This window comes from Acipenser ruthenus, chromosome 5 (genome assembly GCF_902713425.1).
Source record: "Acipenser ruthenus chromosome 5, fAciRut3.2 maternal haplotype, whole genome shotgun sequence".
Classification (NCBI taxonomy): Eukaryota; Metazoa; Chordata; class Actinopteri; order Acipenseriformes; family Acipenseridae; genus Acipenser; species Acipenser ruthenus.
This window is the reverse complement of record NC_081193.1, coordinates 33,270,795-33,549,604: the sequence shown is the minus strand read 5'-3', so window position 1 is coordinate 33,549,604 and position 278,810 is coordinate 33,270,795. Positions and strand designations below refer to the sequence as shown.

Here is a 278,810-nt window from a genome sequence, read left to right as displayed (position 1 = left end):
AATGTTTTCCAAAAAAAAAAAAAAAATCTTCCAAAAGTTCCACTCATAACAGTATTACAATCTGTTTACAGTTCACTGATACATATGTTGTATACAAAAAATGATTGAGCTTTGGTTAGAATAGTGCCTTGTCCTTTTTATGCTAATATATTTTTAATAGCTTCAAATGTTAAACACCTGCCAATCCAGTCAAGAGCTGACTGTCTCCATCTTAATACAGCAGTAGCAATAGTGTGAGGTGATGGTGTTGGGGTAGCTTTTGAGAGGTATGAATGTTAGATATGGTTTTCTCTTCACAAGTAATCTTCCTCTACCTCGCACTGTTTTACTCTTGCTCTGCCTTGCACTGTTTTATCAATTGTTTAATATTAGCCATATTTCCATCAATAGACCTATCAATGATAACAAACAAGGTTTTAAAAAAAGTTTTTAAAATCCTATTAAATAATATACCTATTATTCAGTGTAATGTAAGTGTAGGGTTACATTTTTATTTACTGACTTTCAAACTATATTCTAATGTTGACATTGCAATCTTTGCTTCTAATGAAGTGATAGAAAATGTTTTGTGGTGCACATTTAACTGCAAGCCACATTGTCAATGCAACATCAACTGTAAATAAAGAAGTTAATCAAAGGCATTTTTGGGTGTGCTCTCAAGGAGGATATCTATAAAATACATCTTATGAACTTGACTTTGATATTTTAAATATTAACATGAAAATAGGATAGTTTAAGTGACTGAACAAATTAAATTCTTTGACTAGGTTAGTTGAGCCAGTTAACGTGCGAAAATAAAACTTATTACTTTTTTTAGTAGCCATGGAGTCAGGAGGTGTAAGTGTCCAGTGTTACAGCATTTTAGTTTGCTAAAACGTGGTTGTGAGTGTTAGCTCACTGTCATCTGCTCTCAAGCTCTTGTGTAAAGAGGCAGCTGGCTTGTCCTAGCTCTTGAATACTTGTGAGGAATTTGAGTGGCAAGGGAGTGTACAACGACATTCTAAAAACGGTATGCTGTTGCACAAACTACCTGTAACACACTTTAATGCTGCAGCAGTCTATGGGTGAGTTTATTTATCAGTGTCCAGCAAATGCTGCTATAAACACATCTTTCAGAATGCCAGCCCAAAACGGGCATGTTATTCCATGCAGCAATTCTTATTGCTGTCCCTGTACTCCTGCATCCAACATTAATAATACATTAAAACATTTGTCAAGTAAGAGAGTGGGACCTCAGGAATTTCCTAGCAGTCTATAAATGTTTTTTTGATCCTGATGGACATCTGGCATATAATCCAAATTAAGTATGTTGCTCAGTTCTGAAACCTCAGTGGCATTTTAAAACCGCACATTTAACAACATGGCTGATGAATTGCTCCCTGGAATCCTGGCCTGGAACACAACAGATGAACTGGGGAAAAAAGCATATCACCAGACGCAGGACTTTAGCTGCTGAAAGAATACAATTCATAAAAAAACTTCCTAATACTTTGTGTATGGTAACTTCTTTATTACACAAAGATGCAATGTATATTTATGCAACCTACAATTTTGGGCACAGGCAATGAAACAATAGGATGGGGCCATCATGAATATGCACACATCTTTGTAAATTGGGTGTTTTTGGTAATCCTTGCAAAAATGTAATTGATTTCACTCGTGCAGAGGATTACATGGGTAATGAAGATATCACTTAGGTATACTGCCTTCTTTGTAACATCCAGGTAATCCATGGCACCAATCCATGGTTCGAAGTAATGACAGCTGTGCAAGGATTCCTTAAAACTAGGTGGATACATTAATCTTGAATCAACTACTTTTTCAGTTTGTTATGCTATACAAATGTATATATTGGGCAATCTTTCAATTTGGAAGATGAGGAATTGTCTGATTATAATACCAGCAGTGCTGGACTTTTCTTTTTCCTGTCTTCAGTATATTACCACCTACATTACTTCTGAAGAAGAAAAAATAAAAGGTGAGACATTTTGTTCTCAATAGCAGTCTTAGAATAGCTTGCTATGTATATTTGCTTGGCTATTTTCACCACAAGCTTGTTGTACATGGATTTTTTTTTTATTAAAACAGATACAAATATATTTTAAGTTATTGTTGTATCGATTCAGTTTCATTACATTAGTGTCTGAGTAATGCATCTGAAGTGGCTTCACTAGGCATCAGAAATTAATATTTGTAATTTAAAACCTTCATGTTCCAATACAGTTGAAAGAACATATGCTGCGTCGTGACATAACAGATACTTAACTCTGACTAATACAAATCAGGCAAGGTATGTGCACTTCAGAAGCCTTTTTTCTACTGCCTAAAGAATGGATTATTATTATTTATTTCTTAGTAGACGCCCTTATCCAGGGTGACTTAGTCGTAAACAAAAATACATTTCAAGAATTACACTACAAGTATTAATACAATTAAGAGCAAGATAAAATACAATGACTTTGGTTCTAGCAAGTACAAGTATATGACAAAATATGATTCAATAACGGAGCAGATAACAGTGTCAGTGATAGTTACATCAGGATATAATTAAATACAAAATACTACAGATTAAATTACAATTGACAGATTACAGTACTCTAAAGTACAGGATTAAAATGCAGTAAAATAGGGAGCAGATGAGAGCAAGTAAAGCGCATTTAAGGAAGAGTGATAAGTGTCCAGAGGGAAAAGAATTCTACAGGTGCTGTCTGAAGAGGTGAGTCTTGAGGAGGCGCTGGAAGCTGGTCAGGGACTGGGCAGTCCTGACATTTGTAGGAAGGTCATTCCACCACTGCGGGGTGAGGGTGGAGAAGGAGCGGACTGGAGGCAGGGGAGCGTAGAGGAGGTAGAGCCAGTCTTCTAGTGCAGGAGGAGCGGAGAGGTCGAGTGGGGGTGTAGGGAGAGATGAGGGTCTGGAGGTAGCTGGGTGCAGTCTGGTCAAGGCATCTGTAGGCGAGTACAAGAGTCTTGAACTGGATGCGAGCGGTGATCGGGAGCCAGTGGAGTGAGCGGAGCAGTGGAGTTGCGTGGGAGAAGCAAGGCAGAGAGAACACCAGGCGAGCAGCGGAGTTCTGGATGAGCTGGAACGGATGCAGGGAGGCCAGCCAGGAGGGAGTTGCCGTAGTCTAGGCGGGAGAGTACCAGGGCCTAGACCAGGAGCTGTGTGGCGTAGTTGGGATGACGTCTCTAAGGATAACTTGTGCTGATCAAATAATGGGGATTTAATTGCATTTCCTCCAGGAAGTACAGTAGTTTAAAAAGCAATAAACAATTTATTTAGACATGTTTTTAAACACCTTCCAGCAAAAATCGGATGGGTTTATCTAGAGTACTGCATAAAACGTGTTATATATTTTATTAAGTATATATTTTATTTATTATACAGCACATGGAAACAATACACATTTAATATAACTTGCTGGAAATAAGGCTGTTTTACTGAAAACCAATAGGAAAAATTAAAATTCAGGAAAAGGGAAGCCTGGTGTCTGAAGCATAGTGTAATTAAATTAAGACAAGGGTCAAGGCCAGGGAACACAGGACAGGGATCGATACAGACCAGAGACTACAGCCCAGCAAGGACGGGAGGGGATGAACAAAATTACCAATGTCTGGAATGCTCAAATACAGCATTATACTTTCAATAGCAGGCAGGTGTGTTAGAATACCTGAAGTATACAGGGCACACAGCTGGCAGATTTACTCGTTTAAAGTAGAGTGAGGAATTGCTGTGCTGTTTTGTTCTGATAGGGTTGGTACAATGATAATGCTTAGATTACACCTTTAGTATCCTATTTCTTATGGTGATATGCAATTTGGGAGGGGCTATGATGAGTACCTAGGGGGGTTCTCAAGGTAACCTTGGTATATTCATCTCAGAATGGTATTTCAGGTAATTAAATTCCTGGTTAAATCAAGGGTTTAATTATAACTCATACTTATATTAGAAGTTAAAGTTCTGTGTTGAAATCCTTTTAGGTGGAAGACTGAAATTATTTGGACTCGTTAACCCCCAGTCTAAATAGCTGTCAAATGAGAATGGCTTTCATTTGAATAACCTTCTATAAGGTAAAAGATCTGCACCCCAATCAGCACAACCTGTCCCCAAGGGGTGATGCTGAATGGAGGTGGATGGTGAAGAAAAAAGAGGTCTTATAATTCCATCCCTTTAACCTTTTAGGGTCTGAGCTATTTTCTCCTGTTTTTTACTGTTGTTAGATTTGTTGCTATAATTATTTAACTATAAAGGTTACAGGTACATGTCATACATGAAATGAATGTGCACACACTAGACTTTCATTAAAAAAGTGAAATAGTTTGAAACTCACCCTGTACAGATAACAAAAACCACAGAAAAAAGACAGACACTTTTTAGAACATTATTTATTGTTTGTAAAAAATATTTTAGCATGGCAGCTCAAATCTGACAGTGCACAATGATACCTCAACAGATAGAGAACATGGACATTTTTTTAATTTAGTGGTCGCCAATGATTTTTTATTATTTTCTCCCCAATTTAGTAATGTCCAATTATTTTTTAGGCTCAGCCCACCGCTACCATCCTCGTGCTGACTCGGGAGTGGCGAAGACGAACACACGCTGTCCTCCAAAGAGTGTGCCGTCAGCCGACCGCTTTTTTACACACTGCAGACTCACCATGCAGCCACCCAGAGCTGCAGCATCGGAGGACAACGCAGTCCTGGGCACCTTACAGGCAAGCCCGCAGGCGCCCGACCAGACCACAGGGGTTGCTGGTGCACGGTGAGCCGAGGACACCCTGGCTGACCTAGCCCTCCCTCCCCCTGGGCTGCGCTCGGCCAATTGAGCGCCACCCCCTGGGAGCTCCCGTCCTCGGTCAGCAAAGGAATAGCCTGGACTCGAACTTGCGATGTCCAGAATATAGGGTGCATCCTGCACTCCATGAGGAGCGCCTTTACTGGATGTGCCACTTGGGAGCTGGACATTTGTTTTTGAACAAATTGGATAAAAAATAAAGGAATTATGGCCATATATACACAAGGGACTGAAAGCAACAAAAAAAAAACAGATAAAATGTGCAAAAGAAAACAAAAACAAAAACCCATTAAAATTATTTGTCCCATGCACCCTGATCATGTGGCACAAGATGAGGCTGTTCACTGTGGCTTGAATAACCAGCAAAGTGGGGACCAGGGCAAAATAACCCTAAACAGCTCTGATCTCTTGCATCTGATTTTCAATGTCACCATATCTCTTTTTTGTAAAGATTTTGTGTGAAAATGTTTGCTTACTGCAAGGTAGGTCTGTCTTTAGCTCAGCAGCAACTTTCCAAAACACTCGCATTCAAGGCTATCTCCTAATATGGTCAGCTATCGGAAATACACAATACCGTGATAATGATAACGACTGCCATCGGCAGTCGTAGGTATGAGTATAACCACGGCAGTTCTAGTGTTAAAGTAGTCCATAAATGTACATTTTGTGTGTGTTTTGTACAGACTTTCTGCTGGAGATTACATGAGATTAAGTCAGAAGAACGGGATCTTGACTGCTGAAACCTCATGAGCCACAAGCATGATTCCTGCTCTGGTTTACATGGGTTTTTACAACTATTTTTATCATGAGAAAGCGACTGACCCTGCCTTTAAAGTCGCACTGCCAAAAGGACGTCCTTTTGCTGTTTCACGATATATTTACGTGACAACGTCACACAGTCATGACTGTAAAATCGATTTTCACGTGCATGTAAACCCAGCCACAGTTAACTGTGTCTACTCTGCAAGGGATGTATTAAATATGAGATAAGCCTGCCTAAGACACTAGGATATACCACAGATATAATGTGTTTGTTCTTTTGGTTCTGTGTTTTAAATGTTTTTAAATGATACTGTGGGACTGATCACAGGCACTGCTACACAAGGGCTAATCCAGGATTTACCTTCTCACACATTTGACCTGATGAAACCCTGCAGAAAAATGTCAGCATGAATACCCGGGTTTCTTTAAACATGGTAAGTTTCATTCATGAGCTCCACATTGAATAGGGTATGTGGAAAACTAGTCATTTCTTATCTGAATCATTCCATAACCAAAAACGAATTGTCGGCTTGTTTTTACCTTATTTGAATATTACCCTGATTGGTGGTTTCACTCTAAAATTGTCAGTTTTGACTTTTTCTATGTTTGCTACCGAAATGTACAGGCTTTCGTTTTAAACTACGTCTATTGTATGTATGCTTTCCTCCTCTTATATTTTAACACTCCCTTCCTGATGACAGCATTTAAAACAGGAGCAGGTTTGTGAATAGAATGTGAGTAGAACTAAAAACTTAAAAAACTCTGATTTTTGATAGACAAATGTTTAAAAGTATTTGTACTATTTTTAGTAAATGAAAATGTATTAAAATTAATTAATGCATTTTTTTTTATTATTATTACTGGCTGTCAGGATGTGAGTGGTGTGGGGAAGAATACAATGTCCCATTTTTATTTTCACAAAGATTTCCTTCTACCATCAGTGGTATTAGGGACTTCAAACTGTGGTCTTGAAGGTCCCAAACAATAGACAAAATAAACAATAAACGCAGTGTCCAGGGTGCAGGTGCTCATGCTCCGTGGTGCTGTATCTGAGTGCAGTGAAGTTGCAGTGTAGATGCTCCGGTTGATGGTGCTCGCTGTGTAGCTTCAGCTCCTGTGGTCTCCGTCTACCAAATACAAAACCAAAACAAAAGCGCTCCAGCGCGTTTGTGTTTCAGCGTAAGGGTCTGTTCTCACATAGCTGCATCCCCTTAGTACTGCTAAACTCCATTCTGCGATCAGTGCGGCACCATGCTCTTATCTAAGTGCCAGACACAACACAGCTGATCACAATAGAGCTGTTCAACAGTCTTACAGCTACGGCCTTTTCCCAAGATGGCTGACTTCGGGTTCCGTCCTACCATCGAGTCGGCCCATCCCTGTGAAGGTGTACCACCAACCTTATTTAACGCCCTTCCTGGTCGGGAGGTAGATTTGCAGCTCAGATTCCTTCTCTCCCGTTCACACTGGCTCACAAAACTTTTTCATCTTTTGGAGGTCTATACAACAACTGGAATGCTTCATACACCACAGGGGCCTTGTGTTTGACACATCGGTATCAAATGGTATTGTAGCGAGCAGAGGTAATTGACACACACACCAAAGCTCTTTCAAGTACAATGTGTTTTTTATTGGCAGCTAACAACGACTAGCACTATCCACTCACTTACTCTCAGTCCCAGGCCACCCCGGAGCGCTACACCGACTCCCAGGGTGACACACACTCAAACAAGGGCAAACACAGAATGGAGTCAACCATCCCAGAATTATAAAACACAACAAAACAGACAATAAATGTAATTATGAACGATAATAAAAACAATGACTGACTCCATGCCCGCTACACAGCCCCCATCTCAGGGCCAAACGTCCCGTCGGCCTAATGTTCAGTGTCCATAATAAAGTCTGAGAGTCCCAGAGGCGGCTGACAGGAACACTGGCCGTGCCTGCACGCAGCTGGTGACCCCGGGGATTGCGGTGAGGGAGGAGTGCTTCCCCAGCTTCCAGGACTGGCCTCTACGCTGGTATGTGGCCAAGCGGTCTTGATGGAGCACAACCGCTTGGCCACAGGTCCACAGCTGCACTCACTAGGTCACCTCGGAGAGCCTCTTGATGACAGCACATGGGCCCTCCCAGTGACTGGCCAGCTTGGGGCAGAGTCCCTTCCGCCACTGGGTGCAATAAACCCAGACTTGTCCCCCAGCCTGGAATCCACGGCCCCGGCCACAGGTGTCATACGCCCGTTTCTGCTGCTGGCCAGCCGATGCGAGGTGCTCCCAAGTGAAATCAATGGCGGTGTCCAGCTGGTCCTACAGCTGCTGGAGGTACACAGGGCCATCCGGTTCCGGGGTGTGGAGCTGGGGCAGCCTGCCGAACATGATATCCACTGGGGTGCGGAGGTCTCTCCCAAACATAAGAGCCGCAGAGCGTGGACTCTTGGACTGCAGTCCGGTAGGCCATTAGGACCAGGAGCAAGTACTGATCCCAGTCGAGTTGGTGCGGTGAGGTCCACATAGGGAGCTGGGTGGCAAGCATCTTGTTAAACCGCTCCACCAAACCATCGCTCTACAGGTGAAGCGATGTTGTCCAGGTTTTCTTTATGCCCAGCTGAACATATATTCCAGCAGTGCTTCCACGCAACGGGTGGTGCTCTCATCTGGAATGGCGTACACCTCGGGCCACTTTGTGAAATAATCCATGGGCATGAGGACGTACTGTTTGCCCCGCTCTGTCTGTGGAAAGGGTCCCAAGATATCAGTGGCGACAAACTCCAGTGGTGCCCCCACCTGGTACTATTGGAGCGGAGTGTGTGAGTGGTTCAAGGGGCCCTTCAGGGCAGTACACCGATCACAGCGACGCGTGTAGATTTCCAGGAGAGCTTGGGGAACCACCACTTGTAGCCGTTTCTGTCCTGTCCCAGGGTCTGTCCATGCATGGTATAGCACACTTCCCCAGAGGCTCAAACATTCCCATTGCGCCACCAGCGCTTTTACCTCTGGGGAGAGGGCTGACACTGCCCCCCTGGCTCGGAGTGGAATCGGAGCCTCGCCCCCCATGCTGTGCTGTGCTGGACTAATCAGGTGCACCCACAGTTCTCCACTCTCACAGCAAAAATGTCCCAATAACCCCTCAGTAGCTCCCATAGTTGGTCCTGCTGGCTCTGAGACAGACCCTCCTTGCTCTGCTGCCACAGCGCCTCCACCGCATCTGCTGTTCCTGGAGCAGCCGGTGATGTCATGCAGTCATGTGCTCCGATTGCATTTAAATGAACAGGAAGTTATTTAGAGATATCTTTAAAACCCTCATTTTAAGATATCTCTAAATGACAGTTTGGCGTGCCATGCTAGCACAATCCATATGGTTTCCATAGTATTTAAAGATATCTGTAAATCAATTTGAGATATCTTTATTTCATTTTTAGGTATCTCAAATTGTTTTAGATATCTTAAAAACTGCACAATTAAAGATATCTGGAATTCAATTTGAGATATCTTGAAATATTTCAAGATATCTTAAAATGCAATTAGAGATATCTCTAAATGATAATTTGGCTTGCCATACTTCTCCTGGGGCAGGTGTGCGGCATCCATTCCTTCTGACACCAGTGTAGTGAGCAGGGGAGTAATTGACACTGAAGCTCTTTCAAGTATAATGCGGTTTTTATAGGCAGCTAACAACACAGACAGACAGCCCCTACCCACCCTGGAGCGCTACACCGTAATCATTCTATCAAAGGTGCTAATTTAATTATTGACTACACACACAACAAACAAATCACAAACATACAAATCAACAAATACATTTATATACCGGTATCAGAAATGGCCATACATAAAACACAATGAGTCCAGCTCCCTGCATTAACTTTGGACTGGTTTAAAAAAGTAAAATAGTGTTCAAGTTCTGTTTGTTTTTTTGTAATACAGTATCTGGTGGTTTCAGGCATCTGTACAATTCCATGAGGCTCGATTGTTTGGAGGGTGTGGTGCTGAAAGGATGTTCTTGAAGTCACATTCACTCAACATAACTCTGATAGTTATTTCCCATGGTGTTATCTTGACAGCTGGAGGGAAGTAGCAGGACTACAGTGTCAAGTAACATATAACCATGTAAAAAATTTTTTCAGGAAATGTATTTCCTGTGTAATAAATAAAGCAACTTTAATAAAAGCAAAACATGAAACTTTTTTATATTTTCCGTGCTTTATTTTCCAAGTAGATTTATATATTAACAGTCTCTACTTGTATGCGAGTGGGGCGTGCGTTTCCCAATGGAAAAATAACTATGCATCTGTAGCCCTTGGTTTATTATTCTATTCTTTATCTTATATTGGGACTTGCCACAGTAATAGCTGCAGATGCAGTCAACCGAACATGAAAGGTGTTGCTTCTAGTAAAAGATGTTTTGGTTGAATTCTAATAAGAATAGCAGATTGTAACCAACTTGTTTTTAAATCTTACCTTATCTTCCAAACGATGTCTGAAACATCCCACGGTGGTCAATATAAGATGTACAATGTGTATGTTTTAGGGAAAAAGTTATATAATTAAACCACTGTCATCTTTTAAATGTCTACAATAAGAATACAATCTTAATATTATTATTATTATTATTATTATTATTATTATTATTATTATTATTAAATTCTTAGCAGACGCCCTTACCCAGGGCGACTTACAGTTGTATACAAAAAATACACATCAAGAATTACAGTATAATTAAGAGCAAGATACAAAATACAATGACTTCAGTCCTAATAAGAGCAAATACAAAACACAGTATGATTTGATATCGGGGCAGTTCAAGAGCAGATAACAGTGTTGATAGTTACATCAGGGTTAGATACGAGGTCAAGTGAAATACAAAATACTACAGATTGGGTTAAGTGCAGGATTAAATACAGTAAAATAGGGAGCAGGTAAGTGCAAGTTAAAGTGCATTAAAGGCTATATTGTCCAGAAGGGAAGAGTTGAGTTTTACAGGTGTTGTCTGAAGAGGTGTGTATTGAAGAGGCACCGGAAGGTGGTCAGGGACTGGGCAGTCCTGACATCCGTAGGAAGGTCATTCCATCACTGCGGGGCGAGGGTGGAGAAGGAGCAGGCTCCAGAGACAGGGGAGCGTACAGGAGGTGCAGCCAGTCTTCTACTGCAGGCAGAGTAGAGAGGTCGGATGGGGGGTGTAGGGAGAGATGAGGGTCTGGAGGTAGCTAGGTGCAGTCTGATGCCACAACCTTTAACTTGACTGCATTTACACACTTCTAGGGTTCAAATGTAATGACATTATTATAAATGACACAAGTGTTGCGCAAAAATGAGAGAAGGTACATTTTCCAGTGCACCTGTGGTTCCTCCAAAATAATGTTTTAAACCTGGCCTCAATAAATAAACCAGCCTATTTTTAAAGCTAATCTTATTTACTAAATTGCTTTGTTATAGCAAGCATAGACATAAACCAATGCTGTTAATGAAAATGTATCCACTTCAGCTGTGCTTGATATGGTAGCCTTGGTCCAGGACAGCATCCAAATGAATTTTAAAAAATCATTTGAGGGTCTTTTATCTTTATCTTATTTTTTTTTATCAATCTGTTGCCATTTAGAAAATTATAGGCACCTGAAATCTAAATTCTAGTTATTTAATACTATATTATTCATACATAATTACTGGTAGATTACTCGATTAAGCAGCATTTTTTTTTTCAAATTCAAAAACAATTTAAATGGCACAGTTTTGCTTTCTTAGTTCTGCCACACAAGAAAATAATTATGAATTATGAAAAAAAAACAAGGCACGCAACAGTTCATTTTTTAATTCTAAATTTAAACTCAGCAATGTACAACAAAACAATGTCATTTACAAATAAAAAAGACAAGGTAAATTCTGAATCCTTCTCACAGAAGAATTTATGTGAGTAAATCACATGGATTATCATTAGTAATAGTAATAATAATAATTAAAAAAAAAAAAAAAAAAAAAAACACCAACAAACACATTTGAGGTCTGTTAGAGCTGCATAATTATTTCCATATCGAGACTGCATTTTGCATATCAGTGTTTGATTTTTCATGGTCATCATGTGACACATTTAAGACCCGAATGTGTCTTCTTTCTAATCAGACAAAACAAAAACAAAATACATGAAGCAAATAATCAAAGCCTTACACAATCCTACATAGAGTTCCATTGTAAATTACATTAATTGCACTCTTACACATTATTAACCACAAATGTAATTGCCTTTTAATGCAGGTCTGATAAAGCCATTAATCTTTGTGACCTGTCCCAATGGATCAATGCAAACCAGGTTAATTGCTTTGGGATGTCATTTCTTAACCCTGCACAAAAAAAAAACAAAAAAAACAAAAAAAAAAACTTTCATTAGCTGAAAATATGATCATTCGCGAAACGTCGATTTACAAAAAGGTAGATTTTCTTTTTCACCTTGATGCGCACACAAGCAGACATTTTTTGATATTAAAATGTGTATTTTTTTTTTGTGTACTTATCAATAATTAAACAGCTTTTTGTAAAATCCTAAATATACTGTAGTTTTGGGAGGCTACTGTCATATTACTGTCTTGCAAACAGCATTAATGCAAGTTGAGTCTGTACGCCTTTTTTTGTTTTTCATTTAGATTAGAAACCAGACAACATAATTAGACGTGCCTCCGGTTTGCTATCTTGTGCCCCCATGCTTGCATTTGGGTTATTTATAAGAGTACTAAGAGGAACTTGTGATAAGAGACAGCTGGAAGTACCAGGTCTTTCTCAAAGAGGGCACGCTTGGGAATACAGCACAATGGAATCTAAGAGTCTGTCTGTGCCTGTCTGACAGTGATAAATGCCGTGTCACCCACAGGTAAACCACTATGGTACCTCCAGGGGTGCTGGAACTAGGGGTGCTGGGGTTACAGTTTTGTTCAATGGCTTTCAGCACCCCCACTTTAAAAATTGTTCCAGTGCCACTGGGTACCTCACCAGAATCAAAAGACACCACGGCTCTGGGGTGCTAACAATGGTTTTAAAACAAGGTGTTAGCAATATTATCACTGGCTCCCCTTTTTTCTGTTTTAAAACCCTCTGATCTTTGCTTGTATTTTATACTAATCACTTTCGGCTGGTTTCACAGTCCACGATTAGCACTAATCTTGGATTACTTTACCTAAATTAACATTAGGTGGTCGAAGACTACTGCTAATTAGGGTCTCTGAAACCAGCCGTTTATGTATTGTAATTCAAACATAGCTGGAAATCAGACACCTACAGCAAAGGTACTAGGATGCAGCAGTTTATCTTTGTGTTGAAATATTTGCATATCCTGAATGAACTAAAAAACAAAGAACCAAAAGATTCTCAACACTCTAGAGGACCTTTAAGATACAAGCATGGGGACCCTGCTTGTCCAGTGATGATGAAATAAATTTATTATTAAAGTTAAAAGCCTGCATGGAAAATTATTATAAGTACTGGAGTTTTAAATATGTCTTTAAAACAGACTAAAAGACATTCTGCATTGGGTTTAAGTTTCAAACCGAAATGGAGATGCCAATAACCACTGAACATGGTATATATTGTAATTATGATGTATTTTTGTTGATGTAACATTAAATTACACTGATATTTGGAGAGGCATCATGTAAAGTGCATCTGGCAGAAAATCAATGCTCCATTTAAAGGAATCGAACAAGCAATTTCTACAGCACAAGAATAGATGTGATGTTCCATGTTCGGGAAGGTCATGAGTATAAATACTACTGGCTGTTTTGTATGATGTACAGCTATGGCTTACAGTTTTGCATCACCCTATAGAATTAACTCATTTTCCTTCATAAAGTCAAATGAAACCTGCTGAATAATGTTAACATATTGTATTGCATACCGCTTTGCAGTTTTCAATATACTTAACCAAAAATTTGACATTTCAAAATCTAACATGAAATACTGTACTACTATTATGGCTTCCAGCAGACTTTTTGTGATATCATGTTGTAGTTTCTTTGGTTACATGATGTTAAATAAAATATCTAAATTATGCTCATATAGTTTTTTTTTCTATTATCATTCTCGGTGATGCAAAACTTTTGCCCATAGCTGTACAATAGATTCAAAATGAAGACTGAATTTAATTTACTTTTTAATTTAATTAATTGGATATCAATCTCTGTGAGCTAAAGGGGGTCCAGTCTGCAATTCGGCCTTTCCGACAGTAGGGGGTGCTGAGCCAACCGTTTCCCTTACCAGGATTGCATTTAGAAGTCTCCATCTTTTAGGAACACCTGATAGCAAGATTGATTGGCGTTCGGCTCAATGCAGGGGTGGGGTTTGGCGTACAAAAGGGAGCGTGTTGTCTCGCCGCGGTTGGTTGTTGGGCGAGAAGCCTGAGACAAGAAAGACAGTGAGGGGTGACAGGGTGCCATTATGTGTTTGTGGTTTTGTTTCCAAAAACAGAACGTGACTGAGGAAGGCGGAGTCGAGGAGCTTTTGCACACACACAGGATTGTTTCGGGACACCACGGGTTTTCATTTGGATTTGTGTACCACCACCCACCCTCACAGTGGCCAGACTGTATATATGTAAATAAAAATCACCTATTTTGTGTTGCCAAACTCATATTGGACTTGAACTCAAATAAACTTTTTCAAAATAAACTTATTCTGTGGCAGTCATTCACGTATTCAGTTACTTCTGGCAGGAAGTGAGAAAAAACAAAAAGCCAAGGTTACAAAATGGGACCTACCAAACCGGTGCTCACTTTAGAAGTAGCTTCCAAAAGTGGTCTAGTAATGTCACAGAAGGGTTAAGCTGCAATGAACAGAAAGCAGCTCCCTGCCCACTGCACATCGATGTGCACAGAATTCGGTTGTTTGCTAGAACATGTAATAGATGAAGTAGAAGCAGCAGTCTCGTAACAATTCGGCATGTCTAGATTGATGAGATGACTATTCCTAATGACCGAATTCAGTAAATGGAAGTGATGCATGAAGCACAATACATGCCAGGGGTTTCTACCACTCACATTGCATTGCCCCACAACCTGTACACATCAATTGCCTCTTGATTTTTAAGTTTCAAGCCTGTTTATCAAAACAGTGCTACTGATAGGAGAAGAGCCGGTAACAGAAGCATTTGCTTGGGTTGAAAGTCCAAAGCAATAGTTGTTGCCATAGTATTATATGGTTGGAGTCTATGTGCAGTAATTTAAACATTAGATAAACTTAATGACTGCAAGTCACTTGTTCTCCCTCCTATCAGTATCATCCCACTATGTCCACTGTACACAATGCACAAAACGCATACACTGCCGGTTATATTTCCCAAGGAATGTCAAGGTCTAAACTGACAGCTTAACAAATAGCTCATGAACAGACCGAAAGGTGTTTGGAGGTTAATGGAAAAGAGCCAAACAAAATACTGTTTTTTTTTTTTGTTTTTTTTTAACTAATCATGTATATTGAAACATCTTGAAAGCACTCTTATTGGGGAAAATGAGTGGTCAGCTATGAGGTTTTAGTCTATGTTTTTCAACAGACAGTGAAGAATGCAGTATTGTTTGCCAGGATTGGCATCTACAGCAGAACGGTAACAATGGCTTGCTGTGTAGCGACATCAGCTTGGATGTAAGGATCTATAGTAAAAACAACAGGCACTGACAGCTGAGATGCTAGTCCATATTCTTGTTCCTTCAGCACATTATCAATCAAGGATTTCTCCCTGGGATTATGCCCAATGCTCCCTGTGCTGGTTAAACTGCTGCACCTGCCCAAGTGGATTGCAGACACTGGCACATTAACAGTGTTGGCACGCTTGCTCATTATAAATTATGTCAACAATCTCCTTGTATTAACAGTGGGAGCAGATGTTTTGTTTTCATAAGGGAGTTTATTTATGTGATGGATGAATAGACTAAAAATAAAAAAAAGTCTTTATTTAAACATTATAAGAATGCTGGGAGAAAAACTCATCAAGCTTTATTCTCATAAAGGCAATGTTTGCAACTATTCTGGCTCAATTTGTTGTTATAAAGTTGTATTGAACTAAATTATATATTGGGTTGCCAGTTTTATTTCAGTCATTGCTTTGACATGAAGATTAACTGGTAAAACATTCATTTTATTATGAATTTGCATTCAGGTGCAAATGTGAACTCTGATCTAAGTATGTATCTAAACATGAAACTTGAGCCAATATATAAAACTTTGCTATTGGATTTTTGTTCTCTGCGCTATAAAGTTTTCCAAATTATTATACATATACTGTACATTTAAAATACATGGTATATGCAAATGCATATCTTTTTTCATATGGTACCAGTATGATTTAATGTGACTCAAATTACATTAATACATAAAGGACAGTGCAAGGATGTAGCTATATCCACATGGTAATGTCAGATATTTCACGGCATTTCACAAAACGAGGGGGAAAAAATCCATTTAGGCATGTTTATACAACTAAAATATAAAATGTGCAAGGATTTACACATTGGAAGGGAAAAACAAAAACACATTGATTAGAAACTAAAAGAAAAAATGATAATTCGCACACACACACACACACACACACACACACACACACACACACACACACAGTAACATTCTGGAGACCCTTTGGGTCCATCTTACACTTTGAAATTAGCATATCCAATAATATATAGGGCAGAATTGCTTTGCTTTACCCCGTGTGCTAAATGATTACATTCTGTTCCAGCCCTCAGATGTGTGAAGAGCAAATTTCTTCAGTGCAGTTAGTCTGCCTGCTGGTGATGGGGCTGAACTCTGGCTGCAGCCATCTCTCTGTGGATTCTCTCCAGTGTTGCTGGTTGCACAATAACTCTCTTATCCGCGCGAGCTGCTTCAATAGACTCACAGTTTCTGTATGCAAAGCCTTCCTAATGAAGTCTGTATCATGCTTTCCCCCTGAAGGAAAAAGAAGACACAATGTGCTTACATTGAAAACATCAAATTAAAAGTAATGATGCTATTATGGCTGCCCGCCTACCATAGTGTAAACCTTTACTTAAATCAATTGATTTGTGTCAGTTAGCAATTTAGTTTTAATGGTAGCGTATATTTACTGTATAGCAAAGAAAAAAAAAAAGAATTGACAAACATTTTTCACAACAACATTTTAACTGCAGTTTGCCCATGGCAACTTGCATGTTTAAAATTAGATGGATAGAAATACAGTACAGAGAATATCTGTAGTAAAACGTAGCTTAATAAAGACTGATTGTCTTTGCACTGTTTTCCAATGTGTGTCTCTTGCCGTCAGTAAAAGGGGCAAGCAGTCACACAGCCTGATCTGTGTTTCCTGGTACCGCAGGACTTCTTTAATCTCCCCTAATTTCCATCCCAATGGGCTCAACAGAGAGCCCGTCTGCTCTTCAAAAATCTCTTTTCTCTTTTCGGCAAGAGCTGGGTCTTGACATTTCATTGAGAGCATTTCATTTAATATGCTTTTATCCCAGTAGCCATCAAGGAGAAGACGTGTAAAAATGAACAAACCCAATTCTATGATGCCAAACAATGTAGAAAACCAGGATTAAAATTGGCATGAAGGATTCAGTAAAGAGGGAGAGATAAAGGTACTGGTATCAGCTCTTTGGAGAGTGGACAAATACCAACAGTGCACATAACCACACAGCAATTTGAGGTTAATTAGAGAGGCTGCTGCAATTCATTATTACACTGTATCACTGCTAGGTGTAGAGTGATGGATTTGAATTTTTTTTTAAGGAAACATTGAAGACTTCGACACTATTGCTTGTCATTGTGCTGTTTTGAATCCTGCAATCTTGAAACTCTGAACACGCTCCTTCACAAGTTTTGCCTTGATTCTAAAGGCTCCAGGAGATTTGTGCTACAAAGTTCACTTCCTGTGTTCATTGTCATTAAGGTTTTCCTCAGTCTTAGATGGGCTAACATCAGCATGCCTGTGTTTGTTCAGCTGAGTCTCCTCCAGGTACTGCTGCACAGCTTTGAGGACAGCACTCTCCACCAGTCTCTTACTGAGGCTCACTAGTTCCGCATCATCAGGCTCAGCCACATGTTTTTCACCTACACATCACAACAGACAACAAGAGGTAAATTAAACACATCACCATGGTAACAGGGCAGCTTCAGATGCACTTACTACCATCTATATATAATAGATGGGCTTCAGTGAGTTACAGGAAAATTATTCCATCTTGGGTTTCTGTGCCGTTAGGTCGAGTAGTTTATAAACTGTCACAGAAACCCGAGATGGAATTATTTACCTGTAACTCACTGAAACCCATCTATTATTTGTTATAATATATGGATATTAGTATTTAATAAAAAAAGTCAATAAACAGGTGTTAAGGTTCAAATTGCAAGTTAATTTAATGAATATTTACAATGTAAATTAAGCCAGTATTAAAAATTAAATATGATTGTCTTTTTGATAATTCAGGAACGGCAAATAAAACTGGGTAGATAATGAACTGCAAAAAATAACATATTTTTAAGAAAAAGGTTAGAGTCGAAGATTATGTGTCTTACTCGCTTGTTTGGTGTTCCCGTTGGTGAAGGATGATTGTAAATCTGATTTGTTAAAAGTGCCTAAAAACCAAGTATTGTGTGTGTTGTCAGGTGATTTAAAACAAGACTTTGTGTTTGAAAGTGGTCTCGGGGTGCACAGGACTCAAATATGCCATTTTGACGTCACTACTGCACAATTATGCCTTTTTTTTAATGGTTCAGGATGCAAATACAGTATAGCCTTCATCCATGTATTTATAAATAGATAGATAGATAGATAGATAGATAGCTATGGCCAAACATTTTACATCTATAAATGTTGGATTGTGACAAAATAAAAACATAAAAAAATAATAAAACTATACCAACATATTTTAGATCTTTTACAGTATTTAACATCATGTAATCAAAGAAACTACAAAATGATATCTGTAAAAGTCTACCAGAATCCATAATAGTGGTACAGTATTTCATGTTAGATTTAAAAATGTCACATTTTGAAATTGTCAGTTTTTGGTTAAATATATGGGGAAAACTAGAAAGCGGTATGTAATTCAATATGTTAACATAACATTATTCATCAGGTTTCATTTGACTTTATGAAGCAAAATTTGTTAATTCTATAGGGTAATGCAAAACTTCTGGCCATAGCTGTATATTGGTGTTCTCAAGTGAACATATGACCCTGTCATTACTGTCTCACATTTGACATCCATTTTAATTTTGTGCTGGTAGTAGCAGTGGAACACATTCTGACATAACTAAAACATAATGAAACCTGTTAATTGCACAAAACATGATGCCTTTGCTACCTCATGTAATCAAGATTCTGAAAGAAACATAACATAAAAACACAAGGGCTCTCTATAGACTGGGTGATGCCATTCAAATCAATGTTACATTCGGTCACCCCATTTCAAAAGTTCACATTATGTAGTTTAGGCAGTGAATCATGTTGTGCAATAAGCAGGTATTGGAATTTATTTGAAGAAAATCATTGCAATTACATTTGTTTTTTTAACAAAAATCATGCAACCCTGCCAGAATTTCAGGTCTGTGTACTGGGATTGGCTTTGATGTCATACGGCAAATCGCACACAATCAGCAAACTATTACATGCAAACACTTTTAAGATAGTTGTTTCTTTTTGTTTTATTTGACATCAACTTAGATTTCTTAACTAATCATGAACTCTACAATCTAACTTTCTAATCAAGTTAAGCAAGAGTCTTGTATTTCAATATGTTCTGCAGTTAAATATGAATATCCCTCAATTGAATGGCAGATATCTGGCTGTCAGACTAAACCAGCTATGCAGAATCCATGGTCAAAGTACCCATTTCTACTTCAGTTTGAGAGAGGCACGGCTATAATGCTATAATTTACAATCTGTCAGACTTTGACCCAGCTGAATCAATAGGAGAGAATTAGTTCCCAGTTTCTGAAAAAATTACTACTCATCTTCCACGTATACAGTACTGTACACAAAAGGCTGTTGGCACCTGATGAGTTTGTATTTATACTCTCTGCAAATAATTCTTCATTTAAAACACAGCTCAAGGTAACACAGAAGACCAAGAAAAGCATGAAAGGTTCAGGTACACCAACAGACATAGCCTGCCCCACTGCACTTTACCAGTCTTCAAGTAGTAGCCGTTAAAATAAGACTTCAGTATTATGTTATTCAATCATTCCCTGTCAGTAACACAGCTTTAAGTAACAATAAGTGATACTAAATCGGCTCTATATCAGTGAGAATATTATTTTAGAAAATGGTAGTTGTTTTTAATCATTAGATATAATAAAATAAAAGAGCAGAAGGTTAACACTATGTATGTCAATTTGAAATCCCATGCAGCCTGTTCACTAAAGAAAATCAAGAGTGCCGCAATACAAAATATTCATAGATCAAGAATACAAACGTTTTACTACATGCACCGACGCAGACTTTCAGAAGGATTTTCACCCTGACAGATGCTGGCTTAAACCTGATGACTAAATTCAAGCCAGTCCATTCATCAAAATGAAGATGAAATCTGGCCCCAGACCCTGTCCATATACTCTCTCTATCTAGCTGAACGCCAGCAGTGCTGTACAAGCTGGATCTGAACACAACAGCATTAAAATCACTTACAGATTCTCTCCTCGGCTCTTGGGAAAGGAAAGCAGCACAACTGTCCCATGACACCCTGCAATTATTTTTACGTTTCCTTTCTTCCTTTCCCTTGGCAAGCACCTTTGCAGAAATCCAGTAACACTCAGACCTGCTTCTTTCTACTGTGACAGAGAACGGGGGACTAGAAGCTACAGTGAGCAGAGAAGCTCCGCCTCCCGGTCTCGCTGCCTCTTGGAATTTGCAATAGGATGGACAGTGAGAAACAGCTCCCAAGCCTATGTGTTACTCATTACCCCAAGCACTCTTATCTGGAATAAATGTATAACAGTGTGATACTACAGTAACAGATCCATTTAATATTATTTGCTCTTTAATTACAGGAAATGCCAATGGTTATACACACAGAAACACTCAAGGTGAACAGTAACATCTTTTGTATTGTATGCAGCTCATTTATGCAAATTACTTAATTGATTTACAGATAATTGTATACTGATTCTGGGTGTGAAACGAATCACTATTTTAAAATTACAATTTTTGGAAAAGCGGTCCACTTTCAAAAAAACATAACATTAACAAATATCACTGTCATATTATGTGGAGGGAGTAGCTTGGTTGTGCACAGCTCAAAACAGGGATCATTTGTGAATTTTCCTGGTTTTCGTCAGAATTCTAGCAGCAGTGTTCTACATGAGCTGTAAGAGAGATACCACCCATTTTGGGATACCAGAGACAAGTGTCTTACAGTAATCAATTCTAGATTTAAGTGGAGCTATCTTAAGTACTTTCAAGTTGTTTGTTCTCAGTTTTGTACATTACTATTGAATTTTCTTCTTTCAAAAAATAGTACATACTAGAGTAAAAGCTTTGAAAATATGGCCCCTAATATCTTAAGCATGCCAGTCGAATATTGGTGACAAGCCATTTTCAACGGATGGCTTATTATATTGATCAACTTAAACCTTTATATCAATGGTCCGTTATTCCTATGATATTTTTTTTGTTTTGTTTGTTTAACTTTATACAGGGTAGTATTACATTTCATTCCACTGGTGTCTTTAATAAAAAAAATAAAAATAAAAATAAAAAAAATCATCACATAGAAGACTGTAGACACAAACCTAATATTTGTATTAATTGTGTTCACCAACATTATATATTTTTTGGTGATTTACGAGTGATAAAATTGCTTCTAGATCTCATTTGAAAAGAGACTAAATAAATACATAAATGTTCTTTAATGCTGGTAAATATGGCTGCTTTGGGCAACAGAAAATAAAAATTTGCTTTTGAACACATTTACATAATTTAGCTGATTTAACAGAAAAGCGTGCAAATGCAAATGATGTGCTTGCAGTGTTAAAGGTTTCTGTGGGTTCTGGCATTACATTTATTGACCTTGTTTACAACCCTGGACTTCAGATCAGGGTGTGTGTGTGAGTGTTTCTTTTTCCTACATGGTGATTCATAAACAATGAACCATATAATTGTACTGTAATTCTTGACATGTATTTTTTGTATACAACTGTAAGTCGCCCTGGGTAAGGGCATCTGCTAAGAAATAAATAATAATAATAATAATAATAATAATAATAATAAGAAAGCTTTATGACAGAGCATGCCTGAATTGAGATCCGCTCTTGGCCTGACACATGGTAATTATTTCACTCTAGGTAGCTAGGGCATGGTCCAATGGTCAGGGGCACATTCTGTCCTAATTCTTGTAATTTGTTCTTGGGTTTTTCAGTGGTTTTCAGTGTGCCTATCAAATAAGTGCAAGTTTGGCAAAACTCTTCTGTATTTAAAAATGATAATAAAAATGTAACCAGTATAATTTATCCTTTTTTCCTGAAGGCACGTATAAGGCCACAAAGTGACATGAATCTCTGCTAAAAGTGCTGTTTTCATTCTCCTCAAAGTCAATTCATATTTGAAGGTGAATATGAATATGAATAAAGCATAAGTATAGGATAAGGTATTTGAGCCTGAAAGACCTAAGACATGCATGGAGCAGGGGTATGCCAGTGATGATGAAACATGTTAGTCAAATATTGTACCTACTTTACCAATATTCATTATTTGGGATCTTAGTACTATTTGACACTGTAAATCATGAGATTCTTCTTGACAGATTAGAGTGTTTATTTGGTATCTCTGGCACTGCCCTTAAATGGTTGCACTCTTATCTGACACGGTGCCAACAATTCATCTCCCTGGGCGGGTTTAGTTCTGAGGTTGGGTCAGTAACACCTGGTGTCCCACAAGGCTCTATCCTGGGCCACCTCTTATTTAGTATTTATATGTTTCCCCTCGGCCACATATTAAGATCACATGGTCTGAATTATCATTTTTACGCAGATGGCACTCAAATCTATATTCATTCTAAACCTGATATTGATGCTGCTGCCTCTGTTCTTACTCCCGATATAAAATGTTGGATGTGGCAAAAATTTTTACATCTAAATTGTAATAAGACTGATGTTATGCTATTAGGTACGTCCCATCAGCTACGTAAAACCAATGCTGTAAATTTGTCAGTTGATGGTACCATGCTTGAGTTCAGATCTAAAATGAAAAATGTTGGTGTGGTTTTTGCTCCTGGGTTAACTTTTGAACCACGTGTGTTGAATACTGTCAAGGTTTCATTTTTTCACCTCAAAAATATAGCTAGGCTTCGACCTATGCTCTCTGTATCTGCGGCTGAAAAATTGGTTCACGTGTTTGTTTTCTCTAGGATTGATTATTGTAAACGCCCTGTGTTGGAGGCCTTGCATTGGCTGCCTGTTAGGTTTTGAGTGGATTTTAAAATCATTCTCCTGACCTACAAGGCTCTCCATGGGCTGCCTCCGCTTTATTTGTCAGATCTTTTAACCTTCTACACACCCACTCGCAACCTCTGCTCCACCGATCTTAGACGGTTGTGTGTCCCTTCTGCTCGCCTGCACTCTATGGGCGACAGGGCCTTCTGTTGCTATGCCCCAAAACTGTGGAACTCTATTCCGTTAGAGATCAGGGATTCAGCAACTTTGAGTGTTTTTCAATCTAGCTTAAAAACATACTTTTTTAGAAAGGCATTTTTATAATGTTTCCTTGTTTCTGTTTTTGTTTCTACGTGTTATTGTTTTTGTTGCATTTATCTTTGTTCTGTGAATTGCTCTGAGACGATTGCTTTTATGTGCGCTATATAAAATAAAGTTTATTGTTACTAATAGCCTGGAATCAGCGTCTCTATTTATACCACAAGTATGTAAAACCTCATTTAGATTCATTGTGCCAAGCTCTAAATCTCAACCAGAAAGCCGTTCAGATTTCTATCAAACCCATAGTTTCTGAACCTAGTAACCAGCAAGGGTTCTCTTTGATGAGAGGGAGTTCTTTCTTTATTTATTTTTACTTTTACCCTTTACTTTACCAGGACAATAACCTTTTTATTAATGTCTCAAAAGAGAACCAATGATTCAGGAAGATGCCCAAGGCTAAATGAGTACAGTGTTTTATGATGTGGTTTCTATTCTGTTTTATTAGACGTTGTTTAGCTATTAAGTTATCAAGGAACTTAAGTCAAATTATTTATAAAAGCCAATTCAACATGATAGGGTAAGAGACTGTGATGTCACAAAATGGGAAAAGAAATGTATTCAAGATATTTGTGTAAGCTGTTCATTTTTTGTTTTGTTTTTAGTTTAACTTTTTGAAGAGGTCAATTGAAGTACTAAGTCGTACTGTACAGAGTATTTTAAAGATCTTAAACTTTCTAACTTGACCTGTTTTTCATCAAACTACCATAAGGCTGAACTATTACGCTGCACTGTATTTCAAACACACTTCCATACAGTAACATCTACAATAATTTACAATCGAGCTGTAGCCAAATTTCTTTCACACAATATCAAAAACCAGCCAAGGTATGGAAGTAGTATATCCTGCATTAAACAAGAAATTATCTGCACCCTGATGTTCTTACCAAAATAAAAGAGGTAATAATATTTATTGTAATAATAAAGATTTATTATTACAAGGACCTTGACATCAGCTTTCCTTTTAAATCATACTTCAATCTAAAGGTTGATTCATGATTATGTTCCTTTCCAAGGAGGTTTATCACAAGCCTAAAAAAAGCTGAAGGTACATTCTTTGATAGGACCAAGTGCAAAAAGTACTTTATCTCAACTGAACATGGAACGGTTAAGATAAACTAGAACCTAGCTAAAGACGACAACGGTAAATATGGGCATAAAAAGGTAAAGGCACACATGTGTTTGCTGACCCATGCATCTGTGAAATCTGTGACTCAACACGGTTTCTGAGATCTGAAATGCTGAAAGTGCAGCAACATTGGTCACAGAGCCATTTTACAGAAATGGTTCATCCTATTAAAAGGTATCCACAAAAAAAACAAAATCATTTGTAGAACTGGCTCAGAAATCCCTCTGCTGTCCATGCTGTTTAAAGTGGACTACATGGTAATGAAAGTAGATTAGTCCACCTGATGGAGAAACAAGAGCAATTTTGTAATAGTCTGACTCACTGTAAAACAGAGTGTTGGACTGCAAACAGATCATTGGATTCCATGATTCCAATGATCTGTTTGCAGTCCAACATTCACCACCAAAAACTGTACTGCTTAAAAAAAAAAAAATTGTCAAAGAAAGAAAAAAAAAAGAGATCACCTTACTCTTACTGGTCTTAAATTACAAATTGAACATATAATGTGTATTGTGCTACTATTTTGCTTTACACAACTCTCAAGAACACATCAACAATTCAATTAAAACAGGCAATTCAATTCAAAGTACTTACTTTATATTTATATATTGTATTGTTCATTCTGGCACGGATTATCCTCGTGATGAAATTTAAATCAAAGGCATTGAGCCTTATAATAAAATTCAAGGACCAGTGGACCCTTCATGTCATGATGTTTTTTTAAGCATTTTTTATTTGGCAGTGTAACAGGGGATGTGTTACGTGTGTGGGTAGTCACTGGAAAATACTGACACAGATACAAAGCATTGGTGTTGATACACCGCTCAGGCACGCAGATTTATTATCAACACAAGTGCTGACACTAGGGTACCAGCAATGGTAACCCTAGTGTCACATTTAATAGAGAAAACAAAACAAAGCTAAAAATAAAAGGTTGCCACACAAAATGGCGACCGCTAGTCCCACTACAAGGAACGTCCTGCTCCAGGAACCTACTACGGTAACCCTCTCTATACTGTGTTGAGATCAACATCCCCTGAAATGACCTACTTCTGTTGCTCCTGAAGTCCCGCCCTCCCAGCAACTCGGGCCGTACCGATGGTCCTGGCTGGGCAAGCGCCTTCACAGACACCGTCTTGTAGTTAAAGGGTTCCGTAGCAGTAGCTCCTGCATAGCGGACGCTCCCCTCCTTGATGTCAACAAACACACAGCGCCCGTCTGGGGGTCAATGGCATTGCAAATCGCCCGAGCTGTGCACAGCATCCCCGGGCATGCCCCCCAGCCAATCCGGAACTCCCGATCAGTTTAGCGCAGGGCGAGCCTCCTGCTCAGCTGGTCGCTTAGCAACGCATCTCCGGCTGCACGTCGCAGCTGATTTCTCTCAGGCACACACGCACACTCCACAAAACAGCGACAGGGCTCCCTGTGACAGGCAACTCAATTACATAGAATACACACACACAGTCAAATTTGGTACTGAAGCACACACACATGTGTACTGGGAGGCAGTTAATTTTAATGTGTAAATGACACCTGAAAATAGATTTTGGACAGAGTGCAATGACACTTCCTTTTAACGGCAACTTTTTTCACAGAAAAAAACGTAAATTAAATCAATTTTACTTTTAAACACATTTCTCAGTTGTGACTGAGACACACGAATGGCTTAACAGGTACGAATAAAATGACAACATTATTATATTTATTGATTAAGTTTGAAATGGAGGGGAGAAGTACAAACGCGAGTCTAAACTGCCATTATGCAGCAAATAAACTAGCTGATCGTGGGACTTACACATTTAAAATACTGTACAGTCAGCACTCGGATATACGACAGATACACGTCAGTCGTGTTTTACCATCCTTGTATTAAGAAACAAATCAATCCCCATTGTATACATGTAACAAATTAATGCACTTACCCATCACATGCGATTTCCGACTCCGTCACAAGTTTTCTGATACAAAGCTCATCTTTTCAATGTTACAATTTATTTATCTTTTTTTTCTTCTCGCAGGCCAAATCAGTCTGTCTTTATTGTGCAGTTACACAGCGCTTCCTCCAGTTTCACAAGACGAAAATGCAGCAAAAACAAAGCGAACGAGACAAGCTACGGTAATGTAAAACAGTTAATCATTAAACAGTTTTAGATACTGTGATGCATTTAAAAAAAAAAAAAAATCTGTGCTCTTTAGTTTCTTTTGTGCATTTTCATTTGCAAGTGAACTGTGACATTAGGGCCTTATCGAGCACTATATTCTGCAATTTTGAAAACTGACTTTGGATGCTATTTTAATTCTGGAAACTTTTTCCATTCTTTTTTAATCGTTTGTCCAAATTGCATTGCCTTTTATGTTTTATGCAGTTCTGTGCATGTGTAATATTTTTATTTAATTTTGCTGTTGGGTTGTTAATGGAATTTTACATACTGCTACAATACGTACCAGATTTAAAAATATGTACTGTATTACAGTCCATGTGTCCAGTCGTCTCTTTTGGCAAGTGATATTTTCAGAATCATATCGTTCTGAATTAAAATACTACCTCTGTTGAAAATATAGTACTGTACCAACAAAACCAATACAGTACATCTAAATGGAAGCCTACTTATTTTAAAACACTGTCCATTCAGCTATGTATTTATGACATTGTATCTTTTTTGTGTTCCCTGAAAAATGGACTAGGGTTGGAATGGGCCGAAATTAAATAATCAGATATGTGTTACAATTGTTTAATTGTCACTGAAGTCACAATTTATAGGGTCGGATATGCGAGTGCTGACTGTCTTTATAATTGAGAACTTTTGATTCTGTATTACCATTTGAAGGCACTATAATATATTACTGCATTTTGTAAATGAAACATTTCTTTTTCAACTACAACTTCACAAACAAAAATGAAGCCGACTTTACAACCAGGCGCTGCACAATAATTGGAAGAATACATTTACTTGAAGATCAAGCAACAAATAATTTCTATAGAAGCAAATGCTAATGATTACAATTGCCAATTATGACAATCCTATATGCATAACTTATTATCATTATGACCAAATGGTACTGTTAGTGCACAGTAGGTGTGTGGTGACTATTTCCAGTGGCCAAACCATATGAAGATGATACAAAATTCTGTATAAAACAATCCCATTTACATTAGATAATTAAATAACTCATCTAATTCAGCAACCAAACATGTAACTGATCTCTGTTTGTTTACAAGGTTGAAATGTTAGTCAACCCGATATCTGAGCACCACAGGAATTTAAAACGTTCCCTCCATCTTTAAATTGTAGTTAGATGGTGAATAAAAATAAATAAATAAATAAATAAATAAATAGATAAATAAATAAATAAATACAAACCCTAAACATAACACCAGTATAATATGAAAAGTCTTGGGTGGGTTAACCTGACAGCTGTGCATGGATGAAAATAAGACTCCCATTACATAGCAGTTTGATCCTGGTTTTAATAAGACAGACCTCAGCTTGTTACCTATGCACTGTGGCTGATCAAGCGTGTAGTTAAACCCGGAATGGGTGAAAATGCTATGCAAGAGGAGTCTTATTTCCATCCCTGCTGTGTGCCAAAGACACATAATAAAATTGTGGTTCCTAATAAAGTTCTTAGCATGTAGTATGTGCCCCGTCACTATTATAACAAAGTCCTCAAAAGCAATCATATGTCACTCCCAGTGGAGCCCAGACTGCCACATAGCAGATTTATAAATATTATTTTCAGTTGGGACAGTTGCCTAGCTATTGCTTTAGCAGGAAAGCAGTTCTGTTTATCAGCAAGCTAGAACACCACAGTGCAGAACAAGATACAGTATATGTTAATGAACAATGCATAGCTTTTTAAAATTGTTTTTACTTCTTGGTCTGTATTGCATTACCCCTTCCAGAAAGAAGCCAAAGTGAGTGAGATTAATACATGTTCCACTGAAACTAAATCAGCTGGGTTCTCCCTTGAGGAACTGAGCCCTTTGAGCTGAAGCATAACTTTGAAACACATTTTTCTATCATTTCAGGCCTGTAGAATTTCTGCATTCATTTAAAACTGTTCCACGCTTAAGGGTTTCTCTATTTGATTTAATGTCTTAACAGTTTCGTGCAAGGGAACTTCATGGCTATAACCATGACCTGAAAAATGAGAGATTTAAAATAAAATAACATAGAATTGAAATCAGAAGCAGCTGCCGTTTGAGTGGAGAGTGTGGCCCAATGCTTGAATGTTTATACACCTGGTGAGGGCTGCAAATGTTTTACTCCTACACCGTCTACTGGTATGAATACAAAACAGTATGTATTAAAGGTTTTGGGCTCTCGGCAGTGTCTAGAAAATAATGCAAATCCCCAATGCCAATAATGTACATATATAGGAGATCTCTGCACGATCAGAAGCATTTGTTCTGCCATCAATCAATCTTAACTAGTCCATTCATTCTTGTGAGCTTCTTACAGAGCTTTAAATTAATCAACATACAGTATTACAGTATTCGAAATTGCAGGGTTTTATACTTGTTGGTAAGTATGAATATAAAACTCCAATAACATTTCCTGAAGTTTGGTATGTGCCCTAAGTTTTGAAATAATAAAGTGTGTTTATTTTGATAATCTTTAGAAAACTTGTACAGTACCCAGCCATTAGTGCTGCATACATTACAGTGCAGTAATTCATATATAATTTAGATACATTTATACCAAGTGTCTTAGCTCAGGGGAGCCCATGTGACAAAGCAGATTATAATATTTAATCATCACGGAAGACTCATTATTATAATTTTTTTCCCTGCAGAAAATAAATTTAAAACATGGTAAAATGCCAGATCAGCTACTTAGAAAATGATAATACCGATTTGCATTCTGAGTTTGTATTGGGGTCTGCTGGCTGAATATGTACACACATTACCAACAGTAAAACATATTGCTCTCAAATTATTCATATTCAAATCATTATCGTAGTCCATCTTCAAAGCAAAATATCATTACCATTTACAGTACATCTTTACGAGAGTCACTTAAAACATCTAATAATTGGTTAGGACTCAAGCGATACTGGTCACTGTCAAGACTGTTACTATTTGTTTATTTAGCAGACGCTTTTATCCAAGGTGACTTACAGAGACTAGGGTGTGTGAACTATGCATCAGCTGCAGTCACTTACAACAACGTCTCATCTGATCTATAACACATTCACAAACTTGCTCAGCGTCTACTGGCCGTTCTGTCACAAATTAATTTAATTCTGTCTAATCTCATCCTACGAGAAAATGAGTCATTATCATAATGTATTATTGTTGCCATTTTTTTTTTTTTTTTTTACTGTGCACCTTCCAGCACTAAGCCACGAGAAAGACTTACTGTAGCATTGGTTAATGACAGGCAAACAGAGGGAGAAGTGCTGTTAGACTGAGGTCAATATGACTGTGCTTCCAGGAATTTTCAATCACACGTGTTTACTGGCAGTGTCACTGTGATTATTGTGTCTGTGAGGCCTGTGCCAACTCTAAAATGTTTAAAAAGAAGTAATGAAGAGCTGTCTAAAGTGGCAGCGAAGTGTTCTAGGATGTTCAGGTAAGCAATGGGTGCACAACAATTCATCCCCGACAATAATAATAATAATAACAATGTGAATTTACAGTTGTCAAATACAGTACTGCAGAAAGGACGAGATTAGACAGAATGAAATTGAATTGTGACAGAATGGGCTTAAAATTGCACATTCTAACTCCTTTCATGTCTTCGGTGTATATAAATTGCTAATTTATATAGACATTTTAATAACTGTTGCTGTTTTGTAATTCTGTGTTATTCCCCCTGTGACAGAAATACAATGATTCTTGGTTGTAAATCTCCCTCCCGACCTGTAAGGGAGCTAAGCAGTGAGAACTGCTTGGTAGTTCCTTGGACGGGCTGGTCTGACAGTTCTTTCCCAGGGTTACAGGGAAGTAGGCCAGCCTGGAAGGGGGCGAGACTCTGTTGCAATAACGCATTGACCCGGAAGGGAAACGACGTGGCAGCCGCAGACTGGAGAGGCGGTTGCACTCGTTTACCAAGGGGTCATGTGTGACAGCATAAAAGGGGACAGAGAATCGTAATCTGTTCCTTCGCTTCTGGTTTTTGTATTCACCATAGAAGCACTGTGAGAGACCCCAGAGAATGTAACAGTTTTGTAAGTGTTTTGTTTGTGTTTGTGTCTGTTAGTAATTGTCTTGTTTGTGAATCACTAGACAACAAACACGTTTGCGGAGCTGTCGCCTTGGGCCAGCACAAAGCCGGAACAACACTTCACCACTGTCACGGAATAAACTTGTATCACCCACCACGAGCACTACTGCACGCACCCAGGACTGGTGACCGTGTTTGTATTATTGTGGGGCGGATATTATTGTTTATTATTTGGGACTGCAATCCTCTTGTTATTTACCCCGTGCAGTACACATTGGTGTGTATTGCCGGGGGATTATTGTTTGGTCGCCAGACCTGGAAACCATTAATAAAATCCTTTCTAAACCGGATTACAATCATCTCTGTCTGTTTCATTCACACACTGCATCACTCCTGCACCTGCATCCACTCAACCACTTTGTCACACCCCCCAAAACACCAATGCTAAAAATAAACACACAATAGGTAGATCATTATTAGTTTTGCTCAAATTCTTACACCAAAAAATAAATTAAAAAAATGAGCAAGTAGCTATGACATGGTTCAAGCAGCAGCTCCCTGCATTATAATGAAACAAGTAGGAGACATAACATAATAATAAACAAAACACAATCTTGAGAAGTGCATCAATTTCTGTTTTCATTTACTTTTGTGTAATACATTCTCACTACCTTACGTAGTTCTGCTTTTTAACTAGTAAAACGTGTGCTTCACGAAAGCGTAGTTGACTTTCCGATGAATCACCAAGAACCCCGTAGTATGCTTAACAGCATTTTTCCTGAATCGAGTGTCAAGCAATGCACCATAACAAAACTGTAAATCCTTTGCAACTGTAAATTTCAAGAACCATGAAACTATATAAAGTCTCGCAAATGTAAACGTCTAACATTATGTACATCCAGTTGTTCATCATTGTGATGCAGAGCACTCTCCATTGCCTGACGAAGTTTCTATTTTGATCTTTTTTGTCCCCAAAGCTGTCTTGTTTGTACAGGTTTTGTAACAGTGGTTAGCAAACTACAGTTGCGCCGACACTGCAGATCGAACAACTCATTTGATCACTATCGTTATTAAACTCCAGCCATGGGTACATCTTCAGCCAGTTTGCCTGAAAATCTGGCTTTTTTTTTCTTTTTTAACATTCCCTTCACTGACATCGCTTATTTGTGCTAAGGCTGTATCTATTATTTGTTTATTATTATTTGTTTATTTAGCAGACGCCTTTATCCAAGGTGACTTACAGAGACTAGGGTGTGTGAACTATGCATCAGCTGCAGAGTCACTTACAACTACGTCTCACCCGAAAGACGGAGCACAAGGAGGTTAAGTGACTTGCTCACGGTCACACAATGATTCAGTGGCTGAGGTGGGATTTGAACCGGGGACCTCCTGGTTACAAGCCCTTTTCTTTAACCACTGGACCACACAGCCTCTAGTTTAATCTATGTATTAGTCAGTGGTGTGTGAGGAGTTTAGTAAGAAACCCTGAATATTTATTTATTACCAAATTACCCACTGTACTTTTTCATTATGAAAGTTTATGTTGTTTTTAAATTGGACTTTTTTTATACCATTTGATTTCTACAATGGAAAAGTGACCTATATGTTATTTTTTTAACAATTAGGTTGTGAATCACTCAGAAAACACTGCTTTGTGTTTGCTTGAATTACAATTTCATCAACATAATAGGCTCTCTGTATTTCTTTTCTGTTGTTTTATGAATGAGTATGAAATCGCCTTGGTGCCCTTGGGTTGGATTTATGTTTTGCCTTTTTGCCCTCTAGAACTGCCTTGGTGACCCTGAATCTTCACGCCCAACGAAGGCAACACTGCCTTACCCTTCATAACCTTAACTTCAGTCTATTGTTGTAATCCTGAGTCACTGAAAACAATATGCTTCCAGGTTTCTCTTGTTTAGGTTGAGGCAAAGTTTCAAAATATTTGTTCACTTAGTAGGTGCAATATGCTCCTCTATAAATCTGGAAGACACCATTGTCAAAACAATGGCGTATGTTTTTTTTTTTTATTAAATATATTATGTGTGAGATGGAGAAGTCAAACACTTGACTGTCACGTGGTGTAAAGAATTATGCAAGTTGCAAAACAAAAGTTGTGTAGATAAAATGGATAATGGTCTTAGTTTCAGCCTTTGGCAGTATATTTCTATGAAAACAAGCAGTGAAACTTGTTAAAATACCTGTACAATATCATTATAATATACAAATCAGTCAGCTGCTGTTACTTGTTCAATCCTGAGCTGCTGGTGGGTCACATAGAATGGCAATAATAATGCCAGATCAGACGATTAAGGGATAATGTACAACCACACCAGCATGACTGCACCTTCAATGCTCACAGAAGCTACTGTATGCTGCCATGGAAACCAAGCTTAGAATAATGATCCTCATCAAATTCAGGATGGAAGATGTGCAGACTGATGTACGTCATGTGGTGAGGAACTGAATTATCTTCCCAAATTGAATATCTTTAAAACAAATTACAGTACTTGTTTCTCTGGTACACCAAAGGACAAAATAATGCAAGCAAATTAATACATTATACTCTCCATGTTCATGCTTCGGGTGCATTTTATGTTTGTCTATTGTAGTAATAATACCTGCTGGCATTTCTCTTCAGTGCTTAAAGTGGGTATTTTTGGTATAATTTTTTCATGCAAAAATGGGCGAATGGGCGACACATATTTGCATATTATCTTGCTACTGCACTTTGGCAAAATTACATGCAGTAGGCTCTGGATGAAAACTGGCACATCAAAAAATATATTCCAGTCCATTGCATATGATACTACTTTTACAGGCCTTGCAGGCCACAGTAAAATGTTAGCATTGAAACTATTCAAGAACCATCATGATCTGATCAAAGGAGAAGAAATTGAGATTTAGAGGTTTGTTTGCAAAATTTACAGCCTGCCACAGGTTTACAATGTGACGCTTGTTATATAAGATACCATAGGTTTGAAGGGAAAATCACTACCAGACAACATTTACCCCAAGTATCAGAAAGTTGGAAGAAGTTTATATCAAGTGGTTCCACAACAGAATGCAGGACCCAGCAATGCAACTGCTTCAGTGACTTCAGTGTATCAATGCCTGCAAATGCAGAGAACTGGAACATGGGTGTATGAATGTTGATGACATTGACATTGTATAAAATAGTTATTTGGCAGAAATAGAAACCAAACAAACTCTGAGAAGGCAGTGCTTCCACAAGCCACACTCAGTGTTCATGTATTGATCAAGGACTGAACCACTGTAAAGATGATGGAAAGATCCACACTACAAAATGGTACTGGCCAATTGTTCACCTGCTGTTGTAATCGGCAGGTTGAAACTATACCACTGATAGAAATTACCAGTCCATTGCTCTCTCTCTTTTGGCTGCTCCTCAGGTTCCAAGAGCCAGAAGAGGAATTTAGCTGCTTCAAGAAGTCCATACAGATGGAAATGAACACAGACCTGGTCGAAACCAGCCTCAACATTAAAAATCATAAGCGGTACACAGAGGTAAAAAAAAATAAAACATATATTTGACCCCTCCAAAGGACTACTGTATGATATATCATACATAAAAAATTACAAAGTTACTGTTATTGTAAAATTCAGACTTTTTGCATGTAGACATTTTTGACAATGTCTTCAAAGATATGTAAAAAGGAAGCGCCTATCATAGAGGTTCAGTCTTTAATGGGCTAACAACGCAGCATTGTAAACCTTGATTGCCCTGTTTCCTGGCTGAGTCAATTTAGGGCCCAGATACAAGTGATTCTTCCATAACATTGTTTGTGCTGTGCAAACAGAAATAAACTTGGGTCAAAGAGGGATATAAACATAAGGTTCTGTGTTACCAACACATGATTTCCAGCTACACTATGATGAAGGCTTTCAATGTTCATAAGCAACATTGTCCAAATCATAACTACTGTTTCTGTAGATACAGGTTTGAAAGATATGACCTGCTCCTTACGTTCCTTTATTTCTATGACTAATAGATTTTCCAAAGGCAGTGTTTTACACAGATTTGTATCTAGTGATAATGCAGTTTTGTTAAGAAATCTAACAGATAAAGTCTTAGAACAGTATATGCATAAAGAAAGTCAAACCAAAAACACATTTTTGATTGTTTCTACTAACATACATGAATGATCATTTGATTTTACAACTTCCGCAGTCTACCTGTAATGGATGGACAGTATACACCCCACAGAAAAGAAATGATCATCATCTGAGGTTCAACGTAAAGACAGTACATCAAAGCAGATGCCATTAAAATGTTATTGGTCTTCTTTCCAGAAATTACAACTTCCTGGTTAAACACATCTGTTAAACCTGTGTGTCTTGTAGTACATTTCAGTCCAAATAAATATAAACGCCATCATAAAAACCAGCACAGGTGACGTTACAACAGGGATGGAAACAAGACTCCTATTGCAGAGCAGTTTCATCCATTCCAGGTTTTACTACAAACTTAATTAGCTACAGTGTATGCAGTAGGCAACAAGCTCTGGTGTGTCAAACTCACAGTAAAACCAAGAATGGATCAAATTGCTATGCAGTGAGAGTCTTATTTCCATCCCTGTGGAATGTGACAAAATATGTCAGAGCTGGTTAATCTCCCAGGATAGGTTTGTGGGCCCTTTTTTCATAATGAAGGAGTAGAACATGTTTTAGTCCTGGTTTCTAGTGCCTACAGCTTAAAGGCAGCACAAGAAAGAAAGCTGTAGAAATGTCTTACAAGTAGAGAATTTAATTGAAATCTGTTTTCTTATGGGATTTTGTTAGTAGAATATAGCATAAAACGGCAAACCATCATATTAATGCTCCAACAGAACAGTCTGTGTTCTGCACTGATGACTCTGAATCTGTCAAAACATACGTTTGCTTAAAAACGTGGAACTGCGGCTCACAATGCATATATAAATATTTCACGGGGCGGGAACCAGGGCTGTGAGAGGAAGGGAGTGTTTTGCAACTTAGGATTCGAGGCTTGGCCTCTAGAGCAGGGGAGAGATTGAGAAAAGGACGGGTCGGACTCCAATTGAGAAAGCCTTCCCTATGGAGTCGGGGCTGGCCCTATCGGCCTCCGGGCCCCTGAAAACAGAGTCCTCTTGGAGAGTCATTACAGGTTCGGTCTCGCAACTGGGTCCCAGTTAGCGACCGGGTTTGACCCTCAGTGGACAGAAAAGCTCATACGAAGCTCATATTGACTTAAAGAAGAAAAGAGAATCTGAAAGAACACAAATAATTGTTAGTTACGGGACTCGAGCACTAAGAGTATGAGGGCCACGTCCCAGGAGAATAAAGGAGGAAGTAAGACAGAGCCTTCTTTCATGAGGCAAGATAAAGCACATGAGCTGTGAAAGAATAGTGTGGCCGGTGGTCCCTTCTGACTGCACAAAGAACCTGTGGAGTTATGGGAACTCTAGGTCAGGGAAGTGAGAATCACTATCCCCTCAAAAAGATGGACCACCGGCTCCCCGCTGAACCCGCACCTGTAAAGACAAACAAAGACCACGAACCAATGTATAACATTAAAGCAAGAAGAAACAAACAAAATAAGTAAACAATTAATTGGTTAAGGGAACTAGCTATGTGATGGCCATCCGCTCGGTGGAGAGGAAAAAAAAAAAACGCTGTTAGGAGGAAAACCTCTGGTGGTCCTGGCAGAGGGCGCCTCCACTCCGGGCATGATAGCTATAGACTGATGTGCTGCAGTGATATTGGATGGCAGTGATCGGATGTAGGAGTTGACTGCTGAAGAGGACCAATGCCCCATGGTCTTGATCAGGTGATGGCTGATGTGGGCTCTGGCTGCTGAAAAGGCTGTGCCAATCCTAAAGGAGTTAGTGGTGTGGAATTGGAGAGAAAGAACTGCTCTGTTGCAAAGAGCGGTGAGGCGAGAAGAGAACCAGTGTCTGGTAATGATGTTTTATCTTGAGAGTGGGACGCCTACTGAAGAAAACAGGGATCACATGAGCGAGGGGGTCCGTAGGTGGGGATATAAGGAGAAAGTTGTCTTCCCCCCAGATCCCGAATAGGTCGTGGAGGGAGGAATGAATGTGCATGATTTAAAAGCGTCTAAAGTATCCCCTTTTCGGAGCCAGGCACCGTGGCCTGCTGCTTTGATGGATTTAATAGTTTCGGAAGCTGTAATGTAACAAAGGGAGAATTGATCATGGGGAATTAGGGCGTTGAGACTGGAGTGGAACTGCCTCTCGGGGTGGAAAGATCAATGTTTAGGAGCATTTCCCGATATTTTGCGGGTCGCTATTCCGGTGAGGCTAATCCTGAAGACGGGGAACGGAGCTAGGAAGGGGGCTGGCCATGAATTCTTTGTCCATCTTGACTTGGATTAGAGACTGATTCTGGGTTCGGAGGAAGCAGAATAAAGGGGGGCCAACCAAGGCTTTTAAAGTAGGGCGAGCTGTGACCACGGGGCGGGGCAGAGTGTATATGTATCTGTGACCGCGGGGCCGTGCAGAGCGTATGTGTGTCTGTGACCGCGGGGCCGTGCAGAGCGTATGTGTGTCTGTGACCGCGGGCCCGTGCAGAGCGTATGTGTGTCTGTGACCGCGGGGCCGTGCAGAGCGTATGTGTGTCTGTGACCGCGGGGCCGTGCAGAGCGTATGTGTGTCTGTGACCGCGGGGCCGTGCAGAGCGTATGTGTGTCTGTGACCGCGGGGCCGTGCAGAGCACGTGTGGGACTATGACCACGGGGCGGTGCTGAGCGTATTTGTGTTTGTGTCCGTGGGGAGGTGCAGAGCTTGTGTGGGTCTGTCACGGATAGCGGAGTTGGGTGGAGGTGTAAAAATAATAAAATCCAGACAATGGTGTGATATTCCACAAGTTATTTTCTTTTTCCTTTATTCTTGTCCACTAACAGTGATAATCAGGACAAGACAACAAACAAAAGAACCATGTCCAAACAAAGGAGAAACGCTAACTGAAATGTGGAGAGACAAAAACAAATAAACAACAAAGTAAAATTATCCAAGCTCTGGGTGGCTGTTCTCGCCTTTCTGGCCGTTCTGGTGTCTGCCCTCCTGGTTGGTTGTCTTGCTTTTAAAGTAGTTTGTTTAGGTCTGCCAAAAAATCAGTTAGCATTTTTTTTTATTTATTTTTTTATATAACCCTCAGTACCTCTCCCACACTCCTTCGTGCTTTCAGATACCAGCCCTGACTGCTACAACACGGCCCCCTTTTATGTGCCGCGGAATGCCCCCTAATCGCGGAACACCAATCAGCAATCGGCATTTTAATCACCTCCCAATTCTGGGACTTTCCAGCACATTCCGTGTTGTTGCCCTCAACAAAGATGGCGACCGTCCTTTCGGGAATTCCGCCCCAAAGGTGGAACTGCCACGTCACACCATCTCTGTTTGGGACTTCTAGGCTGGCTCACAGCCCCCTGGCGGTTGGGAGGGTGGATTACAGCACGGGATCGCTTTACCTCGTCACAGGGTCTATGACCGCGGGCGGTGCGAGTGTCTCGTGTGTGTAACTTGGCTTTCTTTTATTACTTGCCTTTGGATCAACAGGGACAGGGTGTGACATCGGATGGCGGCTGCTGACTGGGACCCTGATGCAGATGCTGTAACCAGGTTGTACTCTGGACAGCAGTGTGGAGTAGTGGTTAGGGTTCTGGACTCTTGACCGGAGGGTGGTGGGTTCAATCCCCAGTGGGGGACACTGCTGTTGTACCCTTGAGCAAGGTACTTTACCTAGATTGCTCCTGTAAAAACCCAACAGTATAAATGGGTAATTGTATGTAAAAAAAATATGTGATATCTGTATAATGTGAAATACTGTATAATGTGATATCTTGTAACAATTGTAAATCGCCCTGGATAAGGGCGTCTGCTAAGAAAATAAATAAATGCTGATAGATGGGGGCAGGGCCAGAGCTGCCTGGACTGGGGCGAGCAATGGCGCCACTGAAACAGAAGATGTAATGAAAGAGGGGACGGAGATTCGCTCATGAGAGGCTGAAGGAGGAACTGCAATGATGCTGGAGTAATTGTCTAAGCCATCTAACCATCCAAAGCACCTTTGACCATTGTTCCATAGTCCAATTTCCATGTTCTTGTGCATATTTTAGCCTTTTAGTCTTCCCCTTTCTTAAGAGGTATTCTTACTGCAACACATCCTTTAAGCCCTGATTTCAAGAGTGACCTTCGTACTGTTGATTTGATAGACAACGACACCTGTGCCTTCTGCCAGTTCTGTTGTCAATTCAACACTTGTCTTCTTTATATTCCTTAAGCATATTATCTTCAAGTATTGCTCATCCTAGTAGAGAAATGCAACATGTCTAAGACTTTTGCACAGCAGTGTGTATATATATATATATATATATATATATATATATATATATATATATATATATATATATATATATATATATATATATAAATAATACCCCCCCACCCCCTCCATGATTATGAATGATTTCTTCAGCCAGATTATTTACCTAAGAATGACCGTAAACACTTTAGGCCAAGGAATGATTTCTAGATTACTTGTGAAACTGCAAATTATTAGAAATGCATCCATGGAAAGTTGTTACGTACTTGGCCATCACATAAGAGTCCAAACATAATATATAAGTTTACATATTGAAAAAGATGTCACAAGGAACTGATATAGTGTTCTTATTTATAATCAATTATTTCAACAAACAAGACTGGGGTGAGAAACAGCAGTCTGACCAAAGTCCAAAAAAGAAGACTACTGTCATTTCATTAAAAAAAGAGAACAAGATTCTTATCACTGTAAGCAGCATAGGACATTAAGTCTAACTTGATGAAAAAGCTGGGACAAGCAAGGACAGAGGATTATGGTTTAATACAAAAAGGCTTATCAAAGTATCTAGCAAAACATCCAACATACAGACGTGCTCAAATTTGTTGGTACCCCTCCACAAAAAACGAAGAATGCACAATTTTCTCTGAAATAACTTGAAACTGACAAAAGTAATTGGCATCCACCATTGTTTATTCCATACTTAATAGAAATCAGACTTTGCTTTTGATTTTTTATTCAACATAATATTGTAAATAAGAAAACAAATGAAAATGGCATGGACAAAAATGATGGGACCGCTAACCTAATATTTTGTTGCACAAGCTTTAGAGGCAATCACTGCAATCAAACGTTTTCTGTAGCTCTCAATGAGACTTCTGCACCTGTTAACAGGTAGTTTGGCCCACTCTTCCTGAGCAAACTGCTCCAGCTGTTTCAGGTTTGATGGGTGCCTACTCCAGACTGCAAGTTTCAGCTCTTTCCATAGATGTTCGATAGGATTCGGATCAGGACTCATAGAAGGCCACTTCAGAATAGTCCAGTGTTTTGTTCTTATCCATTCTTGGGTGCTTTTAGCTGTGTGTTTTGGGTCATTATCCTGTTGGAGGACCCATGACCTGCGACTGAGACAGAGCTTTCTGACACTGGGCAGTACGTTTCGCTCCAGAATGCCTTGATAGACTTGAGATTTCATTGTGCCCTGCACAGATTCAAGGCACCCTGTGCCAGGCGCAGCAAAGCAGCCCCAAAAAATAACCAAGCCTCCTCCATGTTTCACTGTAGGTATGGTGTTCTTTTCTTTGAAAGCTTCATTTTTTCGTCTGTGAACATAGAGCTGATGTGACTTGCCAAAAAGCTCCAGTTTTGACTCATCTGTCCAAAAGACATTCTCCCAGGAGAATTGTGGCTTGTCAATATGCATTTTAGCAAATTCCAGTCTGGCTTTTTTATGTTTTTCTTTCAAAAGTGGAGTCCTCCTGGGTCTTCTTCCATGGAGCCCACTTTCGCTCAAAAAGCGACGGATGGTGCGATCAGAAACTGACGTACCTTCACCTTGGAGTTCAGCTTGTATCTCTTTGGCAGTTATCCTTGGTTCTTTTTCTACCATTCGCACTATCCTTCTGTTCAATCTGGGGTCGATTTTCCTCTTGCGGCCGCGCCCAGGGAGGTTGGCTACAGTTCCATGGACCTTAAACTTCTTAATAATATTTGCAACTGTTGTCACAGGAACATCAAGCTGCTTGGAGATGGTCTTGTAGCCTTTAACTTTACCATGCTTGTCTATTATTTTCTTTCTGATCTCCTCAGACAACTCTCTCCTTTGCTTTCTCTGGTCCATGTTCAGTGTGGTGCACACAATCATACCAAACAGCACAGTGACTACTTTTCTCCATTTAAATAGGCTGAATGACTGATTACAAGATCGGAGACATGTGTGATACTAATTAAAGAAACTAATTAGTTTGAAATACCACTATAATCCAATTATTTATTATCTTTTCTAAGGGGTACCAACAAATGTGTCCAGGCCATTTTAGAATATCTTTGTGGAATAAGCAATAATTCATCTCTTTTCACAGCTTCTTTGCTTTATTCTATGACATACCAAAGGCATGCAAGTATACATGATAAAATAGCTTTTAATTTCATCACTTTTCAGGAGGAATGAAGCATTATTTTAATGAGCTGTAAGGGTACCAACAAATTTGAGCACGTCTGTATATATATTTTTCCTGGATGCAAGTTGTTACTCTAGTTTAAAAAATATTCATATATAAAAATAAATAAAAACACATCAGAAATTGTACCAATTTCTGAAAAAATGTGCCTCTTTTACACCAATTAATTCCATGTGCTTAAACAAAATTTTAAGCCTTTGATGATCCACTAAGAGTATTAAACATATGATGTGCTTTATATTCCTTTGCCAGTGCAATGATCCATGTAATAATACACCACTGCATTTGTCACCACTCTACACATACTACTAGATTGCTCTGGAAATGGAATAGGGAGAGGGATTTTTAATACATTGCTGATTCTTTGATTAGCCACATTTTTGGGGGGGGGGGGGGGGGGGTGGGAGCAAAAGTGATGCAAACATGACGGAAATGCCACGTTTCCATCTGCACTATGAAACCAGTCTGGAAAACTCAATCTCATCTCGTTCCAATATCAAATGTTATAAATGAATCCTCCAATATTCCAGTATATTTGCCCTCTGTTCCGTCTTACATGTTTTTTGTCTGCAGTTTGAAACCTGCCTCTTGCATCGTTTACATTGGATACTTATTAAGTAACTTCTTCTGTCGGTCTAAGACGGAGAGCGAATTTTGTCAGCCTGCAAGCCTAGCTGGGGCTGGCTAAAATCAGTTTGATCTCAATCTGCTGCTGAAGCTTGGAAGCATGAAGGCTATTTGCAGCAATTCAGATTGAACTTGTAAGATTTCTCATCCCCCAAACAGTCTAGCACTTTACAGGATAATAATTAATATTATGTGAACTGATCTAGTGAAAGATGCACTTGAGTTTGAAAGATCTATTTTCTTCAGCATATCAACTTCCTTTACAAGTACATCTACTGCATAAACCACCAGCAATGCCTATTCAAAATGCCAGCTGTGAAAAAGGCACTGCCAGTTTGACTTTTTGGGCAATTATAGTTGCAGACAAAAGTATTGGCATCATACACTTAATATATGATCATTCAAGAAAAGATGTTAAATACAAGCATTTAGTGAACATTAGCCACCAATTCATATGACAAAGATACCATTTCTTGTAGTTTAACAAACAGTTTAAAAAATCAAAAGCGCTTCAGCAATTTCCAATATTTGTTCATGACAAAAGTATTGGTACCTTCACATTAAAAATTGAATAGAACTAATTAAAAAATATATTCATTGATTGAAAACTATTACACAGTAATTAAGCTGCATTATAAAGTCAATAGCCAGAAAGGTAATTATTTCCAACATCTGTTGAAGAATGTTTTGGCAACACAGCAGATAATGGTCAAGACAAAGGAGTTGGATTCATGTTTGAAAAAGCACTCTTGCATACTACAACAAAGGAAATTGCTACAGAACAATTTCAAAAGAAATATGTAATACCAAAATCCACAAATCAGAGCAAAGATCAAGAAGTACCACAGAACAAATTCAACGGAAACACTTGAAAAGAAGTGGATGTCCAAAGAAAACTACAGGTACAGCAGGTAGGAGAACCGTGTGAGCAGCTAAGGACAAAGACAATTAAGCATCAAGCATGATAGTGTGTGAAAGAACTGTACAAAGGCACCTGAACACAGAAGAGTTGTATGCACATAGACCTCACTGCAACCACTATCTGAAATGTGTCAAGAAATATGAAGAGGAATCTGAAGCACATTTCAACAAAATTCTCTGGTCCAATGAATCTAAAATATAACTTTTTATTAAAAATGGACCACAGTATGTTTGGAGAAAAAAAAGGGAAAACCTTCAATGAAGGACACCTTGTACTAACAGTAAAACATGGGTTAGATCATGATATGAGGGTGTTTTAGCAGTTCAGGGACTGGAGACATTCATGTGACTGAAGACTGAATTAATGCAGCCATGTATCAAAACATTTTACAAAGTACAAGGATACCATCTGCTCATAGACTGATAGTCAGACAGTTTATCTTCCAACACAACAACGACCCAAAACATACGGCCAAGTCAACTGGAATTCTTGAAGAAAACGAAGATAAAAGTTCCGGACTGGCCTTCACAATCACCAGATCTCAATCCCGTAGAAATGCTTTGGACCCACCTGAAAAAAGCTGCAGCCAAGCATTGTGCAGGGCTAGTAGTTAACTTTTTAAGGTGAGGATTTGCTACCTGCCTGGAAAGTAGGTAGCTAAATGGTCTTATTAGGTAGCAGTTTATTCGACTAATAATTATATATAAAAATATTTTAAAAAATAAACACCTACCTACTGTTTTAAATATACTGAATCTCTCAAACTATCACATAGTAGGCCTATATTTAAAAATCAGAAAGTATTTATTGAAACCAACCTGTGCTCAACTACGTAATGGAACTGCAGTGCTCCCTCGCTAAAAGGGCGTTCACACCAGACCCGACGCGGTAGTGCCTCGCGGCAAAAGCAATTGTTTTCAATGAAGGTGGTCACGCAGAGTGGCACCGCGCTGTGACAAACTACCAGCAGCCAATCAGGGTTAAAGTAGGAGGTGCTTTTGCGAGGAAGAAATAAAAAAAAAAAAAAAAAAAAGTAAAAAATAAAATGGGAGGAAAAGCTTGCGGTTCTGATTTCAGATTTTCCACAGTTGTATAATACAACATTAAATATTTATAGAGATGTCAATAAAAAATCTGGAGGGCTATGGGGGGATTATGATGGTGTGTGTGTGGGGTTATATATTACTAAGCTTTGTGTCTTCTGTATAAAGAGAGTTTTACCTTCCCATTGGCATTTACTGTTTGTTGCTTGGCAACCAAAAGTCACTGTACATGCAGCCGTGACATAACAGACCGCCCACTGACTATCCCCTGCTGTGTTCAGTGTGAACAGTGGTCTGCGGCGACTGCAGAGCGGCACGCAAGGAGGCGGCATGTGCGCCGCGTCCGGTGTGAACGCCCCTTAAGGCTCTCGATTATAACGCGCCTCGGATATAGCGCTCCTACAGCATGTCCCCCAATTCCCTACACTAGTGATTCATGCAATATTTCTACAGTAAATACAGTACCAGTGTTGTCCAAACTGTAAACACCTTCTCAGTCTAACTTCCGTTTCTGTCTCTCCCTTTTGATACAGTGTCTGAACTTAAAAAAAGCTGCACTGGCACTTTATAACACAGACATCTTATTCAGCATTCATTTTATAACTAAATCAATATTAGGACTATTACATGGTTATCTTTCCTAATGTATTTACTTTTTTTGCTGCGAGAGGAGCTGCAGCTTTCTCCAGGAGACGAGATGCTTCTGCTTTGTTTCAGCCCCGCTCCCGCAGCCGAACCTGGGGCGAGCCCATTACCTCTTCCCTCTCCCGACCCGCTCTCCTTCTCGCACTTGGTTTGCTTGTCTGTCGCTTCGAATTCAACTTCTGACTGCCATTTAGTCAGGCTATTTATAGTTTAAAAACTGCCAATTAAAATGATCCACGAGTGGGAATGTTACCTTCTTTTTTTTTTTTTTGTAAAAAATAGTGTTGATTACATGGTGTTTTATGCATGGTTAATTAATGGAAGTTACATTTTTGCTTCACTATATGTGTATTATAGAGACAGAGTTATTTTATTTTGTATTTTAGTCAGATGTGTGTTGTGATGTGATGTGTCCCGCACCCTCTCCCCGTTTATAACGCTCTTCGGTTATAACGCTCATATTGTGTGTACCCAGAGATCCGCATTAAAGCGAGGGAGCACTGTAATGCAATTCCTTGTCAAAATGTATTTTGTTTAATCCTTGTTCTACAAGAATGTAACCATATCTGTCATCTAAGCATTGGATATGCCATCCATACGGTTAACCAGGTTATGTTTCATTGGTGCAAATTAAGTGGTACGAAATTATCCTCTTATCTATCTTCAGTTGTTGACTGAGATTTCTGTAACTAAGAAATCATACACACCTATAAAGCGATTAAAAAAAAAAAAAAAAAAGTAACGTGTGCCACAATATCATTGAATCCTAAATTATATGATGTTATAAATAAGGTGACAACCACAACCGAGCTGTTTTGAAAATGAAAGCTAATTCCAACACGGTTCCGCTACATTTAAATGTTTCAAGCAATGTAATGGTCTACTAACTGGTGTGTTCATAAATATGTAGCTCCCATCCTGCCCTTTTCACTGCATTTTAAATACTGTACAATTTTGAAAAAATTAACTTAGAAGTAATAACAGAATAAGGGATATCAACCAAGATTTAAAAAAAAAAAAAAAACACGCTGGGTTTGTTTTATTAAACAGTGACATTAGTTAGCTATGTGTGTAAGCTACAGTTTCAGTGCAATATATATAGTTAAAGCACGCGTTTCACTCATTAAACAGAAGTACGCAAGGTAGTGAAAATCTACTACAAAAAGAAAAGAGATAGATAAATTAATGCACCTCAAGACTGTATTTCGTCTATTATTCGTACTGATAAAACAAGGAAGCTGTTACTTGGATCATGATAACATTACAGCTATTTGCACCTGTTTTTTTTTTTTTTTCGTAGTCAGAATTTTGATAAAGTAATAATTATCTGCCTATTATGTGTTCATTTTTAGCGTGGGTGAAACCAAGGTTAACATTATAACAAAATCGGAGCTGCCATTCTCCTTGACAGATTAAATTAGCATTTTATAGACACTGAATAAACTTAATATCCTGTTAGGTCATTGCCTGTTATCATTTTTAAAAAAGCACGATGTTTTTACAGTTATTTAAATTTTACTTTTGGTCTATAAAATAACCTTGAAATTGTTGTATCCACGTTGTGATTTGTGACAATATTTGTACTCTGTCCAATACGATTTGCATTGCGATCTGCATAAAATACTAGTAGCAAAATGCTACCAAATATATGTTAACTTCGATCATTGATTGTGTAACCAATCTCTCTGAGCTGGAAATGTGAAAGACAGAATGGGCCCAGATTTTCCCAAGAAGATGTAACATACTGATTAAGAATGATCATCTATGTTTAAAAGCCCTAAGGAGGTGGCAATACTGTACTTTTTATTTATTTTTTAGAAAGATTATTTGTTTAAATTACTAGAAATTATGTATTTTGCTTTTGTTTTATTAAAAAGTGGTTAAAGTTTACAAAATGCGTTTTCATCTGTTACCTGTTTATGGTACAATACGTGTAGGGTGCCAACACTTTTGAACACTAATATTAATAGTAACATCATACAAAGTTACAAAAATAAATCTATAAATAAACACTAACCTAAAAAGTAATTCATTTTCTTAATGCTGTTGTAGTAAAGCACACTGAAGGTTAACAAAACATATTTTTTTTAATGTTTTCAGGAACACAAATGAGAATAACACACAGTAAAGAATATAGGGTAGGGTGTTTAACTTTGAAGTGTTAAACATTCCAGTGTAAAGTGATGAAAACACAAAACATTTACAGAGCTGAAAGCATGTTCATATACATAAATGGTAAAAGGAAATACATGAAACGTCAAGTAATTACAATGCTAAAAAAAAACAAAAAAAAGTAGGACTTGCATACAGACAGCACACAATAAAAAAAGTCACTTTTTCTGACAGGAAGTTAGATAGTGTAGCTTCTGTGCAGCTCATCATGACAGCTGGTCAGAGGTAGTACATTGTTTTTACTAATATTATTACTGGTCCTCCTTTAGAAAATGTTGTTTTTTCACTTCTTTATACATTAATTCAGGATAATAATGACCAAATACAAAGCTACAATCCTGGTACCTTCACTATAGGTCAAGGCCTAAATGCAGATAAACCATTAGATTGAGTTTGAACACATGAAGTGATTAGATATCAGGAATCAGCAACAACACACCATCGACAGTAACAGTAATATTGTCGAACGGACAGACAAACAACCTTCATTTACCCCAAGATAAGCATGCACTACATAACTGGAGGATGCAATATTGACAATGGATAATTGCAAAGCATACTAAGTTGGTTTATTTAGATAAAACCAACTCCCCAGTAATGTTGTTGAAGCTGACAGCCTGGGACCCTTCAAGAAGCTGCTTGATGAGATTCTGGGATCAATAAGCTACTAACAACCAAACGAGCAAGATGGGCCGAATGGCCTCATCTCGTTTGTAAACTTTCTTATGTTCTTATGTTCTTCTTAACTTGCGCTTAAACAGTCCTCAGAAAGTTTAATCACAATGGGATTGTGGTGGGGTATGATAAGAAATAGATTTGAAAACATACACATTTATTTCTTAGCAGACATTATTTATTTCTTAGCAGACACCCTTATCCAGGGCGACTTACAATTGTTACAAGATATCACATTATTTTTACATACCATTACATTATTTTTTACACATTATTTTTACATACAATTACCCATTTATACAGTTGGGTTTTTACTGGAGCAATCTAGGTAAAGTACCTTGCTCAAGGGTACAGCAGCAGTGTCACCCCAGGGACTGAACCCACAACCCTCCGGTCAAGAGTCCAGAGCCCTAATCACTACTCCACACTGCTGCCCTTGCCACAAATAATAAAAATGGTCAAAATCATGGATTTTCAAATACTAGACTAGATTTTCAAAAATTAGACTTTTTACTTTTTTCTTTCAATAGTAAAAACTATTATTACTGAGACTATAAAACAAAAATAGCTGGAGCTTACTGTTATCGATCTACATACAGCATTGTCAAGACGACAAGCTGGAAATGGCAATTTAAGGAATCTCGCAAAATTGTCTAAAATTGCATAATTTGTCAAGCTGCAGCACCATCATAAATGCGTTCTCACATTTAACTTTTTTTTTTTTAAATATGTGTTTGCAATTTCTCTTTGAATTGTGTAATTTCTTAAATATGTTGAAATTGCAACTAAATTTGTACTCCACATGCAACAGTTTGAAATGGAGATAACCTTTTATATTTTACCCCCTCCCTCTCTCGTCAGTAATGAGCCACCATATTCTATAATTTTCTGCTACAGAATGTTTTAAACTCAACTTTTATTTTTAATATTTATTTATAATATCCCAAATGCAAATTAGTATTAAAGTATTAAAGTGCTAGACCAAGAATAAAACATAACCCTTTATGTATTATTCATATTTATTATTAACAGGCTTAGTCATGGCCAAACACTATAATTTATTATTTTCTTTTGTTGTAAAGGGAAACAAAATGAAGTAATATACTTGAATGTTGCCAAATAATAAGTTATTGGAAAGCAAAAGGGGCCTTTCCTGGATATGCTGAAGGTTATCTATTAAGCACAGTTCAACATAGAAATGCAACATAATTTAGCAGGCTGTATATAGTTTGCCTTCTTTACAAAACACCATTATCCTGGATGTATATAACTGCTCCAGTTTAAAAGTCACACTGTACGATTTTATGTTATTAGTCATGCTGGAAACTGCTACTGTACTTATTTAATTATATAGTCCAGGCTCTGTAACAGTAATTAATTACAAACAAAACGTTGGTATAAATTACTTGTGTTCTTTTTTAACATGATAATCCCCTTAAAATGGCCTTGTCAGTCAGGATGCTTCTTATCTGACAAGTGCTGCTTACTGTAATCACCAAGCAGCAATGCTTTTTTTCTAAACTAATCAGCCATGGCAATCCTAAATTACAGGCCTCAGTGATGCTTAAGTGACAAATTTAGCACTTCCATAAATCCGCATCACAATCTCCACTAAGTACACCACTTTCAAAAGTGAATAGAGACTTACAGCAGCCTTGAAATGTTTATTAACCTTGGAGTACTCTGGCCAAAAAAGAATACTTGTATAATAATGTCAAGCTGGTGAGAGTTGAAATAGTACTTTGTACAGTATTTATTGGCTAGCTACTCAAAAAAATACTGTACTATATACTATTCCAACCCACACTAGCTTGGCATTGTTATGCACATATATATATATATACATATACATATATATATATATATATATATATATATATATATATATATATATATATATAGTTTGCAAGGATATCACCAGGATAAGCCATAGCTAAGTTTGTTTGCTGCATTTTATAGCACTGGAGAACCACCTTCAATGGTTATGTCCAAAGATTAGCCCTAAATGTAAGCGGCGGATGCTGTATGGTGGATTCCCTGGTAATATAAAATGCTTTAGAAAAATGTCTCACCCCGGCAGGGTATAGGTCGATCAAATCAACCATTTACTCCTCACACCCTGATATTTGAGTTGTTGACACTGCTGGAACTATAATTCATAGCAGTGAAAAGTCTCAGATTACATTTCTTGTTACTCACTTGAGAATGTTATACACAATGCTTTTTGGCCATCAATTTTTTGGACATGGTATTCAAGAATATAAACATGTGTAACTGCAGACAAGACTTTCCATGACATGAAAGGCCAACAAGCTAAAACACTTCATACTGCTGATTAATTGATTTCCCCATAAAAAGTAACCATTAATTACTTGTGATAAATCCAAAGGTCAGGCTGGTTATTCAGCTAGTATAATTAACAGTCACTGTCTGGGTAGTAATTACCCTAATGGAAATACAAAATTATTTTCTTACATTAGTTTTTCTTACTCAAACAGTATTTAGTACTAAATTCATACACTGATCTCATAGCATTGAAACTATTCTACTCTTGGTATATCTCTATCAAATCAGAATTAGACCTTTTCACAGTCCTTTTTATTTAAGAACATGTGGGATTTATGTGCTCCAGATAGTAACATTTTGAATTAAAGCACAACACCCCTAAAACAAAAATGCATGATGTCATATGCCTTCAATCGTAGTTTGAAAATATGATATGTTAAAAAAAAGTCTATAAATGATATGCGTTGACCCTTCTTATTTTATACAAATGAAAAATGTCCCATACTGATGCTTAGAATGGCAGCTTGTTGTTAAGTTATGAGTTAAGGGCTGTCACATAATAGCAGTAATGTACCAGAGGCCTGGGCATCTAATCCTTGATGGCAAAAGACCTGAACATCTGATGGGGCTGAAGTACAGGGGTTGGGAGGTGTTCTTCAGAAGTTCAGCCTTTATTTGTGTTTATTTTCTTTTAAAACTGAAACTGCTTTTTTTGGGAAAAATTAGGTTTTGAAATGAGCACTTACCAAAATCAATGGAGGCCTCACAATGGTAGTATCCATTTGGTTGCTTTTTCTTCTGCATGGAGCAAAGATCAAGCCGAGCTACTGTCTCCTCTCCAAAATTGTGATGCTCAAAATTCTCATACAGCTTTGGGTCCAGCTTCTTAATGCCCTGTTCCAAGAAGAATAAAAATGTAAAAGCATGCATCATTTTTAATTGTTGTTCTTTATGCATGCACTGCCTGATGAAGGTTTAATTGAGGACCCCACACAAAAGTTAATTACTATATTATATTAAGGTTCATATTTTCTTGAAATCTGGCATACGTCAACAGGGATACTTACCAGAAATGCGTATAGTATTCATGGACTAGAATAGTGTCAAAAAGTGTATTCTCTTTATACAGAATGGAGAAGAAAACAAAAAAGCAGTGTGGAGCAGTGGTTAGGGCACTGGACTCTTGACCGGAGGGTCGTGGGTTCAATCCCAGGTGGGGGACATTGCTGTTGTACCCTTGAGCAAGTTACTTTACCTAGATTGCTCCAGTAAAAACCCAACTGTATCAATGGGTAATTGTATGTAAAAATAATGTATAATGTGATATCTTGTAACAATTGTAAGTCGCCCTGGATAAGGACGTCTGCTAAGAAATTAATAATAATAAAAAGATGCAAGCCTCAAATTATTTTTTTTTCAAGATCCAATCAGCGCAACAGATGGTATTTTAAGAATCGTTTCCACGCTGTGATAACATCCTTAAATAAACACTGGAATTTAGCTAACAGGTTTATTACAGGTGTCTTAACCATGGCTTTAAAAACATTGTCATACCTGACATTTGCATAACATTTTTATTCAAGTCCCTTACCAGTGTACTCCAGACTTTATTTTCACTTTAGAAATCCATTCAACCTGCCACCATGCTGTAGATTCACTCAATGTGAAAACAAGAAATAGGATCACACCTGAAACTCCTCTTGCTGCACATACTGCATGTGGGATGTCAACTTGGTTCCAAATATCTGGGGCACAAAAAGAGAATCTACGGTGGCAGGATAAATGGACTACAACCAGTTCAAAGCGAAAGAAGGTCTTGATAACTTAAAGAACCACCTTACATGAAGACACAAAAAGGTGGTAGAAATAATACAACATAATTTGGATCTTGTTTCTTTTTTATCCAATACATTAGATATGCATTATTATTATGTAGTAATCATAACACAGAAATCTTAGCAGGACTCAGCTATCTAAAATCACAGTAGCAGGATGTTGCTGCCACCTAGCTGGTACAAGCGATATCAGCAATACATGCAGTATAAAACACTGCTGTGTGTTCTACTTATGATAAGCAGCTGAATTGCTACCATTTCTATTTCAAACCCTTCAAAAGCTGTTCTTCCCCATTCATTTACTAATTTCTTTAGTTATTGTTTTTAACAGCTAATGAGACATACAGCATTCACAAAGCATTTACCCCAGTGCTGAGTTCACACGGGTCTTCTAAAACCAAAACAAAATGTTGATGTTAGAAAGCTTAAAATAAATAACATAAATGGGCCCGGCCTGCACCTTAGTAGTTCTTTGGAAGTTCTGTAATATATTACCTATGTAGATCATTATAATAGGGCTCACTATTTCAAAAGTGCAATCTACTGTAGTTAAGTACCCTTAAACACCACTCTATCTGTTAACATACAAAGAAATTGCCTTTGGTACAGAGTAAATTGAACATTTAATTCAATGCCTTCCACCTTCCTTCTTAAGCATTGTTATCCCAGGAACAGCAGGTGTAGCTGGAATTGGGAAAATTATTTATTTAGCAGACGTCTTTATCCAAGGCGCCTTACAGAGACTAGGGTGTGTGAACTATGCATCAGCTGCAGAGTCACTTAAAACAACATGGTCACCCGAAAGACAGAGCACAAGGAGGTTAAGTGACTTGCTCAAGGTCAACTAGGGAGTCAGCAAGTGAGCCGGGATTTGAACTGGGGACCTCCTGGTTACAAGTCCTTTTCTTTAACCACAGGACCACACAGCCTACTTTGATGATCTTTTTCATAGTCATAACTAACCTATTTCATTGTCTATAAGTTGTACACTTGATCTTGTCACAAAGCAAAGCTGAGCTGCTCAAACTGTGCAATATAAAAATAGTTCACCATTTTACTTTGTTTTTTTTTGGAGGTGATAAAGTCCATCTAGTCTTTAGAAATATGTTGTGTTCAAGCAAAGTATTTAATCATTAATACTTCTACAGCATTTCATGTTTTATTAATTAATTGATTAATGAATGAATGTATAACAAACATATCCTTTTCACAGTGTTGTCCCTAATATGGTCCTGGCATGATGGTGTTATACTGGTACTAAAAAAAATGCAGTTGAATTGCATTTTTCACATTGATTGAATTTGCAGTGCAGTCATGCTGGCAGTTTCTGCTCTTGTAGCATATCAACATACAGCTATTATTGAAGACCTGAGGCCTTACAAATCTTTATTAAAAGAAAATATTATCCCGAATTTACTGAAATCACTTATCCTATAAACAGCTGATAGTAACCAAAAGTAGGACATTTGACACACTGAATACGAGGTATACAGAGATTACAGTATAAATGTACAAACAGAAAATTACAGACAAAACAAACTAACAGTAACACCAAGTTAACCTGCTTTATGCTAAACCCAGAAACAGGTTAAAAAGTACTGATGCAGTACTGTTTTTTTTTTTTTCCTTACTGAACACACTCCTTAAATACGCTGCAATTCCTTATTTAGTGCAGTGTTTATTGTGACTTCTTAAGATAAAAAACACCACATTTGAAGACTATGGCAAACTACCATGTACCAACTACAACCAGTTAAAACAATTTAAGTATTCTTGAAGTTGATACTGTATGTTTCTCTCTGTAAATACTAAATAACCTCTTCAGCTCATTTTTCCCTAAATACGAAATAACCTGATTTCTAAAACTGTACTTAGAATCTATGTAAAGGACATGAATTCAGACTCAAGTTTATTTAGTAGTCCTTTTTCTTTCAATGCAATAATTTTATGTTTTATGACAACTGTTCAATAACCACATCACATGCAAGTTAACAGAAGCATACAGTACATGGTTTATCTAACCTTACCTATTGCATCCTTTTTCCTAACTGGTCCCTCAAGAAAATAGTTTATCATCAGAGCGCAGTGGTTGAAACAGCAACAAAGCCATGCTGGACCTCTTTATATACTTGTTCCCTTTGTATATACTTGTTCCCTTTACATGCGGTGGAGGAAAGATGATCTCACCTGACTGCGCAGCTTTGGTGCCCTTGAGAGCTTCATGAAGGTCAGATGTGGTTTGAAAGCTTTGCTATCCGTGACCAAGATGCCCTTTTCTTCAAAGCTCTTTTTAACAGTCTCTAGAGTGAAAGAAATACAGAGACAGGCAGGTCATAACCAGATACCCAGCTTCATTTTGCACAGCACACAAAGTAAAACCAACAACAACAAAAAACTCCATTTGCTCCATGTAAGAAAAGAAGATAATCGATGAGAAGAAAGACGACAAGGCAGATAAGAGGTGGGGGGATGGAGCTGTTTCTGGGCTGTGTACCATCTGATAACCTGAGCAGGCATAGATCTATATAGGTTTCATTTTACCTTCACTAGAACAGGCTGTCAATAAGATCTGTGCTATACTTATGAGAACATCAAGATATAATAACCCATTTTTATTAAAATGTAATCAAATATCGGGGCTCCCGATTGGCTCCGCGTGGAGTGCAGGATGCGCCCTAAAGCCTGGAGGTCGCTATGTCACTGCCGACTGTGACGGGGGGTTCCTAAGGGGTGATGTTCAATTGGCCGAGCACTGCCCGGGTAGGGTGGCTGATAGGGCACCTGCGGGTGTGCAGTGGAGCCATTCAGATCTGTGTTGTCCTCCGGCACTACAGGTCTGGTGGCTTCGCTGTGGATCCGCAGTGCAAAAAATGACGGATTGGCATGGACATGTTTTGGAGGACACATGTTTCAGCCTCCGTTTCCTGAGTCGCCGGGGGGTTGCAGTGGTGAACCGGGATAAAAATAATAATTGGGCATTCCAAATTGGGAAGAAAACCGGGGTAAAAAACATTGGTGACGACTAAATTAAAAATAAATAAATTGTAATCAAATTTGTCATTCAACTATAAATCAAGGCAGGGGTAAGCAACTGAAGAAGCATGCTCATTAAAGCAACAGGAGGATTATTGGTCTTCAGATGTACAAAGATTGAAAAACAAAGTACTGTTTCGCTTCTCTTTTAATTAAAGACATTTTCCCACTGTACTGATTTACTGTGATAAAAAATGATTAAATATATTAGTTTACAACATCTGCTCATTCGGTTACTCCCTTGCAGTGTTATTTGTCATTTGGCCCGAGTCTGAACAAAGGCAGTATGAGGAGACAGTTCTTGAAAGCACATTTTGTTAAAATGATGACTAAATGTATTCCTTTCCTTGGTTTATTCTTACTCACACTAATTGTAGACACTGTACTAGACATGATGTCTGATGGTTCTGTTATATTAACTGTATTTTACACGTTTATGCTGGAAGTAATTGTAACAAACAAAATAATTCAATAAACTTTACCCATTTGCACTTCTATTAGCTACATAGGTGTCAAAATGTGCAGTTTTTAAATACATACATGTTATAGCAAACATGTATTTTCATTTTAAAACAGACATCCAGGAAGTCTATTACTGCTTTACTTCCTTGGTCTTTTCACCATGGCAGTGTCTTCCGGGTCAAAGCATATTACTGGCTGAAAGAATATTAGTCAATAGAGGAAGCTGCTGATTGGATATTGACAGGAAAGAAGCCAGTGAAGGGGTGGGGACAATTTAACCCACCATTGTAAATGACCCAGGAACTGCCAGACTGTCTAAAAGTATGGTTTGCAAACTGATTTGTTTACCCTAGTAGTAATAGATAGCATGTGTTAAAATGAATATATACGTTTGCTAAAACATGTGTTTCTCTTAAAACCGCCTATTTGAGACCTACAGCTATGGCCAAAAGTTCTGCATCATTCTATAGATGAACTATTGAATTACATACCACTTTGTAGTTTTCCATATACTTGTACTTGTATGCAACACCCGTTCACTAGGTGGTGCTGGTTCTTACAACCATACAGACACTGTGCTGATCTAGGCTGTGTTACTATGTCTATGTCTAAATTCCTTTACAACTACTACATCAAAGTTGAATTACACTATATATGAATGATTGAAAAAAGCAGCACTCTGGGTAGTAGGATAGAACAAAAAATATATGAAATGTAATTTGAAGCTACTGACTTCCTCAGTTTTTGTATTAAATAAATGTGCACCTGCAATTTTTGTAAGCGCTATCACATGCTCTCCTTCTGCCATTTGCACAAATGCCACTTCGCTTCGGAAATGTCCGATTCCATGAAAAGGTAAAACCAGCTCCTTCCCCTGCAGCATATCCAGAAGGGTATCCTTCATCTCAGTCATGGCACAAACTGCCCTGTCAGGGGACAAACAGATGTATTTATCAGAACTGTATACTGTACAATTCAAAAGGTGTCCCCAGTTATGAGCAAGTTATTGGTAAAGACCACTCCTTGTCACCTGAATCTATGGATTTCAATTCCAATCTACAACCTCTCACAATTTTAAAAAGCAGGGTTTATTCAATTGATCTAAACAGTGGTACGATTACGTGATTTTAAGGATGATGGTATTGACATACACCATTATTTATAATAGAATAGACCCCAGTAAATGAAGAGTTTATAGTTCTATTCTTTCTCATAGTCACCGTTACATACAAAATATTACTACATCTGATAAAAATATATTTGTTTGTCTGCATAAATACATACAGTATATAGGATTGTAACAGGGGAGGTCTGTGCTGACTGCCTGGCACATGCAGGGTACTGCAGGAAGGGGGCAGCAGCCTTGTAGAGTCGCCTGTCAGTCATGGCAGTGACACGGAGAGGTGGGGAAGAGGGTGTGTTGGCTTTCCCTCTTTCTGAGTGGCTGAGAGGCGGGCCTTGGGAGATTGCTGACCCTATAAGATAACGCTCTGTTGTTCCCTCAGCCCGCCCCTCTAAGACGAAACGAGCCAGCTGGCAGAAGCTCTGCTGTCGGACCGAGCACGGCCAGAGAAGAACGAGCAACAGTAAATTAATCAAAAAGAAAAGAAAAGGAATTTTTAATAGCAGGGAAAACTTGGCAGAACCCCGAACAGCATCCACAGGTTGAGGGAACGGGTGAGCGTAGGACGGAGACCCAGACCGTGCGGATAGCGGCCGTGCAGGTAACGCTGCCGAGTGCAGCACCGTTATTTTGTAGTTTTATTTTCCATTTTTCTTTCGCCTTTTGTTTTCATTATTATTTTTGAGCACTTGTATGTGCACTGGACTGTATACCAGCATTGGTAACCCTGTGGTCCTGTTTATTGTTGCCAGTATTCAGGCCACGGACAACAGCGCCCTCTGGGAGTAAAAATAAATCAGTGCGCCTGAGCGGCGTTACAAATAAAGTTCTGTCTCAGTGAATTGCCCACCAACCTTCCACAAGGATGTACAGCACAGACATTGTAATCATGATTTCCATTACACGAGAGTAGATGTTAAAACTTCATGCTGATTTGAACTTGGCTCTCGCCAAGTTAAGCACCAACTAAGACGTAGCTTTACAGTAAACTAATGTGATCCATATGCGTCTCCATCCATTTACGTTTCCTTCCATATGATGATGTAGATATCCTTCTGTCTGGTGTATGATGCTAACTATTTAAACAAAACAAAATTAAACCGCCGAAGCAAAGGGAGGTAATCCAAAAGTGTACATTGTATATTATGATTATGAATTGATTCAGTAGAACCTGTTATATCCGATCCTGTAAGATACAATACCCTCTATTAACCGATGGACTGCTGGCATGTGTCATTCACACAAGCTGCTACCAACTGAACGGTAATGGAAACTGATCAATGCACATTTTATTATGGATTTAAAACAGTAAATTCAGGTCTTAGCAGTACAGAATGGATTCAGTTGCAGATAAATCACTTTCAATTTTTACGAAGCTGCCTAGTTTAATAAAGACAAGAAAGCAAATGATTAATAGAATTACTGTACCGTTTAAAAGCTGAAACAAGATTTTTTTCGCTGTCCTCCAACGCCAGTTTGTGTTTGTGTGTGTGTGTGTGCTTTCTTGTGGTTGTTTCTTTCTCGGGTTAACACGCACGGTGCAAAAACAAATGTGGATTACTTTGGCATAGACTGAGAAAGCACAGTAAGAACTGTTTTGGGAATACCGTTTTGTAAATTGCCAAATACTGTATTACAGTGCTTTGTTTTGCAATACTTTTCACTGACTTTCTTTCTATAGTATGCGTGCAGAACTGATGTATAGTACCTGACATTGTTAATGTATAATGGCCCAAGGTTAATAAAGCAACTACAATATAGTATAACGACTCCCTCTGAGATGGAAGTTTTACATATCCGATGGAACCCTGGAACCAATTAAATCGGATAGGACAGGTTCTACTGTAATATAGAAGCTTTGCTAATATAAAATACATACTAATTCCCGCTCCCTGGGCCCCCTCATCGCATCCTATGGTTTCTCATACCATTTCTATGCTGATGATGCTCAGATTTTCCTCTCCTTCCCCACCTCTGACTCCACCATCTCCTCCCGTATCTCTACCTGTCTGTCTGCTATTTCCTCCTGGATGCACTCGCATCACCTCAAACTCAACCTCTCTAAATCTGACCTCCTTTTCTTTCCCTCCTCCTCCCCCTCCTCTGATCTCTCTATCTCTGTTCCTCTGGAATCTACCACACTCTCTCCCTCTTCCTCAGCTAAAAACCTTGGAGTCACCCTGGACCCCTGCCTCTCTTATTCCCAGCACATCTCCACTCTGGCACGCACTTGCAGATTCTTCCTGAGCAACATCCGAAGAATCCGACCCTTCCTCACCAACTATGCTACCCAGCTCCTGGTCCAGGCCCTGGTACTCTCCCGCCTAGACTACTGCAACTCCCTCCTGGCTGGCCTCCCTGCGTCCGCCACCCGTCCGCTCCAGCTCATCCAGAACTCTGCTGCTCGCCTGGTGTTCTCTCTACCTCGCTTCGCCCACGCTACTCCACTACTCCGCTCGCTCCACTGGCTCCCGATCACCGCTCGCATCCAGTTCAAGACTCTTGTACTAGCCTACAGATGCCTTGATCAGACTGCACCCAGCTACCTCCAGACCCTCATCTCTCCCTACACCCCCACTCGACCTCTCCGCTCCGCCTGCACTAGAAGACTGGCTCTACCTCCGCTACGCTCCCCTGCCTCCCGAGCCCGCTCCTTCTCCACCCTTGCTCCGCAGTGGTGGAACGACCTTCCTACAGATGTCAGGACTGCCCAGTCCCTGACCACATTCCGGCGCCTCCTTAAGACTCACCTCTTCAAACAGCACCTGTAGAACTCCTCTGTTGTATCCTGGGACACTATCACCCTTCATTTAAATATGCTTTATTTTGCTCTTATCTGCCCCCTATTTTACTGCATTTAATCCTGTACCTCAGAATATTGTAATCTCCCAAGTGTTTAATCTGTAGTATTTTGTACTTAATCATATCCTGATGTAACTATCACTACTTAATCATATCCTGATGTAACTTTCACTATTATCTGCTGTATTATTGAATTGTGGTTTGTCACACTTGAGAATTATTGTATTTCTTGTTCTTATTGTATGACTTATATTGTAACACTTGAATGTATTTGTATTTGCTTTCGATTGTAAGTCGCCCTGGATAAGGGCGTCTGCTAAGAAATAAATAATAATAATAACTAATTCTAGTGACTTTTTAAAAAATGTATTTATACAGACACATCATTTCTCAATACAGCAAGCGCTGTGATTTGGCAAGAAGTTTCAAGCCATGCATCTTCAGCAGTGCTGGTACTACTTACATGTTGACTTCTTCATTGCCCAAGTAGGTCACCAGCAGGGTGATATGAAGGGTGCCAGCTGGAATCATAGCCTTAGAGAATCTGTGATCCTTCTGTATGATCGCATCTTGAATGGCTTCAATACCGGTTAAAATCTACAACACAGAGTTGAAATGCATGAAGGTTAGACCTTAAACATTATTATTATTATTATTTGTTTAGCAGACGCCTTTATCCAAGGCGACTTACAGAGACTAGGGTGTGTGAACTATGCATCAGCTGCAGAATCACTTACAGTTACGTCTCACCCGAAAGACGGAGCACAAGGAGGTTAAGTGACTTGTTCAGGGTCACACAATGAGTCAGTGGCTGAGGTGGGAATTGAACCGGGGGACCACCTGGTTACAAGCCCTTTTCCTATAACCACTGGACCACATTTTTGTTTATTTATTTATTTATGTGCATGGATTCATCTAATTTGATATAAACTGCACAAAACAAGTGAACAGAGGAGTTCTTTCTTCACCAAAGACGTCCTAATACTAAAATGTCTAACTTTCATGAAAATATCACATTTGCAAAATACCTATTGATCCAATGCTATGGAATACACTTTTTATTTTTTACCCTGAAATGGCACGGTTAATAATTAATTTTCAAACCAAACCGAATCTATTGCCAATTATTTTGTGTACTAGCCCAATTATATATACACATTACAATACATGATCCCTTTTGAATCAAGAAAGTAAAACAGCACTTTATTGCACATCTCTCAGAATGTGGCCTATGGCAAAAGGGTTGTTAGAAACTAGTCCACAAATAGGAGAGGGCACTACCAATATTCACAGCTAAAAACTGTTTGCGAAAACTAACCTATTTTTCTAAATTAGTAGGTTATTTTTCTTCTTATTCTGTATTACCATATTACATTTTGCAATTTAAAAAATGATTACATTATCACAATAATGCTGTTTGTTTTTGTAAAAGTAAGACCAATGTTTTCTTATAAGCACAAGTTGCAAGTAGCTGTTTCTTTAACGTGGTGTCTGAAGAGGTTGTTCAGTACATAACACAGGAAGCAGGTCTAAACCACAACACGTTTGCTTTCACTGTAGTACTCTGCACTGAAAAAGAACGAAGCATGGTGAAAGCCTTCCTTAGCACATCAAGGCCCTCAAAACTTGACATTCATATCATTTTAAATTAAAAAGGACACAAATTATTTAAGAAAAACAACGACAGGAGCAATGGAAGATATTAATTTCAGTCACATAAATCACTTAGACGTGGGATTCAAAGAAGAAGGATTTAGTTTGCAAATGTGATAGTCATGGAAATTTGAAATGTGTGTATTAAGACACTGGCTCTTTGGTAGAGAAAGAACAATGAAATGTACAGCTTCAGTAGTAACGCGGCTCAATGGCCCAGAACTACATATAACTTAAACATGATGTACTGCACACCTTGGGGTTTGTGACTGGAATGGACACAAAGTAATTTGGGCGTTGAGGTTTCTTCTTTTTTCCTGCATCATCTTCACTCTCTGCGGCCAGTGTTCTTTTTCTCTTTTTCTTCAGACTTTTTTCAGACGTTATAACTAATGTAAATAGAAAAAGATAAAAAACAAATGCTTCAAAACAATTTGTTATCGATAAACGTCAAATCATTAACACATTACGTATACATTTAAAAATAAATATTCATAAAAAAGTCTTATTTGGGTATTTTAAGATACATTATAAGTGTACAACATATCCAAATGCAATTAAAATGTTACATTTGTGCTTGCCTGATACAGCGATTCACATTCTCACACTGCATGCAGTAATAAGTGCGGTAAAAACATGGAAGCGTGTGGACGCTTGAACTGTGACCAAACCAGCTTCATTTAATTTAATTCCATTCTCATGAACTCAGTCAGTGCCCCGACTCATATTTTTGTTAATGTATTTTCTATGACTATATGGGGATCCATTGTTTGTGCTGTGTGAGAAATTCACGGGGCGGGAGCCGGAGCTATAAGAATAACTGTGGGTAGATTATCACTGAAGAATAGGATTGACTTCCTGGTCCCAGAGGTAGGCAGCTGCTACGATGGGATATAACTCCAGGAGTGCTGTAACCTTGAGATGCACGGATATGTTTTGAATTTCTGGAGGCCAGCTGCTGGAGTACCACCCATGAAACCCTAGAAATCCTAGAAAAGCGGCATCTGTGAAATAAGGCTGGGTTAGAGTACTCAAGTACTCGAAATAATTATAATTACTCAAGAACTAATTTATTACTTGAGTATTCGAAAAAATTTAAATAATCTCTTCAAGAATGTAAGTTCAATATATTGTACTGACCCGGTCAGTTCAGGTTGGCAGACTTTTGTTTCATCTGGTCCCGTGCATTCAAGTTATCTGTATTTTTCCGGGGTGGGACCATACCACTCGTTTCGGTAGTGTGTGTGTGTGTGTGTGTGTGTGTGTGTGTGTGTGTGTGTGTCAGCTGCTGTTAGGTGCGGACCATGTTATCTAGACACCTAATTTACTTTAAAACAACATTTTGTTACTAGCTGATGGAGTGATCTTGTTTGATTTGTTTTTGTGATGCGGTTACAAAAGACTCTAAGGGCATATATCAGGGAAAATATCAGTAGGAAAGATTTCATATTGAAGCTAGCCACAGTGCTTCAGCAGAAACATTTCGATCAGAAAACTGCAAAGCTGCAGGCTGCAGCAGCTCAGCCTGGATTCTGTGCTGCACCGAGTGGCACACGCAAGAGCTAACACATTACTTTCATTTTAAATTAAAAACTACTTTTGTTTTTACAGTTTTGTATGTAGATATAACTGTTTACACACTAGTTTCTTTTTAAAATGTTTATTTTATTATATTTTTTTCATTTTTTGAAGTAGTGCTTTATATGTGGTAAGTTATAAAATAAACCCTTTTAAGTTTAATTGTTCATTTAAATACGTCTGTGCAGATGTTTGATATGATGTGCTTGAATAAATCTTTTGAGTTGTATCGGATAGTTCTCTTTCATTTTAATATTTATGTTGTTTAAAATGTACCATCATAATGACTGCCGGCGGTGCTTTTAGGTATTAGTTTAACCGAGGTGGTTCTAGTGTTAAAATGTTAATTTTTGTGGCGCATATGTAGAATAATATTGTCTGGCATTAGGTTCAAGTACTCCGTTCCAGTTTTGATTTAATAATCCCCACATTTTTATGTCCTTCCTGGATTCAGCGCATATGTTTATCCGAGCCTCCAGGCTTGATGCTGTAGAAGAGAGAGCGAGGAGATGTGAGATGAAGGTTCTACCCTTGGGGATGATGTGACTTGCGTAACTGAAGTGGCCCAGCAAGGATAGCAGGTCGCGTTTTCTGATTGAGGTGGTGATTTGGCATTGATTGAGCTATCGAATACGGTCCAGTTTAGCGGGAGGGAGACGGGCTTCGAAGTTAATTGTGTCCAGTGTGATGCCTAAGAACTCCAGAGCATGTACTGGACCGATGGTTTTCTCCTCCAAGAGGGGGACACCAAGTGCAGAAAATAGTGTTCTGAGTTTTGTGATTGCTTCTGCTGGCGGGTCCGAGGAAGGGGAGATCAGGAGAAAGTCGTTGAGCAGGTGAAGCAAAAATGGAATGCGGCAGGAATTGAGTAGTAACCAGCAGAGGGCTTCAGAATGTAAATCGAATATCTCAGGGCTGCTGCGGCAACCGAAATTGAGTTGAGTGGAGAAACAGAAGTTTCCATTCCAGCAGATTCCAAATAAGTGGCAGAGGGAGGGATGGCTAGGCATGACTTTGAATGCATCAGATATTTTTTTTGTTTTTGTTTTTAAAATATAGTAAATCACCAATTATTTTATTATTTTCTCCCAATTTGACATACCCAATTATTTTTAGGCTCAGCTCACCGCTACCATCCCCGCTCTGACTCGGGAGCGGCGAAGACGAGCACACGCTGTCATCTGAAGCGTGAGCCGTCAGCCAACCGCTTTTTTTACAGACTGCAGACTCACTGTGCAGCCACCTCAGAGCTACAGCGTCGGAGGACAACACAGCTCTGGGCAGCTTACAGGCAAGCCCGCAGGCGCCCAGCCAGACTACAGGGGTCGCTGGGTTGCTGGTGCGCCGAGGACACCCTGGCCGACCTAAACCCTCCCCCCCCTGGGCAGCACTCGGCCAATTGTGCGTCGCCCCCTGGGAGCTCCAATAGAATATCCTGGACTCGAACTGGTGACCTCTAGGCTATAGGGCACATCCTGCACTCCACTCGGAGTGCCTTTACCAGATGCGCCACTGGGAGCCCCTGAATGCATCAGATATATCAGCTTTAGCCAACCAGTACCCATGACCTGCTGCTTTGATTGATCTGATGGCATCTGCAATCTTTATGTACTGCAAGGAAAACTGGCCGTGAGGCATGAGTGAATGTATGTTGCTTGTAGAGCGGCCTCGGGGTGCAGAGAGATTGATAAGGTGCTTCTTCCCTGCCATTTCCCAGCGCTTTGATCTCCGTAGTGCCGGGCAGAAGGTCTGATTGCTGAGTAGAGGTCAGCATGAGAAGTAGAAGGTATGAAGGAGAGATTTTGAGAATCCAGCATTGAGGTTTCCTGGTCTGAATCGGGGTTGTCAGTTGGTTCATGCTGAAAATCGAAATTTTTTAAATCGAGCAAAGAATGGGTCGTGGTGTATGCAAAAGCAAAACACTTGACAAGGGAGATAGACGTGAATAAGCTTTAATTAGGGAGTAAATGATGATTGACGGGAGACGAAATTTAGAAGAGGCCTAGCTCAGGCCCCCGAACCTCACATAAAGGTTAAGATTTTCTAGTTGTAATTGAATATACTTTATAAAATGACATTTCAAATCTTAAACTATAAGACTTGAGATGCTGTGATGTTTATTAAGTTTGTTTTTCCCCTTCTTCTCCCATAGCATTCTCTATCTACTTCAAAGGACTGGATATTAGCAACAGAGGGTCATATAGATTTAAATTGGGGAATAGTTGAAATGATCTATTAATTAAGAATGTCTGTCCAAAAGACCAATATACAATTTTTTTCCTATAAAGCAGTGGTGGCAAATACGTGGATTATGATCCACTAGTGAATTTCAGGAGATATTTGATGGATCTTAGGCAAATCTGAACAAGCAACAACACATAAGCATAGTGTAGTTTTAACAGGGTTGATTGCATATTTAAAAGCATAATTCCTTATAATTAATACACAGACCTCAGTAACCTGAGCAACAAGCTTCCTCAGCTTGTTGGATCGTAGTGTACAGTTGTGAGTTTGTGTTTGTTGGTTGCAACAGATCGCTTTGTGGTGCGAGTTACAAAAGATGGGGGAGAGCCTTCTGTGACTTCCAGTAGTACCGATTTGAATGAAAATATCATAGCTGTTTCAAAGAAGGTGAAGCTGGCTCCAAAGCGTAACATTAACGAAAGGTGGGAGCTGGAATCTGCCGTTATTTTTGCGAGACTACGTTTTCAGCACTGACCGACCTGAAGTCAAAAAGGCGCGGGAAGCTTTCTGATCAAGCTTTCTGCTTGAGGCTCAGTTTTGTTGTGCTGTAACATCTGTTAAGCCTGAGCTGGAAAAATGGTCGAAACCAAAGCATGCAAAAGTTCACACTAAACTTCAGGCAATTGTGCTTTTTTATGCCACCGTGTTTCATTTTTTGCAGAAAAAAAAACAGGACATATTTGTCTACCTGACTAAGATGTTTCTTTAATTGTAATAAATTCAAATGTTCATTGTTACTTTTATGGGGTGATTTTTATTGGGCAAAAATGTCACAAAATACACAGCAGCTTTCAGAACTTTGTTTTCATCAGACTTGAGTATTTCATGTCCTTTTTAAAGTTGAAAATGCTGATATGTTTGCATTTTGTTTTATTTTATTGTTTTCATTGTTACCTTAATGTATTGGTCACTATTGTCTTAAAGCCAGATAATCCCAATTGATCAAAAGGGTTTTACTTTATTGTACTCTTGTTTATTATTGCTGGTGGATTGCGGAGCCCATTCAGATTCACCAAAACGGAGCTCAATACTTGAAGTATTGGCCACCATTGCTATACAGGGTTAAAAAGTGCGACACCTGGTGGATACTAGGTGCCATGACTTTCTCCCATAAAATGCACTTTTACCATGAAACATGGAACATTTAAGTGAACTGAAATGACTAATTTCCTTATTCTAAAAGTTAATTGAAAAACAAACCTTTACAAGAGTATAATATTAACAGTCTCAGGGTTTTAGATTTACTAAAACTAGGAGATTGAAACGTAACAAAGAAGTAAAACTTAACTGATAAATTGGTTTTAGAATAATAATAACTAATCTTGCGGATGCAATTTAAGAGTTGTTTAATTATGTTTTCCAAATAAAATGTAAATGTTTGTGTTTTAATGAAGTTTAAAGTGAAAATAATTCTTAAATTATTTGACTAATTATTGTAGAATGTGTTTAACATGCTTGTAACAGTAATTTAGTTAGAGAATTAAACAGTTTTTTTTTCCTTCTATGATCAATATAACTAAAATCAGAACAAAATGAAGTTTTGTTCTATAAATGTTACTGTTTTTACTGTATCCCTACATGGAGAAGGGGACGCTACCTGTGTTAACGACACACATTGATTGTGTAAAAGGAAACGTCATTCAAATTCTGTAAGCCAATGAAAAGATTTCGGTCAGGGATTAGCTTCCTGTTTTACCCAGAAGTGATTGGATCACCAAAGTAAACTCCTCTTTGGGCGCTATATTTAAAGTGAAACACTAGTTCTCTTGGACTCTTGGTTTGGAGTCATCTCGCCATGAAGTAACCACTGAGCCTTCGCTTGTAATAGGGACCCATTCAAGCATCGTACGTATCTTCCTCCTGAAAAAGAGTCCTACGTGTTACGAGAAGACCAGCTGCATTCCAGCTTTGTTTTTCAACAACGACCACGTCTCCAGAATAAGCATTACATTTCAAAGACTTCACGATTCAAGTAAAATACTATGTTTGTATAGGAAATATCTACATGCAAACCCGAAGTAAAAACGTTTAATACAACACTTTGCTAAGATTAAAAATACAAACAATTATACTTCGATGAACAATTGAAACAAGATAACTGAACTGATGATATTGTGTGCATTTGAAAACAACAACTACGAACGTCTGAACCATTTAAACATTGATTGAGTTTATCTACAAGTTTAAAGTAACTAGATTGCAACTTAATACTAAATGTAATTGAAACTGCTCCCGAACTGAACTTGTTGAAATAAAAACGCAGTCTTCATTCCAAAACAGACGCCGCTTAAAATCGTCACTGTACGTGGTGGACACGAATCCAGCGTGCTCGTGTACGTAGCCATACTGAAGCCTGTTTGCTTCTGAAAATATTTGTTTAAATGTTTTATTCCTTCTTGTGTCTCTACTTATAATTGTGGTACCATGATTTCTAACTTCTATATTCTTCTTACTTTTGTGATCCTTAATAAACTTAATAATTTGTACATGTTGACTTTATTTTTGCCTGTTAGGAGTACTAAAGTAAGCATTTATGATTGATTTGAGATCCTTAAACCTATAGATAGATAGAGATAGATAGATAGATAGATAGATAGATAGATCGATAGATAGCTATAGATGAACTTTTAACCCTAGTTTTATATTTAAATATTAACCACATAATGGACGCATCATCCTGTATATTAAGAAATTAATATTAACGAATATGTTTGTATATTATCAACAGTGGTGGGTGACCTAGAATATTAAGGTTATTCATGTTAAATATTATATCTTCATAAATACACTACAGTGTAGAAAACCAAGTGACAATATAAAAATGTGGTCCTCTACCCCCAATTTAAATGATTGTGAATAAATAATGTATACAGTTTAGCCATACACCAAATACAGTAAAGTTCAATGCACAGAATGTGTTCTAGAACAGATATGGGTTACTAAGTTTGTTGGGGTTCAGAATGGGGAAATCCCTATCAAATAAACAAATACATATTCTAAACTATTTGTTAACAAAACCAAACAAACAAGCGCTTATTCATAAACTACTGAGCAGCTGTACATATTACATTCAAACAGCTGTGGTGCTAGGAGGTTCCTTTCCACGTGACAGGAGTCAATAAGGACAAGTGCTGCTAACTATGGTCATTTACTTTTCTTGTTGATAAATCTAAGGACATGGAAATAAAATGTTAGCCATCCTCTGGATTTAATTCTTACTATCAACTTTATAAAGGACAGGTAAGTAAAATAAATAAAAATCTAATACTCTAAACCAAACTATATTGTGCATTTAAGAAGCCAAATTTTAATGCTTAGTAAGAAATATTACAGACAGCAAATCAAAAGGATTTGGCCTTTATTAAAGAATTATTGAAATACTAATTACGTCTTATTCTGTTTGAATTACCAGAATCTGCAATACCAGGCACCCAAAGTGCAGTTTGAACACTCTACTTACTGCCAAACTCCTCCTTGATTTCTGGGTTAGCAAACGGCAGTTCTGCCAACAGATTGTCCAAACAGGCTGCGGTTGGCTTCAGTTTCTTTTTTTTGGTTTTTGTTCTGGTCTTTTTCTTCTTTCTTTTTTCTTTTTGAGCATTTTTGATTTCTGAAGAATAAAGACATTGTCATTGGAAAGTTAGAAAAAGATCAACAGAGGCTCAACTTTATTTGACTGAGGCCATAAATATTATTTTAACAGTCATAGTTCTATGAAACTGGATGTTAAATTACTTTTTTATATTATTATATATAATATTTGGCTTGGTGTATGAGCAGGAAAACAATATTCACTATGCAGCTTACATTTTATAAGCATTGCTGCAAAACTAACAATGTATGTTAATCACAGCATTGTAAAAGTTCATACAGAAAATCTACTGAGTTTTTTTAGCAAGAAATTATCAAACAACAAATGAATGATGTATGAATACAGTAGCAGACCAAAGTACTGGCAACCTTTACTTACTGTAATAGAAGATACCAGAAAACACAATACAGTACAAGCATTTAGCAACATTAGCCACTAACAATCACTACGACAAAAATAATAATAACTTCATTAATTTGAAATACCGTATTACTTCAATTTGGCGCTGCAGCGTTTATTTTAAATTGATCAAAATGACTGCGGCCCTTAAACAAGGGTGGCCTTTATTAATAATACTATGCTTTACAAACGCTGCAATGCAAATACTTTTCTATTAACAGTTTCAGAAGTCGCGTGTAATCTTGTCTTACAATCAGCAGATACAGTGTGTAGACTATTAGTGATATAAGGCTACCTCATATACAAGATACTTTCTGATTCAGAATGATCCAATACTGAAAGACAGAATGAAAGCAGACTAGTTGTTTCCGTTTGTCACAAGGTTTAAAGTAAAATGCAGGTACTTCCCAAATCAACTGTCCACTATATACTCAAAGTAAATTAAACAAGGAATGGAAAAAAAAACCCATAAAACACCAAATACAAGAGATCCCAATTACACCTATTATTTCCTAAAAAAAAAAAAAAAAAACATAACACATTACAACATAATATAATATGGATATGTTAGGAGTCCTAAACAACTTTTTAACCTTAAGTTTATAACCCCTGATTATCACCTACCTGGGCTGCCTACTGTATAACAGAAGGAAATATTGTGGAGGCGGGCATGGGGGTATGCCAACATTCTCAGTGCACGTTGGTTTCACCTGATAAGCACTTACACAGGTTCGCAACACATTTAACTGACCTAATTCCTCAAACACTTTAAACAAGATACTGCGTGTCAGAGACATACAACTCCCTATTGACATAAATAACACTTATATGTGGGTCAGAATCATGAAAAGTAGCGTAGGTTACCATGATCTACATGCACCTAACAAATTCCCAAGCATCACTTCTTCAGAAAATTAAGCCACAGGTTACCAAAATTAGCTCAGCCAGTTAGTACTGTGGGGGAAAAAAACAGGTCACTGTGCCCTACAGTCACAGAATGTGGGGTTAACTTCTACAAACAAGACCGTTTACTAGTTTATTGTGAATTTCACAAACTTCTCACCAGCATCCAGGAGTTCTCTTGTATCAACTTTCAAATGAGAAATTAATCTGCCTTCATCGGCGCTGGGACCTATACACACTCCAGGGCTGGCTGCAATTCCTAGCTGCAAATGTTGCTGTCCGTCACCTTCCATTCCAGCGGTAACAAGTTCATCAGAAAGTTTAGTCTCTGACTTCGAGCCAACAACAGGCTGCATGAATAAAGTTGGCTTTCTTCGAGGTGAAGTTTGTTGATGAATTGTCTCTAGAGGAATGTTTTTTTCGTAAAAACTAGCAGCAATTCTCCTTATATTTTCAGAACGTAGTGAATGAATACGATTTAAAGTATTTTGGATACAATAATCGGGCTCCCTACCCGATCCAGAAGTTTCATTGAAAAGTTTAGTCGACTCTGGGTTAGTTGTTGCTGTTGTTTGTTTTTCATTACGGTTTTGAAACAAACCACGAGAACAAGTACGACTATGACTATTACTACCACGCATGTGGTTCGTCGCCTGCAAGTTCGCTTTTGTTTTTTCACTTTCTAAACGAGTATTGCATAGTTCTTGTATTAAATTAAATGGTTCTAGCAAAGTCACTGTAATTCTTTTTAAAGGCGGGTTGCCCGACCAAGTCAAAAACAGTCCATTCCTTGTCAAGGTTGGGTTCAATAATATGCGCGTTTGCCTAGTTAATACGCTACTTACACATTTAGATAACTTTCTTATTTTGAACCCAGTCATTGCACTGTTCCATGCTGTTGCCACAACTGCTGGTTCCCCGAGACCGTTTGAAAACAAGATAATATTAATGGATCTATGTCAACAGTATTAGAAAAACGGTAAAATACTGTTACCATACTAGAACCATGTAAAAATACAACACCACCCTACGTTCTAACCACTCTCTCTGCAGAAAGCGTTGCTTAGCTTTGGCATCTGGTAACCAACATACGGATACTCGAAGCGCTCAAAATAGCACAATTTGCACAGAGGCGGGATTTCAACAGTTGTAGGTACTGGAGGTAATGGTAGTTCTGTATTTAGTCGTAGTACAACCAGGTTTTCGCGAGAATGTGAAGTGCAGTTGCATCGACCATGTGTACTAGGTTTTACACAACAAAAGCTTTGGTTCCACCGATTTTTTTTTTTGGTTGTTATTTTTACTTAAATAATAAGTTTAACATTCATTTTGTACTACAAAGTTCGAGATGATGTTTTATAAACTGTTTTGCTATTTGACTAACTCTGGTCTAACCTGGTGATAAAATGTACCTTTAATTTGTTGTTGATCAATCTAAGTGATGCAGCGTGTATGGTGCCCTGTTTTATATACCAGCTTGAGCTTTTGGAAACCAGTACTTATTTATACCAATTCCCATCTTGCTGGTCACCACCACCAGCTCTGAATTTTCAGCAGGGGATGTGAGACAGAGTGTAAAGACTTATTATTATTTTTTATTTTTTAGCAGACGCCCTTATCCAGGGCGACTTACAATTGTTACAACATATCACATTAGACGTTCAGCATGTGCAACATATCACATTATACATTATTTCACATATCACATTATTTTTACATACAATTACCCATTTATACAGTTGGGTTATTACTGGAGCAATCTAGGTAAAGTACCTTGCTCAAGGGTACAACAGCAGTGTCCCCCACTGGGGATTGAACCCACAACCCTCCAGTCAAGAGTCCAGAGCCCTAACCACTACTCCACACTGCTGCCCTTACCTGTTATGCTACCATTTGGTCATTGCCTTACAAAAAACAAGTCACTGAAAAATGAATGGGTCGATGCCAGATTTCTTTGTCACTATATATTGTAGCGTGCACAGGGGAAGGCAGCAGCAGGGCTGGTAGGTGGCATAATCACACACAAAGACATCAGCCCGATATACAGTCCTTGCAAAGGAGCTGGCTCTGTTGTACACAGGACACACAAACAGAACAAACCACCAGGACAACACAAAAGTCCAAGAAGGTCCCCTTCAGGTGGCTGGGTCATTACAATACAATATAGGATGTGTGGTCCAGTGGTTAAAGAAATGGGCTTGTAACCTGGAGGTCCCCGGTTCAAATCCCACCTCAGCCACTGACTCATTGTGTGACCCTGAGCAAGTCACTTAACCTCCTTGTGCTCCGTCTTTCGGGTGAGACGTAATTGTAAGTGACTCTGCAGGTGATGCATAGTTCACACACCCGAGTCTCTGTAAGTCGCCTTGGATAAAGGCGTCTGCTAAATAAACTAATAATAATATATCATCACTAATTCTTGTAAGTAATTAATTAATCTTTACTGAAATAGTTATACTTTATTAGTTTTAAAAAGTAAGAATATAGCTGTTTTTAAAGGAAACAACAAACATTCATTTGTATATCTTCAGTTTTACTAGAAATTATTTCTGCAATTTTCAAAAAAATAACTGTCCTAGGATCTGTGTCAACTTCATCAGAATGTTTTAAAATTATGTTTAAATCAGGCATACATAGAGACAGATATGTTCCAAGGGTCCTTTCTGCACTTCCTGTGTTTCTTTATACCTTTCATGACCTTTAAGTATTTCATTTTTCTTTAAATTAACCAAACTAATTTGTTTTGAACATTGTCACAACCATAACATGTCAACTCTGTACACCTTTTAGACTAAAATTAAAACATGATTTGACATTAAAAATGTGTAATTGTATTTGCACTTTGTGTTACCTTGAAACTGACGGAATTGACATCTATACTTACAGAGTTGATATATACTTTCCTGTAATCTACACTTAATCTTAGAAATGTATTTACTTTAGCGGGTACAATATTGGAAATATATGTTATTTAAATAATTTCAGTGGAATAACCAAATTTTTTAGCAAACTGTTATTTTTTATTATAAAGTATCTGGACCATCTAAAATCTGCACACTTAAGTTACAGCACCATTTTCAAAAGAGATGCGACGGCGCAGCAGGGTTTCAACGTTTTTTGGGGGGTCGTAGCTGCGTCCCATTTGCACTGAAAAACTAGCCTAGGTTTTGTCGGAACTTTGTGGGCGTTTCAGTGCGTTCCCTGCTTTTTTTGACCCACTTCCCAGTTTATCTGTAATTTTCAATCAGTAAGATGATCGCACCTCGCCGTGATCCGTTTCTGACTCAGGTGTGCGTTGAGTTGTTCTAAATGAGACGCAGTTGTTGCAATGAGACGTAAAGGTTTATTATTATTATTATTATTATTATTATTATTATTATTATTATTATTATTATTATTAAGAATAGCCAGGTTTATGTGAAATATCTTAATGAGGGTAACACTATTGTGTTAAGTTTGTAATTAATGACAGCATATGCGATTTTGACACAATCTGTACTTAAACACAAACTTAAGCACGGCTAGAGCTATATGGAATTGTGAAACAAATATGGCATTACACCTTCTACAGTTTAGAATGCTTGAGGAAAAGGTACTGGCTTGCTAAACCCGTCCTTCGGATGAGATGTAAAACTGAGGTCCTAAGTATGTGACTCTGTAGCAGCAGTCTCTGTAAGTCTCTTTGTTCAGAGTTAAATGACGATCTACAGAGTGCCACTGCCAGGAGCTGTGTCATACCTTTTACACAACCGGCTCATTCCAACTACCAGCTGGGGATGTTCCTGGCTGCAAAACATTAGACGCTTCATTGAGTCCTAAAATATCATGGCCACTGACTCTCCTGAACAGATGTGGATTAATAATTATGGACATCCGTTCTTCAGCACTGATTAATTGTATGTTCAGTGCACATCATAGTTTGTTTTTTTGCTAATCTGTCTTTAGCACAGGCTTTAACATCATAATACCCTTTTTGCTTTTCTTTTTTAAGGGCAACCCGTTTGAGCCATTGTTTGTCTTTCGAACTTTTCTAGTGCAACCCTTGGTGAGTGGGTGTGTGTGAACAGGCTGGCTGTAGGGGTGACATCAGGCCAGAAAATGAATGCAAGACACACAGCAACTGCGGGCGAAACTGAGGTGCAATTGCGCGCAGCTCTTATTAAATAAACAAAATAAAAAAGGTTAAACAAAACAAAATGGCACTTTGGCCAAAACAGACAGACAATAACAAACGGGACGAACACTAAACACACAACAAGTATCATGCTGGCCCTCCAGCACGATAGCAATTGTTATTTTTCTTATTTATTTTCTTCTTTCTCTCTCCTGTTCTTTCTCCCTGAGCACCCAACTCTGAGTGAGTGAAACATTCACCCTTTTATGCAGCTGTACAGAGGTTGGATTGCTAATCAATCATTCAATTGGAATCTCAGTACACGTGAACTTCCCGTGCTTCCATACAAATACCCCTTTTAATCTGCACGTGAATGATTGTGCCATCGACGTGTCTAAATACAAATATACATTTCATAACACCCGTGCTACATAACCCCACATTATATCCTGTGCACCAATACATATACACCAACATTAATACACCACACGCAACATATAAACATAAAATACACACTGGGGTGGGGCACACTGCCACATATCTCCCCCCTTGTGCGCAGCACACATGGCCTCAAAGGCCACCTCCCCCCTTAAAAGCCCCAAAGTCTCGCTCAAAGTCTTGGGCCAAAAACAGAGGCTTCAAAGGACCTACGGGCGGCAATGTTGCCAGTGGCAGTGCCGGCAGTGGCAATGCTGTTAATGCCAATGCTGACAGCTTACAGGCTGGTTTCTCCAGCCGGGGCAGTCCTGGCAGCGAAAAAGCTGTTACTGGCAATGCTGTCAGCAGAAATGCTGACAGCGGGGCTTGTTCCTCCTCCTGCTGTACCACTGGTTGCGGAAATGCTGCCAGTGGTAATGCTGTCAGCAGACGTGCTGACAGCGCCGGGGCTGGCTCATCCAGCCTGGGCAATCCCTCCTCCTGCTGCACCACTGGAATGCGGAAATGCTGCCAACGGCGAGGCTGTCAGCAGATGATCCATAGGCTGGCTTCTCTAGCCTCAGTAGTCCCAGCAGTGGAAATACTGCTAGTGGGATCATTGTCAGCGGAAGTGCTGGCAACAATACTTCTGTCAGCAGACGTGCTGACAGCGCCAAGGCTGGCTCCTCCAACCACAGCAAATCCCCAGAGGTCAGCAGCAAACGACCTCCAGGGCATGCATCTCCCGGCAATAGCGCACAGGCATCCCCAGGCGATGGCGAACAGGCATCCCAGGCGATGGCGAACTAGAGGATGAACATAAAAGACTATGACCTACCTCTTAAATTTCACATTTTCTTTATCTGGAACATGGCTTTGATAGGTTTGTCCATATTTTTGAGCTGTTGTGTTGTTTTTTTTCTCGTCTCTTGATTTGTACAAGCCAGCAGAGACCAACGCACTGATCTAGATCCATTGATGGAATTCTTTTTCTCTGGTATTTTTGGGATTCACTGAACTTGATGCCTAGTTTAGCATTTTTTTAAAATATCTATTATTTTCTCTGTAAAAACAATAACTTTACCTTTTTCTAAATATTTCTAAATTATTCTAAAACAATATTCCAAATTATAAAGAAGCTTCTGAGCAATTTAAAGTTGTGACCTTATGGAAGAAGAAATGACACTAATTTGAATGTCTGATTTTCTCTTTTGTTCATCTCATTTTTATAATCACAACAAGCAGTAATGTCTGTGGCTTGATATAAACTTTCTTAATAAACTACTGTTTTCCGTTTTAATGAAAGTCTTTGTTTTCCTATATAGTCACCTCCATCAGACATTGCGTCAACTCCATCAAGAATGTGTCAGCACCGTCATACTGATACTAAGCAGCTTTTTAGACTAAATGGTTTAACATTTTTAATTAAAATTCTGATGAACTGTTAAAATGGTTCTTATTTTATAAGTTTAGAATATATTTTTATTTTTATGATTTGATAAAAAAAAAAAAAAAGTTTATCTTAAACATACAGTTTTGGATTCCATAAAAATTCAGTACTGGGTGTATTTTTCATACATTTTTACAAAAAAAAAATGTATCCCACTTTTTTTCTTGTGTAGCACAATGTGTCATTCAGCTAAAGAAGATAACAGCCCTCAAACTAACTCTGATTTTAAAAAATAATAAAATGACATGCTTTTTATATTGTCTGAAGGAGTTGACAAAATCTCTCTTATCAATTACATTAACTGTTTTTTTTTTATGAAAAAATACTGTGGTCAGTAGGCTGAACTTTCACATAAATTATTAATTCATATTATGGTCTACTTACAAAGCATTATCAGATTTGATTAATTTAAACTTGGTTTTAAGAAAAAAAACATATCCCATTGTGACGGGGGACTGCCCCGTCTTTATGAACATGGTTGGGACTGGCAGGGAGGGGGTTAAAATTCCTCCCTGCCAGGAAAACATGTGAGAATGTGGCTGGAGCCCTAATTGAATAATTGGCAATTATTGATTAATTGGGCTCCAGCCACAGGGGATAAAAAGCCAGAGAGGAGAGTTCTGGAAGAAGTGAAGGAGTGTTTTGTTTGTGCTGTGTTTTCTGTTTTTGGTAATCCAGTGAAGGCAACGCCCAGCCTGGAAAGCTTATTTTTTAAGTTTTGCTTTGTTTATTTTATGTTTAAACCTTTTTGTTTGGCCCTCGTGCTGGTTTATTTTGTATTTTTGTTTATTAAAAACTTTATTTTTGAACTTTATACTGTCTCTGAGTCTCAAACCTCGGTCAATCCTGTCACACCCATTTTGTCCCTACTATCAAGAGTCAGTGACATATATGTAATATTTAACACATTGTTTTATAAACATATATTTTGTATGTCACTGTCCTTTATGTAAGAGAAATAATAAACAACTCAGTTTTGAGTACCAGAAAATACAATATTTTAGTATGAAACACATTTAAACGATTATTTAGACAAGTGTGTATTACTCACATTGTATCACTATCCTCAAAATGTACATTAGGCAGCTCTAATGGCAAGCATGGCATCCTCCTCTTACTGTGGTTATTACTTTATGCTCTTTGAAATTATTACACAATATACCATCCAGGTAAATTGTTTTATAATGAATATAGTGACCTATCCCACACAGTTTCAGGATTTACATATTAATGAAACAATATTCCTCCATTTCTTGGCTTGGGGCCCCTACAGCCCTGAACAGGCCTCTTTGGTCTTGCAGTATATTAAAATTCATCACAAGTCCTGCATTTTTCTGTACAGAAAAGCTGAGCTTGTGTTTTTTTTTATTGTATTTTCTGTATTATACATAAAGGGAGTATATGCCTGCCAGATCAACAGCATCACACAAAGAGTGATAAATACAGGCCTATCATGTTTGGATTTATCTTGGGCTAAAAACAAAGGGTGAAAAGATTATCAAGACGGCAAGACTGAACTAAAATAAATCTTTTGATCTCTAAATGGTTACAGGATATTAGAGGACTGAAATGTAAACACAACAAGTGCAATTTTTCTTTCGTCTGAGTGAGATCCATGAAAAGAGTTTTGATGGTGGGAAGCCCTGAGTGTTCATCAATAAAGGTTATACTTAGGCAAGATGAAGGGGAAAAACAAAGTTGTCTCAATTCTGAGTTAAATGACTGATAAACTTTCATTCATATATATTTGCTTTCCTCTTGGCTCAAACAACATTATTACTGGTCCCCCACAAGCAAAAAGTTAATCTACAATGTACTGTATTTATAAAATCTGCATGTGCTGAACTGAAGTTCTGGGATTTGTAAATTTGCTAATCTCACTCTGCAGTTTCACAAAAGACTGACAGAGGGATATGTCTGTTTTTTTCCTCCTGTCTATAACAATTTGTATTCTTAATGTGCATTAAAACAATCCACAAAAATACCTTGCTATTCTATGCTACTGATTTTAAGAAATTCTAAGATTTCATTTGCAAGCATTGACCTAGTGATGCAAGTATTTGCATGTGTTTCATAGGTGTCAATACATGTAGACTACGTATTATTTTTGTTTTATTGATGTTTTAAATGCTACTACTTATTAGCAACACATACAGGATGCAAAGATTGTGGTGATCATGAATATACAGTATTTATTTGAGTCATAAACGAGCTGTTAGTTTTCCTAAGTCTTACACATTATGTGAAAAGAATACTTAGGAAAGTAATATATGTTTTTTTCAAAAGCCTCATCTGCAGTGCACAGTACAGCCTAAAGCTATGCCCTCTGTTTAAATAGCGCCTCTGTTGTTGGTGGGAAACAAAAAGGTAGAGGACCTCAAAGGTTTGTTTCTGTTTCAATAACATGACACCTTTGTTTGTGTTCCAGTAATGCGAAACTTCTGCAGTTTCTTTCAGGTAGTGCAAAGGAAAACACCCTTTTTGCTTGAGCGACGCAGTATTTGTTTTGAGACATGTGAGCTGGAGGCTTACAGGAAGAGAAGCAGCACTCAGGAAGGAGTCTGACTACTTTGCTTTTCGATGTCTTGTCTCTTGTCTTTGAGGAAGTTACAAGATTCTGTGTGACTGACAAAAGATATTCTGGTAAGACTTTTAAGCCTTTGTTTTGTTCATTTTCCAAAGGTGTTGTTCTTATTGTTCTTCTTATTGTCTTTTCTGTCATGCATTTTGGTTACCACACATTGTTTTACCAATTCATCCATTAAGGAATAGCATGCAAGTAAAGATTATTTAGTAGTACCAGTACTAAAAACAGTTAAGTCAGACATACACATATGCATTTGTCAAAACGTTTTTATAATATTCATTTAATATTACAATGGGAGAGTCCCTACACTAACTAGGCAGGCATGCACCTGCTGAACTGCTCTAGAGCAGGGGTTCTTAACACCAACACGTTTTTGTTTTAACCAGGTGTTTTCCCCAGTTTCTGGAGGACAAACAGTATAACGGTAACTGTAGATCCAGACTGGTTGCAGCTTAGGCTGTCCATAAGTTCCTGGTTGAAACAACAACCTGGAATGTTAGGGGTCCAAAGAACTGGAGTTGAAAGCAATGGCCTAGAGGGACTAATTATCCTCAAGTTTTTCTTATTAAATTACAGCAAAATAGGGCCCGGGTTACCAATTTGCAACTTGTGTGACGTTTTTATGATTTATGCAAATATCTGCCCGGATACAGTATATTTCATTGTGACATAAACCTAGGGTTCTACGATACATTTCTATTAAGTAACACAACATAAACCTTCAGTCCCGTCAGGTAATGTCTAATAATATGTTTTAATACAATAAATATATACAAATACAGTTTTATTCAAATAACTGTACAATTCTGATTCTTAATCTCTTACTCCTATTGACCATTCACATTTGTGAATTATGTATACTTTCCAACCAGGAGAAATAGATTTAATGCATATTTAAAATTCAGTAGTATTAGTAAATTAAGAATAGTAGTTTTGTGTCTTCAGAACAGGTATCTATCATACATGGTACACAGGAGGCATGTTAACGCTATGTAAAAGCCTTGGGTATTCTTATTCCATAATACAATCAATATTATTACACTAGACACATGTGCTTGATACATTTACTAAGTAGGTCTATCGGTATTATTTCAGTTGCTACAGCTGAGGGTCACTTTTTAGTTAATACTAAGAATGGGATATTTTTCATTGTCTGCAAGGATGTATGAACTCCAGAATTGATCATATTTGACAGTTGGTAGATAAATGTTTTCAGTTGGATCAGTAAGCCAACAAGCATTTAAAGCAAGATGTTTTGATCTCAATATTTACCAGTATGTTTACACCCACAGGAAATGCATGCTTTAGAATGTGGTGGGTTGTGCTTTTTAGTCTGAAAAAGCATTTTGTGGGTAGGTAAAATTAAGATAATTACTCCGTCAGACTTGTTATGCTACATTGCTTCCATCAACTTAACATCAAAACACATACCTGATCAGACAAATGCACAACAAAACTACTGCAAGTACTCTTGCTCTTCTAAAGAATTATTAAAACATATTTTTTTAAGATGAAGGATTAATATCATATTCACGATTAACATGGTTAATACAAATTCATTTGGAAAAAAAGTACCAGTGACAAACCGAAAATAGCAACTGTAAACACAGAAGCAACTATAGTTTATTGAAGCTAGCTTGAATGTGTGCTATAGTAGGCTATTCGTGCACCGAGGAACCGAAGAGTTCAACAAAAACTTTATATCAGAGAGACCAGGGCTGCTTGTAACAGGTGTAAGTTAAAATTATTTCCTTTTCTGTTGAACATTATTTGCTTGCATTCCTTTATTCAGTTTGGAATATGCAATAGCTATAAGCTATATGCAAACTCAATCCAACGATCTATCAACTATAAGATCATCTGACCTGCAGCAAAGGTACCAAGAGGCACCCGTTTATTTATAGTGTTATTATTATTATTATTATTTATTTCTCAGAAGACACCCTTATCCAGGGCGACTTACAGTCGTAAACAAATACATTTCAAGAATCACAGTACAAGTAATAATACAATTAAGAGCAAGATAAATACAATCTTGTTGTATCTGATTAAGATCAAAGGACAAAATGATTCTCAGCACCATAAAACAGAGAGGGGGCAGTAATAATGTAAGTAAGAAAATTGATTTTAAACTTCAACAGAGTTGTATAAACTTGAACAGAGGGCATATTTATATTCATGGTTGCCAAGTATGCAGTGTTACAGTGTTTATAAATAAAGCTGTTGTGATAGTTCTCTGTGATTTTAATTTTACTGAAGACTTACTCATTAGGGAAAAATGTTCATCAAATGTTCATTACATTATTTGTAATGCTTGGTTAAGTGACAATGTTGCAATGTACCAATAACCTTATCAGGTGCCAGGAATCAGACCGCCTGGTATCCTGTGAAGAATGCCTACAATGCAACAGAGTCAGGTGAGACTTATTACTGGTTGGCTGTCACTTGTAATCAATCAGTTCAAAGCAGATTATGATGGACCCTGCTCATTATTGCTGGCACCTGCTTTTTAGTTACACATCTCTACACGATAGTTACACAAAACTGGAGTGGCTGCAGGACTATATATATATATATATATATAGTCCAAAGCACCTTTGTCCCTGCACAGACCTAAACACATGCAAATATATATAGTCCAAAGCACCTTTGACCATTGTTCCATAGTCCCATTTCTGTGTTGTGCATATTTTAGCCTTTTAGTTGTGTTCCACTTTCTTAACAGAGGTATTCTTACTGCAACACATCCTTTAAGTCCTGATTTCAAGAGTGACCTTCGTACTGTTGATTTGATGGACAACGGCACTTGTGCCTTCTGTCAGTTCTGTTGTCAATTCAACGCTTGTCTTCTTTCTATTCCTTAAGGCTATTATCTTCAAGTATTGCTCATTCTTGTTAGACAGCTTTTTGGGTCTTCCAGTCCTGGGTTTGTCAATTACAGATGATGTTTCTCTGTACTTGTTGATTATGCTTCGGATACCACACCTTGAAAATCGAGTGATGCGAGATTTTTCAGTCAATGTTTTTCCTTCTTTATGCAAGTCAAGGTTTTTATAATAGTAGAAAATACTAGTGGAAGCTTTGAGTAAATTGTTGATGCTCATAATTCATCAGAGTACAAAAATGCAACATGTCTAAGACTTTTGCACAGCAGTATATATACTGTTCTGTTTTGATATCAGCAGGCCAGATGGTGCACTGTGATAATTCCTTTTACTAATCTCTTAGGAAATCTGTACTGTGATGCTCTGGGACTTAACTAGGGACAGCATTGCGGGGTGGTTCAGAACATGAATTATATCCTGGTAAAACCCTTATATATAATATGCTAATCAGATAATTTCATCAATTTTCTTGATGTCAATGTTGTATCAACACCTATCGTTTCTGGAAGTTTTAAAATTAATTTAATGTCATTTATTTAAAAGAAAATAGACAGAGTTTGGAGTTAAGTCCACCACATCTAAAATAATATTTCTACTAATGATTTTGTCTTTCTTCTTTTTTTAACTCCAAAATACTATGATGGACTCACTGGCCTCAAATACTTTTGGGAACTGGAACCCCTGCTTCTGGTAAGTTTATACTTCAAGCTTTTACACTTTGCACATTGTTATCAGTTGAATTGACAAGGATTAGTATAAATAAAAATGTTTTAAAGAGCCTCTTGTTTGCTTTTGAATGGAAAGTGTATCTGCTTTCTAACCCATCAGTTTAAGATTATATGCCATCTGTGATCTTAGACAAATTGGCTGCATAATCTGATGGGCCTGATATAAATATTTTGACGGTTTGATAAAAGCCTTTTATATTGACTTAATATTTGTTTTTAATGAGCACTCACACTACAGACATTTTGAGTTTGAGTTTTAACAGCTGGCTTTGGATTTTTATATATATATATATATATATATATATATAGGTTTTGTACAAATGAGAATGAATTCAGTACTGGGAAACGTATGCTATGTTTTTTTTTTTTTTTGTTGACTCCATATATGCAGAACACTGATACAGTATTGGTTTCATATTTTCCAACAAACTTTTTTGTTTTTAATCTTGGAATGTTACCAGTCCAGTTTTGCTAGTCATTTATAATATGTTATTAACAGTAGTCTCTTGTAAATGTTATTGGATCCTCTTAAATTAAACATAAATGTTTTGTGATATGTAATTGTGTCAGTATTTGCATTGACTTACCTGTTAAGAGTATGGGACTAGTTGCCTAATTTACATTTTATGCAAATGGTAACTGACAACACACACACACACACACACACACACACATATATATATATACATATATATATATATATATATATATATATATATATATATATATATATATATATATATATATATATACAGGGTAATGGATAATAAACACAATTATATTGCTGAGGTCAATAGCTGCATCAGCATGATTAAAGGTTTGTGGTTCCTGGGTAGTATATGCACCAGTAGTTAATGTTAATTCACATAACTGTATAGGGGTTACAACTGTTTTTCTTTTGTATTTTGGAAGGCCTCTGTTGTTATCCACTGTCAAGCTTGATTCAGCCCCTCTAAGACATGGTTTGTCTATGAACTGGGTAACGAAATCCTACTTGCCCAGAAAAAATATCACCAGGTGCTGCTGCGCCGTGACTAATGCTCAATGAGAGTCATAGTTATCAAGATAGAAAAAGTACCAATGACATTGCATGGCTCTATAAAAGAAACAATAGTATTGTAAAAATTGAAGCAACCACTGCATTAATAATGAAGAGTGCCCTTGTTCTATTCTAAAGCGGTAATTCATACCCAACTATTGATTCAAACTGTCTGCTGCATTGTAATGGATATTGGATATGGCAGTATACTGATAATGGTAGGTACGTGTGCACTTGCTTCCTTTCAATATAACAATTAACACTGTTGTTTGCAACATGTGAGTTATAACTAAATACTAACTTAATGTTTGATTTGTAAAATACAGGGTTATGTTGATTACAGGTGCATTATTTTTTGGAGCAAAGACAGACAAAAAAGCAGCAGTTGTCTGTTTGTTTTCATACAGAGCAAATTAATGTACCTGCATCTAGTTTAAGAAAAATGTGCAGGCAAAAAAGAGATTTTGATGAATTATATTATTTATTTATTTATTTATTTATTTATTTATTTTAAACAGCAAGACATATTGTATGAAGATAGATTAAACTGAATAAACTGCCAGTCTTTCTGAAACTAACTGACATTTGAAAAAGGTTATTTGCATGTGTTTAGGTCTGTGCAGGGACATACACATGGCATGTCAGAGATTTCCCATAAAGATTGGTTGTATATTCATGATACCAGTAGATTTCTTCAGTGTCCATTACACATTGAGTTCTAACTTCTCTAGAGAAATGGCTTTAGATACAATGGATATAAATATGGAGAACACACTAAAACTAAATACAAATAAAAGCTATAATAATATCAATAGTAAATGTACACCACTAGTCCTTCCAAGATTCAGTGATTCTGTGATCGCTGAAATTTGTTTTGCAAAAGAACCCCAAAAACTCAAACATTTGTTCTCTACTATCACTGTACATGTCGCTAGTGCGCATACACGCTATTTGTATAGTGAGAAGTGTGGCGGGGTTTCAGTGCGAGCTTTAGTTCAGCCATGGAGAGATTCCTAAGGCCATTGGTGAGTTCTGGAAACAAATCTAAATTAGCACCGAATATAACGGTAAAATGCAAGTCCAGTATTTCCAGTACAGCAGATTGGTGCAGATTTTTGAAGGAAATGTGGGTTTTATGCCAAAAATAACAAACTTTGCACATGTATAGAGTTTGACCTACTTATCAATATTAGATATGGACCCAAATTAAATTTTTCAAAATGACTGCTATTTTCAAGATGGCTGCCATGCGTAATCTAAATTCAGACTTTTACTGATGTTTGGTTTGAAAATCACATATTAATCGCTGTTTTTGGTTATAAAGCATACAATTAGTAAAACATATGGTGTTAATCACTCTGATACATGATTTAAAAACATTGTGATCATAACTAATCCTAACTAAACCTACACAAGGAGGGGGTTTAGGGTGTGGACAAGCCTCTTATATAAGTTTGTTCAAATAATATAGTGCTTAATATGTCTGGATAGCTATTTAAATTCCTAAAGAAGCATACATTTGTTGAGTATGTGTTTGATAAAATGATTATTGTGAACGGATCTTTACCATACGGTCTATGCAAATAGCAATGCAAAACATCCTAAAGATTCATTACAGTTTGGATTCATTACATTGTTGATGTTCTGCTTCTTGATGGTGCTGCCATTATCAACATGCTGAAGCCTGGTGCCTCCAAGATATTTGAGGAACATGACCAAAGGGTCTTCCTGCCATATGTAAAAAAACAACTACAACATGTGAGCAGAGTAGACATTATCTGGGATGAATATGTACCTGACAGCCTCAAAGCTATGACACGCAGCAAACGAGGTAAAGGTGTGCGGAGACGTGTCCAGCCTAATACCAGACTATTAGGGCTTGGTTAGGAGGACCTGCCCTCATAATCTGATCAACCATTGCACTAGGCGTGGTACAGAAAAAGAAGGTGGCACCTTCTGACTGTCCAATTTATCTGTGACTGTCACTATTCTTATTTCTATCTCACAAGAGACTTTTTTTGAGCTTGTGCGTCGGGTTTGAGCGAGGTTTCGCTTCGTTAGTTGTTTGGGGGTAGGTGGTGGGGGGTCGCCACTGCATTATCACTATCATTACCATTTGTATTTTTTCTGTTTCTGTCCTGGTCCAGCAAGGATGTAAGATATTTTACACTATAGGCAGTAACAAATAAACAAGTAAATGGTATGTTTGTTTCAGCAGGTACATGGCATTTAAAGGGAACATCCACTTACTTTTGTGTTTGTGTGTGTACATGTTCCTATATAACACACACACAAAAAAAAGTAGATGTCCCCATTAAGTAAACAGTCAACCAGCCTCTCCAGTCAGTCAGCCAGCCATCTTCTCCAGTCTGCCAGCTTCAGTCAGTCAGCCAGCTTCTCCAGTCAGCCAGCCAGCTTCTTCTCAAATGTCACCAAGAATGTAAAGTAAGCATTGAAGTATTTTTAAAAAATGTTATTTATATATCTATTTAATTTTATTCTATATTACTATTCATTTAAAATACTTGTATATGTCCTAAATTAGTACAGTTTAAGGCAAATTAGTTAATTTGGGTAAATAGTGTGTAAAATGTATTAAAAAAAATTGGCTACTTTTGGCCTATTTTTTATTCATCTTTTGGCTATATTTTGGAGATTTTGGTTGAGCTTTTGGCTACAAACGTCATACAGATCGGGCAACCCTGGGCCCATTTATGGTAGTGCACAGGGCCTCAGAATAGGTTAATCCGGGCCTGCTCGGCACGCACTTGGAAGCTGGCAGGGAAGTGTGTAGAAATGCAAAACTAAACTTGCCCAAATAATTGGCATAGGCAAAACTAGATTGGCTCAGCATTGATGTTGAAGCTTTGGACGAAACTAGGCTCGCCCAAATTAATGGCATGTGCGAACCAGATTCGCCCAGCATCGATTTTGAAGCATTGGACGAAACTAGACTTGCCCGGGCTAGCCCTGAAATTTAGTGAAAACTGTTGAAATAAAGGGTTTCGCCCAGTAGTCTTTTTCAAGTTCACCCGATTGTACACGGGCGAGTGCCAAACAAAAATGGTAACTTTGGGATTTGCCCAGAAACCCTTGGTAAAACTAGATTGGCCCGGGCAAAACTAGACTCGCCAGACCACCGGGTTTCCCACTTAATGATTTCCATTACACGAGAGTAGATGTTAAAACTTCATGCTGATTTGAACTCGGCTCTCGCCAAGATAAGCACCAACTAAGACGTAGCTTTACAGTAAACTAATGTGATCCATATGTGTCTCCATCCATTTACGTTTCCTTCCATATGATGATGTAGATATCCTTCTGTCTGGTGTTAATGGCTGAAGTGTAATGCTGGCTCCAGGGATCAGCTTATTTTGCCTCCCTGGCGCATCAGCACACACAACGGCTGCGATGCTGGCTCTGGGGATCAACCACAGTGTGGCCTCCCCAGCGCATCAGCATGACAACCGTCTGGATTGAGCTAAGTAGGGTACTTCTCTGGGGTTTTCAAGTGTGCACCTTCCATCCTCAGTGTTTCATCGACTAGCCCACGACACCTCAAGAGGGCTCGACGGTGATTCTGGCGTCCCAGCATCACCCCCCTCCGTCCCCCACTCAACTCAGCCCAGCTTACTTACCTGTACATCAGTGTTTCTTTCGTTCTATTGTGCTTGAGATCCCCAGCCAGAATCTTTCCGTCTCAACCACAGCCAGTTGCTGCTCCTCTCTGCTGCTTCAGATAAGTTCTTCACTGTGCGACACAACTCTTGGCCACTGAATCCAACGTCTCTGAGAAACCGGGTTGTAGAGTGTGCCACAAATCCTCGACAACCCACTTCCACTGGGTAAACCCGGACTCTCCATCCTCGCTGTTCCGCTTCAGTGGCTAGTTGAGCATACCGCAGTTTCTTCCTCTCATACGCCTCATCTACAGCATCCTCCCATGGCACTGTTAACTCTACCAGGTGAACAAGGCGTGCTGATCCAGACCACAAGACAATATCTGGTCGAAGGTTAGTGGTGGCAATCTCAGGTGGAAAAATAAGCCGTTGACCAACATCTGCCAGCATTTTCCAGTCTCTAGCAGCTTCCAGTTGTCCTGGGCGAGGATTGGTTTTAACACCTTTTCTTGGTGGTTGCTCTCCTGGGCGGAGGAATGTTGTCTTTTGTGTGTAATGTTTTGATGGAACAGGTGACAACTTATTGGTCATGTTACGCTTGTCTTCCAATGCTAAGGCCAAACATCGCAACACCTGGTCATGGTGCCAAGTAAACCGTCCTTGGCTAAGAGCCACCTTACATCCTGTCAAAATGTGCCTTAATGTTGCAGGTGATGAACACAAAGGACATCCTCTCCTACCCAGAGGTTTAGGTTCTGTGGTGATGGGAGAACATCATATGTTGACCTGATGAGGAAACTGATTCTGCTCTGTTCCATTGACCATAGGTCTTGCCAGCCAATCTTGCGTTGTTCCACACTCTCCCATCTCATCCATTCTCCCTGCTTGGCCTGGGAAATGGCCTTTATACACCTCATCCTCTCCTCCTGCTTTTGCAACTCGTTGACTACCAGCTTCCTCCTTTGAGCTGGGGCTGCCTTGTGCCATGTAGGAGGAGCTGAACTGAAATCAAGACCCCCTCTTCCATGCTGAACTTGCCCCATGATATCACCAATTCAAAGGGCAGCCTTTGTATCTTCCACAGCTTTCTTTGCCGCCCACTTTCTTCCAGTTTTCAACACAGGTGCTGCCTCCCTTACGCATTTATCGCGTGACTCTACTAATGTCATTTCCAGTCTGACCTTGGTGCACTTAAACTCCTCGGTTAGAGCAGAGACTGGTAGCTGCAGTATTCCTTTACCATAAAGTCCCACTCTGCTGAGGCAGCGTGGAACTCCCAACCATTTCCTGATGTTTGAACTGATTAAAGCTTCCAGCTTCTCTACTGTTGTCAAAGAAACCTCGTAGACAGTCAGTGGCCACAGCAACCTCGGCAGTAGACCAAACTGAAAGCACCAGAGTTTTAGTTTACCTGGTAGAGCGCAGCTGTCTATGCTCTTCAACCCTTCCACTGCTTGTTGTCTAACTTCTCCCACACGAACTGTGTCCTTTAGATCCCCGTCGTACCATCTCCCAAGACTCTTCACTGGCTTCTCAGATACTGTTGGTATTGCCTCACCATTAATGAAGAATGTTTTATCTACTACTTTGCCTTTAATTATAGAGATGCTCCTTGATTTAGTGGGCTTGAATTGCATTCGTGCCCATTCAATGTTATTGGTTAATTTGCCCAATAATCGATTAGTGCAGGCTACTGTTGTAGTCATGGTTGTCATGTCATCCATGTATGCTCGAATTGGTGGTAGTCGCATTCCAGAAGCCAAACACTCTCCTCCTACTACCCATTTTGATGCCCTAATGATTACTTCCATTGCCATGGTAAAAGCCAGTGGAGAAGTGGTGCATCCTGCCATTATTCCAACCTCTAGGCATTGCCATGTAGTGCTGAATTCTGAAGTTGAAAAACTGAATTGCAAATCTCCAAAGTAGGCTTTCACTAAACTTGTTATTGTCATCGGTACACTGAAAAAATCAAATGCTGCCCAAAGTAGTTCACGTGGCACTGAACCATATGCATTAGCCAAATCCAGGAATGTCACATGGAGCTCCTTCCTCTCCTTTTTAGCTGATTGAATTTGTTGCCAGATCACATTGATGTGTTCTAAGCAACCTGGGAAACCTGGAATGCCCGCTTTTTGTATTGAAGTGTCAATGAAGCAGTTCTTTAATAGGTAAGCTGACAATCTCTGAGCAATAATGCTGAAGAAAATCTTGCCTTCTACGTTTAATAGGGAAATGGGACGAAACTGACTGGTGCTTGTAGAATCTTTTTCTTTAGGTATAAAGACTCCACCTGCTCGGCGCCATGCTCTTGGTACAACCTGTTTTTCCCATGCCACTTTCATCAATTTCCACAGAATTCGTAGAACTCCTGAAGCACTCTTGTACACTCTGTACGGAACTCCATTAGGCCCTGGAGATGATGAAGCCCTTGCTTTTTTTCACAGCTTGCTCTATTTCTTTCCACTTAGGTGCACAGTCCTCCATTTGGTATTCTGGTGGATTGATAGGTGGGATGTCTGACGGAATTGACATAGGCTCCTGCCTTTTTGAATCTGTATGTGTTTCCTCCAAATATCTCTCCAGCTCAACCTTAGATGCTTTTAGTGTGCCATTCTTCTCACTGGTGAATAACTTCTTTATAAATTTGAATGGGTCTTTATAAAAGTTAGCTCTCGCACGCTCCTTCTTTTTGTAGCGTTTCCGTAGGCGCTCAGCTCTGCGCAATGTTGCAAGCTTATCTTTTATGACCCTTTGTAAGAGATTGAGTCCCTCCTTCTGACTTTGTTCTGCTCTTCTCCATTGGTTCCTCAGCTGTCTCCTTTCTCTAACTAAGCATTCAATCACCTGCTGCCGTCTAGACTTTCCAGGAATAGTTTGTACTTTTTCCTTCCTTTTTTCAACTCCAAACCTCTCACTTCCATATGCGTAGATGATGTCCCCAAATTTATCCAGCTTCTTTTCAACTGTTTCACTTAATCTTTCCAATGCAACGCAGAGATCTGTGTTTACTGTGTCCCATGCAGTTTTCTCACAAGCTCTTGGCCATTTAACTCCAGGCTTGTGCCCGTTGAGGTTCTTTTCTCTCTTATGCTGGTTTGTCTGACCGGGTTCACAAGGGTCATTAGGTTCATCACTAACTGTGTCCATGCAAGTCCTCCTCACGTCTATGACAGGGGTGCTGATATCCTGCGAACTGTGGTTTGCTTCCTGTCGCTGGATTTCATTCGACTGACTTGACTGACTTCGTAAGAAGTACTGATCAATGCAAGGCCCTTGTCCCTTCTCCCTCAAGCATTTCATTCTCCCTTGATGAATCTTCAAACCCCTGACCGTTGTCGCCTTGCTCCAGCCGCAGACACAAACCTGGAGTTCCATGTCTTTGTTAACTGCAGATCTTGAACTAGTCTTTTGTGAAGTACTCTCCATACTCATATCCGTTTCCGTTCCTAAGTCATTAACCGTGTTGTCCAACGTTAACATCTATTTTAAACATGGCATTCAATAGTCAGTGCTGTAAGAGGTTGTTTTTTTTTAAACAAGGAAACTCTCTTTGCTTTATTGCGTGTTTTTTTCTTCTTTGATTTCCATAAAATATGGCAAAAATGTTTGCTCTTTTTTTTTTTAGCAATGTGATTTAATAAAAAAAATGAATTTAACAAACTGTGACTTACTTTTTCTTATTTATTTATTTATACTCATCAACACTGTTTTTCATTAAAAAGTCATTGCCACAGAATTGTGCAGAAAACACTTTTCTCGTTGCATATTTTAGGAGAAACCATTACTTCAATTGGGGCATCAATTAGCCACCAGAGGGAACCCATGGTTCAATTCAGTATTGATTTGAAAACAAAAATATACATGCATATTTTTTTTTATTATTGTCTTCCAACTAGCCAACATGCATGTACATAAAAAAATAAAAAAATAAAAATAAAACTTTTTTCTTGACTTTTTCACATGTAAACTGTAGTTAATCTGCCAGGTTAGTTTATTCAATTGGTACAAACATCAGTACAGTTTACATTAATTTAACTTCACTATAACTTCATTGTAGCTGCACTACATGGACAGCAAGTTAATATCCATGCAATAACAACTGCTGTGCTTTAATACTGGTTTAAATTAGAAATGTGTGCAGGCTTGGATATTGAAGCACCTTCTATTAGGTCGACTGTTTTGCCCGGCGATGTCAGAGACTCAGTTTGCATAAAAAATTACTTTGCACAAACGTATGTATGTGTTACATATGGCACGTGTTTCCCTTTTTTTTAATCTGTTAGAATACATGGATACATTTCACAATTGCAATACTTATAATCGATAGGTAGTGGGCGCTATTTCTCCTTGATCGTTCAAACTACAATGTGTCTTCATTCTCAGTCGAGTATTATGTCAACCAATGATAGGCGTGGCACTGCATAACAAACAGTACCTTTAACCATTTATAAGTCAGAATATATATTTAAAGCAGCAGTTTAGACCAATAAGCGTGTATGATGGGCGGGGAGGATGGACTAAATATGCTTTTGGGGGCTGGGTTCGGTTGAGTAAGGTTACCTCCCAGACAGATTTGGTCTGGGAATTTCAATTTCAAATTGAGATTGAACGAGAGGTTGAAGCAAGTTACCTTACAACAAACTTCCTTTAAGTGAAAATTTCAGGTAAGTAACATGACGCATGCTGTTACTTTATGAGTGTGTGTGTGTGTGTGTGTATATATATATATATATATATATATATATATATATATATATATATATATATATATATATATATATATATATATATAATCGGTATTTGTTAAAACGTGTTTGCAGTGGTAGTGCAGAACATTGCATTTTAGTAGAACAAGTAGGATTAACTTTTTTTAAGGTTTTGCATTTACATTCTAAGAATATCCTGCATAGTTGTTTTGCATGTATAGTTATTCGTATTATTCAATTAATCTCAAGTAGTTAATACTGGGAATACTATAGTACTAGTACAGTACTAGCATCTGACCATAATCTCCATCCTCATTGATGTCGTCTATGCACAACACCGTCAGTACTGTACTGTCAGTGTCAACAGCGATTATTTCTCTGTGTAGGCTAGCACAATTTGTCACACAATGTGTATGGTTATTTGCTACCACGCTACTGCCTTACAGTAGTTGGAATTTGGACACACTCGGCTTGCATGCTCCAGATACATACTTCCTGTATTGGATGATACCTGCTTAGTTATTTTTGTCTACTGTGTGTGTGTAATTTGTTTTCTTATACTGAACAGCTGGTCATCTATATTATCAAAATTCAGAGCATTTTTTTTAGTCATGTTTGTAACTTGTGACATGGTCATTGTCTGTATTTTATATTGTTTATCTGTGATCTGTTTCATATTTTCTTGGTTTTTGTCTAGTGTGGCATCGTTATTTTGCTCTGTCAAAGCAAATCGTTTATTTTTTTCCCCACTGGAGAGAAGTGCAGGCAAACTCGCCACACACACACTGACAGACTGACTCCACGGCGCCATTTTAGTACAGCGGGCTACTCTGGCTGTACACAGTCTGTTTAACGTGTTGGGCTGCGTTTATTTTATGCAAGCAGTAATATATTTTAATGTGAAATATGTTTTGTTGTGGTTGTTATGGGTACGTTTGCAGCTGGATTTTTTTTTTTTTTTTCAAATGGGTATTTACTTGGGTATGAGAAAATACTAGAAACAATGTTTTTGTTCATTTAAGAAAAAAAAAGAAAAGAGAAATTACTTATCCCTGGTTACATCCCAACAGATAATAAAAAATCTGAAAACAAAGCATGCACCAATCTCTAGTATTTTATGAATTAAACCGAGTGATGCTGTGTGTTGTGTTTATCATTCATACAGACCTGACTAGCCTCGCCCACTAGTACTGCCTGCAGAAGTTTATGCCCAGAGATAATTAAAGCAACGGGCTCCCAAACGGGATTTGGATACAGTATCTGTACATTTTATTTCTCTAGGCTATGATTTGGCGAGTTCATTTTTTTTTTAAATTGCACACAGTTACATAAATATTCCCACTTGGCTCTCCTCTCCATCCAAGTTGTGTGGACTGATGATCTCAGATTCTTAATGTGAGGGAGGGGTTGCAATTGACATGTTGCCTTGATCCACAGCATTGTATGTTGGCCATCTGTTAAATGTGCTGTAGTGTCTCAAGAGCATTTCTGTCAAAATGTGTGAGCTTTTGGGGCGTGGAAAAAACATGAATACAGTTCTGAGTAAAATATGTTGTTAGTGTGTAAAGAGGTGCATAGAAATTGTGATCAGTAATTAAACTGTGCCAATGCACAATTGACTTTCCAGCTGCTTCCAGGCTGTTAAGAATACATGTTTGCTTGATGTTTAGTGTAGAATGACTAAATACATGAGTTCAGAGAACTCATGAAAGTTCAGAGAACTTTCTCCATACAGTTTCCTTGACATGGATTTCAAAGCAAATTGTGCTAGCCTACACAGATAAATAATCGCTGTTGACACTGACAGTACAGTACTGACGGTGTTGTGCATAGACGACATCAATGAGGATGGAGATTATGGTCAGATGCTAGTACTGTACTAGTACTATAGTATTTGTGCAGCAGTGTGGAGTAGTGGTTAGGGCTCTGGACTCCAGACCGGAGGGTCATGGGTTCAATCCCCAGTGGGGGACACTGCTGTTGTACCCTTGAGGTACTTTACCTAAAATTGCTCCAGTAAAAACCCGACTGTATAAATGGGTAATTGTATGTGAAAAATAATGTGTAAAAAAATAATGTGATATCTTGTAACAATTGTAAGTCGCCCTGGATAAGGGCGTCTGCTAAGAAATAAATAATAATAATTGTCACAATTTTACAGTACTTATTACAACGCGCTAGTGCTCCACCCTCATTCCTAAGCACCTGTAAAAGATTTAAGACTTGTGCATTTCCTTTCCTTGCACGATACCGTCAGTGCCTTCAAAACAAAGACGTTATTGAAAAACAAATAAACTACTGTATTTGTAATATACATTACTTTTGAGAACAGTGCAATGTTTTTTTTGTACACAGTATTATTTGTGTGTGGATTTATATAATGCTATATACAGTGCCTTACAAAAGTATTCAGACCCCTGACCAATTCTCTCATATTACTGAATTACAAATGGTACATTGAAATTTCGTTCTGTTTGATATTTTATTTTAAAACACTGAAACTCAAAATCAATTATTGTAAGGTGACATTGGTTTTATGTTGGGAAATATTGTTAAGAAAAATAAAAAACTGAAATATCTTGCTTGCATAAGTATTCAACCCCTGTGCTGTGGAAGTTCCCAGTTTACACCGATGAAAGAAATTGCCCTAATGAGGACACAATTACCTTACCATTGGCCTCCACCTGTGAACCATTAAAGTTGCTGTCACATTTTCTGGATAAAAACCTCACTGTTGAAGGATCATTGGTCAGGCTGTGAATCTGAAGGAAAATGAAGACCAAAGAGCATTATACAGAAGTTAGAGATAAAATAATACAAATGCATAGATTAGGGAAAGGGTACAAAATAATATCCAAGTGTTTGGATATCCCTCAAAACTCAGCACTCAAACAAGAAGGAGACTTGTGAGAGAAGCCAACAATCACTTTGAAGGAGCTACAGAGTTCAGTGGCTGGGAGTTGAGTAATGGTGTACCATTCAACCATATCAAGAGCTCTGCATAGCACTGGCCTGTATGGGAGGGTGGCAAGAAAGAAGCCGTTACTCAAAAAGTACCATCTGAAAGCACGTCTGGAGTTTGCCAGAAAGCATGAGAGTGACGCAGCTGCGATGTGGGAAAAGGTTTTGTGGTCAGATGAGACCAAGATAGAGCTTTTTGGTCAAAACTCAAAGCGCTATGTGTGGCGCAAACCTAACACTGCCCATGCCTCAAGACACACCATCCCTACAGTGAAGTATGGTGGTGGCAGCATCATGCTGTGGCGATGCTTCTCATCAGCAGGGACTGGGCATCTTGTTAAAATTGAAGGATGGAGCAAAATACAGGGAAATACTGCAAGAGAACCTGCTTCAGTCACCTAAAAAACTGAAGCTTGGGAGGAAATTCACCTTTCAGCAGGACAATGATCCCAAGCACAAGGCCAAAGCAACACTGGAGTGGCTCAAGAACAAAAAGGTGAATGTCCTACAGTGGCCCAGTCAAAGTTCTGATCTCAATCCCATTGAGAATCTGTGGCACTATTTGAAAATTGCGGTCCACAAGCGTCGTCCAACCAACCTGAACAACCTGGAGCAAATCTGCCAAGAAGAATGGGCCAAAATCACTCCGACACTGTGTGCAAAGCTGGTACATACTTACCCTAAAAGACTTAAAGCTGTTATTGCAGCGAATGGTGGCTCTACCAAATATTAATGTGTGGGGGTTGAATACTTATGCAAGCAAGATATTTCAGTTTTGTATTTTTCTTAACAATATTTCCCAACATAAAACCAATGTCACCTTACAATAATTGATTTTGAGTTTCAGTGTTTTAAAATAAAATATCAAACAGAACGAAATTTCAATGTACCATTTGTAATTCAGTAATATGAGAGAATTGGTCAGGGGTCTGAATACTTTTGCAAGGCACTGCATAACACTATATATATATATATATTAATGTTATACCAGCTTGCTCTGACAGGTTTGCCAATCGAGGAAAAGCAAGCAGACCTCAGTCATGTGGAGATCCAAAATGTTCACACCACACCAGTTTCAATTTCAGTGCTTTTGAAAAGTTCTATAGCCTTAAGGCAGTAGTTTTCTGTATCACACCCACCCTTCAGTCCACTTTGTGGAAGCCACCCAAATCTCTTCCAACAAAAATCAAAATTTAGGACCAACCCATATGCAGGCTAGGTGCTTTACAGTAAATGATGTTTTTAAACTTCCATGGTCTAATAAGTTATGCTATATTGATGATATGCACTGTAGATGTACACCATCTGTAAAGGAAGTAACCTTACTTTACCTTATGTGATGGCTTTTTCCAACATTAAAAAATCTGCAGTACAATAGGAAGTAGGAAATGATATAAAGTGATATAAATGTCTACAGTACTGTAGGTGGTTGCATTGCAGTAATCTGTAACTTTTTTTTACTGTTATATAAAATGATGAGCTTTGAAGTAAAGGTTTGTGTGAGACTTTTTTTGTAGTTTAAATTAGTTTCACCTGGAATGTGTTTTATTTTACTGGGCTAAATGGAGTCCACACATTTTATCTCATCCCACCCCAGACATATATTAAGATTTCCAGTCAATTCATTTTTCTCTGCCTGTTGAAACAAGACAAATAGCTGTGTTATTTTAAAACACAGAGAAAGATAGATTTTAACAATATAGATTAATTGTATTTTTTTTTCTTGATAATCCAATTTTAGTTTTGTATGCTACTACAAAAGTATTTTGTAACAAACTACTGTGTAATTCAGAAATATTTCATTTAGAGAAAATAAGTTTGTATTACAGTATAACATCTTGCTTGCGCCTCACAGCTTTTTGGTATGGTAAGTATTGTTAACAGAAGACACTTGTGATCAAGGAATTGAGGAATGTCTTGTTTCCTGCAGAAAATCATGTTTTCTTGCAGTCAGAAAAGAGATATCTTTAGAGAGCCTACTGTACTGCTATCTTTTATCTTTTATGCTCACTGAGGGATACTGTTTCACAGCTCTTTTAAAGATCCTTGCAACATAGTCTACGTCCATACCCATTTTGAAGTGAATTCCCTCACTTACCATACTGTAGTTGAGTTATATTGTACAGTAGTGGGATATAAATCAAGCATGGAGGATTCGCACAGGTAACCCAACAAGGAAGTGGGTCTCTCTCCGAAATGGAGAAGCGCAAGAACCGCAAAACACAGCACAGACACTAAATGGAGAATTGTTTATAATTCATAGAGAGTGCATGTCCAGTACACTATGAAGGTTAAACTGTGATACTGGATCTTTAATTTGTCTTGCATTCATTCAAATCCAGTGACGGAATGGATACATTACCATGGTGTAATGTGGACGTGATTCTTGTTTGTGTTGTTTGTTTGTGGTAGATCTAGTCACCAGAAATCTTTAAAAAAATCAGGACTTGCTATTTTCTGTTTGAAAGGTGAAGTTATTATATGCAGATGCAGACCTGCCGTGTGGTACAGTATGTATCTCGGTGTGAAAGCAGTGCTCTGATTGCCCCCTACAAATAAAGAGCAATGTTTGTTTTTGTTCTGAATCTTGGCGATTGTACGCTTTTGAGATGTGCACTTTGCAGTGGGTCTGATAAATGGGCATGCATTCTATTCTGAACCTCTATTTTTGCATTTTGGAGTGAAACAACTATGGTTGGTTGGTACAGTAGTAGTATGTTGGTCAAAGGCTGATCAGTTATGAAATGTCTTCAGTAACTCTGCCTCAAAACATTCTTTACTGTATGACAATATTCCAACTTTTCAACTGGATAATAGTTTTGTTATTCGAGTTGTACATGTACAGACCACTTCTGTTTAAAAGCCTTCGTTTGCTCTATGCAGATAAATGTTTAAGGTATTTGGTTCACATCCAGTACTGTAAAACAATGGATAATTAAAAAAAAACAAAAAAAAAAAAAAACTTGTGTGTGTATGATCTGCTTGTGAATCCTTGATCACATCACAGTACTTGCTGTAGCTTAGACTGTACAGTTAATCTGCCAGAACCCCTTACAGTATCTTTCAACATGCTCTTGCCTAGGACAAGTCTTTGGCTTGGACAGAACAGTGCAGTTCATATTCAACAAATGTAGAATACCAAACCCTATTGAATTGACTAAAATAAAAGTAATATTTGCATTCCTTTGCCAGTCGGTTCCACTTACTGTACTGTCTTTGGTGAGTTATGTTACAAGGTTTAGCAGAGGGGTTGTTCTGAAAAGAACCCTAGCATTTCTTAATACTGTGTGAAATACAGGAAGAGTCGACATCTACATAATGAGGACTAATGAGGCTGGAAGGCATATTAATTGTGTTGGCTAATCACATTTTCTAATTGTAGATTTTGGAACCAAAAAGGATGCCGATTACTTATAATTACTGCTCAGGCTGCCTGTCAACAGTGTCATGAGTTGCAGGCTCTGGTCTTGTTATCCACATTTACCTTTTCAAATGTTTTTTCAATCATGAGTCAGTTTGAGTATCATGAGGCCTGTTTTGACTACAATCTACACTAGCACTTATATTTAGTGGGTAATTATTTTGAATGTTGACACAACTGAAAAGACAGAAATAACTCATTTTTTAACACAATGCCTCAGCTTTCAAGTGCTAGTTGTATGCACAGCTGCATTTATGTGGCTGATATTTACTGTATGGATCTCATCAGACACGCTGATGTGTACATTTTTTGCTGTGTTTTTACCTTAAGTTTCTGTCTATAGAGATTTCACTACCAAGTTCTTGCTCAGATTATGTAGGTGCTTATGTATATATACTATAGGAGGGATCTGACCCCTTGACACATGCCACTTCAGTTTTACAGTATGCCTTCTGTTTAAGCTACTTGCAAGACTTTGATAACTCAAGAGGATTTGTATTTACAGTACAGTCATCAGTGTCATTTTAAATGTCACCCATGAGTCTTTGTGTACAAGTACTGTAGGATGTTCAAAAAAGTTAAAGCTGAGGTTCCTCAACTGTTCAAACCAGGACCTTGTCTCTGGTATCTCCAATACAATAATAACGTCTGCATGGAGTACTCTGAACTGATGCAGCAGTGACGTCAGTTATTTGTTGAAAGCAATTTAAAAGATTATTTCATGTCAGTTGTACAGTACCTTCAAAATCAGATCAGCACCATAAATCACCTTATAATAGTCTGCTGAAGAATAAAGACTCTTTCTGTTCTGTTTCATGCTGTTTTGTTTTTCACTCGTCGGCATTCAGATGTATTTTTCTCAATGCAATGGATTATGATTAGATCATGTTGTATAGCAGTGCAAAGATTACCTCTGTTTTAGGGGCTCCCGAGTGGCGCATCCAGTAAAAAGCACTCGCTAGAGTGCAGGATGCGCTCTATAGTCTGGACGTCGCCGGTTCGAGTCCAGGCTATTCCACAGCCGACCGTGGACGGGAGCTCCCAGGGGGCGGTGCTCAATTGGCCGAGCGTTGTCCGGGGGGAGGGAGGGTTAGGTCGGCCAGGGTGTCCTCGGCTCACCGTGCACCAGCGACCCCTGTAGTCTGGCTGGGCGCCTGCGGGCTTGCCTGTAAGCTGCCCAGAGCTGCGTTGTCCTCCGACGCTGTAGCTCTGAAGCGGCTGCTCGGTGAGTCTGCAGAGTGTAAAGAAGCGGGCGGCTGACGGCACACCTTCGGAGGACAGTGTGTGTTCGTCTTCGCCCTTCCCTAGTCAGCGGAGAGGTGGTAGCGGTGAGCTGAGCCTAAAAATAATTGGGCATTTCAAATTGGGGAGAAAATAATAAAAACTAATTGGCAACGACTAAATTAAAAGAAAAATAAATAAATAAAATAATAATAATAATAATAATAATAATAATAATATTTTTAACATTGCCAATAATACTGTAGTGAGCTACTTATCCAATTGTGGTGAAACCTGGGCATTCTTTAGTACAAGTGTCAAACTGGCGATACCGTTCAGTATATGGGGGAACCTGTCATTTGTCCATCTGTTTGCCATGCTTACATTTACACCCTGCATGGTGGATATACTTTAGTTCATGGAGATCTGTTTGTTTGCCATGATACAGATCGTTCTAATTGACACTGTACAGGTACAGCTAATGTATGACAGTGGGAGGTGTTGCTAAGATAGGCTACTTCATTCATTTCTGGTCCACTTGGTGATTCAAAAAAGAAATTACACATGTTTCATTCTGCTGCATTTTGGTTTAGGGATGACTACAGTGCTATTTATTTTATTTTTTTTAACCCTGTCGAAGCCTGTGACTGCTCTAAATTTCATTAAGCTCGAGAGGCAGGAAGTGCTGTGGTTCCCTGCAGGTAACTGTACGATAGGCATTGCCTGTTGAAGTTGTTGTTGTTGTATTTGAGACACACAGCTTCAACACTTCCTCCTAAGGAATTCTGAGTTTTCTCCAAAAGTGAGAAAGACAATCGGTTCTACACAGATTAAACCATTTAAATAGGTTCATTGAATTCCTCTTAATCCTAATTGAGTGACTAGCATATTAACTGCTATTCTGAGTGTGTAACCATGCTGGAGGGTAAATATGCCTTTGGATGCACAAACTATTAAGCCTTTTTTTAAAAATTCTTAATTCTCTTTGTATTCCATGACTGAAACTGGAGCCAATGTCAGGATCGTGAGTAAACTGAGCCTAGTCTGACTAAAGCAAAGTGATTTACAGTGAGAATTGCACCCTGTTAAATAGACGGTGCCATCTGCCATGCATTATCTTTTAAAAACAGAGAGTTATTTCTTTTAAATAATCTCCACAGGTGTAGTTTACAATTACTGTGTCTTGTTTTCTTTTTTGTTTTTGTTGCAGTGCAAGTCTGTTTATTTTTAGAATTCATTCTTTTTTTTCTCCTTTTTCTTATGCATTATTTTACTTGCAAAATGAAGTACGGACCAACCATATTTACCTTGAGCAGAAGACTCCTCAAGCTGTTCACCTACAGAATAAAAATATATACAGTAGGGCTGGTGTAAAGGTGTTTGGATTTGGGGTATACAGTATCTATGCAATGGCTTATCTAGTTGACCTTGTGTGCTTAAATTTGTTACTGGCACAGAGCAAGCCACGGGGAACAGAATGATACAATTAAAAAAATACTACAGTATTATACAACAACCGGACACTGCTCCCCTATTGTTTTCTATAGAGGTCATCAGTTTAAAGAGTGGTATTGTAATTGTAATTGTGATATTGGTATTGTTGTGGCGCACTCCTCAATAACAGTGGTTATCTCTTGTCCAGTCTTGTGCTTTATTGACTCAGGAATTCCATTATACTGTACCTCGTAGCAAGCCACTATCCCTTTAGTACTGTATGACACTAGTGGAATAGCAATATCAAAACATTTTCATAGGGGGCTCCCGAGTGGCGCATCCAGTAAAGGCGCTCCGCGCAGGATGTGCCCTATAGCCTGGAGATCGCAGGTTCGAATCCAGGCTATGTTACAGCTGACCGTGACCGGGAGTTCCTAGGGGGCGGCGCACAATTGGCCGAGCGCTGCCCGGGTAGGGAGGGCTTAGGTCGGCAGGGGAATCCACGGCTCACCGCGCATCAGCGACCCCTGTGGCCGATAGGGTGCCTGTGGCTCTGCAGCGGAGCCGCCAGATCTGTGTTGTCCTCCGGCACTATAGGTCTGGTGGCGTTGCTGTGGATCTGCAGTGCGAAAAATGACGGCTTGGCAGGACCACGTTTCGGAGTCGGCACGGGAGGTTGTGAGCGGTGAGCCGAGGATAAAGAGAATAATTGGGCATGCTAAATTGGGGTGAAAATCGGGGTAAAATAATTGGCGACGACTAAATTTAAAAGAAAAATAAATAAAAAAAAACAAAAAAAAAAACATTTTCATATTTTAGCCATCCCATTTAGAAAATACCTTAACATGGTGGACATACTGCTTCTGTCATCAGAATATTTATTACCTTACTGTTGGCAATTTGCTGACTGTACATTTAATTTACAGATGAGGGCAATTAATGCAATGTAATTATGGAAGTGACATGAAATGAAATGGAAAATAGCTCACCACAGGAGGTGCTTGCTCTTTGAGCTGGACCCTTAACTGCTTTTATTTAAATGCATTTGTTTCTCTTCCCATTAAGGAAGTAAGACTTAAGCATGTAACAGTTCTGTGATACAACCATTTACAACTCATTAAAAAAAAAGAAGGTTGAGTCAGCATATCTTAGTCATTTACCCAGCTTTGAAATCTATAGGATAATGAAGTAAAATAGCTGCATACATTTGTGCCTGTGGTTTTTGGCTTTTTGCCGTTTGTCATTAAAAAGAGATTATCTGCAGGGTTCTAAATTGGCAGGAAAGAGTTGATGTCAAAAGTAAATTAGTAATTTGGGTAAAAAGCAGTGGTGAAAAGAAAGGCTTTTATGCTTCAGCTGTTCCCTAATACCCACTTTTCAACATAAACGGAACACTGAGCACTCTTGCGATGTGAAGCCATTGGATAGCAATTGGATTTTCAGTTACAGTAATACAGATAACAAGTGAGTGTTGTGAGCATTCGGATTATACTGTAGAAAACAAAAGTAAGGACCTTGTATATATAAAAAAAACATACAACAGTCATTTTTCATTCACATTTGTTTAAGTCAGTACGTTCTACAGATTGTGTGACTAAAACCAATGTGTCCAATAGGTTGATGTAGAGTAAGAACACTCTTTTGTGTCTATATAGCCTGTACACTTTTTTGTGCAGCCAAAAGCCGCAGATCTGGCGTTTGTTTTTATGTTAACTGTTTATCAAGGGGATATTGTAAAATTGAACACCATTTTTTAACTTTTAAGTACAGTAATCCGTTGCCTATCCAACTGTGGTGGGACCACAGTAAGGACGGATATGTAAAAAGTCGGATGAATGAATCCTGTTTTAAATATCATTATACACAGCTGTAACAATTACTATATTCACACAATTTATTAGGGAACTTCCCTAAATCCCTTGTTTAGAAAGATACAGGGTATTAATGCTTGTGACAAAGTAGCCGTGTGGGTGTGTGCATTCGCTGCTGAGTGACCGGCGAACAGGATTTATTTGCATATCAACACACTGAACAGCTCACGTGACACTACCAGCAATGGCAGTGCACGGAGCACATACTACACAGTGTACGAAAACTTTGGTTATATCTACAATATCTGAACTAATCTTCACTGTTCAATAATAAACTTACTTGGCTAAAGAGGTTGATCATGGAGGATAAACGATTAGGACCGATATGTGACGGGCAGATACGCGATGGATTACTGTATGTGGAAAACTATAGAGAGTTTTGAGCTTTTTGGATGCGCTTTTTTGAGCTTTTTGGATGCGCTGTAAAGACTGGGTGTCTGAGAGCCGCACAGTGCTAATCAATTTTGGTATTCCTAGAAAAAGAAGGATAATTAACAGGCCTGACAGGATGATCAGCTATGACAGATCTGCAAGCTGTAAAAACAAAACACACAATTCCCATTTCTGGTTACCCAGGGAATGGAGATCGGAAGGTATGAGAATGTCTTTACTCCTTCCCCCTTTTGCCGTCAGGAAATCGACTGATGCTTTTCATTCCTGCTGCAGAAGCAAACTAGGAATAATCACTCTTGTTTGTTTAACCCTCTTCAGTACCAAACTTTCTTTTTTATTTCCTTCTTAATCACAGACAAAAACTTGGTAATCCAATTCTGTTTGTCACAAACTACAGAATATCTTTTAGGCAGCTCAACACAGCAGCTCTGCCGCTGCTAATCTTGGACTACCTAACCAAGATTAGTTTCGATCGGGTCTGTGAAACCAGCCGATAAAGTAACTGTTTTTTATTGTTTTAAATGTCAAATGTGGTCTTTACCGTGTGTAAATTTCTGAAAGAGGTTTAGTTACAAGGTCAACTTAAAAACTACTGTAACATGCTGCTTTTATACTTGCATTCTGGAATCGTTTACAAAGGATTCTAACTTTTGAGAGGCTAAGAGGACAGGTTTCGGAACGCATTCAGTAGTGTTTACACTAGCAACATCTTCCAGAATACGTCCTCTTGGCTGCTCGTTCAGGAATATTTGTGCAAGTGTAAACGCACCTATAGGTTTCCCACAGTCAATTAAACCAGAATTCTCCTTGGTATATCTGAAATTTGCCTTTATCACAGTTTTTGTCATTTTGAACTTTTGATGTACCATATGGTAATGCATGCAAGGTTAATGATTCTAACAGAAATCCAAAGCGTGGACCATAAAAATGGTGTGAAAACTACCTAGAGAATCGCCCTTTCTCACACTAAAATACAAAACCAGTATGTCTGTTATCGCTATAATCTTTAGCAGGGTAATACCGTCTGAAAGTAATGTTGAATTGTGACCTCAAACCTCAACAGTCTTGTACTGTACAGTATTCTGACCTCAAGCCAGGTTCAGTCTACCGACCTGTGCTGTAGAACTGGCAGTGAAGCATGGTTTGTTCAGAATAGAAACCTTGTGTTACCAAGCTGTACTATGAAGAATAATGTTGAAATACAGTACTACTGTATGTAATGCATGATCTGGAAAGGATGATGCGCCCCCTCCAGACTTGCCTTCTTAGAAGTACATTGTTGTGAGATATACATGCCTCTTGGCTAATATGAGGGCTTCATTTGCCCTAACATAATGTACACTTCACTACAGCTGCTTAGATGAGCAGAATCTGCTCGGAAATACAGGTCTGGCATGGGGAACACATTTGACCATTTTGTGATATATTATGTTTTTCTTTTCAGTAATACAACTGCAATGGAAGCAAATACCCTATCTCTGCTGGAGCAAATAGTTCTCTCTATAATACTGTTATTGTTTTCAGCCTGGTTTCTGAACATGAGCTATAAAATGTGCTTGTGCTCTGTGATCACTGTTTCCCTTTCGCTAATGTTGAAAGGGATGTTTTGTTATGTTCTGGGAATTGTGCACGTTTATGTTTCTTAGAAGACAGTTGTCTAAATAAAGAGTTTGATAAAGGAATGTGTCTGGTTGCAGTAGCAGCACTGTTGCTTTGGGGATATACACAGTACTGTGAGATTTAACTTTATGATGTCTCATATGGGTGTCAGTGCTTAACTTAAAGCACAGCACTGAAGACATAATGAAAATGTACCACCAATTAGCTGCAAGGGACTGTACTGTGCAGGGCAATCTGTTTTCTTTTTGTGCTGCAATTCTGCTTTTGTTTGCTGTGTATTATGTTACAGTGAGTAGCAGTTAACCATGTTACAGATACTGTGCTGTTTTACAAAAAAAAAAAAAAAATTCTACTGTAACTAGTACCAGTAATAAGAAGGCTGAAGACCAGGACAACAACTGAGTGTAATGCATCAGTCAGACATTTTAGATGTAATTTAAACCAATTTTCTGTTCAGTCAATAAACTGGAGAATGTCTGTACTGGAATAGTGGACAGGATCATGCACTGTAGCTCCTGGTGCATTGTTCAAGTGAAAACCGGTGTGTCCAGTTATTAAACAAAACAAAACAAAACAAAAAAACAGTACCATTCCTTGATCAAACGTTTTCACCAGACAACAAAACATTAAACCAGTGACAATACTCTACCGGGAGCCTTGCAAGTTGAAGTACTGTATCATTTAAGGCTGGGGCGATGCCTAATTTTTCACTATCCATATATCGTTCTCCAAAAAAGCAGATGCATCGATTTTATCGACGTTATGAAACTGTGGTAATACACGTGGAGCTATGGGTTACTGTATAACATTGCTGTTAATGCTTTAAAAAGTATTATGCATATTATGCTGTTTCTTTTTTCAGTTTCTGTGTAAATAACATAATCGCAACGCTTTCATTGAGTAAAACGGGACATTAAATATACAGTAACTAAAAATATGAAAAGAAAAACAGGTTCATGATTTTAAAATTGATGAAATACGTTTTACTCAAAATGCACTTACAATACTACTTTTGAAAGTAATCCTGTCTCTGCTCCTCTAGTACCAGCTTCCTGTACACACGCTGTAATTCCCAGTGAAATTACCATCTTGTTCAAAACCATAAAGGATTCTGGTGCTTCCTTGTCAGAAATAAATCAATAACAAAAAAAAAAAAAAACACTGACTTGCAAAAAAATAAACACTTACAATAATCCGTGTCTGTATCTGACAATAGTCACAGTGGATTGTTTAACAAAATCAGCACTTTATTATGGTCCAAAGTACTACGTACTGTACGTTAATCGTCACTGCAGAAAATATAAAGTATATCAAATATAAAATATAAAATATTTTTTGTTTTCATAACTTGTCAAGATTATGAAAAAGAGCCTCTAAGGCACTCTACTTACTGTACTTACAAGTGTAATCCCTAAAAAGTAAAAACGCTTTATTGTACTGTATGTGTCCAAATGTTTACAGTATAATTGAATGAAATGTCTGTTTTTGGTTTAGCTACAGTACCTGTTCTGTGTGTTTCCAAAATTATCTGGGGAAAAAAAACAAACTTAATGGGGTTAAAAATAATTAAACAGATAAATAAATAAACTGCCAAAAGGAATTTTGTCCTAAAATTATTTTAATATACTGTATTAAAATCAAATTACAGCATGCTGTTCTACAATCTAGTTATTGTTTGTCTTAAGAGCAATCTCAGTGAAAGAAGCAATGATGATTGCTTTTTGAAGTTTGTTTGTTTCTTTTTTCTTCCCACGGAAAATTGCATTGTAAAGAGTGTTGTGTGTTTTTTTTTTTTTTTTTTTTTTTTTTTTTTGCTTTTGTCTGTGGGGGTTCGTCACAGACAATGCAGCACCACAGTCCTGCCCTGTGAAAAGCAACTTGTTTAGCACCTGTGTGGCTGGTGAGTCTGAATCTGCCATGCCTGGCTGCACAGTTATGATTGACGCTGATTACATTATTGGGAACTGACACACAAGTCTTTCAGAATGAATAAAGGGAGAACGGGCTTCTCTGAGCAGCAGTCCAGTTGCATTACTGTTTAGATGCAGTGGTGTCCTCAGAGTACAGTATGCATGTTTAGGTTGTCAGTTGACTAGTTTATGTCCTTGGGGAATTTATGCATGATCCTTATTGAGCCTAATGTACAGCACATCTTGTTGTGAAGTGTACACTGCTGTAGATTAGAAAATATTAGCCTAGCTGGCATTTTTAGGCCCCATTATTTTGCTATTTCTGCAAACTTTATGTATATTTGTGTGTATATAGAATGTTTTTGATTCAGTGGGTACTGTATCTAAATCAGACAATGCAACAATAATGTACTAAACAGTAGTTTTTGTTTTTAAATGTGCAATTTTACCAGTCTTTAGAATGTGCTAATGCATACTAAGGTGAACATAGCACAGTACTCTGTCTTTTGCTTTAATCCTATAACAAAAAAAAAAAAAAAAAAAAGATTTAAGATGAAAAAACATTCTCATACTGTAGCATGCACTGGATTATAACAAGCAAGATTGTTTCGCTCCCAAGGTCTATGTTGTAATACGGGTGAATGAGTATAGTCTGGTGCAGATGCGTTTTCTTGAGGTGTAGAATCCTGATTGAGCCCAGTTCTTAAATTGCATCAACAGGTTTCTCATTGTTGTTCCATAAAGCACTGCAGCTCTCAGGCCTAGTCAACAGCCTACATTCTGATATTATGAATGCACAAATGGAGACTGTTGTAGCACAGATAGTAATTAATGTATTTGTCTTCATGCTCCTAATCTGATTTTCCTGTGTTGAAAGAATCATGTTTTTGATTGTAAACTGAAGATGGTACTGTACACTTTTGGCTTCTATAAATAAACTAAGTCAGTTTTGTGGCTGACTTGTCTTTTTTATTTTCTCTCTGTCAAAAGCTGTGCATCAGCACATAATGTAACAGGTAGCCCATTTCTGTAATATGGGCCTTGTTAGTTTGCAGTAACTTTTTCTATTCTTGCACCTCAGGTGTCAAGTTTTACATTTTGTTTGCAGTCCTAAGATAGACTTTGTGTGAAAAGAGATGTGTTGCGTTGGCCAGGGCTTCCAATGCAATCCTCTCTGGAGACCCATCTCGCAGTGCAGACTGCAGCCGGCCAGCTCTATGATCAGTACATTCTTTCAGCACGATGTACTGTGAAAAATCTCTGCTGCTGATAGACTGGCGGGAAACAGGAAGATGCAGGCTGCCACTCAACAAGAAACAGATGCTTACCGAGTAGCCTTGGGAAATTCACAAACCAGGAAAGTGACGAAAAGGAATGGATAAAATGATGACATTGTGTTAATATCCCCCTCTTACAGTAGGACATGTTGGTAGTAAATAAAGTGTTGCTGAAAATAAACAATAATAACGCTGCACAGAAAGGATGCATTTGTACAGTATTTTTTGTTTTGTTTTGTCTGTAGCCAGTAGCAGGTTACAAAATTCTGTTTTTGCTGCATAATGTTTACAAGAAAGGCAAGGGATAGTTATGTACCTTTTACCACCCCACTGGGAAATTTGATTAAATTATGTTACAGTATAAAATAGGTCATAAAGGGGTGTATTATTTATTTAAATATGCTCTAGGTTAATTGATTTGTCCCAGAGAGAAATGGTATGCACACTTCCCGTTTATCATATTTTATTGTACTTTATACTGTTTGCTGTAGACCAGAGCAAACCATTCTGAAATCCCTTTTCACTGATGTTTTTTGAATTATGTAACTTCAATAAACTACTGTACAAAACCCAAAACACTACCACTGAAATATCATTATATATACAAATATATTTGCGGTTCTTGATGACAGACCTGTCCTCTTGTTTGATTGCTAAAATCTTTTTTTCCCCCGACGATTAGTCTTTGTTTTGCTTTCTTCATGCTTTGGTTGTTTTCAGTAGTTTTCTCTACCAACCTGCAGTTCAGTGACCGTATGTCCTCAGTAATACACATTCTTGCTGTCTTGCAGAGCTCAATGTATTCAATCTTTGACTTCAGAGCTGCTGTTTGTTTCATTTCCCTTATTTTCTTCATGAGGTCTTTTGTCTCTTGCGTGATCTTCTGGTCGCATTTTGTACTGTGTGTTCCAGCGATGTTTTTTTGCTGTTTCTGCAATTACTTGTGTCACTTCCTCATAGATTTTGTTTACCTCGATTGCTTCATCTTTTTGCAGATCTTGGAAAGCGCTGAATCTCTTCTTCAGTTCCAATTGAAACACCAGGCTTTGCTTCTGGAGCATTTCTACATTGATTGTGTTGGCTTTCATCATCATCGAGTTTCACTCTCTCCAGCGCTGTGTTTAGGTGTATTTTGCATCTTACAAGTCTGTGGTCACTTCCTGTTTTAAAATTGTTTAGTACTGAGACATCTTGTACAGTGTGCTTCTTGTTGGTGAGTATGTAGTCAGTTTCATTCTTCACTCCGTTGGGTCCTCACCGGGTCTCATTTCCTGATGGGTTTCTTCTGGAAGAAGGTGTTCATGATGAATAAATTTGTGATCTCTGCAAATTCACCCCTCTCGTTCCTGTCGCCATGTCCAAACTTGCCGACCAAATTCTCGTCTTCTTGCTGGGCTCCTATTTTGGCGTTGAAGCCACCGATGATAAACGTATAGTGGCTCTTCCCATTTCCGTGTAGTTCTTGTATTTCTTCATAAAAATCTTCGACTTCTTCATCCGAATAGCTTGTTGTTGGTGCATATACTTGGATGACCTGAACTTCATACTTCATTGAAACTTTCACTATCAGTCTTGTGGACTTTGCATGCAGTCTCTACTAAGTTATTCTTGATTTTCTTGTGGACAATGAATCCAACGCCTCCTGTTCGTCCATCTGTAGTGCCTTGGTCAAGATGTCCACTCTTGAGTTCTAGTAGTCGACTTTTCATCGTACTTCGCTTAGTCCTACGATGTCCCTGATTCTTCCAAGTTCTTCCAACTATTGAACTCTTGCTTCACCTGAAAGAGATCTGCAGTTGTACGTGGCCAAGGTCAGTGTTCTGTGACAGCCTAAAATCGTAACCCGGTGATTCTTAGCACCCTCTGCCTTCATGCCTAACCGTCCGCTGCTTTGGTTGGTGTCAATCCAGCCTCCGGGAATGAGGGCCATGTTTTTGTCTGTGCTTTCATCATGGGGAGGTTGGCCATAACTCCTCATGCTGGCCAGGTGGGTTGGTGAGTGCCCCTTCCACTTTGGCCGAGTATGTTACTCAAGCTTTCACAGCATGGTTGAACCTGCCAGAGTCAGGGGACCCCACTGTACTACATCTTGAGAACCCATTGTCACCCTCCTGCCACTTTGAGGCAGTGGAAGTTGGACTCGGGTCATGCTCAATAAATATACCACTCCACAGGCAGTTGAAGTCAATGGGATCAAGCTTGAAGAAGTCAATAACTATGTATACTTAGGATAGTTAGTTACGGCAACGGAGAACCAAATGTGCGAAATCAACAGAAGAGCAAAAATGGGCTCTAGTGCCTTTGGAAGATTAAGCTTGGTTCTGAAAGGGAAACTACCCTTATGCCTCAAGAGGAAAGTCTTAGACCAATGCGTGCTGCCAGTGCTAACTTACGGATGCCAGACCTGGACCCTCAATGCAAAAATGACTCGAAATATGGAAAGATGCATGCTGGGAATAACAGGAAGAGACAGGAAAAGGAATGTATTATGCATTGTTTTTCACTGTAATGTATTATGCATTGTTTTTCACTGTAATGTATTATGCATTGTTTTTTTACTGTATCTTGTAAAGCGCTTTGTGATGGTGGTTCACTATGAAAGGCGCTATATAAATAAAGATTGATTAATTTGACTGATTGATAAGAGCGCAATTTTATAATGAGGAGGGTCCCTTAACAGCACTGACGGAGGTCATGTGCTGCGTGTACAGCACAGAGGAATTATTGTTTTCACCTGATGTGGATTTGACTCTCATTTTGCCCTGGATTGTTTTGGTATACACTGCAAACACTCACTGCCCTGTTTAAGAGCAGCTAATGAACTAATACTGATTGTTTGATTGAGTTCAGCACAAATGCCAGTCTGGTAAAACGCCAGGAAGGCAGAATTGTAGAAGCTACAGTATCTACACATTATAACCTAATTTTATTTTTTTCTTTCCAGCAAGGAACTTTTATAAATGTAATTTTATATACCAGCATTTGACCTTATCTTTGCCTAGTGCATTGAGTATATTGCAGGTACAGTTTCCAGGTGGTACACTACAGTAGACTGGTTATTACTAGTCAGGAAAGATACATACTGTACTAAAGCAGTGTGATTGTATTGCAGGTCTACTGATTTTTTGTTTTTATATATATATACTGTATATATTTATTTATATATATTTTTTTATATATCCCTAATGTACAACAAAAGCATGAACATACCAACATTTCACAGTAATATCCTGTTGGCTGTACTGTACTGTGTAACGGGAGTGTCGGGCATATTGAAAAGCCATGGAAAATAAGTTAGAATTTTGTGGTCTTGTGTTTTATTATGTGTGTACATGTACAGACGTGCTCAAATTTGTTGGTACCCTTACAGCTCATTGAAATAATGCTTCATTCCTCCTGAAAAGTGATGAAATTAAAAGCTATTTTATCATGTATACTTGCATGCCTTTGGTATGTCATAGAATAAAGCAAAGAAGCTGTGAAAAGAGATGAATTATTGCTTATTCTACAAAGATATTCTAAAATGGCCTGGACACATTTGTTGGTACCCCTTAGAAAAGATAATAAATAATTGGATTATAGTGATATTTCAAACTAATTAGTTTCTTTAATTAGTATCACACATGTCTCCAATCTTGTAATCAGTCATTCAGCCTATTTAAATGGAGAAAAGTAGTCACTGTGCTGTTTGGTATCATTGTGTGCACCACACTGAACATGGACCAGAGAAAGCAAAGGAGAGAGTTGTCTGAGGAGATCAGAAAGAAAATAATAGACAAGCATGGTAAAGGTAAAGGCTACAAGACCATCTCCAAGCAGCTTGATGTTCCTGTGACAACAGTTGCAAATATTATTAAGAAGTTTAAGGTCCATGGAACTGTAGGCAACCTCCCTGGGCGCGGCCGCAAGAGGAAAATCGACCCCAGAGTGAACAGAAGGATAGCGCGAATGGTAGAAAAAGAACCAAGGATAACTGCCAAAGAGATACAAGCTGAACTCCAAGGTGAAGGTACGTCAGTTTCTGATCGCACCATCCGTCGCTTTTTGAGCGAAAGTGGGCTCCATGGAAGAAGACCCAGGAGGACTCCACTTTTGACAGAAAAACATAAAAAAGCCAGACTGGAATTTGCTAAAATGCATATTGACAAGCCACAATCCTTCTGGGAGAATGTCCTTTGGACAGATGAGTCAACACTGGAGCTTTTTGGCAAGTCACATCAGCTCTATGTTCACAGACGAAAAAATGAAGCTTTCAAAGAAAAGAACACCATATCTACAGTGAAACATGGAGGAGGCTCGGTTGTGTTTTGGGGTTGCTTTGCTGCGCCTGGCACAGGGTGCCTTGAATCTGTGCAGGGCACAATGAAATCTCAAGACTATCAAGGCATTCTGGAGCGAAACGTACTGCCCAGTGTCAGAAAGCTCTGTCTCAGTCGCAGGTCATGGGTCCTCCAACAGGATAATGACCCAAAACACACAGCTAAAAGCACCCAAGAATGGATAAGAACAAAACACTGGACTATTCTGAAGTGGCCTTCTATGAGTCCTGATCTGAATCCTATCGAACATCTATGGAAAGAGCTGAAACATGCAGTCTGGAGAAGGCACCCATCAAACCTGAGACAGCTGGAGCAGTTTGCTCAGGAAGAGTGGGCCAAACTACCTGTTAACAGGTGCAGAAGTCTCATTGAGAGCTACAGAAAACGTTTGATTGCAGTGATTGCCTCTAAAGGTTGTGCAACAAAATATTAGGTTAGCAATATTATGTTGAATAAAAAATCAAAAGCAAAGTCTGATTTCTATTAAATATGGAATAAACAATGGTGGATGCCAATTACTTTTGTCAGTTTCAAGTTATTTCAGAGAAAATTGTGCATTCTTCGTTTTTTGTGGAGGGGTACCATCAAATTTGAGCACGTCTGTATATCAGTTAATCCAATAAACAGAATTAACAGTTCACGTCTATAATCACAAATGGCAAAAAAAGGCAACTAAATTGTTACATTACCAAAGATGTGCTACACTATTACATCTTTTATCAAATAATTCAGTCTCGATGCTTTGTTATTCTATATTACAACGTGTTATTTTCATGAGGGTGAACATAGGCATTGATGTACAGTATAGGAAGATACAAGCAGTGTGGGTTAGAAGACTGAGACTCAAAAAACCATGATAACCAGAAAGTTGAAGTCAGTTGAAATCTGATGACTTGGACCACATAGTTACAATAAATGTCAAGGTTGAATTGACATGATAAGGATTGGGAGCTGTGAGTTTTATTTCAAGGATGAGTAGTCATCAATAATGAATCGTTCTTGCAACAGAATAAAAAAAGCATTCTTGTTTTATCTTCTATTAGGAAATGCTGTGTTTCTGACATTTGCTGATGAACTTGTGAGACTCTGCCAGTCAGTTATCCTATTTTAAAAGCTTTTAAACCATATACATGGAATCTGCTAAATAGAAATAAAACTCAATAGGTAGGTGTAACGGGAGGGGGAGGGGGGGGGGGTGGATCTGTGCCGACTATCTGGCGCATGCATGGTACTGCAGGAAGGGGGCAGCAGCCTTGTGGATCCGCCTGTCAGTCATGGCAGTGACACGGAGAGGTGGGGAAGAGGGTGTGTTGGCTTTCCCTCTCTCTGAGTGGTTGAGAGGCGGGCCTTGGGGGATTGCTCGGCCCATAAGTACAGTGCTTGGTTATGCATTCGGGTGGCCGTGATTGGGAATACACAGAGATGCTGGCTGAGAAAGCCAGTGTAAACAAAGACCAGGCAGGAATGCCACTGGTTGGAGCAAGCGACCAAAATAGGCAAGCCAGCCTAGAGAAAGAAAATAATATAGAAAATAAATTGTTACTTATCCGAGGGAACGTGTCTGAGTAGAAGGGGAACCTTGGCCACCCCAGTGTACAGTGCATAACAGTGTAGGACGGAGACCCGAGCTGACCGGCTTAGCGGCAGTGAGGGCACTGCGTAAGCAGCACCTTTATTTTGTAGTTTTATTACTGTATTTTATTTTCCCTTTTCTTTCGCCTTTTGTTATTTATTATTTCAGAGCACCCGTGAGTGCGCCAGCTTTTAACTGTTTACCAGTATTGGTATTTCTGTGGTCCTGTTTACCGTTGCCGGTACTCAGGCCATGGACAACAGCGCCCTCTGTGGGCTAAAAGAAAGTATCTAAAATAATAAAACTGGGCACCAGTGCGGTGTTTTTAAATAAAACTTCTATCTCCTGTGTGTGTCAGTGAATTGCCCATCACCCTTCCACAGTAGGTAAGGAGCAAATCATATTTAATCCTCTCATGTCATAACACACTGTATGATTCATGCACTGTACAGCTAGTGTTTCAAGTGGATTATCAAGTGGATCAAATCCTACTGATGGTCTGACTTCTGACTACAACAATATAACAGTTTTTGTGTATAACGCTCCTTTTAATATTTTGCTTTTTCACTGTCTGTATAGCCTACTGTAACTGTGAATAATCAAAATTGAACAAGAACGTAGAAGTACTGTAATTGCTTCTGTACAGTACAGTATATTGATGGTTGAGGGAAGAACAATCTATGGAAAGGGCTGCAGTAGACAGACGTTATACATCCAGTAGATAGCCTAATACTGTCTTAAAAACATACAACACATACTGTAACTTTAAACACTCAATCAAGATATGCATTTCTGCAAATTAGTTTAAAATGGATGTTTCAATGAGAAATACAGTACCTTTGTCTTTTATTCTTAACTGAAATTAAAGTTTGTCTGTAATGAATGTCTTAAAAAGCACCAACGATTTTCAAGTAGTCACACAGTGCTTACAGTAAGTTTAATAAGCCATCCCCCTGTGGGGAGCTTGTATGGATTTGAAATCTTCCACCGTGGCACCTACATCTGTTAATGTTTCAGAAAGCATATCAGCTGACAACTTTTATATTTCCGGTGTTCTGGAAACTTCTCGGGCAAAATCTGTTAAGGCACCCTTCACTTAGACCTGTCACCTACTGTACTGTACTGTAAGATGGCTGTCGAACTGTACTGGGATCTTCTTCGTTTCTGAATGACAATGTCTTAACGCTTCAAGGTATTGGCTTCATATTCTGTGATTTTCTTGGTGGCCAAGTTCGATCATTGTTTTTAGTTTAAGAAAAATGAACCCTTTCATGCCAGTTATTTTATCTGCAGCTGCCACAGCGTCTGCAGTATAGAGATAGTACAGTTTGAGTTATTGTTCCATATTGTCCAGTAGCAATAAACCCTTTCTGTACTGCTTTATTTGAACCTTTGGCCATATCACTGACACAGAACAATCATGCTTTAACATACCGTAATGTCTTCACCGTTGGTTAACTGCTGTATTCTCAAAGTTCCTTTTCCCTATCACATTGTTTCAACTTCTGCACATAAATGATACTGAGCTTTTTCACACAGTGTATGGTTTCCATATGCTTTGTTTTTGTTTACTCCTATTTAGTTAGAGTATTTATTTGCTGGAGTGGTTTCTATTGGGGGTAGGGACTGTACTTTTATGTAGCTCACAGTAGTTGCTTAGTAAATTACAATACCACTGTTTTTTATATCGGTGGATTAATCACAAAACCTTTTATTGCTATTGAAAAATTGAAATTGAAACGCTGTAGCCAGTGTTGCTTGGCCAACCAATAACCTGTTTCCATGGAAACTTGTCAAAGCACAGCAGATAGAACACTTGAAATGTATTTAGTATGGCAGTCTACCTTAGCATAAGTCTTTTTACAGTAGTTAACATTGTTCGCTCAATTCAAATTATTAGGTTGATTTAAGAATTTCTGGTTTGATTTGTGAAAAAAATGTTTCTGTAGTTTACAGTGAGACATTGACAACATGTTAGTGTGGAGAGACCCTACAGTACAAGCTTCTTTTTAATTCATGAAAGTTTGCTAACGTTGGTGTGTTAAAAAAATAAGGATTGCCATTCTGTGCCACTAAGTAACAAACTGTTGTACTGTATATAAAAGACAAACAACTACTCTAATTACTTAAGCTTTGCTTCAATACCACCATGTGCTGGTGTAAAATTATTAGCCTTATTAATTATTTTATCAATAATTTGAAATTGCAATCACAAGGCATACTGTACAGTACACTAGTTGGTATTGCTACAGATTGTCCCTGATACAGTACTAAAATCTGCTCTGGATTTAATAGAGGAGAGATCATCTAATGTAAAACAAATTCATTAATTTACTGTATGTTTATTATTTCTATAGTAGCTGGTTTAAACCCTGGGTTTTTACTGTATCGTACGGAGAACAGGTATCTTTTTACAACTGCAAAGAAGCTGGATTAGAGCAGAAAACTGGATGATTTGTTATTGACATTCACATTTCTTTGAATTCCTTTGCAGTAACTCCTCAGCGTTTTGCAAGGAGATGGAGCACCGTGACACATTGTGGCAATGTGCCCCGCCCCTGTGTGCATTTGTGTGTTATATGTTGTATGTTGCGTGTGTTAATGTTGGTGTATAGAGATGGCTGCACGGGATATAAATGGGTGTGTGCAGCACGAGTTATTTAAGATGTAGAATTGTATTTAGGCACGAGGATGGCACATCACTTCACGTGCATTTAAAGTATTTAATTGGGCAGCAGTGTGGAGTATTGGGCAGCAGTGTGGAGTAGTGGTTAGGGCTCTGGACTCTTGACCGGAGGGTTGTGGGTTCACTCCCCAGTGGGGGACACTGCTGTTGTACCCTTGAGCAAGGTACTTTACCGAGATTGCTCCAGTAAAAACCCAACTGTATAAATGGGTAAGTGTATGTAAATGTAATATCTGTATAATGTGAAATAATGTATAATGTGATATCTTGTAACAATTGTAAGTCGCCCTGGATAAGGGCGTCTGCTAAGAAATAAATAATAATAATAATAATAATAATAATAATAATAATAATAATAATAATAATAATAATAATAATTTAATATGTAAGCACGAGGTTGCACATAATTAATTCACATGCTGGGATTCAAGTGAATAATTAGTAATTGAATCCCTGCACAACAGTATATATAGATGCACGTTTTACTCACTCTGGGTTGTGTGTTCGGTGAGGAATATAATTTAGTTTATAGGAGGCTGTGTGGTCCAGTGGTTAAAGAAACAGGCTTGTAACCAGAAGGTCCCCGGTTCAAATCCCACCTCAGCCACTGACTCATTGTGTGACCCTGAGCAAGTCACTTAACCTCCTTGTGCTCCGTCTTTTCGGGTGAGATGTAATTGTAAGTGACTCTGCAACTGATGCATAGTTCACACACCCTAGTCTCTGTAAGTCGCCTTGGATAAAGGCATCTGCTAAATAAACTAAATAAACTAATAATAATAATAATAACAACTGTTTAAACTCACCGTGTTGTTTGTCTGTGCATCCACCGTTTGTTAAGTGTTAGTCCGTTTTGTTTGTCTATTTATTTTGGCCTCAAGTGCCATGTCCTGTGTTTTTGTTTTGTTCAAACCTTTTATTTTACAATAAAACGGCGCAAGCAAGCGCATTTACCATGTCATCCACCGTCTGTCTGTGTACTCCTTTCTGGTTTGACGTAACCACTAGAGCCTGCTTGTTACACGTGGTGTCAGAACCGGGACAACAGCGCCTCCAAGACTCAGGCCAGAAGGAGTACTGTTTGTTTAAAAAAAAAAAAAAAAAAGATGGGAAAGAACGGCAGAAGGCAGCAGCCACAACACCAGCCGGAGGAACAGCAGCCCGGGTGTTACTGCTGCGCTGAGCCTGGGCATTCCAGCACAAACTGCCCCTGGTACCCCCTCGGACAGCTACCCCAACTATGCCCCATCTGTGGAGGTGAGCACTACGTGGCCCGCTGCCCTGTCCATCAGGAGAGGGAGGAGCAGGGGTCGCCTCAGTCTCCACCATCAGCAGGGGGAGGTAGACTGCTGCTCCCACTGCCCCAACAACAACTGCAAAGCGGCCAGAGGAGCCAGAGAACCTGTTCCCCTGGTGCACCTGGTGCGGAAAGGTGGATCACCGCTGGAGGGACTGCTCCGAGGTGCCACCGAGCAGGTGCGGGCGATGTGAGGAAGGGGGACACGACTGGTCGGGATGCCCCTATGCCAGCTCGCCAGTGCCCAGACGGGGGGAGCACGAGCTTCCAATGCCGGGAGAGGAGCCACTGCTGGTTTCACCTTCCGAGCTAGAGGGAGCGCCGCACCAGTCCCCTGCAATAGGGGGAGAGCCGCACCAGTCCCCTGCAATAGAGGGAGAGCTGCACCAGTCCCCTGCAATAGGGGGAGAGCCGCACCAGTCCCCTGCAATAGGGGGAGACTACACGCTGCTCCCACCTTCGTCGGCAGGAGACTACACGCTGCTCCCACCTTCGTCGCCAGGAGACTACACGCTGCTCCCACCTTCACCGGCAGGAGCAGAGCAGCAGGAGCTGCCTCTACCTCCGCCACCTCCACCGCTAGGAGCAGAGCAGCAGGAGCTGCCTCTACCTCTGCCACTTCCACCAGCAAAGGGTCAATGCCTGCTGGGTCCACTTCCACCAGCAGAGGGTCAATGCCTGCTGGGTCCATTTCCACCAGCAGAGGGTCAATGCCTGCTGGGTCCACTGCCACCAGCAGAGGGTCAATGCCTGCTGGTGTCACTTCCCCAACCGCCATCTTCACCCCCAAGAGGAGAGGAGCAGTAGTTACCACTGCCTCCATCACCACCAGGGGAAGAGGTGCAGGATCTGCCTCTCCCGTCACAAGAAGTAGTACCAGGACTTGATGCTGGCATTCCTCAGCAACCACTGCATAGTCTGCTGGGGGAGCACAGCGGAAAACAGCCCGGCCGCAGCGGCTACGAAGAGGGCCACCGCTGCAGCCACTGCCACAGTGGCCAACCACAGCACCACGACTGGTCCTGACTCCGGCACCGCCCAAGGATGCCAGCCTCGCTTCGGCCAAGGATGCCAGCCTCGCTTCGCCCAAGGATGCCTGCCTTGCATCGCCTGGGGCTGCCTGTTGCTCCGCATCGCCTGGGGCTGCCTGTTGCTCCACATCGCCTGGGGCTGCCTGTTGCTCCACATCGCAGCAGGAAGTACTGTGGCCGGAATTCCACCAAGGGGAGCTGCCGGCCACGAAGAAGGGGGAGGAGGTCTGGAGACCACCAACCCCAGCAGCAGGTTCGCTGCCGGAGATCGTGGGGGAGGTCAGGAGACCTGCTCCCAATGCAGCACTTTCGCTGCCGGAAGTACAGTTACTTACTTGTGACATATGACTTTTGACAACCCATCGTTTTAGCACAACAAAGCTGTGGATGTAAGTCCCTGACTTTTTCATGGTGCTGGCACCTGTCATACAGTGTTTATATCCTTGGCTATACATTTTAATCTACTATAAACTACTATAATACTGTATCTACAGTATGCAAAATAGATACTTTTATTTCTTTCTCTGTCTTAGCCCCTGCTTACATTCATTAACATTTCTAGCACTAGACCACGAGTGTCATTCTTCTGTAATCTGTAGACCTCCATGCTCTGCACATTTCTATACTGTCTTGGCAATCCTCCCCCTCGCACACTTTCTTTTTGTCCTTATTGAGTTTTACTGCAGAGGTTGTAGTACAAAACCTCAGCTTTTGCATTCAATAATTATTTATTTTCATGATTTTAATTACTTGATGATAATATTAGTGAATAATTGATAATGATTTAACCAGAATTCAAGTTGATAAGGCAAGGGCCTGTAAAGGGTTACTCAAAATGTTTCAGAATACTGTTTTGTGATAGAAGTTTGAAAGGGGGACTCAAGAGACAGGAAATGGAATGAGACTAAAGCAGGCCAGCAGTCTGACGATGAAAACATTTCTCAAATAGTATTTTTGTCCCTTACTTGCTAAGTTTGAGAGTTTGAAAGGTAAAGGCAGTGCTGGTGCTGTGCGTGGGTGTGTGCAGGGCTCCCCTGTGCTCTACAGGATTGTAACTAGAATAAAAGCATTAGAAAAACCTTGTCATTTGCACTGAGCATGCCCTCCTGGCAGTGTCACTGCTTGGGTGGGGTCTGCATATTCAGAAAGCATTTCGCGAGACTGCTGGAATTCAGTGAATTTTCACATCTTCCCTATGATAGTGTGCAGTCATAAACAAGCTTGATCCACAGTAAAAGTCCACTGGAACATTGAAATCAAAAGACAAGGCGACACGTTCACGCCACGGTAGGTGTCATTGTACTGCTGCTTGTGCTTTTCGTTGTTTGGAAGTTGCTGTACTGTACAGGAATGCAAGTGTAGAAGCAAACTATCAGCTGCTAATTCGATCAGATCAGTTAACAGAAACATTCCTTAGGGTTTTGAATAAAAAATAGACCTGTCAAAGAGAACTACTAGATAAAACCCACTGGTCCGGTGACTTCAGTTGAACCGTAATAAAGCGATCATGTGGGAAAAATAATTTGGCTTTTTATCCCTTGGAATAAAGGACAGGATTGGGTTTAAGCAGTGGTGTGCAAGACTTGTTTTTCCTATTGATAATGGCAAACTCCTTATTACAGTTTACAAGCTTACTGTACTTCCAGATTCCATACAGTTTTGACATAATGTACAGTACATGCACTGCTGGGTTTCTGATGGTAACCACTTGAATATTACAAGGAATCTGTTATGAGTCTGTTTGTGAATGCATTGATACAATTAATACTGTTCAGCTGTAAAATAAAGTGATGCAAAGTTATTGGTTGAGTAAGTTTTTTAAATGTGTGGACAATAGCCCATATGAGGGCAGGTAATTCTTATCACCAGTTTCACAGGTTACCTTGCAGGAGGTTTTGCGTTAACTGGCTCCAGGAGAACAGTATTTCAGTGCAAGATGACTTTTGTGCACCTTTAATTTGTTTTCTATAAAGCAAATTTTACATGCAGTTTACTGTTCAAAGAACAACAAACGAAAGACAAAATGGCCAGTTAGCAATGCAGTACTAAGCTCTAGATATTGTGATCTTTATGGTTTGAAAGCATAGGCTGCATTAAACAGTCTAAGGGAAGCAGGATTTACGAACTGAAGTCACAGCCATGTCCGAATTGTTAGAGCATTCTGTGGGTATCCTTAGCAATGCATGCTTAGCCAGGGTTACAGTAGTATGGTAACACTTTTTTTCCTTCATGCATTTTTTTTTTTCATAGTGAGAGTCTGTTAACCACTGTAGTGTAAGCCATTGCACACCAGATCTGTTCCTTCATCCAAATTGAATGTATGGAGTTACTGTACCAATATTGATTTTAATGTGACATCTGACTTGAATGCATTAGACTTGTTTAAAGCAGTCCTATTTTTGCTCAATGTACTGTACAAGTATGCAGACGCAGCTGGTGTGCAATCACAGGCATTTTGGGGTGATGGAAGATGAATAATGGACAGCATTAGGCGTGTCATGGACTGGAGCTTATTCAATTCTAAAGAAGGTTGCAAACAAATGTCAGTAACTTAAGTACAATAAATTGACTAAGTTTTGAAACACAATGCCCTACAAAGGGGTACAGAAACAAAGCCATCTACTGTAGATAAAGAAAGATCTATTGTGCTGTGGTCATATTTCACATTCAACCATTTTTTTTTTCTGTATGAGATTTTATTTTCATAATAAACCTCACTCCCTGTGTTTCCAAAACCCACAAGGAGTGTTTCTCAGGTCAGAGAATGTATTTATTTATTTTTTTATTTATTTTTAAATCACCTGACAGAAGCTGCTGGGAGGTCACATTTTTGCCAGTCCCTTGGCTAAAACAGGAGGGTGGAGAGAGGGTGCTAATCCCAATAGGAAATTACTGTAATGTGTTTACTAGGAATTAGGGCTGCTACGATTTAAATCAAAAATTGATTTTTCGATCGATTCCATTCCTCAATATCTACATCGATATAAATACTGGCTAATCGGTTCAATAATTACATTTTTGTAACGTGCATAGTTAATAAACACTATTTAAGTTTATCAACGAAAATGCATCAATCGCCCTGCCATGCTAGTTACAGTATTTCTGCCAGCCAAGCAATGGGCATGCTCTTTTCCTGCTCGTGTTAACTAGCATCTGATTTGCTGGTCCCATCCTACCAGCAATTCAGTTTTGAAAATGCTTTGTATTATTATTTATTTCTTAGCAGACACCCTTATCCAGGGCGACTTACAATTGTTACAAGATATCACATTCTTTATTACATACTATTACATTATTTTTTTACACATTATTTTTACATACAATTACCCATTTATACAGTTGGGTTTTTACTGGAGCAATCTAGGTAAAGTACCTTGCTCAAGGGTACAGCAGCAGTGTCCCACACCTGGGATTGAACCCACGACCCTCCAGTCAAGAGTCCAGAGCCCTAACCACTACTCCACACTGCTGCCCTTGTAAGTACGTCCCTCTGTGTTCGATGTAAAAAAAATAAATAAATGAAAAAAGTGTGCCACCTTGGATCTAGAGCAGGACGACAGGCTTGTATTCCTGGCAAACAGCCTGTAAATAAATTGTGCACATTGAAGAAAACTGACTGCATATAGTTTGCGCTTCTTTAGAGTTTCAAAATTAACTGTTATATAATGAATATTTTAAAATTATTCAATAACGTTAAAAAAAAAAAATAATACATAAACGATCAGTGATGTTAAACGCAATTTTGGACTATCTTGACCTATAGTGGGTATGCATGTTGTGGTAAGTAAATCAATCTATTATTATTATTATTATTATTATTATTATTATTATTATTATTATTATTATGTTTTAGGCAGGGATTTCTGCATTGTGTGTTTCACAGATAGTGAAGGTTAGGTGGTACAGTATTAACAAGATGCAATATGTGATACTGCAGCTGTCACTGAATAAAAAAAAATGTTTTTCATAAACTCATGTTTAGTTTATATAGATTACATTCCAAAGTTCTGTAATCTGTTTGTAATAAATATTTTAGTAACACTCCTGTAGTATGTTAAACTTGCTTTAGGCTTGTTGTGAATGTTGTGGTGTTGTTTTTTTTTTCATACAGTATATAAAAGTAAAAGCCCTATAATCTGCTCATAATAACATTAAATGGTATGATTTAAAGGGATATGTAGCACTAATGGATGTACTGTGTAAGTGTATACAGTATGCTTATCTGTGAACCATAAACAGCAAAGTGCACCAAACCCCTTTTATATAAATCACTTTTACTTGTAGTACAGAGAATTAAACAAAACACAAAAATATTTATCAACAGACTACAAATATCTCGGATCTTTTTAAATGTTATTTTATCAAAGCAAATGATCTTTTCCCAATTACTGTGTCATTTTAAAGGAGAGACCAATTTTTAATGCCAGACTGTAAAGAGCATACATTATGCAGTAGGCCCTGCAGATCTCTAGTGTAATATTGAATAGATGGTGTTCATGTTCTAGCATTTTAAACATTCTAAAACGGTACAATCAAGGACTACAGTACATATTGTTTTCTTATTGACAATACATGATTGCACTGGTTTTGCCAAGATATTTATAGGACTTGCTGTAATAAGCATTATTGTAAATGATCTCTGTGCAGTAGAAGATGACATCAACCGAGGTTTTCTCTTGTAGAAAGAACAAGGGGGGGTGGTTATTGGCAAAATGTGTTTTAACGTTTGTCAACTTGACTTATAAAATGGTTTTACCTTTAACAAAGGCGGCGATACATTTTCAATAATACAGTACTGTACAGTATGTGGTCTGAAGACTTCAGCACTATATAGTATTCATTTTCTCATTCCCATACAATAAAAGTCATGCTTGGTAGTTCGGCAATGTGCTGATCATGGATTTTAAGTACTGTTCTTCATTCCTCTGGCATGCTGCAAACCTGAGCCACAAGATTATAGAGCAGACGTTCCATTCAACCGCCTGAATTAAGTCTGTAGAATTGCAGCAATAGAACAGTAAGCAGTGTCAGAACAGTCCAAGCAGTTACAGTACGTCACTGAGGTTTGTTATGGTTACAGTGGATTACTACTGTAGGTGTGAGGTTGTGTGGCGGATGCACATCGATATTAGCCTCTTACACTAGCTTAAAGTAAAGACGATATGAATTTTGAGAGCATCAGTTCCTGGACCTGGGGACTGATTGGTTCTGACAGGGTTTTGTTTTGCTACAGTAACACAAAATGGAAGGTCTACAGCGTGCAAATGGTGCTATCTGTTTTGATACTGTAGTCTGATTGTCTTGGAAGCCAATGCAAAGTTCAGTTTGGCTGAGGTACTGTGCACCCAACACTATTGGAGATTGTTGTTTGATTCCATACCAGGTTGTATCAAAGGCTAGTGAATGAAGGTACCGGGCAGACAGAGTGTGCATTGAGATTCTTGGGAAACCCTTGGTATAAAATACCTGCCTGGTAAAGATTACATGTACCATACTGTATCATGACCTGTTTGTATTTTTAAACCCCTCATTTTCATGCCATGTATCTATCTAGGGAAGCGTTTCATTAATTGTGATTAAACTTCCTGTGCATATCCCTGTGTGGAAGGGTGGTGGGTAATTCACTGACACACATGGGAGACAGAAGTTTTATTTGCAAACACCGCACTGGTGCCCAGTTTTATTATTTTAGACGTTTGTCTTATTGCCCGCAGAGGGCCCTGTTGTCCGTTTCCTGAGTACCAACAATGGTACACAGGACCACAGAAATACCAATACTGGTAAAACAGTTAAAAGCTGGCGCACTCACAGGTGCTCAAAATAATAATGAAAACAAAAGGCAAAATGAAAAGGGAAAATAAAACACAGTAATAAAACTACAAAATAAAGGTGCTGCTTATGCAGTGCCCCCACTGCTGCTAAGCCGGTCAGCTCGGGTCTCTGTCCTACGCTGTTATGCACTATACACTGGGGTGGCCAAGGTTCCCCTATCACTACACACGTCCCCTTGGGTACGTAACCAGAGATTTTAATAAAATAGTTTTTTTTTTTCTGGCTGTTTTCCTCAGCCGTGCTTGCCTGTTTTGGTAGCTTGCTCCAACCACTGGCCTTCTCAGCCAGCATCTCAGTGTGTTTTCCAATTACGGACACCCGAATGCACAACCAAGTGCAGTACTTATGGGCCCAGCAATCCCCCAAGGCCCACCTCTCAGCCACTCAGAGAGAGGGAAAGCCAACACACCCTCTTCACCACCTACTCCGTGTCATTGCCATGACTGACAGGCGGATCTTGCGAGACTGCTGCCCTCTTCCTGCAGAACCATGGACACACCAGATAGTCAGCACAGATCTGCCCCCTGTTAAACCCTGATATTGTGAATATCAGAATCTGAGGGTATAAGAAGATATCTGTCTGTTTGCAGCATGTGGATATTTATCATGGTGATACCTGTAGCTTTCATTTACAGCCACGGTAGGAAATGAATGTCACTGACATGGAAGTTTATTGTTATACTACAATACTTGGCAGGAAAGGTTTGCTTTGAGAGTTTGGTTATGCTGTTACAACTTGACTGCAAAACACTTTAAAACATCAAGCTTAGTTGTAAGCTTAATATTACTGAAATCTTGGCAAGGTCTAGCAAATTAGTCACAGCTCATTCTGTCATACTTTGTCGGTCTCTTTATCTTTGATGGTTGGGTGTACTCATTTGTGACTTTGTGAGGCCAAACTTGTATAAGAGAGCACAGTTCTTGGATCTTGGATCCCCAGCTCCAGTGTATTTAGTTTTCAGCATCAAATTAACTCTTCCCCCTTATTTCCTCTAAGCTTGCTCCCACAGATGTATTTCAGCCATGCAAAAGGACAGTATTACTCTCTAAATTCCTGCTGTATTGCAAGGTTGTTTAGATGATGAGGTCTGGCAATGCTTCATTTTGGTTTTGAACTAATGAGAGGAGGTCAAACTTGATTCTACAGTATACTGCAGGCTACCGCTACTAACCCCCTGTTCACACTGGGTATACGGTACACTTACCAAGTGTGCTCCGCGCTTTTCAGGGGAAACGTCCTCAGATCATTTCTCTTTCACACTGGCTTTGCTGAGTACACTTCCATCTTTTCAAGTGTACCGAGAACACTTCCCTTTCACATTACACATCTGCAATAGTACTGAGAACACAAGAAGAATCTCCTTGAAGTGAATGCTGGGAAGTTGCTGGAAAAAGTCCTGACTTTGTGTGCTGCACTTATGTGGTGTTTTATGATAAACATCCATAAACACAGGCAAAGGCAATTAAGGCGACAACATGTGAAGAAATGCCTAATATTTCTACAGTTGCAGAAGAGGCAACGGAATGCTTTTCTTCATCTCCATCTCATCTCCACCTTCAACAACAATTTCAAGGTATGTTACAATGATGGTAATCATACTATTGTATATACCATTGGTCCTCAGATTCTTCTGGTTTTAGTTTTCAGCTTGTTTTCAGAGCTGAAAACAAAGCAATATATATATATATATATATATAATATAATATATATATATTTTTTTTGGTAAAAATGATTTTGACTAAAAGCAAAAGTTACTGATTATTGTTTATTCATTATTATTATTATTATTATTATTATTATTATTATTATTATTATTATTATTATTAATTAGATTAATACAATTACTTTACTGCTTGTGTTATACTATACAATGTTATTGTTTCTACTTAAGACTATGCCAAATAGAGATAAGACTAGTAAAATACATAATTTAAAAATAACTAAAGGCACTAATGATGATACTTTTCATTGGGAATCTATAGGCCTGCTATATATCATTTTATGTTTAAATGATTTAACTGTGTACATTTATTGTTTGTTACCAAGCTAGCTAGCTCTTGTTTGTTTTTATTTATTTATCTATTCATTTATTTAATTATTTATTGTGGTGCAGAAAGCTGGATACAGTATATGCATATAGTTTAAAAAAAGGTGCTTTATAAATCAGTATGTGTAATTTAACATTCATATCCTTTTGACTTTTACTTCCAGACTTATTTGGACTCAACGGTACAGACATGGACGGACAGAGAGTGGATTCACAATATCCGAATGAAGAAGGCAACCCATCTCCGTCAGTGTCTATCAGTTGAGATGCGTGTTGCAGTTTGTCTCTGGAAATTAGCCACCAACATTGAGTACAGAAGTCTGGCCCGTTTGTTTGGTATTAGATGCTCTATGGCCTGTCAAGTCACAATTGAAGTGGCCAGTATGATAGTACATGTACGGAAGAGGAAGTGTATAAGCATTCCAACAGCTGAGGAACTGCACAGCATAGTTCAAGGTTTTTGTGCTCGATGGGGTATATTCCCATTATTGTACCTACTGAAAATAAAACAGATTATTATAATAGAAAGGGCTGGTACTCAGTTATTTTACAAGGTGTGGTTGATTTTATATATATATATATATATATATATATATATATATAGCCCCTTAAAATCAGACCCAGACACAAGAATTACGTTTTTAATAGCACTTATGTGCCGTTTTATTGATTACAGAAATCAAAGCCAAAAGAACAAAAAAAACAAAACAAAACCTAACTCCGTTTTTGGCGCGCTAACTAAACTGTTCAGGAACCTAACTAACAACCTGGATGGCTAAGTTTACCAGTTACTAAACCACTTTTACACATAACCACAATACACAAAAGGTTTAAACAGTACCTTTTCCTTACTGACAGCCTCTAGCCTTCAGACTGACTGCAGACTGCCCAGAACAAACATTTTTCCTAGTTTAAATACCTGCCTGCTAATTGCAGGCAAGTGGCATTCATTTATTATTAGAGCCAGGTGTACCTGGCTCCCTCCCGTGGCATTCTGGGGGATGTAGTCTTTTGGCCCCTCCTTGACTACATCTTTTCCCCTTCCTCCCCCTGGTCTCTTATAATATAGATATAGATATATATATATGTTGGCTGGCCAGGAAAGGTCCACGATGCACAAGTATTTGTCATTTCCTCTATATATAAATTGGGGCAAGATGGTAACCTATTCCCAAATGTGACAAAGCTATTCAGTGGGATTAATGTCCCTATTACTGTAATTCGTGATGCAGCATACCCCCTACTGCCCTGGCTTCAAAAAGGATTCCCAGAGAGAGCGGCAACTGCACCAGACCAGAGAAACTTCAACTACAGGTTAAGACAAGCACGAATGACTGTAGAATGTGCCTTTGGCCGACTTGAGGGGCGCTGGAGGTGTGTAATTGAAAGAAACGACCATCATATAACAATTGTACCAACAGTAATTGCTGCCTGTTGCATTCTTCACAACATATGCAAAATGAGTGGTGAAGAATTCAGAGATAGCTGGCTCATAAAGGAAGACAGTATGATGGTTGATGAAAATGAAACCACATAACCTACAAGGGATTTGAAGCAAGATATGGCAGCAACACATTTCAGCAGTGAAAATTAAGATGACAGAAGCAGAGGTCATGTGAGAAAAAAAACAACAAAAAAACACCAAAGTGGTGATGGGAAATATGTAAGATACAGGAAAGGAAATCAGAATTGAATGACTGCAAGATGACAGAGAAGGAAAGAAAATTAAAGGACTTTTTATTAATTTTCTTTTTTTTTACAGTAATGACAAAAAAAGAAGACTTTTTTTTATTGTAACAGGTTTATTTAGAATTCTGAGGTTATCAAAGTGATCTGTACATAAAAAATAAAAACATCAATCACTTCTGGAACTAAAATGTGTGGAATTTTTGTAATCAATTACTCACGTGTTATGACAAGCTTCCTAATGAAAAATGAAATAAAACACTAACACAATTTACCTATATATCAAGCTTAAATTGCTCAACATTTCTTTTTATATAAACAGCAGTACTTGCAAGTAAAAATATATACAAGAAATAGGACAAACAAAAAATTCTCCAATGTGATTTAAATTGGCCATATAGTATAATGTGAAAATGAAACATTTGTTTAGATCAAAAAGTAATGTGCAATAACCACATAAGCATAACAAAAACTGGTTTTCATGTTGATGTACTTTATAAAGATGTTTTGTGTGATGACAAAGAAAATAATACATCAAGCTGTAACAACAATATTTATCAACAATATTCAAAACTATGTAGGCCTACAGTGTAGGCCTTTTTTTAAAAATTTTATGTAGTAGTCGTCAAATAATTTTTACCCTGTTTTTCTCCCAATTTTAAATGCCCAATTGTATTTAGGCTCAGCCCACTGCTACCACCCCTGCGCTGACATCCTGCACTCCACGCGGAGCGCCTTTACCTGATGCGCCACTTGGGAGCCCCTAAATCTAACATTATTATTATTATTATTATTATTATTATTATTATTATTATTATTATTATTATTATTATTATTATTATTAAGTGGGCTTTATTCGTCCTTCAGATCTTTTAAAGGAAGATTGTAAAACTTTTTTTTTTTTTCTCAAAAAAATATATAAACGTATATAGCTGTTTTCTCAGGTGATAGAATTTGTGATAGAATTTCTGTTTCCACTACTGAATATTTTACATAATTTGCAAATATCACAAAACATCTTCATATTCGTTAGTGCGGATGCTACTCAGCAATTAAGAAAATGAGGAGTCACCATGATTCCTTGACTCAGCCTTCCTTGTGCCCTCCATTTCCATAGTACTGTATCATTTTTTTTCCTTTGTGTTCCCTTTTTTTCTGACGTTTCTCAGCACCTGGAATTTTCAGTTGCCTTCTGGTCTTGCAGGAGGTGAGCTTGTAGCCGAGACGCAGGTCTTTTTCTCCGATTTTCAAAATGATCATCATCTCCATTAGACTCTGCATTATCACTTGTGAAAAAAAAGTTCCATGTTTAGGAACGAAGCATATATGTATTGTTCACTGTTATGTAATGATAGGTATATAAATAAAAATGATAGCAGCATCATATATATATATATATATATATATATATATATATATATATATATATATATTGAGAGAGAGAGAATATTTCTCTTTCAGGGTTTATGCCAACAGATAGATATCTGTATTAATCAATAATGTCTGGGTTTACATGCCCCCGGCACAAAAAAGTACCCATGTTTTGTCTTCTAAAAAAACATTCAAATCACTGTTGAAAAGACCACAATAGACTGATCACCCTTCACATTATCACATAGTAATAAATACTGTACATCTATTGTGCCGGTGTAGCATGAGAAACTGCACCCCATGAGATAGTGCAGGCCTTCAGCGGCGTTGACTTTACCACGCATGCGCACGTTATGTGACGTACAGGGGATTCACTTTTGCATAGCTATACCTATGAGAAACTGCATCACGTGCAGTTGTGCACCCCTACTTTATTATATTAATATTCATATTTAGCTCTTTATGTTTAATAAAATGTGTTGTTTTATTAATAAATAGGTTGTTCTGCTTCCTGCTTTTTCACACTGCTATGAGATACAGCACCCCCTCAGAAAAGGTTTTTTAATAGCTATGAGATACTGCACCCCCTCAGAAAAGTTGTTGGTCATAATAAAGACATTTTGATTTAATTTCTGGTGACTCCCCACTCCTTCTCAGTATGTCCCTGGTTTTAATGCAGGAACAGCATAGTATTTTAAATTTTGCTCTGCATTGTTCAGCAGTGAGGTTAAAACCCTGTTCTTTCAGTTGACTGGAAAACTCTTTGAACACTTAGGTGTTTTATGGGTACTGTCAAGCAGCATTTGTATATGGGTATCTGCCCAAATTTCAAGAAGAGCTTCGATCTCTTCGGAACTCAACAACATCCCCCTATTCACCATGTTTGCCATTTTTGTTTTGCTATCATTTACCGCACAACAACCGCTTCCGCTTCCAGGAGTTTGATTGACACTTTGGTACACTTTGACGTTCGCAACTAAACTGAGAACATTTTTCTTTCATACTGAAGCAAAAATAAGCGAACCGTCCCCAGAATGGATGCAACCGTACCGAGACCACTCCTTCACGTACGGTTTGTTTTAATTGTTCCCGGGAACGTTTAGAGCGTTCACACTGAAGGGCAAACGTTCCGAACTCAAACCGTACCTGGAAACGGAATATCAGCCCAGTGTGAATGCGCCATATAGTATATGTAGTAGAGTTTTGATTGGTCAGCATCATACACTGCAGTAGCTATCATAGACTTGTTGAATAGGCTGCCTGGTATCATTTGCACTGTCCCACAAATACCCAAACAAACCATTTTTTTTACATGTATTCGAAGGCAAAAAAATAAAAAAGTCGGTGTCTGTCAGAACTTGCTTTATCTGTGTGAGATTTATATTGTCACGGAGACTGACGGAGGGATTCACTCTGCTGAAGCTGCTGCTTGCTTTCCCTTGCTTGTCACCTGCTTACCGCTGCTGCGAGTGGGGGGCTTGTCCTGCCAGCGCCTCATTGGAAGATTAAAAGTTGTATGCTTGGATTCTTCCCACCGCTGCAGTATATATTTCTATTTCGGAAGCGAGTCAATGGAGGTCGGTTTCTGTCTGCAATATGATACAGATCATACTTGCAAAAGAAATTACTCGTATAATGATCAACGTTTTAATTTCATGATGCAATCATAATTTTTGTTAAGTGGACTGTAATAAAAGAGAACTAAAACAACGAGAGATTGTTTTATTTTATTTGAAGTGCTTTTTCAAGTTAAAAATGAATGTTATTACTTTATTAAAATGTGTTTATGGCCACTTTGTTTAAAATTAACAAATAGAATCTTGAACGAATATCCTAACATGGTTGTGATTCTTCACTCTGAAGTTGTTGTTGGCCCCACCCTTGTGTAGATTTGTGGAATGCGGATATACATGTAGTAGCCCAAATATACAGTATAGATACTGCAGTCCCAGTTTGGATTATCTGAACAACACACTGTTATCTTTCAGTAAATTAAGATAAAAGTACTGTCCCTTCTGACTGCAATGTTTGAACAAGCCTGGCACATCTCCCATCCACGCTGACCACACATTGATTAAAATCTGTCTGTATAGCATCCAAAAACAGATTGTGTTTAATGCCCAGCAAGGCATGTAATATTATACAAGCTACAGTACAGTACTGGGCTGCTGATAAAGCCCTTTATACAATAGTTTCTTGTGAAGTGTGCTAAAATTTAACTCCTGTCACATGGCCTCCTCCTAATGAGTTTAGAACATTTCCAGTACTCCCCTCTCTTTCATTGTGCATAAGAATTAAGTTAATAGCCAAACTGCAGTGTTAATTGCCTAGAAAATGGGAATAGTTGCTGTTCCATCATATTCCCAGCACAGTTAAAACATAATTGAAAAAACGTTTGACACTGTTCTTGTTAGTGTTCTTACCCATTGGGCTGTTTTTAAAGCTTTGGGCATTGAATTTGAAGAGTAAATGTGTGTGTCATGGGGGAAGCAATGACAAGGTCTAATACTGTAAGTTAAAATTAGGAGGCTTGGTGGTCCAGTGGTTAAAGTAGGCTTGATACCAGGAGGTCCACGGTTCTAATTCCCGCTCAGCCACTGACTCACTTTGTGTGACCCTGAGCAAGTCACTTAACCTCCTTATGCTCCTCCCTTTGGAGGTCCTACTGTAAGTGACTCTGCAGCAGCAGTTGTTGATGAATAGTTCACCCCCAAGAGGTCGCTTTGGATAAAAGTGTCTGCTAAATGACCAATTAATAATAATAATAATAATAATAATAATAATAATAATTAAAAGTGATCAGTTTTTTTTTTTCTTCTTTGCCTTCTCAGTGTAAACTGTGATGATGACGACTGAAACAGGTTTGGAGTCTGAAGTAAAGAAGGAACCAGAGCAGACCGAGGAACAGCCAGCAGCTCCGGAGCTGCAGACTCAGGCGCAGGACGAACCGGCACCGCAGCAACAGGTGGACCCAAAACAAGAACACACAGAGGCTGAGAAAGCAGAGGAACAGACCAATAACAGGGAGACGCTGCAGTCTACCAGTGGAGAGCAGCCTTCAGGCGAGGAACATACAGACACTCCCACGACACCAAAGCCAGCTAGCCCCAGTGCACAGACCAGCCCAGGGTTGGGCAAGAAGGAGAAAGAGCAGGCCGCAGGGAAGGGCATCTCTAGGTTCCTTCCCCCATGGCTTAAGAAGCAGAAATCTCAGAGCCAAGTTGAGCCCAAAGAAAGTCTGGGGAAAGAGGACCAGGTGAAGGAAGAGGGCGACGTTCAGGAGAAGTCTGAGGAGGAGGAGGAGAAAAGAGAGCAGGGAGGAGAGGACAGAATAGACAAACCAGCTGAGGATCAACGCTCACTGCCGCAGGACAGCAAGGCAGATGAAAAGGAGGAGAAGCATTCAATAAGCAGCGCAGAGACACAGGTTGGTATTGTAACACTAACCTTTCTCTCCATGGGTACTCTTTTAGCTTCTTCTACAAAAGGAACTGTGTCAATACAAATGTATTTTCTGTGCTTGGCGTAGTTATTGCCATATTATTTAGTCAGTACTGTATTACAGTATATTAGAGACACAAAATACTGTATTATATTAAACAGATTCCTCCGTGAAAAGTAGGTTTTTACAAAAGTGGCGTGCATTGTTTGGCCCAGTCAGAATTTAAACTTTTTTTTTTAGTTTGCTGATAGAAATAGTACTAAAGGAGTAGCAGATTTTGCCATTGAGGCCCTCTGTTGGTTTCAAATTGCTCTCCTTGATTTGATTTCTTTTTCCTGATGTTAACATTCGGACTGTTAATATTAGTGCTAATTCTTTCTTATCTTCATGCACTGCACTGTATTTCCAGTATCCTAAGTTTTAGTACTTCAAGATCTCAAATAGCCCACTGAAATTAATTTGCATTGCTCATTAATGAATAATCTCCCTTACCGCAACTTCCTAGTTTGTCATTGGCTACCCCACTGCTTATGTTCTGTGTCAAAGGGTCATTCCATATCAAATGGACCAATGGTCCCCACCTCACTATCTCAGGCTCTTTTGATATCGCATATGAATGAACCTGGAAGTGTTTTGGGAAGAATCCTAAAATATTTGCTCTTCAAGTTACAGGCCTGTGTACTATATAATGGAGGCTGCCCATGAAAGATTAAAACAAGCACTGAAAAGGGGCCTGTGGCAAAGTGGTTTGCAGTGTGCAGGTGCATGAGTGATGCGGTGATCAATAACAGACCGACAACGATAATCCAGGTGCAATGTTGTTTTATTTATAATCCAAAAGTCACTTGTCAATGGTAAATAATAATGAATGGTAGTACACAAGGCTGTGTACTACACAGTTTAATCCAGGGGTTCAGACCCGAAACAACAATAAACACAGTATTTAATACACACATAATATACAAACACAGTCACCAGTCCAAAGTGAGTGCTGTAGTGCTCGTGGTGAAAATACAATTTATCGTGAAACAAGTGCAGTCCAGGTTTTGCTGGCTTGTAGCGACAGCTCCAGATCGTGTTAGATGTCTTAATAACATCAAACAGTTTAATTAGACAAAAACACTCACGATACACAATGCGGGTCTCCTTCCGGTTCAGCGTTAACCATAACAAAGGAACAGATCACCTCACTATGCCCCCTTATATACCAGCTATCACGCCCCCTTGGTTAACGATTGCAACCGCTTCTCCAATCCGCGGCTGCCACATCGTTTCCCTTCTGTGTTGATGATTTAGTGTACCGTAGCTCCGCCCCCTTTCTAGATGGCCGACTTGCCTCCATTGCATTAACGTCTGTGGTCACCAATAGGTACTGTAATATATTTACGCATTATTAAAGGAGAAGAGCTGTGTGTGCAGCAAGTATCAAGATGATAGTTTCAATATTTTGAAAGATCTGCTCATTTTCATCCATTATATAGACCCATAACTTAAAAAATAGTTGAATTTAATATTTGGGGATTTCTTCCTAAAACATTTCCAGGCACATTGAAATGCAATATTAAATAGAATTTGAAACGGTGAGGTGGGGAAGATCCCAGAATATAGTCCATTTGGTGAGGAATAACCCTTTTAGCATCTACAGTAGCTCTTTCTTTCAATATTTTAAAATGCTAGTTATTCCATATATTCTTGTACTCTTTATTTGCATCTGAAACTAACCATCAGCAGAGAATAAACCTGGGTTCTCCATGCAGCACAGAAAAGATTACCCCAGTTGAAAATACAAATAAAAAAAGGATGTTTTGAAAGCAAAGCCAAATCATGTTCCAGACTAGACAAAACAGGATACTTCAAAGCAAATAACGGATGCTGTAAATATATTTAGTGTCCGAAACAAAAGTACAAAGTCAAAGAGGGAATGAAGCTTTTAATCAAGCTGAGAAAAACAGCAGGCAATATTGGTATGTACTAGGGCTCCCGAGTGGCGCATCCAGTAAAAGCACTCACGCCCTATAGTTTGGACATCGCCAGTTCGAGTCCAGGCTATTCCTTTGCCAACCGAGGGGGGCTTGCCTGTAAGATGCCCAGGGCTGCTTTGTCCTCGGGCATGCTGTAGCTCTGGGTGGCTGCAGTGTGTAAAAAAGCGGGTGGCTAATGGCACACGCTTCGGAGGACAGCGTATGTTTGTCTTCGCCCCTCCCAAGTCAGCGCAAGGGTGGTAGCGGTGAGCTGAGCTAAACAAAATAATTGGACACTAATAAATTGGGGAGAAAATGATGAAAAATAACTGTTGACTACTAAATGTATAATATATGTACTGTAAAGTACGGTATCGTAATCTATTTCTCCTCTCAATTGTAAGCAGTTGTGCCATTAAAATGCAAGTTTTGACCAGATTGTGCCTTTTTGCTAACTTACATATTAAGGATAAGTATGTACTGCTGGAGGTTCAATCGCACACTAAAGCATCTGTTGTGACACATTTTTATAGAGGATTACAATAATATGGATTGTAACTTGCTAAAAAACTACACAGGAATTGAACAGCTCTTCCTGCCAAGTTGTTTCTTGACAGTATTGTGGTTACAATGGTTTTATTCTTCTCTGAAAATGTAATCTTCACATATAAACATTCAGGATTTTAGTAATTGTCATCAGCTGGTGTAATTGCTAACTATGACTGAAAAGGCCACCTACATTTGCACAAAGTAATTATTTGTAAACTGAAGATGGAAATAGTCTACCAGACAGTCTCTGATAGACTGGAGAACCTGGGCTTCAAATCAGGATTGTCTCGCGGGAGTACTGATTTTTTTTCTCTAGGTGGGAGGAAAAAAACCCTCTTCTGAACCCATAAAAGTTTAAAATATATAACCACATTTTTCACTTTGAGTAACACAATATGCAAGCTTAAATACACCAATAATCTTTCCTTGCCAACATAATGCTGACACTAGTACCTTAATTGCTGTTTTGTTCAAAACCATTTCGCATATCAGATTGGACAAAACATCAAATATTGCATCAGACTTTGGGCAACAAAGTTTCCCTTTCATTAAAATCCAGTCCATTGAGGAGCCTGAACTTGTTAAAATATGTGGTCCCACCAATCTGTTGGCCTGGATCACTGTCTGCAGATTGAACCTCATGGGCTGTGCACATTTTGGCACAAACAAACTGATCCCAGCCCATTGCTTGGCCACAAGCTCCATGAGACCAGAGCTCTGCTGTTTTAGTCATAACCCTTCTAGTTTCAGATTTTCTTTGATTGTTTTTAGGTCTGGAGATCTGGCAGGAAAACAAATCTTTAATTTTGATCGCTCATGTTTTCTTACTCCAGTAGATAGACAATAAAATACAGTTTTTCAGCATACCAAATGTCCACACACAGTCACAGCTGAGAAGCTTGTAAAGGAATCACTGGATAAGAGACACCGTTTTGATTAATGGCTGAACTGTAGATAATGGGTACAGATGGGCCAGGGACGATCAATATTAAGCACTTATTTAGTGCTCAATATGCCAGCTGCAATATTTGACCTAGTGTCACTTTGGGATGTAAGAGTGGAATGGTTTAGAAAATATATATATAATAATTGTACCTGGATCAATACTGAGTGCACCATAGTGCAGTTTGTCCTTAAATAACATCCCATCTCTATTAAAACCTCTTATCTGCTCAGACTTTTACTGTTGATTTTTTTTTTTTTTTTTTATAGAGGCATCAGTATATTCAAATAAATTAAAAGCAGACACTCTGGTCTATCTTGTTGTTGTGTACTGTGCTCCCAGCAATGAAAAAAAAAGTGTTGGACTTTTGGAAACTGCCTGGGGATTAATATGAAGTTATTTTATTATCCACTTGCATGAACCTGTTATTTTTAAATAGTGTTGCAGGGCTATTTTAGAAACACATTATCGTTGTGTGTTTAGGGACGATGTCGAGTTTTTAAAACTACTGGCTTTGCCATGTAAAATTAATTAATTAATTAGTTCATCAGGCTAGCCAGGCTGGACTTTGCATCAATGGGTCAGTAGTCGTTTGTTAGGTGGAAACAAGTGATTTACTTTGCTGCAGGATGGAGGCAGGGCAACATTCAAATGAGTAGCAAATAATAATAATAAAGTGTTTGGTGGATATTTAATTTTGAAGTGCTGTAGTTAAAGCCAGGACTTTGATTTCTTGAGCATACTGTCTGCTATTCCTGCAGTTGTGTAGATTATAGAAATATTAATCTACTGGGCAGAGTGCAATAACAATATCGGTATCATCTGTGCTGGCTAATACTACAGAACCATAAGTTATAAATATACGGACACCAAACTAAAATACAATGTTATACTGATAGCTAAGTAAGTTACAGTGCAGTTGATAATGAGTTTAATTCTGAAAACATACTGTTCTGTATTAATGCCTCAGTTCACTGACCCTTGGCACTCCAGCACTGTGTGCTCAAGTCCTATCAGGGAAGTTAAAGCTGTGATGGGAATGTGAGAGGTTTCCTGATTCCTCTCTTGTGCTGGCTTCAGGGGCTAGTCTCCCTTTATGATTGAATGAGCATTGTTTCCTCTGGGATGAGATGGAAAATAAACTCCAAATGTCAAGCCAGCGCACACTACAGGACTCGGGCATGGTAGAAACCCATTTATTTAAATATTTGTTTATTGGGTTCCTTGTTAAGACCAGGCTCAATATGAAATATTTTAATTTCCTGCAGTGAATGAAGCCAGAAATACAAGGCAGATAACGGAGCATGAATGTGTGGCTTGGCTTTTCTGTATCCTTTGTTGACATCAGATTACATTTCTGTGATAAAGGAATTGCTCTGAAAATTAAGATATAAATCATCAATAAACTCAAGCTTAATTTGATCTTGCTCCAGTGTGAGAAGGACTGTGTCTTCTACAACCATCTACTGTACTTTAATCGTTAGAAGAAATACAATCTATTAAAACAGGGACAATAAATTCCTTTTAGAACCATATATTTTGGAAAACAATTATAGTGCCTATAGCATCTATGCCCCTCTTCTTTTACTTCGGTCCATAGCTAGGTGAGACTGAAGTTTAAGGTGGCTGTATGGCTAGCCCAAGGTCACAGAGGGTTGAGCTAAAAATTGTACCAAGACAGTTGCATAGTAAATGTCCCAGTTAACATTAAGATATTTTTAAGCCAGTTATTACCCTTTGGACAGCTCCAGTTACAGTACTCTTTTTTTAAGATGACAAAATCATCACACCTTCAGAGCACTTTGTAAGACTAACCATTGGAAGGGAAAGGTATTTTGCTTTTACAGTACTTTTGTTTAATACTGTAGGCAGTCGTTTGGGTTTATATGGAATTGTTGAGTGTATACCTGTTGAAATTCGTTGTGCATTTGAAAGGTATCAATGATCTGCTGTGATCTGTCCAGGGAGCAGGGAGGTAACAATGCCAGACAGACATGTACTACACTGAATCTTTAGTGTTGACTTAAATTGCAGATATTCAGTTTAGTGGGTCATTTTTACTGTGCTGTTATCCTCCTCTTTAATAATAACATTTGTTTGTGATCACTGCTTCATGGCTTTGTGTCAGTGAGAGATAAAGATTGAATGTGCATGTAATTAGATACCAGAAACCCATACCATTTTTGACGACATACTAAAACAGACTAGCTTACTCAGGTATTTTAAAGACAGAACATTACAAATCAAATTGCATAATAATAATGTGGTTTGCCATTGGCCTATTATTAACTCTCAATTTAGCCGGAAGATAAATATATACCTTTTTCAGTAAAATACATGTTCGAATAATAATTAGGAAATTGATCCAAGATTTCCTTTAACTTGAGAATAATGTTTGCTGTTGAAGAAATCAAACCACTGGATGCTGTCTCATTTACTTTCAGCAATGTTAATATTTCAGCATGTCAAGTAACAACACAGGACAGTACTTTCTTCTCTAACAAAGCCAGGAAGGAGGCTTTGAATAAACTTTAAACACATGTTACTGAACAAATAGCACGATCAGCATTAACACATGTAGTCTACTAGATATATATACAGTACTGTGCAAAAGTTTTAGGCAGGTGTGAAAAAATGCTGTAAAGTAAGAATGCTTTCAAAAATAGACATGTTAATAGTTTATATTTATCAATTAACAAAATGCAAAGTGAGTGAACAGAAGAAAAATCTACATCAAATCAATATTTGGTGTGACCACCCTTTGCCTTCAAAACAGCATCAATTCTTCTAGGTACACTTGCACACAGATTTTGAAGGAAATCGGCAGGTAGGTTGGACCAAACATCTTGGAGAACTAATCACAGTTCTTCTGTGGATTTAGGCAGCCTCAGCTGCTTCTCTCTCTTCGTGTAATCCCAGACAGACTCGATGATATTGAGATCAGGGCTCTGTGGGGGCCATACCATCACTTCCAGGACTCCTTGTTCTTCTTTACGCTGAAGATAGTTCTTAATGACTTTCACTGTATGTTTGGGGTCGTTGTCATGCTGCAGAATAAATTTGGGGCCAATCAGATGCCTCCCTGATGGTATTACATGATGGATAAGTATCTGCCTGTACTTCTCAGCATTGAGGAGACCATTAATTCTGACGAAATCCCCAACTCCATTTGCAGAAATGCAGCCCCAAACTTGCAAGGAACCTCCACCATGCTTCACTGTTGCCTGCAGACACTCATTTGTGTACCGCTCTCCAGCCCTTCGGCGAACAAACTGCCTTCTGCTACAGCCAAATATTTCAAATTTTGACTCATCAGTCCAGAGCACCTGCTGCCATTTTTCTGCACCCCAGTTCCTGTGTTTTCGTGCATAGTTGAGTCGCTTGGCCTTGTTTCCACGTCGGAGGTATGGCTTTTTGGCCGCAAGTCTTCCATGAAGGCCACTTCTGAGCAGACTTCTCCGGACAGTAGATGGGTGTACCAGGGTCCCACTGTTTTCTGCCAATTCTGAGCTGATGGCACTGCTGGACATCTTCCGATTGCAAAGGGAAGTAAGCATGATGTGTCTTTCATCTGCTGCAGTAAGTTTCCTTGGCCGACCACTGCGTCTACGGTCCTCAACGTTGCCCGTTTCTTTGTGCTTCTTCAAAAGAGCTTGGACAGCACATCTGGAAACCCCTGTCTGCCTTGAAATTTCTGCCTGGGAGAGACCTTGCTGATGCAGTATAACTACCTTGTGTCTTGTTGCTGTGCTCAGTCTTGCCATGGTGTATGACTTTTGACAGTAAACTGTCTTCAGCAACCTCACCTTGTTAACTGAGTTTGGCTGTTCCTCACTCAGTTTTATTCCTCCTATACAGTGTAACACAGTGGGGATGGGATTGGAGTCATCCCCGCAGTAAAATGTATGGTTTTGTTTGGTTCATTGTAGTGCTGTATTGTTTAATTGGTTTTGTTAATTGTTTTATTGCTTAGTTATTCCTGTCACCTGGAAACAATTGTAAATTAGGACCAGGTGCAGGGTACTTAAGAGAAACAGTTAGTTTGCTCAGGACGGCTGAGAAGTAGGGAGCAGAAAGGTGTACTCTGCGTCCTGGCAGTCGTGAGAGAAAGAAAGGAAAAGTGCTGTATTCAACCTGTGTGGTTGCTGTGTATGTTTAGTGGGGAAACAGCCTAGCTGTCCCACGTGTAGTCAGGGTGTTCCTGGGTGTGTTAGTTAGTGCTCGTACCGAGCTAGGTATTTATTTTGTGTTTGGGTCTTTTGTGTTCGTGATTTGTTTTGTTTTGTTCATCGGTTCTTTATTAAAAATTAGCGCAAAAGCGCTCTCAAACTCTCCATCTGTGTCTGGTCGGTATTTTAAAAGGGCAAAACGAACCCGAGCCGCAAGGCTCGTTTACATATGGTGGCAGCGGTACTCAGCCCTACAGACCAGCACATTTAAGAATCATGGACATTGCAGAGCTCATCAGGACTTTAGAAAAGTCCACGGCGGAGATGCAGGAGGCAACCCGCAAGCGGATCGCGGAGATGCAGGAGGCAACCCGCAAGCAGATCGAGTGCAACCAGCAGTTGAGGCAAGACTGGGGGTTGCCCACATGGGAACAGGAGTTCCCCGTGTCAGAGCTGGAGCTAGTGCTACAGAAGTTGGTGTGGCCGGCACCCCAGCAAGAGTCACGTGTACCAGAGCCAGAGCCAGAGGTGCAAGCTCTGGAACCGGAGCTGCCTGCTCCGGAGAGAAAACCGGCAGTGCCCGAGCTGCAGCAGGAGCTGCAGCTGTCTGTGGAAGAGGAGCTGCCGCCGCCCGAGCCAGAGGGGGAGGAGCTGCCTGAGCTGCAGCAGGAGCTGCAGCTGAATATGGAAGAGGAGCTGCCGCCGCCCGAGCCAGAGGGGGAGGAGCTGCCTGAGCTGCAGCAGGAGCTGCAGCTGAATGAGGAAGAGGAGCTAAAGTGCCCAGCACCACCACAACCCCGACCTCCACCCCAGCAAAGCAGTCCGGCGCTGGTGGGTACGGTCCCTTGCCCCGTGCTCGTGGACACCCTGCCGGAATGCATGGACCTCCCTGTGCTCGACCTAGTGCCCAGGTCGGGGCACCACCAGGCACAGTTGCTCACCTGGTCCCTTGCTCCGCTCCCCCTGAAACCTCAGACGTCACGACGCGGTCGTGTGACGTCACTGGCGTTCCCCCTTCCTCCCGCTGTGTTCCCCCTGGAGTCTCAGAGGTCGTTGCGCAGGTCCCGTGGCTCACACCTCTGCCTGTCGCTGCACCGTCCAGGGTACCGGCCTACGCGTCGGTCGCCCCTAGCAAGCCGTTTGGGTCCCTCCTCGCCGGATCATGGTCCCTACCCTGAAGCGCCGGAGGAATCCACCCATCCTCAAGCCCACCCGAAGGATCGGGAGAAGGTGGAACCTTGTGGACTCGAGGGTGGGTGGTTATGCTTTAGGGGAGGGGGTGGCCTTGGAATGGCCAGTCAGTGTTGCACACTTGGGGGGGAGGATGTGTAACACAGTGGGGATGGGATTGGAGTCATCCCCGCAGTAAAATGTATGGTTTTGTTTGGTTCATTGTAGTGCTGTATTGTTTAATTGGTTTTGTTAATTGTTTTATTGCTTAGTTATTCCTGTCACCTGGAAACAATTGTAAATTAGGACCAGGTGCAGGGTACTTAAGAGAAACAGTTAGTTTGCTCAGGACGGCTGAGAAGTAGGGAGCAGAAAGGTGTACTCTGCGTCCTGGCAGTCGTGAGAGAAAGAAAGGAAAAGTGCTGTATTCAACCTGTGTGGTTGCTGTGTATGTTTAGTGGGGAAACAGCCTAGCTGTCCCACGTGTAGTCAGGGTGTTCCTGGGTGTGTTAGTTAGTGCTCGTACCGAGCTAGGTATTTATTTTGTGTTTGGGTCTTTTGTGTTCGTGATTTGTTTTGTTTTGTTCATCGGTTCTTTATTAAAAATTAGCGCAAAAGCGCTCTCAAACTCTCCATCTGTGTCTGGTCGGTATTTTAAAAGGGCAAAACGAACCCGAGCCGCAAGGCTCGTTTACAACAGCTGTTTCTGTTTCAGTTAATGATTGTGTTTCAACCTACATATTGAATTGTTGATCATTAGCACCTGTTTGGTATAATTGTTTAATCACACACCTGACTATATGCCTACAAAATCCCTGACTTTGTGCAAGTGTACCTAGAAGAACTGATGCTGTTTTGAAGGCAAAGGGTGGTCACACCAAATATGGATTTGATTTAGATTTTTCTTCTGTTCACTCACTTTGCATTAAGTTAATTGATAAATATAATCTATTAACATGTCTATTTTTGAAAGCATTCTTACTTTACAGCATTTTTTCACACCTGCCTAAAACTTTTGCACAGTACTGTATATATATAGTCACCAATTATTTTTTCATTATTTTCTCCCAATTTAGAATATCCAATTATTATTTAAGCTCCGCTCACCGCTACCACCCCTGCGCCGACTCAGGAGCGGTGAAGACGAACACACGCTGTCCTCCGAAGCTGACTGCTTCTTTTCACACTGCAGACTCACCATGCAGTCACCTCGGAGCTACAGCATCGGAGGACAACGCAGCACCGGGCAGCTTAGAGGCAAGCCTGCAGGCACCCGGCCAGATTACAGGGGTTGCTGGTGCGCAGTGAGCCAAGGACTCCCTGGCTGACCTAAACCCTCCCCTCCCTGGGCGGTGCTTGGCCAATTGTGCGCCGTCCCCTGGGAATTCCTGTCCACGGTCGGCAATGGAATAGCCTGGACTCTATCCGGCGACGTCCAGGCTATACCGGATGCGCCACTCGGGAGCCCCGAGTACTAGATATTTTTTATTGCTATTTTTTTTTTTTTTTTCGCCAATACATTTTAGGACCTAATGGTAGCTTAAATACTGAAACTTACATACATACATGAACCTGCACTCAAATCCTAATAATAAAAAAAGTTACTGGTTTTTATTTATTTGAAGGTTTTACAAATTGTTCACAAAAAAATGTTCTCTTTTGTGTACGAAGTACTAAACTGTAGAACAGCTCCATGTAAGTAGAAGATTGTTTGATTTTTTTTTTTTTTGTGTGTTGAGTTTTTATTTATGCTATTGGAAATACCCAGGATGCGATATAGGCCACCACTGGTATATTGAAGCCTGAGCCTTCGGTTCGGGACATTTAGTGGCATGAGGCGAGCCTTGCCAGATTGTAAAGCCCTCTTCTGGTTCTATTGCTGAATTAAGGCAGCTCAGAAGCCCAGAGTTACAGTACAGCTGTTAATTATTTAAATGATTTACTACAACAGAACTTTTTATGCAAACATAAAAATGTACACTGTACTGTAGCTGCAATGCAGTAGCATCCAGGATATCATTCTTTATTTCCATATCTTTGCCAAATTGCCTTTATTTTCCATTTTTGCAAATGTTTATCCACCCTCTGACATCACCTTTTTGATGCCAATGGAAATTCTTATGGTGAAAACAGTTGTTGAAAAACATATGTTAATTTATCACATTCCGACTAGGAGAATCATGGGCTGTTGCTTCTTCTTCAAGTCCTGACAGCTGAAGAATAGAAGATACAGTAAGAGATGTCTAGATCGGCAACAAAGAGGAGAACAACAGAATATGTTATGGGAATCAGGCGTGTTGAAGACTAGAGGGAGGGGATGGGGAGGAGAAGCTTGAAAAGACAATACTGTGGTACACGAACACACTAGTGTGGGAACCTATATTGTCCTTTTAGTTACAGTATGGGGTGCTATGGAAAGACTGTTTAACTTTAGCTGTTTACAGCTTAGCTTTAATCTTTTTTTTTTTTTTTTTAGCCTGCAAAAGAGGAGACCAGAAAAGACTCTTTGGAGAAGGACGTAGATTTGAAGGAGGAGGAGAAGAACGGAGCTAGGGAGGAGATTCAGAAGAAGATTAAGGAGGAAGAGAAAGTTCCGAAATCTGAATTGAAGGCTGAGAAGCCACCCAAGAAGATGAAGACTGTGGTGTGCAAGGTCATGATGCTGGAAGGCATGGAGTTCCCCTGTGAGGTCGAGGTAAGAACTAGAATCACTACACCTGTTATTTTAGAATTACTATACATGTCCATGCCAGCACAGGAAGGCCAGCATTGCCTTCAATTAAATACCAATTGGCCCCTGTGCTGTTTAACTGTACTTGTAACCTATATATTATTTATTAATATGCATGTTTTTGAAGATTTTTTTTCTATTACAGTAACAGAGCAAAGGTTTGGATAAACACATGTTAATGTAAGGGGGAGTTTGTGACCTGTAGATGTGGTAGTGGTAAAAAATACTGGAGGACACAGTTTGGATAGGGCACATCCATCGTGTGCACATCCAAGGGCAGCAGTGTGGAGTAGTGGTTAGGGCTCTGGACTCTTGACCGGAGGGTCGTGGATTCAATCCCAGGTGGGGGACACTGGTGCTGTACCCTTGAGCAAGGTACTTTACCTAGATTGCTCCAGTAAAAACCCAACTGTATAAACGGGTACTTGTATGTAAAAATAATGTGGTATCTTGTAACAATTGTAAGTCGCCCAGGATAAGGGCGTCTGCTAAGAAATAAATAATTAATCGTGTTTTTCTAATTTTACAAAGCTGTAAGTTCCCTTTCAAGTACGAAATGTAACTGTTACCGAATGGATATTTACCTCCTAAAGACCCAAATCCTGAGTGTTGTATACCAAAACTGGTCTTTTGACGCAGTTGTGACCCCACCCCCAAGGGATGAAAAGCACTGCACTCACAGAACTCGGCACCATTTTTCCTTTCCAGACTGATCTGATTGAAGAGCCTTGTTCATATAAGTACACTGTTGCTTCTATCTGTATATATTTTACATTTTTATGTTTTTACACAAATGATATGTGATCTTTAAACAAGTCGCTGTAATAGTTAAATATTTACGCGTATTTGTGTGCACTACAGCCTGTTGCTAGTTACGTCCCGCTGCTGCCTTGTGCCCCACATGACGCCAGTGGCTCGAGTCGCTCCTTCCCAGGGACCCAGCATCATAAGTTGGCTGACTTTGTGCTCTCCCCCCAGGCTTCATAGTTCCGTCTGGAGCTTATTTTCTTTTTTGTTCTTGCTAATTGGCACTATACGAGACGTTTTATATTATTTATGTAATTGTTAAATAACTGTTCTTTGTTGAGAGTCTTTGTGTTTTTTCTGTTTTTACAGATACAACCTGCAGGCCAGTCTGCAACGTGGTGCTTAGCACACATGCAGTAAGAGCAGTTGCTGGGCTCAGCAGCACTGCTCAGTTAGTCGCTTCGGCTGCTTGTTGCTTGCAGTTACAACCACATTATCTTGATGCCGTTTTGGTGACAGCTTTTTAGCATCAACATTGCGAAGGCTCTTTGTCCATTCTAACAAGTAGGCTTCCCTCAGTCTCGTGTTGGTATTGACTGAGTGGTTTTGGCAGTGGCTTTTACAGGTGGGCATCCCTGTATGTTGCCACCTGTGGTGACTGCGAACCGGTGGACCCATACCCATACCGCTGGTAGCGAGGTCACCTACCAGCTTCTGCTCCTGACCCAGTACCGAACTGGGACCAAGGTAACTGCACTGATACCAGTGCTGTCCCGGTACCGTCCCAGTGCTAAGACACCGACCCGGTGCTAAAGTCACTGAACCAGTACCGACCCGGTTCCGAGCAGTGCCAAAGCTGCCAAACCGGCCTGGTGCCGACCAGGTTCCAAACCAGTTCTGAACAGTACCGACCCATTGTTAAATATACCGAACTGGTACCGAACCAAACCCAGTACCGACCCAGTTCCAGCCCACTCTTGACCTCAGTACCAAGCTGTGAGACATGCAAGGCCAATCTGCCTAAAGGAGGAGAAGCACGACAGGTGCTCTTCCTGCCTGGGCCCAGAGCATGCCAGGGAGGTGCTAGTCAACCTTAGTTTTTGCGAGTTTTGTGCCCCTTTCTCCAAGCATACGCTGGAGATGAGGTTGTCCTGTAGCTCTATGGACTGTTCTGCGTCCCTTATTCCTGCTCAGCACTCTCCCCCATTAGGCTACCCTCTTGCATAGGCGCCGGGTTTGTATAATTTTTGGTGGTGCCCAGCAGGGGTCAGAGTCCCATCCCCTATACTATATTCCATTTAAAAAAAAAAAAAATGTACGGATGGATTGGAAACAGTAAAACGTTGAAAAGTTTCTCAATATTGCATAAAACCACTAAAACAAATGCTTATTGTGGTTATACATAACTTAGACTTTCTATTGTATTTTATATATAGTATATATTATTGCTTATGTATGAGTTACATTGTCCTATAAAATGGTATATAACGGATAAACGACAAAGCTATGTTGAATACAGTAACAACCAAGTGCTGATGGATCCATAACCCACAAAAGCAAAAACTTCCTAAAATTAATTTAAAAAAAATACCCCCTACTTTTGCGATGTTCTAATTGTTTCCAGGTAAACTGAAAAAGTTCTCTGTGTTGCTGCTCTGGCCGCCCAAATACTGCGTTTTAAACTTTAAATGATTAAACCAGAATTTAATTTCAAAAGAGCAAGGAGTGTAAACAATACTTCAGAGTTGTTTTAAAGCCACGACACAGACAGAAAACGAAATAAATGATATGGTACACAATAGGGTCTCAAAATAGCAATCGATTAATTGGGCACACAAGTAAATATCGATGATTGTACCGCCCACATACATTTTCGCTCCATTCCTCTCCCCGCTATGTTCTGTTATTTTAATATCATTGATGTTAAGTAAAAGCTTGTGCACAACAATTGAATGCGAGGGGTATTTACGCCTTGGTAGCGTCAGGATAAAAAAACACAACATTCACAACAAGCCTAAAGCATGTTTAACATACTACAGGGGAGTTACTAAAATATTTATTACAAACCGATTACAGTATTTTGGAATGTAATCTATAAAAAAAATGTCTTTTTTTATTTAGTGACAGCTGCAGCATCACACATTGCATCTTGTTAATATTGTACCACCTAACCTTCACTATCTGTGAAACACACAATGTGAAAATTCCTGCCTGAAACATCATCATCATCATAATAATATTAATAATAATAATAATAATAATAATAATAATAATTACAAATAAATTGATTTACTTACCAAAACATGCATACCCACTGTAGGTCAAGCTGTTACTCCAAAATTGCGTTTAACATCACTGATTGTTTATTTATATATTTGTTTTAATGTTATTGAATATTGTTAAATATTCATTATATAACATTTAATTTTGAAACTCTAAAGAAGCGCAAACTATATACAGTCAGTTTTCTTCAATGTGCACACTTAACTTACAGGCTGTTTGCCAGGAATACAAGCCTGTCTTCCTGCTCACGATTCAAGGCGGCGTGCTTTTTTTTTGTTTGTTTGTTTACATCGAACATACAGAGGGGTGTACTTAAAAGGCATTTTCAAAACTGATTCGCTGGTAGGATGAGACTTGCAAATTAGATGCTAGTTAACACAAGCAGGAAAAGAAGAGCACGCCCACTGCTTGCCTGGCAGAAATACTGTAAATAGCAAGGCAGGACGTTCCGTGCAGTTTCATTGATAAACTTAAATAATGTTATTAACTATGCGCGTTACAAAAATGTAATTATTGAATCGATTATCCAGTATTTATATCGGTGTATATATAATGAGGCATGGAATCGATCATAAAATCGATTTTCGATTTAATCGTAGCAGCCCTGCAATAGTGAATTTCAGTTATAGTCTCATAAATAAAGCATAAGAATAAAATCAATAAATAACTAATGTATAAAAATGTTTGACTGCATATCAACCTTAGGCTATGTGTAACTCTTTTATAAAACGATAAATAATATTTGAAAACACTACCGTATTGTACATATTTTATAAAACAATACCATATTTGTTTTCTGCAAAAATAACAGTTGGAGTGTGTGTGTGAAAACAAGAATAATGACAAAGGGATGCTTAAGATCATTATTTTCCTACAACCTACAGTTGGTATCAACTGACACTGACAGTGAAAAAAATAAATACATCTGGAACCCGTTTTCAGAATTATCTCTACCCTCCCCCCAAGCACATTGTGGATTTGTTTCACAAACATGGCTTTGAGTTTTTCACATACTGTACTTGGCAGTCACACATTTTTTACAGTACATTTAAAAAAAAAAAAAAAAAAACAACCAAAAAAAACCCATATAAAACATGTAGTATATGACAAATAAGATTTTAGGTAATATTTTGTTCCCTGGTGCAGACAAGGCTCATTATTGGGTGTGCTTGCGACAATACTAAGAATCTTTTCGGAGATAGCGCATATCTTTAAATATTTTAAGGAAAACTACAGTAGATGTAGGCTGATTAACAAAAATATGTTTACAGTAACACACACGCAGAGAAAACATGACTTCTGTTGGAAAAGTGATGTACTATAACTTTGAGCTGAGATTTAAGTACATTCTTGTAGATAACTACCGGGAAGATGATTTTTGTCAACTTGTAACTTGCACATGCAGTCTCATAAAAAAAAAAAAAAACATGTGGTTAACATTAAACACTATTGCAACACTAAACACCATCTTACAGTGTAGTAAAGTAGTCGCTTTGGCTTGCTAAAGCCTGGGGGAGATATACCCCGTGTTTGGAAATTAAGCCCTGGACTGTAGCTTTAGGGTTCAGCTAGGGCTAGCTTTGAGAAGAATGGGGAGGTAATACATTTTCACAATGAAATAAAAGAAAAGAAAAATGAAAACAAAAAGAAAAGAAAAGAAGGTTCATAGTGGCCATTCTAATATTGATACCGAGACTGTTTGCAGATTCTTTATTCACATAAGAGCTTGTAATGGCATCTAGAATCTTTTGTATTTAATATTTAATACTTAATCACTGATCAAGTTTGTCCTGGCTGCACAGTCCTACTTACTGCAGCAACACATCAGCCAGCAGTTGGAGTACAAGCATGGATTTAAGTACAAATGGAGAACTATTACTGTAAATCCTTTTTACAGTAAATTTATAAAGAGAGTTTTACAGCTTAACATTAGGAAAATGTAATAGGAGGGTTTATGGGACAGTTTCTTGGCTGGGATCTTTTAAGCTCAGAATCTGACAGCTTCAATTGGGTTACATACACAGCATCAGACTTGTGTGATATTAGTTAATATCGTGATTTAATTGGTTCTGTATGTTCATTTTGATATAGCTAAAGTGATTTATTTCATTAGACAGCTGTGAGGCCAGTAGGCTGTGGATGATGTGCCAAGGGAATTCAGGCTTTAAGATTTTTGTGCCTCATTGCATTTGTTCATACAATAATTGAAGTTCTGGTCTGTATTTGACAGCTTTTACAATAGTTGTGCACAGAATAAGATTGGTGTTTTATGTCTTCCGCTTTAGGACGCAATCAAACAGGCTGTATTACAGCTAGTGTTACTGTTCTGCTCATGCAATAAACAAAGTAAAGAACTGCTCCTCTCAAATGTTTAGGCAGTCGATACATCGATCTGTCAATATCTGACAGCCAAGGCCACTGCGGTAGAATAATATGATAATGGGTTATATCATTAGGCAGAAGAGGTGGAAAAATGATGATCCCATGAGAAAAGAAGATGTTTAAACCCTGACCCTGTTCCAGCGTCTTGCTCAGCTTGCGCATGGATTCGATTGGTGCTGGTAAATGGATGTGACACTTCGCTTACCTCCTGAAAGTGGAAGAAATACAGAGCTCTGCAGGGGCCTGTCTGGCTGCTGGTGTTTTAAAACCCTGAAAGAGGAAGATTATTTCAGTCTCATTTAGAGATTAACTTGTGTGTATACCAAGACTGCAGTATGCCAGCATAAAATATGAAATTAAACCTGCGCTGGAGATGACATCATAATCGAATGGAATGAAAAAACAAAACATGCATGATAAAAATAGCTAAAAAATAACCAAACCACGAAAGACAACATTTACCTGCTAGGTGCTTTCAAAACAAGCCAAATTTGGCTGGAAAAGCCAATCTGGTAGCACTGAACAAGTGGGAGTAGCCTAAAAGTTGCATGCGAGACACATACATTACCAATTAAATGTTACCTGAAGTCCAATGTACAAATAAAATGTGAATTTGTATAATTTGCAGAATTTAAGCACCTCAAAATCTCTGTGTGCTTCTGCCACATTTTCTTTCGTGTTAGCACTGCTCGCATTACGGGAAGTGATTATCTCGCGAGATAATAGCTTAAATTTTCCAGTAGATGTTAACCTGAATCATTTTAACCCAACAATACCGGTGTTGATCGCGCAAGCGAGGTAAGGCAAAAGTAGACAAAAGTAAGGCAGGGCTACAGTTTGATTAAAGGCGAGGTTCACTGCATGGCTTTTTATTTTTATCTGGCCGTTTTATTTACTAGACTGTGTATGTTGGTGCTTGTTTGTGCCACTGTCTTTTCATATGAACTTTAAAATGTGTTATCGACGACTGTTTCTATGGTAAACTGTTTTAAACCTCTGTCTTTTTATGTTTTTATAACATCGATGTCAATCTGATGTAGTTTATGTGTGATCGTGATTTATATATTAAATGATTTTACACTTCAAAATGTTGTTAATCTTTAATCTAAATTAAAATGTTTCAGTAATATACAACAGACATATATAATGAGGAAGAGAGATACCGTATATATGTGAATATCTACATGATTTTAAATCGTGATAATTCACTTTAATTCAATATACTGTATTTCTTTCTCATTATATGTCTTATTGGTTGTTGCACTACAGGGATTTACCATTTTAAAATGATGCTGATATACAGTAGCCTACATATACTGTGTGATCTCTCTCACAACACAAAATCTTGGTTGGTATTGAAGGTATTTACCACGGTTTAGCAAAGACGTTAACTCTTTAGTTTTTAATTAATTAATATATTGTTTCTTCCCAAACTTGTAATTGAAATACATGCACTATGATAACCAGTCTTCTGTTCTTTTACTGGCCTAATTATACAAAGTACTGTATGTAAAAATAAATGAAAGAACAAATATAAAATAATAATACTGTATAAGCAACGTTTTTCAAGTACATCATGTGATTGATGTGCACCGTGGCTTATAGTAATCGCAGCATGAAGCTTAATTTTTTCCATGATTGAAACTCATGCTTTAACTTTTGGACAATCGCTCGCATACCTGCTGTCCATACTGTAGTTCTTCCCAAAACAAAAACACCTCCAGAAATGCAAAATAACGTTAATACGTAACACATTTCGCTAGTTAATGTTTGTTACACAAACAGAAATACACAATCAAAAATGTACAATCATACAATTCATTTTAAATTATTTATTTGCTGCTAATATATATTACAGCGATATTCACATTCCCTTATCTAGCGTAATACTGTCGAATATATCTGATCTACATGTTAATGTAAATTATACGTACAAAAGTAATTTTAAATTATGCATTTTTGTTAGGCTAATATATCGGATCTAAAGCGATATTCACATCATCTTATCTAGCAGCATACTGCCGAATAAATCCGATCTACTAATTGATATAAATTATACTTACAAAATTAATTTTAAATTATTTATTATTCATTAATATATCCAATCAACTTATTTCCTGGGCTCGATCTACCTATTTCCTAGCCTAGGCTTGTTTACATTAGAAACAATGGAACCTCCCCTTTAAATTCTAGAGCTTGATCAACTTATTTCCTGGGACACCGGTATTGTTGTTCAAATACCGGTTATTGTATTGCCTGATATATATATATCGCAATATACCGGTATATCGGTATTATTGTGCACCCCTAGTACATTCAGTAATAATATATATAAAAAATATAGGACTTTTTAGTTGGTAGTTTCATTTCTTCACAGTACAGCTACTGTAATACCTGGTGACCCGAAGGCTTTTGCAGTTTAACACTTTTACAGTACTTCTGATGTACTACAGTTAAAATGATTGCACAATTGTTCCAGGAATATAATAAAACCTACTGTATAGATGGAAGTACCAAACATTACTAATTAACTTGACTTTGTGGTGACTTTAAAGCACAGTAAGTTTTTGTGTTGAATAAAACTGAGAAGGTTTTGGAAGCCTTCAAACAGCAACACAGTTTACACTCTGTGTATAATTATGCATAATGAAATGCACTACTAGACAGTGGAAAGACTGGGTAATAATGATCATAATTTATGATATACTGTAATGCAGTATTTCTTCCAAAGAGTGGTTATTAACGTGTCCATTACCAGCACTCACATGATATAATGTTATTGACCTAGCTTAAAAACAGTGTTGCACAAACTTATGTTCAACACATGGTCGGATAAGTTCAAAAGGTTTTGTAACTATTAAACTTGTATTCATCTGAATGTAATTTTGTTCTGTGGATTTTGGAGCAAATTAAAAGCATTTAGTTAAACTATAGGGCATGGATGTTAATTAATGCCAGAACAATGCATTACTTACATGGTCTTTTATTTATTTAGAAATTCAGTTCAATGGACGTTATGACTTCCCACTGAAGATCTGTTTTTAATTTAAAATAACATGGAATGTGAACCAAAAAAGGACTTTAAGGACTTAATTCCTTATATTGACTTTTTAGAGCTCATCTTCTGTATGCTGTATGCTGTACATTGAATGAGAGCATGCATCATTGTTCAGCTTGTACTGTGCAAAGTCATTAGTCCACAGTCCTGGCTCTGATTATTCCACTCCGCCAAATTCAATTAAGCATAATCCCAGATAATATCTGGGTTTTTTTCCCCCAGCAATTAAGTTTTAATGGGGCTGTGTGTCCTCGTTTTAAAGCAATTCTCAAGCTTATCCGCACCAGTGCTAATTGTTTTTAATTATTTTTATTTCATCTATTTACTTGTATTAATGCAGAATCAACAAAAAGTGCATTATACGTAGCTCGTCAGTAAAAGACAGAACAAGGCCGCTACAAGTTATTAAAGAATAATAGTGAAGGTAATTACCTAGTAAAGGTAATTACAGTAGGTATTTATCACCTGCCTTGCATAACATCAAGTCAATTCATGTTTATTTCTTTCTGACTTGACCAAGTGGCTGATTTCAAAGTACATAAGGCAGTTTAGGAGCAGTTTTCAAAAATGGTGTGGGAATCGGCTGCGAGAGACTGAGAGAGATAGAGGGATGGTTGTTCAAACGCTGGACAATGCCCCTATCTGCAACTCAGACGCAGTTGAGGGTGGCCGTCATTAGGGCAGCAGTGTGGAGTAGTGGTTAGGGCTCTGGACTCTTGACCGGAGGGTTGTGGGTTCAATCCCAGATAGGGGATGCTGCTGCTGTACCCTTGAGCAAGGTACTTTACCTAGATTGGTCCAGGAAAAACCCAACTGTATAAATGGGTAATTGTATGTAAAAATAATGTGTAAAAAATAATGGAATTGTGTGTAAAAATAATGTGATATCTTGAAACAATTGTAAGTCGCCCTGGATAAGGCCGTCTGCTAATAAATAAATAATAATAATAATAATTAGGGTACCAGCAATAGTAGCCTTATGGCTGCATTCCAGTGGCTCACATGCAGAACTTCACAAACAAAGCGTAGCAAAAAGAATAAGCACAAAAATGCAAAAATAAAACGCAGTGGGGGAAAAGTGCAGCAAAAAAAACCCCAAAAGTTAGTAAGTTGAGCACCGGGAGGTCCCGCTCCTGGCACCTTCTCCCTGACACACCCTCGATGTCATACTTTCGTGGAATTGAGAGTTCCCTAAACTTTACTCTTTGACAGCAACAACCCACAATGGTCACATAGTTGGAAGATCACTCACCAACGAAGGATTTCAAAATGCTGTCTCTCTGACCAGGCTCATCAGCCTGGAGGTTTGTCGGCGGGTTTTTTTTATAGCGAGGCACTCTTCTGAGACATGCCCACCGGCCGACAGTCTCTGACTGCCATTCCCTGTAAACGTGCACAGCCGGCAGCACGTCTCACAAGGAGTGCCTGACTTTCTTTTAACTTTTCAAACTGTTCACAAAAAAGAAAACGAAAACACAAAAACACTTTGCGGAGGCCCTCAGCTCTGCCACAGGTCCCTTTACTTTTTACCAACTAAAGGGACCCTTTTTAGATTACTACACATTGACACACAATGTTAAGCTCTCATGTATACTGTGGAATTGATTGCTTTATTGACCAGTGACTAATTAGTTGAAAATGAAAGTTTTAAAATAACCTTGCGTGAATCATTAATATATCAATGAACATGAACTGTACCAGCTGACAGTTAGTGTATTTAAAAAAAAAAAAGAAAAGGATTATCCAACACATTGGACATTACCTGCTCGTTTATTGATTGTGACTACAGTTACATGTCAAGTGTCCTGAGTGAAAGTGACAGCCCTCAAAAGGCAAGGTCGATAATCTTGTACAATGATGCTTATGAACCACTTTGCTGGAGGGGAAAATAAAGAAAGCGTTATTATGCTAGAAAAGAGAGATGTTCCTGGGTAAGGGTAATGTATTCCTTTGATGGCTGGAAGAAAAAAGAAAACTTATTTTATACTGTCAGGCCGTGTGTTTCTGTTAATTAAGCTTTCTGTGAGCACTTCTGCCAGTGCTCACAGTGGGGATTTTACTAAGTTTAGCCTTAAGGTCTAAAGTAAATGGCTTAAAAGGTGTAGTAAAAGATTTTAATTAAATCCGTTCACAAGGATGTAATAGACGCTGTGATGGGCAGATTTTAATCACCTGGATTTGTTCAAATGCTGCTATGGTAATCCAAAACAAAAGCAAATTAAGGCTTAACCACAGTCTTTGAAACAGCACTGCATCAACACACCTATTAATTTTTCATCACATAGGCATTGTGGGGATGTCTACTCAACCACGTTTTCTGCACATTTGAACATATGAAATACATTCAATCTGAAGTATATTGCTTTCCAAATCCATATACCATATATTTCAAATTAAGGGTGGTTCTCAAGTCAATGGACTTGCCTGGCCACAACATTCTTCAGGGGATCAACCTGAATACCTGTCTTGTGACCAATTTTTAGGTTTAGTGTTACATACGATGACATCCATTGGTACGATAAGAACCCAGCCTCTCGAATCTGTACACCTTTTGTGTTTGCACGACTGGCCAAACTCTATGAAGTTCATTATTTCATGTTTACTGTCTCACCTTGTATTCATTTCAGGCAAGGTCATGCACATGGCCAAGCTGCTCAAATGCAGGATCACATGATTATTTTTCAGTAAAGAAAAGATTTTAAGCACTTTATATAATTGTCCCAACACGCCATCCAACCACTTATTTTCCTATTTAGTAGTTCATGCAACGCTTGCATGAAAAGTAAGCAATCAACTGTGAGCTGTAATCATGTTGCTATGGTATCACAAAAATAGAAGGTACATTGGGTTTTATATTAAGTAATTTATATGTTAATTGTTCAACAAAATTAAGTGAGAGAAACCTGGGGGGGGGGGGGGGTGTTGGGGGAGCACTGCATAACAAAATACAGGCCAGATTTAATGGAGATGGATTGCCATGAAAAAAAAAAAATCAAAGCTTAGGCAAGGTACTAGGTATATCCACTTACACCAATAAGAATACTGTAAGTAATGTTGTGCATTTTAATGCAAACCGATTGGATATTATTTTAAATTTGTTACATCCTCATACTAATTTAATAACTAAGGGTCTTCTGTGGTGCTGCACACAAAGTCATTTCAGGCCATGGACACTGCCTGGGAGTGTACTGTGCAGGGTTATTAGTAATAGAAATTATTTGACCACTAAGCAGTATTCCTCATTCCTCACAGGTTTAACACGCACACTTACACCAACACACCATGCCTTACAATACAAGGCAACTTTCTGAGAGAAACTAAAACAATTGTAGTGGTATACAAGCAAGTAAGAAACTACTTTGTATGCAGTTGCATGAAGGAGCAGTTTAGTTACCAACTACTTTATTGCTATGGAAAATTATTTTAGTCATCTGCCTTTGCACTTTGCTTCAATATGGGGTCCTTTATTTCAAGAGCTGAGAGAAAGTATAGTAACTTTTATTTACTAGTGAAACAAAAAACACTTTGTAGATAAACCAAATGGTATTTCTGTTAGAGTAACATAGGAAACAATTTCATTTGTGTGTGTGTGTGTGTGGGGGGGGGGGGTTGCAAGGTGAAAGTTTAGTATATTCTGTGCCTTAAATGTGGAAATAATGCAGTATGGTGTATCCGGATTAAAGGAAAGTGCATGACAGAAGGGAAGCCCTGTGGAGTAAATGGGAGCTTTAAAGGCCTTGGAGGGAAGTCGGTTGGTTAAAAGCCAACTTCAAAGAAATTTGCTCCCATGAGTGTTCCATTTTCTCTCTCAATAAAGTGCTGTGTTAAATTTCATGACTTGCTGTGTCTTTTGTAATTGACCCTCATCTGACTTTTGGGGAATCTGGCTTCCTGGTTAAACTTGTTATTAATGATGTATACAAATGAGTATTTTTTTTTAGCAACTCTTTGGGATTTGTAATAAAACATATTTCAGGTGTCTAACTAATGTGTTTACCCTGAAAAAGTATTTTTTAACTCATTTGGTACTGCAACAAAAAAGCTACTGGCTATAAATAGCTACAGCAAAGCCATCTCAAACAACATATTATTTACAGTAATTACCTGTCTTGAGGCAAAACAAGATGACATTCATTTAATTAATATGTGAGTACAATAAACAGCGAGAAACATTCTGGCTTGTCAGCCTGCTGTGTTGCAAGATGTTAGTTTGTAGTTCATGTGTTTTATCAACAACCATTAGTAGTGAACTAAATATAGATGTTTGCATGTTATAGACCACCAAGAAAGTTGACTTCTTTGGCCAGGTCATTTATTGCCTATAAAAGAGAGTTCTTTCCCTATTCCCTCCATATAAATGTATCTCTTGGAACACAAAATAGCAATAGTGTCATTAGGACTAGTTTTTGATAATATGTACCTGATAATAATATTGCAAGTGTAGTATCACTTCTAGGGAGTGATTTATGAGAGCTTTCAAGAAATGAACATACCACAAATATTTGGCTCGCACCATAAAAAGGGACAAAAATCCTTCAGTGTCTTTTTTTCCATTTAGCAAGTGTTGCTTTTGTTCTTTGTGCTTTTTTAATTTGCTCCTAGCGCAGAGGGTACATAGCCCGAGGAGGTAGCGTGTTCGTCTCCTTTGTGGAGTCTGATTCATGTCAAATTGTTGTACAATACCATTAGTGTCAAAGGACCTACACAGAGATAGTTGACGAGGTTTGTGAGGATTTGCAATGTCAAATTCTGCCTTGTTAGCAAATACATTGATTCTTAAAGGCTGCCAAGCAGCCAAAATGCCACGTTTCAATGTAATTGATGAATGCCACTGAGAGCTAAGTGGGTGTTGGGAATTCCTCAGATTTGAATATAATGTCAATGAAAGTGAAATTTGAGGGTGATTTGAAGTCTTCCACTAGTACATAAAGGTGCTTAACTTTATTGGACTAAGTTAGGGGAGCAACTGTTATATCTCCAGGGGTGTCTCCTTAGCCTTGGTCTGCCAAAACCCTGATAAACCACACGATTTCAATTACACGTGGTTCCAATTTCAGCAGAATTAAAGTGTGTAAAACCTTTTTGGGTTATTAAACCTCTTCTCTAGATTAAGATTTGTTTTTTCCATGTCCATTATGCAAGAGCAAGCTTTTTTACGAAGTAATTAATCATCTTTTTGTACAAGGGGGTTTCACAATATGGTAATAAAAAGTTGAATGCTCCGTACCTTTAAAATATACGTCTAAGTAGATTTCGTGTATAGTATTTAAAATATTTAACTGGTAGGACTGTCTGCATTGCATAGAGTACTCTAACAAGAATGCTACTGTACTGTAGCGTGCTACTGTAATTGCGGTTGTGCATTCAATGTTGGGAATCCATTCTAATGTGCTTTCTTCCATGTTATTTATGCAAGAGGGATTTCAGTCATTAAGTGGGCATTGAGTTTGGATTCATGGGGCCTGTGTTCTTGGAGCATAATTGATTAGCAGATAATGTAGCTGTTACACTGAAGTTTTCTGGGTTAATTGAACTACTGGACCATTTTACTGTAAATGTTCTCGTTTCTGAATGACAGTACTTTGAAGTTGTGATGAATGGTCACATACTCGGTTCCCGACATGCAACCATTACTGAATGAAAATTTACCTCCTAAAGTCCCGAATCCTGAAAATTGTATACCAAAGCTGCTCTTTGAGCCTGTGATGCAGTCGTGGCCCCTCCCCCGAGGGCACAAAAATACTGCGCTCACAGATCTCAGTGCCATTTTTCCTTTCAAGACGGACATGATGGAGAGCCTTGTTCAGGGTGCATTGTTGCTTTTATCTGTGTATATTTCACATGTATGAGTTTTTACACACTTTGTATGTGATAATTAATTAAACAAATCGCTGTAATAGTTTTTCCATTTACGCGTATGTGTGTGCACTACAGCCTGTTGCTAGTTACGTCCCCCTGCAGTCTTGTGCTCTGCGTGAAGCCAGCGGTTCGAGATGCTCCTTCCCAGGGATCCAGCATCATAAGACTGCTGACTTTGTGCTCTCTCTCCAGGCTGCGTAGCTCTGGCTGCAGCCTATTTTATTTTATTTTATTTTGTTTTTGCTTTTTGGCACTATACAAGATGTTTTTTTTGTTGAGAAAGTCTTTTCTGTATTTTTTTATTTTCTGTATTTACAGTTACTACATGCAGGCCTGTCTGCAACATGGTGCTCAGCACACGTGCAGCAAGAGCAGCTGCTGGGTTCAACAGCACTGTGCAGGACCGAGATACTTGCTTTGGCTGTAGTTGCTTGCAATTTCAACCTCAGTATTTTGATGACGTTTTAGCGACAGCTTTTAGCATCACCATTGCGAAGGCTGTTAGTCCATTCTAACAAGCAGGCTTCCCTCAGTCTTGTGTAGGTACTGACTGAGTGGTTTTGCCAGTGGCTTCTACAGGTGGACATCCCTGTATGTTGCCACCTGCGGTGACTGCGAACCGGTTGAACCGTACCGAATGGCGCCCTCTGTTCTGCCTGTAATCTTGAGGCCCCACAGGGCTGCGAGCACAGATTGGTCACAGGAGGACATACTGTGCATCACCGCCTCTGAGGAGGTGGACGAACAGGAACTGGCCTTCCCGTCTGAGGACATGGAGTCAGATGGCACGTCCTCAGTGGTGAAGCTTTCCCTGTCGGCAGAGCTAATAAAAAGTGAAACTGCAACCTAAAGTGCCGTGGCCTACAGCAACGGAAACAAGGCCATCAGTTTTTGTTGATGAGCCTACCGCCTCTCCCGGCTATTCAGCTTGCCATATCAAGATTGACTCTCTCGCTCCAGAAGCTCGCTTCCTGGCGGACCAATTTTGAATGAGGCTCGGTGGCCTCGTCCGCCTATGAAGGACATTGTTCCTCTCTGGAGGCTAAACGTGGTGCTTTCTGAAAAGCCCTATTCAATACGAGTAGAACAAGGTGCTACACATGATGGTAGCATCTAAATTGCACCCAGGGTGATTTTCTGGTCAAGGTCCCAGGTGAATTTTTGTAGGAAAATCTGAGACGGACGGGCAATTTAATGTCCCTTTCTGGCTGAGGTGGCGTGGAATGACCCATGTACAGTGCCTTGCGAAAGTATTCAGCCCCCTTGAACTTTGCGACCTTTTGCCACATTTCAGGCTTCAAACATAAAGATATGAAACTGTAATTTTTTGTGAAGAATCAACAACAAGTGGGACACAATCATGAAGTGGAACGAAATTTATTGGATATTTCAAACTTTTTTAACAAATAAAAAACTGAAAAATTGGGCGTGCAAAATTATTCAGCCCCCTTAAGTTAATACTTTGTAGCGCCACCTTTTGCTGCGATTACAGCTGTAAGTCGCTTGGGATATGTCTCTATCAGTTTTGCACATCGAGAGACTGAAATTTTTGCCCATTCCTCCTTGCAAAACAGCTCGAGCTCAGTGAGGTTGGATGGAGAGCATTTGTGAACAGCAGTTTTCAGTTCTTTCCACAGATTCTCGATTGGATTCAGGTCTGGACTTTGACTTGGCCATTCTAACACCTGGATATGTTTATTTGTGAACCATTCCATTGTAGATTTTGCTTTATGTTTTGGATCATTGTCTTGTTGGAAGACAAATCTCCGTCCCAGTCTCAGGTCTTTTGCAGACTCCATCAGGTTTTCTTCCAGAATGGTCCTGTATTTGGCTCCATCCATCTTCCCATCAATTTTAACCATCTTCCCTGTCCCTGCTGAAGAAAAGCAGGCCCAAACCATGATGCTGCCACCACCATGTTTGACAGTGGGGATGGTGTGTTCAGGGTGATGAGCTGTGTTGCTTTTACGCCAAACATAACGTTTTGCATTGTTGCCAAAAAGTTCGATTTTGGTTTCATCTGACCAGAGCACCTTCTTCCACATGTTTGGTGTGTCTCCCAGGTGGCTTGTGGCAAACTGTAAACAACACTTTTTATGGATATCTTTAAGAAATGGCTTTCTTCTTGCCACTCTTCCATAAAGGCCAGATTTGCGCAGTATACGACTGATTGTTGTCCTATGGACAGAGTCTCCCACCCCAGCTGTAGATCTCTGCAGTTCATCCAGAGTGATCATGGGCCTCTTGGCTGCATCTCTGATCAGTCTTCTCCTTGTATGAGCTGAAAGTTTAGAGGGACGGCCAGGTCTTGGTAGATTTGCAGTGGTCTGATACTCCTTCCATTTCAATATTATCGCTTGCACAGTGCTCCTTGGGATGTTTAAAGCTTGGGAAATCTTTTTGCATCCAAATCCGGCTTTAAACTTCTCCACAACAGTATCTCGGACCTGCCTGGTGTGTTCCTTGTTCTTCATGATGCTCTCTGCGCTTTAAACGGACCTCTGAGACTATCACAGTGCAGGTGCATTTATACGGAGACTTGATTACACACAGGTGGATTCTATTTATCATCATTAGTCATTTAGGTCAACATTGGATCATTCAGAGATCCTCACTGAACTTCTGGAGAGAGTTTGCTGCACTGAAAGTAAAGGGGCTGAATAATTTTGCACGCCCAATTTTTCAGTTTTTTATTTGTTAAAAAAGTTTGAAATATCCAATAAATTTCGTTCCACTTCATGATTGTGTCCCACTTGTTGTTGATTCTTCACAAAAAATTACAGTTTCATATCTTTATGTTTGAAGCCTGAAATGTGGCAAAAGGTCGCAAAGTTCAAGGGGGCCGAATACTTTCGCAAGGCACTGTATATACAAGCTTATTTTTCCCCGTGCAGTGCACCACGTCAAAGTTAACTTGATGTTTGATATTCGTCATTAGTTTGATACTGTATTCTCACTGCATAGCGCATACCGACCCGGCATGTGCAAAAATACTTTTTCTTTTTTTTTACCTTATTTACAGCCACTATTATAGAGCTTTGAAAACAACTGTTAAAGAAAACTAATTGTGAATTATTTCACAACTAATAACAATAATTATAATAATAACAATAACAACTAATAATAATAATTATAATAATAGAAATAATAATATAAAAAATAATAATAGAGAAACTGAGAAAAATCAATGTCTGTGTTTTCAAGATACAAATAAAAAGTAATCTTATGTAAATAACAAATGAAATATAATAACAGATAATAATAAATGTATACAAAATAGTATGTAGGCTAGTTTTTATATAAAATGTTTCCTCCAACGTTTTAACAAATTCCTCCCATTTTAAACGTTTAAAATGCCTATCCCTAGTATTGTCATTCAGAATATGAAGATATGTATTTGTTTCTTAATTATTACCTTTAAAAAAAAATCAAGGTGTGTATGTGTATGTGTGTATATATATATATATATATATATATATATATATATATATATATATATATATATGCATATGCCTATGTTTATTTTATTTAGTTATTTATTATTTGTTACTTCTCAATTATATTTTTAATCATGTTGGCTTAGTTACACAAGTTGCCTTTTTCTGTTGTGGTTGAGAATTTTAAGGGATTTATTATTAATAATAATAATAATAATAATAATAATAATAATAATAATAATAATACTCATGCATGCTTAGTACATGTGTCTTTTGGATTTGCCACTGCTTTTTAGAAAATGATTCACAGGTAAAATAATGGTTGTGAAATAATTCACAGTTAGTCTTTAAGATAGTTGTTTTGAAAGCTCTGTAGCAGCTGAAAATATGGTGAAAAATGTATTTTTCCGCATGCCGAGTCTGTATGCACTATGCAGTGCGAATATCAAACTAATGTCAAATATCGAACATCAAGCTAACTTTACTGTGGTGTGTGGTGCTTAGGCTGCAGTACAGTACTCATGTCTTTACTGTAGTTTAAAATAAAGAAGCAACAAAGTTGTTTAGGCTATATTAAATGTTTGCCATGTTTTTTTTTTTGTCGTTTTCTTTTTGCAATTACATTCAATTTACATTAAAAAAAAAAATCCTGTGTCAAAATATTTCATAGTGAAAAGTTCCACTTTTCTACAATAATTTTACAGTGAGCTAACGTTTTTTTTTTAATCTTAAAAACAACAATATTGGTGTTTTTATGTTAGAAAACCAGTCATGCTTTGCCAACGTATTGTCAAAATGAAACCATGACGTAAAGTTAAAAGCCTAAGCATATTGTTGAAAGTCAATACTTAACTTCACAATGTACGCACACACAGTATAGTGGTATCACACAAATTTAAGACTTACTGTAACAAATCTGAGGGCCTTCATACTGTATGATTAATTTCTAAGTGAACCAAACCAAGTAGTGGCGGAGGGGCAAATAATCCCAAAGATTGTTTGTATCTCCCAAATCCATCTCTTCTGGTGGCCCCTGTTTTGATTCATTTGGTGCAAATTATAATTGCAAGCCTGTTGTTTTGCATGTTCCATACGTGCCTGAAAACTAACGAAAACACACGTCACTTTTCATGAAACATGAAAATCAGAGGTATGTGAAAGAGCCCTTAAAACCCCTTTGATGTTGTAAAACATTTCAGCAATGAATTCAAAGCAACTGTTATGTATATATTTTTTTCTTGTTGTCTTTTAGAAACGTGCAAAAGGCCAAGTGCTATTTAACAAAGTATGTGAGAATATCAATCTGTTGGAGAAGGACTATTTTGGATTGACATACAGAAGTAACACTGACCAAAAGGTAAGAAATAATATTGGACTTCCCTCTACAAGCTATTATTTGACATGCACTGGTAGCAGAAAAAGCTGTTTCATTTTAGTGCTATTTCTCAGGACCAGTATCTGGGGTGCATATCCCTACAATAAATTGACCTCAACTGATAGACCAACTACTGTTCACTGTATTTTTGTAGATGGACGAGCTCAATGTTGTTGCTACCAAAATACAATATTTCAAAATGTGCAAATTATCAGACTCACCATTTGTTCATATTGTGTTCAATTCTAATATGATATTTAAGTTATCATTATAGAATTGATTTGTTTTAATATTAATTGTATTTACAGAAATACATTTAAAATATTGTACATATTAAAACTGAACAGGAAAATGGAAATACCATCTTGGCCCACAGATTGTTTAAAATAGATAGTTATTTTGATACTGTTAAGCAGTTAACCGCAAAAAAAGTGGTATCTGAACATTTGAAACAGGAAACAGGTTTACAAATACAAAGCGTTGCTATGTTTTAGCCTTTCAGGTTGCCATGAAAAAGTTCATTTCTATTTACAGTTAACTAGATGTCATATTTATCAGGATATTACTAATTTGTGTGTTTAAAAATCATTAGGAAAATATCTGTCTTTTACACTGTCATTTCAAAAATGACCCCTGTGTATCCAGACTGGAAACATAAAAGAAAAATGCATGAAACACAAAGGTCAATAAATTGCTCCTTCAGTTTTTAAAACCATGTTGTGTGTTTCTGTTTCATTCAATAGTTAATGTGTACATACTAGATACTTATTTTAGCCCACTGATAATATTGTTGTGCAATAGGTCCCCTAAATTTAAGCACAAGATTTGTAAGATTTCTGACAGTAATGGCTTCTAACGAAAGTCAATTTTCTTCTTTTAAGGATTACCCAAGTTACAGCACTTAAAACTCAACTTCTGCTCACAAAACCCACGTGATGATCATCATACAGTACTGTAAATACTAATTTGTTAGATCTGAACTCAAGAGACTACTTTAGTTCAACAGACTTGCCTTGTGACTGATTAATATCCCCAGTGGGGAATGCTTATTCCTGATTAAGAGGATATACTGGAGATGTGCTGTACAGTACATTACATATTTTTGCTGGATGTCTAGAGAGCTGGTCATTCAGTTGTTGTTAACCTTGTTATGGAAATATTAATTGGCACAACTTCTTGCGAGCATTTGAATAGGTTTGGGTCTGTTTTGGCTGGTACACTGTTTCTTTTTAGGGAATGGTGGTGTCTTAATCCAGCGTTTTTTAAATGTTTTGCGCTGGATTCCCACCAAATAAAGCATCATCAGGCAATGATGCTCAAAAGTTTCTGCACAGACTGCATTGACAGCACTCTTCTTAGTTTATTTGTAGACCAGAAAGCGGCACAGAGCTTCAAAATACATCTTCAAACTGGCTAAAATATTTAAGTATATATTAAACCCTAACATGAAACCCATGCAGAATGTCTGTCACCCTTAGGCGCACCTTGTGCATGTTTTAAGATACCATAGTAATGTTATACACTGCATGCGCCTTTTGTTCTTTTCCAGCTATATTCTGTAAAAGGTAAATTGGCTGCTGAACATACACTGCCTCCCTATGCAAAAATGACTTCCATACAGGGGCTTGGAGCATGTTGTGTGACATGCTGTATACAGACATGCTGTATATATGGAGGAAAAAAAAAAACATTCCATGCTTGAACAATATCTGCTTGGTATCACATAGTCTTATCAATCCCTTTGCTTCAAAAATGCAGGCTGTCCTCTGTATACACCTACACTCAGCTTGCCGTCTACAATAATTTAATTTCCAGTGAAAGATATTTATTTTTAAATGGTATGTAATTCCATATTGAAGTATGCATACTTTTAAATGACAATGCTACGTCTGTCCAGAATCAAGGAATATTATATTGTTAAAATCAATTTGACCAAATCCTAAAAAGACATTTGTTATAAAAATGTCACATGCCAAATATTGCCTGTCAGATTGTTTATCTTCTTTAAATAAATTATTCAGATTATTTCCTGTCTCATTTAAAATTACCATTCAAGCAAACTCACAAATTAAAATATTTCCATTTTGTTTTCTAACCATTTGAACCATGCCACACAACTTTTTCTACACCTAACATGTTCGCTGTGCAGCTTGTTTCCTGGCAACCCACAACATAGACTGGCATCTTGGAATGAAAGAAAAACACATCCCTGAGTGCTGAAATTGGGTTTTAAATAGAATTGCTATTTCTGTTAAACAAGGTCACTAATGGCATGCTTCCTTCGACAGGGACAGAAACCAAAATCGAAGGAAAGGAGAATGCTTATTTATTAATTTACTTATTTCTTTGTTCATTTTGTGGTTTCTTGGCTTGGTAATAATTCACACAGTGTCTGTTGTTCCAACCATTAAGGTTAAGATTTGAGATCTCAGACACTGTTAAAAGGCATTCCTTTTTCATCTCCCCCCTACTTTTTTTGTGTTTCTTTTTACATTTCTTTGTCTGGCGAATATGAAGAGCTGATTGTGCCCTTGTTTTTTGGTATGAATTCACACTGATGTAGCTTTTACTGCCACAAATCTCTGACTTCCCTAAATGCTATTTTCTCCTCATACTTGTTCAGCGATCACAGGCCTTCATTTAAGAGACAGATGTTGTTGTGCTCAGCTGCAGGGCGTGGAAGCTGCATGCCAGGCACCCTTGTGATTTGATAATAAGTATGAACCCCAACAGAGCAGCAATGGTGCCATTTGATGTATCTCAGTAGGCCTGGCTGCCACATTCTCTGTATTTCTCATGCTGTATTTACTTAACTAGACATGCTGGGGTAACCCATGTAATGAGTCCAATACATACATTAACACTAAGTTCATTTTTATACTGTCCACATTGCTGAAATTCCACTGTTCTTGGACTTGCTCAGAGAGTCAAATCCACAAGCTCAGAAACAGTGATAAATGATGATTTAATAACACATATATCATGGGATATATATGCAAATTTTGAGGGTATTAGGTATTCCTTTTTAAATTATTATTTAAAAGACATTTTCCCGATCTTAGTTTTGTAAGACTGCTGAAAGTTTAAATATATTTATAATTTCTCTCATTTAGAACTGGCTTGACCCTGCAAAGGAAATCAAGCGCCAGATTCGAAGTAAGTATCTTCAGTATTACTTTACTGTCATTCTTTGTACTCTTGCATGTTTTATCTTTTAAACATTTTGAAATACACAGGAGGCTAATGTTTCCTAACTTAATAACAAACCATTTCTACCATTTGTTTCACAAATAATAAAGTACAAAGGTCATGTTTGCATTGTGTATAATGTACACCTATTGTATAGCAAGCATAACTGAACAGTCTGGGTTTACACCCACCTCTTGTATAAATCACAACTCTACCCTATGTAAAACAGCATTGTATAGTATACTATAGAATACTAAATAACCTCATATTATATACTTACTAGAAACTCCTCTTGTCTATAGTGTCTGTGACGTATTTGGCACTGATGTGAGTTGTGGGCATGCAAAGTCATGTAAAGAAAGCTTTTGAAGAGATATCGAAAATGACTACCTAAAATATTCATATAGTATTTCATAAACTAAAGAAAAAAGAAATAATGTTTACAAAAAAATAAGATTTTGTTTAAAAATGTGAAAACTTTATGATTGATATACTGGAAAAATAGTCCTTGCACCAAAAGAGACAACATACAGTAATTTAGGTTAACCACATTGTGGCATTTGGAGAGAACAGCTTTATGTAAGATGCCAGCTGCGTTACATTATTAATTGAAGTTGGCTGTGCAGTTTTGCAGGTGCCTCAGAAAATGTGTTACATCACCAGGGTCCCACAGCTGAGTCCAAGTCAGACACGGGGTGTGGCAGCAATAGAGGCCAGCCTGGAATCATGCCCTAGATTTAAAAAAAAATGCTTTGGGTGTTTCTAATTATTAGGAATGCAACTGAAATATGTGCCAGATAGGGGGTGTTCGACATGCATTCTAAATGTTGTTGTCCCCAATATTAAACACAGATTGTTTTATATATATAATGTAAACCGCCTGACCCACTCGGGTTCGTTGCCCCTTTAAGAATACGACCCAGGACACTGAAATGGATTTTTCAAGCGCGTATGCGCTAATTTTTAATAAACACAAAATAAAACAAAAACACACAAAATAAACACCTAGCTCTTTTGGAGCACTAACTCGACTTTCAGGAGCACCCTGACTAACGCGGGACAGCTACGCTGTTTTCCCGTCCTTCCCAAAACACCGGTTTGATACCACACTTACTTTTCTTCCTTTGGCTACTTGAAGACAGCGCACCTCTTCTGCCTCCTTCTACTCAGCCGCCTCGAGCAGACTGCCTGCTCGTCTTTTATACCCTGCACCTTGTTCTACTTTAATAATAAAACAATTAAACAATTAAATTAAACAATAAAACAATTAGCAAACTAAATGAAACAATAAATTAATACAATCAACAATTAACAAAAGGTGCATTCTCACATGTTTTTCTCTCGCAGGGAGGTTTTAACCCCCTCCCTGCTGTCTCTCACAACCCGCTATCTTACAATATATATATATATATATATATATATACATTATTCATTCATTCATTCATTCATTGCAAAAAACTAAGTTAATGCAGCAGTTAGGGTTGAATTCATCGCCACAAAAGCAAGGAAATGTGGCATTAGGGTTTTTAACCCTAACTCGCCATTGCCACCCCCACACAAGCAGCCAAAGGAACCAGACAACACAAACAACCGCAGACTGCCGTCATTCGGTAAGACATAGAACATGCAACTCTTTCCAGATGACACAAGAGACATCCATCATCATGGTCCACCGGTGCTGTAGCAGTGGATGTACATGTACACTTCAAGACAGGCTGCATTGTCTTATTGAGGAGACTGTTTTTATTTTTATTATAAACGATGCCATATAATAAAAATACCACTGTGGAGGTGTTCAATACATGACTTCTGCATTTTACCACATTTTATTAGACATGTTAATGCAAAGATTGCAAACTCAGTCATTCTAGCAAAATAATAAAACAATGTTGATCATTTGTATCTACATAGTTTTTTAAATATATGATGCATAATTTAAGGTAAGAAGTGAAGTGTCTCTTAAGGTGGGTTCACACCAGGCAACATAAGTGACTTAATGTAATGTAGTAGCCCTTTATGTCAGTTTAAACATGTTTTAATGGACATAAGGTTCATTTCACAAGGTCTCAATAAAAACTATCATCTATTAATGAAACATTTATAATACAATCTTTATTAACAGTAAAAAATTAATCATGAACATGAAACAAATGTAAATTATCATTCACCTTGTATTACTGACTGACACATTTTTTATTTTAGTTTTTACTAACTAGTAAAATTGGATGCTCTGCTGCGTTTGTGAAAGTATTGTCACGTTGTTTTAACAAAACAGCACTTACCAAGATGTTTGGTATGCATTCTGGGAGCTGTAGTTCAAACAGGAAAGCGTGTCTAAGTGATTGCATTGTTTACAGGCTCCCCCAGAACTACAGATCCCACCAGTGGCCTAACATCACTTACACACAGTTTTGCTGACCCAATCATCAAACAGCTTGTGTAACATGCACACTCCATCAAGGGCGGGATTCCTTGTTGAGAGAAAGTCCTGGATGCAGAGCTTATGCCATTGATCAAGAGGGCCACTGCGTTCTTGCAGGTACGGTGGTCTACAGGGTGTCCACCCTGTTGCATTACTGTACATCAGTGTTGCTGCTTGAGGAGACGTCCCCTTGGGGGCAGCAACAGTACTGTGCACTACTATACCGATCCGATGCTACAGGCACCGAACCAGTACCAAACCGACCCCATACCGTTCCGGTACCATCCTGGTTCCAACCTGCTACTGACCAGGGTTTACATCCCCAATCTGGTACCAAGCAGGCCTTGTTGACAGTCCAGTTGCTGTTTTTAGCCAGCTGAGACAGCAACTGTACATTCATACTGTACATTGCTTGCTATTTGCATAATGCCTGGATTTAATCCCCGCGGCATCAGCCTCAGGGACCGGCACAGCCAGCTGTGCCTGCAGCCAGACCGCCGGCTGGTGCAGAGGCAAGAGCCTGAGGCCAAGCCACAAGGTGAGCAGCGGCCCTAGGGGTTTGCTGCCACAGGCCCAGGGCCCCTTCTCAGGGAGCCATCTGGAGTATTGGCATCAGTGCACCACGGACATCTGGGTGCTTACTACCGTTCAGACCGGCTACTCACTGCAGTATAAGCACGACCCCTCTCCCTTTCGGGGCGTGACTGCGGCATCAGTCACGGACCCACAGGATGCCGTGGTAGTGTCTCAGGGGGCTGCAAAAATGGGCTACTCGCATGATAGACCCCCTACAGTTGGAGGAAGGGTTCTACTCCAGGTACTTCTTAGTGCCCAAGTGGGATGGTGACCTTAGACCAGTCCTCGACAGACAGGTCAACCTGTATCTCAGCCAAAGGAGGTTTAAAATGTTGACAATGCAACAGCTGTTGCAGTCAATCAGGCCAAGTGACTGGTTTGCCACAGTGAACATCAAAGATGCCTATTTCCACATCCCCATAAAACCAGCGCACAGGAAGTACCTGTGGTTCACCTTTCAGGGAACAGCGTATGAGTTCAAGGTCTTGCCATTAGGCCTCACTGTAGCTCCCCATGCCTTTTCAAAGTGTAGGGAAGCTCTACTGGCCCCATTGAGACTCAAAGGTATCAGAGTACTCTATTATTTGGACGACTAGCTCATTGTGCCCAGTCTCCAGCTCAGGCAGACGCTCACATGTAACTGGTCATGTGAAGAGCCAGCTCATGCTTTCTCAGACAGCCTCCTATCTAGGAGTGTGCTTGGACCGGGTCCATGCTGTCCACTCTGTCAGACAGCAGAATGCAGAGAATAGCCGTCTGTTTAGAGCTATTAAGCTCATCAGAGTACTCATGGTAATGACGTTCCAGAACTTCTGGGCTTGAGGGCAGCAGCTTCTCAGACCCTACCTTTGGGACTCCTGCACATTCGCCCTCTGCAAACTTGGTTCAACAGCAGGGCTTTTTCAGCCTGCATTGAACCGCGACAGTGTTGAGTTATGCACTAGACTTTTTAATAGTTTTTATCCCTTCGGTACCAGTAATAAGTGTTGAGTTACGAGTAAAACGTGGTGTCGAATTAAAAAATGGAGGCAGGATGCATATAGTTTTATATGGAGAAAATTTGGGACCAAGACTGTCGAATACAGCAAAAGTGTCGAGTTATCCACCAGTCGAGTTAACCAGGGTTGACTTAAAAAAAAATTGCAGATTTCCTAATTTCATAACTTTGATAATATTATATGTAATTGGCTAATGCTTAATCAACAAGAAGTGATTCTCAGAGAGCTTATCTAAAGTCATGATGTGTAACACTGGTTCCTGTGCTGGAGACAGGCCAACAGTAGACGATCTTCCCTATTCTGTTGGCGTGCATGGAGGCCTGCCAGGTGTTAGTTTTTCTTCTTAAACTGATGTTCTCTGTGTGTCGTAACAAAGTTCCAATTTAAAGCGTTGTTGGCAGAGGGTCACAGGGCCGTTATCCAAACCATCACTCTGGTCTGGCTTTTGCTGAACGCTTGCCAGTTGTCTTCATTGCTGTCGATTGAAAAGACAATATGCGAATTGTCTTTTCATTGATTAAAATGCAACCGTTCAGCATGAATCCATCCTTTTGCGACACATAGTCAGGCTAAAATCGAGGGAGCATTTGGGGAAACAGCTGTTGAGTGGACCTGCATGTTGTAATGTCTTCATCTGACATCACCAGATTACAGCACATACTTCTGACCTTTGACAACCAAGGTGAAGAGCCTACAGTTGCAGGTTAAGGGTTTGACAGCACAGCCTTCAAAGAAGGCCTCTCACCACTGTTTGGTAAACTGTATTTGTATGCAGCTGTTACATTAAGGGGTATTTTTGTGTTTGACCAGCTGATGGGAAGAGCTACTGGTTAGACAGTTTTTTTTTGTTTGTTGGTTTTTTTTGTTAAGAGTTGTGTGGCTGATATGCACAAACCCATGGAAATATATATTCTCTTACCCATCATGATTGCATACTAAAGTTGAGCACCTTCGCATTAGTTACACAAATTAACCAGTTTTTCAAAAAATCTCTTTTTAGGTTCTCCTTGGCAGTTTGCCTTCAGTGTAAAATTCTATCCACCTGATCCATCGCAGTTAACTGAAGACATAACTAGGTATGTTTTTTAACTGAACAAAGACACACTAAATGAATAAGTAAAACACTGAAATGTGAGCAAAAGTAATGAACTTATTTGATGCATTTTATTAATAGGGAACTATAAGCTAAAAACCTTAGCTGATTTAAAGCTTGCATAGATAATAGATGCCTATGATCAATTGTAAAAAGTATATATTAATAATGTATCCAAAATGTTACACAACATTATTCTTAGGTCCTGGTAGCCTATTTTTTCATGGTACTAATAAGGTTTAGTAATTGAAGGCTGTATCTTTAGAGTAGATTGATGGTTACAGTACATTAAATATACTGGTTTTAATTTTTTTTCCTTTATTTCTTCCTTCCAGATATTACCTGTGCCTTCAGCTTCGTCAGGATATTGCTTCGGGCTGCCTCCCCTGCTCGTTCGTGACTCACGCTCTGCTCGGTTCCTATTCCCTGCAAGCTGAGCTGGGAGACTACGATCCTGAAGAGCACAGAGTGGACTACATCAGCGATTTCCAGTTTGCACCAACGCAGACCAAGGAGCTGGAAGAGAAAGTGGTAGAACTGCACAAAACACACAGGTTAGGTTGGCTCCTGTTAAAGCTCTGTTTTAGTAGATGTTAATCTATCCAACTTGATTTTTAAAATGCCTGAAATTACTTTTTAGTACAACCTGCTATAAGCAACCAAATAAACATTTCTGTGTACTTACAATTGGAGGGAAGAAAATATTTGACTGGTGTAATATATATATTTTTAATGTTTTAATTATTCTAATAACAAAACTATGTTCTTGTTTCATGTAGGGGATTAACTCCAGCTCAGGCTGATGCTCAGTTTTTAGAAAATGCCAAGAAACTTTCCATGTATGGAGTGGATCTACATCATGCCAAGGTAGACTATGAGTCAAAAAAAATGTTGTATACTAAATGACAGGTACCAGTATTAAAGGAACATATGCTTACTCAGCATACAAATACTGGATGTTTTGTTATCGCCATGTAGTTTTCCATAATTAAATTAAGTACAGTACAGTGGGTATTGTGTGGAGGACATTTGATTCTACAATAACGGGATGTGTTTGGGTGCCAACCTTGGATGTGTTCTTAAGAGAAAAAAACAAATAGGAATATAAAGACTCCTTCATAGCCCTTATGACATGAAGCAGTGACTCATTTAAGGTATTTCCTGATTCTGAGTTGTGGTCATTAAGCGTGTAAAGTATGAAGTCAGATTTAAAATACCTAGTCCATCCATGACTTCAGATGATCTGGACTTGCCCAAACGTTTGTGAAGGCAGTAGCCAAACCGTTGTCTACTTGACTTATTTTCTTCTAAGTTTTACCTTGAATTGTCTCGACATAACAATACTCTACACACCAGAAAAAGCAAGATAATGTTGACTGACATTTTAGCAGCTGGAATTTATCTTTTCAGATTCAGAATTTAAAATTGTAAGGGGGCAGTTGGTAATGTTATTGATAAAGATTACCAAACGACACTTTATTATTTACTGTTAAGTATATGACAAATAAGTAACATGAGTGCAAGACATCAGCGGTTTAAACAGGTGCCACAATTGCCCTCGATGTCATCGATTGTTTAGAATTTGGTAGAATGATAATTTTGCTAGTTTATTATTAACATGAGGTTACTTTTTCTTCAGATTGTCACACAGTCATTGAAAAATGTGTGGCTATAACTTCCTTTCCTCCACAAGAATGGAAGCTGCTGCAGTTATCATTTAGTGTAGAGCAGTATACAGCATAGACAGGAAGCACAGCTAATTGTGTAGGTTATATCCCTGTTGGCCATTGTCAGTAGAAACAAAAGTGTATTGAGAAGTTTAGTTGTAGCTTATTAGTCAAAGCAGAGTTGTCTGTAAACGTTGGGTACTGCAAACTGTCAAACCAAGTACAGTCACACCGTCAAGTCTGGAAGATACCCTTGAGTTAACTAGCTTAGTACCACCTTTCATTTCAAGTGGGTAAATAAACCACGGACAAGACAGTGCTTTCTATTTACCTTCAAAGTCTAAAAAATATTCCTTAAAATGCCTTCTTTTAATCACAAATGCTTTTCATGTGTTTAGCATCTTCACAATTTTATTAGCAAGGAAGCATGTTATATTTAGGTGTTAATTTGATCAAACGGTACTCTGCTGAGATAAGAGACATCTGGATTTTTTTTAGAGCATTTTACAATTAGGCAATCCACCTGGATTGCATCACCCAGTTCTTTTTGGGGTAATCCTGCGGTATCCATCACGATGATGTTGATGCAATCCAGTGTTGTAAAATGCAGATGTGGCTTGTTCAGACATTTAAATTGGTTTATCCAATCAACCCACTAGCTTTTAAATCGTTTTTTTTATATGGAATATATAAATCCTAGGTGAATTCTTTAAAAGTATTTGTTTCTTTCTACCTAAAGAAACAAACAACAACAAAAAAAGATCTGAATAAATTCACACCAGATTCTTTTAATTTTCTATTCTGTCTGTTAGGATTTGGAGAGAGTGGATATCATGTTGGGTGTATGTGCCAATGGACTGCTGATCTACAAAGACAGACTCAGAATAAATCGTTTTGCCTGGCCAAAGATTCTCAAGATTTCCTACAAACGCAGTAACTTCTACATCAAAATCAGACCAGGAGAGGTAAGATCTGAACCGGCAGTGTCTCTAGAAGGTTTGGAGCAGCTGCCACAAAGTGAAAATTTGCAACAGGGGCATTTTCAATTTCTTATATTTATTTTGCACCACTTTTTTAACATTGTGAGTAGATCAATAATTTTCATTTGCCTTGTAGAAATAAGACAGCCTATAGTGAATGTAAGCATGGTGTAAGACAATCTGCATGTACTTATTTAAGTCACGGCTTTCCTTACATTACACATCTCCTCAGTATGCGCTGTTACTCAGATAGTCTTGCAAAATAATACAAAAAAATATTGCAGTTTGATTGTACTATGGAAAATCTGAGATTTTATTTTTGTTTCCAGACACATTAAAACCAAATTGCTTGGCTGGGCAATATTTCTTTTTTGAGCATGTGTTCCTGAGCTTATCCTATAACCCACTCTAAGGAAGTAATAGATTCTATTGATTTTGTTCCAGACAGAGCAGTTTGAGAGCACCATTGGATTTAAGCTGCTAAACCACCGGGCTGCCAAGAGGCTGTGGAAGGTTTGTGTGGAGCACCACACTTTCTTTAGGTAACACATTTGGATTTTTTGATGTAGTTCTGACTGTGAACTAATGTAATTATGTCAATTTTGGACTATAACATGTAACAATAGGAGGTGCATTTCTGTTTGCTATATATAACCTAAATGTATAGGTTGAATGCTGTAAGCAAGGTGTGCAGTGTAGTCAGGTAATAATCTTCTATGAGGTATACTTTTTTTGTTGATGAATGGAATACAATATGCGTATAGTGTATAACCCAAGGCTGGTCAGCCATGCATGTTATACACAGGGTGCATTTCTTTTAAAATAAAATACAGCAATGTGAATCAAAACAATATCAAATAAACTGACACCTCTAGTTGCAGACCACCCAGTTGTAAGATTCTGGCCTAACAGTCATCACATCTACCACAACTTCTAATTTTTCATTATAGGCAACATAGAGAACAGGAAACTGAAGTAAGCTGACAATCTTTTTTGTATCTTGGGGAAATAGAATTTGACGAGTTGAAAAAAACTTGAAAAGTTAAAAGGAAAACCATATATAAAATGTAAGCCTGAGGTGAAACTAAGTCAACAAGACAAATGTTCTGGCTAAAGCCTTCTCCAATGTTATGAAACTGATGGAGGTATTAGCTGAGGTGTTTGTCTACATTGACAAACTCACAATGTTTTGGCAATTAAATTAATGCACCAGCAGCATGTCATTTAGCCGGCTAGCAGAGGTTGCTAATAGGCTTAAAACCATGGTGGTTTAAGGGGGGGGGGTTTAAAAACCTGTGCAATGTATTTTGCAGTAAAAAAAAAAAAATGTACATACACAATCTAGGTCAGGTGGAATAGGGTTAAAATAAAACAAGGAGGAAAACAGTCAGTTGCCTGTTTAATGCTGAATTATCAAATCCCTTTTTTAACTAGACTGTATTGAGACACATCTTCCCAGCTTCAGGAACCATTTTGTTTCAGATTGCCTACTGTAAATCTTTCATTTGAGAATTAATGAACTATGATTGCTTTCATTTGAGAATTGGTGAACTATGATTGTTTTCATTTGAGAATTAGTGAACTTTCAGATCCAAGCCCTTGCAAAAACCTAAACAGAGGGAATACTTTTCAGGATCACTTTGTGGTGTGGTTTATATGGACAGCCTTAAGTGTTTACAAACATGAGGCAGTAAGTGCCAAATTCGTGAATATTGTATAATGCTCAATAAGCTCAATGTTGCAACCTGGAGCAGTACAAGCGAGCCATTTCAGATTAAGCTGTTCTGAAGTAGAACAAAACTAGAAGTATCTTGCATTTCATAAAGAGTGTTCTGGTCGATTTTATTATGAGCCCACGTCATCAGAGTGTTGAAAACCAGACAATGTAGTGTGATATCATTGGGCTGCTAGCAAGCTTCATTCAGTCCCTATAGCAGCAGATGTGAGGTTGGTAGAACCACAAGAATTAAATTGGGATCTGGCAGCCTTTGAACAAGAGCATTGGCTACTCTGCAAAGGGTGCACTTCTCCAGAGGTTAATTTGAGACCATTTGTTTTATAATGAAACACCACTCTGTGTACAGTATTGTAATAAAATGCGTGGTATTGAGTAGGTACCACCTGGTCTGATATATATTGTTTGGGAAAGTATTGACCCACACCAAATTAGAAACAGATTTGTGACCCACATATTCTGCTGCACAACCTCTCTTTGTTTTTCTTGGCATTAAAGATGGGGGACTATACCAAACAAAAATTATTACTCTACGTACTATGAATCGCATTAGTTGTACTTTACCATAGTCGTTCAGTTTTGGGTTATTTATAAATACTTTTTGTCTAAATTACGGTACATTTTTATTGGTGTTCAGTTATGGACCATATAACCTTATCAGGCCCATCTAGGAATATAAAAGCAAATAACATAAGCCAATAAATCATTTTATTAAATTTTTCAGTAATTGTCTTGTCTGGAACAATAACTTTAGAGATATGACATATGTAGTTTGCAATATGGGAATTATGCTGAAAATTGAATATGTTTCAGGGACATACAGGAATATAGCTGTTTTTTAATAATAGTTGGGCAGACCATGCCTTGACCTGTCCCTATAAAACCCATCACAGGTTGGTCTAACTCCATAAAGTGCAAGGGGGTGGGGGTAGGGGTGGGGGGTGTAGGTTTGTTTCACTGGCTACGTGAATCTAAAGTTACAGTTGCTTGAACAAGCTAATTAAAATCATAGAACATTATAAATAAACCTAATCTAAACTGTCCTTTATTCATTTGAATAAATATTGTGAAAGATGGAAATCACATAGAATATGCAGTGAGTGAAAATAACATTTTTTGAAACACTTCAATTTTAGTAAATACAATAAATTGCAAAAACTAAACTATACAAAAGGTACCTTTAAATTAGGTACCTTTAAATTAGGTACCTTTTGTATAACTGAACATTTTAGAAATGCAGTTATTTTTCTTGGTCATCAAACAAGAAAGAAGTGCATGTCTCTTATTATTCCCATTCATAAATACCTGAACAGGAATCACTTTGGAGTAAAACCAGTACAACGTGCACAAATCATAACTCTTAAATTCTAATTTCTGAACACTGTAACGAAAACGTCCAGCCGTTACCTTTCATGCTGCATACAATAGGCCCTACAGAAGGAACTGCAAGCCTTGCAGAAGTTACTTTTTTTTGCCACTACTCTGTACAACCAAATACAACTTGCAAAATCACATTCAGTTGGCTTTTCACTATTAATAGAAAAAAAAAAAATACATAGAATGTCATTGGTCCCGCGGCCCTCCCGGGACAATGTCGCGGCCCACCTTCGTCCTGCGGACCACAGTTTGGGAACCCCTGATCTAGATTATATTTGACTGTCCAGGCACAGTGAGGATGTGAGTAATCATTCATAAGCACAAAGTCATACAATGGAATGAAGGATATAATTTGTATATCTCACTGCCACTGTGTGACCATAAATGCTTATGCCTATCTAAACCATGTTCTATCATTAAGCGGGATGGTATTGCTCCCTTGTTACATTTCTCTTGGTCCATTGTGAATCCACAAAAAGTTAGGGGGTTGGGAGGTGAGAGTGTATGCCTCAGGTGTCTTGTTGTGTTTGGTTATAATATCAACGCAGTTTGGAGAGCAGTTGGCAAAAGTTTTATTTGGAATACTGTGTGTTGTGAAAATTACTTTTAAAAGGTATGATCTATATTCTAAGTATGTGTGTGGGGAGGTTCATTAGGTAGCATGAGGGGATGCTGGGTTCTAATACCACATTTTCATGTCTTTAGTATATCTGCAGCATATTGACAATAACAATCAAACATTTTGTTACAGACTTTCTAAGTCTGGCATAAACAATGTTGGCTGTTACTTAATTAAACCCTAAAAAGGACACAAAAAATGCTTCACATAAAAAAGAACAGTCCTACTACAGTAGCAGGTGCAGTTTACACTGCATCTGGGTTTCTGATCGCATTATCAATTCCAGATTTTTTAAATCCTTTGATGGAAATGTTTAGTCTACTTTTAATGTTTTCAAGAAAATTGGCTTCATCACTGCCATTCTCATATCCACATATCCACTTTGACATCTGACACAACATTATTTCCCTTGTCCAGCAGTTCTTTCCTCGTTCTTCATGAGAGAGTGACATGGCAATGAAACTTCAGTCCTGTCCCATCCTGTCCTGTGAAAAATGTTCCTGTCCCATCCCATCCCATGAAAGAGTCATCATTTCCAAACCTGTCCCATCCTGTCCTGTCCACATCTTTCCCGTCCCATAACTTTTTTTTTTTTTTAATTCCTGTCCTGTAAAAAAAAATCCTGTCTCATTCCATCCCTTGATAAACAGAGATCTACTATTATTTGGAGGTACAGATATTTTCGTATTCATGTATAAAATTAGGGTTTATATGTTTTGCATTAAACACTACCGGTATACTACTAGTTTTTAGTTTTAGTTTTTTCAGATAAAAATACAGTGCAAGCACAGGGTCTTTATAAGCACAATGTGCAATATAATGATGTAATATAAAAATTTGGTAATATAAAAACAATTGTCTAGAGTTTTGTGTGGCAGTTTCAGTTTCTAAATCGGTTACTAAGCAACCCGGCTGAGAGATTTTAGTATGTCAATGTCACAATAATTAAAAAAAAACAAAAAAAAACATGGTATTGAAATAATAATGTCAGGGAGTATCCATCATGTATTTATTTATTGAAAATCGTAGTTTTATACATACCCCTTCAACGCAGCGCAGAAGCAGTACCTCCAAAAAATAGTAGCTGCTACGGTCCAAATCGTAGCTTTTGATATCTCTATATTATGATTTGCACATCCTTAATATACTGTACATATGTACATAGAGAGATATATGTTAAATACATGCCAGTAGCAATCCACAGCGTTCAGTTATTCTGCTAGTATCAATATTGTTAACTAAAGGACTGACATAACTATACAATTATGGGTAATATGAAATATTTTAAGTATCAATCTATGTTACACGTAAAGGTTTTTATTAACCATTCCATGTTGCCAAGACGCTGATTCTCCGGATATCTGCTGTCCCTCTGGTCCGTCCACGTTGGTGTTGTTGGAGTCTCTCTCCGAGTTTGACCCTTCTGATTCGGAAGCCTACGGCTCGAATTGATACGGGAGACAATCCCTGTTTTCTCTCTCTACGTCAGATCCATCACTACATGATTCACATTCACAACAGGTGTCTGAATCTGATACAATTAGGCCACTCTCACTTTCACTGTCGCTGTCCATACTGGTAGATGCAAGGAGCCTGAGGTCACAGTCTCCTGGCCCCACACCAGGAACTGGAGATCACCCTCTGTGTATTTCCGGGTTTTATTTGAGATATTGTAACGCGATTAAACATAATTTGGTAAAATGAATTTGATTATATGTTCAAGTGAGACCTGTTAATATTATTTTGCATGTTTAAGGTAACAGTCAAGTTCCATGTCATAGGCTCTTTTACGACTTTAAAGAGCAAAAAAAACCTCTTCCTGTCTGCTGGGGGCAGAGTAGTCCTGTTCCTTCCCATTCCTAGAAGCTTAAATCACGTTCTTGCCCGTCCTGAGAGGTTTATTTATTTTGTTTCCCGGGCCCGTCCATTCCCGTGAGCTTCACTCCTGTACCATCCCATCCCGCAAAATTGAACACAATTTTTTTCCGGTACCGTGGGAATCCCGTCTTCATGTCACTCTCTATTCTGCATACCAGTCTGCCAGAGATATGTATTGCATGAAACAAATGCGAAAGACTATCTAGATGGATTAATCTTTTAAATCATTGACAATGTGACTGTGTGACACAATGGCAAAGGGTTAGAGAGACTCAGAGACTGTAGCTGCAGGTTTAAGAGCTGGGGCGCACATTTAATATAAATAAATCAAAACTCGCAGAGCAAAATGAAAAGAATAAACAAAAACAAGTCATGAACACAAACTCCCACACAAAAGGAAATTCCTCACCCAAGTCTTCCACTAACACAGTCTCTCTCCATGTGGCTCCAAGAGCCTCTCTGTCTGCTGCAAAAACCTCTCCCCTAATGGAGCTTCTAGCTCCCTTTTTGTATTCTGTGGCTGTTCCCAATTAGCACCAATTGTCTAATTTTGGAACAGCCACATTCTAACATGTATTTGTCAGGGATAGGAATTAACCCCACCCCTGCCAACCACCACCACCAATACACAAACAACACTATTTACCAGCAGGGCTCTGCCCTGCCACAGACTGTAATACCTCTGCAGTGAATGGACATCTTGACCTTTAACTCGCAATTATTTCCTGACCAACTCATGTGATAAGCAGGAAACACCTCCTTTTTCACAAACTTAGTGTAAATATTTTTAAACTCATAACTAATAATAGTTTTTGAAATGATGTTAAAAAAAAAAAAAATCAACATTTAATGTAAAGGTCTTCAATTCATGAATGTTTTGTTTCTTGTGTGTGTATTAAAAGGTTGGTGTCACCCGAACAGCCCCCGAAAGCTAAGTTCCTTACTCTGGGCTCCAAGTTCCGCTACAGTGGTCGAACACAATCTCAGACCAGGCAGGCCAGCACTCTCATCGACAGACCAGCTCCATATTTTGAACGCACTTCCAGTAAACGATTGTCCAGGAGTCTTGATGGAGGTAAGCAGAGTTGAAGGTGGCTCAGTTATTCATGCCTTGCAAAGAAAGAGAAGGAGAAGAATATACAGTACCATCACTTACGGGAGTAGTTTTGTAGTTTACCTACCAAACTGGAAAAGGGAAAACTCAAGTTGTCTTATTCGTGATGTGACAGAAGTTGTAGTTTTAAGTTTGCACGTTTTAAAGTTAAGAGTAGCTCAAACAATGATCCAAACTTCAAAATGCAACACTGTACAGGATGGCTGTCCACAAAGCTGCTCTGAGTTCTTACTTTATGAATGCCTGAAGATCACTAATACGCTGGATGAAACAGCATGTCCACAATTAAACAAAACCCTAAACCCAAACCGCCCTTGAATCCAAGCCCCCCGCCCTCCTCCCCCCCTCGACCATGGCCATTACTTTCATTATTTCCCTGAATGGTCATTTTTTGTCCCCAGCTATATTAAATAAACAAGGAAGCAGGTAGAATACTTTACCAGAATATGATATATTGGTTTCTGAATCCATAGCATCAAATGTTCAGTCTGTAAGCTGCCTTTGTTATTCTCCATGGCAAGACAAAGGAAATCATCCCCAACATATGTTTCCTCTCATTGAGAAAGATACACAGTAAGACGTGGATAACACTGGGCTGGAGGAATTAGAATTGTGTGTGTGCTCTTACTGTCCTGTATTATCCTAGTCTTCAACAGTATAAGCCTAAACATGTGTACTGTACGGTACTGTATTTGGAAGTATTAATGAACTACGATATCTTTTTCTGTTGGGCAGCGAGTACACTACAGTTAATTAAAACGTAATGACATAACCCTGGATGGTAAATTAAACCCCATACAGAATTAAGAAATACAGCTATCTTACATTTATTTTTACACAAATGACCGTTTGCAGTACATCGTCTCACTTTACCAGGCACGAAGTCCGAAGCAGCCAGAGCCGATATAGAGGACCTTCAGCTTCAAGGTATTGGGATGTATAGTGGACGGCAATGTGTGGTCATACCCTTTTGGATTAACCCTCAGATGTCAACCAAGGGCTCTTTGCTGACTCCACAAAGCTGAAAACAAGCATGAAGTAAAAAATAAGGTTGTCATCTGAGGATTTAAGAGTGGTGTCTTTTTTTTCTTTTCTGGTGAAGGATTAACTCCCTCCAAACTTACATATTAGCATGAAAGGATGGCTGTATAACTGAACTGTTAGGAACATTGCTGACACACATATACACATTCTTGCAAATTAGAATCAAATTGCAGGAACAGGTCAATATAACTTAAATCAGAGACCCCGCCAAATGTCTTGTGAAAACATCCTTGATATTCCTGACGCCTACAGAGGATGTTGAGCCCACGTGGTCTGGAGAAGGTTAAGAGGAAACTTGAGAGGAATAAACAGGAGTCTGATAGATGACACATGTGTGGGTTTTTATGATATCCTGGACAGAGTCAGTTCTCTGTGAACTGTGTTTTATAACACACCTGGCTTTCATTTCCAGCAGTTGGAGCAACTGGCAAACAACTCAATGATTAGCCACTTCTGGTCCAAAACTTTCAATAAAATAACATGTCATCAAATCATGTTGTTTCCATTAGGGGAACCTTACTCTTCTTCTGGTTATAATTTACGCTTTAGCACTTAAATCAGGCGTTGTATATCATCAGGAGAATCGGACAGATTAATAAACATGCTACTATTTCTGCCTATACAGTAATAGTTCTTATTTTTGTATCTTTAAAACGACTTTCTCATTGTCTTTGTTCTAGTTTTGCTTAAAAAGGAACATTTAATTGTATAGGCCAAATAAGTGACAACAGCAAAAAACTTACAAAGAAAGCATTTTAATTACAAAGATGGTTATATATTGTAGTTTGTCCTTGGTGTGTTATAAACAATAATTTTATGGAAAGGTTTCAGTATTGGTTAAAGTAAAGCCAGACTTGGTTTGCTGTGTTGTAATCCTCTTTCCTTAAGTAATCCGGTGTTCCCCTGCCTCTTCACTGGGGAATGTTTTATTTATTTTTTCACATTGCATCATCTGGGCAGAGAGATTTCTATAGTTAACAGCACACTCTGTATAGCAACAAACTTGATTAATAATACAATGAGTGCAATATTTATACTACATCATTCATATTAATATATGCCTGTAAGGTTATAGCGTGTGAATATATAGTAGTTTTAATTGTAGTTTTTTCATGGACGCCAAGCTGCAACCACCAGAAAACATTTTTACTTACTGTTTGAAAAAAAATACAGGACCTAGGGGTGGTAAACATTAGCCTGTTCTAAAGTATCTATACAGCTACATATATTGTTACCGGTACTATATAGACAGTAAAGCAACATTTGTTATCATCTGGATTCTATAATCACAAACTGGCAGAACATCCTGGTGTTATAGCTCCTCCTAGTGGCCATCCAGGAGGTTGTTCTAGCTATAAATTGCAATGTGAACTGTACTAGTAAACTAAGATCAGGCATCATTGCCAATTTGCTATGTTTCTTAAACAGTAATAATGCTGGTGAGGGCTTGACTGGACTTACTAGCATGTGGTGGGCATGTCTGGGATGTGCTTTCGTTTTTCATTATTGCATTTAATACATTTATTAAACTTAATTGATAAAGTATTGTGAGCATGATATAATTTACCATGAAGTTTGGTGGGATGAAAGGAAACCTACTGCATACTCCAGACAATACTTAAAGATAGTACATGGTACAGTAATAAAAAAATAACCGTATGTGAATATCATGTGTGACATCAAATTATTGATGTATTTGTTTGTGTTATCTGTTTAAAATGATTCATACTATTGAACCTGTTGAATTGGATGGAAACTGTATGCCAGTAGTGCTCAGGGAAGTTTTCTTTCTGACCCTGATATTGCACTTGCAGTGTTGCGTAAAGTTATCTGTGATTATATATATATATTCATACATGCATACATACATACATACATACATACATACATACATACATATACCTGTGTGTATTTTGTATATACAGTAATTGATTGGGACGACCTAAAAGGAATGCTTCAGAATTTTGAGATGGGTAAGTGACATCATTGAGATGACATCCATTTAAATGAGCAGTAATGTTTACAGTTACCTTGCAACATCGGAAGCAGCCTTTTGTAGATCTGTCGGGTATCTCTTTCTGGGGACTGCAGGTGACTTTGCCCCTGGTGTGTGTTTAGTATATATCTAATGAAAATACCCACATATGCAATATGCATTTAAACTGTTAATATTATATCTCAATGAAGATATAGAGGGTGCATTTTATTGGTATCCTTCTGTGGGGTGAGAGGGACTATTTATTTTTCCTTAAGTAGTTTATTTTCTTTTTGTTCTATGGTGTGTAGCGATACTTAATCGCAACCTTGGTGATATCTTGCTGGTTACTAGGAACAGTGAATAAGCAATGACATGCTATTGGTATTTATAATGGTTTCTATTCTCTATGCATTAGATTATTATTATTATTATTTTGTATTATTTTTTTTTTATTTGATTAAAATAAGAAATCCTAGGAGTAAAATAGGAGTCTGCCATGTAGAAGCATGGCAATGTATGTGATCTTTTATAAACTGTTCAGCAACAATCATGGGAATGCAGAAAGACCTCAGTGACTTCACAAGGGTGCATGACAGTGGGAGCCAATGCAATCATCTCACTCTCAACACAGTGGCTCCATTGAACAATGTGTCCTGGGTTTTCCGGTAATGACATCTGCAGTCACAATCAGGTCATAGTGGATCGAACCTGCAGACATATACAATATATTGTGATAATTCCTGCTGGGCGTAGGTAACAGGTCACACAATGTTTTGACCAGGCAGTGTGTTTTTATTCATAATTTGAGATGCATGGACCAATTCAGCATTCTAAGTAAAACAATTGAATCCAACACAGCTGCTTGAAAAGCGGCAGACAAGACAAATTCAAGCATTTTTTCATTTAGCTGTATTCTTTCCCGGGATTTAAGATGTGTGTGTGGTGGGATGTAGTTAGTAGTAAAAAGATTAAACCATTATATCCTGTGTTTCTACAGCCCCTGTAGTCTGTGTCACTGATCACAGCCTGGTGGACTCTTCTGCTGCTGAAATCAATGGGAAGGGTGACACAGCAGATAAGGACAATGGAAAAGAACCTGGAACCCCCTCCAGAACTCAATTGGAACTCTCCCAGGAATCAAAGGTATAGTAGAAGCTATTAAAACATTTTACATTTGAAATGTAATGATGAGGGGGAATAATATCTGACCCATACGCATAATTTATATAAAATGTTCTTAAAGATGCATTTTCCTTGAGGATAGTGAATCGTTTGCATAATGTATACAGTGACTAATATTTAAAAAAAAAAAAAAAAAAAAATTGAATCAATATCATTTTAAAGCCAAAAGCCAAAGCTCTGTTTTTTTTACTTATGGATATGTCTTCTGAAAAGAGAAACTGCATCTTTAACTCCAAATTTAATTATGTCATATGTTTTCAATGGTTTACAAAAATCTATCAATATTCAGTGTTCCTCTATGGAATCATTATGGGGGGGGGGGGGATGGGCTATTCATATGTAATTATGTTGATGCTTATTTTTCTTTTAACCAAATGTTACAATTTACACTAAGTTACAAAAGCTGGTAAATCTGTGCATGTCTACTGAAGTATTTTAGCTCTAAAGTTCTCTTTCTTTAGTCTTCGTATACTACTTTGTGTAATGCCAATCAATGTCCTTAGAAATCAAGCACAATGTGTCTTTATTAACCACTGTCACCTGCCAGTTCCCATTGGTGTTAAGTAAAATAGTGTATTGAACATTGCAATCAAAGAAAGCATAGAAAGTGATGCATTTTGCTATGAAAGAATGAATTCAACATACAGTAGCATCTATTCCAATAAAAACTAAGCAATTGGGGGTATGGTTTGACTTTTTTGTAGAATGAATAAAGGAATACTTTATACCCTCTGAATTTCCAATATACAGTAGTCTCCAGCTGAGAGAACACCCCTCGGGAATCAAGCGAAGTGTTCACTTAGCCACAGTGTTCTTTATGTTGACCACCAGACACAGTATGAATCAATGAATAAATAAATATGTATTACTTGTCATGACGCACATGTATCAACATATGGGGGTGGCATCGGGACATAACAATCCTTCCCCAGGGCCCATGATGGCTCTCGGCGGCCCTGTCAACATATGAAATGAACAGAATAAGTAAGAGAAAAGCAATAGGCAAGTGTATGTTAATAAACTATAATAATAAAGTAACAGACAAACTAAAGTTAATAAACTGTCAAACTAAATTAACATGGCACCCCTACACATTAAAAAATGCAGCAGCAGCCCTAGATTAATTATGAATACCTGTACAGGAGCAATATTCAAGACATGCACAAAATTATTTAACTGGATGGTGGAACAACTCACCAGAACGGAAAAAAAAAAAACTTGTGTTTGATTCAGGTTTTTTTTTCAGGAGCTCAAACAATTTCCAGCTTTTTGTAGCAAGAGAAATGGCGGCACATTTTGCCATTTGTTTACATGCCATTTTGTAGCAATGAGGTGCACTCGTGGAAATCAGAATACAAAACAAGGCAATGATATGACGGTGTTTCTGGATAAACCAATCAGTGTGCCTCAAGACACTCTCGCTATGACAGGTCACATTTGAAAAGATTGAATAAACTATTTGAATTTAATTTTGGTGATGAGTTATCAGGTTACAAAACAGTACTGTATCAGTTGTGAATGAATCGCTAGCGGTGCCAAAAAGGTGTATAGTTCCTGTTCCTTTTAGGCGGAGCATTTACAATGGGAAAGATCAGTTTCACCACAAGGGTTTTCTCTTAGGAGGTGTTCATATATGCGGAGACTACTGTATTTATTTATTTTTATATCTGTTCCCATGATGTGTGTTCTTGATCATCATTTATTACTGTTTCTGCACTCATGAATATTTGGATTGCTTAAAAAGTATATTTTTCATGAATGAAAACAGTATAAAAATGACCAGTAGGAAATAATAAAAAGATCACAAATTTAATGTTATGCAAATTCACTGGGTATTCGTTTGTTTTATTTGTATTTATTTATTTTTTTTTCATATTGGACCCATGTACAACAGTATATTTTAAAATGTTAGACTTAAGCTCAGTTTTTTTTTTTTTAAATGGCTGGCCTTTTCATCCAGCTGTGCTGATGCAGGTAAATGAAATTTAGATATGGATCATTTCAATTTGAAATCTAAGCTAAATCTGCAATTGGTTTAGAATGGATAGTGAAGAAAATCTCTTTTTTTTGTTATCTGCGATTACCCTGCATTAATAACCACAGCCCTGTGCACAATGTGAGGAGTTTAGAACTCTATAAAGTGTGCTTGCTTTCCCCCTCCTAGTGTTGTACTCCACACACCCTGAGCCTTTTAGTGCAAATGCTGTTAATGTTGTCTGCTTCCATTTGTTGAATTCTGCTGCACTCCAGACAGATGATTTTCACAGACTAACGTCCTTTTCTTTTTTCCTTTTTTTTTCCTGTGCACACTTTCTATATAATTTCTCATTGTACATTTACATATATTTTTTTGCAATTTGTCCGGCATGGATGGGGTCGGTGGTTTATTAGCAGTCTCTTTTTATGTACCCCTTGTCACCTACTTGCTCCATGTCATCCCTTTCCCTAAACATGGAAACCATCTATGAGTTGGATATTCTGTCAGATATTTCAGAGGACGATCCAATGTCATTTGCTGAACTTGACCAAGAATATCCAGTTGCTCATTTTACACCCAGTTCCCAAGAGAATGCTGAGAACATTACCTCATCAGAGCTTGATGATGATGATGATGATGATGATGATGATGATGTCAAAGGTTCTTCACCGAACATTCTCAGTCCTGAACACTGTATTCCAGCCACAAATAAATGCCATCACTCTACAGAAGGGGGCGTTGACTCTGTAGAAATGAAATCCCAATTTGACGACTTCTTCGGTTTCTATAAATGTCTTAAGTTCCCCACCTTGCTGGACGAAGACGGCTATATCTGTTTTCCCAGCCTGCCAGAGGACTGTGCCTCCTTCTTGCCCCACAGCCTTCAGTGCTACATCCCCATCACCTCCCCTTCCCTCATCCCCTCCTTCTTTTTCATATTTGCACTGCTTCTCTCAGCTTCTCAGTCGCTCCCCTTCTCCCTCATCCTGTCCCTTCCTCTCGCTCTGTGCCTTTGCTACCTGGAGCCTAAAGCGACATTGTTCACCTCTTGTGACTATGACCCGATTGAGAAAGCAGAGCCAGAGGAGGTGTGTAATCCTGTTGCTTAACTGCTGCTGATTTCACTCTTTTTTTTCTTTCTTTTGAGACCTTGCAGGCTTTTCTGTGTAAAATGAAAGACATGCTATAAAAGGATGGACATTTCTTAAATCATTATGAACAAAGTGCACTTCAGTCAACATCTAAATGCAAAACAGATTTGAAGGAACAAAGATTGATATTGCTTTTATTTTACAAAGAAATTCATGCAATGTGAAAGCTCTGTCTTGCTAACATTGTTATAAACTGTTATGTATTTAGTGTTTTTTTATATAGTTTTTTTGTTTGTTTTTTTAATGAAGAGAAATATAGGTGCTTAAATTCTTCTTTAGTTTTCCAGTAGTTTTAAAATAAAAATAGTTGCCTTCTTATTTGAGGCTTCTAGTAGGTTAATATTTTCATGTCCTTTTTCAATAGAGGGCACTGTTACACAGTCCCTGGAATATTCAGTGTGAAAGTAGACAAGAAACTTAACATTTTGTTGTCCATTTTGGGTTATTACATGAAACAGGATCAGCAGATTCCTCTCTCATAATATAATATTGTGTCCTTGGAGAAAATATAGTGTCAAATCTCGAAGATCGGCATGCTCATGATTTTTTCATGCTATATAAATTACCACTGCCTACAAACTGCAGTAGGAATGGTATTTTCTCCATCCCATTGTATGTAATGCTTTTGAGAATGAAGCCTTCCATCTTCCACTTCACCTTTTCCCAAATGCTACTTCAACCATTTCTACAAAAATCTAGGTGGAGGAAAAGCAAAGCGATGGCACAGCAGCGGCAGCCACTGAGGCAGAAACCAGCGAGGTCTGTGAAGGAAACGCACATCCTGCGCTTCCACTCATTTCCTATTTCTAAACATTCTGCATTGATTCTCAGCACTGCACTGGTGTGTAATACTAACATGTCCTTTCTATTGTGGGCTCTGTGGGGTAATCTGACAGACGGAGAGAGAGGAAGAAGATTCACAGCTGCAGAAGGTTTATAATCAGTTTGTTGATTTATATAGGTGTTCTCATTCTTGCAGCTTCCATCTGTGTTCAGGCTTGGAAAATCAAGTGTGTAGTGTCATTGTGGTGGTGTTTTTTTTTTTGTTCCATGACATATGTTTTTAATAGCTTCCCAACCTTGCAAAACTACAACACTAAATTATTATTATATACCATTTAGTACACTGACTGCTCAATTCACAATTAAAAGACCTGCTGAGCACTTTGGGAAGGCTGAACCTCTGTTTCCTGTTGTGGTTTAGTCAGGCAAAATGCTTGGGAAGCTGTTTACTGTACAAATAAACTGTCACACCACATTTTTTGCCCTGATTCTTTTGATTTTTCATTAGATTTTTGGGGTTTTTATTTTCTATATGTCTGCTTTGGCGTTCCTTTTTGCAAATGTCCTTGTGTTTCGTTTTTGATTCCACAGAGCAAGTCATTGAGAATAGAGGGGGAAAATATATATGTCAGACATAGCAATTTAATGTTGGAGGTTGGTATGAAAATCAAGTGGTTTCTTTCTCTTCTCCTGGGCTGCTGCTCTTCCTGAGGATCACCTTTCACTCGCAGGCTATATCTGTGGACACTGTGCATGATCTGCATGGGGGGGTTGGATGCATGCTGGAAATACAAATGTTCCTTGGCAGAATTGCCTTCACACACTCTTATTATTAGAAGTCTTGAATATAAAGCACAAGCTGTTTAAAAAAAAAAAAAAGTGTCCCTCTTCATTGAGATGAAGTTAGATTTTATTGTATCTGACCATAACCAGACTAATGTTGTTATTAATATAGTAGGACTGTCGCTTTAGTAGCTTTTATTAATTCTTTTAGTTTTAATGTAGTATTAATATTAAGATAACAACATACTAAACATACTACAGGTATAGTACTGTAATGCCTTGACTCACTGAAACAACACAGCCAATAGTATGTTACATATTATATGACTCAAATTGATTGCTGCAGCACACCTAAATTAAGACACATCCACAGGTGAATAAAAAGCAAACTTCTGAAGTATAATTTTAAAGTCTAAATGCTATTTAGAAAAAAAGAATGTTCACACACCTAGCTTAAACTGTTAGCAGGTGTATTTTTTTTTAAATATTGCACCACATATATTCTACCACAGCTGTGGTATCATGTTTGAATACACTTTACTCAACAAAATTTGCCTGTATCCAGGGTCTTGTTTGGTCTTGTAACTCATTTCATAATGAAACCCTTAATATTTACAGTAATTTGAGCCCCAGTCATATTATAAGCTGTTTTAACATATCAGTGAGGCATGTTTTTTTGTAGTTGCTTCCCTTGTTTGTTTTTGTTTTTAACTAATGTACTTGTTATTTGTTTTCCCATTTTGACCCCTGCTGTCTGTTTCACCTGTTAGGACCTGGATAAGACCCAGGAGGGTGTTTTGAAACATCAGGCTAGTATTAGCGAATTAAAACGCAGTTTTATGGAATCATCACCTGAGCCACGCCCCAATCAGTGGGAAAAGCGTCTTACTACAACTTTGCCTCTACTGACACAAGGGGTATGTGTCTGCCAGCCTGCATGCCAGTGATTCAAATCTCTTTTCACGAAAAGAGGGCTCAAATGGATCTTCCTTTCATTTACATTTAGCTGTCGTGATCTTTTTATTTTCTATAATGCTACTAATTTGGTTCTTGATATACTTCTGTAACTTTTACTGTGTGCTTTCCTCACTTACAAATTAAGCAGCAGGATCTCAAGTCATTATTTGTTACCGCAGCTGTCACAAGAATGGTGCTTTCCGCAAACATCGGAACCTATTTTGTAAATTCTGTAATCTGCTGACTGTCAGTGATAATTAACAGTTGGCCAACAAAGACATGTGTTTGTTTGTTTTTTGTTTGTTTTTTTTAATTCTAATGAGAGTGACTGCTGAATTTTAAATGTCCTTGGGCAGTAAAACAAAACTCTTTGATATATTTTCTGTCTAACCATCAGTCCTTTCCTATTCATGTTTCTGTTGATGTATTCTCCTGTGTTTCCTGTTCCCCTTGTTTTACAGGAGATTTGCACAGTATGTGTATATGTGTGTAAGGGGTTGGGGGGGAAAGGGGCTTGCTGTAAAGTGTCCTTGACTCTTTTGTTTCAATGCATTTATCTTGTGTGTGTGTGTTTTTGTTTTGTTTTGTTTTTAACTGGGAAAATAACTATATTTGGAAACCCGGTTAGGTAAACATGTCTTGTATTAATATTTAATCTGTGTTAATGAGCTTTTTCTGTTTTCTGTGCATTACTATGTTCACTTGCACAATATTTTTGATTATACAAATTAGCGTGGCATCAACAATTTTTTATATTTCTCTCACCAGAAAAAAAAGACCAAACTATGTTGTTTTCAGTTTACAAGATTAATGTTTTAATCAGTAGTTCATGTCTAAATTAAACTACAAGCTCACTGGCCATAGAATTTGATCATTTAGATGTGGATTAACAGCTTTGTCCTTACATGACCAGTAGCACACATATAAAGGGATTAAACCATGCTCTTTAGGTTTTGCTGTTTTGAATCTCATTGTTGCTGTCTTTTATTAATGTCTAATACCAAAGGGTGCTTGGAATTGTCCTTGGTCTGTTTCTTTACTTTCATGTGGTTCAAAAGTCACTGGATCACTTAAGACAAATGCCAGGAAGCAATGAGACTTAGCCGGTCAAGTGACTTTTGAATCGCCCTGTAGATAGCAGTACTGTTCTTGTATGTGATACATTTTCCTGCACTGCCCTCACTTAATTTTTTTACTTCTCATTTCTAATCTGTGTAGAGCTTAGAAGAGGAGATAACAACCATTTTATTAAGTAAAGAAAGCTTTTCTACTTGTTTGACTGGCACCTTCACCACTACTGCAAAGCGAGCAGCAGAGGGCGCTGGTGCTAAAGCTCCAGCTGAATCTCTTTCTCTGTCCTCCTCCACACGGTCCTTTGAGGTGCTTAGTAAAATAGTGATTGGTGTTTTTTCACATGAAAAACTAATGTGGCTCACATGCTGCTGCGGTGTACCATGACTACATGATTAAAATACAGTTCTAGATTTATGGTCAGTCCAATTTAAAGTGTGTTGTCTGTATGAGTAGGGTACAAGGTGTCTATACAGTGACTGATGTTATGGCTGTCACAAATTAAGGTGTTTCTCTTCCACTGTTCTGTGGGTGTATAGAAAGGGGTGCATATAAAAAGAGAAGAACATTTGCTGTCATAAGCAATGTATAGTACATTAGCTTAACATTTCAGTTACACCTACAGTGTTACGTTAATGGTACTGTGCCATTGCTTATAGCTTTTAATTTTTAGACTCAGATATATTTGAATTGCTAATGAGACCTTGAAACCTTGAACAGAGATGGTGCTACTAATTTAAAGGTGTATAGTTGTTTTTTTTTAACTTTGATGCAGTTTAATTCTTGACAATTTTAAGATAACTGTTTGATTATGGTGGCAGATTTGACTGCATTTAGTTTAACCAATATAAAAAGCTTGTTCATAAAATGTTACATTCTGAAAAACAATTTAAATTACAGTACAGTATGTTTGAAGTTTAGTTAGGACTGATTTTGCTTGCCAACACATGAGTGTTGTGCTCTTTGTAATCTGTGTAACAAAAAGCAAGATAAAAAAATATGTTATTGAAAGTGTGACATTGTATTTGATCTGTATAGTCATCACCTTTATCATTGCCAATAATTAATACAAAATCATGTGGACTGGCCATAAATTGTGACCCAAACTTCATCTTCCGAGCCTAACTGCTTTATCAAGTGACTGTTCGTGCTTCATCTGGCTTAATTTGTGCCACTCTTGTTGCCTTTGTCGACAACATAAAATACTATAGGGCTGTATATGGTTCCCATACACATTCAAACAAAAAGGCATTATATTAGTTTTAATGACGAGTTGCATGATCTTATGCAAGCCGAATTTTTCTTATTCATTAATGAGCTGATCACAATGGTGACAGCATGATGCCAAATAAATTACTGTCCAGCAGCTTGTTTTGCTCACCACCTTTTGTTAGGCAGAAAATGATGGAACCCCTACAGTGCTATAGCTGTATTTATTGTCCACAATCAAGGTTACTAAGTAATGACTGGTCCCTGTGGTTGCTTTACGTTTCACAGAAAACCCCAAGAGTAGATGGACCTCAGCCAGATACCAGTGACATCACTGAGGTGGTCTTAAGTTTTATATAGCTTTGTTCAGCAGCAATCCATTTTCTGCCACATTTAACCATTCTTTCACTCCATTTATTTCAGTGATCATTGCCTATCCTTCTGTTTGCACCTTTCACAAAACATATTGTATGATCTGTTCACTACCTGTTTTGTTTTGTTTGTTTTGACCCTTTTTCATCTTTTTATATTTTTCCATCCATTTTTTATTTTGTTTTCTTGTGTAGACCTCAGATGAAAAACAGAAATCAGAGATGGGGGAGGAGGCAGAGGTTGTGATAGAAGAGACTGTCATTGAAGAGATCAGGAGAGCACCCAAAGTTAAAAACAGCCCTGACACTACTGAAAGCCCTGCAGCAGCCGGTACGTCAGGAGAGGGTGAGAAAGAGCTGGAGGAAGAGGCTAGTAAGGCAAGCACTTCTTCCGAGAGCGAGAGCGAGGATGAAGCCGAGTACCACCCCCAAGTGGCTGTGGACCAGATAAGAGAAGAAACTGGAGAGAATGATGAAGAACTGGGGAAGGAATGCCAGGTGCCTGCAGAACATCAACCTGAAGCAATTTTGTTGCCTCCACCTCCTGAGGTTCAGGGAATTGCAGATGAAGAAAAGCAGGAATGCAAGCACCAAGGAGAAGATGAAACTCAGAGCTCTCCAGCAGAGAGAGAGACAGAACAAGAAGCAGAAAAGGCAGAGGAGCCCAAAGTAAACGGGGACGTGTCTCACAGTGTTTCCGAAGTTATCCCCCAGGTTATTTGTTGCACTGAGGTAAATGCGTGGTCACAGAAGTAGGTTTTTTTTTTTCCGGGCTGTATATTTTGGGCACCGCCACCTGCCGCTTTTCTTAATGCTGTCTTCGTGTTCTCCCTATTGCTCAGAACCCGAGGTCGAATGAATGAGGTTTCAGATCCTTTACATATTCCCCACTCCTACAGAAACATGCAGATCATGCAGCAAAATCTCTGCCTACTTCAGTCAGTGTTTCTAGCTGCCTTTCTTAAGATGAAGCAGCCTGTTTCTAGACTTGATTGCAATCATTAAACTAATTTCATTGCAGTTCATTTTCAGTAAACACAGTTTTTCTTTTATTATTATCATTTTTTGTTTGTTTTGTGTATAAATATTTGTCAGTTTCCTGTTACTTGTCTTTGTGATTGTCTGTCTTTCGTTGTCCGGTTTGTTATAACTGAAACGATTTCAAATTTACAAAATGCATGTTGTTTGCGATGTTAGGTTTGTTTCAGAGTGTGTCACTGTATCCCCAGTCGAACCTGTCACCCCTGTCCCTGTACAATATCCCAATATCCTTTATCGGCCTTTATTTGGTGCATTGACTTGGAGGAGAGTTTTTTGTTTTAATTGCCAACAGACATTTCAGGAATGGAAATAAGACTCCCATTACATAGCAGTTTGATCCACTCTGGGTTTAATAAATCACACCTGAGCCTGTTACCTATACTTTGTGGCCAATCAAGCTCATAATAAAACCTGGAATAGGCCTTATTTCCATCCCTGCATTTGAAGCAACTGTGATGGTGAACACAACTTTTCTGGAAAAGCTGCATTAGCACCTTCTGCTTAGCAGTATTGTTATGACCGATTTACCTGTAACCAGTATTATTTGGAATGCTCATATTGGGGTTTTATCTTCTGTGACGAAGCATGTATGTGGTATTTGTGGGATTTACTGTCTTGGTTTCTACTCTGCAGCCTCCAGTGGTAAAAACAGAGATGATGACCATCTCTGATACCTTTGCTGCCCAGAAAACAGAAATCTCAACAAAGGAGGTTCCCATTGTACACACCGAGACTAAAACTATTACTTATGAAGCTGCCCAGGTACATATTATAAAGCATGCATACTACACTATATATTTCAGTAGTTGGTTTAGCTAAATAGCATCTTGTCAAGGATCAAAAACAAAAAAAAAATATTGAAAAAAAGGTTTCAATAATAACTGTTGTTTGCTTCTTTGTTTGTTTGTGATTGTGTTTGGCTTTTCTTATACATGCATACAATAACTTTGTTAAATATTTATAACAATAAGTAGTAAAACCCTTAATTGTGTCATGATTTTAATTGTTTTAAAGCTGGATGGCAGTGGAGATGGTGAGCCTGGCATTCTTATGTCTGCACAGACCATCACCGCTGAATCACTCTGTACTACAACAACTACACACATTACCAAGGTAACGTCCATTTATAATGAGTGTATACATCACCCAAGAGGCAAATACATGGTCAGAACTGGTTAGTCATGTTTAAAACTAAGAGCCAAGGAGCTGGAGTTCAGTACAATAGAACCACTTAGACATTGCTTGATCCACAAAATGTGTGATGGTGGGCTGCCTGATTCCAAACCAACAGTATCAATCGCCTAGCTGACAAAAGGTAAACCATTAGATTGATACAATTAAAAAATGTACTTTAGCAAAGAGGCATGTTTGAATCAAATGTGTGGCAGATACAAGCAGGCCTCTGGCTCTCTTACTAACAAGCAATGTACTCATTTCTGTGCCAGATTGTAGACTCCCACTGATTCACCCCCTGGTTGCTCTTTGTGGTAATAAGAAATGGGGTTTTGAGTGATTGTCAAAAACAGCCACCTTAAATGCTTTCTAATTAGTTATGCTTTCTTGTTGCGTTTTGCAAAGAGTGTTGTGTAAATATTGATGTTGCCATGATAGATCCTATTTAATGGTAACTGGGCAGCTGGCTCTTTGAGCTAATATATATATCTCGGATTCTGACGAGTCAACGCCCATGTTTGAACTATCGCCTCACCCCCACTTTTAGCTGAATGTCAATTTTTCACCGTTTCTAATAACCAAAACAAATTTAAAATAACCAAGTGCAAATAATGCCTGAGATTTCAAATCATGCAGTTCAAGTGAGTAGAACAAGCTGTGCAGTACAGTAGTTGCTCTGTGTATTGATTGAATACATTGTAAGCACTTTTCGTTTTGAATCCGACAATACAGTCTCTGTTTGTTTTTTTTACATTTTTTACAATAACCTTCTTTACAGTAAATTTCAGATTTAAAGGTTATTGTGTGTTTTATGAAGATTTAAAATTAGATTACAGTGGACTTACGCAGCACCCTTTTTTCTGGGAAACCCTTTCACCATTTAACACTAGAACTGCCGCAGTTACACTCAGACCTAAAACCGCCGCCAGCAGTCATTATGATGGTTACATTTTGAACAACATCAATATTAAAATGAAAGACAAACTATCGGATACAACTCAAAAGTTTTATTCAAGCACATCATATCAAACATCTGCACAGCCAAAACGTCATATTTAAATGAACAATTAAACATAAAAGGGTTCATTTTCTAACTTACCATATATAAAGCACTACTTTAAAAAATAAAAATCTATAATAAAATAAACATTTAAAAATAAACTAGTGTGTAAAATTCGTTTTTAATTTAAAACGAAAGTAACATATGTTTTCTCTTGCGTGTGTGTCACTCGGTGCAGCACAGAATCCAGGTTGAGCTGCAGCAGTCTGCTGCTTTGCAGTTTTCTGATCGAAATGTTTCTGCTGAAGTGCTGTGGCTAGCTTCAAGATTAAATCTCTCCTTCTTATATTTTCCCCGGTGCATTCCTTGTATAAAATGAAGGAATTGATGGCTGCCAAGTCCAGTAGAGATAACAACAGGCTTGTATATAAAAATAAAATAGAATATTGTATGTTACATTCAAAATAAAAACATGTATTGTAAAAGGCAGTAATGGCTTTGGCGGTTCTAGGTAGAGGGGATTATAACTTTATTTTTGCAATCCTGCCTTTCCATCAGGGTATTTAATACATGTATTTAGAAAAAAAGTTGTATATCTTTCACACATGCAGAGTAATTTAAATTTGAAAAGTGAAAACTGTCAAAATGACTGCTGTGGCGGTTCTAGTGTTAATACATGTTAACTGCACTTCTTGATTCTCTAGCGTAACTGTGTGCTGTGCTTTACCTTTTGAGTTTTAAACATGCCTAATTCTAAACATAGAATGACATTACAGTGGACTTATGCAGCACCCTTTTTTCAGGCAAACCTTTTACTTTGTATTTCATCATTTAATAAATGTTAACTGCGTTTCTTGATTCTTTAACATAACTGTGTGCTGTACCTTTTAAATTTTAAATAATTCTAAACATAATCTATCTAGCTAATGTTAAAAATATTACAGTAATAGTGCTTGTTATTTTGCCCCTGTCTTGAGTCAGTGCCCCTCCCCCACTTTTGCCTTAATATCAACTCTACGCCCCCGAGGCACTGACTCGGCATAATCCGATATGTGTATATATACACAGTTTTAGTCAAAAGTTTACATAACCCAATGGAAATTTATAATTTCTAGAAATTTCTTGAAAACAAAGAATTTGTAGCAAAAGATTTGCTTTTGTGGATGATGAAAAAAAGTTACAAGAAATAGATGTCTACAATTATTTATTTCAGCATTTTTTTTTTTTTGCAAAAATGCTAATCCAAAAGTATTCATACCCTTTGATGCTATGATAGTATTGTCTACAAGGTGCTAGAAATTTCAATATGATAATGCAGAACCTAATTCTAGAAAAGTCTAGAAAATGCTGGATTGTAGGTGAACATTATTAGAGAGTAGAAAAAGGGTTAGGCATAGGGTGATTGCTGTCATTACCAATAAGTCAATATGGGAAAAAGTAAAGAGTTATCTGAAGACCTTAGACAGAAAATTATTTATTGTCATAAAGCTGAAGGATACAAGAAGATTTCCAAGCATTTGAGTATCCCAATTTCAACAATTGTTTCTGTTATCAAGAAGTACAAGACTCATGGTACTGTCACAACCCTCCCTCGGTCTGGAAGAAAGAAGGTTCTTTCACCAAGCACAAGTAGAAGAATTGTGAGGAAGGTTAATAACAATCCTAGATTGACTGCCAAAGATATTCAAAGTGAATTGACTGCAAGTGGGACTGGGGTTTCCAGTTCAACCATAGGTCGAGTATTACATGATGAAGGTCTCAATGGTCGTAGGCCAAGGAAAAAGCCACTCTTAGGAAAACGTCACAAGGACAATCACTTAAACAGCATTTGAATGATGGATATGAGTTCTGGTCAGAGGTTTAGTGATGAAACAACAGTCAAGCTATTTGGTCACTTGGAGAAAGTCTGGTGAGACGTACAAAGAAAAGTACCCCATATCTACTGTCAAGCATAGAGGTGATAATATCCTTCTGTGGGGCTGTTTTTCCTCTAATGGCACAGGAAATTTAGTTGCAGTACATGGTAAAATGGATTCCATAGCATACCAAAAGATATTGGCCAATCATCTGAAACCCTCCGCTACAAAATTTGGTTTAAAGCGCAACTGGACTTTCCAACACAACAACGACCCAAAGCACACATCAAAATCTACTTCAGAATGGTTAAAGAATAATAAAATCAAGGTTCTGGAATGGCCTAGTCAAAGTCACAATGTAAATGATTGAGAATCTTTGGTATAAGTTGAAGAAGGCTGTGCACAAGAGAAGTCCTCGGAATTTGAATGAACTGGAACAATTTTGCTTTCACTTAAGAATCAGGGCAAAAGCTTATTGACAAATATCCTAATCATTTAAAATAGGTTATTATTGCCAAAGGTGCCTAAAGGGTATGAATACTTCTTTTAAATTAGCATTTTTGGAGTTTTGCAAAATAATTGCTGAAATAAATAACTGTAGACATGTATTTCTTCTAACTTTTTTTCCTCATCCACAAAAGCAAAACTTTTGCTACAAAAGATTTTTCCTATAATTCTTTGTTTTCGATAAATTTTTGGAAATTATAAATTTCCATTGGGGTATGTAAACTTATATATATATATATATATATATATATATATATATATATATATATATATATATATATATATATAATTAAAATGAGAGAGAGAAAAATGCTTAAAAGAAAACAAAACAGTTTTTCAATATAAAACTGGGTATCAGATTTGCCAAAATCTTGCCTGCAGAGCTGACTAAATTAATGTCCTGAAAAAATAGAATTCCTGTCATGGATTTTGTTTTCCTCCATAAGACATGGAGCTGTGCATACAGTATATTTTCTCGATTGAGGTCTAATTAAATGATATAAAATACAACAGATCTTTAACATCACTAAGTACAGTGGAAAGAGATGCATTTCAGGGTGGCAGTAGTAAGATCATTACTTGTTTTTTTTTGTTTGTTTTATTTTTGGTTATCAGTCGGTAAAAGGTGGACTTTCTGAAACAAGGATTGAGAAGCGCATTATTATCACTGGCGATGCAGATATTGACCACGATCAGGTATGTAGCCATACATTTTTCATTTTCTGGTCTTCATGTGAGCTATTATCAATACAAAAACATGTTGTGATGAAACACAAGTACGAAATGTAACCATTACCGAATGGGATATATCTCTTATAGCCTGAATTACCTGAGCACTTAGCCCTGTATGTGTCAGACGTTGTCTCCGCCCCCAGGAGATAAATACAAGTGACGCCATTTTTCTTCAGCCTGGCCGAAGGGGGAATGAGCTCAGACTTAACTACGGAGATAAGTTGAATGTTCACTTTTTCTCTCTTTTATTTAGCTTTCTTATTTAAGCGTATAATTCTTAGCCTAAGGAATGATTTAAGTCCCCTCTGCGGTCGTGTGTGCCGTGGGAAGCTGGCGGTTCTCCACTGACCCTTCCCCGGGATTCAGCCCTTGTTGCGGCTACGTTTCACGCTCTCCCTTTCGTGAGTCGATATAAATTCTTGCTAGCGCCTTTTCATATATATATATATATATATACGTTGAATATACAGACGCATCCAACCCCTGAGAAGTCTGTGTATTCAATGTATACGGACGGCCTGAAATGCCTTATTGCTTTTATAATCCAGGTCAAACAGTGGATTTGAAGGGAAAAAAAGCATAAATCATGTTTAGGGCAAAAAAGTATTTTTATTAAATATCCTTACGCCAATAAAGTAGTCCCAATTATTTGTGGGGAATAATAGCCATTTTCTATACTTTTGAGGCATAAGCAATTAGGAAATAACACTTACTACCCAGGAACAAAAATTGTGTTACATTGTGTTATTTATTTCTTAGCAGACACCCTTATCCAGGGCGACTTACAATTGTTACAAGATATCACATTATTTTTACATACAATTACATTATTTTTTACACATTATTTTTACATACAATTACCCGTTTATACAATTGGGTTTTTATTGGAGCAATCTAGGTAAAGTACCTTGCTCAAGGGTACAGCAGCAGTGTCCCCCACCTGGGATTGAACCCACAACCCTCGGGTCAGGAGCCGTAGACAACACCACAGTGGTGGCTTATATCAACACCATGATGGTCTCCAGTATCCCGGTCTCAATCGTGTTGCCCAGAAGCTTTTGCTGTGGGCTCACGAACACCTGTTTTCAGTAAGAGCAGTTCACCTGCCAGGGGTGAGGAACTGGGCGGCGAACCTTCTCTCAAGAGGTGGCCCCCACAGTTCAGTATGACACTTCACCCGGGGTTGTGAACCTCATCTGGGAGAAGTTCTGGTGTGCGGAGATACAGCTCTTTGCGACCCAGGAGTCCACCCATTGCCCCCACTGGTATTCCCTAATGGAGAGTGGTCACCCTCTCGGCATAGATGTACACTGCATCCCATGACTTGCCCCATTTTTGATGAAGGGAAATCTCCCTCCATGCTTAAGGTCTACCTGGTAGCTATTTCGTCTTGCCTTATTTAAATAGCACACTTCCTGGTGGGACATTTTTTTGAAGAGTACACAGAGGTTAGAAAGAAGTCAACAGGGTGCCGGTTAAGACTCCCAAGAAAGGACCTTGTCCCTAGCTGGCGGCTCAATGTAGTGGTGGACGGACTTACAAGAGTGCCATTTAAGCCCCTTCATTCAGCAGAGCTGAAATTATTTGCCATGGAAACTTTACTGCTTGCTGTTACCTCCGCCAAGCGGGTAGGGGAAATGCAAGCATTCTCAACGGCGAAAACCTGTTTTTTCTGTTGTTTTTTTTGCGGAGGCTAGAACTAAGCTTACTCTCTGCACTAATCCTGCTTTTCTCCCTAAAAACATTTCTGCTTTCCATAACACAATTCACCTCCTTTCCAGTCTGACAGGGAGAGAAAGTTCCATACACTCTGTCCAGTTAGGGCACTGACGTATTATGTTGACCGCTCGCAGAGTTGGCGGCAATCCGAGCAAATGTTTATTTGATTCAGGTCTAAGTTCCACGGACAAACAACAGCTGTCGAGGTGGGATGCAGGTGGAATGCAGCCACTTATGTAACATGTTCCACTTTAAGTCCTGGGGTAGTTAGCCACACACCTCTTCAGACTTCTGGTATTGCATGCTGAGGTTAGTCAGTGTAACCTTACAGCATATACACTGCATGAGGGTTCTCCCTCACTGTATTGTGTGACTATATGCCACGGACCCTTATCGGTCCTCGGCCAGAATGCTAAAGGCAGTTTATCTTCCTTTTTAGCACCTCTGCCGGTACTGCAAGTACTTCACTTGCGATGGCTTGGGTATTATATCCCATTTGGTAATGGTTACATTTTGTACTTGCAAGCAAATGTTAGGTTATTATTATAACCCTGGTCCCTGAAATAGAAATGTAATCATTACCATTCAAGGTCACTCCGTTCACTCCAATGCAACAGGCCTGAAGAGAAAACGGCGCTGAGCCTTATGCATGACTCGTATTTATCCTGGGGGCGGAGACGACGTCTGATGCATACAGGGCTCTTAAAGGAGCAGCTTTGATATAGTGCTCAGATAATTCGGGCTATAGAGATTATATCCCATCAGGTAATGGTTACATTTCTATTTCAGGGAACCAGGGTTATGAAATAACCTAAAGTTTTTACCTTGTTAAATGATCAGATTGGGAGTGAAAGAGCAGTTTAGACATAAGGAAGACTAACACAGTTCTATAAGAGGTTCTGTTGTGATTTGTGATGGACTCCTTATGTCTAAACTGCCCTAAAACTGCAAGTGTATGGTACATTATCAGTGGTTTAATTAAAACTTGTGACCAAAAACCTGTAGCAACAAGTCATCAGTGGTCCCTGTACCTTTCAAAATAGATATGCTCCTGATAGTTTCCAAAAAAAAAAAAAAAAAAACTCAAATTAGGAATTAAATTTTCTTCTTCCAGCACCTTCATTAAGTGCCTGTCTGTGCTTACTAGAAGAGGCTTTTAGAAATGAATAGTTTTAAAACGAATTGCAAAATTGGTGCAGTGAGAGAAATGCCATTTAGACCTCAATTATTAACGTTCAAGCAGGCATTGAAGGCAGCAATTACTTTAAAATATAAAAGCCTCTTTTTCATAAAAAGTGTTAGCAGACCCAGCCTTTCATGATCACAATCTAGCCTACATAACGTAAAAAATGGCAAACTAGTTCTTAAAAATGAAGCTCTAAGCTGATATTCATAAATTGTGTATGATCAGTTATTAAAATAGCTTGAATATTTCTATGTCTTGAATATATGTAATTTATCTTGGAACACATTCTCAACATTGCTGATTTTTTTTTTTTTTGTTATTTTGTTCTATTTTTTCTGTTTTCTTTTTATGGCATCATCCTTTTCTTATTATTTTTCTTTTTTTCTTTTATAATTTTGGGTAGGCCTTGGCCCAAGCAATTAAGGAAGCCAAAGAGCAGCACCCTGACATGTCAGTGACCAGGGTGGTGGTACACAAAGAGACTGAGCTCGCTGAGGATGGGGAGGATTGACTGCAAGGTAAGGGAATGCACTAGACACAGTGGGGTTTAGAGGGGCTCCCTCTGCCTCTCTCTGGCATGCTTCTGTCATCTTCTATCGTGGATTGGCTTCTGTACAAACCACGGTGAAAATACATGTAGACATCCGTCCATTTGTCCCTGATGAACCCCAAGCCAATAGGAATTTCTATTTTGTTGTTTTTTTTTTTCATGGTTCTTAAACTGTAAAACTGTGTTTTAAACAGCTGTATCTTTAAAATATGTACATTTAAATAGGATTTTTTTTTTTTTTTTTTACAATTTATTTTCATAGTTTGCAGTACTTATGAAAATAAATATGTATATATAGTAGTGGTGGGCAACAATATGAAAATGTTATCGATATTGTGCATGCATTTCGATATCGATATACAGTACTGTGCAAAAGTTTTAGGCAGGTGTGAAAAAATGCTGTAAAGTAAGAATGCTTTCAAAAATAGACATGTTAATAGATTATATTTATCAATTAACTAAATGCAAAGTGAGTGAACAGAAGAAAAATCTAAATCAAATCCATATTTGGTGTGACCACCCTTTGCCTTCAAAACAGCATCAATTCTTCTAGGTACACTTGCACAAAGTCAGGGATTTTGTAGGCATATAGTCAGGTGTATGATTAAACAATTATACCAAACAGGTGCTAATGATCATCAATTCAATATGTAGGTTGAAACACAATCATTAACTGAAACAGAAACAGCTGTGTAGGAGGAATAAAACTGGGTGAGGAACAGCCAAACTCAGCTAACAAGGTGAGGTTGCTGAAGACAGTTTACTGTCAAAAGTCATACACCATGGCAAGACTGAGCACAGCAACAAGACACAAGGTAGTTATACTGCATCAGCAAGGTCTCTCCCAGGCAGAAATTTCAAGGCAGACAGGGGTTTCCAGATGTGCTGTCCAAGCTCTTTTGAAGAAGCACAAAGAAACGGGCAACGTTGAGGACCGTAGACGCAGTGGTCGGCCAAGGAAACTTACTGCAGCAGATGAAAGACACATCATGCTTACTTCCCTTCGCAATCGGAAGATGTCCAGCAGTGCCATCAGCTCAGAATTGGCAGAAAACAGTGGGACCCTGGTACACCCATCTACTGTCCAGAGAAGTCTGGTCAGAAGTGGCCTTCATGGAAGACTTGCGGCCAAAAAGCCATACCTCCGACTTGGAAACAAGGCCAAGCGACTCAACTATGCACGAAAACACAGGAACAGGGGTGCAGAAAAATGGCAGCAGGTGCTCTGGACTGATGAGTCAAAATTTGAAATATTTGGCTGTAGCAGAAGGCAGTTTGTTCGCCGAAGGGCTGGAGAGCGGTACACGAATGAGTGTCTGCAGGCAACAGTGAAGCATGGTGGAGGTTCCTTGCAAGTTTGGGGCTGCATTTCTGCAAATGGAGTTGGGGATTTGGTCAGAATTAATGGTCTCCTCAATGCTGAGAAGTACAGGCAGATACTTATCCATCATGCAATACCATCAGGGAGGCATCTGATTGGCCCCAAATTTATTCTGCAGCATGACAACGACCCCAAACATACAGCGAAAGTCATTAAGAACTATCTTCAGCGTAAAGAAGAACAAGGAGTCCTGGAAGTGATGGTATGGCCCCCACAGAGCCCTGATCTCAACATCCTCGAGTTTGTCTGGGATTACATGAAGAGAGAGAAGCAACTGATGCTGCCTAAATCCACAGAAGAACTGTGGTTAGTTCTCCAAGATGTTTGGGCCAACCTACCTGCCGAGTTCCTTCAAAAACTGTGTGCAAGTGTACCTAGAAGAATTGATGCTGTTTTGAAGGCAAAGGGTGTCACACCAAATATTGATTTGATGTAGATTTTTCTTCTGTTCACTCTCTTTGCATTTTGTTAATTGATAAATATAAACTATTAACATGTCTATTTTTGAAAGCGTTCTTACTTTACAGCATTTTTTCACACCTGCCTAAAACTTTTGCACAGTACTGTAGATAATATAAAAGTATTCCAAAACACAATGTCATATATATATATATATATATATAAAGGAAATGAATGGAGGAAGTGAGAGGTGGACTGGAGTGTTACACCAATCCAGGAGGGTGAGACAGGCCGATAATAAACTTAAGAGACTGACGGCACAGAGAGCTAAGTATAGTTCTCATCAAAACTTTATAGATAATTGTACAGATAATGCAGTAGTTCCAACTGGTTTTAAGCTAAAAACTAAACGTAAACATGAAGACTAATGAAGCGGAAAGATTAAATGTAAATCAGATATTGAAAGAGACTTCGTTTAAGGTAATGCAGGAAGCTAAATTGACATCGGCAAGACGAATTAGAGAAATAAGTAATGAAATAGAGATAGTTATAAATGACATAAATTCCATGTTCCCTCCATCAGAAATGAGACAGTTATTTCGTAAAGTAGAAAACCTTGAGATCAAAAAACTAGAACATTTGCACAACAAAAACTTAATGAAATTACACAAATTAATAGGTCAACCAGGATTACAAAATAGAATAGGTCTAGAAAAAAATAAAATTTAAAATCAAAACAAATCTGAGAATAAGGAAAACATTGCTGAATCACTTTCGATTAGATTGCTTGAGCAATGTGAGTATAATAGTTGTAACGACCACTACAGATAGAGAAGGATGGGAGCTGTTTCTTTAGATGTTTAGATGTGGTTTTATATGGTCCACAAAATGACCATCAAACAATTAGACATAATGTAATAGAACTAATGGAAAGCAATACGAAATGTACATCGACTCAGTGACCCATATTGAAAAAATGAAGTTAAGTGACGGGAGTATAGATTCTTGGGCTGCAGAAGCTGAAGTTCAGGCAGCTGTAGACCTCCTAAATAGGCCCATACACGTATTATTATTATTATTATTATTATTATTATTATTTATTTCTTAGTAGACGCCCTTATCCAGAGCGACTTACAGTCGTAAATAAAAATACATTTCAAGAATCACAGTACAAGTATTAATACAATTAAGAGCAAGATCAAATACAATTACTTCGGTTCTAGCAAGTACAAGTATATGACAAAATACGATTCAATAACGGAGCAGATAACACTGTCAGTGATAGTTACATCAGGATATAATTAAATACAAAATACTACAGATTAAATAACACTTGTGACAGATTACTGTACTCTAAAGTACAGGATTAAATGCAGTAAAATAGGGAGCAGATAAGAGAAAGTAAAGCGCATTTAAGGAAGAGTGATAATTGTGCAGAGGGAAAAGGAGTTCTACAAGTGCTGTCTGAAGAGGTGAGTCTTGAGGAGGCTTGAGAAGGTGGTCAGGGACTGGGCAGTCCTGACATCTGTAGGAAGGTCATTCCACCAATGCGGGGCAAGGGTGGAGAAGGAGCGGGCTCTGGAGCCAGGGGAGCGTAGCGGAGGTAGAGCTAGTCTTCTAGTGCAGGAGGAGCGGAGAGGTCGAGTGGGGGTGTAGGGAGAGATGAGGGTCTGGAGGTAGCTGGGTGCAGACTGGTCAAGGCATCTGTAGGCGAGTACAATAGTCTTGAACTGGATGTGAGCGGTGATTGGGAGCCAGTGGAGTGAGCGGAGCAGTGGAGTTGCGTGGGAGAAGCGAGGCAGAGAGAACACCAGGCGAGCAGCGGAGTTCTGGATGAGCTGGAGCGGACGGGTGGCGGACGCAGGGAGGCCAGCCAGGAGGGAGTTGCGGTAGTCTAGGCAGGAGAGTACTAGGGATGTATACATAGACTTAAAGAATAAAGATTGTTTTAAATACAAGCTATGTTGAGGATACAACAACATTTTTAAAAAGGTCAAAAGAGTCCCATTAGTAATGACTTACTCTAAATTTTTGACTAATATTTCTAAGATAGTTTGGAAACAGATTGTACAATATTTCAGAAAAATTGAAAAAAGTATTTCTTAAGGCCCCAGTTGTAGCATTCAAAAGAGAAGCTAAATTAGGTGATAGTTTAGTTCACAGTAAACATAAAAGAATAATTGACAGACTAGGTTCTACAAATACTTGCACTAGTACATGTAAAGTGTGTAAATACATGTACAAAAGTAAAAATATAATTAAACATAAGAACAACACATATCCACTAAAAACTAATACCTACTGTAAAAATAGCAATGTTGTTTATGGAATAGCCTGTGAAAAATGTGATTAATGTTGGAGAGACTGGAACAACTTTATATAAAATAATTTAGAACCACCTTTCATTAATTAGAAATAAAAAAAATTAATGAACCAAATGATGTAAAGTTTGTAGTATTAAAACAGCTAAAATTAGACAATGCAACATATAGAAGAATAAAAGAAAGTAAATGAATAAATAGACTGAACACGATTATGCCAGCGGGACTCAACAGAATAGAATGAACTAATTAACTCCAATAAATATATAACATTTAAATAAATAAATAAATAAATAAATAAAAACAAAATCCATTCAAAAGTTGTACATGCTGATACACTGGGGAGGCCAAATCAAGACTGATCCTCAGAGCCAGCATTGCATGATAATATAAATATAAGTTTCTATAAAATAATGTTAATTAGAATTAATACAGATTTAAAGATAGAAGTAAAAATGATGTCACAATATATAGAACACCATTACATCATGTAAAAATAAATCATGGATTTGAGTATAAACAATAACAAGTAGTTGTCATGCTGTCAAAAACCTATAAACATCTCCAGTGTTTTCATTGAAACAGAGGCTCCCTTGAGAAAGATATATACAACATATCAAAATGTTGGGCAGCTGGCTCTATATATATATATATATATATATATATATATATATATACGTTAACAGATATTTACATATGAAAAGCACTAACTTACTTTAACTTAGTGATGCTTTGCTTCATAATACATGGAGAAAAACAAGGTCATGTTATCTTTTACGATTCCATCATCATCCACCTCAAAACAGAAATATTTCCATACTTCACTGCACAGACTTTGGGGTTGTTCAGTTAAAATAGTTACTGTAAACTTTCTGCAATGTTAATTGCTCGTAATGACTTGTTAGATAATTGTTAGATATTTATAATAATGGTTTTGGGAATAATTTAGTTATTATACTGGGTTTTAAGGTCTGTTAAGTTTCCTTTTTCTGTTTTCTACAGCTTTTTGCATTTTAATGTGTTTTTGCTTTTATATTGTACTGTATTTATTCCACATTGTACAGTGGAGTACACTATATCAATAAACTACCTGATGTTACTTATTGAAATAAAGAACATGTTGAGAAGTGAACTATGGAGTGTATATGAAGAGACAATACATAATGTTTTTCAAAAGAAAATTGATATGGCGACTGAACAGTACAATCCCATATGGCGGGATATTATGGGGTCTACTCAACTGATCTAAATAGCAGTGGATCTAAATACTGTACAGTCACTGAGAATTAAAATCTGCCAGTGCAAGTCACTCTTTAGTGCTGGGAAGGCCCTATAAGCCATTTAAAGGGCAGTGGTATTCAGTATTCAGATCCACAAACATTAAGATCAATTTAAAGAAGCCGCACATCATTTTGAACTTCAGTATTTTTGTATATCGAATACTGAAGTTCAGATACTGGATTATGTTAAAATATTGCAAAAAAGTTGATGGAGGAGCAGGGGTGAGTTCCCTAATTGTATTATTATTTATTTATTTATTTATTTATTTATTTATTATTTTTTTTCTTTTAGAACTGAAAATGGTACCCCATGGAAGTTGTCCCTCAGTTTGAGAACATTTCTAAGTGTCTTCAAAGTGGAGCAACGGGTCAGATACTGTACCCTGAAGAATTTTAGAAGATGTTTGAGAGGGCTCACTATTCTGTCTGTGCTTTACACAGTTCCTATTTTTACTCCTGTTTAAGAAAACCACTTAACGCTCCTAGCTTTTTTGTTTAATTTTATAATTAGTGCTGTTGTAAAATTGTTTACCATTGTTAAAAACAAATCGAGTTGATCATTTTTTGAATTATTACAAGTAGCAGTCACATTGGATACATTTCTATTATGTACAGAAGGCTTTTCTTTAGATTAAATTGATCATCTAAAAAAAATTGTGTAACTTGAAAATCAATTGGATTTATTATTTACTCTTGGTATAAACTAGTATCAAACAAATGAAGAACGCTGTGTCATGAACACTCTCGTATGCGGTCAAGCTGTGTTAGGGAGGTGTATTTATCTTCCTCCTACTTTCAATTCTAGGCAGCTTTAAAAAAAAAAAAAAAAGTGCGTTTCCATAGCTTTCTGACATTACTAATATGAATTATATTTGTAGAATACTTTTGCTATCTTAAATGCTTTGGCTTAACGTGTAATGTGATTTCACTGTTACTCGGGCGTAATTGCTCGTTTTGAATATTTTGTCTAATCTTGTTTTTAGAGTTTTTTTTTTTTGTTTTTTTTTTTTAATTAAAACAAAACAAAACAAAAAATAAATTTCACCAATTTGATCCAGTCCTGTAGATAATGAGGACAGCTTCCTTTTGCTTAGCAGTCTTTGAAAGATGAAATACCTTGCTGAAACCCAATGGCTGTGTCAGTTTGTTATGTGAATCTCGGTGTATAGCAGAGGGATACAATTGGATTTTTTTGCAGCTTGACACAAGTGTTGTGTTTTTTTTGTATTTTTTTTTCGCCCTGTAACACTGTTCAAATAAAAGTTTGTTTATTCTCTGTTTTGCTGTTTTGTGTACTTTTTGTAATCCCCCCAGCAATATCTTCTCAGGCTACTCCTTAAAATTACAGTACGGTTTACTAGAATTACTATAGATTTTAATTATTTATTTTTTTTTACTTTAAATCTGAACATTACACAGATATCATAAACAAGAATGCTGCAGCAAGGCTGTCACCAGTTGCATAGAAACAATCCTTTACAGACCAGGAAACTCCATTGTGATCATGTACCTCAAGCAGAAGTCTCTTTAAAACCATAACATTGCAGTTTCACCATTTTGGCAGCACAAAGAAATAAAACTGACCACAAATGCAAAAAGGGATGAAACTGGGGGAAAAAAATCATAAATGTAATGGGGTAGTTTGTGGATTGTAAAAAAAAAAAAAAAACTAAAAAAAGTCTTACTTGCATTGCACCATAATGCCCTCCTAAAATGTGCAAGTTTAAAAATGTTTTCATTTTTCCGAAAGTATACAGAGCATCAAAAGAAACTTAGCACTATCACTGGACTAGGGCAGCATACTGTGGCTCGTCGTCTTGGGTGCTCACAGCCAGCAATTTCAAACCTGGTGAGACGGTATAACCAGACACACTCTGTCAATGACAGGCCATGAACTGGGAGACCAAGAGTCCCAACACCTGCCCAAGATCGACAGATCATTTTGCAGCATCTTCATGATGTCAATTGTTAATCAGCACAATAAAAAGCCACTGCACCTGCTCTAAATCAGAGTTTGTCATTTTTTGATCACATCTAGTGAATTTTATCCAAATATAAGTGATACGTTTCTTTTGATGCTGAGTATAGTAGTTTCGCTCTATAAGCAGATAAGGAGCATTTTTTTTTTATTAAACAGAGAAAGCTTCTTTTAAAATGTATAATAATCCCCATGCCTTGAAATCTACATCTCAAATGTTTTGGTGTATATGCCACATGCACTTCTCTATTCTCTGATGTAACACTTTTTGTAGGACATATAAATGGAAATAAATGCTGAAAATAACTTCTCAAATATGTGCATTACATTTTGGAATGTGACACAGACAACTTAATGCTGCAAGGAAAAATACATTTAATATCACATTCTGGGTAGTTTAGTTTCACTAAATAAGAAATCAAAGGTTGACCTTTAAAAAAAAATATGTTACATAATTTTAGTACTGAGCATTGTAAATTCCAATATGAAAATTAATAAAGGCAAAATAGATATAAATATAAGTTTGCACACTTTTTTTTTGTAAGCAATTGGCAGCTTTTTAAAAAAAAATTTTTTTTTTTAATATAAACCCATTTAAACTACTGGCCGCCTTAACTGCTTCCATCTACCACTGTCAGCTCGATCTGTGTCCATAGTCAATACAATCTGCTCCTGGCATTTACAGTGCTCTCCTTGATACAAACTTTTGCTTCAAGTCACAGAAAAGTACTGTGGCACAATTGCTGTGTCAAAGAAAGACAATACAATATGCTCTTGTGATTAAAAATCAAACAGTACACACAGTACGCTGCTGTTTTTTGTTTTCTGTTTTGGAATCTAGCACTTTGTCAGTGTGCTTCATTTGCAAATGGATACTCAAACTCATACTGTCCCAGTTAAAACCAGGTTGATACTGCGAAACTAACAGGATTAATTTCAAATCACATTTTCACTCAATCCTAGTGGCAGATAAAAACAACAGCAAATTTTACAACCTTACCCATACCATCCTCTTACAAACCAAGCGCCCAATAAGTATTTTAAAAAATTTTCCTGTGGAAAGATACAGAACACCCTGTAAGTGCAAACAAGTGCAAACAAGCGTGTGTATGTACATATTACAACATCCATGGATGTGATAGATAGCTTTTAAGTTTGTACTGAGAAAAATGAACCCCCAACTAACCCAGTATGGTGTTATCTGAGGGTTGGTTTTCAGGCAAGCTGTAAAAAGGCAATACTGCAAAGTATTGTCACATTATCATTAGGTGCATCTTCAACAACACATCAATGTCTAACTTAGTACCATCACATTTTAAAAGTGTCACAATTAAATGTTGTGAAAACCCCACATCCTGACAGAAGGTGGTCGGGGACATGCTGTAACCATTTTATGTGTTATTTATAAATCAAACACGTGTCCCTTTATGCTTTGTTTTCACCTTCATGTAAGGCACTTTTCCATGCAATCGCAATGAACCATGAACCTGATTTTTCCATTTGAAAACAGCCTTCCAGGCATATCCCATGCTCTCTTCTTGAAGTCCCCTGTGGTCTGTCTCTCTCTGTTTTGTGGGTGTCTTACGCAGTATTCTGGGTTTGATAAGAATCCTAGTATGGATGCACGGGGCTTTGGTTATTAATCAGGTGTCTGAAACCTGTGTCTGAAATGCTCTTGAGGTTCTGAAGCAAAGTTCATAAATTGTGTCTCTGGGATCTCGAGCCATGGCTAATTCATCATTCACTGCAATGAAAAAAAAAAAAAGAAAAACCAGCATTGCTTTTATTAGTCAATGTGCTTTGGACATGTTTTATACAAGCAATATTTTATCATATGCCTAGTGCTGTATACTCATAAAGGCTTTATGAGTATACAGTACTAGGCAAAATCCTGAACTACTTATAGAATTTGGATTCTCTGCACAGGAGTATCATCTAAAGTATGCCCATGTATTTAGTTTCTCCATGTGCAATATGAAAACATGAAATGAAAAATACAGTTTTACAGATGAGCAAGCTCTGTGCGAGCCAGGAGCCAAAGCATCCATAACTGAACACTCACAGCTGGTTTCACAGACCCTGACTGGGCCCTTTATTTTCAGTTTTATTTACAAAAATGATCCATTCATTTTAATTAAATACTGTACCAGGCTGTGTGTGTCATTGACTTTAGCACTGCTAAACGTTTTTTTGTTTTTTGTTTTTTTTTTTCTGGGAAATGTTATATACTGTAAAAAACAAAACAAAGGGCTTTGATCACAAGATATAGATATATACATTAGTAGTACTTAATACATCAATATCATTAATGTTTTTGTGCTGCTATAAAAAGCACCTATGTAAGCAGGTTGCTTAAAACAAGTTCATAGTGAAACTTGAAATGGATCAAACTGCTAGAGTATGTAAAGTCCTTTATAAGAATTCTGAAACAGGCTAATTATTAAGCAGATTGCACCCAACTAAGAATTTTAGTTATGAAATATATAGCTAGGAAATTAAAACAAAATGCAGATACTTTAGCAACTGGTACAAAATATATTTAACAATGTATGTAATAAACATACTGTACATTTACTAAGTTCCTTTACAATGGCCATAATAATAATAAAAAAAGTATGAATGTCACTATCCCACTCTAAAGTAATTTTTATGTGGTACATTTTCTACAGGTATCTGGGACTTTAAACTCTTAAACATTTGATTTAGGCAAGACCAAGGCTGTTATAGCAATTACCTGGTAATTATACATTCTGAATACTTCATCCCTAGCTGCCGGGAAATTACATCAATAATACAATTTTATAGTTACTAAGTAGGTAAACTCAAAATGAAAACTAATAGACAAAAAGATACAGGAAATCCAGGCTGAACTCAAATGAGTGTCTTTATCACACCTGAATCTTTTGTAATGTGGTCCCACAGCGCACTCACTTGCTTCACATCCATAGCTCGATACAACAACACAGTTGTAACTTCCAACAAATTAGTTAATTTAAAAAAAAAAAAAAAACACTCTCTTTCAGCTGCATAAATCTGCACTTTTCGCGTTGGTTTTGATGGAACAGCTCCAGTAATATACCCCCAGGAAAGCTGTATTAATTTGAACTACACTATTTCAGAACTAGCAGGAAGAGCTGTCCTTCTGTAATACTTTCACATTATTCAGTAAGTAAAATAATATTTTGTGGTGACTAAATCAATAGTTGGCTACAATTACAATAAATACGTTCCCTTTTAATTTGTAGACATTAAACAGGTTATTTGCCCATTAACATTTACCTTTAATATATATATATATATATCTCCCATCCTGCCAAGTATATAAATACATTTGTCATGACATCATCCCTGACCTACAGGATAAACCAAGCATGCATCATATGCACTCAGTTTTAACCCTCCTATTATGTTCAGAATTTAGGTACATCTGTTATGTTTTGGGTCATATTGACCCAATGCAATTTCAAGCTAATTTAAACAGCCTTAAATTGATTAAATGTTTTTATTTGCAAAGGTTTTACGCTTTTATGCTCTTTTAGTCCAGGAGCTGTGATCAAACTTCTTTGACTGACAACCTGGGAGCTCCTCATTTTGGAATGTCTTTACCAGTAAGATGTCTTTACCAGTGAGAATAATAATAAAATAACAAATTAAAGAAGTTTGTTTTATTCCTGCACACAAATCTACATAGATAAATGCCATGGGTCACAGTGACCCAAAACATCTTATTTGTATACATGATCTGTTCTAAAAAAAAATAAACATCTCAAAGGTTCTGTTTTCTGTGTATAAGTTCATGATCCCAACTTAGGAAAAGTCATAAAATATTATACAGAAAATGAAAAGAAAAACAGCATTTAAGCTAATTGGAAACTAGTGAGGGTTAAAAATACAAATAAGGTGGTTCACAGGGACGTCAATAGCTCAGCAAGTACAGTTAAAAAGTCGCTGGGACCTTGTCATGGCTTTGTGGTGACATCAGACCAGGAAGAGAATGACAACAATACTGCGGTTGAAGCGCTGGTGTGTGGATTTATTAAATAAAACATTTTAACAAAAGCAAAACTTTTTAAAACAACAGAGCACGTTGGCAAAAACAGACAGACAATAAACATACATTGTGAATAAACCCAAGTATTGTGCTGGTCCAAATCCAGCACGAGTAACAATTACTTCTATTTCTTTCTTTCTGTTTACCTTACAGTCTCGCGCTCTCGTTCCACCTCTGAACACCCAACCCCGAGTGACAGATTCGTGCCTCTTTTATGCAGCTGTGCCGGGACTCGATTGCTTGTTAATCGTCACACTTGTACTTTGCTTGAACAATAGTTATTGTATTTCTTGCTCTTATTGTATTACTTGTATTGTAACACTTAATGTATTTGCTTACGATTGTAAGTCGCCCTGGATAAGGGCGTCTGCTAAGAAATAAATAATAATAATAATAATAATAATAATAATAATTCAGTCCAGGCACAGTCTGCACGTGAACTACTTGCGCAGGGAAGGTAATTAACCCTTCCTTGCCGACTTTAAACACCTGTGCCCAAATACATACATACATATTAAATAATAACACATAACAAAACACAACATTTGCACAAGGGCAGGGTGTACCCAGCCACAGACCTATATTCAAGGTATCTGGAATAACTTAACAAATGCCCATGTAAGCAATCATATAGGAGTAGATGTAAGTATAGGCGCAGAGCAAATAATTGCAGAAGCAAAATTCTAATTGAATTGCGGCCAGGGCAATTATTTTGCACTGCGCCCTATGTAAGCTCAAGAGCAATGCAAATTACTCAACACGCACAAATAATGATCCACAATTATGATAATGAGGGTCTCAATGAGTGCATTGGTCTATTTAGCGACAAACCAAAAAATAAATATGTCAGAGGAAGGGCAGCCAGGTTATCTTGGCGCATGAAAAAAAGTCTCAGCCAACATCAGTAATTTGCCTAGCACTCTGGAAAAGGTGGATTGGGCTATTCCTCCAGACATTCCAACTGTGATCTGAAAGGAACCAGAGGCTAAGTAGTGCAGAGAACACAGCACTTACACATGTGCAGGGATAGTGGATAGTCTAGGATGGCCTGCGTAGTGTGACGATAATGCTTTAGCACCGCATCCTCTGTCATCCCAAACAAAGTGACCCTGGGGTTGAATATGCAGGGTCTTCTTCGTCTTGCCCTTCTCCTTTGAATGTGTTCCTGCCTCTCCTCAACAAGAGCCAAGTGTCGCCGCATCAGAAAGTGTACTGCAGCAGCCACTCTGAAGCCAATTACTGGTCTCTGCAGGTGTGTGCTTTTATACACCCCTTGTAAGAAGAGGTGTAAAGTTTTTGGAGGGTCAGCAATTTCCTAAGTGCAAGGCAAAATCCTTACATCACATTATATGTTTGCACCCACTTAGTATCCAGATCCCGTCCAATTCCATGCTCTTTTCTTCATTTTAATGCCTTTCAATATAATTTTAATGGATTACTGATGGCACTAGCAACATTGTTGTGTCTACTTTAATGATTCTAACAGTGGTCACTCTTTAACAAGTCTTCTGGTGTTCCTGTGATACTATATGTGCCCTCACAAAGTGGTGTGTAGCCCCCTCACATTTTTGACAGACCCCCTCAGCTCCCTCACCAGGGAGAGTCTGGCACCACCACTGTTAATTCCATTAGCCAAACTTGAACAATTCTGTCCAAACTATTAAACTACCTGTCTGTTGCTATTAATAAAAAAAAAAAACAATATGTAGCAAGGTCCAGTTATCTCCAGTAAGACTCAAATCAGTAAACAAAAGCAACTCAGTTAAATGAGAGTTGCCCTCTACAGCAGCCAGTGCAATTTATTCATGTGTCCTGCATGCCAACTCTAATAGAAGACAGCTTGTAATCGATTTATATGACATTTGTTAGCAGGCGATAGCTCCATTTAAAAAAAAAAAAATCTGACATTTAATTTGGTTTCTATCACTCACTTTAGCAAAGGCTTTCATTTGATGGGAAAATTAATTGGTACCAAGTAGCTTGTACTGTAGCTAGCCAGAAGCCACCTGCCACTGTTCTCATGCTGTGAAAATTGACAAAACAATTGAGGCACTTTTCAGTGCCAGCTTAAGGTATATAAATGCATTTGTTAACAGTGTTCTGTGACATATTGCTTGTGGCAGTTGTTATCGTCAATACCATTAACAGTTACTGCTACCCAGGAATTAAAAATGGCTTTTTATTATTTTTGTGGATTTCAGTATTACAGGAGCACCAGAAGACTTGTTAAAGAGTTAAAGAATGACCACTGTTAGAATCATTAAAATAGATACAACAATGTTGCTAATGCTAACACAAAAGTATGAAAATGGATTAGAAAATATTGATTATCATTCTTAAGAAATCTTAATTTAAACTACAGAGTTGTAGTTAAAGGAAGTTTTGTGTAAATAAGGTGGTTTTTTTCTCCTTTCCACAAATAGTAAATATCAGACGTTTTGAGAAAATGCCCAACTGTGTTGCATGCAACTTATGATCCATACACAGTGCAGCACACTGCATACAACACGATCCCTTAAGTTAGGCTATTAAAAAATATATAACTGATAGGAGGGGGGGAAAAAAATAGTCTGCTTAGCATCTGCAATGGTCATGTCTGGGTTATCTCATAAATGATTGATGATAACATGAATTGAGTAACCATTTCCAGTGTTTGAAAAGCCCTAATCTTAAGGTATTGTCAGTATTTTTTGTGATCACGCAACCCTCCTACAATAACCTTTGCGACCCCCTTTTGGGTTGGAACCTCCAGTTTGAGAAACACTGGTCTAGGCCATCAAATAATATTACAATTAGAGTAGAAGGCTTGTTTCATGGGATTTAAAGCTATATTACTGTTAGATTGTGAGACTTTAAAACAGAATTGCAAATGGTGGCGAAATGTAAAAAAAATGCAGAGGCACAAAAAACCCAGAAGAATGTGTCCGTGACCATAAGGATTTTGTTGTGGAAGATAGCAAAGGAAAGGGTACAAGTAAAGTAATGTCTGTCAAGTTAATACTATGGTGACAGAAAAAATCACCCAAGCATTTTGGAAAGTAACCAAAAACAATAATTTCATACAGTATACACAAAGTGTGAGCCCCGAAAATAAAAAAATTTACATAAAACTCTAAAACAGATAACAAATAAGCACCAAAAAATAAATAAAATACCCCAGAATCTCTATTTAAGATTCTTAGCATTACATTACAGCGCATAGAAACTTAAGGCTGCTATAGCATCAACTTCTAAAGCAGCACCTGGTACCACCTCTAATTATTCAAACAGATCTTCCTTTCCCAATCCAATACATTCCTCAGCGCTTCCCAATCAATCCACAAGACAAGACAAATACGGTCGCAAAATTAGATTCGCAGGTGGAAGACAAATTTGCAATAACTTCAACACTGGTTTCTGTTCAAACAGGCCATGTAATTTCATTCACATGTGCAGCACTTGTGGAGATACTCAAGCCAACTCAATATGCCCTTTAAATCACAAGTGACTTTCTCCGATGCTCGTGGTCACCACTCCCATAAACATTCCGGCATTATATAACAAATTAAAAAATCATCCTGACATCATTTTCACCAATTACTTAATTGACGGATTAAAAAACGGGTTTTCAACCGGTCTCACTGAAATTCCTTCATCCTCATTTCAAAGTAAAAATCTTCATTCTGCTAATCAAGATCCAGAGTCAGTTCAATTCCTCATCGAAAAAGAAATTAAAAAAGGATTTATAGTCGGCCCTTTTGTAGCTCCTCCTTTTCCAGTTTATAGAATTAATCCTATTGGCATAGCAATTCGGAAAATGTCAGGGAAAAAGCGTCTTATTGATTTATCAGCGCCGCAGGGTTCAAGCATCAGCAGTATCAACTCGCTTTTTCCTCAAGATCAAATTTCTAAATTCCTACATAAATATTTCATCAGAAGCTAGGAAAGATATTAAAATGTGGTCTGCTCTTATTCAGCACTGGAACGGCTTGTCCATGTTTTATGACGATTTCATCTCAGCACCGCACAACATGGCTTTGTTTACAGATGCATCATCTCTTGGATTTGGAGGGCTTTTTAAAATGAATGGTTTTCCAGTATATGGTCCCAGGAAATTGAAAATCGATCTCCTCAGCTAATATCTACAGCTCTTCTTGAGATTTACCCAACAGTTGCAGCAGCCCAGCTATGGGGTCATCTCTGGTCTAAGAAATCAATCTTATTTTATTGCGATAATTTAGCTACAGTTCATATTATAAATAAAGGACGTTCCAGTTCCCCTCTTATCATGCAATTACTGCGGCGGCTAGTATGGATTTCAGTATCCAACAATTCTCTAATACAAGCGCGCCATCTACCGGGTATATTTAATAATTCAGCTGATGCTCTCTCTCGTTTACAAATATCAAAATTCCACAGCTTGATTCCTACAGCTCTGCCATCCCCAGCAGCAACTCCTCAGTTCAATCAGCTCATTTTCAACTGAATTCAACCATCAATAAGCTACTTAATTCAGCTCAAGATTACATGGCTTCAGCACTTGCCCCTTCTACCAGATCTTCTTACTTTACAGGTTGGGCTTGTTATGTAACTGTCTGCTCTCAAAACAGGATCAATCCTACTTCTTTTAACCAGAATTGGATCATGGTTTTTACAGTTCATGCAAATGATTCTCTGCATCTGGCACCAGTTACAATTAAATCATATTTGTCAGGAATTCAACACCAATTTTGCTTGATGTCTGTTTCTTCTCCAACCATACTATCAATCCCAGCCATTCGTCTCCTCTTTCGAGGAATTTGCAAGAGCTCTCCAGCTGCATCTACCACTCGCCTGCCTATCTCTGTTGACATTCTTGGCAACATGATTTCAATTCTCCGACAAGGCTGTTTTTCTCCAAATGATGACCTAACAATGGAAGTATTATGTCTTTTTGCATTTTTTGTTTTTTTGAGATGCTCTGAATATACAGTCCCGTTTATTTCCTTTTCTGGGTATTCGCTGCAGTGACCTTACTCATATTCCAGATTCTCATTTTATTCTCTTTCTACGCATTTCAAAAACTGATCAGCTTCAGCAAGGTCAATGTATTCAACTATCAAAAATTGACTCCCCTCTATGCCCATATACTTCTATGCTGAAGTACATTTCAGAATGTAAACCCAAATCTCCTTCCGATCCCCTGTTCATCAATGCAAGCAGGTCTGTTGTTTCAAGGCATTGGTTTTCTTCTCAGCTCTCCACTTTGGTTTCCAGAGCAGGACTTCCCCCTCAATTCTACACTCCTCATTCATTCAGAATCGGGGCAGCCATTTCAGCAGCAGGAGCAAAGATTAACCAGCATTTAATAAAAAATATGGGACGCTGGACTTCATCAGCAGTTGAAGCTTACATTCGTTCTTCACCAGCTGAAATAGCATCTGCCCATCAGTCCACTGCTAGCATGTCCGGAGTGGGGACAACCTTTCTGCCTGGGCCACCGAAGGTTTCCTCCTTTAAATAAAATTTAAAAAAAAATAATATAAAAAAATAAAAAGGGTTTTTTTCCTTCCCACTGTGCAGAGGGTCTTTACATAGTCAGTAGGATAAAGTTACTAACCCCTGTGTCACGTTAAGTGTTTTTTCTTTCTTTCTATGTTAATGTTTTCTCTCTTCTTTTCTATATGCATTGGCGGTTCTCTTTATCTTCCCATAAATGTCTTCAGTGGGGAGCCGAGGGTCCATCCTTTGGGGGGTTAGTGATTCCACTTTCTCCAACACTTTGTTAAGCATCACTACATTTACCTCATAGAGACGGGTTCTCCATGACCCCTCTTTCGTATGTCGGGTCATCTCAGAGACGGTGACCCCCCTCTTGTTTGTCGGGTTTCCTCAATGACGGAACTCCTCTTTATATGCGTAGGGCCGTTGAAGGACGGAACCTCTCTTTATATGTTATACGTTACTAACTTCATGTCTTAAATCATCACAGCAGATGGCCTAGTTCCACCCCGTGAAACATACAGCACGCTCGGTTAATAGTTGCCATTTTGCTGTTTCTTCTAGATTCCACAACTCAGTGTTGTTAGTATATGCCGCATCTGGCCCTTTATAAACAGTATAGGAATGTGGCTTTATCTTATTTGTTTGTTTGTTTAGCAGACGCCTTTATCCAAGGCGACTTACAGAGACTAGGGTGTGTGAACTATGCATCAGCTGCAGACTCACTTACAACTACGTCTCACCTGAAAGACGGAGCACAAGGAGGTTAAGCGACTTGCTCAGTCACACAATGAGTCAGTGACTGAGGGGGGATTTGAACCGGGGACCTCCTGGTTACAAGCCCTTTTCTTTAACCACTGGACCACACAGCCTCCTAACCACTAATTAGATTTATAATATAATACACATGGTTGTTGATACTTAGTCTGTCAGTAAAATATCAAACACATACTTTAATTGATCACATGATAGCTTCAGAGGATGCCAAAGCTGTTATGATAGCATATGTTTGCTAATAATGTCTATTATGACTTTATTTAAATAAACATGTCAACCTTTATCATTGTAATAACAGATGGAATCTCTTCCCAAGCGAACATCTGTACAAACTATACAAAATGATCAGATCCATTTAATCAAGTTTATTTATTTTTTTTACCTCATCTCTCCAGAAAGGATCTGTAGCATTCCTCCTCTTCAATGCTTCGGTAATCGAGTACAGACAATCTATAAATCCAAGTAACTACACCAGTGTAAATTGTGGAGGCTGGGAGCAGGGTCTACCAAGAGTCCACTCCTTTGAATGTATTTGGTATAAAGATTATATTGCACTTCCTCCTCTCACCATCAAGGCTCAGTGCATCATACAAAGTGACATACATGTGTAGCATTAGGGACAAAGGAATGTGTGTGCCCTAAAACTAAATCTCAGACTTTCAACCATGACCACATTACATGAGTAACACCTTCGTCTCAACAATTGCTGCCTTTCATTATAAGCCTTTATTAATTTTGGTCAGGAAAACAAACAAAGATTAATAAAACAATTACCAAGCTTTGGATATGGACTATGACTGAAGCCAATTGATGATTCTCAACACAAGAAGACAAGTTAATTGAACAGCAAACTGTTCACGAGAAAATGCTTTTTTTTTTTTTTGCTTTTAACTAATATTCCCAAACTGGGCTACAGGCAGACCACAGCATGTCAGAACAGTTTGCCTAATGTGTGAGGCTACTACTGTATTGGTGATGAGTGGTACATACACATATTTAGTTGCATGAGAGACTCCCCAATGTGCACAGGTACAGTACCAGTACAAAATGATCAGTAAACTCATTGAAAACTGTTACCAGTCTGACTCCAAAGACCAGCAGCAGGAGCAGTTTACAGGGGTGCCGTCTGCTTTGTTACAAACACAGTATTCCTATTGTGGGCTCTTTTCCATGTAAGCAGCAGGCACTGATCTAAATTCACTGAAATAGCAAGCTTGGTCAACACTGCCTTTGCTTGTTGATAATGATTTGTGGTTTTAGAAGAACTCACGTTACCTTGTGAATTGCCATGAAACTCCAAAGGTTATATAATGTTATCCTTCAGTTGGATTTATTCTGGTTTACGATCCACTAATGAAGTTACTATGACAACAGTTAAATATATATTTGAATCCAATCAACCACTAGAAGCATTTAATCTTTTGGAGTGCTTCAAATAGCAGACCCCGTAGCAAAATATAGCTTTCTATTACTGTAACCTTTATTATATGTATTGTTCATAATGCATGCTTTCAAACTGTAAACTTTTGATTGAAAGTCAGGCATCCTTTCTATTGTAAAATGTTGCAGGAAAGGCAACTCCACCACATATCAGTTGACTGGGGTTACTTAACAGACAAAACGTAACTTAAGAAATCTGTCTATCATATAGCCCATACAAAGATGCAGCCCCTGGAAAAAGCAAAAGCCCCCCCACATGCTGTACAACCATTAAAAAGTTAACATTTCAAGGTAACTTTTTTGCAAGATGTGATGTATTGGGATATGTTACAGCATTGTGAGAATTTATATTTGTCATTGTAAGTTGCTACCCCACAGTAGATATGTCAGAAGCTATGTATTCTTTATGAGCAACATCATTATATTGGTTTAAGTGTATATGTCAGACTAAATATTTTTGCTTTTTAAAAGTTCTTTATGTAAAAGTATTGCTTTCCAAGTATATTTACATCAGATAAGTTTACTTTTTAATTTCTCCGCAAATGAGGTAAGATCTTGTGGTAAGGATGGCTTTGTACTTGTGCATAATTCATTCCTGAGTTCAGAGCGTACCTCATATCGCTGGAGACGGTTATTGAGGTATCCCTCAGTTGCATACTAACTATTGCATTGCTATCAAGCAACTATTTTTTAACTGCTGTTCTAAAAGCTTATCTGTTACAATCCATGATTGAATGTAAAGGTATATTTATAGTCACCTGTCAACAGAATACAACTATAAAGAAATAAGCTCTGTTTATCTATACTTTTGCATTTGCTTTCTGTCTCTTTATCTGAAGTTTTTTGTAATACAATGTAATCTGTTAACACATTTCGCTACCTGTCTGAAAAACCACTATAGTTACAAGTTACTGAAAAATGGCCTGAAATGCCTGCCTAAATAATCAATTATATAGATGTCAAAATTGAGTCCTTTAGATAATATCGTTTTTAATATGTTACGTTAACACATTGAATTACATACCGCTTTGCAGTTTTCCATATACTTAACGAAAAACTGCAACATGAAAAAACTGCCAAAAATTGAAACATAGAACATTATTATTTTTTTCTTAGCAAATGTCCTTATCCAGAGTGACTTACAATTGTTACAAGATATCACATTATTTACATACAGTTACATTATTTTTTACACACAATTACCCATTTATACAGTTGGGTTTTTACTGGAGCAATCTAGGTAAAGTACCTTGTTCAAGGGTACAGCAGCAGTGTCCCTCACCTGGGATTGAACCAACGACCCTCCGGTCAAGAGTCCAGAGCCCTAACCACTACTCCACACTGCTGACCTAAATATGAAGTACCATACTACTATTATGGCTTCCGGTAGACTTTCGAGATATAATTTTGTAGTTAGTTTGATTACATGATGTTAAATAAAACATCTAAGTTATGTTCATATAGTTTTTTTTTTTAATTATGTCTCAATCCTAAATTTCTACGTGATGCTAAACTTTTGGCCATAGCTGTACATATTTGTACTTGACTATAGAACCTTGCAATGATATTCAATAATTGTTAGTTAAAGCAATGACAGACTGACCTGATACAGAAATGCCTTTTTTGTTCCTAAAAATATATATATATTTTTAATTGATCACTCTTGTCTAAACGTTTCATTATGTGAGCTCTTTTACAGTGTCAGGCATTAGCTTCTGTAAGACTATACAGTTAATCTTTTATAAACTGAGTTACAGTGGAGAGATTTAAGAGATACATTCAATTATTTTAATAAGCAGGTTTTATCTGAACTGGAGTAAGTCTAATTTGTACAATAAAGGGGGGTGAGTTAGCTGGGGTGAAGTGTTGAGCAGGCTAGGAAAAAAGTTTCCAGGCAGTTGATGAGTAATTATAACAGCGTGCCCATTATACCAGATCTCCATGACTTGCAGATTTTGAGGCCCTGACCTGCTACTCTGCCGGTGGTTCAAATTGATATTGATGAATCTCATCTAAGTTAGCATTTTCAGAGAATGAGGAAATCAAGAATACTTACAGCACCAATCAGCTTTCTGATTAAAGTACTACTGAAAGATAAGCACTACTCAATTGGATAGTGCTAAATTAGCTCTTTGGGAGATGTTGCCATTTCCTTCAACTATATCAAACAATATGACAGGCTGTTAATTCAAAACCACAGCACACAGCTGATTTTGAAATAAAACCTTTTAAAATAATTTATGCTCTCATCATTTTAATTTGAATTGCATATAATCATTTAAAAAACAAACCACAAATCCCCCCCCCCCCCCCCCCCCCATTATGTTCATATTTTTAGTTAATGGGAACTCACTGAGTAGTGGTTCACTGAAAAGCACTTTCTCCCTGGATGCCTACATTGTTGGATGGTGTCTATTACGGAGGAGCTGTACATGTACTGTATAAGGAGCTTATCCTCTCCTAAACCTCCAACCATTCCAGGTGTCTGCCAAGAACCAAACCTGGTACTTAACTGCAGAATGGCAACATGCATTAGTTTTGATCGCTCTGAAGTAGCCAGCAGCTGTCAAAAACCTCCTTCAAGACTCCAAGAGGTAAAGGGATTCCAAGGGATTTTAATGCATGTGTGTACTTGGAATGAGGGTGGTGGTTTCGTAATCACCAAATCCATCTGTCATCAAGAACATTATTTTATTGCTTTTCAAATGAATGCCTCTAAATTGCATGCGTCCAATTTAATTTTTTCCAATTGACACAAAACATCTTAAAGGGAGAACATTTGCAAAGCTGAATAACAAATACTGTATCACAGAAAAAAAAAAAAACATTTTCTCAGATAAAACACTGCAGTTCTAGTACAGTAGTAAGTAAATGTTTCACCTTTACAAAAATACAGACAAGTTCTGACCATCATAAACTTTGATTACATCATACCTCAGAAGCTACAAGACTTGGAAACAGCTATTAAACTCCAGCTGTTCTATCCTGTAACATTATTATATGTGTTTTAAGTTCTGGTATCTTGCAGTTGTGTAGAATTTCTGTACTGGTAACAAAGTAGTATGATATTGCAGTAATACCAAGGGAGAGAGAAGAGATAAAACTGTTGTATTACACCGTGTAACAATTTTCTTTTTTTTTTTTTGGTTCCTGGGTAGTAAGTGTTATTTCCTAATTGCTTATGCCTCAAAAGTATAGAAAATGGCTATTATTCCCCATAAACTTTGCTTTTGTGACCAGGACAGTGATATTTTGAAATTTACCTATTTTCCAGAACATTCCAGATAGATTCAGTGCTGAGTAAACTTGGAGTAACTTCTAGAACTTTCTAGAACTTTCCAGTAAAAACTAGAACTTTGCCAACCAGTTGAGTTTAGTTCCAGCTGCCTAAGTGGATACATATCTGCATTTCTCTGAGATGGCATCAAGAGGCTGCAGGCATCCGGCAGACGCATTTTGCTCAAGCAGTGGAACTTGTTGGATGAAAGTGTGCAAGTCGCAGATCAGAGGAAGCGTCACCAACCTTTTTCCAGCTTCTTCACCCGTCAAGATTGGCTCTGCTTCTGCCACAATGTGACCAGTCTGTTCGAGGCAATCGGAATCGCCTGTAACCAGAATGAGTGGCGCCTCTTCATTGACAGCTCATCCAGGAGCCTCAAAGCCGTGCTTCTCCATAATGGTAACAAGTACCCGTCTCTTCCCCTGGCTCACTCGGTGCACCTCAAAGAGGATTACAACAGCATCAAGACCTTGTTGGACGCCTTGAAGTATGATGAGTACGGCTGGGAGGTCATAGGAGACTTCAAAATGGTGGCATTCCTGATGGGTCTCCAAGGCGGTTTTACCAAGTTTCCCTGCTATCTTTGCCTTTGGGACAGCAGGGACACCAAGGCGCATTACCACAGGCGGGACTGGCCAGAGCGGACCGAGTTCTCTGTGGGGAGGAACAACGTCAAGTGGGAGCCACTTGTGGACCCCCGGAAGGTGCTGATGCCACCACTGCACATCAAATTGGGCCTTATGAAACAATTTGTCAGAGCTCTAGATAAGGAGTCGGCAGCCTTCAAGTACCTTCAAGACTTCTTCCCTAAGCTGTCTGAGGCAAAGGTCAAAGCCGGCGTCTTCGTCGGACCACAGATAAAGAAGATCCTGGAGTGCAATGAATTCCCCAAGAAGCTCGCTAGTAAGGAGAAAGCGGCTTGGAACAGCTTTGTCGCAGTGGTTCAGGGCTTCCTGGGCAATCACAAGGCCGAAAACTATATGGAGCTGGTTGAGACTCTGGTGAAGAACTACGGCACAATGGGCTGTAGGATGTCCCTCAAAGTCCATATCCTTGATGCTCATCTTGATAAATTCAAGGAGAACATGGGAGCGTACTCGGAGGAGCAAGGCGAGCGCTTCCACCAGGATATACTGGACTTTGAATGCCGCTACCAAGGACAGTATAACGAGAACATGATGGGAGACTACATTTGGGGGCTGATTCGTGAAAGTGATTTACAGGATAATCGTAAATCTCGAAAAACTACTCACTTCTAAATCTTTTGTAGTCATTTTTGTATTACTTTAGTATAAATACATGTTAATTTGGATTCATATGTTGTTTTTTTCTGACTTTATGTGAACGAAAAGACACAAATTCGCCCGTTTTCTCATTGGAAATAGGTAAATTTCAAAATATCACTGTCCTGGTCACAAAAGCAAAGTTTGTGGGGAATAATAGCCATTTTCTATACTTTTGAGGCATAAGCAATTAGGAAATAACACTTACTACCCAGGAACAAAAATTGTGTTACATAGTGTTATCATATTACCACCACATGATATAAAAAGATAACACTGGGGATGTCTGTCACTGTGCTGTTGAAGAAAAAAAAGTGACTTTGAAACTAATATACCATACAGTAATTTGTGTTCCCAATGTAAATATGTGTTCCAATTATGCAGTCAACTGATGTGCTGTAGCTCACAAAACTGCATGGAATGGAATCAACATGCCCCACAGCTTTAATGAGGTTTTTTTTTTTTTTTTTTCAACCACTAATTTCTTACAGTGCACAGACAGCAAGTCTGCAGAATTTTCTCTGGTTGTCTGCTTTCTGTAGCTCCAGAGACTCGAACGCATTAGAATTACTACAGCTTTTCAACAAGGCCTGTGCCTTGGGGAGCCTTTGAACTTCAGGTGCAGTTTCAAACTGATTCTCTAAAGCACTACTTGCAATTGTTCTGTTAAATATTGTGTTTAAAATGCACTTTTGGTTCCTGTGATTTTTCTTTACGTGTCATTTAAACTAGAACGACCAGGGTTTAGAACAGGCACATAACAGTTTACCTCTAACAACCTTTCCATATTATTACCTTTATCCAGATTGTTGAGTTTCAAATAAACATTTTAATAATATATATAGATATACATATTTTTAAATACAGAATACATATATTTCTAATTTCTACTATTGTTTCTATGAGATCAAAGCTGTTCTAGCTGTAAGTATTATTTCTCTGACATTAACCCTTTTGTTCACCTTTCAAATTCTTCCTTGTCAGTAGGCATTATTCATATCTACTCTCATTCAGCATGTACAATCTACAATAAGGAATAACTTTATTTTGTATATATTATTACAGCTGATACCTTCAACCTGAGCTTTTTTAAATATGGTAACAACTCTCTAAATACCCTAAAACTTTAATATAACTGGCCCATACAGCTTCTTCAGTTCACTAGAATAAATGAAAATGAAAAAGAAAACACTAAAATAATAACTATTCATTTCACAGCAATTCTTTGGGAATCCCATTTTCAGATACTTGCCTGTTATGTGGTTTGAGAGCTTTAATAATACAAACAACCAGCTTTAAGAAACTGACTGCTCTATGCTCTAGGACAAGGAGAAAATGGAAATTATAAATCAATTCAGCCACTTCTTACTATAAAGATAGAAAAAAAATCCAGTTTGTCACAAATTCATAAATTGGCCCCTTGTATTTTCCAACAAAAAAACGTATTAGGTTTAATTCATTTTTTAAATTGGAAACTACAATAACATATGCAGCCCCAATGGAACATACTTTTTTTTTTGATTGCCAAATATATACATGTCATATACATGTTAGGACCCCAACCCGAAATACGGTGTTAATTAAAATTTTTAGAACCCCAAAATCTTTTCGTGTTCAGGGTGGGGTTGTCTTGCAAATGATCCCATCGCGATGCAGAAAATTCACTTAACCCGAACCCGATCTGATGAAGATCATTCGAAAACACAAACAGAGAGCAGCAACGTCACAGTGTGCGTCGGTCTTCTAATTAAAACTACAGTACCATATTGGCTGCGTAGTACACAACACAACAGAATAACATAACACATATAACATACAGAGGGGTAAGAATAATACTTAGTAGGCTCAATCATACTTTAAACTGTCTTTTTATATATTATCAATGTATCAATTAAGCACATGCTATAAAGAGTTGTGTTTTTTCTCACACATAAAGAAAGGCTGTAACACCAGCTATTGCTAACAGCTGCAAGAAAAAATGGTTTAGCATTCATGTAGGCTGTAACATACATGATACTCATGTAAAATGAAATCTAGTATACCATGCACCTTGTATATAACATGCATCCTATTTATAGCATGATGCAGTGCTTCTAAACTTCATAAAAGGGTGCACGTAGTATTCTGAAAATTATGGTACACCAAAAAAAAAAAAAAACAACTATAAGTTAGACCCAACATGAAAGGCCATAGCAGGAGCATACCAGCAGTGTCCCTGTCACCTTAAGGGCAGTGGTCCCCATGACAACTCGTTCCCACGACAGCTCGTCCCCACGTCAATTCTCCCCTAGGTTCGACATTTAAATCTCAATTGTACACATTTATTTACTATTGCCGCTTTTGTATCTAACTCGGGTTACCGTCACAAAACAAGAAAACTATTTAAAAAAAAAAAAAAACATGACATAACATGAGTTGCTCTCGCAGTCTATTATCAATAACTGAAGTGTAACATTCAGAAAGCCCCCGCCCCCCCTCCCCCCCTCCCCCATTCCCACTGCTCCAGGTGAACCACAAAAAACAGCTTGTTGAAGTGAATGATCAACAATTTCTATGTGGTTACACAGTCAACATCTTAAACATCTTATACACATATTTTTTTTATACTATGACTCTTTAAATATATACATCCAGTAATAGGGATGAATTGTTGAGGGGTGGGGGTGGAGAACTGTCGTGAGGACTAATACACACTGCCGAGAAAAATATCTTTATAAAGATGTACGGTAGATTCTTTGTTCAAAAGGGGAAATATTTCAAGGAGAAGGAGGGAACTGGCTGTTCTTTTGTTGAAGAATTCTATATTTATACCTTCATGTGGGTGTTCTTTTTTCCAGAAATAATATAAACAGATCAAGCTGCCAAGCTGCTGAGTAAGTTTTGGTGACGTACATTTTTCCATTCTTTATGTCTGCCAGTAGTTAGTTTCCCACAAGGCTTCTGCAGTACGACAACAAAAGCAAAAGCTAATAATAAAGCAAGACTGAATAAAAACAATTCGGGGTACTGACTGCCGGGCCTATTAGCTTGGATGTATTCCAGGAAATCAGGAAATGATTAAGTATACAAATAATTTGGAACGACTGTGTGTATATATATATATATATATATATATATATATATATATATATATATATATATATATATATATAACGAAACATTGGGAAGTTGACTCTTTTGAGCAAAAACTATATGTATATATATATATATATATATATATATATATATATATATATATATATATATATATATATATATATATAGTTTTACTTCCCAACGTTTTGTTATAGGCTTTGGATGTCATGGCAGGATAATCGTAAATCTCGAAAAACTACTCACTTCTAAATCTTTTGTAGTCATTTTTGTATTACTTTAGTATAAATACATGTTAATTTGGATTCATATGTTGTTTTTTTCTGACTTTATGTGAATGAAAAGACACAAATTCACCCGTTTTCTCATTGGAAATAGGTAAATTTCAAAATATCACTCTTGGTCACAAAAGCAAAGTTTGTGGGGAATAATAGCCATTTTCTATACTTTTGAGGCATAAGCAATTAGGAAATAACACTTACTACCCAGGAACAAAAATTGTGTTACATAGTGTTAACTTAAATGAAAATATGTAGTATGAACGGTGTTTGTTGACTATTTCTCAAACACGGGCAATTCATCTTTCCTGTTTCTAAAACATAGGCAATGTGCATTCCTAATCATAAAGTAATGTGTTGATGATATTTCTTCTGCTTTTACATTTTTGTAAAATATTTTTTTTAAAGACTAGTAACTGATACTGTATTCTGTCTTTTTTTCATTGTATAAACAAGGGTAGCAGTTTCTGACACCACAATATGACCCATCAGAATTTATTACCATTTTTTTCCCCATTGTAAAAAAACCCCATCTGTAGCTGTCAGATTTTACTACCAGTAGCAAATTCTGATGGGGAGGCATATTGATTTAGTTAATATTGAAACATATTAATATCTTCAAATTAGTCACAAAAATGTGTTAATCATAGGGATCAATTGGATTTTTTAATTAATGTTATCAAGTACAAAGAAAAATGTCTGCATCTCAAAACTTAGCTCATAGTACAAATGCATTCAAGACAAATCATAAGCAAAAACAGCATGTATTCATGAATGCATGAAAACATCAAAAAAGTAATTTTTAATTGACAGTACAGCCGATGCAGACAATCTCTCCTGTGATATTGCTGACTGCATGTAATTTTTTATCAAACAAACGGTTTACTGAAAGATCACTCAGCACTAGCAACTTTGGAATTGTAAAGGCCTAGACACACCAGCGTGTCGCATCGCGGCGCTTCACCTAGCGCCACTTTTTGATATAATGGATTTCTATGTACCCACAAGAGTTATTTATAGGTCTGTAATTATTTTGGGAAATTAAATGGGGTTTTGTCACGTCATCTGTCTTCTTCCGCTTTCATAAAACTATAATCCATAAACACAGCTAAAACTAAATCCTGCCAATAATGTCAAACACCCTGTATTGCAATCCTTTAAAATGAGCAGAGTTATGAAATTGTGTATATATATTTTTTAAAAAGAAACCTACGTTTTCTATGTAAGGTCGTCTTTTTTACTCGAAATGTACGAAATACAGTGAGTGTGTTATAGCATTGTAAAATGTCTTATGCATTGACTTAGAAGATCGATCTGAAACTTAGCATATACAATTGATTCAGGAAACGATACGCACATTTCACAATTAATTAATATGATTGTTGATTATTTTATTTGTATGTTTTCTTTTGCTGATTCAGTCTTTATTAAAGAAAAATATCAAGGTGTACCAGTCAGATCGTTTGCTGCATAATCAGTTGCTGTAAAACTGTGGTCTACTAATATTGACTGTTTACATACAACATGTATATACAGATAAAAAGTACACCCACACCCACGCATGTACAAATACGCATGAACACATACTGTACTAAAGATGATTAAAGACAAAGGCTAAATTCCCTTTTTAAGACGTTCAAGTCAAATGAAATTTATGTTCAGACTTATGTACAATACGAATCTCTTCTTCTTCCTCCTCCTCCTCTTCTCTTGATGTCACACTTCTCATGTCTTCCCATATTTTCTTTGTATTAGGTAAGAGCAACAGTGGGGGGAGGAGGGTATTTTCGCACTAAATGGAATGCTATAAAGTACTTTTTTTACCCGGGAAATGGAATCGACGCTTGGGTATAGACGTGCTGGTGTGGCACTGTCTACCGCGCGTCAAAAAACAGCGACGCAATGCAAAGCGTCGTGACACGAAGCAACACGCTGGTGTGTCCAGGCCTTAAGCAGTGCTTGCAGTCCAATTTGGGTGTCAAGGAATCCTGTGCTCAGGTCTTTCTGAACCAGGTACTATACCACTTGAAGCTCAGATTTCACATCATCAGATAAGTACGGAAGAGCCCTAAGGCCATGTGGCCTCTCGCACGGCCATAGTGCTCTCCCGTAAAAGACGAGCAAGCAAGGTTTTTTCTTTAAACCATACCATGGAACCAAAACAAACTTTTTTGTTTTGATTGACAGTCCACCAATACTACCTTGCCATGGTTTATTTTTCTAATCCAAATTGATTAGATGGCGCCTATATATATTTTTATGTTTAGTCATTAAAGTGGGCTCAGAAAAACAGAAATGAACTCAGGGCTGGGTCACTTAATAAATATCCAGGGAAAAATAATTGACGTATCTAACTAACACCGTCAGTTAAATGATTAAAACACGACCCTCCAAGTGGTATTTAAATATGCCGCTGTGTCGATTAAATCAATTGACTCCATTGAATCTTGTTAGCACATACTGTTTTTCTGCACACATATTAATTTCATCACTCAGGGGCGATCCTCTTGGGTAATGTAGTCTTTGAACTCTCTTGCTTTTATAATAGATAGGATCTTGGTAAAGTGGTCTAAATAAAGGATTGATAGATTTGACTGGTTTAAATCAGATTTACAGTGAAACATACTGAGTTTCATTTTAAATTTGTGATTTGGATAATGACAGTACCGAAGTAAAAAATAAATAATAATAAAAAAATAAAAATTATACATATTTTAATGATATATTTTAGTGTAAAAAAGGGAGAGGTAGGATTCAGACCCATAAATATGTTTTTTTTTATGTACCAAGCTTGCTATTCAATATCAAAGAAATTGATTTTAAAGATGTGATGGGTCTTAGAGGAAGATTCCCCTTGTGTGCTGTTCTTAGTCTGTGTGCACTTGTATAAAATCTGACTCAAGAGGAAAAGCAGAGTTGGAGGATGGTCTGTCTTGGAGACAAAATTGATTTACAAAAAATCTGGTGTGTGCATGCAATTAGCATGCTGTTTTCAAGTGTTTCCTGTGGTGTTTTCACATGGACAAATCTCACAATTTAATTAACAAAGAATACACTGTGAGCATAAAAGAAAGAATATGCTGTGAGCACAGAGAAAAACATTTTAATGACACGGAAACACCTAATGCTAAAAGGGCACATAAAAAATATTTCCTAACCTTAAATGTGTTGTTATGCTTTTTGCTGCTAATATATTCCACTTTAAAAAATGAGTAGAAAATGGTGCTAATGCAATAATCCTTTTGTCTTCTAATTTATAATTCAGAACACCACAACTACTAATAATGTGTGTTCAGTGCCCTGTCTCTAACAATGCTTTTATTTTGACAGGCCTCTCTGTTTAATTAGAGTCTCCTAGGCTGCAGAGCTTAAAACATGTTGTAGCGTACAGTATATTTATTAATTTAACACTGTCAGCAGCTCACACAGAAGACAAATGCACCCCACATACACAAACATGGTTAATTTGTAATTTAAAGAAATGACACAAAACTGGTTTAAACTATTATTTTGAAGTTCTAAGCATTGTTTAAACATTTTTGTTGTTGTGCTATCAACGATAAATGCCTTTAAAATGCCACAAACACAAATATAAATTACACAAATAAATATAACATTGTACTCGGAAACTTATATACAAAAATCTATGAAAACTAGCAATTCTGTATCTTGTAAAGCACTTTGTGATGGTGGTCCACTATGAAAGGTGTTATATAAAATACAGATTGATTGATTCATCACATAAACTTCATCATTCCTTAAACATAACACAGGATATGTATTTCTTTGTCGAGTTTAATCAGAGACAACACCTTGCCCAGGACTACAATCCCAGAATTCACTGCACAAGTGAAACATTTCTAAGGAACGTAAAAAAAATAATGATTTCATATCAAAAGGATAAAAGAAAGGTATGACAAATAACCTCTTATAAAATATAAATGAGTTTTAGTTAGCCTGATCACGACAGGTTCTATATTAAATAACACTGTCAGATTGTTACTGATTGAGACTCAACAATTGTGTAAACAAGGGAAACCAATTCAAAGTGTAATCACATGTAAGGGTATCTCGTGATCTTCAAAGTGATATGAGATATGTTCATTTTAAACATGCTAGGGTGCATTTCAACCCCTTGCCGCTGATGAAGGCTTAACGTTGTAATACAGTCGACTCTGCATAATTGCATGGGCTCGAGACCGATGTGAGGTCATGTACGTAACCGGATATGCACATAACCCTAGTGAGGGAATACAATGGGATACAATGACAATAGGTCTAGATCTACGTGTACATGGGACTCTTTGTGATCAGATTCATAACTTTATTTTTCCCTTAAATTTTATTTAAATAGGTGTGTAGGTCTACAGTGCCCTACTCTAGATCTTATGACTACAACATAGCAAAAACATATTTGATGGAAGTATGCACAGTATCCGTCCGATTGCTGATAAATAACTGTAAAAAACTGTCATAAGACTGACAACCATTTGCCTCCATGAAGGCTCGTAGTGTGCTGAGGCTCGAGTTTTATAGATCCGCTTTGCCTTTGTCTTTCTTGTCAGCTTTTCCCGCTGTCATGCGGTTATGCGCTCCAAGTCACTGCAATTGCTGAAACACTCAAAAGGTTTTTTGGGGGTTTTTTTGGTTTGTTTTTTTAAACACTCGAACGTTGTTTGCATTATGCAATTACTGTAAAGCCATACATATTTTTGGCACGAAATCAAATTCCACTAACAATTTCGGATTTTGCAACAGATCAACAACATTACTGCAGCAAAATATGTTTTATGGGTGTGATTTGACAAATAGTTTGTTGCAAATATTTAAGGCTTTACAGTATCCAAATTAAAATGCAATATACAAGACTTCGGGACCACGCAGCTTCATGCAATTAAACAAATTATGTATTTAGCTGATATGTATTTAACCTTATCATACAATCATAGAAAAGGATGCAGTAAAAGATGGGACCAGCTGCATGCTATGCAACTAAACGATTTATGCAATTATCCATATGCAAATAAATGGAGTTGGCTGTACTTACTTTTCTGTTTGTAATACTTACTTTTCTGTTTGTAATACAGTACCAACTTTTTTGATTTTGCAAATGAGGATCATTAATTGGCTCTGAAGACACTGTTTCATCAACTCTTAGATACTCTTTGGGAAGGTTCCCATGACAGCTGTCATTTTTGGTTTTAGGCTTAGGTATATTTTTTCGAAACGCAATTCTTAACATGTAACAATTCTTGACTGATCTGTTTGCAGTATGCTCACTTAGTATATGTTCACTGTATTTGTTATGACATTGACAGTACAGGTAATTTGATCTACTTGAAAAGGTCCAGGAAATACTGCAACCTACACTAACACATGTTCATGATGTTTTTATCATGTTACCATGGAAACACATCCAGAAGAACCTCTTGGGAGAAAGACATTTCATTTTAAGGTGGTATTTTTTTAAAGCATTGTGGAACAAAACAACCCTCAAAAGATACAAAGAATTTTGTGAAACACTGACTTACCTATGCATGTCACACTTCACACATTTTTGCATTTATATATCTGGACAACAGCTTATCCAATTATCATGAAACTTGGTATTACAATTATTTAACATACGTTATTGAGCATATCTTACATCATCAGTGTCTGTTTCAGGCAGATCGTCCTGGTTGCCATGGTGACACAGCTGAGAATTCTTCCTCTGACATCCCCTCTGGTGTTGACAGAGTTTCAGATTCGGTTGTAATTTTGTCAGAACTCTCCTCAACTACAGACAACGTTATTATCATAATCCTGGTTCCCTGAAATAGAAATGTAACCATTACCTTATGGGTATTAATCCTTTCATACTGTCTAACCTGAATAGATATTCCAAAGCTGCACATAGTGCCAGTGATGCAGTTGCGCCTGCCCACGAGGGCATAAAAGAGACTGCTGACACTCAAAACATCATCATTTTTCCCTCAAGACTGCAGGAATATGATGCAGCGACCTTGAAGGTTAATGGTTACATTTCTATTTCAGGGAGCCAGGGTTATGATAATAACCTAACGTTCCCTTTCAAGTACGAAATGTAACTATTATCTCATGGGTAGACATACCAAAGCTGTTACAAGGAAAATTGCAGACCAAGTGAAAAGCTATAAGGCTCGGCCAAGGCCACCTTCCGCATTACCATGAGGAACCCAGTATACGTAACAGGGCTAAAAAAAATATGAGGGAACTCGCCTCCAATTTCATGCTGTAAGGGTCGAGCTCGAGGCTGTCCTTAACACTCTCGTTCCAAACCCAGGGTTTTGTGGATCCACGACATTCAGCCGATAGAACGTAGCCCACATCGTGTGATTAGTTTCGTGTGAGAGATTGAGCACAAATGAGCCAATCGTCCAGGTAAATGAGCACGCTCAATGGGGTCAGAATGTCATCTACCTAAAAAGTCAGCAGGAGGTGATGAAATTGATCCTTTAAAAAAAAAAAATCAGCAGCCCATATCATTTTTATGCCTTTGTTTTATCTATTTAATATTTCAATTCCAACAGCTGAAAGTCCCACAATATGGAAATCTGCTGTCATTTTGCCCCTCTTTAAGGGAGGTGACAGGTCAGATCCAAATTGCTATAGGCCAATTTCTATCTTACCGTGTTTATCCAAAGCTATGGAAAGAATTGTTAACAAGCAGTTAAGTTCTTTTTTAGACAGTAACAATATTATATCGGATATGCAGTCTGGTTTTCGTTCCGGGCACAGGTGCATCACAGCAGCTTTGAAAGTTTTAAATGATATCATAACAACCCTGGATAAAAAGTAAACTTGTGCTGCTATCTTTATAGACCTATCAAAGGCGTTTGGCATTGGTTTCAATAAGGTCTCTCTTGCATGGTTTCAGAATTATTTTTCTAATTGGGTTCAGTGTGTAAAATCAGACAGATTTGTCTCTCACTCTCTTACAGTTACAAAGGGAGTCCCACAGGGCTCTATTTTAGGTCCTACTCTTTTTTCCATTTATATAAATAATGTGGCTCAGATAATAGGCAGCTCTTTTATCCATCTTTATGCAGATGACACCATTTTATATTCAGTAGGCTCTTCCATGTCCTCAGTAGTGTCTGATCAATAGTGCATTAACTTTTAGCACACTTATTGACAATCTAAAGTTAAGTCTAGACTACGTTTTTTATATAGCAACATATCTTGCTTTACTCATTCTACGAAGTACATTCTAGTTCAGACGTCAGTTCTCCCTTGATTATGGTGATGTCATTTATAAAATGGCCTCCAGAATCGCTCTTAGGAAGCTTGATGCCTTATGGCATTCAGCGATAAGATTTGTGACTGGTGCTCCTTATCATACTCAACGCTGTCATCTTTATTCTTTGATTGAATGGCCCTCTTTACATATGAGGTGTCTGATATAAATATATGGATTACAGACAAATATATTTTAAATGTATCCCATATATATTAAATATATAAAGAGGGTCCAATGTCTATATATGAAAAATAGAAGGATCATACTTTTCTATCATATGTTAAAAATATGTTTGTTTCATAAGGGAATTTACAGATCTTTGCTTGGTATAACCCCTATTTATTTGCATAATTTGTTACAATTTTCATCGTCATCTTATAATTTAAGATCAGATTAATTCATTTTAAACTAGTCCTACCTAAGGTTTCTACAGCAACTGCTAGTGAATCGGAAGGGTAACCTCGTTCATTGTACAAAGTACCGGCAGGAACGGAATCAGGTCTGGGTCCTACAGTTACCACGGGAGCAATTGTAGGGATGCCCCCCTATAACGCTCGAAACCCAAGGAAAGCCTACTGCTACAGCCCTAAGAGACACTGTGGAAAACCTGCAAGCAGATTGACCCAGCGAGCGCATCTCTGTCAACGCAGGACTGCGGAGCTCAGCAGCCGCTTCGGTATTTCTGTGGAAAAAGTCAGAAAATACAACAGTTTCTTCTCACACAAAACAGTAAACAAACAGTTACTGTTATTTTAATTTCTTTTTTATAATTAAAAACAACATTTTTATTTTACATTTCAACTGAACTAGCAGCTTACGAGAGCACCAGTAGCCGACTTGAGGCGTTCGATCCCGGGGAAGGGGCAGCAGAGTTGGCGGCTTCGCGCAGAGCACAAGACCACTGAGGGACTAACGGACAACCACGGCTGTGTGCATAATATATGAAGTAATGTTTACTAAAACATGTAAAAACAATCGCAATAAGCGAAAAACACAAACGAATAATCAGATATAACACTATGTGTCACTTGACTGTTCATATACCTCTCTCTCCCTCAGGCGGTGAAAGGAAAAATGATGACGTTTTGAGTGACAGCAGTCTCTTTTATGCCTTCGGGGGCGGTCGCAACTGCGTCACTGGCACTACGTGCAGCTTTGGAATATCTATTCAGGTTAGACGTTATCAAAGGATCAATACCCATGAGGTAATGGTTACATTTCGTACTTGAAAGGGAACTCAGCTTTTTGAAGCAACGTTGCCTTGTTTGCTGACTGACGGAGTTCCAAGCAGGCTTTAGCAAGCGCACAGCATCTAACAGAGTCATTTTATTTACACACTGAATTTTCGTGCTGATGCTCGTCGCTTTTCTCTTTCCAGCCATGCTTGCTATTGCAGTCAGTGCTGTTTTTTCAAACTGTAAACCTGACACGGCGTACAGGGATTAAATAGCCATGGTACAGTAGTACAGGGGTAATCGCTCAGTAACAAGGTGCAAACAGCTGATTGATCGATCTGTCAAGCTTTTACTACAGTAAAGTGCTGCTTTTTTATTGCGATATATGTGAATGGCAAGGTAACAAGGTGAAAACAGCTGATTGGAGGATTAGTAAAAGCAATTACTACAGTATAAACAGTGCTTTTGTTATTTAAATCTATGTAAATGGAACATTACGAGATCCAGCGGCTGAGTTTGCCCGAAATATGCAGCGTGCTTAACACGGTACAAACGATGCCTTTGTTATTGAAATCAATGGGAATGGCAGCTGGCAAATGCTAGTTTCCCGATATAAACGGCTGCCTGCAATAACCCTGGAATGTGTAAGTGGTGGATACTGTATCTGGATAACCACTTATCCAGTTGTCACGAGTCTTGGTGTTAACGCTGATTAGCATACATCATTGAGAATATCCGGTTCTGGGGATATGACGGTAGCCTGTATGTCCGTTAATCCATCCACCTGTCACACTTACATTTTTGCTTTAATCTGGAGAATTGCTTATCAAATTGTGATTAATCATGCTATTGCTATTGTTTGTCTTACTATTCAGTAATATTGTTGATATATGTCATGGTCATTAACTTTGTCATTATACTAATTTTGAATTTACAGCCATGAGTCCGTGACGGGATGCATATTATTGACATATAGTACTTTATTCAATTCATGTGTTCACATAATTAAAGTAGACCCTAGAGTCTCAATGTAAACTGTCTGCAACTGATCTGTGACTGGTCAGAGAGGGCGTGTTTGTCTTCTATTCACTTGAAATGCATCTGATATCTACACAAACACAGAGGTGACTGACGCATCTCTCCATCAGTGAGATTCAAATTGACATTGCTACTAGAGGTTCATACACCATTCAACAGCAGCTAGGACAGGTCATGATATGTTTATGGCACTTCATTTTTGGTTTTTAATTTTAAAGAAAGTTGTATTGAGCTGACTCTGTTTCTTAATTAAAGTCTTGGAAAAGCATTGCTTATGAAACAAGATCACTTTTTTTTCTTCTCCTGTAACTGATGATGTTGATAATTGATAATGTAAAAAAAAAAGGCAGCTCCTTATTTTTAATTCAAACCGAACACAAAAAGCAATTTCAGTTCAATTGCTTTTCCTGGATTTAAAATCTTAATAAGTCGTTGCAAAAATGTTATAACCTGTTTTAATTACGATTTAATTAAATCAATTTAAATTCACTTGTTGTTTGCGTTCGCTTTGAATAAAAAATAAGGAACTGCCTTTTTTACATGATCAATTTTATAGAAGCATAGTCTCAATCAAGTTAAGGTTTGATTACACGAAAAGTGGTAAGAGGTAAACCGTGCGGTTTTCATATTACACTGGCTGCGGGAAGACTTGTGGTATATGTAAATTTATTATCACATGTTAATGTTGAAAAAATAATTGATGAAGGATGTCAAGAAATAAAGATTAAATATATTTGTACATGTGTCTATTAGCATTCTCCAGAGTGACCATTATATTTATATTAACCCTTTGCGGTCCTATGTCGGACCTGGTCCGACATCGCAATTTTCCATTTCCGGTCCAATATCCGACATCATCAAAAAGACGCAAAAACAGGTCTCTAATCGTTTTTTTCTCCGGGAAAAAAACAAGAAAACCATTCAATGGCCTAGTGAGATCGATAGAAGCAGAGAGAAGCCGAAAAAAATAAATTGAAAAAGGGCGTATCGCATGAATACTGATACATGCGACACCAAATAGATAACACGGACATAAACAAACAAGATAGCTGCTTCCGCATCCAGCGCTCAAAGAACATCACAGACATTTGCAGAGCTTTTTTTAGATGTTATAGTAACAAAATAACGACGTGGATCGCATTATTGAGGCGATCTACGTCGAGATGATTTATCGGTATGTACTATTATTTAGAGGTATTTGAAAAAATATAGCCTTTTTTTAAACTCACGTCTGAACCAAACAATGTTATTCCACACCATATAAAGATAGTGTGCATTGTATGACTGAGTTGTTTACCTGGCGAATCCAAGAGTTTTATGACAATAATTTAAAAACCTGTACAAAAGACCTCAATGAAATACTGCAAGAAGCCCATTATTATTGAGATCTCTTGTCTACATTTTATTTTAAGTGTAACTATAAATCCAAGGGTAAATCTAAGTGGACATTATTTATAAAAATGATAAGCAGTTGTTAGCATACTGTACAGCTTCTCTTGGTTTACAAGGAAGAAATATACATGTTTTATGGTACACAGCTCTTGCTGGGTTTACACATTATATGATCAAGTAGATGGAGAAGAACAGGTAACACTGTTCATAACACGGAAAATGATTATGTAGGTTCTACCAAAAACAGTCAAGATTGTTTATGTAATAAAAAATACCATTATCAACTATTAAGCCTTTAACAACTGCAATTCAATGCACCTTATATGGAACTGTTAAAATGACTTGAGTTGATTAATTGATGTTGTTCAATAATTATACAAACACAAGGCACATTTTTAAACCAAAATAAAATACTAAGAAATAATAATTGAACAGCATTAATATTCACAGTTGAATTTTCCTTTCATAAAAAAAAAATGATGCAAATAGCTGTAAAACTTTGAAAAATTTGACCTGATATGCTATAGAGTGGAGCAAATTAAAATAGATCATAAACGCCTTTTACTTATTAGTTTCTAAATGAATAACCATACTTTTATTGTTCATGCTAAATTAATGTTCCACAGTACTGGTACTTCACATTACAATCTTCTGGGATTAACTATTACAGTCACCACATTTTTTAATTTTTCAAGAGGGTTTAACTAGCTATTAATTATCTTATTACCCCTCGGCCATAGTCTGCACGAGTTATTATTATTATTATTTATTTCTTAGCAGACGCCCTTATCCAGGGCGACTTACAATTGTTACAAGATATCACATTATACATTATTTCACATTATACAGATATCACATTATTTTTACATACAATTACCCATTTATACAGTTGGGTTTTTACTGGAGCAATCTAGGTAAAGTACCTTGCTCAAGGGTACAGCAGCAGTGTCCCCCCACTGGGGATTGAACCCACAACACTCCGGTCAAGAGTCCAGAGCCCTAACCACTACTCCACACTGCTGCCCACACTGCTGAGTTTCATAATTTGCATGACTGTCAGCTAGTTAAACAATCAGTAGCTGACAGTCACGCATTCTCACAAGGTATTTTTTAAAATAACAAAACAATAACAAATAATGTCGGACAACACCTTGCTTTTCTGCCTTCATATATAAAATACATAAATCATAATAATAAACAAATACAAAATAATACAAAACATGCACAGGGGCGGGGAGTACCCCGTCACACAGCCGTGTCACCTTGCCGACCACGAAGCTCCGCCTGAAATTGACAAAGATGACACAATGTGACAATGATGGCTGTAGGGTGACGTCAGACCAGGAAAATGAAACCAAAACACAGTTAACTGCGGGGTGAAACTGAAACGCTACGATGCTCAGCGTTTTATTAAATAAAATAAACAAACAAACAATTGAAACAAAACAAAAGACTGCACAAAACAAAAAGGCACGTTGGCCAAACAAACTATAACAAATAAGTATTGTGCTGGAGTAGACCCAGCACACTTGGCAATTGTTATTTCTTTCTATATTATTACCTCCTCTCCATACCCGTTCTCCACTCACGAACACACTCCAACAAGCAGCCAAATTGCAGATCTTTTATAGTTGTGACCGAGGGACTAACTACCTATCAATTATTATATTATCCCTCGGTCACATTTGGCACGGGTTTATTAAGGATGCATGACTGTCAGCTAGTTAAACAGTAGCTGATCAGTCACGCATCCTCACAAGGTTTTTACAACCAATAACAAAACAAATAACATGGCGGACGGCACCTCACTCATCCTTGCCAAACAATAAATCAAATACAAAACAATATCGGATTTCGCGATCATATATGCATATATCTCATAATATTACAAATACAACAAACAAAATAGCGCACAAATATCCATAGGGGCGGGGCTCCCATCACACATGCCCCTCCCCCCCTTGTGCGCAGCACATATGGCCTCAAAGGCCACTTCCTCCCTTAAAAACCCAACAGTATTGCACAAAGTCTTGGGGCAAGAACAGAGGCTTCAAGGGGCTCACTGGTGGCAATCCGAGCAGTGGCAAACTGGCAACCCCGGGCAGTAACAAGGCTGTCCCAGGCCGTGACAAGCAGGTGACCCCAGGCCGTGGCAAGCAGGTGACCCCAGGACGACGGCGAACAGGCGACCCCAGACGACGACGAGCAGGTGACCCCAGGCGAAGCAGAACTGGCGACCCCAGGCGAAGCAGATTTTGTAGCCCTGGATGGTGCAGGACAGGGTAGGGAGGCGAAGGCTCTAGACCCCCTAGCAGTGGTGGTTCTGGATCCCCAGACAGCAGTGGTTCCGGACCCCAAGACAATGGTGGTTCCGGACCCCCAGGCAGAGAAAGCTCCAGGCCCCCTCCTGTAATATAAAAAGGAGAGACAGCGGCAGCTCCGGCCCCTCCGACAGCTACAACTCCTAATCCTCCAACAGCGACAGCTCCGGACCCTTGGGAGGGGAGCCCCTGGCCAAAAAGGCGACAGAGGGAGCTCCACTTCTCCCTCGTGTTCTGTAGCTGGCGACTTCCTTTTCTGGGGCTCCGGCCCCAGACTTTCCAGCAGCGCAAAGGCTGCTGCTGGATTTAACACCACCCCAGATGATGACAGGCAGACATCCCCGGGCGTGACGTGCAGGCATCCCTGGGTGGTGACATGCAGGCATCCCCGGGCGGTGACGTGCTGGCATCCCCGGGCAGGCGTTACAGGCTCGGCAGCCCTAGGTGTTGCAGGCATGGCAGCCCCAGGTGGTGTGGGACAGGCAACCCCAGGCGGTGTGGGACAGGGCAGGAGCGGTCCCTCCAAAGGCGACAGCAGCAGCAGACCCTCATAAGGTGAGGGCAGGTGCGGACCCTTGGGAGGTGATGGCAGGAGGGGAGCCCCCAGCCAAGAAGGTGGCAGCGAGAGCTCCACTTCTCCTCCTGGTGATGGAGGCTGGATCAGCATGCAGTCTCCCTCTTGCAGTGGAGGCAGAAGCGGCAGGCAGTCCCCCCATCGCAAATCCTTGCAACGCCAGTGTTATTAACCATCATCAAAAACTCTCCACCCACCCCTGGAACAAAATCCTGACTACGTCACTGGTCTTCATCACAAGGTGTTTAAGATGCATTGGAGAGATGGTAAATTGACTGGTTATGTAAGAACAATGGAATCTGTATGACATAGCCACTTACAAATGAGACTGGCAAACAAAAGCTCTGGTATTCATAACGTTAGAAATTTATTTGGGGAATTTAAGAGGCTGCATGGCAAAGCTGTAAAGTTCCACTGTGTTCCAAATATAACATTTTTTAACAATATTTAAGTGAGATTTTCTGCATTACACAGACTTCAGATTTGCATTACAAATATTAAAAAATGCAAATGAGTGGTGCCCTGATATGGATATACTATCATAAGATTACAGTTTTGTACCAAAAAATGTCTGAAATGTATGTTTTTGCAATTAATTCCCCCCAGACATGCTTGTAAGCAGAGGTTCTGGTCCATTGCACACTATTAATATGTATATCTTTCTATTGAGGATTGTTTGCCTATTGCAGTTTGCCAGTCAATCAAATTCCTTTTTTTTTGCAGCCATTTCGCAGATAGAGCATGACTGCAAAAGCAGAATGGCCTAAAATATAATTTAAATACACACCTATCATCATATATAAACGCCTGGCATTAACAACATAAAAAAAAAATGAAACAATGTTTTCCAACATTACCACCACATGCAGTCCAATTGTTAGTTTTGTTTCTACCACTGGCATTGGTCATGAGGTTTCTTAATCTGCTTTGACGTAAACATATTTTTATGAATGTCCTGTCACTATAAAACCCAAGTAGTATTTTATTTTTGTATCAGAATTAGATCTGCTTTCATTATCTTGATTTGCATCAACAAAAATATTGAAAACCATAACATGGCATGCAATAACAATTCACTGATCTGAACTCAATTGCCACCCAACATAAAATAAACCCTCTACCACACACTGGAGTCTTTCGTGATGTACTGTGATACAATACTGTCAAACACAGTTTCTGCTGGCACCTTGGGATGTGCAGTCTAGGTAAGCACTTGTCAATCTGGCACCTTATATGAGTGTTAATTCATGATGATAAATAAAGCGAAATTAAAAGTTTCCTTAATGCTCAAATGTACAGTAGCTGAGTTTAAAGACTAACTCAGCAATCTTGTGAAATTATCAAATTACTGTACTCCACTGTAGAGTGAAAGCCATGTGTAAAACCTGCAATCATGTTCCTTATACAGGAAGTGAATATCCACAGCAACCTAAATGTTATTTTTATGCATGCTTTCTACACACATGCCAGATTCTCTTCACAGTTATTTTGTACTGCAATACAGTATAAAAGGGACCACAATTGAAATCATGTCAAAAACATTTAAAAACACTAAACTTAAAGAAATAAAAGCATGCATTAATGTAGTCAATCTTGCATTAAAATGCAGCGCTATTATGCTTGTTTCATTCATATTTCATCAGGATTTTTTTTAGCATGTACCAGTAGTTAAGACTCCTGGTTGCTTAGAATAATTGAGAATGTTGCTTGCATATTCTTCCAGGAGAATAAGTTCCAAAAAACTAAAATATCCTATTGCTTTGTCTGTGGATCCTATGGGATGTGTCATAACATGATTCCAAGAATCCTAATAATGAATCATTTGAAAAGCATGACACGTATTGTAGCACAGTGGGGATGGGATTGGAATCATCCCCGCAGTAAAATGTATGGTTTTTGTTAGTTTGGGGAAATGAACTGTTGTTTAATTGAATTGGTTAATTGTTTTATTAGTAATTATCCCCTGCACCTGGTAGCCATTGTTAAATTAGTACCAGGTGCAGGGTATTTAAGAGAAACAGTTAGTTTGCCCGGGACTGCTGAGAAGAAGGAGGCAGAAAGTTGTACACTGCGTCCTGGCAGTCGTGAGGGAAAAGGTGCGGTATTAAACCTGTGTGGTTGTTGTTTATTGTTTAGTGGGGAAACAGCCTAGCTGTACCACTTATAGTCAGGGTGTTCCTGTGTGTTAGTTAGTGCTCGTACAGAGCTAGGTGTTTATTTTGTTTGTGGGTATTTTGTGTTTTGTTTTTGTTTTGTTCATTGGTTCTTTATTAAAAATTAGCGCAAAAGCGCTTTCGAACCCTCCATCTCTGTGTCTGGTCGGTATTTTAAAGGGCAAAACGAACCCGAGCCGCAAGGCTCGTTTACAGTATCTATTAATTAATTCTCAAACTGAACGCAGTAGGGATTCAAGGAAATGCATGCACATGGATTAGGGAGTGGTTAATATGCAGAAAACAGAAAGTACTGATTAGAGGAGAAACCTCAAAATGGAGAGAGGTAACCAGTGGAGTACCACAAGGATCAATATTAGGTCTTGTGCTCTTCCAAATATACATTAATGACTTAGATTCTGGTATAGTAAGCAAACTTGTTAAATTTGCAGATGACACAAAAATAGGAGTGGTAAACACCGTTGCAGCAGCAAAGGTCATTCAAAATGATCTAGACAGCATTCAGAACTGGGCAGACACATGGCAAATGACATTTAATAGAGAAAAGTGTAAGGTACTGCATGCAGGCACTATAAATGTGCATTATAAATACCATATGGTAGATACTGAAATTGAAGAAGGAATCTATGAAAAAGACCTAGGAGTTTATGCTGACTCAGAAATGTCTTCATCTAGACAATGTGGGGAAGCTATAAAAAAAAAGGCCAACAAGATGCTCGGATATACAGTATAGTGAAAAGTGTTGAATTTAAATCAAGGGAAGTAATGTTAAAACTTTACAATGCTTTAGTAAAACCTCATCTAGAATATTGTGTTCAGTTCTGGTCACCTCGTCAAAAAGAATATTGCTGTTCTAGAAATAGTGCAAAGAAGAGCAACCAGAATTATTCCTGGTTTAAAAGGCATGTCATATGCAGACAGTCTTAAAGAATTGAATCTATTCAGTCTTGAACAAAGAAGAGTAAGCAGCGATCTGATTCAAGCATTAAAAATCCTAAAAGGTATTGACAGTGTCGACCCAAGGGACTTTTTCAACCTGAAAAAAGAAACAAGGACCAGGGGTCACAACTGGAGATTAGATAAAGGGGCATTCAGAACAGAAAATAGGATGCACGTTTTTACACATAGAATTGTGAGAGTCTGGAACCAACTCCCCAGTAATGTTGTTGATGCTGACACCCCGGGATCCTTCAAGAAGCTGCTTGATGAGATTCTGGGGTCAATAAGCTACTAACAATCAAACTAGCAAGATGGTCGAATGGCCTCCTCGTTTGTAAACTTCCTTATGTTCTTATGTTTTTATTTCATGGTAGGATACTGTTTACTAATTTCATTTATTAGCTTTTAGTCCTTAGAGAGACTTGTACAACCATTTTCCTTCTACTGGAAGGGTTATTTCAGACATGCTGTAGAAATTGTCTAATGCAATCATTCCACCCTCCCACAGTAAATCCAAACTGACATTTGCCATGGAGCTTCTTGAGTTTCTAAGCGGCAGGTGAAAAATAATGACTAGACTAAAGGTAGGCTGCTACAGAGATTCATGTTGGCAGCTTTTCATTTTGTTTCCAGAGATGCTAGAGCACAACTGGAGATATGAAATGTTCATCCATCAAGGAAAAGTAACTAGAAGACCACTGGGCTAAAACTATGATGCTCTCTGTGAAGACAGCTCATCTCTCAAGGCTGAAAAATTACTCCATCTGAGAAGTCTGCCTATATCACCTGGAATGATTAGATTCATGATAAATCAAGGAACGCAGAATTTAAAAACAATTTTGCTAACACATAACAGTCAGCATTAAACTATGTTCTGTACATTCCAACATCTGTTGAATATGAATATTGACTATGAATGACTATGTAGCGCTGAGCTTATTTTCTGCGGCCATTAGTTAATGCAATCTTGGTGTGTTTAAAATAACTTTAGAATATTATTGTCTCAAAAACCTGTTACTATGAACCATTTTTTAAAATGTATTTTTTCCAGTATTGAATTACTTAATATTTATTGAAAGGAGAATAACACCTTTTTGCATTTTACAAAACAAGATACAAACAACTAGGTTATAAGTAAGGAATAACACACGACAGGGCGTGGGCTGTGTTGCATTAACATGGTGGCGCTGGGCAGTCAAAAGAGCCGGCTCTTTTGTACAGCAGTATCAGCGCGATACTTTAGTGCGAGAGGTCCCGGGTTTGCGCCCGCCCTCTACCTGTGTGTGGATTGCCTCTCCCTGTGTGATGCACCTGCCTGTGTTAACCTATTTCGCTACAATAATTTATTAATCCAACTGTAATTAGACAAAAATAAGTTACGTCGTGCGTTAAGCTATTTTTATGCACGGTTTAAAACCCCTCAGCAGCCAATCAGCGTGCAGCATCCGAACATTCCGTTTTACAATTAAATATAATTTAAGCATTCCCAAGTTGTTTATTACTAATGTTGTAACACCAAATGCTTTGAAAATACAGTCCTATACACTTGAATGACTGACATTGCCCTTTGGTCATACTGTACAGGTGCATTCTACTGGTGTAAATTTTCACAGCACAGTTCTGTACAGTTCCCCTAATACAATTGCCTATGGATGCAGTAAACTAATAGAAAATGTGTTTCAATTTTATGCAAGGCGTCTATGGTATTAAGAGCTTTTGTTATGACAGGTTGATGGAGGGTGCCATAGGTGGGTGCACTAACATAGAGATCTGCCTTGTATTTGAATCCTGACACTTTGTATATATAAAACAATTTTAAGAAAGAGGCTGCTCAGTAACAAATGTTGGATGTTGTAAGTTATGAGACACGTCAGTATAAGAAACATGTGATTTACAATTTCTACATAGTTTAAATAATCTAGGCTTCACTAAACACTTCTGCAATAAGTTATCCCAAAGTGGAAAGATAATAGAAACAGTAAGCTGGGAAGATGTGGCATTATTCAAACTCAGAAATCTCATAATGTTAGTGTGAGAAAGTGTAGTCCTGAGGAACACAGGAATACACCTCCCAGAAGGTCACGGGCTGAAAAGCCTTAATTTGATTATTATTTGTTAATTGTTTTTGGCAGTTGGCATAATTGTAAAATAGAGCCAGCTGCCCACAATTGTTACTGTGGGGCATAGACGCCTCACAGTTTGATTGTCGAGACTGCTGAGTAGAAGGAGACAGAAAGTGGTACTCCGTGTCCGAGCAGTCATTTTGTGAGTTCTGTGCTGTGTTTATTTTTGTAAACAGTGTGTTTTTGTTATTTGTCAGGTAAACGGCTTAGCTGTCCTGAGAGTTAGTCAGGGAACCTGCAAATGTTTAGTCAGCGTTCCGATGGAGCTAGATGTTTGTTTTTGTTTTGTTTCTTTTTATTTTGGAACAAAATTAAAAGTGAGCGTCAGCACTGTCTTTCAAATCTGTGTGTTGGGTCGTGTTTATAGAAGGGAAAAGAACCAGAGTGAGCCTGTGTGGCGAGCTTCCGGTTTACAGTTAGAAATATGAATGGATGCAACAGCTTGTCAAACATACAGGCTGGTTGTTAAGGTTCTATATACACAAACAAATGTGAAGCAGTGTTAGGAAGGTTGTCCATCACCAACTTAAACAAATATATATTGGTTAAAGGCTGTAGCATAATGTTGGAGGCTTACATCCTTTAAAGGTTTATTATGGCTAATTTGCACAGCAGGATTGCAGCTTACAATTGCTAAACATGTTTGTTTTCATATTTACACACACTATATGATTTATCATGTGTGCCTGTGCTTTTAAATGCTTTCACTGTGTTTTAAACTCTGCTGTCCTACACTTTGCTATGCTTTTACCATGGTATGCTGTAATAAACTTTTACAACAGATCCAAGGCCTTTTATATGACAAATACAACTGAACTGCAACTGAAAACAAGTACAAAGATAAATACAGTATATGTGAATACAGTATGTTAAATATGTAACTTGCATCTGATAATGAAGAGATATACTTCATATGTTTGAACATATTTAATGATGCAAAGCTGTGGTATGGAAAGTTCTGTACTGCTGAATGAAACTTTCAGCAGCTTGAGGCCTCTTGTACAGCTGGGTATAACACTCCTAGCAACAAGGGCTCTAACCAGACATATTTGCCGCAATATTCAGCCCCTTTTCTACACCCTTTCTGACATTTCATAACCTGGTGTCCTTCCTGAGGTACGCCACATGAGCAGTCAGTCATTTTAAAACAGATGCAGTAGAAAGTGAGAATGGATCAAGCATCCTTTAGCTGAGGCCAGTGGTGTTTCCAGAATGTTAACGCGTTGCCCTTTTTCTACATATTCTGACATCAGGAATTATATGTTTGCGATAGGTGGCTTTGTTGTTTACAGCTGTTATCTGTTGTTTATAAGATCAGTAACTTTGGTTTCAAAAGTGTGCTGGGGCAGTTTCTGTAGCTGGGGCATGTAGTAATTAAATTAAAAAAAAAATGTTAATTTCATTCAGATTGGCACCTCTTTGTGGTTGTGAACTCCCTCTTTAGAGGACAAAGGGGTATTTCACAGCCACTCTATGACAATCCCAATGTTCAAATACAAAATATTCGTATAGGGGGGCTCCCGAGTGGCGCATCCAGTAAAGGCGCTCCACGTGGAGTGCAGGATGCGCTCTATAGTCTGGACGTTCGAGTTTGAGTCCAGGCTATTCCACAGCCGACCGTGGATGGGAGCTCCTAGGGGGCGGCACACAATTGGCCGAGCGTCGCCCGGGGGGAGGGAGGGTTAGGTCGGCCAGGATGTCCTCGGCTCACCGCGCACCAGCGACCCCTGTAGTCTGGCCGGGCGCCTGCAGGCTTGCCTGTAAGCTGCCCGAGAGCTGCGTTGTCCTCCGACGCTGTAGCTCTTGGGTGGCTGCATGGTGAGTCCGCAGTGGGAAAAAAAGGGGTCGGCTGACGACACACGCTTCGGAGGACAGTGTGTGTTCGTCTTCGCCCTCCCGAGTCAGCGCAGGGTCAGAGCTTCAAATAATAATTGGCCATTCCAAATTGGGAGAAAATAATAAAAATAATTGGCAACAACTAAATTAAAAAAAAAAAAAAAAGATATTCGTATAGTATTGAGACCAGAAACACCGGAAATGGTATCACGATTGAGAAATTTTACAATGAAAAGGAAAAAAACTAGTAGAAGCAGCTCTGCTTTCTCCTCTCTGCTTGAGATCACTCATAATGCATTGTGTGCCAACACTGCCTCAGTTCATTGGCATTTCTGCTGGGTCCTAGTGGAGCCTTCTGAGCTTACTAGTGACTATATGAATACGTTTTTATTTTTTTATTTTTTTTTATCTGGAATCGCCAATTATTTTTTCTTATTTTCTCCCCAATTTGGAAAGCCCCATTTTTTTCCTATTTCAACCTGGCTCACCGCTGCCACTGACTCGGGAGAGACGAAGATGGACACACGCATCCTCCGAAATGTGTGCCGTCAGCCGTCCAGTTCTTTTCACTCTGCAGGCCTGCCATGCAACCACCTCAGAGCTACAGCGTCAGAGTACCATGCAGCTCTGGGCCGCTTACAGGCAGGGACTCGACCCGGTGACCTCCAGCCTACAGGGTGCATCCTGCACTCCACGCGGAGTGCCTGTACTGGATGCGCCACTCGGGAGCCCCCTTTATATGAATAAATTAGTGATAAATAAAAGTTTTAGTACTGCTGAAATGCAAGGGGGGCATTTCCCCGCTGTTGAAAAAAGTGAGGGGGAAATGTTGAGGAAAGGTATTGTTGTAAGTGTGTGTGTATATAAGGCTAGACTACTTTGCATACACAGACATAATATCGGAGGCTTGGCTTAATTCTAGTGGTGCGGTTCAGCCTGCTACGCTAATCATATTGGCTAATCAATCCCATATAGACCAAGCCCATCACTAAATCTTCTGACAGTCTTTCTCCCCCACCTCCCCTTTCTTAGGGTTGGTGGTCCTTCGTCACGCAGCCTCGGTTGACCGACATCGATCCTTGGTCCAACAATATACTTATTCCATACTACACATTAAATGACATCTATCAGTGCTGTGCCTTGATCTTTAAATACATGTCCACATGTTGAGCTGTATTGTAGGATCCGTCGATCATTCCATTCAGAGCTGGAATATTTTAACCCATCCCTATATATATATATATATATGTATATACACTGTATATTGTAGCAGGGTAAAGGTAAAAATGTTTGTTTTGTGGCAGGGACAGAGTAAAAAGTCTCCCTGCCAAGCTAATTGTTTTTGTTTAATTTTATTGTTTAATTGATTTAATTGTATTATTGTTTGATGTAATTATTATTTGTTTTATTGTTTTGGCAGTTGGACTCGTATTGTAAATTGAGGCCAGCTGCCATGTATAAAAGGAGAGCATTCAGTCTGCTAGAGGCTGCTGCTGTGTGAAGAGCCCGACTAGATGGCGTATACTTAAAAAGGTACTGTGTATAGCTTAAACCTACCTTTGGTTTATAGACTTTTGTGTAAAAGTGTTTATGTGTTTTGTGTGTCAGGTAAACAGCTTAGCTATCCTGCAAGTTAGTCAGTGACCTGCTTATGTTTAGTAAGTGCTCATAAGATCTAGATTTTTGTTTGTTTATTTTTGTTTTATATAATAAAAGTGCACAGAAAGCACTGGAAACATCAAGTTAAGTCTCTGGGTCACGTTTTTATAGGGGCATGCACCTGAAATACGGCCATTCCTGTCAATATATATATAAAATATGGACTGGAGAGGAGGGCTATAATGGAATTGCACCCTGGAGGTAAAAACAGTCTACCTGAGGGGCATTCAATTTCCACTATTAGCTTACGTGGCAAGCTTTCATATACTGCAGACAAATGTATTGGGAGAATGGACAGCTAAGATGATGTACTGCAGCCCTTTGAGAAAACTTGTTTATTTATCACAGTCACTGAGATGTGCTCCCCAGTGTTTTATTTTATTTGGAGTTTTGGATTTCCACCCTGTAATTACTTTTCATTGTGAGATGTAGCTTTCTGTTTAATAGGGTGTTCTGGAGACATCCCAAGGCAGGGTACTTGCAATTTACACAGGTTAAATAGTAAGACAGTGTATTGCTACCAAGTGGGGGGAAAAGTGATGAAAATGTATTTGAGTGTAAATAATACTATTGTTCTTGGATATAAAAACATAGGAACTTTTGTGAACAAGAGGATGTAATTCAGCCTACCAATGCTAGTTCAGTTCCTGATTCCATTCCATACCCTCACCAGCCTAAAAAAAGTGCCTCTTGCTTAATTTCCTCACAGACTTCAATCTGTCCTCCCAAATCCTTCTTTGTTCTACGTTGAATAGATTGTTTGACCAAAGCTGAGAGGTGGGTCTGAAGACGATACCACTGGTTATTGTTAACAGCTGGAGCTGTTGATTTAATGTTGCTGTAAAGAGGCAGAAATGGAGTCTAAACACAATTCATAAGACTGTAACAAAATCAATAACCACATGATGTACTGTATGCTTTTTTCATGTATTGCTTTTCATCAATAAAAACAATCATAAAATATAAAGTTTTTTTGATGATTTGCCAGTTTTTTAAATCACAGAACACTTTTTAGTAGAACTTTGTTGTTTTTCGGGGGGCTGGAGCTGGGACTCCTCCCTTGTGTCATCCTGCTAAAATACCTGTCAGTCACCCTTTAATTACCTGTCAGTCACCCTTTTTAAACTGTCGCCAGCTTCCTAATTCTCGTCTTCCTTTTCAGTTTGCGGTTACCAAGCAGACTTGCAGACCCAGTCTTAAAACAAACCTTTGTTTTCAATCGGTTTAAAATGAGTACTCACCCAAGGCAGCTTTCGTTTTCATCTGACTTGGATGAAGAATTCTTCTCTCCTTCTGGCTGTCTTCCTTCAACAAATAATCCACCGAAAAAACTTTCAAAGAAATACGCCCATCCTGCTTCTCCTCCATCTGACAATGCTGCTGCTTCAACCTCCACTTATCCAGCTGTGCTTGCTGCCATTCCTCTTTGCCACTCTAAATGCATCAAGCCTCAGGATGATTCTCTAGCGCAACTTTTTTACAAGGATTGGCCCATCAACAAACTTGTCTGACTTACAAGGATTGGCCCATCAACAAATCCCGCCTCTGCCACTGTCTGACTCACTGTGTGACCCTGAGCAAGTCACTTAACCTCAACCTGTGCTCCATCCTACGGATGAGATGTTAAATCAATGTCCTATTGTAAGTGACTGCATATAATGCACAGTTCACAGCCTACCTCTGTAAGGCGCTATATAAAAATAAATATGTTGTTATATTATTCTTATTATTATTTGTTTCATATTGCAATTCCATATCGACCAAACCTGTCTTCCTCCATGAAAAGTCTCAGCAGAGATCCAAGCTTGACTTTAAGTTCGTCTTCACAACTTTAATCGCACCAGAATGCGTTTCCTTTCACATTACAATTCTTTCAAGTGAATCTGATCGACTATTTGTGCGTCATTATATTATTATTATTTTTTTTACCATACAGTACACACACCTATGATGTTCTGTGGGCTATGCATTACATCAGTTTGTTCTGTTTCGTATAAATCTATTTAAGTGAATCCTAGTCCACTTGTTTGGTGCGCACTCTGATGCGTTTGGATGTTTCACACCTGCCAAAACGAACTGAACTTAAGTGCGAATTATCCTCTCCAAACGAACTAGGTGTGAAAGGGCCCTTATACTTTCTATTTTTGGTTCATATTTAAAGCAGGAGACTGGCGATAAAACAATACATTGTTTACATAATTACTGCTAATGATTTGTATGCAATTTATATTTATTTTGAATGTAAGCATAAGAAGTTGTATAGTGAAACTAAATCTTAACAGTGTGCACCAAACGTCATGTTTTTTAGACTGTTTGTTTGGCGACCCATCAGAATTCCTTGCAGCAATCCATTATTATTATTATTATTATTATTTATTTATTTCTTAGCAGACGTCCTTATCCAGAGTGACTTACAATTGTTACAAGATATCACCATATTTGGGTCACGACCCCCACTTTGGGAAACATTGGTCTGTATCATCGATATAATCAGAAATCAAAATACTGCAAATGTCCAAAGCTTAATTTTTAATGGATGATTTCTATACTAAAACCTGACTTACAGAATACAGCTGTTTATGAAATATGATTAAGATCTATCTCAAAGCATGAGGAGATTCCATAACATTGAAATATGAAGTTTGTATCTTTTAGATATGAGCTGTTGGAAAAGCAGTGTTGGATTTACAAAACTACTGGGAAGCTTAATGAGGAAAATTATTGAAAATACAGTAACAGTTTGAGGCTGGCAAACTAAATGACGGTATATTGAAAAGCATTTGGGAATACTGGCTGCTTTGAATGCAGTGAATGGGGAAACTCTTTTCAGAATACATTTTTACTAATGTGGGGAGGTCAATATGGTAATCTGCTCATTTCTAATATATTATTGATACATTTTTATTATGACATATTCAGCAGCTTTCTCAACACTTCCTAGTCTTTTAGTAAATACAGTAACTATCAAACGTAATATTAATGAAAAATCTGAAAAAGGAGTTGCTTTGTGGGGTCAAATCAATCATCTAATCTAATACCTTTCACAATATTCAAAAAGTTAAGTAATTAAGTTTGGTCTGCAATTGTAAAGGAAAATTATGTTTAATGCTTTCTCTGTTTATTAGATGTGGCTCTTGGTTTTAAGAAAATAATTGGATTTAAAAAATCTGATACCACACTGGTGTTTCTGTTCCATTTAGATTTATACAATAGCTCTGCTTTTATTTTTAGCTACAAGGTACCTTTATGAATTTTAATATGCATTTCCAGTCGTCTGTATTTTTTTTTTTTTTTGTCAATTATTTTTGTCAAAGCAAAACACGCATTTTTTTTTCACACTGACATAACCCTTAAGTACTAAAAGGTTTCTTGTTTAAATTGTAATACTATTTACTAGTCTGTGAGTTTCAGTACAGGTGTTATGTTTATTGCATCTTCTTCCTGGAGGTAAATTTAAAGAAAAACATTCTCTCTTCTCGATGGAAACCTGTTGTTGTAAGAGGGTTGATGTGGTAACATACGGCATCCAGTCCTTGTATAAATGTCGCTGTAGTTTAATTAAAAATAAATAGCATGCAGTTATTATTCTAACTCTTAATTGACTAATTAGATCTGAAGGCACCTGAGCCATATTCAATCTAGGATATATCAGGTTGAAAAAATTAAACTAAATCTGTAATTTTGCTTATGCTAATTCAGTACTAAGTATTGAATTTATAAGTCAGGGCACAACTTCCTATAAAGAATAGCCAAACCCGTCCAGTGCCTGCCTATGTCTCAGATTCACTGTGCACGACTGAAACTTAACTGTTTGAAACAAGTTTGAGTTGTTATTCATTGTTTTCTTGTTGTTTACACTAGAAAAATAAACCCTAGTAAATAAACAGTAGCGCTCTCAGATTAAGTAAAAAAGACTTGCTGGAAAAATGGTTTAAACGCTATCCACAGTAGCTACACTTGTGTTGAAAGCTATAGTTAGCAACTGTTATCATTGCCTTTGTGCCTGCTAATAAATGAAGAAAAATAAATGGAGGGATCTGATGGATCATATCTACATTAAAAACAGCACCTTAATGTAAAATGTATACTTATACTAACCACCATATATATATAAATTGCCAACAATAACACATGTTTGGGTAAAACACCAAAGCTAGCCTGCTACAGTATACAGTACTTTACATCTGTTTCTACATGCCCAGAAACATCCGTTAGTTTGTCTTTTATCCTCATATTGTTATGGTGGGCTTTCCTAATTGATTTCAATAGAAACATTTCTAAGTACTTGTCACAAAGACGGCCAGAGTGGGTTGCGTCAGACCAGACAGGAATTCAAACACAGACAGTGGTTGTGATGAGCCGAGTGCAATGGCTGCACTCAGCGTTTATTAACAAATAAAACGGTTGTAAACAGTACAAAAACAGGACACGGCACTTGCGCCAAAATAAACAGACATACAAAACGGACTAACACTAAACAAACGGTGCACGGAGACAAACAAACACGGTGAGAACAAACACTTTACGTTTACGATTTTACTACTACTTATTCCTCTCTCTCTCTCTCACCCGTTCTCCTCTTCCGAACACCCAACCCTGAGTGCATGAAAATGTGCCTATTTATACTGTTGTGCTGGGATTCAATTACTAATTAATTATTCACTTGAATCCCAGCACGTGAATTAATTCTGTGCAACCCCGTGCTCGCATATTATATTTTAAATGCACGTGCGTGATGTGCAATCCCGTGCCTAAATACAAATATACAATTTAAATACACGTGAAACACAGACCCGTTTATATCCCGTGTACCAATCTATACACCAACATTTACACACGCAACATACAACACATAACACAAATGCACACAGGGGCGGGGCGCTTTGCCACATATACCCCCCCTTGTGCGCAGCACACATGGCCTCAACGGCCACCTCCCCCCTTAAAAATCCAGCAGTCCAGGACAAAGTCTCGGGCTGGGAAGGGAGGCTTCAGTGGGCCCATGGCTGGCCATGCTGTCAGCACCCCTGCCGGTAGTGGCACGGCTGACAGCCTGTTGGTCCCGTCCTGCAGCGAAAAAGCTGCTGGGGAAAGTGGTCTCCTGACCTCTCCCCCTGTCTTTGTAGCCGGTAGCTCCCTTTGGTGGGGCTCCGACCACAGTACTGCCGGCAGCAAAGAAGCTGCAGTGGGAGCAGGTCTCCAGACCTCCCCCACGATCTCCGGCAGCGAAACTGCTGCAGTGGGAGCAGGTCTCCAGACCTCCCCCACGATCTCCGGCAGCGAAACTGCTGCAGTGGGAGCAGGTCTCCTGACCTCCCCCACGATCTCCGGCAGCGAAACTGCTGCTGGGGTTGGTGGTCTCCAGACCTCCTCCCCCTTCTTCGTGGCCGGCAGCTCCCCTTTCTGGGGCTCCGGCCACCGTACTCCCTGCGGAGGTACGGGCAGCAGAGGCAGCTCCTGCTCCTCTGCTCCTGGCGGTGGTGGAGGCAGAGGCAGCTCCAGCTCCTCTGCTCCTGGCGGTGGTGGAGGCAGAGGCAGCTCCAGCTCCTCTGCTCCTGGCGGTGGTGGAGGCAGAGGCAGCTCCAGCTCCTCTGCTCCTGGCGGTGGTGGAACCAGCAGGTATTCACCCTCTGCTGGTGGAGGTGGAACCAGCAGGTATTCACCCTCTGCTGGTGGAGGTGGCGGAGGTAGAGGCGATGGGGCTGATGCTGGCCACTCAGAGGGAGGCTGTGGCGGTGCTGGCTCCCTCTGCTGTGGCGGCTGGGCATGTGCGCGCCGTGCTGCCTTCAACAGCATATCTAGAGGCTGCTGGGGGACACCAGCATCCTGCCCTTCTCCCCCCCAAAAATTTTCAGGGGGTTGAGCCTGTAACTCCTCCCCTTCTGGCTCTTGGGACGGCACCAGCAGGTATTCACCCTCTGCTGGTGGAGGTGGGACCAGCAGGCATTCTCCCTCTGCTGGCAGCTTGGGTCCTACGGCTGTGGAAGCCCCGACTTGCCTCTTTTTGGGCTGTGGACGCACCGACTCCTCCCTTTTGGGCTGTGGACGTTCGGGCTCCCCCCACTCAGGCGTAGGACGTTCGGGCTCCTCCCACTCAGGCGTAGGACGTTCGGGCTCCTCCCACTCAGGCGTAGGACGTTCGGGCTCCTCCCGCTTGGGCTGTGGACGCTCAGGCTCCTCCCATTTGGGCTGTGGACGCTCAGGCTCCTCCCATTTGGGCTGTGGACGCTCAGGCTCCTCCCATTTGGGCTGTGGACGCTCAGGCTCCTCCCCATAACTGCGGAAGGGACAGTGGGCGAACAGGTGATCCTGGTCGCAGAGGAGGCACCCCGGCGATGGCTTGTTACATCGCCGTGGATGCCTGGCCCTTAGGCGGCACTCCTCCTCCCTGTCCTTCACCTCTTTATCCGTCTCCCGCTTGGGCTGTGGAGGCAAAACCAGCAGGCATTCACCCTCTGCTGGTGGAGATGGGGACATCAGGTACTCCTCTGCTGGTGGTCCTGCTACCTGGGCTGCTGTTCCGTTTATCGTTGCCTCCAGGTAGCTGAGGAGAAACTCCACACCTTCCTCCAAGGTGTTTGGGGTGTGTTCCTGCTGATAGGCCTCCCATCTCTCACTGTCCATCATCCACAGGGCCCGAACGACTATGGGCAGAGCCTGGGCCTCCAGCCCAGCATTCTCCAGGAACCAGTCCCGCCATTTTGTGGCGTCTTCTGCCATTGACTTTTTTTTTTTTTTTTTTTTTTTTTAATCCAGACCCCTCCTGGTCTGACGCTTGGAGGCGCGGCTATCCCACGATGACACCACGTGTCACAAAGACGGCCAGAGTGGGTTGCGTCAGACCAGACAGGAATTCAAACACAGACAGTGGTTGTGATGAGCCGAGTGCAATGGCTGCACTCAGCGTTTATTAACAAATAAAACGGTTGTAAACAGTACAAAAACAGGACACGGCACTTGCGCCAAAATAAACAGACATACAAAACGGACTAACACTAAACAAACGGTGCACGGAGACAAACAAACACGGTGAGAACAAACACTTTACGTTTACGATTTTACTACTACTTATTCCTCTCTCTCTCTCTCACCCGTTCTCCTCTTCCGAACACCCAACCCTGAGTGCATGAAAATGTGCCTATTTATACTGTTGTGCTGGGATTCAATTACTAATTAATTATTCACTTGAATCCCAGCACGTGAATTAATTCTGTGCAACCCCGTGCTCGCATATTATATTTTAAATGCACGTGCGTGATGTGCAATCCCGTGCCTAAATACAAATATACAATTTAAATACACGTGAAACACAGACCCGTTTATATCCCGTGTACCAATCTATACACCAACATTTACACACGCAACATACAACACATAACACAAATGCACACAGGGGCGGGGCGCTTTGCCACAGTACTGTATTACTAAACTACTTATTTTGTAAATGTGTTCTGATAGATTTGACCTAGGATTAGATATTAATTACAGCAACACTGTCCTTAAGTACCAAATAACACACACACACACACACACACACACACACACACACACACACACATATATATATATATATATATATATATATATATATATATATATATATATATATATATATATATATATATATTAATGGTTTGTTATTTATTGCTATCATTGAATATAATGCCTATGAGTTATCTTTATTACAATTGTTGTTTGCTTTGTTATTTGTTACTTTTTAAAAGCCAATATTAGCATAGCAGCAGCCTAATTGCCTTTTAATTCTCTGGTTATTTATTTTTTTGGCCTGCAACTGGCATTGTTTATATGAGGAGAAATGGCATTGACTCGGACTGAGGCCAGAGAATAGTTCAGCAGAGAGCTGACATAGATTATTCTTGGTGGTACTAACAAGCTATCAGGTAATGCCTTGCACATGTTGGACACTTCAGTTCAGTTTTATTGTTTCAATGTTTTCGCAGAAATAGAAAACAGTTTTGGTAAGTAGGTCGATTCCCATGCAAGAAATGCAGATTTGACAAAAAGTTAGTGGTCAAAAACAATTTCAATAGTATTTCACTTGTAGATAAACCATTTGAGCAACAACAGCCCTCTGTTTTAAAGTTCTCCACATATGCAATCAGTCAGTAGACCAACTGGCATTGTCGCTACCCTTTAAAAAACTGCATGGTGGTTTTGCAGTTTCCCCATGCTTTTCCCATGGTTATACTAATTCAGTTTACCCTGGTGTGCCATGTTTTTTATTATGCTTTACTATGCATATGTGGGCTTGTGACAGAGACAGAATGATTCTTGGTGATAAACCTCTCGACCTGTGAGGGCGCTGTGTAAAGGGAACAGAGTGCTCTGGACTGGATGGCCGACAATTCATTCCCAGGGTTAGGTTGAAGTTGGCCATCTGGAAAGGGGGCGGAGCTATGGTACACCAAGTCATTGACTTGGAAGGGAAGTGATGTGGCAACCGCGGATTGGAGGAGAAACGATTGCAATCGCTAACCAAGGGGGAGTAACTGACGGTACATAAGGGGACATAGCGAGGTGATCTGTTCCTTTTGTATGGTTAAACGCTGAACTGGAAGGAGAACATATTGGTATCGTGAGTGTTTTGTCTTGTCTTAAATCAACTTGTTTATTGTTATTAGATGGCTAACACGATCCGGAGCTGTCGCTACAGGCCAGCATTAAACCCGAACAACACTGCACCTTGTTCACGATAAATTGTATTTTCACCACAAGCACTACAGCACGCACTTTGGACTTGTGATCGTTTTTGTGTATATTGTGTGTGTGTGTGTGTTTAATACCGTGTCTATTGTTTCGGAACTGAACCCCGTGGATTTAACTGAGCAATACACATCATTGTGTATTGCCAGTTCTCATTATTATTTACTGTTGTCAAGTGACGTTGGATTACAAATAAAACCATCATTTCACCATGTAGCAGGGTGTTTGCCCTTCACATTGGGAAATTAGTGTTGGTGTAAGTTGTATGGGGAAATGGGTTTATTGAGTGTGCATTTTGGAGTTGTTTTGTTTGATTAATTGATTGTTTACAGACGGGCGCTCGATTGAGACTTGCTGCCTGCTAGGCTTGATTGAGAGGAAGGGAAGCAAGTGATTGGCTGTGCCGGTCCTCAATCAGCAGGTGGGCGGGCATCGACTGATTGTCCATCAGCATAAAAACTTCCGGTATGGATCGCTCTGGGTTACTGCAGCGCCATGCTACAGAGAGGGGCGCTGCGTACACAGGAGGAGAGCGTCTGCTCTGCAGGAACTACAGCTACGCACAATCCTGAAACTGCAACACGGTACTTGTGAAGACCATATGAAGAAGCAGGAGTCGTCGCATGAATACCTGCTCATCAGTAGGTTAGTTTAGGGGATAGTGATCCCAAGCAATATATTGCGAGGGTTACGTAGTGTAGCAGGTTCCTGGAGCGGGACACCTCATTTAATAAGGCGAGCGCTCGCCTTGTGTGGCACCTTTTTATTTGTAGTTTTTGTACTGTGTTTTATTTTGCCTTTTGTACAGCCTGCTGTATGTGTCCTCTGTGTGTTACCATCGCTGGTAACGTCACATGACCCGTTTTTGTTTACGTTCATTCTTTTGTGTTAATAAATCCTGAGCAGCGTTTCAACTCCAACTCCCATGTCTCGCTGTCTTGCATATCAGCGGTTAACCACACACGTGACGCGATACCTTGCCACACACCAGTGACATTGCTGTTTGTCATTATCTTGAGCATTGCATCACCTCTACACTTGTACACCGCAAACCACTTTGCCACAGGGCTTACAGTGCTTACCTATGCTTTCACTATGCTACTGTATATTACACTTTGCTATGCTTTGACTGTGGTAAACATCTGTAAGTGTATTGTATTGAATTTCATTCTTAGCCAGGTGTTTTGGAGTTATAGAATTCATGAAGCTTTGTAGAGTTGTTTAATTTTTGTTCTTAAAGGATCAATGTCCATTCCACAGAGCTACAAGCATAACTGTCACTAAGGAGCACCTTACAAGTCAGTGTCCAGATTGGCATGGAAGCTTAATTACCCAGTCCTACCAAAAATGAAGTTATTATTTACTATCTATAGCTGACTTGACACACATTGTTGGCAATTTACAATTCATTCTATTAGTGCTTTAGAAATATTGACGATGAGTAGCCTACTGGTAGTTAGCCTTTTGTTCTGTAAATCCAACATGCACATATATTTTTAATTGACATTAAAATCGAAACATAAAATAGTAACAATATTTACATACATCCAGTATTAGTCGGTACGGTTGGCGTGAGGTAATACATGCAACGGGAACTATATCAGGTCTGCTACAGCTCTCGTGTTGTGGTTAAGATGTCATGCTGAAAAGCTTGAGGCACCTGGTTCGCACCCAGTCTCCACCTGTGTATTGCGTTTCTTTGTTGATCCCTCCTGAATTTGCGTTGGAACTGCCGGTGCCAGCACAAACCCGGCTAGACGATGCATTTACTGCTTACCACGTTTAACAATAGATTTTACTAGGCTTTAGCATAATTCTCAGTGATTCACCATGTTTAAATATGCTTTACCATGCTTGCAATCTGTTACACTGTACTTTGCTTTTTTTTTTAAACAGCATCATTTGAAACCAAATCTTCCACAAAGTAACAACTTGTAATTAAATAATTTGAAGCAAACAAGAGGTAGGACTTAGTATAATGCACTGATAAAAATGGGTACTTCTCATCAGTAGTTAATTACATATATAATATTTGAGTGGCAACACAGTCTATTAAATATATTTGTAATATAATACTTTATTCACCTATTGATATCTGTATACCTTTGAATCCCCACCCACACTAGCACCACACTGTTTGTTGAAGCTCATTTATCAAACAGGAGAGATGTGTGTTGAAAAATGAGCTTCTTATAACATTTTCCAATTCCGTCTGTCTGTGAATGTGAAATTAATTGGGTAGCTACTGTAAACAGTTTCAGCATAAGACAGTGTTTTGTTGTTTGTGTTGTTTTTTTTACAGAGCCTAGCTGAACTCCTCAGGTGTATGCCACATGTTTTGTTCTGCTTTAATGTGGAATGAGTCATACAAATATGTGTGACAAAGTAATGCAATGCTGCTGCCCACCATTCTAAAACCTGCTAAAACTATTGATGATTCTTCAGAAAATCCTGTGTAATGGCTCCTATTTATCTATTTTTTTAAAATCAAATACCCATTTACCATAATGTGGGTGTCTGGCACATAGGAAAATGTGAGAACTAAGAATTTGTATAAGAAAATGTCAGTCGTAAATCTTTTGTTTGTTATTTTAGCTTAATTACTAAGAGCAAGTAAACCCTAAACATACTTTAACACTAGTGTTATTTGTGCAGTCTGCCCATTTTTCTCAAGCTTTTCTTTGTGTCCATTTTCACGTCAGAAGGTGATTTTTGCAATGCCTTTTAAGCCTTTAAGTTCTTATTCCTGTCTATGCTGCTGCCATGTCAAACACTATGAAAATGTCATTCCAATTGCTCAATGCTGGTACTGGTTTTTGTTTTTTCGTTGACTAAGATTAGGGATGCATTCAAAATTGCCTATGTTTAAATTATTACAATAGACTTCAATCTACTTCCGATGCTGTTATCAAACAAGATAAACAGATTTCTGTTTTTCATTAAGATTTGCAATGGTCAACTCCCATTAAATCATCACTGAGCAAAGCCCAGCTGCTAGTTCTCTATCAACGTTATTATTATTACTACTATTGTCTCATCCAGATTATATATTTTGATGCTGGTACACAAAGAAGCAAATGAGCAAGGGTGGATCTAACCTTGTAGCTTGACTGGTTCACTACATTTTTGAAGATCTAGAAAATACCTGTGACCCCACCTCAACAAATATATAACATACTTTGAGGAAATGTTTCTTTCAGTGCAGTTTGAAACACATTTGCAAGTAAATTGAGGTATACTAAAAGTAAAACTATAATAAGCAATAATTAGAGTTACTAAAATATGAAAATAGTTGTATGATCTGAAAAGATGTAAAAGCTTCTGCCTGTTTTTTTCCTCTTTTTCTCTATAAACTCAATTAAACTGCTAATATACAGGTGTTTTAGTTTGTTGCATCACAGTACACAATCATTGCCAAATATTACTGCTGCTTTGTGCAATTCTGATTTTTCTTGATATTCTTTCAGTTTTATAACTGCTGAACCCCAGATTTATAAAGGACTTGTGTATAACCTGTCAAGTTTCTCTGCATTTTATCCTGATTTTCTACCAAAAAAGTATGCAGTATTTGAAGTCGGCTCCATCATCAACTGCTGAATAAAGAAACCAAGAAAACTGTGTGAGCCATTCCCTCCTAAATGACCCAACTTTTTGTTGTCTAATGTCTTCTTCTTTGGGTATCAAATTTCTCAGGCTCACAGTGCTTTGCATCTGACAAAGAGTGTGTTCTTACAATATAGTCCACTGTCATTTGGGTGGCTGTTCTCAGCAGAAGGACCTGTATCTAATTATACAAAGACACATATATTTTTTGTTTATTTACTAGCTATTTTTCCTCAACTCACCAAAACCTGTGCTCTTGTCCTCATAATGGCTACTGTAGCTGTTAAAGTATGGCAGCAGGTATGACAGCATTCTTTCCCTACATTATTACCTCATAAATCATCTCACCAGTCGATGACTTAGCCTCACCCACACATGAAAAACCAACCACCACCTTCTTAATTGGCTATTTTTGATGATTAGCAAAGGAGCCTGAGTAATAATGAAATCAGTAAAGACATAAAATAACCTATTTTAAAGCTTTAGTAACTGGTGATACCAATACTGTCTTCCTTGATTTATAAGTTCATCCGACAGAGCAGTTGGCTTTAATTATTTATTGCTTTGGCACTCTTAGTTGTTGTTAAGCAGTATTTCCCATGTGTAGCTTGTATGGTCTTATGCCGCTGGCAACAGACATCTCTAGCAAACTGAGATGCAAGTTCTTGTTTATTTGCCTTCTAAAACCCATGTTTACTGAAAAATATTGCCCAGCTGTCATGCTATTACAGGTACTGGTGGCTGTGAATACTGATCATTTTGACTATGAAAATCATTTTAATAGGGAAAAAATATAAACAGAGATCACACTTATCTTTATATTATGAAAATAATAATAATAATGTCATCACTGCATCATTGAAAAACCCTAACCTGAAGAAAATCTCAAATTCTAAACACAACTCAATTTGGTAAGGTTTGGTTTTCAAGTTTCAGGTTTGTTTTAAATTCTTACAAAAAATTGTCTATATCTACTTTAAAATATTCATTTATTGTAAAATAAAATCAAACACCCTAGATTTTAACAAACCAAAACAATGATAGAAGTTTAATAATAATAAAAAAACAAAGTGGCAGTTGCAATAAATACTGTTGCTTTTAAAAACATCTATTACATCCAGTAATTTTTTAACCCTTTAAGGGCTGTGACTGTGTAAACACCATCACACCGAAGTGTCATTCTGGGTCCCTGATCTTGTAAACACCATCACACCGAAGTGTCATTCTGGGACCCTGATCGTGTAAACACCATCACACCGAAGTGTCATTCTGGGACCCTGATCTTGTAAACACCATCACACTGAAGTGTCATTCTGGGTCCCTGATCGTGTAAACACCATCACACCGAAGTGTCATTCTGGGACCCTGATCTTGTAAACACCATCACACTGAAGTGTCATTCTGGGACCCTGATCTTGTAAACACCATCACACTGAAGTGTCATTCTGGGACCCTGATCTTGTAAACACCATCACACTGAAGTGTCATTCTGGGACCCAGATCTTGTAAACACCATCACACCGAAGTGTCATTCTGGGACCGTGATCGTGTAAACAACATCACACCGAAGTGTCATTCTGGGACCCTGATCTTGTAAACACCATCACACCGAAGTGTCATTCTGGGACCGTGATCGTGTAAACAACATCACACCGAAGTGTCATTCTGGGACCCTGATCTTGTAAACACCATCACACCGAAGTGTCATTCTGGGACCCTGATCTTGTAAACACCATCACACCGAAGTGTCATTCTGGGACCGTGATCGTGTAAACAACATCACACCGAAGTGTCATTCTGGGACCCTGATCTTGTAAACACCATCACACCGAAGTGTCATTCTGGGGCCCTGATCGTGTAAACACCATCACACCGAAGTGTCATTCTGGGACTGTGATCGTGTAAACACCATCACACCGAAGTGTCATTCTGGGACTGTGATCCCGTAAACACCATCACACCGAAGTGTCATTCTGGGGCCCTGATCGTGTAAACACCATCACACCGAAGTGTCATTCTGGGACCTTGATCGTGTAAACACCATCACACCGAAGTGTCATTCTGGGACCCTGATCTTGTAAACACCATCACACTGAAGTGTCATTCTGGGTCCCTGATCGTGTAAACACCATCACACCGAAGTGTCATTCTGGGGCCCTGATCGTGTAAACACCATCACACCGAAGTGTCATTCTGGGACTGTGATCGTGTAAACACCATCACACCGAAGTGTCATTCTGGGACTGTGATCCCGTAAACACCATCACACCGAAGTGTCATTCTGGGGCCCTGATCGTGTAAACACCATCACACCGAAGTGTCATTCTGGGACCTTGATCGTGTAAACACCATCACACCGAAGTGTCATTCTGGGACCCTGATCTTGTAAACACCATCACACTGAAGTGTCATTCTGGGTCCCTGATCGTGTAAACACCATCACACCGAAGTGTCATTCTGGGACCCTGATCTTGTAAACACCATCACACTGAAGTGTCATTCTGGGACCCTGATCTTGTAAACACCATCACACTGAAGTGTCATTCTGGGACCCTGATCTTGTAAACACCATCACACTGAAGTGTCATTCTGGGACCCTGATCTTGTAAACACCATCACACCGAAGTGTCATTCTGGGACCGTGATCGTGTAAACAACATCACACCGAAGTGTCATTCTGGGACCCTGATCTTGTAAACACCATCACACCGAAGTGTCATTCTGGGACCGTGATCGTGTAAACAACATCACACCGAAGTGTCATTCTGGGACCCTGATCTTGTAAACACCATCACACCGAAGTGTCATTCTGGGACCCTGATCTTGTAAACACCATCACACCGAAGTGTCATTCTGGGACCGTGATCGTGTAAACAACATCACACCGAAGTGTCATTCTGGGACCCTGATCTTGTAAACACCATCACACCGAAGTGTCATTCTGGGGCCCTGATCGTGTAAACACCATCACACCGAAGTGTCATTCTGGGACTGTGATCGTGTAAACACCATCACACCGAAGTGTCATTCTGGGACTGTGATCCCGTAAACACCATCACACCGAAGTGTCATTCTGGGGCCCTGATCGTGTAAACACCATCACACCGAAGTGTCATTCTGGGACCGTGATCGTGTAAACACCATCACACCGTAGTGTCATTCTGGGTCCCTGATCTTGTAAACACCATCACACCGAAGTGTCATTCTGGGACCTTGATCGTGTAAACACCATCACACCGAAGTGTCATTCTGGGACCGTGATCGTGTAAACAACATCACACCGAAGTGTCATTCTGGAACCGTGATCGTGTAAACACCATCACACCGAAGTGTCATTCTGGGACCTTGATCGTGTAAACACTACAGGCCCGGCACCAGGAATTACACAGGAAGGGGGCACCATGTTTTCTGTGATGGGGTACATGTACATACCACGTATAATATACGAACTGACACATTGTACCGGTATTTAAATATAAGAGTGACACAAATAATAATATCAGATATCAAATAACAGCTAACTAAGCAAATAACTGATCATATAACAACTGAATGAGCAAATCAACAAATTGACGGAAAATCTATAATGGCAAAGCATATCGATTAAATGTCCATCTTGATTAAATTAACTAAGGGTTGCAAATTAGCAAGTTGTAGAAATGTTGGGCTATTGGGGTCGGCAGCCTGTAGCGCTGCAATTAGTTTAGTATTACGTTTATTAAAACGAGCCAAGTAATCTTTTAAGATTCTCGCCTTTGTAGAAAACAGTAACAGTTGGTTTCCTTAGAAATTTGTACAATGAGCTGCACACATTGAATAATTCTTCTACCTTTTTCTTCTGAGGACATGGCATGCACAATGATACAGCCTTTCCCAGAGCGCCTCGTACTTTTCTTTCATTCCAAGCAGCTATACAGTGTAGATGTCCCTTACTTAATGTATGTTTATTTAAACCTTTATTGGATTCAATTGCGTGCTTCCAATCACAATATCCACTAACAGTAAAGGCAAGGTCAGCAATTCCTGTTAAAGATCCACATTTTCTGCATGGAAAACAAAAAACTGAATCTGACTTAATGGAGTTCTCTAACCATTCCCTACTGTTATACCAAGCCAGGTTAAATTATCTTTTTTTTTGTCTACAAAACCGAGCGATGGAAACTTCTTAAGGTCTGGTTGACGTGGGTTTTTCATAACTAAATCATCCAGGCTGAAAACCGGCTGAGACGTTATAAATATATATATATCCCTTTTATTCAGGCAATACAGCATATAGGGGATCAGGTGATGCTGCGTATACTACCCTTGCTTAGAAACCCTACCTGTCCGGATGACTGACAGCTGCTGAGGAAGCATTCAACATCACGCTTGGGCAAATACGGGTAGTGGGCACTTGAAAGGGAGGTGGCAGATACTGATGAAACAGACTGAAGTGCAGTAGTTTGTTCCCAAAATTGCCAGTGCCTGATGTATCCTGCACAAACTCTTGTCAACAACAAAATGAAGTATTCAGGAATCATGGCTGCCTGTGAGACAGACGAGAAAGGTTACCAGTGTGGCCAAGTCTCACGAGAAAAAAAAAAAGCGGTACTGCCTTTCAGAACAAGCCCAAAACAAGCGCAATCCATGTTAGAGTATGGGTGTTTATGCAAATTTAAAACAGTGACTCTCAAAAAACAAATCACGCTTATTATAAGCAGACTTGGCAATTGTGAAGGTTACCTCAGTTTCAATTGGACAGTAGCGATCTGAGGAGGCTCGTGCTGTCAGAGATTCTCTCCTTTCTTTTAAATTGTGTTGGATTTACTGTTGTGTTAAATATTAATGATGCAAACAAATAAAACACAATCAATACGTTCATTTGCAATTTTATTTGGTCAGTTCTGAGAGGACATCAACAACTTGTTGGATGTTGTTGCACTGTTTTGGGCGATCAAGCTGGCTCATGACATCCTGTTCACCTATATTTATTAATGTGGAGGTGTGACAGAAATACAATGATTAACCCTTTGCGGTCCATTTATTCAGCGCGTCTCAGGCGTGTCAGGTCCAATTTATTTTCACACGTGCAGTTTATTTTAGATGTGCTGTTTAAAAGTATTTTTTTTCACAGTAAAACAGGTTTAAAAGGCACTGCATATCAACAGGACACTCAGTACTGCATCTCCTGTCCCACCCCACCCCTTGTTCGCTGTATTTTTCACATACCTCTTTATAGTCGTGCATACCGATAAATCATCTCCTGATCACTCGTTTTATCACTAAACTCCTCAATAATGCGATCCAAGTCATTATTTTATTACTTTAACATCTCAAAAAGCTCTGCAAATGTCCTTGATATTTTTTGAGCGCTGGGTACAGAAGCAGCTATCTTGTTTGTTTATGTCCGTGTTATCTCTGTGGTGCTGGGGCTATGTGTATTGCTCAGATCCGCCCCTTTATTTTTCGGCTTCTCTCGGCTCCTATCGGTCTCACTCGGCCATTGAATGGTTTTCTCGGCTTTTTCCAGAGACCTGTTTTTTTACGTCTTTTTGATGTCGGACAGGAAAGGGAAAATTGTAATGTTGGACCTGGTCCGACATAGGACCACAAAGGGCTAATGGTTGTAAATCACCCTCCCGACCTGTGAGTCGAGACTCCGTTGCAATAACGCATTGACCCGGAAGGGAAATGACGTGGCAGCCACAGACTAGAGAGACGGTTGCACTCGTTTACCAAGGGGTCATGTGTGACAGCATAAAAGGCGACAGACAATCGTAATCTGTTCCTTCGCTTTGGTTTAATGTGAGTTGAACCAAGAAGGACAGTGAAAGTAATACAGAAACTGAAATCGTGAGTGTTGTGTTTTGTTTGTTTGTAATTGTCTTGTTTTGTATGTTATTAGACCGCTAACACAGTTCCGGAGCTGTCGCCAAGGGCCAGCACTAAACCGGACAACACTGCACCATTGTCACAAATATAAACTTGTATCACCCACCACGAGCACTACTGCACCCACCCAGGACTGGTGACCGTATTTGTATTATTGTGGGGCGGATATAGTTTGTTATTTGGGACTGTCTGTTCTTGTTATATACCCCGTGCTGTACACTAGTTGCTCTAAAGTTACTAGCAACTATGATACATGTGGTAGACAATACTGGGAAAACACCGGGAAAAGTCACAATTTTGAATTGTACATATTCATAATGATGATGATAACATTATGAATATGTACAATCCAAACTTTTGCTATGATATTTTACTTGTTTAAGGATGTGTTTGTGAAGGAAAACATTGTACCTTAATCACAAGGAAAACATTGTACCAGGCTCCCCTGGTATTTAAATAGTGACTGAGCAGCCTTACACTCTGCTGTCTGCTGTTGTTACTATGGAAACTGAGCATCCATGGAAGATGTGTCTCTTACATGGCATTTAAAAAACAATCTTTATTTTCAAAGACATACAGTGGCAAGGAAGTATAAAAACATATTTCTCAGTATGTACGGACAGGTAAACCCTTTCTGGAGAGTGACTTATTGTGCTGTGCTGTCAGGATTTCATCTTGGTAAAAGCTCTGTGAAAGGAACTTGGTGTGAATATTTGCATTTAACATGACATTGTAGCTACAGATTTTACTTTACTAAGCATTTGAAAGTGGTGTATAATTAACTGTTCAAACATTAATTAAATCAAGTAGCCTTGACAGATTTTGAGCAATTACTTTTCTCAATGAAAAGTGGATTCCTTTTGAAGCAGGTACATTTCAAGTGTTTTATTCAATGTCAACTAAGGCAAGGCATCCAAATTCAAAGCACGTAGTGGTTCTCGATGCAATTCAAGGTTGTGCTTAAATACAAATGTAGCATACAATTGCATAGCTGTGAAAATAAATAGTGAGGCTTCACAAAATGCTGTCTGGTCAGACGCACATCATATATGCAAATGAGTAAGAGCAGTCCATCTATCTATAAAAACACAGTTTAAGCAACATGCCATGGACAGTAGGTTGCACAGAATAAAGTGACATCAGAGAGGAGGTTTTGGAAATACTAAAAGAAAATTAATACATTTTAATAAATTGTCATTTAATTTGTTAGGATTCTTTTAGTATTACTAAGTTTAATGCTATTGAGTTTTTAATAACACAGGAGTATTGCTGGACAGTGGGAAGTATTCAAACAAATTTGATTTCTACTTGAAGCAGTGAGTTTTCTGACAGTTCCAATAAACAAGAATTACCTCACATCCAGCTCAGAAAATACTTGTTTAGAAGGATCAACCTACTGGTGAAAAATATATCTAATCAAATATTAGTGTCTGCGACTGCAAATCCCAAATCAACGCTATTGATGTGTATATCTGTGAAAGTATACACAGTAGCAAGAGGTGTAGTGTAGCAGGTCTTTCTGCTCACTGCTGCAGGTGAAGTTAGACAGACTGCAGCCACTGCCTAAGGCAGCCAGCGCAGTTAGATCATAGTCTCTTTGAGTGAAAATAAATCTGTGAATCCACAGAATTTGTTCAGTGTACCTTGTTGCTATATGACAGGGGGTAAAAATGCTAATCCTGGGATTGCAGGTGTTACAGTATGACATTTGTTATCTTTTTTTTTTTTTTTGTGCTGCTATGTTAGCATAATTTGTCTCAATGCAAAGGTAAGCCTGTGGAAAGGAAATACATTTATTTGGGTATGATATATGGAGGTTGTCGGTGTCTTGTAATCTTTTGTACCCATGTCTGTCTTTTAATCTTTTGTGGCAATATATCTTATTAGCACGATGTGTGTGTGTGTGTGTGTGTGTGTGTGTCCAGGGCTGGTGTCAGGGGGGGTGTAAGAGACACAACTGCACCCGGGCCCAGCCCCGAGTCCATTTCTTTTTCATTTCTGAGCCCACGTTAATGACTAGATGTAAAAAATATAAAGGTACTGTCTACTCCAGGATTAGAACAAAAAAACATGTAGCAAGGTAGTATTGCCGGACTGTCAATACGGACTGTCAATGACAGATTGTCTATCTGGAGGCGGGACACAGAGCGAGCGCTCTGGTAATAGGTCAGTGTTAAGGTCATGTGATACTAAAGGCGTAATTTCATGAGCCAGAACACACCGAACAGAACTGGACAACCAGATCTGGTGAAACCGTTCCACCGTAGAACGTGTTCTGCTTGTTCGGTCGAACTTGGTCAAGCAGCAGTTCCACATGATGAAAACTGATGGAGCCCCGCAGGTACAGCCTATAGCCAAAAGCCAAAAAAAACCCCCAAAACTAGATTAGCATAATTTAGATGTTTTATTTAACATAGGGTTACCGGATTCCTACCAATTCTTCATCGATGCTGTAACAGTTGAAATTACTGCCTTGAAATTATTGGTGTAAAATGTTCAATGTATTTATTGCAGCACATCACAAATAGCACTGTACATTTATGAAAACTCTCCATTCTAGTGCTGATTAATGTAACAGAAATGAGCACTTGCTGGCATCAAAAATAAGAACTACATTTCTTACAGTGCTAACACAGCCTGAACAATTATATTAGACTGTTTACTTAATTAGAAAACTACAGTATATTTGTATTATAAAAAGGAACAACTTCTGAATACATGTTTATACTTTAACATTGCAATGCCAGCCCAGAACAATAGATTTTTCAACATAGTTAAATTACTTTGTTACAGTAACAATCTCAAATTCAATTCATACATAACATCCTGGTATATTTTTTATTAGAATTCATGTATTTTTTATTTAAACCAACCGTGTTTGTACAGTCTAGATTGCATCGCTCCCAGACCAGGAAGAAATATTTGTTAAACGATTAGATCTATAGCCAGTACGAATTAAAAAAAAATCTAAATTTCAGCACGATGATTGGTTAGATTAGAATTAGATCAAGGTTTATTTTCTGAAGGTTTTACATACGCTCTATGAAATTTTCCATTTTAATCTCTAGAGGTTTTTAGATGTAATGCATGCCAGACAGAGTCCACAGAATAAAATGTAAGCACCTTGAGTTGATTATTATTTTAATTAAAGTTGTTTCAATTGTTGGACATTGTGGACAACTTGCTTACAGTTTTAACAGGGAAAGCAGGGACAACAATTTAATTTTCCAAATTATTGGAAGAACACACTGATTAGTATGGGATGGGTCATGTCTGTAATCCAAAGAGCAAAAAACAGATGAATGGTATCTACCAGAAGGCCTAAATGAAACAGACCTAATATTTCACACCATATTTCTTGGCTGTTAATTTAACATACATTCCAAAAATACAACACCTTGATTACATTGTTTTGAATCCACAGATACTGTGCAAACATATGGCTAAGAATATTGTTTTTCATGTACAGTGTGGAAATCTGTGTTTAGTGCAGACATATGGATTATAAAAGCATAATGTATGTATTATAGACCACCAACTGCTAGACAAAGCCACAATTCATCTGCAGTTGGACACATGTATCTGATTGTCTTCAAACGCAACATGGTAGACTGGATTATATCCGAGTTGTCTCCGATCTTTGATATGGAGGATATTTTATGGCAAAATGAAAAATAAATAAATAAATAAACAAATAAATACATACATACATACATACATACATACATACATACATACGTAAATAAATGTTGACATTGATTTATTTATTATTTATTATTTATTTCTATATTTATATATGTATTTATTCATTTTAATTTTGGCATAAAATATCCTCCATACTTTGAAAACCCCCATAGAATCTTAAGGCAATGGTTATCTTCAGGAACGGCAAAACTGCGTATTGTGTTCTCCAAATCCTCTGATAACTCCTCACATAAATACAATATTGCTTGTGTATTTAGTTGAAAACGATTAATAATCTGATCATCTGTTAGGTCCAGAAAACGAATACAGGGTCTGTATAATTTAACAAAAGGATACCATCCCCACCGCCTTATTCTCTTTCTCTCTGCCTGCACCGCAACCAGTTCGAAAAAAAAAAAATCTGCCTCCCAGCTGCTCGTCCCATCAAACCCGGGGATCTTGACTGCACTGGAAGTCGCTCTCTCTCCTTCTCTGCTCACTGCAGCTGTTTCTCTCCGGCCGCTTGCATCTTGTAGTTTCCTGCCCTTTACTTATCTTGGTGTCCAGGTCATGCCCCCCTGGTGCACCAGCCACCAATCCAAGCAGACACGGCTTCCCGCTCTTGATCCCCTGAAATTGCAACCTTCCATCCTTCGATTCTGCCAACAATGTTGCAACTGGGGACATTCACATGGCAAGCCGAGCCCCTGATAGACAGTGCTTCTCCCATCTATGATGTCCCTGAACACCTGCTGCACTGAACTGTTGACTCTTCCCGCCGCGGTTACAGCAGGCCCAGGGTCGTTACAATACATTTAATTTAGTATTTTGTACTGTATCTCACACAGGCTCTATTATAGTTAGGGGCCTACCCATTTCACGGCCGTGAAAATTGTAACACAGACCATGGGCCTCTGTATGGTCAATAACAAATTCTGCTTATAAACAGGCCAAGGAATCGTGGATTCATTGAAACACAGTTTGATTAAATCAAACTGTCTCGAACTGTCAGAACTAATGACTCAAATCGACTCGCGCCAGATAGGTGACTCAACTCAACTCGACCTTGGCATGTCAAAAACTTGACTAAATTCGAGTCCCAATTTTTGTGACTCAATTACAACTCTGATAAATGTTATAAATGTGAAATTTACGAAAATGGACCATGAATTTGGTAGGGTCCTAATTATATATAATGCGACTGTATAGAGCTGGGACATATTCCCAGACCATGTCTGTCAAATCCTTTCTGTGTTTAGCTTACTAAATATCCATTTCTTTGACATGCATTAATTTATGTGATAAAGGGTGGTAGAAAAGCATCCAGAAAACCCACAGGGGGGCTTGTAAAGAGAGAGGACAAGTCTAAATTAGCAGCAGCTTGCTTCCTGTCACAGGAAGATAACTATGAGCATATTTACATGTCTTTGGAAACCAGTGGAAAAAAATATATAAAAAAGCCATAACACTAATTATTTTAGAAATGCCTTTTTTCCATTAAAGATTCTTACTTTAACAAACAATTGAAACCAACACAGACAACTTAGCTTCAATCAGTAGTAAGACGTATATCCTTTGTCAAACAGTATTAAAGAAAAAAAATCTTCAATCACTCATAAAGTCTAAGGTTAAACTATAAAGCCCAACAAACAATTAACATTTTTTTTTCCAGATTGCATGCTGCTTTTAAGGGTACTTCCCACTCGTTTGAATTAGAATTCATCCCTATTTTTTTAGGTTTGAAAAAAGATAAAAATGAAGCAAACTCAAGTTCAGTTTGAAGTGTATTCAAGTTTGTTTGTTTGGATCATTTGCAACTTTTCCTAAGCATAGTCTGCTTGGTTTCACACTACAACGTCGAATGTGTGCCAGGCTCTCATGCACCAGACTGCAAGTTCTCTTTTCAGTGGCCAAGACAGAAGATACATTATGCACTGCAATTGCTCATGTTAATTTTTTATGTTTTACAGACAAAGTACAGCATAAGCTGAACACACAGTTGCAGAATACTGAGATATACTGGTTTAGCACAGTTATTCAAATGCATTTGAATTACAGAAAAAAACTACAAACTTTAAAAACCTTGCTTACAAAGTAGAGTTTTCCTCGTAAACACCCCATACTCACATATTAATACAGTATTAAAATCAAACAGAGATGATGCACAAACACAAAAATGTACATAAATATCAAATGTGATATACAGCAGTAGTAAATGATGGTCTAAATAATATATTTAGGAACTCCAAATACAAAATGAAAAACTAACAAACTGTAAAAATCTGCTTTGAACAGAAGAAAACTGAATATATACATTGTTTTGTATGCCAACAATGCAATAATATCAAAATGTAAAACTTCCCTAAAGTATTTTAAAACACAAACAAATATAGCCTACTCTTCACATCTATATTATGCATGCAAATACTGGTACAAATCAAATTATTTTGGATGTTTCACATCACCTAAAAACCAACCGAATCACATGTTTATTTGCACCAAATATAAAAACATGTGTCAAAAATTGTATTAAATGTGTTTTCAATTTTTCTCTGTGTGTTCACAGGGAAAGTTTTGCTTTGCACTTTTCACATTGTGCTGGCCCACAAGTTTGCAGAACTGACAGAGAAAGCTGTTCTAAATATACAGTACTGTATAAATGCATTGCATTTACAAATCTGCTGTGCCTAATCGTTCCTCTCAGTAGGCACATCCCCCAGCCTTAACTCTTAATCACTCTATTTTTGTTCCTGTGGCTCCTTGATTCTCACTACTATTAATTCTGAACGCCAGTGGAGTTCACAGAAAATGAAAGAAGAAAATGCCCAAAATGCATTATTAATGGCAAGTGGGCAACTGATTGTACTTCCAGGATGTTTATTGTTCAGATGTACAGGTTCTGAAACCATGCTGGTATGTTGAAAGGCTTTTGTGATTTATAAAATCTATAAATTTGTTGGATATATGTTTTTTTGTCCTATTTCTATGGCAACCAAGAGAGTATTGTTAGTGCCTGTTATATTGTAGCATTATTATTATTTATTTCTTAGCAGACGCCCTTATCCAGGGCGACTTACAATTGTTACAAGATATCACATTATTTTTACATACAATTACCCATTTATACAGTTGGGTTTTATTTTTACTGGAGCAATTTTAGGTAAAGTACCTTGCTCAAGGTTACAGCAGCAGTGTCCCCTACCAGGGATTGAACCCACAACCCTCCGGTCAAGAGTCCAGAGTCCTAACCACTACTCCACACTGCTGCCCTACTACTCCACACTGCTGCCCTTTGCAGCATTTTCAGCAGGCATAATTTTAAAAAGGCCCAAATCAAATTTTATTTTACAATTAATAAATAAATAAAAGCAAGGGAAATTGGAGTAGGTATAGGTATAGACAATGTAGACCCAGGGGACTTTTTTGACCTGAAAAAAGAAACAAGGACCAGGGGTCACAAATGGAGATTAGATAAAGGGGCATTCAGAACAGAAGATAGGACGCACTTTTTTGCACAGAGAATTGTGAGGGTCTGGAACAAACTCCCCAGTAATGTTGTTGAAGCTGACATCCTGGGATCCTTCAAGAAGCTGCTTGATGAGCTTCTCGGATCAATAAGCTACTAACAAACAAACGAGCAAGATGGGCTGAATGGCCTCCTCTCGTTTGTAAACTTTCTTATGTTCTTATGATCTAAAATAACAGAACAAGGGCTAATTCTCTTATTTTTCCAGAATACACAAACACCCACCGGTGACGCTACTAGTACTTTCACTCTCACAGACCACATGGACTGTGGCCCCACTCAAACTTTTAACTCACGTCTCTCGTTCCACCTCTGAAAACACTTACCCCAAGTGCGTGATTGTGACAGAAATATAGTGATTCTTGGTTGTGAATCTCCCTCCTGACCTGTGAGGGCGCTAAGCAGCAAGAACAGAGTTCCCTGGACGGGCTGGCCTGACAGTTCTTTCCCAGGGTTCAAGGGAAGTCAGCCAGGAAGGGGGCGAGACTCAGTTGCAATAACGCATTGACCCGGAAGGGAAACGACGTGGCAGCCGCAGATTGGATAGGCGGTTGCACTCCTTTACCAAGGGGTCATGTGTGACGGCATAAAAGGGGATGGAGATTCGCAATCTGTTCCTTCGCTTTGGTTTAGGCATTGAACCTAGAAAGACTGCGAGACACCCCAGTTGTGAAACTGTAAACGTACCATGAGTGTTTTGTTTGTTTGTCTGTAATTGTCTTGTCTTGTGAATTAATAGACACCTAACATGATTCCAGAGCTGTCGCCGAGGGCCAGCACAAAGCCAGAACAACGCTTCACCATTGTCACAAATATAAACTTGTGTCACCCACAACGAGCACTACTGCACGCACCCAGGAATGATGACCGTGTATGTATTATTGTGGGGGGATATTGTTTATTATTTGGGACTGCAATCCCCTTGTTATTTACCCCGTGCAGTACACATTGGCGTGTATTGCCAGGGGATTATTGATTGGTCGCCAGACCTGGAAAATATAAATGAACCCCTTTTCCAAACGGATTACAAATCTCTCTGTCTGTTTCATTCACGCACTGCATCACTTCTGCACTTGTATCCACTCAGCCACCTGTTCACAGAGATCCATGACTGCTTTTAAGCAGCTGTGCCGGGACTCGATTGCTTGTTAATTATTCTATCAAATCCGGGCACAGTCTGCACGTGAACTACTTTGAACACCCGTTCCCAAATGTATACATTTTAAATACTAATAATCCCACACCATGTGCACCCATACATACATACATATAACATAAAATACGCACAGGGACGGTTGTATCCCGCCACAGGCACTAACCTG

The 278,810-nt window shown here is 38.5% G+C and overlaps 2 protein-coding genes across 24 annotated transcripts; one reads left to right on the top strand and one right to left on the bottom strand.

Annotated features, from left to right (window-relative positions):
• Window positions 1-11,364: 11,364 nt before the first annotated feature.
• Window positions 11,365-70,187, bottom strand: LOC117403176 (A-kinase anchor protein 7-like). 5 transcript variants are annotated; one of them, XM_059024056.1, is made up of 9 exons: window positions 69,203-70,187; window positions 67,609-67,758; window positions 60,582-60,715; window positions 59,137-59,270; window positions 55,514-55,674; window positions 53,441-53,553; window positions 50,165-50,312; window positions 17,490-17,613; window positions 11,365-16,473 (listed from the first exon to the last, which is right to left on the bottom strand). In XM_059024056.1, the coding sequence occupies exons 1-9, from the start codon at window positions 69,921-69,923 to the stop codon at window positions 16,461-16,463; spliced, it is 1,698 nt and encodes a 565-aa protein (XP_058880039.1). In that variant the 5' UTR covers window positions 69,924-70,187; the 3' UTR covers window positions 11,365-16,460. The 5 variants fall into 5 exon arrangements, 4 of the variants coding, with proteins under 4 accessions (XP_058880039.1, XP_033860865.1, XP_058880038.1 ...); XR_009328697.1 differs by having other exon boundaries at window positions 11,366-16,473; window positions 17,062-17,613; window positions 69,203-70,185; XM_059024055.1 differs by having other exon boundaries at window positions 11,367-17,613; window positions 69,203-70,185.
• A 10,757-nt stretch (window positions 70,188-80,944) lies between these two features.
• Window positions 80,945-209,226, top strand: LOC117403074 (protein 4.1-like). 19 transcript variants are annotated; one of them, XM_059024036.1, is made up of 25 exons: window positions 80,945-81,185; window positions 131,374-131,969; window positions 143,253-143,471; window positions 162,526-162,630; window positions 165,762-165,804; window positions 170,834-170,909; window positions 171,262-171,480; window positions 171,706-171,793; window positions 173,406-173,558; window positions 174,018-174,115; window positions 180,085-180,257; window positions 184,316-184,461; window positions 186,892-187,566; window positions 188,329-188,388; window positions 188,526-188,561; window positions 189,004-189,066; window positions 189,966-190,112; window positions 191,371-191,532; window positions 192,721-192,771; window positions 192,999-193,535; window positions 194,478-194,606; window positions 194,859-194,957; window positions 198,996-199,076; window positions 202,421-202,535; window positions 208,241-209,226. In XM_059024036.1, exons 2-24 carry the CDS (start codon window positions 131,385-131,387, stop codon window positions 202,526-202,528), a joined length of 4,053 nt encoding a protein of 1,350 aa, XP_058880019.1. In that variant the 5' UTR covers window positions 80,945-81,185; window positions 131,374-131,384; the 3' UTR covers window positions 202,529-202,535; window positions 208,241-209,226. The 19 variants fall into 19 exon arrangements, with proteins under 19 accessions (XP_058880019.1, XP_058880021.1, XP_058880018.1 ...); XM_059024038.1 differs by lacking the exon at window positions 80,945-81,185 and adding an exon at window positions 90,398-90,549 and having other exon boundaries at window positions 186,895-187,566; XM_059024035.1 differs by lacking the exon at window positions 80,945-81,185 and adding an exon at window positions 90,398-90,549.
• The last annotated feature ends 69,584 nt before the right edge of the window (window positions 209,227-278,810 follow it).

Coding starts and splice junctions, on each gene's coding strand:
- LOC117403176 (XM_059024055.1), bottom strand. CDS start 69,923: ATGACTGGGTTCAAAATAAGAAAGTTATCTAAATGTGTAAGTAGCGTA. Junction 60,716..67,608: donor AATCAAGGAGGAGTTTGGCA/GTAAGTAGAGTG, acceptor TATTTACATTAG/TTATAACGTCTGAAAAAAGT. Junction 55,675..59,136: donor GGCAATGAAGAAGTCAACAT/GTAAGTAGTACC, acceptor GTCCCCTGACAG/GGCAGTTTGTGCCATGACTG.
- LOC117403074 (XM_059024036.1), top strand. CDS start 131,385: ATGATGACGACTGAAACAGGTTTGGAGTCTGAAGTAAAGAAGGAACCA. Junction 143,472..162,525: donor AGTTCCCCTGTGAGGTCGAG/GTAAGAACTAGA, acceptor GTTGTCTTTTAG/AAACGTGCAAAAGGCCAAGT. Junction 188,389..188,525: donor CTGAGGCAGAAACCAGCGAG/GTCTGTGAAGGA, acceptor GTAATCTGACAG/ACGGAGAGAGAGGAAGAAGA.